Here is a 288358-nt window from a genome sequence, read left to right on the forward strand (position 1 = left end):
CTGTTACTTTCATTACTTCCACACTGTGCCTCATTTCAAAGAGGCATACAAAGAAGATTGAATCTCACCTTGCAAAATCCAAAAGCAGTTGTCTGTACCAGTGATAATTAACTAGAAAACATAAAAATATAAATCTTACTCTATAATAATCACAGAACCAATACAGCATATAGAAATTAATAGAGGATAAATTGACCTCCATGGAACAAAAAGTAATGCCATTTGTTTCTCTGATAGTTAGGCATCCCGTATTCTTCAGTTGGAAGAGTGAAAAAATGTTGGTGCATAAAGGAATACACTTCAGGTGCCCAGAAATTCCCCTTGCATAAATAATATTCTTCATTTTATGATGATGCTCAGAGTACAGATGAGACATTAATGCAGTGGGTAAATGCTCCAATGAATTCATCCTAAACTTCTCATTCAGATGTGAACATGAGGCCTACGCTGGAGAAACAGTAACAGTCATCCTGTTGCAGATTACAATACTTAGAGAGGAAGGGTTGCATCTTTTTTCTGAAAACATAAATACATGAAAACTAGGGCTATATCTCCTGATTGTTACTTAAGAAAGGAGAAAGGAAGGAGAGAACTTCAAGTAGGACTGTTAGAAACCATGTTGGGCTTAATCCATTTTGCATGTTCGATGGAATTAAGGAAGGGTCTCAGAATCACACCGAGGCTGAAATCTTCAGGAAGAATAGTGCTATGACCAACACTAAACTGGAAACAAAGAGAAGAACATACTTGGAAAGAAATACTATAAATTCGTATTTCAAAAAAAAAATCGTCAATATCTGAGGTTTAGAGCATTTGTAAATCAGGGAGATAATTGAACATGGTGAGTGACATCAAAGGAGCAAGTTGTCACTGAAATGATGTGCTTAGAAACTCTCTGCTGGGACAGATTTTGATACTAGGAATGGGGGAAAAAGTCCCTAATCTGATAGATATGTGATTACACAGGTAATTAAATAAGTAATATATACCTCTACAAAATCTGTTCTAGCAACTCTAATATATACATATGGAGAATGGTGGAGTAGCAGAAGACATTGATTTCACCATATTGGTCAACCACTAGGCATCTCTTAGTACAGAACTTTGCCTCCGACCTTTAATTTCCTGGGCTGTGAAATGGAAATAATGATACTGTTATATCTCCCAAAGTTGCTAACTACTCAAATAAAATCACACATTTTAATGTGCTTTCTCAGTGGAAATGTGCTATACAAACATTACTTACTGAGAGTATTCTACATTTTCATACAGTATTCCTTTCTCATATGCAGGGTGACTGCCAAATCCTAGAACTGCCCACTGCATATCCCAGAGCACATTCAGCAAGCCAAAACTTACAGAATATACTATAATTGATACTGCTGCAATTGTTGCAGAAGTTGTTCTTATTAAAGAGATGATTGGAAAGAAAGTAATGGTTAAGAAAATGATTACACCAGGCATCCACAGAAAAATAAAAGGTGAGACGTCCTGCTCGGTGTGCCAAAATACAATCATAAGAGAGTTATAAAAAACTCCTGCGAAATCGAAGATGCTTTTAATTTTAGACTTTTCACACTAAACTTTAGAATCATATTAACACTTCAAGTTGAACATGTATGTTTCAATAGTTTTTTATATTTTTGCTATGGGAGAAAGCAATTTTTTTTAAAATGACTGTGCTTGCTGAAGTGTATTCTTTAAAAAATGGTATGTTAAACTATGTTCCATCATGAAAATCAGTAGAACAAGTAGTTTTAATGACCACAAACTACAGAATTAAGAATATAATCCATCTGGCAGTTTGTACAGAAATTAATAATAATAATAGCAACTTAATTAAAGTGGGTTCAATTATTTTATATCTTAACCACATATTTTAAATAAAATAAGATGTAGCATCTATCAACTGTAACCCATCACTGTTCACATACATAAAATTCTCATTATGATTTATGTGGTCCTGCTGGGTCTCTCTCCTCCACATCATCTCAATTCTCATTACAGATAAATATCATCTTTTCTCTCTCAACTCCAGTCATAATGGCCTTTACTCAGTCCCCTGTGTGAGCCACACTTTCTATTCACTTTTTCAAGACACTGCTATGTTCCTTCTCCTGAGTTTCACCCTACTAACTTCACATTTTATCACAAGGTCACTTCTTCATTGAAGTCATCCCAACCTGTAGATTTAGCTGGATTCTCCTCCTATAGTATTCTATATGCTTCTTCCTGGCACTTATTTTATGGTGATTCACATCTATCTTTCCTACAAAATAATAAATCCCTTAACACTAGAGACCATGCACATTATCCCATTATTGTATCCTAGTACCTATTAAAGTACTTGCATATAATAGATAATCTATTCATATTTAAATGAGGGATAAGGTATTTATTCTTTAAACCCCCTGCAATCTTCAATTTACAAGTAAATTCATTCATACCTTACCTCTAGAATTAAAAATAATTCTGTAATTTTTTTCTTAACTGTGTTCTAACATTACGTGAAATCAATGGTAGAGGAGAAATGATGAGGTTTATTTTCAAGAAAATATTTTAACTCAATATGTAGAGAGCACATAAGGACAAGTTGCCCATTCTGTGTTCATAGTCACTGCCATCTTTATTATCTTGCAGTGAGTCAGGAATCCTGTATGTAAGCTGAGGACAGAGTTGCACAAATAAGTGTTTCAGCTCACTGTGCACATGTATGAAATGGAATCAGTAATCATCTGTGAGAAGCCCTTACAATGATTTCTCAAAACAATTTGCATTTTCTTTTGTGTGAAACAGAAATTTCCATAGCAGTCAGCACATAAGAACTAATCGATACCTGGCTTTGCTCCCAATATCTGCTTCTGAGTTTTACTATGCTGTAGAACCCTTGTGATCAGAATAGAGAAAGATGATCAACTAATGGACAGCCTTGTGTTTCCAGGCCACACTAGCCATACTGGTATTTCAACTTTTTCAAAGAAAGGAATGATCATAATATAGCTACAGAACCACATATAAATGTAATTCATCATTAAGATTGTATAAGGCACAATCTTTCTGAAACTCTGGAGTTTTGGTAAGTGTCCTATATGAAGCAAAGTTGAGAAATATTTCAAATGAGGCCTGACCCTTATGGCTTGAAAATAAATAAGAGAAGGGCATGCAGTAAAGTAGGGTTTATTGAAATTTACAAGATCTAATTGAACATTGAACCTTCTGTCTACTTCCTAATAGCTGTATGACCTCAAATACATTTTGAACTCTCTGAACTTTACTTCATTCTCGTGTTAAATGGGGAATATTGAAGTTACTTCGCCAGGTTCTATTAAAAAAATACTTAACCCCTTTGTTGAGTTGTAGGTAGTACAAGATACCTTTACCTGTAGATTTCATTTGAATGTCCTATAAAATGGCACTAACATCACCAGCTTACAGTGAGATTCCAAGAAATGGAAGGCTCCCAACTAGTAACTCTCACAGTGACTGTAGTATTTAATAAGATCTTTAGAAGCTTCTATCAAAGTTATGAGCCCATATTTTGCTGTTGCCACAACTACTGAAGCTATGACCCAAGTCTCAACAACTTTGGACCAAGATGTGATTCTCTGTGTTCTCTGACCTTGACCAATAACTTCGTTTGCTTTAATTTATGCATCCCTGGGGTTGCTTGTCATCGGAAGTTCCTGTCTGATTCCTGAACTACCAGATCAATGTTCATTTTCTCCAAACAGGAAGCAAAATGGCAATGACTCTTCATAAATAAGGATATGAGGATGCTTATTTTTGTCCTTCTACCTGTATGTTGTCATGTTGGAGAAATTGCAGAATTAATTGTTTTGAATCATATATTAAAGAATTCTATGCCCTTGGGATTTTGAGGGGATGACTCATCATTTTTAAACCTGCTTAGAGTTCAGGTTTACCTTTTCTGCAATGCTTTCTCAGCTGTGCATTCGCTCAGTACAGCCTAGCAGAGACAACACAGGTGACGGGTAGTAGCACAGAGTAGGAAAACAGTGAGTTAAGTTCCCTCTGGGGGTAAAGAAAACATAACGTGAACATCTGAACCCCCAAATTTTTACACAGAAAATTCTCAGACTTTCGAACAATTTTATTAGAGGGAAGCAGAAGTTTAGTGGGGGCGCAGGGGGGCGGGATTTTGGCCTAGATGTTGGAACACCTGGCTATAAATTCTGGTTCTACTAGCTATGGACTGTGTAACTTTTTCCATTGTCACAAAGCATCAGCCTGCTTTCTCATTGTGAAGCAGCTATAATAGTACCTTCTAGCCCACCTCTCAGAGTGTAGTAAAGTTCAAATGAAATAGCATGGGAAAATGGGGCTAGGATATGATTCCCATATTATTGTTTTGATTTTATGCAATAAACTCTTTTTATTATAGGCAGTATTTTCCAAAATGTGTTCTGCAGAGCATACATTTTATAAGAAAAGTAATGGAAGTTATTTTTTTTATAAGAGATTGTGCTCCAATATGTTTGGAAAATTCTGGATTAGACAAAGTTAATCCTTGACCCTAAGATTTCTCAGAGCCTCTAATGGGCTGGGGTAAATCTCCAGAAAGGGAAAATTTTACTCAATATTTTCTTGAATCTATTTAACTTCGTACTTTTAGGGGTTGGCATTATTCAAAACACATTTTTTAGAACAGCTCTTCAGAGAATAATACATAGATTCAAACCGAAGTTTGGATTCTTAGATAAAACCTTTCTTTACATTATAATAATGAGTACCATGTATCATCTTCTATGTGCCAAGAGCTAAGCTGAATGTTTAAACCTCACAGCAGGGAAATAAACATGATTTAAACCACTTAGCAATTATTTCAATTGCATACCTTATCCTCATTTTATAAGTGAGGGAATTGAAAAGGTCAAATGTAGGACCCTTGATGATGAGTAACTGTGACATTGTCAAAGTACAATGAAAAATAGAACCATGAGTATGTTGAGATAGAGATTAACCTTTCAAGAATATGTACATAATTCAATTCAAACTAGCTTGATACAGAATTCCAAGATTGCGCATTTTGTTTTTTAAAACATACAATTACATAACTTCACTTCATCCCAACCAGTTTGATGGCCTCTACATTAAATTGTTGAAGGGAATGTATGTGCCTGTAAAATGGGGTCAGTTAATCTCATCATGTCTGCTAAAATATGCCAAATTGGCCTTTCTTTGATCTTGTTACAAAATTGAATGTTTTTACTCCAATTGTCTGCAAAAGACACTGAATAGAGGCTTTGAATGGAGAATTATTCCATTACTAAGTTTGATCCATTCTTGTCCAACAGCTTTGATCAGAAGTTTTAATATTTACAATAGAAAAAATATTTTCTTCAAATAATAATTTACAATATTTCAAACAGAGAAACAGAAACTGCATGCAAAGAGCGACAGAAGAGTGCTAGAACAACTGTTCTCTGAGAACTTTCCTTCTGCCAACTTCTCTAGGGTGCTGACATCCATCAGAGGACTCCCTGGGCATCTGAACCGCTGGTCCAGGGATTGCAGGTGAAAAAGAGGGCGAGGGAATCTTCCTCTGATCCAAGGCCTGCATAAAACCATGCACAAGAGCTTTTGTTTGTTTATTTTTGAGATGAGATCTCAATGCCCAGGCTTGCCTGGAACTTCTGACCTTTTCATCTCTGCCTCCCAAGTAGGTGGTCTTATGGGCATGCACCATCAGGCCCAGCCCAAAAAGCCTTGTATAGCTGGAAGTGACCTTATATTCAAGAAGTTCAATGTCCACCACTTTTATCAAGGCAAAAACAGACCTGGAGAATCTTACTGAGTTGGCCAAGATCACAGAGCTATTCAGTAGCAGAGTCAAAAATACAACTTCTGCCTCCTTGGTGTAGTCTGGTGTCCTCCTTAATATACTACAGTGTTATAAAAGAGAGAATGTATTGGTGACTCCTCTTTTTTTATGTTTTTGGCACCAGGAATTGAACCCAGGGGTATTTAACCACCCAGTCACATCCCCACCCCTTTTTAGTTTTTGTTTAGAGACAGGGTCTTGCTAAGTTGCTTCGAGCCTTGCTGAACTGCTGGGGCTGGTTTTGAACTTGTGATCTTCCTGCTTCAGCCTCCGGAGCTGCTGAGATTACAGGTATGTGCCACCATGCCTGTCATGAGAGAGAATTTATGTATAAATTTATATTTATAAATATAAATGGTAAAGTAGATTGGAAGTACTGTGTGTGGCCTGTGGGAACTGAAACCTGCCTTTCTTACTAAAACCAGAGCCCCCACCTTAGGGAAAGAGGCCAAGAAAGCCTCGTGTGGATGGCTGTACACGCCATGAGCTGAAGGCTTGCGGGGGACAGGGAATATGGACAGTCTTGAATTGGGCCAACCTGTGAACTGGCTTTCACTCATATACTTCAGGATAAAAAATAACTATTAAATGAACAGTTTTGAACAGAGTCCCTGGCAAGAAGCCTTGTCAGGGAAGGAAGAAAGGGTGAGGAGAAAAGAGAATTAGGGAAAAAAAAAAAAGATAGAAACACCCCCCCCACACACACACACACACACACTACAAAGGAGTCTGTACAACACAAGTCCAAAGCACATCTTTCCAAAGCTAATCACAAACGAGAGTGACTGCGTTAAAATGAAACATTATTCACAAAACAGTTGAAGTTCCAGATCAGTCCCAGAGTCCACAATTAGCCAAACCCCAACTAGAAGATTATTAAAAAAAGTTCAGGGAGAAGATGTTAAAGGTCTGACTGGAGCCTCAATTATTGTGCTTTCACTACTTTATTCTCATTTACAAAACATCTGAAAAGATTCCATCAACTATTAGTTTAAAAATTCTCTAAAATTTCAGTGCAATAAGCCAACTCCTCAGAGGTTAAAATAAAAAAAATGGAAACATGTATCCAGACAGGTAAGCAAACATTAAAACCAGTACCTGCTAATTCCAATTGAGATTTAAACAGCCATAGAATACAAGATAACTAAGCCTTGAATCCTTTCAAGGTGGGAAAGTCAGGCAGAGATTAACATGAAACAAAGAGTGTCAAGCACACAGGTCCTTGGATAAATTGTGACCCATTAAAAAGAAAAATCCCTCACAAAAGAAATCAGAAAGAATATTTGTCTACTTTAATGTTAGTTTTTGTATGGGGAAATCAAGTACTCTTTGACTTTCATACTTTTTCATCTCATGAATTCACAATCTAAAAAGCCTCCAGTAGCAAATTGGGTTTAGCTTTGCTCTGCCAGGTTAGCAGTGCCTCCTATTCTGTGCTCTCAGAAAAGAGAAACAGAAACTTCTTTAGGATAATGCATTGTTGATACAAACCTTAAAGAATGGTCCCAAATAAAATTTAAATACGACACTGCAATTGTTTTTAAACATTGCACAACATAGCTCCGAAGCAGAATAAACAGAAAAACAGCTTCAAGAATCAGGTCTGTAGAGACTTAACATACTAAAATCATCATAATATAATATGCTTAATATGATTTTAAAAAGAGGAAATAAAAAGCATATGTAAGGAGCAATAACCAAACAAAACAATGAAACAGATTTGAAAAAGAACCAAAAATGAATAGACAGAAACAAACACACATAGATGTATAGGTCTATCTGATTCTAACTAGCTAGCTAGCTATGGGGCTGTTCTCCTTTTAATGTGTTGCTGACTGACAAATGTGTGTCTCAGGAAATGGGACACTGCAGAGCTTTGGTAGCCACATGGAACCAGAGAGACAGACAGAGATCCATGCGGAGAAGTGTGAAGGTTTTAGGGATCACCTAAATAAGGGTGAAGGGGGAGCCCATCAGCCTTCTCAAACATTTTCACAGACCATTATCATGTCCTCTCTGTCCATTAAGGAAAACTTCATCAGTAAGGTTTCCTGCTCTGCACAAAGAAAATATCCTCCTGTTCTCACGCTAATTCATATTTTTTCATTATGTCTGGTTTCCATAAAAAAAAAAATCAAGCAAACAAGAAGTAAGTCTTGAATGAAAACCAAGAAAAAAATTAAAAATCAGTAGAATGTAGGGATCCTGATACTGTTGCTATCAAATGTAGATTTATGTATATTTCCTCTATTATATTATTACAGAGGTTTTTTTTTTTTTAAGTATCTGACTTTCCAGCATCATAGAAATGCATCTGTAAATCTAACTGTGCATTGTTATATATAATAGATTTATTTCTAAGCTACTTGGTCAGTTACCTAAACACCTCTCTCTCCCTCTCTCTCTCTCTCTCTCTCTCTCTCTCTCTCTCTCTCTCTCTCTCTCTCTCTCTCTCTCTCTCTGTCTCTCTCTCTCTCTCTCTCTCTCTCTCATTTATTTCCCAATTTTTCTGGCTCTGACCTTGCGATCTTTGCTTTTGGTTCAAATTCATCCATTGAATTAGAAATTCTTTCATTTTTTTTTTAATCTGAAAATGTCTTCATTTATGGATCTCTAACATATTGAATCATTTAACTATTTTGAAATTTGTAGTATACAAAACAGTACCATACACTACAGGGAATGAAAGATGCATAATTAACAAAGAATAGAGTCCTCGAAAATGTAGCTAACTTACAAGAATTTCTATAGGTTGTTGGAATTGGAAATATAAGTTCAAGTACAACTTTCAAACATGAGAAGGAATTATACTGACCAAACTGTTATAGTTCAACACTGCTTCCAGTAGTGATACAATGACCATTTTCAATATTACTCAAATTAACTGACTGCAAATTAAACTGGGCAATGGCTAAAAGAATTGGGGTATTTGTTCATTAAGATTTATTATTTTCTGATTGAAAAAAAAACAATAAAGACCATCTAGGCTGTTTTCCTAAGATTTGCTAAAGTACCTGTAAAAATTAAAAAAGAAAAAAAAAAAAAAAAGACACATCCCTTGAAACCTATTTCAATGACTAACAAAACTCATGAGTTTAAAATATTTTCTTTGTCTCATTTAATTTCCTCAAGCAGAAATTTAAGCTTCTTTTATTCACTATGTTCTTTCTTGTATTTTAATTGGTGTTCACAAAGGATTTTCTTAGGAATTTCCAAGGCACCAAATTTCCACTCAAGCAAACTTTCAAACTTGGATGTGAAAGAACTTCCAAGTAACTCTAAGAATGGCAAGAGTATGTTGGTACTGCAAGAATATAAGGAAGAAGAGTGAGCACATGGCCATCAACATCTAGTGGGAGTATCATAAGAGTCTTCCTGAACTTTATATGAAATGTTCTCTATTTTAAATGCTTTTTCTCTGTGATATCTCAGCAAAATAAACAAATTTAAAATTTTGTGTTTGTAGGCAATATTTGAAAAATCCAATAAAATCTACAAGTGTTCATTTTAAAGTCTCTTTGAATGTAGAAACTCTGTGACTTGCCAGAGAAGGAGATACCTTTGTAAAATTCTCAATGTTCTTTTATGATTTTTCTTATATGTGTCAGATGGTACTTTCCCCAAATAGGTGGAAACTGGCTAAGTGCTAAAGTCCTCAGAAACCCAGAAATTAGTTTAAAATGACAGGAATTAAAATTTGTGATGTAAAACTGGCAAAATTCAGGTTTCTGGAAAGAAATGGAATTTTTACTATCTTCAAGACTAGTTATAATTTATGAAGAACAAATGTTTCTGAAATTTTTAACCTCTGAAGTAGTAAACATGCTTTTCCTTACAGGATTCTTCCCTAAAGTGATGCTTTTATTACCCCATAGAAATTGTCTCGAACAAAATAACACTTTTGTATGATTATTTTTTTCCAAGATGTGTATATATTCATTTCTATTTTTATCCTTTCAGTAAAGTTCTTTGAAGCTGACTTCTATTCATTTAAAGGATGAGAAACTATAGAATCATAGAAATGAAGTAACTTGACCATGGTCAAAAAGACAATGTGTGACAAATTCAAGATCCCAATATCAATGAATTAATTTTATTCCTGCTCTATGGAAGCAGGCATACGTGGATTAAATTAGATGCCCAGAAGTATACACCCCTATGATATTATATGAGCATATTTGAGTATAATTAGTAAATAAGAAAATGAATCTTGTCCCTTGAAATCTTTATCAGTAAGGGGCTCTGTTTTACAATTAAGAGTATTTTCACTGTCAACATTACAAATCTTTAATTCTCATTATACAAATTTACACAGATATTTTATTCCAGTTTCTATTTTTTGCTTATTTGGCAAGAAAATCCTAGTAGTAGTAAAATTTACCCCAGAAAGCATATAGGAACATAAATTATGATATTGATAGTTTCAGGGATAATGGCATGTCAATGCATAGCTTTAAACAAATACTACACATAATGTCTAGGATATGCGTCATACTGCAGGAGGATAAGAGACTGTTCATTTATTGATAGGAAAGTTCAGTTGAATTAAAAGAAACTAAATATGAGTAAGAAAAAACAGTGTAATGAGTGAAATAAATGAGTCCTGTTTTAGTCAGCTTTTTTCTTACTGTGACCAAAAGGCCTGATTAGAGGAGAAAAAATTTTTGAGGTCTCATGATTTTAGTGGTCCATAGATGAATTTAGTGGTCCATAGATGGCCAACTCCATTGCTTTGTGCAGGAGATAAGGCAGAACATTTTGGCAGAAGAGGGTGGTGGAGGAAAGTGTCTTAGGACATGGCCAACTGAAAGCATTGAGAGAAAGCTCCACTCTCCATGGACAAAATACATACCCCAAAACATGTTCCCAATGACCCACCTCCTCCAGTCACACCCTACCTGCCTACAGGTACAACAGTTAATCTCTATCAGTGGATTAACACACCGATCAGGTTATAGCTCTCAAAACGCAATCATTTCACCTCTAAATAAAGTCTCTTGCATTGTCTTACATGTGAGTTTTGGGAGATACTTCACATCCAAACCAGAACAAAACCTAAAAGTGTTATCTTTGTAGGCATATGTGTGTGTTTGTGTGTGTGTGAGAGAGAAAGAGACTGAGGGAGAGAGAGAGAGAGAGAGAGAGAGAGAGAATGTGTGTGTGTGTGTGTGTGTGTGTGTGTGTGTGTGTGTATGCAATGGTAGTAGTTAACTCTGGTAAGGTGATACTAAAATATAAGATGAACAGTTTACAATCAATCAAGGAGAATATAAATTGTTTTACAGTCAAGACTCTTCACTACATACATAAATCATTTAATAGTATCTTCCAGGAGGGTTAAACTATTGCAATGTTTTGACCACACAATTTATAGAAATCTCTTTGAATACAAATAATCAAAGATGCAGACAGAGTTCATGTACAATGTTATTGATCATGGTATTTTTTTTATATTACAAAAACTTGGAAAGACTTTTATTGTTAAATTGTTATGTGGTGATTAAAATTTTGCTGAGTTGATTTTAGAAATAATCCCTTATCAATTTAAAATTATATATTTTTAAAAAGGTTTGATGGTAGGATAAGAGTATACTTTAAAATTATCTATAGGGAGAACAATTATATGTGCACACATATTCATAGAGAAAATAGAAAAAAATACCAGAACTATAACAGACTTCTATTTTGCACTCATTCATAAAGTCTTTAAGACCTGTACAGGCAGAAAGTAATAGTGTATGAAGAAATATATTTCAAGCTAGAAATTGAGGAAAGATTCTCGTAGAAGTACTCTGCCCAGTCTATTAACTCTAAGTGCCTGGTGGATTAAATATTTGCACCTAAAATTGTTCTGAGATAAATAAGAAAGAACACAATTATTACACCATCTAAAGCATTATTTCCTCTAGGAGTACTCAAACCAGGTCGTGTTAAAATCATTGGGGCACTGTCTGGTATAAGGCAATGTCTTGAACATGAATTTGAGCATAAACATGAAGACTGAGCCTTCATACCAAGTGTCCAAGTATGGATGCTTTCCACTCCATAACCTGGGAGACTGGGTGGTCAGAATTTGCCATAGCTGTTAAACTGTTCTTATACTTAGTGCCAGAAATATTATAATCATCTTGGTGTATAACTTGAGACAGACAGAGAATTAAACTCTACCATGTAAAATTGTGTCAAAGTATGCTTTCTTCCAGCAAACCTTGCACTCTAAACAAAGAAGCTAGAATGTGTTCTACCCAAGTGTGTAATGGAAAGGATTTCAAACAAATTCATATGCTTGGACGAATGAAGATAGACTCAATCACTGTGCATTTTCTTTTTGTTTCATATGTGCAACTAAAAATAAAATAAATTCAGACTTAAATTAGTAATTACATTTCTTAATTTAGTAATTAAATTTTACTCCTATAAATCTAGGCAGGTCTTATATGTAAAGATATTATTTACATTTACTTATGCCCACAAATCTGTAATGAATAAACTCTAAACCATTGCATTCAAATAAGAGAAATGATACACAAGATTGGCAGCGAAAGGAAAGATTATGTTACATCTGTCAGGAATAATCTTTGAAGAAATCTGCCTGTTTTTCTATACACAGTGGGGTTCTCTCCAGGTAGCATTCAAAGCCATAATCATCATTTTAGAATAATCACAACAAAATCTCTCATGACTGCTTTTTAAAAAATGGTCCTGTATTTTTTATACTAAAATAAATGAATATATAGTATCTTAAAGAGCCATGAGGTATAAGTCCACTGTTTTAATCAATGCCAACCAGCAACATTGGGCAGATTCCAAGAAAACTTATTGTTGCAGTAGAAAACCTTCTCCAACTATTCCAGAACGTTATTTTAAAAGTCTTAGGAATTAAAATTAAAACAAATGCCTTCAGCCTTTTCAAACCTCTGTCCCAGAAAATAAGAGCCAAGTGCCTGCTCTCCAGAGCATTACAGAGATATGCACTTGGCTGAGTTTGAAATATCTCTTTAATGTGAGCAACTGGAAAAAACTATGATTGAACAATACCACATAACCCTCCTCTGAAGATTAAAAAACAAATTTGAGTTTATTTAATCAGCAGTATTCCTTCTAAAAGAGAAAATGGCCTGATATCCTTTAAAATATCATGCATGACTTTTAAAATACAATTTGGCATATGAAGCTTCATGAATAAGTAAAATTAAGTCTCTAGTTTCCCCTTAATACCTTTTTAATAGAACAAATCAAAGCAAAACATGACCCATCTCAACCAACAACGACTTTTATTAGCTTCTTTTCAAGAGCTATTGCTTAGAAAAGGAAAGCTTATACAAAAGTTACTTTCCTTTGATTGAGTTATGGACGTGTAAGTAATCATAAATGTTGATTTTTATATTAAAAGATTAGCAATTGAAATTTTAAATGATCAGTGTACATCAAGAATGAGGTTACTAGGGTTCTCAGGTGTCTTTACAAATTTATGCTTTAAAAACATTTTTAGAAAACTGCATTTTAAATATATTTATTTGAGGATAGAGTATAAACTTCTTAATAATTGTGATTAATCTTTTCTAACTATAATATGCATGGAAATGGTTTGAACTAGGAAGTTCAAATATATTATCTGCTGCTTTAGAGATGATTGCACTGAGGTCCCATTGGTGACAAATATAAGAATGCAATGTAAACTGGATCAGTATCCATCCAGTCTCTCCAACTGGTTCTTTCTTCCCTCTTCCATACTATCCCCATCTACACAATAACACTAAGTGAAGTGAGAGTTAAGTTTATTCCATTCTTTTCATTTTTTTTCTTTTTGTACCAGGATTTTAATCCAAGGGTGTTTAACTATGGAACCACATCCCCACAGCCTCTCATCTTTTAAAAAAAAAAAAATTATTTGGAGACAGAGTCTTGCTAAGTTGCTTCGAGACTCATTGTTACTGAGGTTGACTTTGAAGTTGCAATTTACTGCCTTAGCCTTCCAAGTCACTGGGATTATGGGCATATGCCACCACACCTGGCAAATTTACTCTGCTCTTAAAAGAAAATGCTCAAAAACTTACAAAACATAAATGTTTTCTTGTTTTCCTAACATCTTCCACCTTGCCCAATAGTAATGAGCTGAAAAAATTTCAGAATGCACATTTATTAGAGAGGTGTTCTATCAAAAAAAGTAAATAAAATATGCATGATTTCTTTCCAGGAATTGAGGTCAGGAACAAATCCAAAAAGGTGCCAATTTGCTTTTTACTCTTTATTCATCACAAGGACATACTGAAACAATAGAGGTCAAAATGGTAACATGCCCAGATGATGCTCCTCAATGCTGTGCATTCAATTTCAAGACTAGTAAAATACGAAATTGTCCATATGGGGTACTATAATATTTTTACAATGTCTGTAAGAAACTCTAGATAAAATATAAGTCAAGGTGACCATCTCAACTGAGGAGTTAAGAAATTACTTAGTGGTTGTGAGTTTTTCATTGTAATTAGTGGGGACTCTCTACTACAGTGAGGCAGTAGTCAGTGGTTGTCATGCCAATGCAAACACAACCTTTGACCACAGTCTGTCCATCTATTGAATCGAGTAAACCATGGCTTATCTACCTGCAGGTGTAAAGCTTTTCAAAAGAGGGACTTAGAATATTATTCACTTGTTTTTATGCTTAGATCTCAAAGAGAAGAATGGAAAATTAACTCTATAGTTTTGTCTGGAGAGGACCATTTAGAGGAGGTTGTTTGAGCTCACAGCACAGGAAGTTCCATTTGGTTCTTTTATTTCCCCTCTGATGTTTCCATGGGATGGGGATAATTGCAGGAAGTTAGAAATAATAGCATAAAACTCCACGGATTTCTGATGTTTAAATGTATTTTAAGCATGCATTTAAGCAGTAGAACTTTTTCTGAAAGAAAATCTTCAGCAGAACTCCAGTGGTAACAAAATTGTTGTGCTTTTTTCTCTGAAATGGATTTAGAAATCACAGAGGAGCCCAGAGATCAAACTCCTCATCTCTCTCTTGCATTGGTTTCTATACAGAATCCCAAGACTCTGCAGAATACAGCTTCAAAAGCATGAATATGAATGATACAAAAGACTAGGTGAATAAATGAAGGAGTTGGTCCATAAAATGTCAATACCTGCTTAACAAATATTGTTTATAGTAGAACAAGTACACAAGTTCTATGAATAGATATAAATTTGAGCTCAAATGACAGAGAGCTTTTAACTAAACTTAGAAATTAAAATAAATTGATAAGAAACATTTAAAAAAAGAAAGATTCTATAAATATTAATGTGGCTGCATACTGTAGTAGGCTAATTCTAAGTCCTTTGGGTGTAAACCAAGGAATGGGATCCATTCCAAATAGGGGTCCATTCCAAGTTTTCTAAGGAATCTCCACATAGCTTTCCGGAGTGACTGCACCCATTTGCAACTCCATCAGCAATGTATGAGTGTGCCTTTTTCCCCACATCTTCGCCAACACCTATTGTTGGGTATATTCATGATAATATACATTCTAATTGGAGTGAGATGAAATCTTAGGGTGGTTTTGATTTGCATTTCCCTAATTACTAGAGATGTTGAACAATTTTTCATATATTTGTTGATCACTTGTATATCTTCTGTGAATTGTCTGCCCATTTCCCTAGCCCATTTATTGATTGGGTTCTTTGCATTTTTGGTGTAAAGTTTTGTAAGTTCTTTACACATTTTGGAGATAAGTGATCTTTCTGAAGTGCATGTGGAAAAGATTTTCTCCCACTCTGTAGGCTCTATTTACACATTATTGATTGTTTCCTTTGCTGAGAAAAATTTTTTTTTAGTTTGAATACAACCCATTTGTTTGTTCTTGCTTTCATTTCTTATGTTCTAGGAGTCTTGTTCAGGAAGTCTAGTCCTAAACCAACATGATGAAGATTTGGGCCTAATTTTTCTTCTATTTGGTGCAGGGTCTCTGGTCTAATTTCTAGATCCTTGATCCAATTCATTATAGCTAGATTGTGGAACCAACCTAGATGACCTTCAATAGATTAATGGATAATGAAACTGTGGTATAGATACACAATGGGATACTATTCAGCCATAAAGAAAAATAAATTTATAGCATTTGCAGGTAAATGGATGGGATTGGAGAATATCATGATAAGTGAAATAAGCCAATCCCCAAAAACAAAGGCTGGATGTTTTCTTTGATAAGTGGATATCATACAAAACAGTGAAGGGTGGAGGGAGTAAGGGGGGAATGGAGGAACATTGGATTGTACAGAGGGAATTGAGGGGTGAGGGATTGGAAGGAAGGAAAGCTAATGAAATGAAATAAACATCATTACCCTATGTACACATATGATTACACAAACAGTATGACTCTACATTGTGTACAACCAGAGAAATGAAAAGTTGTACCCCATTTGTGAACTATGAATCAAAAAAATTAAATTAAATTAAATTAAAAAAAGAAACATCCTAAAGAACACATATATGTATCAGGCTAGATTATGTTTAGAATAAAGAATAATGACAAAAGGAATCATTAGCTACTTTAATAGTTGCTCAGTAATTCTTCAATAATTGAATAGTACATCTTTTACAAAAGCAAAGTAGTTATGTTTCTGGGAATAATTGGTTTAAAAAATGTTGAACAGATATTATTACCTCATGAACATTAATAACTGCATGGCCAATGTGATCCTATAATATGTACAATCAGAAAAATGAGAAATTATACTCCATTTATGTATAATTTATTAAAATGCAAAAATGCATTCTATTGTCAAGTATTACTAATTAGAACAAATAAAAATTGTTAAAAGTTAAAGATTTTAATATTTGAAAATACTTTGTGCCAGTAGACTAATATAAAGCTAGACTATAAAACTAAAATAATATATATGAGTGAAAAAACAATATTGATGGTCATTTTATATAACTGATGGGAAATATGAAGCCCTTCACCATTCAGAAGAGAAGGTCTCTCCACATTAGAAATGAGTTATACTAATGGACATTAATAGTCATTAAATTTGATCAAAATATTGGTGTATTGGCCTATATGTTTAAGTCTTAAGATAACCTTTGTTATACTTTTTCCTCAAAAAAAAAAAAAAAATAGTGGAAAAGAAATGGTCTCTTCCAATGGCCATTCTCTGTTTTTCCAAGTTATTCCAAACTTACTTTGGTGAACAGCATGCATGGTCTTTTAATTGGAAGACTGTTTCCCAGTTCTCCCTTAAATGGATGACGTGATTGAGCCAGAGGAGAATCAATATATATTTGCACTTTTTATATGCAAAAACTGCTGGCCCCATACGTTCTTGTTTCTGCTAGCTTTGGCCAAGAACAGCAGCTATATCCAATCTCGGACTCAAAGATGCTGACTTTATATTAAAGTTGTTACAGTCAACTGGTCAATCAGAGTCTTTAGGGATTGGACACTTATAATAAAAGAGGAATATTATTCTTTCTAGTTAAAGGCCCTATATTTTGAGGTTTCTTCATGATACCTCTTCAGCAATTGAATCAACTAACAAAGAATTTGGTCTTGGTTATAGCATGGCAAAGTCAAAACTATTGACTATACTGAAAGAAAGATTATACCTCTAAATTATACCGCACTAAAGAAGGTTGTTAAGAATATTCTAAATATTTGCCTATGTTAGCAGTTCCTGGATGCTTTCAGCCAAATACAGGAAGAGAGGAGCACTTGAGTAAGGACTGTCATTGTGCAAAGAGAATTAGAAAGTAGTAGACCTTGCTAAGGGATTCTGTTTCTGACAAAGGTCTTAACTCTAACTTGAAAAAAACTGGTAACTTGTAAAAAATAAATCCTCTACTTGTATGTCTCAGCTACCCAAAGATAAGACTTGTGCTCAAAAATTTTCTCAAAAGCCTCCTATTTGGTTTTTTCTTTCTTTTTTTTCTTTTTTTTCTGATGGATACTGGGAACTCCACACAGCTACAAAGATCAGATAAAGCTTTAATAATTTCTTACCATGACCTCCTATCTCAGTATAATGTTCTTCGTCCTAGCACAGAAAATAGGCATGAAGAATATCCAGGTCTAATAAATATCTAGAAGAAACCATGTAAGAAACATTTTCATTTGAAACTGATTGGAGAGCAAATAGAAGGCTCATTATTTATTTGAGGGAATTGATATTGCTTTATAACATGGTTTGGATGAGATGTCCTCACAAAACTCACATGTAGACAGTGCAAGGAGGTCCAGAGGAGAGATGATTGGGTTATGAAAGCCTTAATCCAACAGTTAATTCCCGGGGATTAACTGAGTGGTAACTGAAAGTAGACCGTGTGGCTGGAGGAGGTGGGCATGGCAGGGCATGTCTTTGGGGTATATATATTTTATCTAGCCAGTGTAGTCTCTGTATGCTTCTGATCATCATGTGAGCTGTTCCACTCTGTCACATTCTTCCACCATCATGTTCTGTCTCACTTCGAGCCCTGAGAAATGGTGCCTGCTGCCCTTGGACTTAGACCTCTGAAACTGTGAGCCCTCAAATAAACTCTTCCTCCTCTACAATTGTAATGGTTGGGTCTTTTAGTCAAGGTAGATAAAAAGCTGATTTAAATACTTTTTAGAAAAGAAGAAAAAGAAACGGGGAAATAAAGGGAAAAAGTCATAAAGCTGCCCTATGAGCAAACCCCTAGTTTCCCAATTGTCCAAAAGTTTCATCAATTCAGTAAAAACTACACAGTCCCCAAATAGATTATGTCCTCCAAATCTCACTTCAGATACAGTTGTAATATATAATATGCAAACAAAAACTTCCAGAGGACTCTGGGCATCAGGGAAGAAAATAGCCATGAGAATCAGTCATCCTGGGGGGAAAAATTAGGGGTAAATTATGCACGAAACAGCATATTTCAAAGTTCTTACCTACCCAGAGATAGCTTTTGCCAACCACTGAAGACTCCAGACTTCATTTCTATGAATGAATTATGTTTCTACCCTTTCATCATGTGTGTGGTGATGGAGGTGGGTGTGAAAGATACTATGTCTCTTAGTTTATAGACCAGAGGTCATCAAAAGAAGACTGCACAGTAGTAAGAGATTCTGGACTTTAAAATGGATGCAGAATGTACTTGTAAAATGTACGGGGCATGTGTGATTCTATTGAGGATGGTAAATATGCTCTGTGTGTGCAGAGAAAGATGTGTAAAGGGGCAGATTATTGTCATCAATCCCCATATCTCTTAGGTTTTCATTTCTTTCAGTAGCAATTCACATATGTTTAAAGTTGGAAGGATGAGCACAATGATACCCAGTAAAGACATTTTCCAGAATAACTGGCAGCTAGGGTAGCCATATGATGAAGTTTGAGTCAATAGAATGTAAAGGACTGTTGTTTATGAGTGAATGAATGAACGTTGAGAAGTGTTCCTAACTGAGAAAAAAAATGCTTAAAACAAAAAAAGAAAGGTCTATGAAATAAAATCATGACTATTGGGAACAATCACAGTTCCCCCTCAAGATTTCAATTATCCCATAAAAATTTCAATAAAACATCATCAAACCTCCACAGTGAAATAACAATCAGCTGATAATTTAAATTAGTTCATGGATCTGACTTATTCCTGATTTCTAACTTCAAGCCAATTGAAAGAAATAGTATCTGATTTTGAATTAAACATTTATTTATTTATTGTTGTCTCTTTAAACTTCACAAATTGAGCACAAGTCATTTAGAAAAATGCATGCTAACAATTAGGTTTTCAATCCAAATTAGTGTATGCTAGTTCAAATTTTTGAACATCCTCATTTTACTGATTTTTAGGACTTATCAATATACATTTTTTAAAATCCCACTTGACATGGCTTATTTAATTATATGCTTCTGCATTTTAAATTATAATACTTGCTCAGTATGTTCTTTTTAAATTTCATAGGAAACCACAGGTACAGATGGTCCATTAATAGCAATAAAAAGGCAAATTAAAATTATGCAAAACCCTTTGGAAAGCAATTCATTCCACAGCAATTTCAAGGAAAGTGTCTGTGTTTAAAATCTAATGTGATAAGACTTCCTGCTGATACAAGTCATCCTAAAAGAAGTGTTGTATCATCTGAATTATCCGCTTTTGGCAAGAAAGACAAACTACCTAATTGATTTTAATAAACAGTGGCTATGAGTAGGTTTCCAATCTGTCAGGTTTAGGTCCTAATTTCTTAAGTGATTTGATAGACAATAACATTCAGGCCACAAATTTCTGGTTCATGTATCTATTCTCTACAAATGACTTTCTATTGTTAATATAGAAATTTTCAACTGTCTAGAGTTACAACACTCATTTCTGTAGGGGCTGTGTGACTGTTAAGTATGGTCTTCACCATACTTAACACAGTCCCATACTATCGTAACGTAAAGTTTTTGTTTGAATGAGGCAGTACATACCAGTAAACTTCAGAACTAAACACACACAGATTCAAATCTCTCTTAGTCTTTATTTGTACCTGTTATTTGTACCTGTTAGGGAATATCTCTTAATCTTTTTACCTATAAAATGATAGTAATTAATAATAGTGCTTTAAAATGTTGTAAAGGCTAACACTGTAGATGTGAAAATACTTCATATATTTTAAAGCAAATGTTACTAAGTATTGTCTATCTGGGAAGAGAGAAAGCATGTTAGCAAGGTTTTTAGGAATTGATACAATTAACTGTGCTGAGTTCTTGGAGGTGTAAGGAAGGACGTGGGAAAAAACTGCATCAATGGCAAAAAGAAGTAAAAACTATAAGTGTTTCAGAGGAGGAGTAGAAGAGGTGAAATGGAGTAAAAAACTGGAGAAAGACCCAGTGAAGAAAGAAAAAAGGAACATCCCTAAAGGAGGATATTTGGTAAGTGAATAAAGCCTTGATTGCCCAATGCTCTGTCAGAATATGAACAGGGCAGATGAAAGACCTTTGCACAGTGGAAGATTCTGATAAATCATGTTCCTATAGAAATTTTTCCTATCGATTAACCCCAACTGTGATCTTATCTACATGAGTGAGAGGATTATGTTAAAAGTGCACAAAACAAATCCCACTCTTAAAGTAATTAGTCAGTAGATTTGGAAATGTCAGTCGTCAATGAGGATTTATTTTTGGAGATTGAAGGACCAGAGATACTTCAAGCAAGGAGCATAATCAGATTACATTTGATCAACATAGAAGGCAGGATACCTCCAAATTTCTAGAGCAGCTGTGCAGTAATTATGACATAATTAGTTTGTGTGTGTATGTGTGTGTGTGTGTGTGTGTGTGTGTGTGTGTGTGTGTGTATGTGTGCTTTCTTCTCAGGATTAATTTCTCATCTTGCCCAGCAATCTAAAAGCATCTTAGTTTCCTGGGAGCTGTTTAGAGTTTATTATTTTCCAGGATGCTGAGATGTCACGTCTACAGCAACTTCCTGTGTTATTTCTTATCATGCTGCAATTGAGTTGCGTTTCATGTACAAAAATATAAGGCAAAAGTTTTAAAGATACAATACTCTGTGTTCACAGCACAAAAAGGAATTGTATACGGAGCAATTTCATTTAGGATATAACTATAAAATTTTGGTGTTTTCCCTGGGGCCCCTTTCCTCTTAGCTTATCAGTGAAAACCCTTTGAAAGGTTTCCCAGGGATTGGCGGTCAGCACCGAGGGAGGGGTTTCAACACTGCTGGACTGGGGTGACACAAGAATTCATTCCTCAGCATTCTGGTGTATCAGGCACACATGTTAAGGCTTTTTTACCATCCTAAAGAGGTGAAAGCTTCTGAAGTCAGTGGGAGATTCATTTTAAAATTAGTTCTGTTGGAAACAGAGTAATTTGAGAAACTGGTCTGCTGATAGTATTTGAATAAAGCAGACACACAATGCCAACTTTGTTGTTTGATCTCTAGTCTTGAGTGAACGACTGCATGTGTGTGTGTGTGTGTGTGTGTGTGTGTGTGTGTGTGTGTTGTATGTACACAGGAGATATTGGGGGAAATGTACAATTGAGTCCTTACTTGTTCAAATAACTCCAATAGTTCAGGAAGCCTCTCACTATTTGTGCACAAAATAGTATGTGCATATAACTGTAAAATTATCAAAACCAATGTCCATCAGGAACAGACAGAGAATAAGCATTCCATATGCTTCTATGTATTTACATCTTCAAAATAAGGTTTATTTATTTTAGTTTATGGTATGGTCCTCACTGAAGGCAACTAATATATCAAAAGAGTGTTTATAAGAATGAATTTTAATGACTTAAAGTAAAGCAAAAATAAGTAGAATTATTAATTGGGAAAAAAACAGGACTCGTTGATAATCGAATACCCCCAAACTTGTAATAACAGCTTAATTCAGTAAAGATATCTAGAGCCTGCACATAGAATGTGATTCTCCTTTTGTTGCATTATAGGAAACAAATAGAAAGAGAGAAAAATAACCTGAATTCACCAGTAATTGTCAAGTGAAAGATGAGAAATGCATGAAGTTCTGAATTCCATGATTGATCTGTCTGCTTTTACAAAAGTGTGTAGTAACCCAGCTTCACTATTTCCTTTCTGTAGCCAGTTCAGAAATTACAGCAGAGACTTCTTCAAAGGGTACATTCTGCAGGGAATTGTAATCAGTAAGGTAGATTGTGGGAAGAATTATGTAAGAGACATTTTCACAGCTGCTTAATATCAACAAACAAACAAACAGAAAACAAATGTGACTGTGGGAAGAAAAACCAGTGATTCTTCGCTGACCAGATTAGTAACCTCCATAGAATTCATGAAACCTGAACTGACCATCTTCGGGTTGTGACTAGCTCACTGTGAAGAGAAGAAATCAAAACACAAAGAATAATATGATTGTGTGTCAGTGTGTTTCTTCAACCAAGTTCTTGAGGATTTGACTCCAGGGAGAAATATGAAAGGATAGAAAACCTTACTTTGGGAAGAATATGTCATTGGAATTAAAGGGGATGGTACAAGCATGCCACAGAGACAGAAAACAGAAGAAGCAGTTCACTGTTACTGCTTGACTGTTTCAAGGCATTAGGCAACATATCCAGAGATGGAGATCTGATCACCTATCATATGTATATTTACAAAAATGCACTCCTATATGTATATCTATATGTATATTTGACTCACATATGTGTATGTAAACAAGGAAGCAGAGCTTTCAGACACATTTACTTTTGCTCTCATTTTTCCCTTGCACAACAGTTTTACACACAAGAGTGGGTGCTTTACATACTCTTGGAGCCTCTTCCATGGATCATTCTTAGGGTTTTGGCCACAGTAGACTCACCATCAAAATATATATGACTGCATGACCCATGTGATTCTGCAATTTGTATAATCAGAAAAATGAGAGATTGTACTCCATTTATGTATGAACTATCAAAATGTATAAATGCATCCTACTGTCATGTGCAACTAATTAGAACAAAGAAAAAATAAAAAATTAAAAAATATGTATTTGGTAATGCTGTGACCAAAGTGTTCCCAAACCTTTTGGATTTCGACTATGAGCATACCACCACAGTGAACATGCACTGGCACACCAAGTTGAAAAAGAAACATCATAATCATTAACCATGCAAATAAGATACAGGTACAATTAGCCAACATCATGATTTGGTTTCAATGGGCCAAGCTCCTTGCATCTTTACTTTCTTTCCTATTCAATTGTCCATCTTTAGAAGATCATCTGATTTGTTTATAGAACCAAATGAATACATTGAAGAAAATAAGGAAAGAGGTTCCCTGAAGGAAAAAAGAAAAATACATGACAACTTGATTTGAGGACAATGATTCAGTTTGGAAGGAATAGGTATTTGTGCAAATTACATGAATATATGTGAAGGAAACAAATGTGTATTACCATTACAGTGAATCTGGTCTTCTTTAACAGTGTGTTGTGCCCTTGGACAGCAGGATTATATATATCAACATAATCAACAACTTTAAGAAAAATTATAATATTCCTGCCATGTCACATATGCCTTTCCCTGGAGAAGTTAAATCCCAAAAGGCCTTCACTGAATTATTCTTTAAGCAAAGGTGGCAGAATAAATAAATTGTAATGTCAACAGCTGGCTCAGAGTTCCCCTTAGGGAGAAAACTATCTTTGTTTAGGAAAATACCTTGATATTCTATTTTAAATGTGTGAGCCCTGAAGACATGTTCTGGAAAGATCCTACAAGAGAAAAAAAGATATATTTCTCTGCCCAAAAATTTAATAGGAATTTGAAAGAAAACATGTAAAGAAGAAGGCAGAAATTTAAACCTTACCCTTTCCAAAGGAGATAGAGATAGAGATGTGGGGAAGAGGGAGAAAACAGATCAACAAGGCAGGAGGATAGTTATTTTGAAAGTCTGTGGTTGCTTACAAATTCCCAGTGGGTGGCTGATGGCCAAAAGGCTCTGAATAACATGGCCATCTAATACTCAGTATTAAACAGTGTGGGAATTAATGCCATTCTACACCCTTCTTGGTAAAATCTGACTCACCTACAACTGATCTGTGTGGATCAGTTAGTTAGTTTGTCTTCTCTGTGACTAAAAGACTTTATAAGAGCAATGAAGAAGAGGAAAAGTTTATTTTGGCTCACATTTTCAGAAGTCTTAGTACATAGATGGCTAACTCTACTGTTCTGGACTTCAGGGAAGGCAGAGCATCATGGAGGAAAGCAACTGAGAACATGGTAACAGGAAGCAGAGGCAGTTCTACTCACCTGAGACAAAATATAAGCCCCAAATGCACATCCCAGTGACCCACCTCCTCCAGCCACACTCTACCTATCTACAGTCACCACCCTGTTAATCCCTATCAGTGAATTAAGAAGTGAATTAAGGTTTAATCAGTATATTAAGGATCTCATAACCTAATCATTTAACCTCTAAACTATCTTGCAGTGTCTCACACATGAGCTTTTGGGAGACACCATATATCCAAAGTACAACAATAGCATTTTAGAGAAATCACTGATGGATAATACAAGTGTAGGATAGTTCAGTGCAGATAGTGGTAAATAAAAGCAGAAGAAGAGACATTCATGGGAATAACAATTTAGCGAGGACTTCACCAACAGATGCAACCATGAGTATATCAGCCATTGGACTGGTGTTGCAAACCTCAGATTTACTATCTAAATAAAAGTTGGACTATTGCCAATTTAAGTAAATTTTGAATGAGTACAAACAGCTGATATTGGTGTTACACTGATTGTTTAGAACAAGGTTAGCACTAGACTGATAATTTCTAGTTAGCTTCTTGGACAATCCCAAGTTCTTTTTAAATGGTCATAAGAAGGATGAGGAAGAAGGTACATATACAGGGCATGGTGGCCCACACCTGTAACCCCAGCAGCTCGGGAGGCTGAGATAGGGGGATCAAGAGTTCAAAGCCAGACTCAGCAAAAGTGATGCACTAAGCAATTGAGTAAGAAGCTGTCTCTAAAAAAATACAAAATAAGGCTGGAGATGGGGCTTAGTAGTTAAGTGCCTCTGAGTTTAATCTCTGGTACTTCCCCTTCCCCCTGGAAAAAAAAAAAAAAGAGAAATGCAAGTACATGTGGAAATATAATAACAGAAAAGGTGTTAGAACTGTATCCATGTATACAGATTAATGAAATAAAGGATGAATAAAATGGACCATAAATAAACATATATTGGAAAAACCTACAATTACCTATTTTCTTAATCTCCTTGGAACTATTTATTTCTGTTTCATTCCAAAAAATTCAAAGTTCTCTATAAATTCAGCCTAAGTTAAATAGCCCTCATTTGTTTTCCTGCATAAGGAACATATCTGGTATAAGGGTCATAAAAGCTAAAACTGTACTACTCTAATTCTTGCAAATAACCAATAATAAGAAAGAAAATAAATTTTAAATTATTCACTTAAGAAAGCAAGAAAAAATTAGCTGAGTTCTTGCAAATACATTTAATCACTGACATTAAGCTGTTCTACTAAAACCTGTAGCCATAATCAATTATATTTCAAATAAACAGGTTGATAATAAGGAGGGAAATGAGATAAGGAATTTGCATGGGATATATATAGATAGTATATGTGAGGGAATATATTCCTTATATAGAATCAATTGCCCATTATGCCTACCCCTAGACATTTACCTGGATCATATACATACTGTACATTTCAGGGAATACCTGCTTATATGTAGAATGTTATCCGTTATGCCTTCCTCTAGCCATTTATGTACAAAGCAGTTCTTCCACAAGACTGTAGCATCAGACCACAGAGAATATAATTCTGCTTCGAGAATGAATGGAGAATATTCAGAATATCATATCCCAATAACATTTTTAAAAGACTGATATTATGCAACACCTCTTTAAAATAGCAATTAATATCCACCTATTAAAAATAACTAGTACTGTATGCCACACTAAGCATTCTTCTTGTGTTATGATGATTCTGAAGTAATTGTCATCCTTATTGACATTTATAAATGAGGAATCTGGGGTTTAAGATAATTTAGTTAAGTTTAGTTGCCATCCAAGGTCACCTGTGGTCATTTGGTTGTAATTATACACATGACCATGGCTTTGATCTTGCTTAGGAATTTTAGCACACCCTGACCTGCATAAAGTTATAGAAAGTTCTCATTCTTTCATCACCAGAAACATTTATTTCCCTCCTGTTCCCAGTCATATTATCAAGTTGGTCAAACTAAAAATATATTTCCAGAATTCATTTCTCAGTCTTATATTGTGGTAACTTGACAGGGAGAGAGAGACTGAGACTGTGGAATAACCGTGAGAACTTTGTAAGGCAAAATTCAGTCAACATTATTCAAGGAAGGTCTTCGTGGTCAGATCAACTGACATTTGTCAGTGGCAAATGTGCCTAGTGACTTTCCTGCTTGTCTTTGACCATTTTATTATAACTTCATCTGCTCATTTTGGCTGCTGGACATTATGACCAGCAATGTGCCCAGACCCATCAACAGGTGCTTAACCAGGGACCATTAGAAGCAACAGACCTCTCTACAAACATCTCCTTCAGAGTCCCACTTCAGTGGCTGGGACTGCTTCGCTTCTGAGATTCTCCATGTAGGCTACAGCTTGAACTCCTGGACCAGAGCTTCTGGAAGATTGGTGAAAGACTCTATCTGATCTTGCTACACACTGTTCAAAATGTTTATGCCCCCAGCTTCTCCAAAAAATCATGTGAGAACCAATCCTTCTAAAAAATCCCCTAAGACACAAAACTCAAAATGGTTCTGCTTCCTTGACTGAACACTGACTGATTCAGACTCTGAGAAATGGGGTGTTTTCATCTCAAAATATAAGCCATATGGCAATGACAGAGGCTGAAATGCAGCAAGAAATTAAAAAGGAAAGACTGGGGAAATGGCTAAGAAATGCTGCAGGTTAAAGAAGGGATGACCCCTATCATGTTGCAGAGAAAAAAAAAGCCACAAGACTTTCCTGGCATAATATGAAAGACAGGAAATTAACCTAAGAAATTTAGAAATTATTAGATGGTCTTAGAGGGATCTGAACTGACAATCTAAAACATCCAATGATTTTATTTTTCCTGACTGATATAAAATACTTGGGGAAAAAAATCAGAAACATTTTTCTTTATTGCTAATTACCCAATTCTAATTCTCAATAATTATTTTGGTTCTAAAATTTTTCTAGATTTCTTTTCTAACATCTTCACACTTTGAGATTTTTTAAATTTGAACTCGTAATAATTGTTTGTTCTTGGATTATTCATTTACCAGACAGTTACTAAATGCTTTCTGTATTCCTGTCTATATATTAGATGTGGAAAGAGGGTAATAAACAAGAAACATAGTTTTCATCTTGTAGTAGTTGTTAGTTTAATTAGAAAAACAGAAATGGACAGAAAACTACTGTGTAATATTATAATTATTGCAATGGGAGAACTATGTGCTGCTGTTGAAGCTCAGAGGATATAAGACCCCAACATGGGTATCAGGAAGGTGAAGTCCCATTCAAGAAATGAAAGCATGAATAAGAGCCCAGGACAGGAAAGAAGGTGCTGCATGCAGAGACATGCCCCAGAAAACATCCAAAAACAGCACTTTAATTGCAGGTGATAAAGGGAATCTGAGCATAGTCACCTGGAGGTCAAATCACAACAGCCTTTAAACCCTATTATGTAGCTACCTCTTTACCTGGAGTGCCAACAGGGATCTCCTACTGGATTCCAAACAGGGATTTGTATAACTAGATTATCATTCCATGATGTAGAAAATGGTCTGGGGGAGAAGCCGAAGAAGAAGTGAAGAGAGAGAGCTTTGATAAATATGTGTTTCAGGATTTGTGAGAGGCACCCATGCTAAAGCATTCATTTGATACTCGGGAAGGTGGTTGGATTGTAGATTGTTTACTGCACTACTGATTGTTACACAATGGAGATAGAAGAGTTAAATTCAGGCTTAAGTTACTGCACAAATCATGGCATTTTTTCATGAGAATATAAGAACAATAGAGATATGTTTAGAATGAGATGATTAAGTTACTTTTGAGTTTTACAGTATCCAAGTTCAGATGTCCAGCATGCAGTTTATTACAGTGGTCACGGTTCTAGGAAGATATTTGGCCACCAGAAGAGGAAATTATTCATTCAGTTGTATAGATTTTTTTCTTCTGTTGGTAATCTATTTTAAGATTAGCATTAGAAAGTTCAAATATCAAGATATTGAAATAAGTGCTTTATCTTTTCCATGAGCTCTGTTCTAAGTATGTGGCTGTCACCTATAAATTTATCCATTATGTTAGAAGATTTTCAGCTGGTCATACTGTATTGATGTATGCACATCCATGTTTACAGCAGCACAATTCACAACAGCCAAATTATGGAACTAACTTAGGTGTCCATCAACAGATGACCAGATAAAGAATGTGGTATATATACACAATGGTATTTTATTCAACCATAAAGAAGAGTAAAGTTATGTGATTTGTGGGAAAAAAAATGGTTGAAACTGAAGAACATTAAACTAAGTGAGATCAGAAATCACTAAGTCAGAATCAGAAAGTCAAGGGTCCTACATTTTCTCTCATATGTGGAAGCTAGAGGAGGAAATGGAAAGAAAAAGGGACCCAGTGAAAACAGAAAAGAGACCAGTAGACAGAGGAAGGAGACCTGGGGAGGGAGGCAGAATATGAAGAAATGAAACATACCAAATTGTTAATAATGCATGTATGAACATATCACAAAGAATTCCTTTATTATGTAAACGTATATTGCACCAATAAAATTAAAAAGGAGAGAAGATGCAGCTGATAACTGTCCCAATGTACCTTGTCATTTACTTCCCCTGTTGATTTCTCTTATATTATACATGGAGATTTTCAAACTGATCCAGGAAAGCAAAGAAAAAGGATTGATTATTATTTAGTTCTTAAACATGATTGGCATGAGTCTTAAATGATGGATGGATGGGATTTGAATGAGTTGACTGTCACTTTGCAAAATTTTTTTCAACTTTGTTAATCATTCCATATTAGACTCTGCCTGGAATAATATCACAGAAAATGCAGATGGAAGGTTAAGGTGTATATTTTGCTTTTTACTTTTTTCTAATGAGGATGACTTCACGATCATCAATATAACACTTTAGTTTTCATGGCAAGCTCATTATGCAAAGGCACACCACAGGTGGAAAACATTGGCTGACTACTGTATCTTCAGCATAGAAATGCTTTTCCTTAGTGAGAAAGATAAAGTAGTTAATTCCCTGTGTTTAAGATGAGTCATTTGAAAAAATAAATGGCAGAGAGTGCTATCCAAATAGAATTGAAATGAGACGCTTTCTAGGATAATTTAGAGAGGGCAGAAGAGAATTCAAACAAGGTCATGGTTAGAAGTCAAAGTGTTATCAAAGGGAGTCTTGGTCAGCAAAGTCCCATCACTGTTTCAATGCCTCTGCTAGTTTTTAGAATATTTGACAAAGAAAAGTTCAAATATGGTGGATTCAAAGATGCAGACTCTTAGATATATCACCTTTGATTTTTGCATTCCTGGAAGAGTTTAGTTCCACCCTCTGCAGTTATCAGCATCATTAGATGAGGTCTGTCAGCCCTCTGGAAAAGCCCAAGGATAGCATTAGGAAGAGCAAGTATTGGATATTCACCCTGATCTTATTTGTCTTGGCTGGTACAGCAAGGTTGAGAATTTAGAAGTCATTCTCTCAAGGTGAATCACAATTCTCTCCTTAAATTTTACCTACAGCAAATTTCTGGAATTCTTTTAGATGAAAGCAATTTAAATAATGGGCTGTTTATAATTATTGAAATATTTATGGTCACAGACTTGAGAAAAGAAAGGAAAAAAATGGAGATGATGAAAGAGGGATTAAGAAAGTGGGGATTTCAATGAAATGTAATGAATTTATGAGACATGTATTTTCTGTAACTTGGCTTTCCATACAAAAATATCAAGTTATCAAGTATGCTTCCTTTTAAAAAAATGCTCTGATAAAGACAGAAGTCTTTTACCAAATGAAGGCCAAGTAATTATGGGCCATTCCATACTGTATTATAACTCTCATCTAGAGAAAATACGACTCACAATCAAAGTTGCACACACCAGTTGCAAAATTGTAGGAAAATTACATAACTTCTCTGAACCAATATTTAATCTTAGAAATGGACATAGTAATATTCATGTCAAAGCTTTTTTGTTGGCATTAAATTGCATCATTGTCTCTATATTTCTTAGACTGGTGTAGTGGGTTATGTGCCCAGGACACTGAAAACCAACAAATAAACAAGGTACGTAAATAATTTGAAAGACATTTCAAGCATGTGCATGTGGAATATAATGCAAATACATCCCTAGACTACAAAGATATTTTAGACTTGTAGGGGTTTGTCTGGCTACACATAGCTCTTCCCCAAATTACAGGAATGCAGAACAACTCTCATTTATTAAGATAACTTACAAACTTTTTGTTGTTGTGTATGTAATGCTGGAGATCAAACCCAGGACCTTGCATCTGCTAGGACAAGGATCTATCATTTAGTAACACCCTCGATTCCAGGTAATTTTAGATGAAAAAAAAAAAAAAAAAAAAACATGAGCAGCATAAAAAAAAAACCAAAAATGGGTATGAATATGTGACAACAAATACCATCAGTATGCATAACTATAATGTATCAATAAAAATGTGGGGGAAAATTGGGATACAGTAAACCTTCCATAAAATATTTTTTTTAAAATAAGGAAGAGCTGAGTTATCTGGAGTTGAATGTTCAGTTCACAACTAGTGTATATAAAATAAGAATGCTTACAATGTATGCACTATCTCATTGAAACATCCTAACAGCCCAAGAAGTAGATATGATTATTATTGTTACTCGTAGATGAAGAAATTAAGAGAACAGAATAAAATATTGTCTCAGTCCTGACTGCTAGTGAGTAGGAAAGCCAGGATTCAAACTCATTTGGCTCCCAAACTTAAGCATGTATCAACTATGTTGTTCTAAGAATTGAAATCATGGGTCCACAAAATCATGGGTCCCTGGAAGTCAAGGTTTCACAGAAAAGCCTGGAACACTTGTAAGAACCAAGTCAAGGAGATAGCAATTCCAGTGGCATTTACAACCCAGAGATCCTCTCCTTAGAATGGCACTGCAGGCACAAGGTCACCCCAAGCCTCCCTTTTTGCCTCAGTCAAGGCTACTTCTAAGAATATCTTGAAACATTTTGGGAACATTTTAATAATATTTCTGAATTTCATTTACTGAGTTGTGAGAAGACATATGATTGGTCCACCCTGAGTTACAAGTCTGATTTCTACCTTTGAATATGCACAAAGAGAGCATTTCACGCTTTGGGATTTGGTGCAGAAAAGCTAAACCCTACTTTCCATTGAATCATAAAAGTTGGGTTGTTTCTCTGAATAGGATGGGACAATTGATGCTGAGCCATTAATAAGTTGCTGTGCACAAAGTTTACCACTTCACATGATGAAATATTCCTTATAAAACTAGATATAGAACCATTTGTTCCCCAAACAGAGACAGTTCAAGTCTTCAAGTTAGTATCACCATAATGTATATTTGTCTTCAGTTCTGTGGCATCTCCCTTGAATGCTCTGCGACTTCTAGATATGCATAAAGCAATGTGATAACCATAAGTTACCCAAGACTGGCTTTTAAGCACTTGAAATAGGGCTCATAAGAATTGAGATGAGCTATAAGTTAAAAAATACATTATACTTTGAGGACATATGTTGAAATGATAACATTTTAAAAATATTTAATTTTAGGTAAATAAAATATTATTAAATATAATTTTATGTGTTACTTTTTACTTATTTAACATGTCTACTTGAAATTTTTAAATTATCTATGTGGTTTGTGTAATATTTTTATTAGATAGCACTACTCCAGACAGAATGGTACAGCTAAACTACAATATCACCATGCACTACAAACCTGGTAAAGTATATTTGGAAAGACATGTAGAAAACATGGTAATTGCTTAAAATATATACATGCATGTATTGCACCCACCAAAGTCTGTGTAAAGTAACTGGTTTAAGCATTTCTACAGAGAATGTTAGATAAATGCCTAAAAGAACAGATCAAAAGCATCAGTGGAAAAGTAAAGTTGCAAGGACTTGAAAATGCTAAGACCTTAGAAGTTAAATACTTTGGAGTGAGCTCAGTAGTCGCCTGTCAATTTCCCCTTGAGGCAATTGCTGATTCCTAAATTGCAAACATGGAAACAAGGAAAGCAGAAAGCAGTTGACAAGGGGTTAAAGAGGGAAAAAGAATAAACAGATATTCTTTAAAAACAAACAAACAAAAACCTGTCCCTTGATGTTGGAGAGACAACAATTAGAACTAAGGTTCACCAAGGAGAAAGAACTCTGTTAGAATCCCAGCCACAGGATTAAACTTTGTCAAGGCTACTCTCAGACAAACACAAACCAGAAATAGTCTCACCTCATTTGGATTAAAATGATTTACTTAATATATATCTACTTGCCAGATATAAAGCAGCTCCTTTAAAAAGTAAGGGAGAGCATTCATAAGACAATAGATTTTATACAAAATTTTATCCATAATTCAATGAACAAATGATCAAATATGCCAGAAAGCACAACCAAAATATTAAAAAAAGAAAACATTTTTTAAAAAGGTCAACACTGATCCAGCTATTAACATATCAACAGATCCACATTTAGAGAAAAAGTCATTGTGATTATCATCATCATCATCAATGAAATTTGGGGAAATATGAAGAATTTCAATGAAGAACTAAAATCTATTTAAAAATCAAATGTACATAATAGAATTTTTAAAAAACCTGAAATTGACCACGTGATGGGTGATTGTAATAGATTTAACACAGAAGAGATAATTAGAGAACTAAAGGATAAATCAGGGGGAAACGTAGAGATTTCAGGATTAGAAAAATAAGTGTTGTAAAGTAATAGTTAAAATGAGAGTCAAGGTTCTTTTTGGACACAGTACTACAAATGTCACACAGTGAGGTTGCTTTACATGTAGACAATCAGGCAGGGCTTCGAGGAGCCTGGAGACAGTGCAAAAGCAATAGAAGAAGATACAATAACTAAAACATTTCTCAATCTGATGAAAGACACCAGTCATTGTTAAAAAAAGTTCTACCTATTCTAAGCAGAATAAATTCATAGAAAACCATGTCTAGGCATGACATTGTAAAGCTATCAGAAACTAAACATAAAATTTTAATCTGAACGGTAGCCTGGAAATGAAGCAAAAATAATACCTACAGATAAAGAGGAGCAAATAAATTCAGGCACGAATTGAGTATTATTTGTAAGTTTTTGTTTTTCAAATTCAGAAAGAAGAAAAACTAAAGTGGTTCAGTTCAATGCTGTGTATCTATAATAGGAAGCATTCAGTGACTGGCCAAGGGCCCAGGGGAGATATCTAGGGTGCTAGTAATATTCTATCATGCCTTCTACTAGTTTAATTTTTAAAATCACATCAATCTTTACATTTAAGATTTGCACAACTTACCATATGCATGTCATGTATTATATTTTAATACAAATAATCATTTTTGAAAATAAAGGACTATGGATAAGGATTCAATATTTTTTTAAACAGAAGATAACTATTAAATGATATTTCTATTTCTTTGTCTTCTTACTTTCAGATATTACCAGTGTAATAAATTTTCAGTACGTATATTGTCCTTGACCATTCTTCTGATTTTATATCCCTGAAGTCTTCCATCAACTTCTACCATCAGGCAAGGTAGTAGAAAAAGTCACCTTGTAGTATGCCCTTTACTTCTTATCATCATCCCTGAATTTATTTTGAAGAAAATGTCTTATTTTCCCTTGATTACGAGGATAATCAGCGTAGTCAACACTACAACCCCTCCTTTACATGCTTGCCTATTGTTGCATTAGCTGAACCAACTCAGCTGTGGCCTTTGGGTTTTCAAATTTGATAGGACTCTCATTGGGTTACAGGCGTAGTAAAACTTTTGATCAAATCACAGGAGCTAGAAAAAAATCACATGGTAGATAGAACAAATTTAATGAATATTACAATTTGAAAAATGAAAATCTTAGTTTTGGAGTTGAATACTCTGAATATAGGTTCTGCTGTTGCTACTGTTAACAATAGAATCAATATTTATTAGAGCTTATTGTTTGGCAGACACTGTCTTAAGGAAATTGCATGTACTAATTTACTAAAACTAACTTAGTGCTTTAAATATTACCTACATTGAGGATAGGAAACTGAAACTAAGGTTAAATAATTTCCTCAGGTCACAGAGCTGATATATAAAAAGAATTGAGACCTTAACTCAAACTTGACCACTCCAGAATCTGAACATTTTGTTCCCTTTTAGAAAAAGTTTTAATGAACTGCAGTTCACATAATAGACTGCACTCATTTGAAGAGAATAGTTTGATAACTTTAACGTATACAGAAACTGTGAAACCACCATTATAATCAATATAATAAACATCCCCTTCACCTCTAATAATTTCTTCATACGTCTCTGTAATTTCTCCTTTCCAACCTTGTCACCAGGCAACTACTAATCTACTCTAGCATTATAGATTTCTTTGGATTTTTCTAGAATTTTATATGAATGGAGGCCTACCAAAAGTTCATCTTTTGACCTGGCTTCTTTTATTCTTATTGTGTGTTTCAAAATTTCTTTTTGTAGTTTAGTAGTATTCATTTTATGAGATGGACCAAAATTTATTAATTTCCAAGCTGGCATATGAGTTGTTTCTAGTCTTTGTTTTCCAGAAATGAATCTGCAGAAAACCTTTGTGTACAAGTCTTTGTATGGAAATCTTCTTTCATTTCTCTTGAGCAAATACCATAGAATGTAGGTGGAGTCAGGTGGTGGACTTATGCTTGATTTATTAAGAAACTACCAAAAACTACCAAACATTTTCACAAGGTGATGGGATTATTTTGTATTCCCTCCAGCTATGTATAACAGTTCCATATGCTGTACATGCATGGTTGAAATGATTAGACTTTTTAATTCTAATAGGTGTGTATTGGTATCTCATGGTAGTTTTAATTTACATTTCCCTTATGAGCAATGATGTTAAGCATCTTTTATGTGCTTATTTGCTTTAAGTATTTCTTCATTAGTGGGGTGTCTGTTAAATATGTGATCATTTTTAATTGGGTTATTTGGTTTCTTGTTGACTTGGGAATGATTTATCTATTCTGAATGAAAGCCTTTTATTAGGTGTATAGCTAGAGAATAATTTTTCATGGTCTTTGACTATTTGTTTTTTCATTATTATAGTAGAGTTTTGAAAAGAAGTTCTTAATTTTGATAATGTCCATTTCCTTTCATCTATGGATGATGTTTTTGGTGTTATGTATAAGAATCCTTTCTTAACCAACGGTCACAAATATTTTCTTTTATTTTTGTCCTCTAGAAATTTTATACTTTTCAACTTTAAACTGAGATCTGTCATTCATTGGAGTCAATATTTTGTGCATGGTTTAAGTTAGACATCAAAATTCATTTTTTGTACATAATTATGGTTGAATGTGTCCCCCTGCCAAAGATGTTCAAGTCAAAACCCCCACCTCTGTACATGCAATACCTATGACTATATCTTATTTATTTATAGGAGCTTTGAAGAACACTGAGTAAAGATTGTGTGTGGGTGGTATTAATACAACATGACTGGTACCCTTATAAAAATGGGAATTTGGACAGAAATACACATTCAGGGAAGTCCATGACAACAGGAAGGCAGAGATTGGGATGACATCTACAAGACAAAGAATATCAAAGGTTGTCTATGAATGTTATGGTCTAATGAGGTGTCCTCCAAAAGTTCACTTGTGAAGCAACATAAGAAAATTTAGAAGTGATATGATTGGGCAGTGAGAACCTAAACCTAATCAGTGCATTAATCCACTTGAATTAATTCACTGGGTGGTAGATAACTCAACGCAGGTAGGGTGTCACTGGAGAAGGTGTGCCTTTGGGGTATGCCTTTGGGGTATATATTTTGGCCCTGGTAAGCACAGTTTTCAATGCTTCCTGATAGCCAAGTCCTAAGCTCCTTTCCTCCTCCACACCCTTCCACATAATGTTCTGCTTCACCTCTAACCTATACCAATGGAGTCTGCTGTCTATGGATGGAGACCTCTGAAAGCCCTATATAAACTTTCCCTCCATTGCATTATTTTAGGTCTTCTGGTTACAGTAGCAAAAAAAAAAAAAAAAAAAAAAAGAAAGAAAAAGAAAAAGAAAAAAAATAAAAGCTGATCTAACAAGCAAACAAACCAAAACATACAACCACCAAGAGATGGAATAGAGGCTTGGCCTTCCTCAGAGCCCTCAGTAGGAACCAACCCTCTGACATCTAAATTCAGACTCCATCCTCTAGAACATAAACAGTGAACTTCTGTTGTTGTAAACCATCCAATATATGGTACTTTTTGCAGCAGCACTAGCAAACTAATATATTCATGAATGTCTAATTGTTCTTCAATATAATCTGTTGGACAGAAAATTCTTCCTCCATTTAGTTGAGTTGGCAATTGTCTAAAAACCATTGATCATTCATAGATGGTTCTTTTACTGCATTTTCTTCTGTTCTATTGATCATTTTGTAGCTATATAATAAATGTTGAAATTAGAACAGGATAGCTAATATTGATCCTTTATTCAAAGTAGTTTGACCAATATACATATTTCACATTTCTATCAATTTTTTTCAGAATCTGCTTGCAAATTCTATTTTAAAAATTTTCAGGAATGTTATCATGATTGATTTGAATGAATAGTTAAATTTTTGGATAATTGACATTTTACCATTAGTGAGTCTTCTGGTCTATGAACATAATATGATGCTTCTCTTATATGGATCTTTAACTTTTTTCAAGTTTTTTTTTCATTTTCATAATATAATATTTGCATTTCTTTTGTCTGTTCACTTCTAAGTATTTCAGTTTGGATCCCATTATGGTAAAATAGTTTTGTTAAAATATTTTTTTTCTCATTGCTCATTGCTAGTGATTTTTTTTTGTGTCTTGACATGAAATCCTAATATCTTGCAAAAATTAATATTAATATTAGTTCTGCTAGACTTTTGTGGATTTCAGATAATTTCCTGCTTAGACAATCATGCCATCTTCATGTTATATTTTTCCATTCAATTATTAATGCATTTTATTTATTTTTCTTGCCTGTGGGATTGGTTGGAGCAATGAGAGCAGACAATCCTTTCTGTTCATGGTCTAGAAAGAATATTCAATATTAAGTGTGATATTATCTACAGTTCTACCTTATGCCTTTTAACCAATTGAGAAAATCTCATTCTATTTGTAGTTTGCTGATAATTTTTATTCAGATTTAATGAGGAATCTTGCAAATACTTTCAACTATTAAATGGCAAATGTGTTTTATGTGAATAAAATTTAGAATATTTTGATTGGATTTTGAATACTAAGCCAACCATTCCTCAAATAAACTTTATTTGGTGACGATGTATTATCCATTTTATACTTTGTTGGAAGCTTTCACTAAAATATTTTAATACTTTCACAGGTAGGTCCTTGGATATTGCTTGTCTATAGTTTTCATTTTTTCTAACGTTTTTGTTTGGTTTTGGTATGAGTAATGATAATCTCAGAATTTGTTGGTAATTATTCTTTCTTTTAATTTTATAGAATAATTCATGTAGAATTGGCATCATTTCTTCCTTGAATATTTACTAGGATTCACCAGTGAATCCATCTGGACTTGTAGTTTTCTTGTGAAAGGATTTTTAGCAGCAAGTTCATTATCATTAAAAGTATATGACTCTGTAGTGTATGTATTTTAATACGACATGATCACCTTTATGCTTAGTAATATTTTTAATTAGCAAATCTACTTTCAGCTGGGCACAGTGGCACATGCCTATAATCCTAGTGGCATGGGAGGCTGAGGCAGAAGAATTGAGAGTTCAAAGCCGGTCTCAGCAAAAGTGAGGTGCTAAGCAACTCAGTGAGACCCTGTCTCTAAATAAAATACATAATAGGGCTGGGGATGTGGCTCAGTGGTTGAGTGCCTCTGAGTTCAATCCCTGGTACCTTCCCTCAACCAAAATAAGAAGCCTACTTTGTCTAATACTGATATTGTCATTCCACTTTTATTTTGGTTTGTGCAAGCATGGTATGTCTTTTCTTTAGCATTTGCATCTATCTCACTTCATATTTGAAGTGGGTTTCTTATAGATTACATAAAGTTGAGTCTTATAATTTTATACAATTTTACAGTCTCTGCCTCTTAATTACGATATTTACATCATTAATATTTAATGTAATTATTGATTAAGGAAATTTTAAAATTATCTTATTTTATTAAATTTTATTTATTCCTCTGGATCTTTGCTCTTTTTACATTTTCCCTTTTGTAAAAAAAAAAAAAAAAAAAAAAAATTCCTGCCTTTGTTTCTTTTTGTTCAAGTACATTTTATATTTCTGTTTTATCTTCTCTAGTGGCTATGGGAATAGTGTTATTTTAGTGTTTACTTTTTGCTTTAGTGAATACACCTTCAGCAAACCAATCTAGTGGCATTACACTACTTCACATTAGTGTAAGAACTGTACAACACTGTACTCCTAGAATACTTTTCACTTTTCCTTGGCTCTGAGCTATTGTTATCCTTCATTCTATATGCATAACTGTTGTTTGCTCTAAATAGTTAAAAAATAAATTTTTCAAAGGAGACATATAATAATAAACATGTCTTCATTTTGTAGTTACAGTTTCTGTGTTCTTTATTTGTGTAAGACCAAATTCAACCTGGTATTATTTTCCTTCTATTTGGAGTCCTTCTTTTTAATATATTTTGGTTTTGGTATTGCATGCTTTCAGATTTTACACTTATAAAATGTCAGTATTTCACTTATTTAAATGATTCTTTCTCAATTAAAAGCCTAGTTTAACAGTTCTTATCTTTCAGTACCTTAAAGATATTGATCCCCTCTCTTCTAGTTTGCATTATTTCCAAAAAGAAATGTCATTTTTATCTTTATTCCTCTACATAATATCTTTATCCCTCTGCCTTTTCAGATTTCCTTTTTAAAAATCACTTTTAGAAACAGTTTGATCATGACATACTTTGAGGTTTTCTCTATTTCTTGTGCTTCTTTCTTATAGCCATGGCTTTATGGTTTTAATCAACTCTGGGAAATTTGTAGCCATTATGTTTTCACAAAAATTTCTCTCCATGCTCCTTTTCCTCTTACTGCAAAACTCCAGTTATATGTTTATTTGGGCAGCTTAAATTTATCACATAGTCAATTGAGGATCTTTTAATGAACGGATCATCAACATATTTTTCATCCAGTTTATTTTGAACAGTTTACACTGCTGTGTGTTCAAATTCATGAATCTTTTATTTTACAATGTCAAATTTCTCCTTAATGTCCAGAATTATTTTTATCTCTGTCATTGTGGCTTTCAAATTATAGGATTTTTTCATAATTTTTGTAGCTTTTATGCCTCTAGTTCACCTGTTCAATTTTCCTTCTTACTTATTAAACATATGGAATATATTTATAACAATGATTTTATTTTTCCTGCTAAATCTATCATACATGCCATTTCCTCATTATTTTAAATGGATGGAGTGTTCTCATTATGGGTGATATTTCTTTGAATCTTTCTGTGCAGATTCATATTTTATTGGATGACAATCATTGTATACGTTAAATTTTGGAGAACTTGGTATATACTTTTTATTCCTAAAAATTACTGTGAACAGTGTTCTGGATACTGTTACTCATTGGAAATGATTTTGTTCTTTTGGATGTTTATATTTTAGATTTTGTTAAATCAACTAGGGTAGTTTATGGAACAATTTATCCCACTACTGAGACAAGACTACTTTTTGTATTTAATACAGGCCTCATGAATTTAATTTTCTACTCAGGGTGTTAGTAATAGGCTCTATTCCCAACCCCTTAGGGATGTGGACACTATTTTTTTTGTTTTCTAATTTCTTTACATGTTTATTTTTTCTGTATAAACTAGCTTTTTCACATGTGTATGCACATCAGTACTCAATTAAAACTCCTTAATTAGTAAGCTAGTTAATCTCATGGTCATTAGTCTACTTTTTCTCAACATAAGTAGAGTTAGTAGGTTGAAGCATAGATAAAAAATAATAATAATAATAATAAGTAGTTCTTTTCAACATTAATGGTGTCTCAAATAAATGTTACCCCATGGTCCTCTTTTTAATGAAACCATAACAATGGTCTTGTATTAAATGTAAATGTTGCAAAGGCATTAACTGTGGCAGATCTAGATTTGTTCTACTTGAAAGGGCATCTATCTCTACCATCATAGCCACAGTGTGAGTCCACTGAGCACTTTATAGGTAGCTGAAGAAGAGAAAATCTGGTAATTGCAAAATGAGAAAAGCATCAATATAGGCATTCAAAGCTTTCTCTACAGAATAAAAACTCTCTTGCATATTTCTTGCCTAAATGCTATCACATTCTAAGAATATTTGAATGGCCCAAACATGACATTTTCTTTGTCATCATTTCTTCAGTTGTAAAATTTCTTTCGCCAGGTAGTGATCTAAACACATTTTCGCCTTTGCATTACATGACCATTTCTCGTTTAGGAAGAATTAGTTTAGGAGAGATGTATTTCATAAGCTTCTGCTCATTAGGTTTATTTCCTGAATTATGTCCTTTGGGTTGTAATACCACAGAATTGCAACTCCAGATGTCTTCATTCCATAATGTAGAATCATCTGTAACAGGTTCAAACTATTTTTCTGCTGTATGCTGTTCATATGGAAAAACCACATAAAGTCACAAGTATGGGTTAAGGGAGAGTCAAATTGTGCCTAGCATTGACCCACAGTGAGGGCAAACTACGTACTCACTCAACTCAGAGATGTCTTCAGAGACTCTTCATTTTGATTTTTAAAAACTAGATTATTTATGCTTCATGATGGATTCCTGACAGTATGGAAAATTAATTAACAATACATATTCTATGATTGAAGTTAGAATCGAAACTCACCTGGGAGCCAACGCTCAAGTACCCACCAGAGTTTCTTAAATGAGTTGGTTGTATAAACTTAATAACAAAGTCAGGACAACGGGACTGAAGAACTATACCAAGAAAGTAGAACATATGACCACTTTACCATTAACAAACCAAGATTCATTTATTCAAGGAGAGCTATCAGTTGCCAAAAAGAGGTAGCTTTGTTTCAGAACCATCAGGGTGAGATGGAAGTAAGTTAAAATTCAACATATTTAAAGACTCTTAGGAGAAAAAAACACTGAGGAGCATAGGTTTAAGTTTGGTATAAAATTGAAGGCCAGTCCAGTTTAAACCTCTAGGTCCCCTTTCCTAAACTGTGTCATGAACTTCCAACCATGCAAACCTTCTGGGCACAATGACACACCATAGAATCAGATGCTGGTTGGTTCAGGGGTATTTGGGCAGAGGGTTTTGAGGAATCTCAGTACTTTTAACTTTATTTAGGGGGCTCAACCATTGAATTCCAACTTCTGTCAGAACCAAAACACTGAATCTAGAATCTTGGATAAATTCATCTTCTATCAATAAATTCATCTAGATCAGGAACTTTAGAAACTCATTGCTACATCTATTACTGAAACTTTACCAATAAATATTTCATTTCTGGATTTAAATTTCTAATTTATCCTCCAAACTGTGCTGATACTGCCTTCCATAAAAATAAGTAAATAAATAAATAAACCACACAAAAATGGGGCCTTTACCTGTCTAATTCCATACTTTATTAAATTGAGATTTGATGAATATTTAATGAGTGAAATAGTGAATGAGTATTAGGTTTGGAAATAATGGAAGATAGAGAGGAAAAAAGGAAGAGTGTGGACCAATCTTATAAAATCAAAGGAAGATCAGTAGAGGAAGGGACCTACGGGTGGGAGGTGGAAAGGGAGAAGGGAAGTGCTGGGGAGGGATACTGACCAAATTACATTGTCATATTCTATGCATGCATGAACATGCGACGACAAATCTGTTGATATGTACAACTATAATGCACCAATAAAAAAATGTGAAAGAAAGTATTATGGGGGCTGGGGTTGTGGCTCAGTGGTAGAGCACTCACCCTGGGTTTGATCCTCAGCACCACATAAAAATGAAAATATAAAGGTATTGTACCCACCTAAATATATATATATATATATTTTAAAGAAAAAAAAAAAAAAGAAAGCATTATTAGTTTCTATCAAAGGCAATATTCACACCAGAACAATAGATCCAAAAATCAGAATGACACTTTCTCAAGGAAGAGAGACTCTACTGCAGCAAGTTTTTTGATGCACACTTCAAGATGACTGGTGGAATATACTGAGCAACTTCTTTGTGTTGTACATTAAGAAGACTCTTCAGGCTTTCTCAGCTGCACTGCAAAATGCTGCAATTTTCCTCAGGGTTGAATCTACAGAAAGTAAATCTTGACCTCATTAGTCAATTGCTGTAATTTTAACTTAGAAGTTCTCAGATGAAAGAAGTTGCAAATGTTCTGTTTTCCTTGTAGCTCTTTTACTAAATTAAATCAAAACTTAGCTGTAAAGAAGCAGGCTTCAACTGTCCCTTTTTTCTACAAAATAGAAGCATGTTAACTGGGAGAAAATTAACTGACAAACCAGAAGTAGGGCCTATCTCCTATACCATCACTTGGCACGTTGCCTAGGCTATTTAGTGTAAAGGGGAATAACTCTTTAATTTCATTTCATCTGAAACCAAAGAAAAGCACTCTGATTCCCTAGAATGTCATTCTTTTCTTGCATCAAATAAATGTGAGCACCTCTATTATAAGTTAAGAAATATTTCCCCCTGAAGCTTCTCTCTGGAATCTCCCCTGTTTAGAAGATAATAGATAGTATCTTCAAAAGCATCATCCTCCATGAAATTCCTTTTCCAATCCCTACAATTTTCCTTGTGATTTCTTCTTGGGTAAATTGCTTTTAATTACATTCTTGTTTGGTTTTAGGCTCATCTTATGCATTAAATTTAGCATTAATAAGATGTGTCTAAGCAAACCAAATAGATTTATTATTTTTCTAAATCTGAATTTTAACAGAGAGAAATTTTAATGGCACATATTTTTTCCTATCCAGGCATCAATGAACATTTCAAACTCAGATTGAATATATGAAACAGAATAGACTATGAACATTCAGAGAAGTTTCCCGTGTTAGCTCAGAGTCACAACATTTGAAGATATTAAAGCAAAAAGTACTTCTGAAAATTGATGATACCTGAAGAAAAGAAGACTATTTTTAACATTCTAAATAAAAAGATAATTTGGAATAATTGGGGGAAGGAGATGTAGTAGATTTTTATCACTAGGTAACAAAGTACTACAAACTTAGCAACTTAAAACACCTGTTTGTTAGCTCACAGTTCTGTAAGTCAGAGGTTTGGTACCACACAGCTATTTCACTTTTCAAGGTGTCTTAAAGTTACATCATCTTGTTACAGGGTTCCTTTTTTGGCCATAAGCACTAGGGAAAACCCAGCTCCAAGCTCATTCTTGTTGGCATAATTTGGTTCCTTCCTTTTATAAGATTGAAGTCTGTGTTTCCTTGCTAGCTGCCAGCTACCAGCTGCCAGTTAAGGGCGGCTGTCAGCTCCTAAAGGCCTCCCACATTTACTCTTGGTGTGTGCCCCCCTCCACCTTCAGATTAACAATTGCAACTTGAATCTTTGTGCTTCCCTCTCTTCCTCCATCACTATTCTCCCACACCTTAATTTAAAAGGCTAACATGGTTAGGTCATATCTACCTGGGGAATCTTCCTATTTTAAGGTCAGCTTATATCCCTCACACTTTCAAAGTCCTTTAACCATATAAGGTAACATAATCATGGAAGTGATATCTCCTATAATCACAGGTTCCAATCATACTCAGGGAGAAATTATGCAAGAACAAGTATCATTGGAAATCATTTTAGAATTAGTTTACTACAGGGGCAATGCAAAAATTTAACAAAGAACACTGAAAATTTCTTCCTTCAAACTCTATTTTTTCAGACAATTCCAAAGTGACCATTCCTATAAATGTTTAATAGATAATATTGATATTTATATGACTACTGAATATTAAAATGAAAATTTCATTTTTAGTACAATAATAAAAAACAAAGTCATAAGAATATACATAGATGTGAAATCACAGTTGTCCTTAAGAATCACAGGCTTTTAAATTTTTCATATAGAGTCCTTCAATCTATTTAAATCATATTAACTTTAGTCAATCTTGCATATAAATAAAGACCTTGACAGCTAAGTAGCTAATGAACTCAATAGAATTTTCAGCACCTTGTCACGTGCTGCCAACTCTGCTACCACCTCCCTGCCCCAGGGAATTAGCTATTTGAAGAAGGTCAAAGGGCCTGAAATGGTGTTGGAGCTTGCATGTGAAATGACATCATCTTCACTCAATGATAAATGTGCTGGAAAAGCATAAATAGCCAGAGTAATCACAGTTCAAAATAATGTATTTAAAAGAGAAAGATGTGATAAGTTCAATCATAAGATCCAAAATTGTGACTTTAGCACCGTAAGATACATTTAACATAACAAAAAATTTACAGATATGTTAAAAATGCCTGGATGCAAACTTAAAATTTTAATAAATAAAATTATCCTGCCCTATATGTATATATGTGTATATATATGCTGATAGATAAATATATGTGTGTGTGTGTGTGTGTATATATATACATATATTCATTTTGACAGTTTCGTGAAAAGTGATTTCAGTTCTTTCAAATCACATTTTCTGTGTAAATATTTTCTCTTCTATTTCCAAATTCATTGGAATTAATGATGTAACTCTTTATAGACCTACCCTAAGAAATACAAAATATTTTTATTCTGGTAGAAAACAATCTTGCAAATTACTAGGTATTTAGAAAATAGCACAAAATATTTGGAAATATTTTTCTGGGTTTAAAAACATTTTCTCCTTTGCCTGAGAAATTAGGTTCTTCCTAGTTTCCTGGGATCTACTGAAGAGGCTGAAATGGTTGGTTCTTGGTTCTATGTGCCCAAAATTGTTCTCAAAACTTTCCTCCTCAAAACCGTGAAAATAATACCATTCTCTGTTAAGACACGAAAATCCAAAATGGGGAACTTTGGGCCATTTGCAGAAAGTAGTTACTGCAGAGTGGAAAATATTTGAATTTAGGATTCCCTAGATCTTTGAGGTTAACCAACCAGAGAGAAAGCATGAATAACTGAACCAGAAGAAGAAAAGTGTAGCTCAGCTCATCAGTGTCCATGTGACAGTCATGGATGTTTTCCAGTGGACACGTTAAGTTCCTCATTACTTCTTGTGTGTTTACACAAATTTGCTTCTTCAAAAATTCTGAGTTTTGTTTTGTAGTTGCTGCTTCACTAAGTATATTTCAATTCTTAGAGCAAAAATCCTCCCTAGAGTAATTAGCAACATGTGAGATGGTTTCCTGAAATAGGAATAGATCATTCCATGTACTGTGTGGTAGCTAGATAACAATACAAGAGAATGTTGAGCACAAAGGAGGATTTGACAAGAGGTGGGGACAATCCATGTGAATTAGGAAGTCCTACAGGAGAGCCAGATTGCACTTGGGGTCTCTAGATGCATCCAGATAATAATGAAAGTACAGATAATGAGGATGCTTCTTGGCAAGTATAATGTTTATAAAAGTAAAGTCAGAGCCAGGCTCTAGAAAGGAGTTGAAGGGAAATTTCAGATTAGGAAGTTTTAAATGGATTGATCCTAGAACAAATTGTTTAAAGTAACTTTCAGTACATTATAAGGTGCCAGCACATTTATTGAATGAATATCTAAAATTCATTAAGTAGAAGAATGATTGATGTGTGTTCTTCATTCCTATGATGAGTCAGTACTTTGACAATGGTTATTCATATAGCACTGAATAGTTGAATGTCTGTAATCATTAAACACAATTATTTGATCAATTACCATGGCAAATATCTGTAATCCCTGCTGCTTGGGAGATTGAGGCAGAAGGATCAGAAATATGAACACACCTTGGTGATTTAGTACTTGCTTTAAAATAAAATAAAAAGTATCGGGAAAGTACTTTCAGTGGTAGAGCAGTTGCCTAGCATGTGAGGCCCTGGGTTTAGCCAGTATTGCAAAAACAAAAATAAAATAGGAGTTATAAAAATAAAAGTTTACATGAATTCACAATATACCATTATTAGCTTGTTTTTTTTTTCTTGAAGAATTATCCTTCTTCCATTAAAAATACTTACATATATCAAGAAATCTTTTATATGATTTTTTTTTGTACCTGGGATTGAACCCAGTGCTACTTAATCACTGAACCACATCCACAGCCCTTTTTTATGCTTTATTTTGAGACAGGGTCTCTCTTAAGTTGCTGAGGTTGGCTTTAAACTTGTGATTGTCCTGTCTCAGACTCCAGAGACCTTGGGATTACAGGCATATTCCATTTATGTATGAATTTCTGATTTGTCTTTCAAACTCTCCTTTTTTCCAACTCTTACATTTTTAATCAAATTTATTTTAACTGATATATAACATGAACTTATAAATATTAATATTAATGAGTTACCATGAGATGTTTATAAACATATATCTTATGTAATATTTAAATCAGGTTAAACATACATATCTCCTAAACCATGTATGATTTTTTTGTCTGTTTGTTTGTTTTAATTATAGGTGGGCACATTACCTTTATTTTGCTTATTAGTTTTATGTGGTGCTGGGGAACAAACCCAGTGCCTCACACATGATAGGTAAGCACTTTACCCCCATTGAGCTACAACACCAGTCCCTGTATCATTTCTTTATGGCAAAAACATTCAAGATCCTTTCTTCTAGTCTTTTGAAATACATACTACTTCATTGTTATCTATAATTATATTTTTGTGCACTAGCACACCAGAACTTTTTATTCCTTACTCCTATACTGTAAATATAGTTTTTGCTTAATTAACCTGCTCATGTACAACCTAGGAATGAAGGCACTTCCGAGACTTAATAGGAAAAAGTACTAATAAAAGATAAAATTAATTTTTATGACATGTAGGTCTATAGATTTGTCTTCCAGCTTTTAGGGTTTCTAAATTAAGAATCCCCATTTCATTTGCCTGAATTAGCATTGGCTCTTTGGCCTCCTGTCTTGATCACTGGGCAAACATGAGCATGATTGTAATTATCATCATTATTTTACCTTTTCACTCCAGGGAAGATTTAGGTAACTCTTTTAGGTTAACAAGTTATCATAGTTTATGGTGGAAACATAATCCCTCTCTGTATGACACTGCTTTTCTATTTGTCTGTGCACATCAGCCTGAAGACATATGGTATATGACAGTTTTAATAAAAGACTGAAATCCACGCTGCTTAGTGATTTTAAAAAGAAAATAAAATATCATACCAATGAGAAAGTTATGAAATTGCCAAATAAAAAAAACTAAAGATAGAATAAAGTATAACTTTTATATTGTTCAACAATATAAATGCATACGTAAAGATTCATAATAACATTTTCTTACAAAAGAGAATAAATCCACAATTTTACACCTATTGTTCTCTGAATCAGCATTTTTTTTCTGTAATACTTGATTAGCCAAGCAGCTGTGCATGAGTTTACAGTAATGACAATTTTCCACACAATAAAAAGATAAGGGTTTTGATTAATGATAGCATTTCCCTTTATAGTTAAATTATAGTACAAAAACAGAAGTATGTAACATTTAGGTGTGTAACTATTTTTTAGTACATCATTTGTGTGATAATTTGTAAGGAGACTTGAATCTTTAGGTAAAAGTAAATTTTCATCTACAGCTATGTCCAACATAAGCAACAGGAGTTTGAGCAAAATCTTTTCCCATTGCTACTCATCCTTATTTTACCCACATAATTTCAGTGAATAAAAATTCTGGTTACAAAAACAGTCATGCACAATCCCTTTAATAAAGTACTACACTTAGTTCACACAATTATATAAAGTGTAAAACATTTATAAACCCCAGTCTTGGCAATGATGTAGAAAAGTGAGAATTCTCATACATTGTTGGAAGAAATGGTTTTGCAGCTTAACAACACTTAAAATATTAGAAGAATGTATGCTTTTTAACCTTACAATTTCATCCTAGCAAAGTATGTGTACTTTTGCATTTGATTATAATATCCATAAAGAGAATCATTGCAGCATAGTGTGCAATGTATAAAAACTGTGATAAGAATCTATAAAAATAGAAAATATTTAAAAAGTCATCTAGTATCTATACAAGTAAAGTCTTTGTTCTAATGAAAAATGCCTTCATGATTATTTTTAAAGGAAAATGGACATCTATTGATATTGACTTTGGGTGTGTGTTGAATGAATGAAAGCAAGATAGAGAAAAAAATGTTTGGTGTTAACTCTGTTTAAAAATATTGTAACTATATTGATTGACAAATGTGAAGAATAAAAGACAGCTGAATCACATTAGATAGGGAATATTCATCACACTTGGTGGGGGATTTGGAAAAGAGAGAAAGGAAGATGAATCTCACTTTTTATCTTAATCTTTATGCCATTTGACTTCTTACAACTACGTATATTCATAACAATATATACAGATTCTACACACAATTTTAACTGTAAATGCAAAGGTTAAGATTTAATAAGGCTGTGTGATTGATTTCATCTAGTTTCATAATTAAGACTAATAGTTCAACATCTGCATGTTGCTGAGATATTTTGTTCTCCACCTTCAGCCATAATTTGTTCATGTGAAAAACTAATTTGGTCAATCATATGTGTTTTTTAAATTCATAAAGTGGTTGTTTTTCTATTTGATGTTTCTGAAAAATCAGAAGGTTGAATAAGTAATATGAATAGCTTATCTGTCTCCAGTTTGCTGAAGGTATTTCAAAATGTAAAATTAAGAGTATAACATTATATTTTGGATATATATCAAAGTTACAACTCTTTAGGTAGGATTTCAAGAAGTAAAATATTATGAAATTGTCTTTCATCTAAGATAAAGCAATTATATAGTAAAGTAATCAAATACATCAGTTTGGACTTTAGTATTATCTTATGAAATTATTTACACTATGTCCTTTAAAGGCAGGAATTTCATGATATGTTCACTGACATTTCCAAGTAGAAAGTACAGTACTGAGCACACTGAAGGCTCAGGATAAATGTGTCTTGTTTTATTCATATGTTTGACCATCCACAAGAAACTGCTTTGGCATTCTTTGTCCCAGTGGAAAACATTCTTCATTACAGAAGGAAAAAGCACTCTGATCAAAAAAATAAAAATAAAAATCTTTGCCTGCAAAAAGATACAGGAACATGAACATAGTGACTTAGGGAACTTATTTTGCCTTTACCTGACCATAACTCTCACATCTATGACTTAGAACTTAATGCACATTAAGTAAATTGTTCCCTAGGATTTTAAATCAGTATCTTATGTCCCCTTGTCTGCTACAACTTCTTAAATTTTCATTGACTCCCAGTGTCATCAGTAAAGGTCAAACACCTTGGCCCATTGACCAGGATGCATGCATGATGGGAACCTGCCCAACTCTTCAGACTCACTTTACATCTGCATTTCATCAGCCAGCTTCCTTCAACCCTTGGGAATTGCTGGATTATTCCCCAGGCAAGCATAATACCAAATTTAGGTACCAGGAGAAAAGCAAAGCCATACTGATACCACCCGTTATTCCTCAAATGATAAATGATTAGTTTGAATAATGTGTCCACAATGTTGCCAACAGAAAAGCTAGGGGAAAAAAAGTGATTTTAATTTTGGTGTCCCTATATATCTGTGTCATTTTCAAAATTTACTTTTTTTTTTTAGATTTCCTCCTGGTGGTCTGTGTCTTGCCATGCCCTACTGATTATTCTCTTTTTGAAATGTCCTTCATTTTGCCCCATGCCTCACCCTACCCAGGCTATTGTTCATCTTACCTCTTACTTGCTGACTCTAAGTCCTTCTTCAAGATATGGCTGCTGGCAACGTCTGTCAGGAAGACTCTCTCAGAATCATCCCCATGGATTAGTGTCCTTTCTTTTTGCTCCAAATGTGCACCATGAACACACATCTGTTGTTACAAGGACTCTTTCTACTATAATAATTTATTTAGGTGCCTCTTTCTTCACAACATATGAGCCTGTTTATTGAATGAATGAGTAAATAAGTGAGTAGAAGGATATTTATTTTTAGTTTTTTATATTTCAAATTGCTAGAAAGTACTGTCTAAAATCTTTACATGTTATACAATGAAGTGTTAAACAGTAAACTAAAGAACCAAATGCCATAAATTATGTTCACCCTTATAGTAGAAGACTATTAATTTATCTCTCTGAAAACATCATTGATGAGGCCAAAATTGCCAAAAGAATGAGTGGCATTCAACAATGTTCAACATTAAGTAGTCTTTATTTAATTGGCATTTAAAGCATTTTCAAAGGATGGCTAGTCCAAGAGATGTATAGTAGCCTTGTGCTGAGCACTATTTAATTATTTCAGTCCTCATCTGTCACATTAGCACTCTCCTGTCTCATTTTCAGTGCCCCCAAAGCAATGCAGTTGATGGATTATGGAAAAATAAATCTAGTGTGGAAATGCTGATAATTTGCTCTAGGTCAAAAAAAAAAAGGAGAAGAAGAAGAAGGCAAGAGTAATTTGCAACTACTAAATTGCTAGATGTAGTGCTATGGCTTGATGCTCTATAAAAGGTGGGAGGGGGACTTGACAAGAGTCAAGACTCTTCAGAGACATATGCAAATCAAAAACTTACCACCTTTCTAAACCCTTTTTAATTCATCAGTTAATCTTAACAATGACCTAGTTTTCAGAACATTGAATTTGCTTGGCTACCTAATCACATTATCTCACTTCTCTTTTGCGAACTTTGAAGTGGGAAAGATATATGAATAAATGAAAACATTGATAAAAGCACAGCTGCCTGTCATATTTCCAATTTTCTCAGGAAAACAAGTGATTTATAGCATGATGAGATCAAATCTTCCTCCACTGCATGCTAATGGCTGTATTTTAAAACTCAGTTAGTGGAACCCAGGCAATAGCCCAGACTGATGGCAATAACGTCACTTCTTTGAACAAATCTAGTTAATGTGAGAGCAGAAGGAAAAGATGATCTCATTTCAGAAACAATAAAAATGATGCTGTTCAGTGAAGAATTGGATGAAGGTTTAGTATTATCTCTTTGAGTTTGTCTTTTATTAGCCAACTTTCCACTAAAAATACATTATTAAAAATTCATTTATGGAGAATACTGTACAACCCAGAACTGCACTCATATCTTGCACCCATAAATCAAGTTGGCCCATTCATGAACTCAGTCTGGGATGGTTCTCTTCTGTCCATTAGTCTTCATTAATGAATGAAAGTCATGGGTGTGAATGGAGGGAGTGGTATTATATTTGGGTCACCTCTTTGCATAGAGTGCTGTAATCTCTGGCCCACCCAATTCTAATCCCATGTGAACTCTATCCCACATGTACTTGTACATCATCATAAGATATTGATCATCCTCCTTGGTTTGCATTTTAGTGGTCTCATAATAATCAGTACATGCAGGTTGCTTGATTCTCCTATCACACATGTAGTTTCTACCTTGACCCTATAGCATGTCACGCACCACTTTTCAAATAGTATACCAGTTCCCTGCTGCAGATGGCATGACCTAGTTCCATAACCTTAGATGTCTGTTCTGTGATTCTCCAATTGGCACTTGCCAAGGGATCCATTTGGCACCTTTTTCTACTGCAGATGCCTTTAGTTCTGAGGTACTGCCAGGCTATATGCCTCACATGACAGAACTGGATATATGTGCTACAGTGATCTTTATTCTCTGGTCTCACTGGGAGTCAGCAATAAATGTGTCAGAGTCATATTTACAAGTTTGAAATATGCTATCAACCAACAGCAATGCCAATATCAATAGGCAAAATTTGAGGATAAAGAAGATTTTAGCATCATCTCACAGTATATTCCCAAAGATATTGAGCTCTTTCTCTAAAGAGAAACATAACTTGATAGTGGAGAAATTCATTAGATACCTCCTTACCAAGTGATCAAGGTTAACATACTAGCAATAAGATATATCAGAATCTTGTACTCCTTGAAATAATGAACTGAGAAGAATACACACTATGGTATTTTGCAAAGAAAAAAAAATCCATAATATCAATCTGATCATGAGAAAACATCAGACAAATCCAAATATTCTGCAAAGTAATTGGTCAGTGCTCATCAAGAATGTTAAGGTTATGAAACATAAGGACTGATGTAGAAACTATCACAGATGGGTACACACAACAAGAAAATGCATTTTGAGATCTTGAATTGCATCCTGAAAGAGGAAAATAAACTTTAGTGGAAAATTTGAGTAAAATTTGTAGGTTGATAAATTCATTTAGTATTCTACAAATGTTAATTTGCTGATTTGAAAAGTTGTGGTGAGGTTATATAAGTTAACAGGAAGGGTATCAGTGTATAGTGTGCATGTGAATTCTGGGTACTGCTACAACTTTTGTATAAATCTAAAAAATTTTTGAAATAAAAGAATAAAAATAAATCAAATATTAATAAGTAACTGAATTAAACACTCCACTTTTTGTTCAAATTGGATAAAGTAATCAGGTGTAATAGCATGTTGCTTCTCAAAAACTTTTTTAATATAAAAGCCAAATGGGTTGAAATTAATTTAACACCAAGTACAGGGGAGATGATGTAGATAAGTTAATATCAGACCAAGTTGACTTTATGATAAGGAGTATTACCAGAGACACTTGATAATAAGATGTTCAATTCCAAGAAGTCACAAAGACCCTAAATGTGTATAAAACTAATAAAAGACCTTGAAAACATAGACATAAAAAAAAATGAACAGGGAAAAAAAAAGGAAGAGAAGACAAATCAAGTCATATTTGGTTATTTTATTTTATTTTGGTACTGGGGATTGACATGGTTTACCATGGAGCTATATTCCCAGTCCCACCCACTTATGCTTTTTTTGCATAGGGTCTCACTAAGGTACTTAGGACCTTCCTGATTTGCTGAGATTGGTCTTGAAACTTGGGATCCTCCTACCTCAACCCCACAAGCTTCTAGGATTAGAGGAGTGGTCACTGCACCCAGTTTCATATTTGGAGATTTTTATAACTGTCAGTATTAGAAAAAGTGAGTGAATGTGTCTCCCAAAGTTTATGTGTTAGAAATTCCCAAGGGAACAGTGTTGAAAGGTGAAACCTTAAGAGTTGATGAGGTCACAAGGACTCTGCTTTCATCAGAAGATGAATGTCTTAACTGTGGGAGCTACTTGGTTATCACGGGAGCGGGCTCCTGGGGAAGGATGAGTTCAGCCCCCTTTCCCTCGCTCTCACTTTCTTTCCTTGACCCTTCTGCTTTCCACCATGAAGTGATGCAATCAGAAGGCTCTTGTCAGATGTAAGTACCATGCTTTTAGACTTCCTAGCATCCAAAATGATAACCCATTAAATCCTTGATCTTTATAAATTACCCAGTGTTAGGTATTCTTACGTTATACAGCACAAAACAAACTGACTGTAGGTCAAAATATTGGTAATGTATATTCCTGTTAAATAGCTGACCTCGACGTTTTTAGAACACAATATTCAACAACTGAGCATGCTTGTAGAGAGTGAATTAGGGAAAACCCCAATGTGGAGAAAATCTTATAAATTGATCAGGTTGATCTTTCAGATCAGTATAAATAATTTGTATTTAATCCAAACAACAATTTGGAAAATTCAACAGGGAAATGAATGATATAAAGCTGACAGTGAATTATGTATTGTCTGTTTACCAAAATCCACCTCAAATATCATTAGGAGAGTGCTAAACAAAAAATTCAAGCAAATGTGTGTAGCTTTTCTTGTGTCAGGCTAGCTCATATGCGGGGTAAGGGCACTGAGTCAAGACCCAGACTCTGGGAGTTGGGTGGAAGCAGGCTTGTGGCAAGTAGCCTGCAAACTCATTTATTGTGGAAACAGCTATACATTTTATAGGTTTCTTGCCCAATCACAACGTGCCACGGGGGATCAGACCACCAGGTTCCTATATGCGTTCCCTTGATAACACTGAGTCAATCTGGGGAACTTGTATACTTTCCTAGGTGGCCAAAGCAACGCTCCTCCTGGCAAATTTTCCTTACACACTTCAGATGTTCACTGCTGCCAACCAAGAACTAGGATTTCTCCCAATAAATGTGGGCCATGATGATTCTAAAACCAAAACAAAGCAAAAGGGTTATCAACATCAAATCATTTTTAATGTGTAAAAATAAAATTAACAGAATGAAGAGAGATCTTTTGGTATGTATTAGGTCCAACAATGAGTAAGAAACATAGAAGGAGATTCTATCTTAATGCTATTCCCAACACACATACACACACAGACAAACACACACACGCGCGCACACACACACACACACACATGAGTGGGGTTCACTGAGTCAGCAGAAAGAGGGGAGTTTTCTTTGAGGGTATCCTGTTAGGATGAATCTGGTTTCTTAATTCTGTTGGTCTTACTTGATCACAAATTACAGTTTCACCACTCCATGATTTTGAAAAATGTTAGTCTTTAGGAAGGAAAGGTAGGCATAATGTATATTAGGTATTTACATGCCTTGAGAGTTATCTTTAAGTACTAGATTTTTCTAGACCATAGTCAGATGAATAATCCCATAAGCTACTATGTAATCTAGAAACACGTGTTTGGACCAAATCATTAGAAAATAAGGACTGTTCGAACACAGAGATTTAGCAATGAGAAGTTGAGGTGATTTTTCTCATTTATTTGAGCTCATAAATTTAAGGGCAGACCTAGATAATAGAAAATATCACTTCTTCCCTGTAATTGTTTTACCTGTATTTGGGTTTCACAGTTTCTTGAAACTACCCAGAGGGATCCATTTTCTAGCTTGCTTGGCCCATACCTGAAATAATCTTTAAACCTTTAGATTTCCAGTCTAAAGAAACTGACAAAGCAAAGTCTAACCTGACTTGAAATGTAAATGTTGACCCAGTTTCCTCTTCCATGTTTTTCCCTCTGTACTGATTTGTGTGAAATGGGAACAGATGGCATTGCGTTACTTGTGGAAAAAAAATCTTTACCGCTAAAATGCTCCCCCTTCAGTCAATAACATATTGCTGTCAATAAATGTTTCATTTGCTTTATTTAATTACTCTGGCCCAGAATCCTTTGGTCATACAAGTCAAATAAAAACTCAAATAGATGGAAGCATTCTGGAAAGAATGTGAAAAAAATGATGATAATGTAAACCATTTTGATAGAGAACTATAAGAGACCGAAAGCTTTGTGTCTCAGGTTGAAGGGCAATTGAAAAAGATGGTCTCAGGGGCAAGTTTCAGAACAAGCCCTGGAATTAATAACATACAGCTCTGTATGCCCAGCAGCCGACGCAAAGCAAACTTGAAGCAAATTGAAGAATGAAGGACACGGGAGCATGTCAGTAGACTGAAGGTGGACAATCGTCACTGACCAGCACAGACCCCAGAGTGAGTTATTATGCGAGTTTACTGAAAAACAAGCCTAACATTTCAGATGTTCAAATAGAACTGGAGGGAGAAAAAACTGTTGAACTGAAAATAAAAAAGATCTTTTGTAATAAGAGAGGAGCTTCTACAGGTACGGACTAAAGAGAACAGTTAACCCTTTCTATGTAGTCTCCCTTGTGGATATGCATTCCCCTCCAGAACAAGGGCATGAAGAAAGGTTTAAACACTCCTGGTTCTTCAGTGCTCACTCTGGAGTAGGAAAAAAGTTTCTTTTCTCCCTCCTTCCTTTATTTTCTTCCTTCTCTCCATTTCTTTTTATTTTTCCCCTTCCTTTCCTTCCTTCCTTCCTTCCTTCCCTCCTTCCTTCCTTCCTTCCTTCCTTCCTTCCTTCCCTCCTTCCTTCCTTCCTTCCTTCCTTCCTTCCCTCCTTCCTTCCTTCCTTCCCTCCTTCCTTCCTTCCTTCCTTCCTTCCCTCCTTCCTTCCTTCCTTCCTTCCTTCCTTCCTTCCCTCCTTCCTTCCTTCCTTCCTTCCTTCCTTCCTTCCCTCCTTCCTTCCTTCCTTCCCTCCTTCCTTCCTTCCTTCCTTCCTTCCTTCCTTCCCTCCTTCCTTCCTTCCTTCCTTCCTTCCTTCCCTCCTTCCTTCCTTCCTTCCTTCCTTCCTTCCTTCCTTCCTTCCTTCCTTCCTTCCTTCCTTCTATTCCTTCTTCTCTCCCTTACACCATTGAGGATTTTAAGTAACCCCCTTGACTAGACACATGACATTAAAAGCAGTGTCTCTCCCTGTGCCATTAGACCTAATGGACATGACTTCTAGATGATTTAGGCACTGGTGTCAGTCTGGATCTTGATGGAAATTGAATTCTGCCCACGTGGTTCAAATGAAGGGAGTTCACAGGAGACCATGCAAAACAAAACTATATGCAGATATCTCAAAGTTGAATTTCTTGTTAACAGTCCCAAGGTTGAATTCCCAAAATTACATGAGGCTGTGTAATAAGCTCAAAGTGGGGAGGGTCGTTGTATCCCTCAGATCACTCTTGACCCACTACTCTCCTGAATTGAGTTCAGATTCTTCTAGCATGGTCCGCTAACCTCTTTCAACTGCTAGGGAAACTCTGGGTGAATTATCACAAAAGATTCTGGTGGCGCAGAAGATAATGTGGCATTAGGTTACCGAAGATCCAGGTTTGACTCCTCTAACCCATCACTGGATATTGAATCTGAGGAAAGTCATTTAAACTTCTCTGAGAGTTCATTTCCTTATTTGTAAAATAGTGACAGCAATAGTTCCTCTGAAAGATTACTTAATTTGGAGAATTAGACGATTTGAATATTAAGTGTGCTAAACTATGTGAATGTGCTGAAAAGCTACAAGACTCTGCCTATAGTAAACTCAGTCATGCTTTGATACTTATAGGGGATTTTTTTTTCTACGACTTCCAGTAGTATACAAGTATACTCTCGTTCCTTATATAAATCAATAGTACTTGCACACATCTTCCCATATGCTTTAAATAATTCTTAGATTACCTATAATGTCTCATACAATGTAAATGCTATGTGAAATTTATTATATTAGTTTTTTAGAAATTAACAAGATCCAATTTTTTTTGATACAGATCCAATTTTTTTTCAAAATATTTTTCAAGTCGAGCTACTCATTTTGAAGTGTTTTAGATAAGTATTTACTTTTACTACTGCATTATAGTCATGCATGGCAACAGAATTCATATTGACATATTCATAAATACATATAAAATAATTTATTCCATTTTAATTCCCATTAATTCCCCTTTCTCTCCCCTCCTCTCTTGCTTTAATTCTTTTCCTCTATTCTACTGAACTTTCTTCTTGTTTATTGGTATAGTTAGATGTAAAACTTGAATCCACCAACGGACAAAGAATATGTTGTATATGTACACAATGGAGTTCTATTCAGTCATGAAAAAGAATGAAATTATGTCATATGCTGGTAAATATATAGAGCCAGAGAACATCATGATGAGGGAAATAAGCCAGACTCAGAAAGTCAAAGTTCAAATGTTTGCTCTTCTACATGGAAGATAAAGAGAATTAAGGTTAAAAAAAAAAAAGATAATTCTCATGAAAAATATAAGCTAGAACAAACAGTAGAATAGAAGGGGAAGAGGGAGGGAGAGAGAGAATGAGAATGGGGAACAACTATGGAATGAGACTGAACTAAATTATGCCTTGTGTATATATAATTATATCACAATGAATTCCACTCTCATGTGTAACTATAATGTTCAGGTTTCCAAATATTTTTGCTCCACAGGCACTGAACCTTTGATACAGAGGGCTGATTAAATTGTCACTCTTTTTCCAAAAGAAAGCATACAGATAATTTTTCTTAAGTCAGTATGTTAAAGATTGACTTCAGAGCCTATCTGACCTCTTTGATTCCTTACTCTGCTATTATTAATAAAATATTTAAAATATTTTTATGTGTGCATTATAGTTATATATAATATTTGTGATTCATCTTTTTTTGGTACCAGGGATTAATCCTAGGGGTGCTTAAGCACTGAGCCACATGCCCAGCCCTTTTTATTTTTTGTTTTGAGAGAGGGTCTTGCTTAGTTGCTTAGGGCCTTCCTAAGTTTCTGAGGTGGGCTTTGAACTTATGATTCTCCTGTCTCAGCCTCCCAAGTTGCTGAGATTACAGGTGTGCATCACTGCGTCCAGTTTGTGGTTCATTTTGACATAATTACACAAGCACAGAATGTAAATTGCTCCAGTGCACTCCCAGTACATCCCCCAATAATGTCGTCTTTGACACATTGCTGAAGTTGTCTAATCTCAGCATTTTCATCACTAAGTGGAGGCCTTAGTGAAGATTTAGTGAGATAATACATTGAAAGTTTTTAGAACAGTTACTGGCACCTATTTAATCTATCAAGATTTCATAGATAGAAATTTATATGAGAAAAGGACTCTAGCAAATAACAACATGAAATGTATACATGGTTAGGTCCCACTTTAGACTCTCCCTATAACTAACATTATGTTACTGCAAAGGGATGCTTACCAGCAAATCTTATGCAGAAGTAGCCAAGAGAATCTCAAAAATGTATATTTGAGCTCAGAGATTGCACTTCAGAGATCTCCCTTTTGGTTGTAGAGATTCAGTTCAGCTGGTCGGGAGAGGAATGCTCTGTGTTTTCTGTGCTTTGTTTGCATTCTCTATTCTCCACCCTTAAAGCTTGCAAACTCTTCCTTATAAGTTTTCATCTTTTCTTTTATTTCTAAGTTCAGAAACAACTTACTTTTCTCTTTTTAGGTTGAATTTTACTGATATATTACTGATTCAGTATTTCTGAGAATTTGGTTCCATTATTGTTTATCATTTCTAATGCTATTTTAATTCTCTTATAAGGATACAATGTCTTTATCACATTTCCCTACTTTCTATTGGTGTTTTTTTTTTTTTTTTGATTGTTTGTTTGTTTTTTGTCAGTAATGGGAATTGAGCCCAGTGTCTTATGCAGGCTAGGCAAGGGTCCTGCTACTAAGTTAAATTACCAATCCTCACCTTCTTTTTCAACTAACTTTTTAAACATTATCTCTCTTAAAATTCTTCATTTCAGTACTTTCTTTTTTTTATTTTTTTATTGTAAACAAATGGGAAACATGTTGTTTCTATTTGTACATGGAGTAACAGCATACCATTTGCATAGTCATATATTTACATAGAGTAATGATGATTGATTCATTCCATTATTTTTTTCCTTACTCCCCACCCCTCCCACCTCTCTTTTCCCTCTATACAATCTCTCCTTCCTCCATTCTTGCCCTCCTCCCACCCCCCATTACATGTCATCATCCACTTAGAGAGATCATTCGTCCTTTGGATTTTTTAGATTGGCTTATCTCACTTAGCATGATATTCTCCAATTTCATCCATTTGCCTGCAAATGCCATAATTTTATCATTCTTTATGGCTGAGTAATATTCCATTGTATATATATACCACAGTTTCTTTATCCATTCATCAATTGAAGGACATCTAGGTTGGTTCCACAGTCTGGCTATTGTGAATTGAGCAGCTATGAACATTGATGTGGCTGTATCTCTGTAGTATGCTGATTTTAAGTCCTTTAGGTATAGGCCGAGGAGTGGGATAGCTGGGTTAAATGGTTGGTCCATTCAAAGTTTTCTAAGGAATCTCCATACTGCTCTCCAGAGTAGCTACACTAATTTGCAGCCCTACCAGCAATGTATGAGTGTACCTTTTTCCCCACATCCTCTCCAACACCTATTGTTGCTTGTATTCTTAAAAATCGCCATTCTAATTGGGGTGAGATGGAATCTTAGTGTAGTTTTGATTTGCATTTCTCTTATTGCTAAAGATGGTGAACTTTTTTTATATGTTTATTGATTACTTGTAGATCTTCTTTGGTGAAGTGTCTGTTCATTTCCTTACCCATTGTTGATTGGATTATTTGTATTCTTGGTGTAGAGTTTCTTGAGTTCTTTATATATTCTGGAAATTAGCGCTCTATCTGAAGTATGAGTGGCAAAGATATTCTCCCACTCTGTAGGCTCTCTCTTCACATTGCTGATAGTTTCCTTTGCTGAGAGAAAGCTATTTAGTTTGTCTCTATCCCAGTTATTGATTCTTGCTTTTATTTCTTGTGCTATGGGAGTCCTGTTAAGGAAGTCGGATCCTAAGCCAACAAGGTGAAGATTTGGACCTACTTTTTCTTCTATAAGATACAGGGTCTCTGGTCTGATTTCAAGGTCCTTCATCCATTGTGAGTTGAGTTTTGTGCAGGGTGAGAGATAGGGGTTTAGTTTCATTCTGTTACATATGGATTTCCAGTTTTCCCAGCACCATTTGTTGAAGAGGCTATCTTTTCTCCATTGCATATTTTTGGCACCTTTGTCTAGTATGAGAAAATTGTATTTATTTGGCTTTGTGTCCATGTCCTCTATTCTGTACCATTGATCTTCCTGTCTATTTTGGTGCCAATACCATGCTGTTTTTGTTACTATTGCTTTGTAGTATAGTTGAAGTTCTGGTATTGTGATACCCCCTGTTTCATTCTTCCTGCTAAGGATTGCTTTAGCTATTCTGGGTTTCTTATTCTTCCAGATGAATTTCATGACTACTTGCTCTATTTCTGTAAGGTACATCAGTGGGATTTTAATTGGAATTGCATTGAATCTGTATAGCACTTTTGGTAGTATGGCCATTTTGACAATAATAATTCTGCCTATCCAAGAACATGGGAGATCTTTCCATCTTCTAAGGTCTTCCTTAATTTCTTTCTTCAATGTTTTGTAGTTTTCATTGTAAAACTCTTTTACCTCTTTCGTTAGATTGATGCCTAAGTATTTTATTTTTTTTTGAGGTATTGCAAATGGAGTTGTTTTCCTCATTTCCCTTTCAGCTGTTTCGTTGCTTGCATATAACAATGCTTTAGATTTATGCGTGTTGATTTTATAGCCTGATATTTTGCTGAATTCATTGATGAGGTTTAGAAGTTTTCTGGAGGAGGTTTTTGGATCCTCTAAATATAGAATCATGTCATCCGCAAATAGTGACAGCTCAAGTTCCTCTTTTCCTGTTCGTATCCCTTTAATTTCTTTAGTCTGCCTAATTGCTCTGGCTAGAGTTTCGAGGACAATGTTGAATAGAAGTGGTGAAAGAGGACATCCCTGTCTTGTTCCCATTTTTAAAGGGAATGGTTTCAGTTTTTCTCCATTAAGAATGATGTTGGCCATGGGCTTAGCATAAATAGCCTTTACACTGTTCAGGTATGTTCCTACTATCCCTATTTTTTCTAGTGTTTTGAGCATGAAGGGGTGTTGTATTTTGTCGAACGCTTTTTCTACATCAATTGAAATAACCATATGATTCTTATCCTTAAGTCTATTGACATGATGGATTACGTTTATTGATTTACGAATGTTGAACCATCCTTGCATTCCAGGGATGAACCCCACTTGATCGTGGTGCACAATTTTCTTAATATGTTTTTGGACATGGTTTGCCAATATTTTGTTAAGCATCTTTGCATCTATATTCATCAAGGATATTGGTCTAAAATTTTCTTTCCTTGATGTGTCTTTTCCTGGTTTGGGTATGAGGGTGATATTAGCTTCATAGAATGAGTTCGGTAGGGTACATCCTTTTCTATTTCCTGGAATACTTTGAGAAGTATTGGAATGAGTTCTTCTTTGAAGGTCTTGTAGAACTCGGCTGAGAATCCGTCTGGTCCTGGGCTTTTCTTGGATGGTAGATTTTTAATGGCTTCTTCTATTTCATTGCTTGATATTGATCTGTTTAAATCGTGTATGTCCTCCTGGTTCAGTTTGGGAGGAGCATATGTCTCTAGAAATTTGTCAATGTCTTCGGTACTTTCTATTTTGTTGGTATACAGATTTTCAAAGTAGCTTCTCATTATGTTCTGTATCTCAGTGGTGTCTGTCATGATATTTCCTTTCGCATCATGTATTTTAGTAATTTGAGTCTTCTCTCTCCTTCTCTTTGTTAGTGTGGTTAAGGGTTTGTCTATTTTGTTTACTTTCTCAAAGAACCAACTTTTTGTTTTGTCAATTTTTTGAATAGTTTCTTTTGTTTCAATTTCATTGATTTCAGCTCTGATTTTAATTATTTCCTGTCTTCTACTACTTTTGCTGTTATTCTGTTCTTCTTTTTCTAGGGCTTTGAGCTGTAATGTTAGGTCATTTAGTTGTTGACTTTTCATTCTTTTCTGGAATGCGCTCCATGCAATGAAATTTCCTCTTAGTACCGCTTTCATAGTGTTCCAGAGATTTTGATATGTTGTATCATCATTCTCATTGACCTCTAAGAATTTTTTAATCTCCTCCATGATGTTTTTTGTTATCCATATTTCATTCAATAGCATATTATTTAGTCTCCAAGTGTTGGAGTAATTTCCCTTTTTTATGTTGCCATTGATTTCTACTCTCAGTCCATTATGATCTGATAGAACACAAGGCAGTATTTCTATTTTTTTTTTTTTTTTGCATTTCCTAAGGGCTGCTTTGTGGCATAACATATGGTCTATTTTCAAGAAGGTTCCATGTGCTGCTGAGAAGAAAGTGTATCCGCTCGTTGATGGATGGAATATTCTATATATGTCTATTAAGTCTAGGTTATTGATTGTGTTATTGAGTTCTAGTTTTCTTTGGTTGAATTTTGTTTGGAGGATCTATCTAGTGGTGACAGCAGTGCATTAAAGTCGCCCAGAATTATTGTGTTGTGGTCTATGTGATTCTTGAAATTGAGAGGGATTTGTTTGATGTAGAGGGACGCACCATTGTTTGGGGCATAAATATTTACTATCATTATTTCTTCCTGATTTATGGTTCCCTTAAGTAGTATGAAATGTCCTTCTTTATCCCTTCTGACTAACTTTGGCTTGATGTCCACTTTATCTGATATAAGGATGGAAACCCTCGCTTTTTTACTGAGTCCATGTGAGTGGTAGGTTTTTTTCCATCCTTTCACTTTTAGTCTGTGGATGTCTTTTTCTATGAGATGAGTCTCTTGCAGGCAGCATATTGTTGGGTCTTTCTTTTTAATCCATTCTGCCAATCTATGTCTTTTGATTGATGAGTTTAGGCTATTAACATTCAGGGTTATTATTGAGAAATAATTTGTATTCCCAGTCATTTGGCTTATTTTTTTGGTTTTTGAGTTGGCTTGGTTTCTCCTTTGAGTTGTTTTTCTCTAAGGTAGTTCCTCCCTTTTCTGACCTCCATTGTTGTTTTTCATTTCCTCCTCATGGAATATTTTGTTGAGAACATTCTGTAGTGCAGGCTTTCTATTTGTAAATTCTTTTAACTTTTGTTTATCATGGAAGGATTTTATTTCATCTTCAAATCTGAAGGTTAGTTTTGCTGGGTATAGGATTCTTGGTTGGCAACCATGCTCTTTCAGAGCTTGAAATATGTTGGTTCAGGCCCTTCTAGCTTTTAGAATCTGGGTTGAGAAGTCAGCTTCTATCTGTATTGGTCTCCCCCTATATGTAATCTGATGCTTTTCTCTCGTGGCCTTTAAAGTCCTATCTTTATTTTGAATGTTAGGCATTTTCATTATAATGTGCCTTGGTGTGGATCTGTTGTGATTCTGTGCATTTGGTGTTCTGTAAGCCTCTTGTATTTGATTTTCCATTTCATTCTTCAGGTTTGGGAAATTTTCTGATATTATTTCATTGAATAGGTTGTTCATTCCTTTGGTTTGTATCTCTGTGCTTTCCTCAATCCCAATAATTCTTAAATTTGGTCTTTTCATGATGTCCCATTGTTCTTGGAGATTCTGTTCATGATTTCTTACAATCTTCTCTGTTTGGGCCACTTTATTTTCAAGATTAAATATTTTGTCTTCATTGTCTGAGGTTCTGTCTTCCAAGTGGTCTTGTCTGTTGGTGATGCTTTCCATTGAGTTTTTTATTTGGTTTATTGTCTCCTTCATTTCAAGGATTTCTGTTTGGTTTTTTTTGGAGGATCTCTATCTCTTTGTTGAAATGACCTTTTGCTTCCTGCAGGTGCTCTTTCAGCTTATTGGTATTATCATTCATTGCCTGCATTTGCTCTCTTATCTCATCCTTTGTTTCACGAATCATCTTAATCATGTATAATCTGAAGTCCTTTTCTGACATTTCTTCTAACATACTGTCATTGGATTCTATTACCATAGAATCTAGATTTGTTTGGATCATTTTCTTCCCTTATTTTTTCATGTTGTTCATGTATCTTCCCCTCTAGCAGTGCAGATCTGGGGTATTGCAGATTTCCCCCTATAAGCTTATAGTGGCCCTATAGGTTTCCAAAACCCTTTCTTTAAGGGGAGATCAATATTAGCAGTGCCCATTTCAGACACTATGCAATCCTAGACCAAATAGCCCCTATGGGGACAATAACAAAATTGTCATAATAAACAAAGTGAGTTCAAATATTATCTTCGGTAAAACAAACAGGTTTGCAATAAGGTCTGCAGTTTCTAATGGAGGACAAAGAGGATGCAGAGGGATGTGGAATGTGGCTGTTAATGAGATAAGAAAAGAATATATAGAAGTTCTAGAAAATAGAAAGGGTGAGAGTGTAATCAAAGAAATCAGATGTTAGTATGCAAAAAAGGGAGAAAGAGACTCTGAGGGAACAGGTAAACAAAAGGAAAAGAGAGCAAGAAAAGTAAAGAAATAAAAACTTAAATTTTTTAAACAGGAGAAAAAAGAAAATCCACTGTATAGCAGTCATATACTAATGAAACCTCCCAGTGTTCAGTAGCCTGATGCATGGAGCTTCAAGCCTCCAGCAGGCATGGCAGAATGGGATTTGCCTCACCCAAAGATCGGAGCTATGGCTTCCAGGATTATCCAAGATGGCTGCTCTGGCTTCGAAATGTGTTGGCAAATGGGGAGCTGCAGCTCAGGGGTGGACATGGTCAGCTGGAGGTCCTGGAGACGGGATGCAGTTGGTCCGGCAGGGGTCCTGGAGGTTCCGTGTGTTTGGTGTGGTTGTGGGATCCTGGAGGCTGGGTGCAATCAGTCCGTCTGGGGTCCTGGTGATAGGGTGCAGTCAGTTGGTCTGGGGGGTCCTGGCAGCAGGGAGCAGTCAGTTGATGTGAGGGCCCCAGCAGCAGGGAATGATCGGTGGGGCTGAGGGATCCTGGAGATGGGGCTCAGTCAGTCCAGCTAGGGGGCCTATGGGCCTGGCTGTTGTCTCAAAATGGCGGCAGCCACGTGTAATCAAACCTGCAGGTACTGTAACAGTGAACTTCCAGGCAGTAGCAGGCAGCTGGTTCTCCACTGGCGGTTGGCGATCAGTTTGCTGACTGTTGTGGGACGATCGGGAGGTGAACCTCGAGCGTTGGGTGATGGATAGGAGTAAGGCAGGCGATGGACAGGCGAGAGGCAGGCAAATGGCAGATGATAGATGCCTGACAGTGAGCAATGGAGAAACAGATATCCTCTGCTTGGATCCGGCATTACAGAGCCGGTTATTCTTGTTCTTTAATTCTTCCGGATGAATTTAACAACTGTTTTTCCCCCCTGTAATTTTGTGAAGATGTCACTGATATTTCAATGGGGATTACATAAAATCTTTGACCACTTTTGATAAAATGGTCATTTTGACAATTTTAATTCTGCTGATTCATCTTCTAAGGTCTTCCTTGAATGCAGGGTCTGTTGCATGCAGCCCTACTACTGAGTTACATCCCTGGTCCTATTGTGTATAATTATAATACACCAATGAAAGTTCCATCCCACAACAAACCGGGCGGTGCCGCCAAAAGTAAGAGAAGCAGGAGCTGAGCCAGGACGGCGAGAACCAGCACAGCGCCAACCGCAGATGCCATGGCCAAAGGGCTCGGGCGCATTCAGTACTTTCTTAAAAGCATAAAAATCAGTTAAGAACTCAGGCTATAGAGTCAGACAATTTAGGTTTGCTATTTATAAAACACTTGTCTCTGTTTCCTCAACTGTAAAATTGAAATAATCTTATAATTTCTTATGTGAGTTACTAGAGATGAAATGTATGAAGTGTTTGGAACTCTTCTGAGAAATAGTAGTCAATAAATGACTTTAATTTTTTAAGCTATCATTTTTTTAAAAAATTAACTCATTTCCCCATACAAAAGGCCTATATATACATATGCATATATATGACACATGAATATATATGCACATGTATATACACACGTATTTAAGCATCTATGCATATATATGCACACACATACATAATTATTCTTCGGTATTATTAAGCCTTGTATGTTTAGGGTTGTTTATAATATGAATTGCATTTGTAGTTCAAACTTCCCCAAAAGAATTGCAGAAAAGAAAAAAAGAAAAAAGAAATAAGGAAGGAAAAGTACAAACAGTGCTCACGAAAGTATGTATTATGTTTTCATAAAATATGCACATGAAATATCTATACCTGTTTGTGCAGCTTTGAATGAGGGATAGGGAAAATAAGATCATATTATTAGAATTGATTCCCTTGGTGAAATAAGATATAGCGAGAAAATCATTGAGTTTTTCATTTCATATGGCTTAAATTTTATAACCGATATACATTTGTTTTTAAATTTGAATAGGTGTTTTTTTAAAACAAAAATAAGAATGTCTTAGTGTACTCCACTATATCATTAATGGCAAGAGGAAAAATTGAATTTGAACTTATTAATTTAATGCTCTCTAGGTTCCAGGCTCTGGTGCTGAAATCACGCAATGAATATGATTCAGTGTCAGTCTTCAGTGATCCTTAATTTACTAGATCGAGGACACGACTCAACTGCAGCTTCAACTATTACGCATGGTCACCAAGAGCATAACCGCCTCCCTCAGTATGACAGCACCTAGCCATGTCTGGCACAGGGTATACATATTTACTAAGTGTTTGGTGCATGAACGAACTAATGATGTATGAGATACAACGGGGCGTAGAAAGAAAGTAGGCAATTCTACGTGGGGGCAGGGGAGAAGAGAGTAGGGGCACACAGGGGAGATGCTTTAGTCAGCCTTTCTGTTCATCAGGACTCCTAAGAAATAGATATAAGGATCTGCAGGGGAAGTGAGCTGCATATGAAAGGATGGAATCACCGGGCATGATTAAAGAATGGAAGTCACCCAACACAGTTGGAGCACACCTTAAAAAGACATGGCTGGGCTTGGAAATAAGGCAGGAAAAGGGACAAGGAATGATCTTGGGGCTGGGGATGTAGCTCAGTTGGTAGAGTGCTTGCTTCACAAGCACAAGGCCCTGGATTCAATTCCCAGCACTGCAAAAAAAAAAAAAAAAAAATCAAAAACAAAAACAGAATGACCTCATCTGCTACAATAAAGTATTTGGGTCAAAGTAAAATCAGAGACAGTGTACAGAAGAAGGTGTCTCATAGCAAAGGAGTATTTCTGACTGTTGAATATATGAGTACATATATGTTCTATATGTGAATATACATACCTATACAGTCGTACATTGCAATGGTTTACACCTGAAAGGTGTGGGGATTTCATTGTGTGACATCATAGAGTGTGTTTTACAACCTAAGGTGGCTAATGATGTTGATGTCACTAAGCAATAATTTTTTTTTTCAGAGACACAGATTTATTTAGGAAAGCAGATATACATTCAAGGAAGAATGGGAGCTATCTCAAGGGAGAGATGTCTTTTAGCGTAAAGAAAAACACATTTGAATGAGACTACAGACCATCTCCAGACAGAGACAACCAACCCCCATAGAACACGTGGGCTGTCACTGATGAAAAGGCATTACATGGTGATGACCGTATGTGTCCCTGCATATAGGAATCATGATTGGTGGTCAGACTCTTTTCCCAGGAAATAGGAGCCAGGCAGTGGTTCCTGTACCAATAGATAAATGCAGTACCTTAGGCTAGGGTGCTTGAAGAGAATGGAGAAAATTTGTAATTATAGTCATTGTTTAATTCTCTTGAAACACCAACGGGTGGAATCCAAGACAGAAACAAGCATTCTTATCCTGTTTTCTAGTCACAAAGGGAGTGATGCAGCAGTTGCCTGGCAAAACAGTGTCACGGCTGTCCCTTGGAACATCACGCTCTCATGATAATGGCCTCAATTCCTTTGTTGAACTGGGAACCTTGTCCTTCAAAATACTAATTCTCATGACTACATACTAATGTGCCAATAGTAGCATCCAGAATCATTTTCGTTTATCTTGTACAATTTCACCTAATTCTAAAAAGAGACACATTTGCAACCGATAATTTATGTCTAAATTCTATTGACTTCAGTGTTTCAGGTAAGCTGTTGGCTCAGTTACCTTTTCCTCTCTTCTGTTGCAAAAGTTGTAAGATCCATGAGGAAGAGTTTATTTTTGTTCCTAATAAGCATAAGCTTAGGTCCACAAACAAGGGTTTAAGAAGCAAAACTTGATTTATTTACCTGTAATTCAATCTCATTTCTTACAGAGAACCCTTAATCTAACACCGAAGGAAACTAAACCTTGTAAACTTTTAGGATTTCTTCCCTGTGGTCGTACTACAGCTTCAGTTCCAGGATCTTACACAAGGCAGGGGAGTTGGAAGGGTGGAGAACACAGGTGTGGGAGGGAAAGCAATCTGCTTTTCAGTCTGTTGTCCACACTGATTTTCCCTGGAACATCCATCACCTCCATCTGCCGGTTCCCCTCAGATCCAGGGATTCTCTGTTGATCTGAGCCACGATTTAGACATGGAAATTTCTTACCATACTGCATATGGGGGCCATCTGCCATAAATTCCCACAGCCATTTTTTCCTTGGGTCTCAGGGCCTACCCAGCAGCACTGCAATGTAATCTTCCTCTGCCTTCTGGACATGGGGACTTCTGTGTTTAATTCCCCACTTTTCCCCCACAAACACAGAGGGCTCTTTATAAGGATATTTGGTGGAGATTGTTTTTTGTGTGCTGGTTTATTTTAAGGCAACCTGTCTATCACTTTAAATTCCTTCTCCTAAGTATTTAGATTTTTTTTTTTTTTTTTTTGTAAACGAAAACTCAGAAAGACTTACAGGGAATTATGGAAATGGAGAGAGATACCATTTCTGAATGTTTTCCTATCTTGTTTTCTTATCATCCACATCCATTTTGCTAGACAGTAGTAAAACTGGTAAAATAAGACTCTGCCATCCATAAATATCCTTTTGTTCAATAGTTGTGGGGGACTCATAATAGACACCTACAAACTCAAGCTGCGTTCAATTTTATCAATGTTTATAGAACTCTTACTGTTGGTAAGGCACTTTGTGTGACATGAAGTTAAAGAAAAACAAGATCCCTATCTAGAGAAATTCTAGTGAAGGAAGACTAGAACATAAATAATAGTAATGCAGAAAATGATAAATCTGCTCACATGCATCATAAACAAATAGCTTTGAGGACACTGGGAGAGTACTCAGTTTTAATCAGGGAATTGGGGCCTTCGAATCTAGCACTGAGTCACAGTGACCCAGGAAAAAGAGAATGTCAACAGCACTCTGGACACTTATTCCTCTCTCTGGGTAACTCGGTCAGGGAGTGCCGACGATGACTCCCCACTTCTTCAACTCCTGGACAATACATATGCACTTAGGAGGGCTCAGAATTCAAAGTGGTTTTGCTAAGGGACTCTTCACAAAGATCCAGGCTGACGGTTAGACACCCTCCAGCACTACCCCCTGCATCCTTCTCCTGTAACTATCTACTTTTAAAGCTTATGTGGTCCAGGTTCCAGGCTAGTAACTCTCCCACCATCTTGTCTTTCACTACTGGTGGCGGTGTGTGGTTTTTGTTCTTCTTTTTGTGTGTGTGTGTGTTTTTTTTTTTTTTTTTTTTTTTTTGTTGTTGTTTTTTGTTTTTGTCATCTAAGACACTCATTTCAAATTTGGAGCTATTGTGCTTGGCATTTTCTGATTAGCTATATTTTGTTCCCAACCCTTAGAAGAATGAAGTGGTCAACATGGCGGAAAAAGAAAATGGGATCTCCTTTGAAAAGTGCTAAAAATCTCAAAATGTGTATTACTAAGTAAAAATAAGCCCATCGGAAAAGTCTACATGTAGAATTTGATTCCAACTATATGAAATTTTGGAAAAGACAAAGCCATGAAGACAGTGGTTACCTGGGCTTAAAGGAGAAGGATGAATTGATTAAGCCCAGAGGATATTTAGGGCAGTGAAATTATTCTGAATGAACTATGATGGTGGATACATGTTATTGTACATTTTTTGGTGTTTTTAAATTTTTTTATTTTTTATTTTCTTTTTATTATTTTTTATTTATATGCTATTATACATTTGTCCTCACCCATAGACTGTGTAATAGTGAACCCTATTGTAAATTATGGACTCTGGAGGATAATGAATGCCAAGTTCATCTCATAACAAATTCCACTCTGGTCATAGGTGTTGTAGGAAGTTGTGGGGTATCCAGAAGTATATGGACACTCTGCTTTCCATTCAATTTTGCTATGAACCCAAGATTCCTCTAAAAGATAAATTATATTTTTTAAAAAAAGTTTAAAACATTATTGTGGGCTGGGGTTGTAGCTCAGTGGTAGAATGCTTGAGGCACTGAATTCAATTATTAGCACCACGTAAAAATAAATAAATAAAATGAAGGCATCATGTCCATCTACAACTGAAAATTTTTTAAAAATTATTGTGCATTGTTTTTTCTACTATACTGCTTAGTGACTGCCCTTATATTCATTTAGCCACAAATTGCCTGATTATCTCTGACAGTATCTGTTATGTGCTAGACTCAGTGGGAAAATTTTTCTCTCACTTAGCAGAACATAAATACCAAGTAAATCTTTCACTATTCTAGTCCATTTTTCTTCAAAAAAGATTCACTCTACTTTGCTTGCAGTAATAAGCTTTGTGCCTTGACGTATATACTTCAAAGAGACATAGCACAGATAGAGAAAGGGCAAAAGGAAAGGAAAAAATCAATATGAGGAAATATCATTTCTGATTGCTGTGAACAATTTCAATGTTCCCTATTTGTTTTATCACTCTAAGAAAAACTGATGGTTGCAGGCTTATGTAGCACCCTACAAAATGTGTGTTTATGATTCCGAGAAAAGATATTCTGTCCTGTCCAGTCTCCATGGTAACCTCTAAAAGCAAAGATTATGTCTGATTAGGTGGCCCTTCTCAGAAGGAATTGACCAGAAAAAAAAAAAAAAAAAAAAAATCTTTTGAAAAGTTTAAAATGGAGGGTAGGATGATACTGGTACTAATTTTACACAGCTGCTTTCCCTCTGACTCTCCTAATAAGAGTGAGTCAGAATGTTTTCTAGAACCTTTTCCCAGTTGTATGGAGAGCTTCCAGGATGCCTTTATTGAGAATGCACCTCAGCTCAGTTCTTTGAGGCTATTGTCTCCACAGCCCTTAATCAGAATTCCAGATACCTTACTGATTGCTTGTATGCTTGTAAAGAGATTAATGAATGTTTTTAAAGAAAAAGTAAAAAAAAAAAAAAAAAAAAAAAAAAAAGAAGAAGTGAAATAAAATTTTCTCTGAAGGAATTGTGAAAAGAAGTAAAAATTGAGTCATGTCTATCCTGTAAGGACTTGGGAGGCAGGTACGTATGAGCAAGGTGGAAATAAATTGAAATATTCAGAATATGTTTGAATGATTGAGATGGGGAGTATAGCTCCATGGTTTCTGTGGAAATTATTAGGGTGCTCTTGCATTTAAAAAAAAAAATCTTTTAAGAAAGATATAGTGTTTTTTCCTAAGTTTCTACTGCTAGTACCAGTGCCAGAAAAATGCAGTATGTATCAATTGTTGTGATCTTCCTATTTCATTTCCTAAGTAATATAATAATCAAGCGAATGTATCAGAGTTTCTACAAAGATGGCTATCATGTAGAAGAAATGATAGTTTTACTTCTGCTTAACTGAGAGCTAAAATTTTATTGGATTGACAAAATATTCAGTAGTGGTGAGTTTATAAAGAATTCGTATAACTTCTTCAAAATAGATGTAAACTTTTCTTAATGAGAAAAGCTGTCATTAAATGTCATCCTAACCACTTGCATAGTAAACAATGAGATCATTTTTCAACTTAGCTTAGGAAAAAAACAAATATTTGCATCTGAATGAAAGGTAAAAATTATGAGTTATTTTCTCTTTTAATTGAAATGAAATGAATTTTATTTTCTGATTAGACATAATGATTGTAACAAATCCACAATTTGATTTGTGGCAATACACATCAAAATGAAAACTGAACAAGCTCTTTGCTTAGAGACAGATTTTTACACATGTATGTGGAAATGTATTCTTATTCTCACTGAAGAGAAAGATAGGAAGTTATCTAACTGTATTCAGTGAGTGTCAGGTTAAAAAATTGTGTCGTATTCATATAATGTAATACTAGATTGTTTTTAAAAAGAATGAGAATATGCAAAATGGGCCAATAAGGAATACCCTCCAAATATATTCCTAAATGACAATGTAGCAAATACATAATGTTTCTGATGTGTCAGGTGTATTCTAAATATTTTTCATATATTAACTTGTTTGGTCCCCACAATGATGTCATTAAATAGAGAGTCTTATGATTTCTATGTTATAGTTAAATAATCCAGGGCACAGAAAAGTTAGGAAACCTTTTTAAGGTAACACAGCTAATAAAGGGCAATGTCAGAATTTGATCCCAGTCTACTTCAGGGTGTCCATGTTATTAACCACTGAGCAATATGGCAAACAATATTCAGGATACTGTATATGATGACTTAGTAGTGTGTTATAAAGCATACACACACACACATACACACATGATTAGACTTCATTATTCATGGATTCATCTATTTTGCTCATATTTATTCAGAACTCCAAAATCAATAAATGTAGAAGGTTCTAAATCAAGTAACATAATACTCTGGCTTTTTGTTTTGACTTCCTTATTACAAATAAATATCCTTCCTTTTCATGATCTATTTAGGATCAGATTTTTCTCATTTTTTTTTTTTTTTTTGCTTTTTTTGTTGATGATTATACTGTTTAAAATGGTCCCCAAGCAATGTGTTAAAGTGCTATTATTCCCAACCGTAAGATTGCAGTTACATGAGTTAAAGAGAATATTTGGGTTAGGTAAACTTTGTCCAGGCATGAAATATAGGGCTATTGGTTTCATTGTGGTGTATTCATACGTAGACATAGAAAAATTGGGTAGATTTCATTTCCTAGTACTTCCCAATGCTCTCCCATTAGGGCTATTGTGGTGAAATCACTGGTAACAAATCATAAATACGATGTCTGTAACAGAAATACACAAAAACAAGGTTGAATATGGATCAATTATAATGATACCATGACCAGAAGCTTACAAGAAACTAACTCTACCTTTTTCATAAAAGCAATGGTGCGGTAGTCACTATTTTCTCTCTGAAAATAAAGAAAATCTAATATATATATATAATATAATATATATATTATATATATTAGATATATAGATAGATAGATAGATATCTAATATATATAATCTCTTTATATCTCTAACATATATATCTTTATATATCTCTAATATATATAGCTATATATATATACACACACATATGTATACACACACACACACACACACACACACACACACACACACACACATACTGCTATGGTTTGGATGTGAGGTATCCCCTAAAAGCTCACATGTGAGACAATGCAGGAAGATTCAGAGGAGAAACAATTTGGTTGTGAGAGTCTTAACCGAATCAGTGAATTAATCCCTGATGGGATTAACCAAAGTGGTAGGGTGTGACTGAAGGAGATGGAATTAGGGTGCCCTTTGGGTATATATTTGTATCTGGCAGGCGAAGACCTCTCTCTGTGCTTCCTGTGAGCTGTTTCCTTTTGCCACACTCTGCTACCATGATGTTCAGCCTCACTGGGAGCCCTAAGGAATGGAGCCAACCTTGTGTGGACTCCTTGTATGGACTAAGACCTCTGAACCCGTGAGCCCTCAAATAAACCTTTTCTCCTCTACAATTGTGCTGGTTGAGTCCTTTAGTCACAGCAGCAAAAACACTAACTAAAACGCACACACATATATTTATATATTTACATATGTACCATGCTAGAAAAAAATCTTAAGATGATAAACTATGCAGTGATTATCTTTGGGAAAGAATATAAGATACTGGAGTATGGAAATAGGAGAAATATTTACTTTTTAATTTATCAAATTTTGCCCTGTGAATTATATATATGGGGGACAAACAATACAAAGAAAGAAAGAAATTTTCATAAACTCTTCCTAATTTCACCTTCTTGCAAATAGTTACATAAATAATTTTCTATGCTTTGCTTCCAAAATATAGTTAGAATATACAAAATGAAATTACTGTTTGTTTAAACTTTATATGATGAATTTCTTTCTAGATCAAAAAGTACATAGTTATGTGTTCGTTTCCTCCTATGACCCTCTACAAACACTGCCCCACAGGCCACACTGAAACGCAGAATCACAGATTTCTGTCTTCCAGACTGTCCACACATGACTGAAATTTCTGCAAGAGTCTTGCAACAACATTCTGAAGACAAAATCATGCCACAACTCTAAAATGTAAAGGAAGCACATAGACAAAGATAGATCAAAAAAGAAGGAAATCTCCTGAATGATTTTGTCACTTACATCTTTTTTTGTTTTGTATTTCTGAGCTTTAACCAGAGAAATTTTATTACAAAAATGGAAGAGAAAAAGAATTTCTCTGATTCAGTCATATACAAGGAACTTTATATATTTTATTTCCACTAGAAGAAATAATTATTCCCATTTTACTGATAGGGAAAACAGGCTCTGAATGAGTAAGTATGTTCCCCAAATCACCCTGAAACATATCCTCAGTCCTTTATTTTTTATTCTGAGATAGGATCTCACTACATTGCTGTGGCTGGCCTCAAACTTGAAATCTTCCTACCTCAGCCTCCCAAGTCATGCTGGGTTATAGGCATGTTCCACCAAGTCCAAATGAAGAAAAATCTTTCTTATATCTAATATCATTCTGAATTTCTATAGGCATTTTTTGCCTGAATCCTAATATTTGACAGTCATATCTTCTGATTACTAAGCTACTTTTTATTGTGATACTCAGTTTTTCCTCATTGAATTGCACCCAGTATCCCAAATTATTATAATGCAAATGCAATGTGAACAGTCTAATCAGACTGTTGGAGTCACAAATATATACCACTCATTATACTATAAACTGATATTCTAATATTTTCAGTACATATTATTTTCTAATGAAACTGCATTTTACCAGGTTTAAGATTTTGATTTTATTGTTCAAAGAAAAATTATTTTAAAATACTGACATTTGCTTTAAAGAACAAGATGCTGCAAACCTAGAGTTACTTAATATCATGACTTCTAAGACTGAGTTAATTTGTAAATAAATGAAGTCAAGACCTTAGTGTCATGCTTGTATTTAAATTAATTCTGCTGGTGTTTGAATGTTTGAAGGTTTGGTTGTTTTTTTTTTTTTTTTTTTTCTTAAATTTGAATTGTAATACCTACTAATTTCCTCTAGAGGGAGAGTGAATCAAGAATAGGCATTTTAATCGTGTTTATTTAAAAACAGGTGAATTAGAATTATCCCGAAGAATGTACCTTAACAGAAAAGAATTCATTTTTCCAAACCTACCTTAAATAAAACCTAGAACGGTTACTTTTACTAATTAAAAAACTTGAGTATTTTCTAATTAATTAAGACAGTCTTTATAATACATAGGACCAGGGTTTCAGTTTCTCTTTAGTTTTGAATTAATAGAAAAAGCTGTATGCACACACAATTTCACTACGTCATTCATTACAAATTATAAAATATCTATATAATAGCATAGATGAAGAATTTCCTTAAAACACTTTTAAAGCTGTGCATTTAATTTTCAATATTCATGAAATAATCATAATGCTCATCTACTCAAACACATATATGCAAAGAAGTCTAAGCAAGGAGACCTTTGACAAAACAATTACCCAGTGCTGCATAAAATACTACATAAGGTTAAATATTAAGATGAGTGTATTTCCTCCCTTCAAAATTTCTCTAGGATGGTCACTGTTTCCTCTTAAGGAAATGATCCAATTCTTTGAAGTTTAGAGACCTGTGAAAAAGTAGTGCAGTAAGTATTTCTGTGCATTGTACAACAACTGAAATCCAGGTAGCTTTACTGTTATTATAGAATCTGAAGAAATCAGAATCAAAAGGAGATGATATCACTGTCTCCAGAAATAAAGCTTCCACAAGAAAACAATCACGAAGAGAAATTACCCTCTTTATCAACAATATGGTGACCAGCCTTTCCTACTTTCTCCTGATGACTCGGTAATGTCACTGGTCAGAAGCGCTGGCCTATTTTCTGTACTGCGTATGGTGGGTTGGTTTGGATGAAAATAAACATCTTACATAACAGGCCGGCTGTGCTTTCTGCCTTTTTTTCCCCCCAAGGAGATTTTCCCAGCATGAATTCTGCATGTACAATTAACATTGGCCAAATTTCAGCTGAAAAATCTGTTAGGTTTATAAGCAGATTAACAAATACAGCCCATGTATGCTGCACACACACACACACACACACACACACTTACACACCTACTCTCCCCACCAGTATCTCACCGCCTCCACCCCTCCTGCAATCAAAACAGCTTTGTATAGAAAGACAAGGCAAAACAGCAAGTTAAATTGAAATGGGTCTTTGAACAGTTGAAACAAAATAGAAGATTGCAGATTAGAGCCATTGTCCCTTCCAGTGTGGAAACCAGACCGCCCTGGGTGCTTATTTTCTCAGAACAGAAGAAGACAAATCAGAGATTACAAAAGGATGCATCTCACCCTAGTGGCCTTTGTGGTCATGAAAAGAGCACACCCAGAAGTGGGTGTTTTCAATTGTGGTTTGTAATAATTAACAAAAATTCTAGTCTTACCTCATAACTCTTGCTTTGTATGGAAAGGTTGATGAATCTTAAAGCTTTGACATTTATTATAGAAACTACTTATTGAGAGAATATATACAAATGAGTTTTCAACTTGATTTTTGTAATTGCTAAAGGTGCAATAAAATCAGGGATGCCAAAGAGTTGGAGGAAAATGTGCTCAAACAGCCTGATGGAAGCTTATTTGAAATCAGCTCTATGAGTCCGTGTTCGTAGAGAGTACTTTAACTGACCTATGGTCTTAGTTTCAGAGAAAATCAACATAGAGTCTTGACTTAGTAAATATTTGAATATTATGCATATGCCTAACACATGGCAAATATTGAATAATCTAAATACTATGAAGTTGAATATGAATGAAAAGATGTAGATGATGAATTGATATTATCTGATCCTCCCTTATCTAAAAAAAAAAAAAAATCACATTTATCTGTCCAAAGTAGGAGTTCATTTGGAAAGAGTTGAAATTCAACTCTACTTTATTTGATACACACACACACTCACACACACACAGAGAAAGAGACTCAAGTAAGAAAACCAGTTCTTTGTCTGTGTGTATATTATTGTCTGTTAATTTTGAGGGGTTTACCTATGTGTAGAGGACACTTTACCATAGATAATTTGTGCTAGGATGTCACATACATCCTTAGTATACACTAGTACATCTGTTTGTTTGGAGGTAGTGTAAGCATGTAAAGAATCAGCTTTGTTACTTTGGAATGATAATTGAATTTGTAGTATTCTAGAGATTTGCATTTAAATCCTAACTTTAATTGTACTGCCAGTAAGACCATACACCATTAATTATATCTCTCTCAGCCTCCGTTTTTCATGTGTAATATGAAGACAATAATACTTTAAAAAATATTGTGAAAAGAAAGCATATGCTAATGTTTCCAAGAGCATATAACTAAGAGTTTGACATAATATGTACATATATATGTGTATGTATTTATGAATAATCAAAGCCATATGTATTCATTTATTTTTATAAAGAAGCAAGATTAAATTATTTAATATTTTACAAAAAGTGGAAAAAAACTTCTTGATTTCTTAGAATAATTGCTTATTTACTTGATGTAAAGAATCATAATGACCACCCTTACTTTTTTGCATAAAGATGTAGAGTTATTTGCACTGAGTGGGTAGTACTAAATTAATTTCTAACTTTTAAAACACACAAATGCTTTTGAATACCTGTTTTGTATTTAATAATAAAGAGGGGAAATAATAGTTTGACAGTTTATTGTCTTCTAGGAGACTTCAAAGTTTTTGGAGAGGCAATAAATTAAAGAAGCAATAATGAGATATTTAGTAATTATTATGGTATATAAGATATAAGTACTATAGGAGCTAAGTGGAAATGTTAACAAATTTAAAAAGTTTATTGTTCTATACATTTCCAAAATGGCAAAATATGTTCATACATGAAAGAAAATTCTTTACAAGGATTTAATATAGTTAAGATCTCAAATGTTTTCTGTAAATTTTTGTAATAATACTTTCTTGAAGCATTTTTTGACATTAAAAATCAAACCCAGGACAGTTTACAGCTCTGAATAATTTAAACAAAACAAGGAAGATGAATGTCTTTTGATAAACATACTTGTATCCACTGCATTTCTCCAAAAGTGCCTCTACAAAATACCAGAGGAAATGTGCTCACTTCATAGTTCTGAGAGAAAATAATGTGGAATTGTAGTACTTTTTATGTTAGAATTGAAAGTGAAATTTTATTGATTTCACAGTTTCATTTTGCTATTTCTGAGGAAATTCTATCTAAAGGAAATATAGATTTTATAGATCCTGGAAAAGAAAGAAGAAACCCAGATTTCTTGTCATGTAGAGTCTCTCAAGTCCAGACCCTGGCTTTCTTTCTTCATGAAAATTCATAATGTATATATTATAGCTCCCTAATTAAAGTCACACATGTATGAATAATGTTTTGAAAATCAATCACTATCCATTTTACATATGTTAACATATATTACGTTTTAGAGTCATTTTGTGCCAAGTGGTTTATGTGACTCAGAAGGCAATGAAATAGGAGCACCAGGCCGAGTGTTTTACGCATTGATCAGATTTGGGGTTTTATAACAGTGAAAAGTAAAAAGCTTGAGTGCTTTATTTTCTAAAACCCAATTCACCTTTGTGATTGAAAAAAGTCATTTTCTTTTCTTATGCTTCCCAAACACATATATTTTTAAATATCTGCTTAATGCTAGTCCCTTTTGCCAGCATCTGGAATGTATCTGTAAACAAAGCTGAGAAGAATAACTCTGTCCTAGCTCACGTTCTATGTCAAGGATAAGCTAGAAATACAGCACATTGGTTGATGTCATAACACATTAGAAGGTAATAGGCACTGTGAAGAACCACCAGCAGGGTGAGGATCAGAAGAGGAAGTGTAGCTTTGAAATGGAATGTCCAGGTTGCCCTGATTATGGGATTGACATTTGAACAAAGACGCCAGGGAAAGGAGGGAGGGGAGATTTGGGAGTCTTGCTGTCGTCCCCCATTATAACAGGACTGACTCCAGCGTAGTGAACTTGGCGTAGTGGTCATGCACAAGTATTTGGCCTTTTTATTTGTAAGAAAAAAAAAAAAAGGAAAAATCTCTTCTCAAGATTATGGTGAGGAAAGATAAGACCCTTTATTCCATAAATGCATTGCTCAATGCCATGCAGGGTCCAGATACTCACAAATGAAGGGCACACAGCCTTATCTCCCGAGGAGCTTAGATTTCTTCCAATAATGATTCCGGTCTAGCGATAAACAATGGCAATGTGTTTCGACCCTTTCTGGAGATTGCTGAATATTTCATAATTGAATAGCTATCAGAACAACATGGATTTGTTTTTTTTTTTTTTTTTTTTTTTTTTTTTCTGCTGTACTGGGGATCGAACTCAGGGCCTTGTGCTTGCAAGGCAAGCACTCTACCAGCTGAGCTATCTCCCCAGCCCCGGATTTGCGTTTCTGATTTGTCCTTCTCTTAAGTCTCTGCATCATTCAACCTGGCCAACTTGGCATTCCCAAAATTTCTTTTCAGCTGTCTTTCCCCTTCTCTACTGTCTCCAGACTCTTACTGACTGACTCTGCGTTTCAGTTATTGACTCCTTTTCTGCTTTCCTATCTTTATTAATAATGCATTTTCAGAATTCTTCCTCAGTACTCTTTTCCTCTATTTATTCTTTTCATGGATAATCTAAGCATTACTGATTTTAAATATTGCCTCTAAAGAACTCTCTCCACCTTACCACCTTACCCAAATTCCACATTAAGATATAAACCACTAATCTGCCGAAGGAGAACAAAATCACTTTTGTATCACTAAAGTTTAAGCAGGAGGATATAGTTTTACAAGGGAACCTAATGGGCTGGCTAACTAGCCCTTATAATTCCTGGCCCATTAACCACTATTGTGGACCATGGCAAATCTCCCCACCTTGAACCTACCTCCTCAGGCAGTGTAAGGTTTGAACAGAAAGTTCTGTCCTAAGGTTGAAAATTTGTTCTCTGTTCTTTTTTTCCAAATTAAATTCAACTTTATTGTTTAACGTAGCATGTTAGAAGTTCTCCAGTGAAATTAAAATCAAAGGACAATGTTAGAATATCTATATGATAAAAAGCATAAAAAATCTCCAATGGGGGGAAAAATGTTTAAATCTATCACAATCTATGTATGTTCCAAATGTGAATATAAGTTCCCTGACATCAAATTCTCAGAGAGAAATTAAAGATTAAATAAAATTTCTGGTTTAATCAAAAAAATCAGTGGAGTTAAAATGAAAATAAAATTTCATATGAATTCTACAAATTGACAAAAAGAAGTTACAAGGATTTATTATCCACATTTCATATACTTTGGTTAGAGAAGCTCTCCATGCCCAGGTAAAATTGAAGCTCAATTAGCTGTTCAAACTTAGGTGATGGCTTGCTAGAAGAAGTATGGGTCTTTCATAAATTTCTAATTTTACCACATTTTTTAAGTAAGGATTTTTCATTTATTATTTATGTTTTCATTGAAGCCTGATTTACAAATAATGAAATGCACAGATTGTAACTCTATGTTTCAAGCAGTTTTAACAAATGTGTATATCCACACCTGTAGTTAAGTAGTAGACCAGTTTTTTAACTCCATAGAGTTCCCTTACATCTCTTCCCTGATCCCCAGGAAGCAGCCATTGCTCTGATTTCTCTTACCACATATTCATATTTGATCTAGAAGTGCACATATATTGAGTTACAAAGCACATACCCTTTATTGACTTCCTTTTTCCACTCAGAACAGTTTTGAAATTTATCTCTGTTATTATGTGTCTCCATTGGCCTTTCCTTTTATTTCTAAATGATTTTCTACTGTGTGAATATACCAGTTTGGGGGGGATTTTTTCTCTCCTGTTGTTGATGGATGCCTGAGATGTTTCTGGTTTTTTGGAAGTTATGAACTTCCAAACACACACACACACACACACACACACACACACACACAAGTTCTTCATTGGACAAGGATGATTATGGATATAGTTTCAGTTTTTTAATGAGCATAATGCATATGAATATTTAACTTTATGAGTAGCTACCAAATTGTTGTTCAGAGTAGTATTTCCAACTGCCCACTGGATATCTTCATGTGAATATGCCAAAAGCATCTTCAAAACTTATTAATTTTTTTTCTTACTGATTTCACTGTTCCTGTAGTCACACTGGTTTGAAAACAGAGTCATCCATGATCTTTCTCATTTTGAAAGTGTGATATAAATATTCTTGCCCCAAATGCTTCTCATATGTGTAAATTTCTTTCTGCTGCCAATCCTTCAGTAGAGACACTTACTGCCTCCTTGGCTCCTTAAAATATTGCAAAATTCACCTAACAGATTTCACACCCATCAGATTCATATGATGGTTACTTTTTTTCACGTTTTTTTTTTGTTTTGTTTTGTTTTGTTTTGTTTTGTTTTGTTTTAGTTTTGCTTTTTCTTAACTGACCAAAATAATTGTTCATATCTGGGGGGTAAAATATGATGGTTAGGCAAGCATATAATTGGGTAACAAGTGATTAAATCAGGGAGATTAAGGCATACATCACTTCAAATATTTACGATTTCTTGCTGTGCAGGGTTTTTGGTCATTTGTTCATTTTCACAAATAATTATTTCCTTTTTCTCTTTTCCCTTTTTAAGTGTAGACAGAACCACATCTAATTGTTTTTCTTAACTATTTTTTAAGCTTGAGAAATAATAAGCAAACATAATAAAAACAAAATACTAGTGTTTAGAAAAGTTTTACTGTTACAATATTCTCACTCCTCCAAGGCAACTCTATTTGGCAATTTCTTGTGGGTCCTCTAAAAATTATTGCTTCTGTTTTGCGTCCAGATACTTGATGTGTGTGATGGTTGTTTATTCTTCCAAAATATAGCTCCAATCTTAGGTCTCTGGTTCAAAATTTTTTATGACTTCTATAAATGTAAGTGTAGCCTCTTATGGACAATTGCCATTTGCATCATTTGGGTTACCCAGGAACACTTTAAGTGACTTTTTCTTTTTCTATTTCTTTTTTTTTTTTTCTTTCCTTTTTCTTTGGGGGTGTGGGGGGACTGGGAATTGAACCCAGGGCATTTAATCACTGAGCCACATCCCCAGCCCATTTTTATATTTTATTGAGAGACATGGTCTTGCTGAGATGCTTAAGGCCTCCCTTGCTGAGGCTGGCTTTGAACTCACAATCTTCCTGCCTCAGCCTCCGGAGTCACTGAGATTATAGGCGTGCACCACTGCCCCAGCTTGTTTCTTTTTTTTAAGGAGGCTTTTCCAACCTTGAAATTCACACTTCCCCAATGTAGAAGGTACATGACCTATCAGACATACTCTGGGAGATTTCAATGTAGAAGACGGTGACATACAAAAGGAAGCTTGGGGTGACTAGTGTTGGTGACATCTTGTGCCAGCATCAGTGATGAAATCCGTGCTCCCTTCTCAGAGCCCAGGAATGGCAGTAGAGTCTTAAAGGAGCAATTCTGCAGCCGCTGGCTTTGTACCCTGGTTCTCTTACTTGAATGTTCTTAATCATTTCATTTTTCTCTTTAAACTGCTTCATATGTTTTTTTTAAGTTTTCTGCTGAAACTAGTACAAAATTTTAAGAATTTTTCTGCTTAAACTAATTAAAGCAGTTTACAATATTGGCAAATCAAAACGCTGCTTGATACAGTATGCTTACCCTAGCATCATCCACTTTCAGAAATAAGTGAATGACTTTCCGTTGCCCTTCAAATGAAAGTCAAATTGCTTTAACTGCATGATTTTTCCCCCATATTGGCCTAACCTGCTTCCTGAATCTCATCTCTTACTACCTACCTTCTCGCTACTACACACATGCCATATTGACTTTCTTTTGGGTCTTTGAACTAAGCAAGTTTATTTCTGCCCCAGAACATTTTAACATGCATGGGATGGGACAATCCCTGAAACAAACTCTATGCTTTTCATCCTGTTGCCAACTTCCTTTTATTCAAGCCCTTTTATTCAATTAATACCCACATACCTTTCAGATCTAAGCTGAATAGTTCCTTCATCAGAAAAGTCTTTGTTGACTTTTTAGAGAATGCCAGTCTTCCCTATTTTGTACTTAGTCACCATCTACAATTCCCAAGAGAACTTTCCACAATTAAAGCTATTTAATTTTTAAATTATTTCTGCTTGCTGTCTTTTCCCCCCTAAAATCTGACTTTAGAGAATCTGTCGTGTTCATTACTATGTCCTTAATACCTTATCTATATATGAAAGAGCTTCACCTCTCCTTTCAGGACAAGGTGAAAAATTAACATTTTCTCCACAAACCCATTCCTGATATTTTTATTGTCTTCATCTCTTCAATCCTCCTTCAGACTCAAATAGAATAAGAGACTTCAATACATTCTTCGTTGCAACACAGATATGTGTGTTTCATCCTGGAGTCCCCCAAAAGATGGTAGGCTTCTTCAGGCAGAGTATGATTCTATATCTATTGCTGTGCCTGCTACAGCATCTTGGATAAAAATCTGTTCAACCAACACTATGTGGATCAGTACCACAGGAAAAAAATGGCCAAATCCCACTCCCTACAGACTTCAAAGCTAACTGATGAAGATCATGATAGGAAAGCCACACCTTCAAGATTCACTTTATACCCAGCAGTCCATCGATGCAAACCTCATAGGAGCTGAGTGTGCTTCACTTCTAAGGCTCCTCTTCTCTCCTGTTTTCTTTTTTTATCCCACTTATATTCTTTGAGAGTATAAACGACAACAATGCAATGAAACAACCCCTCCACCTGGAGTAAAGAGAGTCTGTATCGGAACACCAGCTTTGCTTCCCACATGACTTCACTGTGACCTGTCTTCAGATACTTCCAGACAGATCCTTTAAATCCAAGATCTGCTGCATTTGTCAAGCACCCTAAAAGTTGCCCCTCGGTTTTCATTGATATTAATGGATCTCTTCCTAGATGCTATGCAAATGCAGTTTTTTAAAAAATCACTTTTTACCCCAACACCTCTACTTTTTAACCTGTTTTTGTTTTCAATTATTTTATTATCCCTCAGGCACAAAAGAAGGAAAACTGATCTCACATTGAATAAGATCTCAAACTTTTTCTTTATGGATTTGCTTATTTCCACTTTTATTGTCACTCCTCCCATCTAAGGCCTTTGCCCCTTCAAACCTGGATCAGTAGAAATCATCTTAACCAAACTGTTCCCATGTCTCCTGAGAGAAAAATCTAGCATGGTCATTTTAATTTACTCAAACACGGTCATTTGACCATCCTCAACTGGGTAGTATTGAATGACTTTTCTGAGGATGATCTACAAGATAGATTCCCTAACACAGAAGCCATCAGCCGGGTGTTATTACTTAAACATAAGTTACCTAAAGTGAAGTAAAATAAAAAATTCAGCTGTTGAGTTGCACTAGCCGGATTTCCAATGTTTGATAGTTGCATGTGTTTAGGGGCTGTGATATTGTATATCTTAGGGATAGACTGTTTCCATCACCACAGAAACTTCTAGTGGACAGCAATAGATCAATCTCCCTAGCCAGGAGGCAAGAACTGATAGAATGAGATCTGGACTCATATTTTCAGCCTCATCTTCTACTGTATGAATATCATCTTTCCTATTTGAACCCTCCATTCCATTTAAGCTGGTTTGCCTGTTTTCTACCCATTTCCATGTTTCATGCATGCTTCTCCCCTGAGATAGTTTCTCTTCTTACTCTTTCCAAGTGTAGCCTCTGAGAGACCCAGCACTTGTTTTCAGGGCCATTCAAGTTCAGGGAAGCCCTGGACAGTGTCCTGCTCCATAAGTATTGTACACCCCCCCCCCATCTGCCTTGAGTGACTATTTTGAACAGCCCTAACACAAATAGGTTATAAGCACTTGATGACCCTGAATTGTTATTTGGTCAGTTGTGTGTATCATGGGGAAGGCACAGGATTTACACTCAAAGATTTCTTGACATGTTAGCTCTACCACTTCCTAACCACATGGCCTTGGGCACATTACACATTTTCACTTCTGAAAAATAGAGTTAAAAATAGCACCAATCCTATTTCATTCACTGAGTTTTCCTGAAGTTTAAGTGAATATGTCAGTGTATGCTTTAAAACTGAATATTGATGATCATTATGACAGAAGTCATACATGTTGCTATTTCTCTCAGTATGTAATTTGTGACTTACCATTCTCAGTAATAACTTCATGTCAGATGGTATATTCTATCTCAGTGAAATGAAGAAAGCAAATTCTTATGCAAATTTATTGAATTAGAACATTAGAGTATTTCTAATAGAGAAAATATTAAATATGTGTATTATGTGCACAGTATCTTTTTTCTTCAGCTAAAATTAAGACAGCAAGTGGAAACTATTGAGAAGTAAATGTCTATAATTAAATTTGTGGATTGTAGGTTTCAAGATGGCGGCCTAGAGGGTGGCTGCATTTCATGTTGCTCCAGGACTCAGGATTCAAAAGAGGAGATATTGAGAGACTTGGGACCAACTCAAAGCAGCCGGGTGAGTCTCTCCCGTTGGGGAGGCATCCCAGATGGGACGGTGGTCCCGGAGTGCAGGGAACTTTGTGAACTAGAGCTGCCGGCGAGACGCCCCTCCCCTGGCTGGAGCAGTGAACTCGGACAACTGGGAGCATCGGAGAGGAGGCCGCTCAGCACAGCGCTGGGACTCGGAGCAACCACTGGGGCTCCGGTGGCTGCCCAGGGGAGGAGCTGCGTGGCGAGCTGTTTGGACTCAGACCACTTCTAAACACCAGGGCCTCCCCTGAGGAGGAGCGCGGTGGGTCGTTTGGACTCGCAGTGACTGCATTAGAGCTCCAGGCGGATGCTCAGAGGAGGAGGCGATTGGTGAGTTGTTTGGACTTAAAGCGACCGCTCCTGAACACAGGGGGGCTGCCTGCAGGAGGAGCATGGTGAGTCGCTTGGTCTCAAGTGGCCGCACCAGAGCTCCAGGCGGCTGCCCAGAGGAGGTGTGCAGCGGGTCACGTGGATTCAGAGCCACTCAGAGCAGCCGCTCCTGAACACCCGGGGTGTTACCTGGAGGAGGAGGAGGAATGGGGAGGGTCACTTCGACTCGGAGTGATTGCCCAGGGCTACGGGAGGTTGGTGGGAGGAGGAGTCACGCAGTGAGTTGCTTGGACTCCTAGTGACCACACCGGAATACTGGGCGGCTGTCTGGAGGAAGAGGAGTGCGGCGGATCTCTGGGACTCAGAGCGATTGCACGGGGCCCCAGGTGACTGCTCAGAGGAGGGGCCGCATAGCCAGGCGATTAGGTGCAGAGCAGAGTCCCAGGATCTAGGAGGCTTCTTGGTGGAAGAGCCGCACAGAGACACTCTTAGGGGCGGAGCGAAGGTTCCAGGCCTGGGAGCAGATTCTCTGAGGAGGGGCAGCCTAAGGAGATTCATCTGCGAAGGGTGAGGCTCCCAGGCCCAGGAGGTAAGGCCGGGCCCCTGGGAATTTTGCAGAGGTAGGCAGCCCAGCCCAGGCGGTAGCTGTAAATTGAGGGGAACCTCTAGGAGGGGAACTGACCAGCGAGACCTCCCCACCAGGTGAGTCTTCCCTGCTGGGTGAGGTTTCCCCAAAAGGACGGTAAAACCAGAGACACAGGCCCAAACAGGCCTTGCCTCAGCCCGCGGCCTAAGTTCCCCTTTGGATGACCACTGGTCAACAAGTGGAGGCACCTCTGCCCACTAGCAGGGATTATACCCCACCTGAAGGCCACCACTCCTAGAGAGGCAGCTTCCTTGTGGAGCATCGCATTATCAACTTCCTCCAAGACTTCAGCCTACTGAAGGCTAAGAGGGGATATATATAGAAATCTTCAAGGACATTTGTAAGTCAATAGAGGAAATCTGCAATATCTCAGCAGTCCACTGATACCTGAACAATATGAGAAAACAAGGAAAGAAAATGCCACAAACAAATCTAGATGTTACATCAATAAAACCCAATGACAGCATGGCAGAAGAAATGACAGAAAAGGAGTTCAGAATGTACATAATTAAAATGATCAGGGAAGCAAACGATGAGATGAAAGTGTAAATGCACGCACTGAATGATGAGATGAAAGAGCAAATTCACGCACTGAATGATGAGATGAAAGAGCAAATGCAGGCATTGAATGATCGCACGAATCGACAGTTAAAAGAGCAAATACAGGAAGCAAAAGACCATTTCAGTAAAGAGTTAGAGATATTGAAAAAAAACCAAACAGAAATTCTTGAAATGAAGGAAACAATAAATCAAATTAAGAACTCCATAGAAAGCATATCCAGTAGGATAGAACACCTGGAAGACAGAACCTCAGACATTGAAGACAAAATATTTAACCTTGAAAACAAAGTTGAACAAACAGAGAAGATGGTAAGAAATCATGAACAGAATCTACAAGAATTATGGGATATCATGAAAAGACCAAATTTAAAAATTATTGGGATTGAGGAAGGCCTAGAGAAACAATCCAAAGGAAAGAACAATCTATTCAATGAAATAAGATCAGAAAATTTCCCAAATCTGAAGAATGAAATGGAAAATCAAGTTCAAGAGGCTTATAGGACTCCAAATACACAAAATTACAACAGACCCACACCAAGGCACATTATAATGAAAATACCTAACACACAAAATAAAGACAAAATTTTAAAGGCTGTGAGAGAAAAGAACCAGATTACATTCAGGGGGAAACCAATACGGATATCAGCAGATTTTTCAATCCAGATCCTAAAAGCTAGAAGGGCCTGGAACAACATTTTTCAAGCCCTGAAAGAAAATGGATGCCAACCAAGAATCTTATACCCAGCAAAACTTACCTTCAAATTTGACGATGAGATAAAATCCTCCCATGATAAACAAAAGCTAAAAGAATTTACAAAAAGAAAGCCAGCATTACAGAACATTCTCAGCAAAATATTCTATGAGGAAGAGATGAAAAACAACGAAGCAAATCAGCAAAGGGAGGAATTATCCTAAAGGAATTGTCAAATAAAGGAGGAAACAAGTTGTGTCAAATAAATAAATAAATAAAATTTAAAAAATGAACCATATGACCGGGAAACCAAATCATATCTCAATAATACCCCTGAATGTTAATGGCCTGAATTCATCAATCAAAAGACATAGACTGGCAGACTGGATTAAAAAGAAACATCCAACAATATGTTGCCTACAAGAGACTCACCTCATAGAAAAAGATACCCATAGACTAAAGGTGAAAGGATGGGGAAAAATATACCACACACATGGACTCAGCAAAAAAGCTGGAGTATCCATCCTCATTTCAGATAATGTGGACTTCAAGCAAAAGTTAGTCAGAAGGGATAAAGAAGGTCATTTCATACTGCTTAAGGGAAGCATAAATCAGCAAGATATAACAATCATAAACATCTATGCCCCAAACAGTGGCTCATCCATGTATGTCAAACAAATCCTTCTCAATTTCAGAAACCAAATAGACCATAACACAATAATACTAGGTGACTTTAACACGCCTCTCTCACCACTGGACAGATCTTCCAGACAAAAATTGAACAAAGAAACCATAGATCTCAATAACACAATCAATAGTTTAGACTTAACGGACATTTATAGAATATACCATCCAACCAAGAGCGAATACACTTTCTTCTCAGCAGCACATGGATCCTTCTCTAAAATAGACCATATATTATGCCACAAAGCTAAGTTAGCAAATACAAGAAGATAGAGACACTACCTTGTACTCTATTAGATCATAATGGATTGAAGTTAGAAATAAATGAAAGAGTAAAACACAGAAACTATTCCAACATCTGGAGATTAAACAATATGCTATTATATGATGAATGGATAACAGAAGATATTAGGAAGGAAATTAAAAAATTCTTAGAGGTAAATGAGAACAAAGAAACATCATATCAAAATCTCTGGGACACTATGAAAGCAGTACTTAGAGGGAAATTTATTTCATGGAGCGCATTTAATAAAAGAAGTAAAACTCAACAAATAAACGACCTAACACTACAGCTCAAAGCCCTAGAAAAAGAAGAACAGACCAGCCCCAAAAGTAGTAGAAGACATAAAATAGTTAAACTCAGAGCTGAAATCAATGAAATTGAAACAAAAGAAACAATACAAAAAATCGACAAAATAAATAGTTGGTTCTTTGAAAAAATAAACAAAATTGATAAACCTTTAGCCACACTAACAAAGACGAGAGAAAACCCAAATCACTAATATTCGGAATGAACAAGGATATCACAACAGACACGATTGAAATACAAAACATAATTAGAAGCTATTTTGAAAATCTATATTCCAACAAAATAGAAAATTTCGAAGACATCAACAGGTTTCTAGAGACATATGAATTGCCTAAACTGAATGAGGAGGACATACACAATTTAAATAGATCAATTTCAAGTACTGAAATAGAAGAAGTCATCAAAAACCTACCAACAAAGAAAAGTACGGGACCAGATGGGTTCTCAGCCGAGTTCTATAAAACCTTTAAAGAAGAGCTCATTCCAATAATTCTCAAAGTATTCCATAAAATAGAAGAGGAGGGAACCCTCCCAAACTCATTCTATGAAGCCAATTACACACTGATACCTAAACCAGACAGAGACTCATCAAGGAAAGAAAATTTCAGACCAATATCCTCAATGAACATCGACGCAAAAATTCTCAACAAAATTTTAGCAAATCGCATACAAAAACATATTAAAAAGATAGTGCACCATGATCAATGGGTTTCATCCCAGGGATGCAAGGTTGGTTCAACATCAGGAAATCAATAAATGTCATTCACCATATCAATAGACTTAAAGTCAAGAATCACATGATTATTTCAATAGATGCAGAAAAAGCATTTGATAAAATACAGCACCCCTTCATGCTCAAAACACTAGAAAAAATAGGGATAGTGGGAACATTCCTTAACATTGTAAAGGCCATTTATGCTAAGCCCATGGCTAATATCATTCTAAATGGTGAAAAACTGAAAGCAGCCCCCCTAAAAACTGGAACAAGGCAGGGATGCCCTCTTTTACCACTTCTATTCAACATTGTTCTTGAGACTCTAGCCAGAGCAATTAGACAAACCAAAGAAATTAAAGGGATACGAATTGGAAAAGAACTCAAACTATCCCTGTTCGCTGATGACATGATTATATATTTAGAGGAACCTGGAAATTCCACCAGAAAATTCTTAGAACTCATAAGTGAATTCAGTAAAGTAGCAGGTTACAAGACCAATGCTCATAAATCCAACACATTTTTATACATAAGTGATGAATCTTCAGAAAGAGAAATTAGGAAAACTACCCCATTCACAATAGCCTCGAAAAAAATAAAATACTTGGGAATCATTCTCACAAAAGAGGTGAAAGACCTCTACAATGAGAACTACAGAGCACTAAAGAAAGAAATTAAAGAACACCTTAGAAGATGGAAAGATGTTCCATGTTCTTGGATAGGAAGAATTAATATTGTCAAAATGGCCATACTACCAAAAGTGCTATACAGATTCAATGCAATTCCAATTAAAATTCCAATGACGTACCTTACAGAAATAGAGCAAGCAATTATGAAATTCATCTGGAAGAATAAGAAACTGAGAATAGCTGAAGCAATTCTTAGCAGGAAGAGTGAAACAGGGGGTATTGCAATACCAGATCTTCAACTCTACTACAAAGCAATAGTAACAAAATCGGCATGGCATTGGTACCAAAATAGAAAGGTAGATCAATGGTACAGAATAGAGGACACGGACACAAACCCAAATACATACAATTTTCTCATACTAGACAAAGGGGCCAAAAATATGCAATGGAGAAAAGATAGCCTCTTCAACAAATGGTGCTGGGAGAATTGGAAATCTATATGCAACAGAATGAAACTAAACCCATATCTCTCACCATGCAAGAAACTCAACTCAAAATGGATTAAGGACCTCGGAATCAGACCAGAGATCCTGCAGATTATAGAAGAAAAAGTAGGTCCAGATCTTCAACATGTCGGCTTAGGACCAGACTTCCTTAACAGGACTCCCATAGCACAAGAAATAAAAGCAAGAATCAATAACTGGGATAGATTCAAACTAAAAAGCTTTCTCTCAGCAAAGGAAACTATCAGCAATGCGGAGAGAGAGCCTACAGAGTGGGAGAATATCTTTGCCAATCATACTTCAGATAGAGCACTAATCTCCAGAATCTATAAAGAACTCAAAAAACTCTACTCCAAGAATACAAATAATCCAGTCGACAAATGGGCTAAGGAAATGAATAGACACAGAAGAAGATCTACAAGCAATCAACAAACATATGAAAAAATGTGCAACATCTCTAGTAATAAGAGAAATGCAAATCAAAACCACCCTAAGATTCCATCTCACCCCAATTAGAATGGCGATTATCAAGAATACAAGCAACAACAGGTGTTGGCGAGGATGTGGGTAGAAAGGTACACTCATACACTGCTGGTGGGGCTGCAAATTAGTGCAGCCACTCTGGAAAGCAGTGTGGAGATGCCTTAGAAAACTTGGAATGGAACCACCATTTGACCCAGCTATCCCACTCCTTGGCCTATACCCAAAGGACTTAAAATCAGCATACTACAGAGATACAGCCACATCAATGTTCATAGCTGCTCAATTCACAATAGCCAGACTATGGAACCAACCTAGATGTCCTTCAATTGATGAATGGATAAAGAAACTGTGGTATATATATACAATGGAATATTACTCCGCCATAAAGAATGATAAAATTATGGCATTTGCAGGCAAATGGTTGAAATTGGAGAATGTCATGCTAAGTGAGATAAGCCAATCTCAAAATGCCAAAGGACGAATGATATCACTAATAAGTGGATGATGACACATAATGGGGGGGAGGGAAGGGTTAGTGTTAGGGTTAGAGTTAGGGTTAGGGAGGGGGGCAAGTATGGGGGAAGGAAGGACTGTATAGAGGGAAAAGAGGGGTGGGAGGGGTGGCGGGAAGGGAAAAAATAACAGCATGAATCAAACAACATTACTCTATGTAAATTTATGATTAAACAAATGGTATGCCTTTATGCCATGTACAAACAGAGAAACAACATGTATCCCATTTGTTTACAATTTAAAAAATACATTATAAAAAAATAAAATAAAATAAAATTTGTGGATTGTAACTAAAATGCTAGTTTTTGTCTCTTAATAATTAGAAAATGTAAAAAATAACTTATCCGGATAATTCCATCTATTTCCTCCACTCTGTCCTTTTCCCAAAATTTCTACACTAACCAGTTGTGAATAAAAATGGAATCCAAAGTAGTTTTAGGTGAACGTAGCCAATCTTCAGTTCCAGATCTTTTATGTTCATTTCCTCCTTCTCTCCATTAATCTGAAATAATAATGAGTATTCCATTTTTCCCTTCCTTTCTGAATCTGGAAATATTAGATTTTAGGTTGATGGTTAAAATAGTCCCCACAGCTTCATTCTCAGCTATTCTTTCTCAGTTGCAGAGTCTTAGAAGAACCTTCGCTAGTGAAATCAGGAAAATCAACTCTTAGGTCAAGTGCATGTATGCAAAGGAAGACGTGGGCTCACAGGTGCTTAAGGGAGGTGCATTAGGCTTCAGCATGTGATTTTACTTACGGCAGCTTGTCTGGTTAGTGACAGAGCCCAAGAACACACAAGCCAGAGGGGAAGGTTTGCAATCGAGAGAGACAATCAGCCATCTCCTGCATACACCAAGGGCTTCTATAAAGATTAGGATCGAACCCTCATAGGACTCCACAAAAGTCTGCCTAACTTCCTCTTTGGGCTCATAGAGCTGGAAAAAGCACAAAGAGGAAGACAGTTCCGTGCTCTGATGTAAGTTTAAAACAGTCTAGGAACTTGGTACCTTTTAACCTCCAAATACTGCACAGAGCTCAGAATCAGGATTTATACCACTATTCTATTCCTTAGCAGAAAACAGAAATTTGAGAATGTTAGAGAGACTCAAGATCCTGTGTGTATGGCAGTAAGCTATACAAGACTTGATAAGGAGGGAGAAGAGGTAAATATATTCTTCCCAGAAGTAGAGGGAATAAAATAAAATTGTCTTCTCTTCTCTCTGCAAAAAAAAAAAAAAAAAAATGCTGTTTTAATTTCTGGGTAAAAGTGACACAAAATCTAAATCGAGTTGAGTTTCTTGGAAATAGTGATCCCCTAAATATCTTAGGATTGCTTGACATGTTCATAAATGAATGACTGTCAAGCAAATTAACTAGAGCATGTAGGTATATCTGGGAGATTCTTAACAATCTGTTTAGCTCCAGGTAAACAAAATGTTCAGAGTGGAATTGGAAGAGTGATTTAGCCAAGCAATGGTTTGCAAATGCTTCCCATATGGGAAGGGAGCAGCAAACATTTTCTCCTGGTAATTGCACTATAATTTGGTTTCTTTGGCTACCATACACACACACACACACACACACACACACAGTTAAAGAGACATACAAACATAGCATGCATATATACAGACATTTGTGTTTATTTCTATATAGCACATATTTGAGTAAATTCATTATTTGTACTTATTTGAAAGTATATCACACAAATGATAAGACTGATGCTACGCCTGGTGATGATGTATTAAACTGGGTGAAAAAAGATTTAATACATGATATGTCTGAATTTTAATAATATATTAAAATTTAGCCTCTTGTTTAAGAAATATTCAGGTCCTACATTAGAGGAATGATGTATAAGAAGGAAGAATTAATAAGACATGGATATTATATGCGAGTCATTTATGTATGCAATGTATTTGAACATACAGTGTGTATGTATATACATATACACATTCATATATACACACAATTTATATACATACAAAAACATTATTAACAAAACTATTTTAATTATCATGACAAACAAGACTTCTGAGAACAAACAACTTCAGAATTTCAGTCTGGTGCTTGGTGCATTAAGAACATATTTTCCCCTCTGAAACAAGTAATTCTGCCTTCTTATTCCCTCAAATTACTTTCAATTAATTTTTTTAACTGCTGGGCATTTATTTGCCTTTTTCCCACTCAGTTTGTGATTTGAATCGAGCTGACCCCAATTTCAACTCCTAGGAAAATAATGTGACACAGAGCTAAACCAATCAGCCTATTCTGTGTCTCTTGCAGCCATGACTGGTTTGAATATGGGCACAGAACCTATAAGGGGCAATTAGCTTTAAACCCAAGATTTGGGTCAAACTCTTGCAATCAGAGAATGCTTCTTTATGCCACTTTCAACTATGAGAATACAAATCAGGAGCTTGTGGCAGCAATTTTACTTCTATTAGGGAAGAAGGGCCTGGAAATGGTATCAATGTAAAGGAAAGCCAAATCAAGAGGTAAAGAGAATAACAGATTCAGTGCCTTGTCTTTAGAGTGGGCCCAACCATGTTGATCCTAGTTCAGGGAGAAGTCACAATCTGCAGTGGATGCTTATCAAACCAATACAATATAGATAATGTGGGTCATTTAAATGCCATAGGCTGTTTAGAACCATATTATTGACTAAACTGGAATCAGTGTGTATTTTAATGACTCAGTGCCATTGAATGTTGGGCATGAGATAATGATGAGGTGACTGATTTTTTTAAGGGATTGGGGCATATTTGAATAATTCTATTCATACCCTTTTATCCTGAAATGCTTTTTCAAAGACAGGGTTCCATTTAATGTCATAAAATGAAGCTGTTAAAGAAATGAAAAGTCTGTTTCCTTCTCTAAGCTGTAACAAGGTCTGAGGGAGCTAGGCCTCCCGTGAAGACACAAGGAGGGTTTACAGGAACCTGCTCTTGCCCTTGGTTCCTTCCAGTTGTGGACAACAGCAGAGGCAGCATCCTTGGAGATACACTGGGGGATTGGGGTGCCTTCCTGGGAAAGGTCTTTGGTCCTCGAGACTCAGGAAAGGCAGTACATGAGCTAGAGGCTTTGAGTAAATTCTGGAGTCTGGTATTTATGGGAGGATAAAAGGAATAAGATATTTCCCTTCTGTTGTTTGGCTCTGTTTAGCAGGATAGGAAACCATATAAAGAATTAGTAAATGGTGATTTTAGATGTACTTATTTGTAAGTAATCAAAATAGGTAATGGCTAAGCCAAACCACAAGAGGATGGATATGTTATAATCATACTTGGATAACTCATGGAATTCAAGCAATCACTGAATTAAATCTCTGGAAGAACTACTAATGTAGTTGAGGGGTCTCGGCAGTGGAAATTGGTAAAAGTTTTCTCTAAAAAGTTAGTGTTAAATGACTTTTCTCATGGAAATAGAGAAAGCAATATGAACTTCATCTGGAAGAACAAGAGACCTCAAATAGCCAAAACAATCCTGAATAGAAAAAGTGAAACAGGAGGTATCACAATACCAGACATTATACTACAGAGCAATAGTCACAGAAACAGCATGGTATTGGAACCAAAATAGACAGGCAGACCAATGGTACAGAACAGAAGACACAGAGACAAAACCACATAAATACAGTCACCTCATACTAGACAAAGGAGCCAAAAACTTACGATGGAGAAAAGATAGCTGTTCAACAAATCGTGCTGGCAAAACTGGAAATCCATATGCAGTAAAATGAAATTAAACCTCTCTCTCTCACCCTGCATAAAACTCAACTCAAAGTGATCAAAGACCTAGGCATTAGACCAGAGACCTTGCACCTAATAGAAGACAAAGTAAGCCCGAATCTTCATCGTGTTGGCTTAGGATCAGACTTCCTCAACAAGACTCCCAAAGCACAAGAAATCAAAGCAAGAATCAATAAATGGGATGGACTCAAACTAAAAAGCTTTTTCTCAGCAAAAGATACAATCAAGAATGTGAAGAGAGAACCTACAGAGTGGGAGAAAATCTTTTTCACATGCACTTCAGATAGAGCACTTATCTCTAAAATTTATAAAGAACTTACAAAACTTTACAACAAAAATACAAAGAACCCAATCAATAAATGGGCCAAGGACCTGGACACTTTATAGAAGAAGACACACAGGCAATTAATAAATATATGAAAAAGTGTTCAACATCTCTAGTAATTAGAGAAATGCAAATTAAAACAACTCTAATATTTCATCTTACTCCAATTAGAATGGCTATTATCAAGAACACAAACAATAATAGATGTTGGCATGGATGTGGGGAAAAAGGCACACTTTTACATTGCTGGTGGAGTTGCAAATTGGTGCAGCCACTCTGGAAAGCAGTATAGAGAATCCTCAGAAAACTTGTAATGGACCCACCTTTTGACCCAGTTATCCCACTCCTTGATTTATACCCAAAGGACCTAAAATCAGCAAACTACAGTAACACAGCCACATCAATGTTTATAGCAGCTCAATAGCTAGATTGTGGAACTAACCTAGATGCCCTTCAACAGAGGAATGAATAAAGAAACAATGGAATACTATTCAGCCATAAAGAAGAATGATATTATGGCATTTGTGAATAAATGGATGGAATTAGAGAATATCATGCTAAGTGAAATAAGCCAAGCCCAAAAAAACAAAGGCCGAATGTTTTCCCTGATAAATGGAGGATGATATATAATGGGGCTGGGGGTGGGGAATGAGAGAATAATTGGGGAACTTTAGAATATGTAGAAGAAAATGAGAGGGAGGGGGGTATGAAAAATGGTGGAATGAGTCAAACATCATTGCCCTATGTACATGTATGATTACAAAAATGGTATGAATCTACATTGTGTACAACCACAGAAACGAAATTATGTACCCCATTTGTGTACAATGAATCAAAATGCAGTCTGTAAAAAATAAAAAGCCAAATAAAAAAAAAAAGTTAGTGTTAAGGAACACTACTGTTGCTTTCCCAGTCAAGATTCTAAATTCTTGGGTGAAAATTTTCATTGGCCATGAAGCTAGCTAGGGAAGGAAGTCAAAGTCACCATGGGCCCACGTGTATGCAACAGGACCATTTGCATAGCTGGGAAATCGTTCAAGGGCTGAAAATGGCTTACATTCCAAGATAGAAGATTGATCAGGGCAAAAAAAAAGAGTACTCATTTGATCAGAATACATCAATATTATACCTGGTAAACCTTCCTAAAGTTGTAGGTGGCAAGATGGATCGCAAAGTCAAAAGGTAAGAAAGGAACAACTCATCTGCTCCATGTGAAAATTAAAACTCACCCATGTTGCTCATCAGAGACACACATAAATGGGGGGAAGCTCTTGAGTAGAACTTGTAACACCGTTTGGCATTCTTGAGGGGAGAAAGTCTACAAATGAAGAAAAGTGTTTCACTAGAAAAGCAAGCAACCTTAGTCCTTCAGTGGAGCGTAAGTAAGAAAAGAAAGGTCAGGACATGCCAGAGGCTTTAAATTAACCTAGGCTTTAAAGAATTAAATTCCTGACTCAATTGTGATTGTGTTCATTAAAACAGCTTAGGAAATAGAGCAAGTCACTGAGATTTTACAGATTCTGACTGAATCATGCTTCAAGATCATTTGGATTCCTTTGCTTGATTCCCATGTTAACCCCAAACCTTCAAATAACTGATTCTATTTCTTTGGAGATAATAATAGAATGGTAGCAACCAGGGGCCTTTTAACATGCACTAGCAATTTGGCTCTGGACTGAATTAATTGCTCAAGAATTCAGTAAATGTTCTAAGACTCATTAGGTTCTCAGAAAAGATAATTTTCTTTTCCTTGACTTTCCCCTTGATATTGGGAAATAGATGTTCAGAAGAGGAAAATATGCATCTTTTGGTTCTGAGAAAAGTACAACATTCATTACATATAGATTTGAAAGTTTATAGAGAGATATTTCTGGAATAACATAGGTTACTCTTGCAGAATATATGAGTATCCGAAAGAACTAGGAGCATCTGGTATCTGAATGCTTAGCAAATCTGAGTTCTTCCCTCATCCTTTGTGGTTGCAGAGACTTTGCTCATGAAACAAGTCACAGAGCATTGCTCTTGTTTAAATATCTTTAAACAGTGTGCAAAGGCACGTATACTCCTTCTGGATCATTTGTGCACTGCAGTCATTGATGAGCTCATTTGAAACCTAAGGAAGGTAGCATTCTAGAACATAGTCTGATTGTTCTGTAGCTCCAGTCAGATGTAACTTGGCTTCTTCTCTCAAACCATTAGTTGTGCCCAACATCAGAGAATTTTCTAAGTATTAGTAGTACCCAAATATACTTATGTAGGTACCATATAGTATACAGCTGGTATGTACTTAAATGTTTGCAAATAAAATTACTTTGGGGGAGAGATTAATCAACCTGTTTGAAATGCTTTGAGGAAGCTTGCTGTTTGAAGCCATCCAGAAATCTTTGTCAAATGATGCTTGTAAATATATATTTCTCATGCATTGCATTGCTAAAGCATATTATCCAAACTTTGTGTGAAACTAATTGAATGTCGATGGGAGAAGGGTCCTCAGTGATCATCAGTAAAGATGTTTTCATCTTTCTTTGTGTGATCATCAACACATACATTCACACACACACACACACACACACACACACACACACGAACACACTCATTTTCCAAATATATCCCTATGTCATTAACTATTAAATGGATCAAGAGCTCTGGCAGTTTGTGTGGCCACTGTTGAAGACGCTTTGTTCTACAACTTCAAATAAACACAACTAAACTCTTGCCAAGCATTGTGTCAGACAAACAATAGCAGCACTGTCTCTTGACTATAGAGTCTGCCAGGGTAGACTCAGGCCTTTGAGCCTTCGGGAGCTGAGCAGAAGGAGTGCTTCACCAAGCCATGGCTCAGCCCCCAGAAAACATCTTTGTTATGACAAATGGCAGCTTGTATTCATCTCTCCCCACTACTGGTGGGGAGGGAAACAGTTCAGTCCCCACCACTGAAAACATTAAAAATGAAAACTGGAAAGAATCCCACAGATGGTTCTACTCTGTACTTTTCAGGCTTTTGAATAGCAAGGATTAGGAATATTTAAAAATAGAATTAACTTTTTCAAAGTATATTAACTAGAGAGAAAGAGGGAAGATAGGAAAGTAGAATTTTTGTTTATTGAAAAGAGCTTGGAACAATACCATTACTAGTTTGGAGATGGCAGCTGAGATTTAGCATGGCCCTCTTTTTTTTTTTTTTTTTTTTTTCCCCTTAAATCATTCAAAGGAAAAAGGAGATCATGAAACAAAAGTATTAAATATACCCTCAACAAAATGGGGAGATAGCCCCGAATTTTGGAACAAGCGAGGGGTTTCCAAGAACATCAGTAAAGGAGCAGAAGTGTGGCAGAGAATGTGGAAACTGTAGCTGTCACAACCCCAGAAGGCCCTTCCCAAGCCACTTTCTGAAGTAAGAAGTAAACACCTGCTTGCAGCATCTAAGGTGAGTGACAACATCAACCACACACAGGAGCACATTCCAGTTTTGTTTCAAGAAGCAGCAAATGTATGAAATTGGAGGATATCATGCTAAGTGAGATAAGCCAATCTCAAAAAACCAAAGGACGAATGATCTCGCTGATAAGCAGATGAGGACATATAATGGGGGGTAGGAGGGGTTAGCATTAGGGTTAGGGTTAGGTTTAGGGTTAGGGATAAGGAGGGTGATAAGAATGGAGGAAGGAAGGACTGTATAGAGGGAAAAGAGGGGTGGGAGGGGTGTGGGAGAAGGGAAAAAAATAACAGAATGAATCAAACAAGATTGCCCTATGTAAATTTATGATTTTTAATTAAAATAAATAAATTAAAATAAAATAAAAAAAAGAAGCAGAGGAAAGCTGAATGACACCCTGCTGCTGAAAGAAGTGGTATTTCTCCTGACAGCAGCATAAAACATATAGTGTTCCTCTTTTTTATTAATTCATAAAATATGTCATAGCTACCATCCCCATTGACTTGAGAAAAGTCTAGGTAAATAAGTTTTCACCCCAAATTTCAAATAAAAAAAAATTTAAATACACAAATTCTGACTTCTCCTTCTAATGAATCTCTACAGTACTGATGTTCACACTAACTTCAAAAATAGACACTCAAACTGTAACCCCAAAACAATGAATATAAATATAAGAATCAAAGATGGTGACATAAAAATATAAAAGATTAAACAGTCACAAGAAAATCGTTTTCAGGGAGTATTTTCATATTTTACTATGATATTGCTAAAAAACAATAAAAGGAAGCTATTTCTCCTTATGAAAGAAGAATCAATCAATCAAACAAACACACAAATAACTGTAATATAGACCAGAAATGGTGTACTTGCTAGAAGAAAAAGTAGGACCAACTCTCCAACATGTCAACTTGGGAACTGAATTACCCAACAAGACTCCTAAAGCGTAAGAAGTAAAATCAAGAATCAATAAATGGGATGGTATCAAACTGAAAATCTTCACAGCAAAGGAAACAATCAAGGATGTATAGCGCAATCTTACAGATTGGGAGAAAATCTTCACCACCAGTACCTCAGATAAGGCATTAATTTCCAGGATATACAAAGAACTCAAAAAAACTTAACACCAGAAAAATAAGTAACCTAAGGAAAAAAATAGCCAAATGAACTGAATGAACACTTCACAGAAGAAATACAAATGGTCAAAAAATGTATGAAAAAATGTTCAACATCTCTAGCAATTAGAGAAATGCAAATTAAAACTACACTGAGATTCCATCTCACTCCAATCAAATGGCAGTTATAAAGAACATAATAATAAATGTTGGCAAAGATGTGGGGAAAAGGTACCCTTTTTGTTGGTGGGACTGCAAATTGGTGTAACCACTATGGAAAGCAGTATGGAGATTATTTAGAAAACTTGGAATGGAACCACCATTTGACCCAGATATCCCATTCCTCAGTCTATGCCCAAAGGACTTAAAAACAGCATACTAAGAATTTTTTAATCTCCTTCCTGATGTTTTTTGTTATCCATGTTTCATTCAGTAGCATATTATTTAGTCTCCAAGTGTTGGAGTAATTTCCCTTTTTTATTTTGTCATTGATTTCTACTCTCAGTCCATTATGATCTGATAGAACACAAGGCTATATCTCTATTTTTTTTGCATTTCCTAAGGGCTGCTTTGTGGCATAAAACATGGTCTATTTTCAAGAAGGTTCCATGTGCTGCTGAGAAGAAAGTGTATTCGCTCGTTGATGGATGGAATATTCTATATATGTCTATTAAGTCTAGGTTATTGATTGTGTTATTGAGTTCTATGATTTCTTTGGTTGAATTTTGTTTGGAAGATTTATCCAGTGGTGACAGCGGTGTGTTAAAATCACCCAGAATTATTGTGTTGTGGTCTATGTGATTCCTGAAATTGAGAAAATTTGTTTGATGTATAGGGATGCACCATTGTTTGGGGCATAAATATTTACTATCGTTATGTCTTCCTGATTTATGGATCCCTTAAGCAGTATGAAATGTCCTTCTTTATCCCTTCTGACTAACTTTGGCTTGAAGTCCACTTTATCTGATATAAGGATGGAAACCCCGCTTTTTTACTGAGTCCTTGTGCGTGGTAGGTCTTTTCCCATCCCTTTCACCTTTAGTCTGTGGATGTCTTTTTCTATGAGATGAGTCTCTTGCAAGCAGCATATTACTGGGTCTTTCTTTTTAATCCATTCTGCCAGTCTATGTCTTATGATTGATGAGTTTAGGCCATTAACATTCAGGGTTATTATTGAGAAATGATTTGTATTCCCAGTCCTTTGGCTTATTCCCAGTCATTTGAATTTAAAAAATTCTTAGAGGTCAATGAGAATGATGATACAACATATCAAAATCTCTGGGACACTATGAAAGCCGTACTAAGAGGAAAATTCATTGCATGGAGCGCATTCCAGAAAAGAATGAAAAGTCAACAATTAAATGACCTAACATTACAGCTCAAAGCCCTAGAAAAAGAAGAACAGAATAACAGCAAAAGTAGTAGAAGACAGGAAATAATTAAAATCAGAGCTGAAATCAATGAAATTGAAACAAAAGAAACTATTCAAAAAATTGACAAAACAAAAAGTTGGTTCTTTGAGAAAGTAAACAAAATAGACAAACCCTTAGCCATACTAACAAAGAGAAGGAGAGAGAAGACTCAAATTACTAAAATACATGATGCAAAAGGAAATATCACGACAGACACCACTGAGATACAGAACATAATGAGAAGCTACTTTGAAAATCTGTATACCAACAAAATAGAAAGTACCAAAGACATTGACAAATTTCTAGAGACATATGCTCCTCCCAAACTGAACCAGGAGGACATACACGATTTAAACAGATCAATATCAAGCAATGAAATAGAAGAAGCCATTAAAAATCTACCATCCAAGAAAAGCCCAGGACCAGATGGATTCTCAGCCGAGTTCTACAAGACCTTCAAAGAAGAACTCATTCCAATACTTCTCAAAGTATTCCAGGAAATAGAAAAGGACGTACCCTACCGAACTCATTCTATGAAGCTAATATCACCCTCATACCCAAACCAGGAAAAGACACATAAAGGAAAGAAAATTTTAGACCAATATCCTTGATGAATATAGATGCAAAGATGCTTAACAAAATATTGGCAAACCATGTCCAAAAACATATTAAGAAAATTGTGCACCACGATCAAGTGGGGTTCATCCCTGGAATGCAAGGATGGTTCAACATTTGTGAATCAATAAACGTAATCCATCATATCAATAGACTTAAGGATAAGAATCATATGGTTATTTCAATTGATGTAGAAAAAGTGTTCGACAAAATACAACACCCCTTCATGCTCAAAACACTAGAAAAAATAGGGATAGTAGGAACATACCTGAACAGTGTAAAGGCTATTTATGCTAAGCCCATGGCCAACATCATTCTTAATGGAGAAAAACTGAAACCATTCCCTTTAAAAATGGGAACAAGACAGGGATGTCCTCTTTCACCACTTCTATTCAACATTGTCCTCGAAACTCTAGCCAGAGCAATTAGGCAGACTAAAGAAATTAAAGGGATATGAACAGGAAAAGAGGAACTTAAGCTGTCACTATTTGCAGATGACATGATTCTATATTTAGAGGATCCAAAAACCTCCTCCAGAAAACTTCTAAACCTCATCAATGAATTCAGCAAAATATCAGGCTATAAAATCAACACGCATAAATCTAAAGCATTTTTATATGCAAGCAACGAAACAGCTGAAAGGGAAATGAGGAAAACAACTCCATTTGCAATACCTCAAAAAAAAAAATAAAATACTTAGGCATCAATCTAACGAAAGAGGTAAAAGAGTTTTACAATGAAAACTACAAAACATTGAAGAAAGAAATTAAGGAAGACCTTAGAAGATGGAAAGATCTCCCATGTTCTTGGATAGGCAGAATTATTATTGTCAAAATGGCCATACTACCAAAAGTGCTATACAGATTCAATGCAATTCCAATTAAAATCCCAATGATGTACCTTACAGAAATAGAGCAAGTAGTCATGAAATTCATCTGGAAGAATAAGAAACCCAGAATAGCTAAAGCAATTCTTAGCAGGAAGAGTGAAGCAGGGGGTATCACAATACCAGAACTTCAACTATACTACATGCAATCGTAACAAAAACAGCATGGTATTGGCACCAAAATAGACGGGTAGATCAATGGTACAGAATAGAAGAAACGGACACAAAGCCAAATAAATACAATTTTCTCATACTAGACAAAGGTGCCAAAAATATGCAATGGAGAAAAGATAGCCTCTTCAACAAATGGTGCTGGGAAAACTGGAAATCCATATGCAACAGAATGAAACTAAACCCCTATCTCTCACCCTGCACAAAACTCAACTCACAATGGATCAAGGACCTTGAAATCAGACCAGAGATCCTGCATCTTATAGAAGAAAAAGTAGGTCCAAATCTTCACCTTGTTGGCTTAGGATCAGACTTCCTTAATAGGACTCCCCTAGCACAAGAAATAAAAGCAAGAATCAATAACTGGGATAGAGACAAACTAAATAGCTTTCTCTTAGCAAAGGAAACTATCAGCAATGCGAAGAGAGAGCCTACAGAGTGGGAGAATATCTTTGCCACTCATACTTCAGATAGAGCACTAATTTCCAGAATATATAAAGAACTCAAAAAACTCTACACCAAGAATACAAATAACCCAATCAACAAATGGGCTAAGGATATGAAAAGATACTTCACAGAAGAAGATCTACAAGCAATCAACAAACATATGAAAAAATGCTCACCTTCTTTAGTAATAAGAGAAATGCAAATCAAAACTACACTAAGATTCCATCTCACCTCAATTAGAATGGCGATTATCGAGAATACAAGCAACAATAGGTGTTGGAGAGGATGTGGGGAGAAAGGTACACTCATACATTGCTGGTGGGACTGCAAATTAGTGCACCTGCTCTGGAAAGCAGTGTGGAGATTTCTTAGCAATCTTGGAATGGACCTACCATTTGACCCAGCTGCCCAACTCCTCAGCCTGTACCTGAAGGACTTAGATACAGCATACTACAGAGATACAGCCACATCAATGTTCACAGCTGCTCCATTCACAATAGCCAGACTATGGAACCAACCTAGATGCCCTTCAATTGATAAATGGATAAAGAAACTGTGGTATATATACACAATGGAATATTACTCAGCCATAAAGAATAATAAAGTTATGGCATTTGCAGGCAAATGATGAAATTGGAGAATATCATGTTGAGATAAGCCAATCTCAAAAATTCAAAAGACAAATGATCTCACTGATAAGCGGATGATGACACATAATGGGGAGCGTGAGGGGGGCAAGAATGGAGGAAGGAGGGACTATATAGAGGGAAAAGAGAGGTGGGAGGGGTGGGGGGAAGGAAAAATAACAGAATGAATCAAACATCATTACTCTATGTAAATGTATGAATATGCAAATGGTATGCTGTTACTCCATGTAGAAACAGAAACAACATGTATCCCATTTGTTTACAATAAAAATAAATTTAAAAAAAAAACAGCATACTACAGTGACACAGCCACATCCATGTTTATAGCAGCTCAACCCACAATAGCCAAGCATATGAAAACAAACTAGGTGCCCTTTGATGGATGAATGGATAAAGAATATAAGATATGTATACACAGTGGACTATTACTCAACCATAAAGAAGAATGAAATTATGGCATTTGCTGGTAAATGGATAAAACTGGAGACTATCATATTAAGTGAAATAAATCAATCCCAAAAAACTGAAGGCCAAATATTCTCGCTAATATGTGAATGCTGAGTCACAATAAGGCAGGGAGGGAAGAATAGAAGTTCATTGGATTAGACAAAGGAAAATGAAGGGAAGGGATGGAGGAGGAGAAGAGGAAAGACAGCAGAATTAATTGGTCATTACTTTTCTAGCCTTGAATTTGTATACATGGCCAGGGTAACTCCACATCATGAATGACCCCAAGAGTGGGAACATAATTAGAATAAGTTATACTCTATGTATGTATATTCTGCCAAAATACATTCTACTATCATATATAACTAAAAAAATGAATGAATGAATAAATAAATAAATGTAATAGCTTACAGTGTTTGCCTAAACATGAGGACGTAAGGATGTAAATATGAGCTATCATATTAAGAATCCTTAGTCAATGTTCTGTTGCTATTAAAGAGTAACTGAGACTCAATAATTTATAAAGAAAAGAAGTTTATTTACTCACAGAGCTTGAGGCTGGAAAATTCAAGAACATGTTACTGGCATCTACACAGGTTTTGGTGAGGGCCTCGTGCTGCAGGAAAGAGGAAGGGCAAGTGGTTGCATGCAAGGGGTGCCCTTGCTTTATGCCAACCCATTCCCTCCATCCGTAACTTATCCAGTCCTGTGGGAGCTTCATGAATCCTTTTTAAAGACCTGAGCCCCTCTTAAAGGTGCCACCTTCCAACGCTGCCACAGTGTCAATCAAATTTCAGCACAAATTTCAGAGGGGACAAAGCATCTTCAAACCATAATAGGAAAGATGTGGAATTTTAAAAAGATAGAAAAGAACTAAGGATGAATTTTATAAAATCTTTTTTTTCTTGTTGTTCTGTTTTACTCTACTGATAATACAGTGTGTTTTAACATAATATACATACATGGATTACAGCATTCTAATTAGGATCCCATTCTTACGGTTGTACATGATGTGGCATTTCACTGGTCCTGTATTCACACATGAACACAGGAAAGTGATGTCTGATTCATGCTACTGTCTTTCCTATTCCTATTCCCTCTCCCTTCCCTTCACTCCTCTTTGTCCAATTGAATGAACTTCGATTCTTCTTGATACATACATGATTAAAGCCCCACAGATAGAATATAGCTGTGCACTAAAAAACATGTAATTTTTTTTCACCTGGTCTGGGAAAACGAATTGTTATTAGGAAAATACAAGTTAAAACCTCAACCAGATACCACCATACCCATACGAGAATGGTAAAAGTTAAGTGCAGATTAGTCCAGATATTAGAAAGATCTGGATAACCTGGACTTACACATTATGGTGATGGTGTCAAGTGATCCAACTTTGGGGAAAAGATTGGTCATTTCTTATAAAGGCACTCCAGTCACAGAAACTATATTTCTAGATAGTTATAGAGTAGAAAAGATAATTTTTCATTAAAAGAATATTTTTCTAAATGAATGTTTACATTAGCTTTATTCATGATTCACAGAATATAAAAAGAATATTTAGACTATAGAATGATACTAAGTCATCAAAAAGTACAAATTACTAACACTTCTAATGGCATTAATGAATACCTCAGACAATATGCTAAGTGGAAAAAGATGGATGTAAAAGATCACACAGTGTGTTTCCTTTCAAGTTGTATTCTAGAACCTACCTAGTTACATTAAAAAACTAAGTGAAAGGATGATTGTCTCTGGTGAGGGAGGAGACTGGCAGGCTGGAGGTTGGCAGAGGGCATAAGAGAACTTTCTGATTGATAGGAATATATCTGAACTGGGATGTGGGGTTAAGGAGTGTATCTATTTGTCAAAAATATGCATGCAGATTTGTGGATTTTAAATGTGCATACACCTAACTCATAAAAGGACAGCCAGGACCAGTGCATATTCCAGGGGGATCTGGTGAGTGGAGAGAAAGAGAGATAAAACAAGAGATGGCCTCCTGGGGACTCATTTAATCAGTCATCTTTCTTATATAGATTTAAAATAAGAGAAAACTCCATTCTTCCTATCGAGTTGACCAAAGGATCCAAAGAAATCTGCTTTTATTGGTTTGAATTCTATTGTACCTGTTATTCACATCATAACTCATTTTCTTTGTGTTTGCATTTGCCCATTTTTTCTTTGCCAATCCTTTCCACTTTCATCACCTAAATGTCTTCATCTTAAATGTACCTATAGCTTTGAGCTGCATTTTACTTTATTAGCCAAGTTGAAAAATATTATTTTTATATAATAAGTTTATATTATTGATGTAACTAGTAGGCTTATTCTTAGTTCTCTAATACTGTTTCATATTATTTTTATGTCTTTCACATTATGGTTTGACTTGTCTACAGTTTTGGAATTTCCTCGGATATTTAGAGGTGCACGTTTTTGTTCTACTTGTTACCTTTACAGTAATACTCTGATGTGTTACGTTTAAGACACCTCTTTCTTTGGAAACGTAGGTTTTACTACAAGCAATGTTGAAATATGGCAAATCTGCTTCTTTCCCCACTTCTCTTTCTTCTTTACTCTTTCTCTTTTCCTATTTTAATCATGGGCATATTTTTAGCTTTAATTACTTTTCTAAGTATATTTAACCTTTGTCTGATTTGTGAATTTCAACTTTTATTCCATTATAACCTCTACTAATAACTAGGAAAATATCAAGGAGTTGATTTTACTTTTTATGAATTCTTTCCCTTCTCTGACTTCCTGTTAATTGCAGAGAATATTTTTTAGAGAATATTGTGTTTACTTACTATTCTGCTAAGTTTTATCTTTATCTTTTCATCTTATATAGTTCAATTTGATATTCGATTCCCACCCCCTAGACCTTATGTGAAGTCTCTGCAATCATTTTGTGGTGGCAAAGGCTTCTTTCCTAATAGAGTCCTAAAGGACATGCTCATGTGAATAATATTCACAGATGTCCAGCCTGCTCAAAACTTATTTTATTGATTGTCAGTGGCCTTATATTTAAAGGATGTAATAAAAATTTGTCTCATATTTCTTTCCAAAGTGTTGTAGAAAATGCTCTATCATTTTTCACTTAAAACATACATTTCACTCTTTTCCTGTGTTTTTCATCTCACTGAGGTAAAATTAGTATACATTCAAATTCATGAAATTCATCATTTTTATTATGAAGTTCTGAAGCTTCCAAACACATGCCCATTGTCAGAATGGTCTTCCAAGGCATTTTGAGAGGGAGATACCTGTTTCCTTGCAGGTGGTGAACTCATGTGTCTCTGGGTCTACGGGCTCTTCCATTCATTGGCACGTGACCTCTTGCTCCATTCTCAAAGCCAGAAATGGCTGGTTGAGATCTTTGTATGTATTGAACCAACCTTCCTGGTCCTTCCACCTCATCTTCCTTGTCTTCCTCTCTCACTGCATCTCTCTCTGACTTTTCTGTCTTCCTCATCTATTTTTAAGGGCATTGTGATTGGACTTGGCCCAATGAGATAATCCTGGATAATCTCCCTATTTTAAGGTCAGCAGATAGAAATTTTAATTACATCTGCAAAGTCCTTTCATTGCAGTACTAAATTAGTGTTTAATTAGATTTTCTTTAAGGCAAGAGTGAAAATCTTGGAACATCTTTAGAATTCTGCTTACCACATATATTCATTAAAAACTCATTTAATTTCACTCACAAAAGAAATATAAATTAAGCATACACTGAGATACCATTTTCACCTTCTACTTAGATAAAGATCAAAGAGCATGATAATATTATGATGAATGAGAAAGGTACCAGAAACTGGGATATATTGCTAGTAGGAGTTTCAATGTGCATAACACCAACAGAGAGTAACATGGCAAAACCCATCACAATTACAAACAAATAACTACACAAACTTTTACAGAATTTTTTCCTACAGACATCCCATATAAGAAATAAGCTATGTACAAGGTTCTTTAATGCACATTGATTTTTATAGTAAAATATTGAAAGCAAACTAAAGACCCAGGAGATGAGTCAAAACATTAGTATAGATCACTAACAATAGAACTCACCTTTTGGTATCAAGATTTTCTATCCTGAGAACAACCTGTATGGTTAGCAGCATTCTTCCTATTATACAACTGAAAACAAGTCTCAAAAAGATGCCAAAGAGCCCAGGACTGCACAGATGCCAGGACATTTGACCATTATTGACCCAGAGCGATTTTATATCACAATTGTAATTCCCACAAGATAAGAAGGGTATACAAGTGAAAAAGAAAGAAGAATAAAATTTTAGAACAAAGACTGTTCTTTAAAATCATATCTTCCTTTATATAAAATCAAATTCAATGTATTTCTCTTCCATTTCCCATTTTGTGTGCACAGTGTCATTGGTTCCCAGATTAAAGTATAGGAAATACTGATGGAGTCCAGTCCTGAACTTCCTCTGTAAAGAGACACAGCGCCTCATCTTGAAAACTTTAACAAGAGTAAACTTGCATAAAGTGGACTCACAAAGAAGTCAACTCCATGTACAAGGGAGGTTTTCATGTTGGAAATGTTGTGCTGTACTGGTCTGAAATATGCTTCCCTTGTGGGGACACTTTAAAAGGTTGAATTGATTCCTCTTCCTGAGGGCAGCTCTTCAAACAGTATTTTCCTTTCAAGGTTAAGCCTTCCAAAACTCTCTGCTGTCTCACACAGCGGATTTAAAGTCTGCCATGTGCATAAACAGGTAATTCTCCTCTGGGGCCACTCGAGTTTGTCGATGTTTTTCATCAAATGTTTCACAAGGGAAGACTGACCGGCAGAAACTAGACAGGAATTATTGGCTCCAGTAGCTGAGTATTATCCTATTAACACAAAGATGAAATAGATTCTCTTTCTGACAAGAGGATCAGCCTGCTAACTTGTCTTGAACAGGCAGGCATATTGAGCCCTTAATTATTTTTCATATTTGCAACTTAGATTGAGAGAGAGAGAGAACTCTTTGCCTTAAAGATAAGATTTTAATAACTACTCCATTTCATTTATTTTAGAGTCAGCTATTATAAAAGGAGAAGGCCAAATTCAGAGGAATAAAATGAAGAAAGCAGATAGAAGCTAATAATGGAAAAATAAGTACAAAAAATTTTAAAAATACCCAAGTATTATTTAGGATATTCTTTTTCATTAATGACATGTTTATTGAAGCTTCATAATTTTTAAATGAAGTATTTGAAAAGTTTTTAACATCTAAATCTTAGGCAAATAATGAATTTACAGCATTAAATTATACCAACAGCTGATACTGAAGAATGTTTTGTGTGAAAAACTATTTTAAAGATTGTTTTTTATAAAATGAATTATTTTATTTCATATCAGCCCTATGATAGGCATATTATATTGTTTCCATTTTTGAAGATGAGGAAGCTGAGACTTGGAAAGATTACCTCTGCCCTTTTTCCAAGGGCCTAGAACTCATGATCAGTATAGCTGTTATTCAAAGCAAGGAAGGTCAGTTTTGAAAGAAATGATGTACAGCTAATTTTGTAATAATTCTGTAAAGGGTCATGCTTGCTTTGAAAAAAGATTAAAATATTGGAAAACTGTTGAGTTTCAGGAATATACAGAATCAATAATAATGCCAGGGAAAAGCTGAGAAGAAATAGAAACTCAAACCGTGAAAGGAAGCAGTAGGCACAATAGCCTGGGACTGAGTTCAACTTTGCTACTGACCAGGAGTGAGAATGTGGACAGATGCCCTGACCTGAAGGAAGCCCCAGTCTCATCTACAAATTGAAGGTAATGATATTTCCTTTGAAGGGCTCTACAAGAACAAGTGTAATAATATATGTAAATCACTTCACAATGCTGGACTCACAGTATGCATTTAATAAATGATGGCTATTATATTATTATTACAGTCAAGTTTGAGTCATGACACTGGAAAGAGCTTATGCCTAGTAAATTCAATTTTCTCCCTCAGTGAAGTAGCTCATGTCCCTAACCTCCAGTAGGGCCTAATTCAGGAATGTGTGCTCAATAATTAATCATAGATTATATTTTATTGCATTAGCTAATGTTGCTTTACACTTTTAGCTGTCCCATAATTTCATGGGGAAATTACATTTTTTCATTAACTGAAATAAAAGGTAAAGGAAGAAATGCAGGGAATATTCTTATTTTTTTTCCATTTCTAAATCAAAAGATACTTTCCTTCCATGGTAGATCATTATTGTTTATGATAAAGTCTATCAAAATGTCTCTAACTATGGCAATTTCTGTGGCTGGAGAGCAAATATACTTTAAATCAAAAACTCAACAGAGTACATAGCTGAGCACATGGAAAAGTTTCAGGGCTTTAATCAATGCAGAATCATGAGATATCAAAGGAAAATACAATTTTATTCAAAACAGAGTTATTTTATTATTTACTTAGATATTAGTACTGACTTATTTTGGATATTGTTTAGGCATAACATTATGAGGTTCAATCCTCAGGATTTTTTTCAGTTTTCTACAGATTTGTCTGAGGAAAAGTCCCTCTGGGAATAAATGACTGATGACCATAAGAATAATTCTTCCACAGATTTTACTTGTCTTCAAATAGAAGACTGATAAAATTATGTCAGTACTTTCAAAGTCATATGGTAACATGATTTTACCAATGGAGGTTATCAGCAGATAATGAAGTTAAATTGAAATCAGTTTCTGTGACTTTTCTGCCTTAAATTCTTAAGAAATTTAAAATTTAATTTATTCTTCTTACTAAAATCTTTAAGACCTTCTGTAGATTTGTCCTTGCCTGTCAAAGTCTCTTATACATGCTCCCCCTGAGTACTTTCTTCTAGCACAGTGACTTTCTTTCATGACTCTAAATTTTCCTGTTTTTTTTTTTTTTTTTTTTTTTTGTCTTTGCCAGGATTCCTCCTGCAGTCCTCTCCCAGACTTTGACCTGATGGCCTTCATATCATTCAAGTCTCATCAGCTCCTTAAACATCCCCACTTCGATCATTCGACCTAAACTTAATTCCTTCTACTGCAATCATTATACGCTGGAAAAACTCTGCTACATTTTGTTTATGAAAATCGCTACCTGAAATTACTTCTTTGTTTAACCTGTTCATCATCTACTGCTACTAGAATAAGCTTCATGAGAGCGACAGAAGTACAACCTGCCCCAGGGTTCCACATCCGCAGATTTAGCCGATGCCAAATTAAAAATATTCAAGAAAAATTGCATCTGATCAGGTGCAAATTTTTTCTTATCATTTTCACCTAAACACCACAATATAACAATGATTTCTCTAGCATTTGTATCATATTAGGTATTATAGGGGTAGAGGTGGCATAAAGTACATGAGAGAACATGTGCAGCTTCCATGCAAATATAATGTCATTTTATAGAAGGGATTTGAGCATCTGTGGATTCTGCTGCCTGTAGAGACTCCTGGAACCAATACTTCAAGGGTATCAGGGATGGCTCTCTGTTTGGATCACTGCGCAGGACCTAAAGAAGTGCCTGGTGCATGACAGATCCTCAACAAATATCTGTTCAATCATTATGGAGGATTTTTCTACATTGAATGTTTTTAAAAATCAAATCAGCAAATCAGTGACTCCCACTCACTGTGGGACCAGGCTGCTTCAGTTTTCAAACCCTAGGTCTGCCACTTGCAGCTCTTTATTATTCTGTCAGATAGCACCTACCTCCCAGGGTCAGGGAAAGGACTGCCTGAAATAATGACTATAAAGTATTCAATTCAGTAAGCTCTCAGAAAACTAGCCATAATTATATATTTCTTTTTTATTCAGGAAGACTTATTGTCTTGAAGATGTCATCTATAAAAATTTAAAGTATGCCAGGCATAGTGGCACATGCCTGTAATCCCAGCAACTCAGGAAGCTGAGGCAGGATGATCACAAATTCAAAGCCAGCCTCAGCAACTTAGCAAGGCCCTAAGCAACTTAATGAAATAATGTCTCCAAATAAAAAATAAATAGGGCTGAGGAAGTGGCTCAAGTGGTTGAGCACCCCTGGGTTCAATTGCTGGTATTAATCAATCAATAAAATAAAATAAAATAAAATATAATATAATAAAATAAAAATTTAAAGTAGACCTGTTAAGATTCTCCTAAATAATGTGTGCATTTCTTCTTATACGCAAGCTGTATTTGCTTTATTGAGCAAATGCATGTCAGTACTCTCAATTCCCTTTGCAATTCCACAGGTGTTCATTTAATTCATGGACATAGCTTTTATTTTTTGTGCCCACAATTTTTTCTGCATCCTTTACACATCAAATATGTGAATTTCTCTAAAGACAGCTTTATACTAAACACTAGAGCTAAGCTCCCAATAGATCCAGAAAGATAGGTTGAAGGTAAACACATTTAAAAATGTGTAATTATAACCTAAATTCTGTGAGGGCAATATAGAGGGTGTTATGAAAGGCTATCATAACAGGACTCAGCGTAGATTTGGAAGTGGGCAAAAGTGAGGAAAGGCACCCCAAAGGAATTGACGGTTGCACTGAAGTCAGTTTGAGTACCGGTGAGTGGGGCAGAATCTGGAAGTTTCCAATCCATGGAAAGCACACCGAATGTGCAAATTTCTGTTGAAATAATAAGATTTAAAATGTAAAGGGAAAAGGGAAAACTTTCTGTAGAATAATGAGTGGAAAGCATAGGGTTAGAGATGATGTTGTAGAGTGAGACCAGATCTTAAGTACCTTATATAGACAAGGTTAGGAATTTGGGACTTGATTTTTCATATGATTGAAATTCATGAAGATTTTATGTGACAGAGCATCCAGGTTATATTTTCATGTTCAGAAGCTCACTTTGACTTCTCTGCTGAAGATGGATAGAAAAGAAGATAGAGAAAGTGTCTAGGGTACTTCTAGTCTAGTGTAGAGAGCTGGTGATTTAAATACATGGAAGAAAGAAATGAATGCATTTGAGAAGTATTCCATTTTCCTTCTTAACACACCAGAAGTTAGCATGAAGTGTGCTAAGTGTCACAACGTGCTACTGACAACCACCTAGCTAAATTCAGTAACCAGTAACACTCTGCAAGGAGTTATTACAGTTATTGACTGGTAAATATGAATAAGATAATAGTATCCCTCATTAAGTCCAGAAAAGCAGATGTGGAAAAGTCATATTAAGTAGCTGACCTCTTTGGAAAAGTTTTAATTTAAATATAGAATACATGTTTTGACTGGTACTTTTTCCTAGATATAACTTATAGTTGCGAATAAAACCTGTTTCTTTCCAATTTATACATAAATAAATTGTCACCACTGCTACATAAATTGAACAAGTATTCTCTAGCTCTAAGAAATAGGATGACAGTTAATTTCAACAAACATTTATTCAACACTGCTGGGATGCCAGCCACTGTGATATGCAGTGGCAATACAAAGATCAAATGACATGTCTCAGCTAAGGAATACAGCAGGTGCCCCTTCATCTTGGCACTTCTAATGCTTTATTATCTAAAACCAGTTCTTGGGAATAGCTAAACCTGCTGGCTAACTATTGTCAGAATGGCATTTTTATACCAATTATGCTAAAATAAAATCATTGTATCTGTTGCATGTTTTCAACATTTACACAAACAAAATAAAAGAAGTAGCTGCTTAGATCAGATGTCACAAGTTCTATGAGAGTAGGTGCTATGTTCTTTTTGTTCAATAGGGTGTTTTCCAAATGTTGGCTCATTATCTAGCACATGGTAGATATCCGTTAATGATAAGAGTACATGGATGCTTGAATTCAGCTACAAGGGTTAGAATTAAAGCCCCCACTTCTGAAAGGGTGCATCTGGATACTTGTGTATTAAAAATCAGATCTTTCACAAGGATCAAATAAATGGTAAAGAGCAGTCCTTTACCACTCTCCTAATAAAATTACCTTCCCTTTCTTTTCAGCCCCAAACACTAGGATTTTCCTAACAACTAATTGAAATGATCAATAAATCCAACAGCTGTTGTTGTTCTTTTGAGTAAAATACCCTGATTGCTAGTTTTGTTAAGCTCCCATCCTAGTAGGAAGGAATTCATCTTCCATCTGAGAAAACTGTCAGACCCTGAACTTTCACAAAACTTCCCCTTTCCCAGGTCTGGAAGAGCAAAATTATTTCTTTACCTTTACTATGCTTTGGGTACTTGCAAATTGTTTCGAGAAAAAATAAATAAAATGAAACTTGCAGTCAAATAGTTCTTCATCGTGTTGGGGAGAAAGAAACAAATAATTACTATGCAGTAGGCTGTGTTTTAAAAGAATGCCATTAGAACCCTGGAGAAGCATGTCCTCGCTCAGAAAAGAGACCAAGTGGCTTAAACAACAGACATTTGTTTTCTCACAGTTGTGAAAACTCGGAAGTTCAAAATCAAAAGTTCTGGCAGAGTTCGATTTCTGATAAGGGCTCGCTTCCCAGCTGACAGACAGCTATCTTCTTGTTGTGTCCTCACACTGCAGAGAGGAAGAGACAGCAAGTGCAAGCAAGCCCTCAGCTCTCTCCCTCTTCTTAGAAGGATGCCAGCCTTATCAGATTTGGGCTCCATCCGTATAACCACTATTGTTTCCTTAAAGACCCTAGGTTCACATATAGTCCCAGTTGTAGTGTTAGGGCTTCAACCTAAGAATCATGAGAGTTGCTATTCAATCCATCGTAAGGTTTGGAAAGCAGAGGGCAGCTGGTGGGGGCCGTGGAGAAACAGCCTGGGAGCAGTCCTGTATGTCAGGGAAATGTCTACAGCTCTCAACATGCAGTGGACAGTGCAAGCATACATGATGGCAAGATCTTATGAATCAGACATATGAATCAGAGTGGGGCCACTGTTGGACTTGAAGATACATCTTCAGGAGTCACCAGCATGCTACACTGAATGAGACCCTCTAGGCAGTGAGTATACATAGGGAAAAGGTCCAGTGGCCTAGGCCTGGGGAGACACATCAACAAGCAGAGTTTGCTGAGAGGAGAAAGAGAATCCAGCAGAGGAGACCTAGGAGTGACCAGAGAGGTGGATGGGAGGCGGCCCAGCACATATTCCAGATACAGAGTGAAGATGAGTTTCAAGGGAAAGGATCAAGGGTGATAAATTTTACTGATGAATCTAGAAGAAGAATGCTAATGTCTGACATTAGATAAGTCCAGAGAGAGAGAGAGAGAGGGGACTGGAGAATTCCTAATTCCTATCACTCTGAGTATTCTGCAGAGGTTGAACAAAGTATATATCTTCATCAAGGGTGATTCCTAAAGTATGTTTTCCATTCATATGCTTCCTGATAATCAGGGTTTTCCCTCCTACACACCGTCTCCTAGATTTCTTCTATTCTTTCCTGCTGCTCTTTGATCTTCCAACTCACTGTTTCCCTCACTAGTTAAATGCACATCTTTTAAAAATTTATCTGTTTTCATATTCCAACTCTTAGAGTGTTTATACCTAATATTGGTGCATCCTTCGTTTTATGTTTTTTTTTCAGACTTGCTTAAGGGTGCTAATATCATCTTCTTTTTCTGTAATATACTTGCAGTGATGATGTTTAGTTGTTGCTAGTGTATGGCAGCAGTACCAAGTTTAGAAATGGGAATGATGAGGCTCAAGGCAACTAGTGCCATAGTTCTACTCCTCAAAGAAGTCTTCTGACCTGACTTCGTACTTTAGGAAAAGCACTATGGGGAGGTTAGATCTCCCCAGGATGTAACCCATCAGTTCGGGAGTTTGGGCAGGGAGGTAGCAGAGGAAGAAATGCCTAGGAATTTGCTTATTCTGCACTGTTTTTACCAACTCCTTGCCCAGAAAGGAGATGCATTGCTCTGATACTTCTCTGCAGATGCCAACAGCAGCAGCCTGTTCTGAGACTGTTAAAGAACATGGGTGTTCAATGGCTGCTGCACACCAAGGGCCAGGAGTAACCAGGCCACACAAGCACATTCTCCAGCCAAACAAGGCCAGTTCAAGCTAGCTTATCATCTTCACTGCATTCCTTTTCCCTGTGAAATCTCAGGGCTGTTCTTTACTCACTTCTGACCTTTGACAAGAGATATGACACTTGGGGGAAGAAAAGAAAAATTTTCTAGGTTCAATAAAGCCAAAAATTGATTGAAATCTCATGACGTGCGTGAACTCCAGTATTTCTGGAATCACAACATTGCATCCTTTTTGGTAGCTGTAGCCACGTGTAAAGTTATTGTTTGATCACTTAACTCATTCATGTAATTATTTAACACAACTGCACATTCACATTCATCCCCAAGAACCTATATGAAAACCAGAAAGTCCTAAAACATGGAGGGACAGCTCATTCATTCAGTAAGTGCAAAAACATTCATGGGGCATTTTTATAAACCAGTCTCCAGGCTATAGAAACAAATTGACTAAGAGGAAGTACTTATCTTCAAGGGGATCTTCAAGTCTGTAAGTGAAATAAACAAGAGTCTTAAGAGATAAACCAAATCTTAAATAATTACAGTTAAATGCATTCAGAAAGTTTATACGTAACCCTTGAAGGCCTAAATAAAAGAGCTCCTATATTAGGAAGGAATACAAAGATTTCCCAGAGATAAATTATCTAAGGATGTGGCCCATTACCAAGTTCATGCTGTCTCGGATCCTAAGAAAACTTGTTATTAATCAGGTCCACTACCCCACAATTGCTATATAAGAACTGTACTTGTCTTTGCAAAACAAATGAACAAACAAACTTGTCTGATGAAAGCTTTCTGAGCCTTCAAGCTGTTTGCCAAGCCACCTTAGTATAAGCCAGTTGGGGACTTTTGAAAGTGTGGTTAATATTCAGCCTGCACCTGCCTATCCAGATGTGGAGTTGCACACATATCCAAGGGTGAGCACCTGTGCTTTCGAAACCCTGATATCTGATTGCCTACATATTCTAGATGAGGCCATGAACCAAGGAGAAGTTTATCCCTAAACAGTTCTTATTTCCTCAGTCACTACCAAAGAAACCAGTGCTATGAGCAAAGTTGGGAAGTTACTGCTTTTAAACCTCCAACGTGAATCTCAATATCAAATCTACATCAATCCTATGATGAAAGCAAGTATATCTCACCTATGCCTTTTCTGACTCTGAGTCTGATTTTACAAATAAGAAGGTTTTACCTATAAAATGCATCAATTACTTACTTGGTAAATTTATATTTAATTTTACTGTCTTCTGGGTAGTGCAGTAGGTACTATGAATATGGAAAGAATCAACACATAGAATCCCAACTTTGTGGAATTTACAGCTTTAAGAGGCAAAGATAGTGTAAAAGTAATTATAAATATGATGGATGCCATGAAAGGAGACTTCAGTGTGCTATTAAAGCATAGAGAGATTTTTTTTTTTAAAGTGACTTCTAAAGAACCACTGTGGGAAATTGAGATTTCACATTAAAATCAATAGGGCTAAAATTGTATGCCTCATTTAAAAAAAAAAAAATTGTAGTGTGAATGGCTGTGCTTCTTATATGGTGATACCCACGGGAGAATCTAGAAGCCACTGGATAAACACAATGTGTATTTCTGGGGCTTTGGTTTCCCTTGAAGAGTTGGGAAAACAAACATATTTATATTAAAACAAATATAGATATATTATGGAGTAGACTGTATGCATGTTAAAGATAAAAGATGAAACTTCAAAGAAATTTCACACTGGCTGTGATTCCCTTTGAACTACACCCCCAGATTCCCTAGGGGTGTATATTCACTCTCCTTTGCCTTGAGGGGTACTTGATAAAAAAAAATTAATATTTAGCAAGAAGTAGAAAAAGCATGTAGTCAAATGGATTTGGATTTGGGACCTGGTGCCACTAAGACTAGGTAGTCCCTTTGCTAAGCTAGATAATGTCTGTGACTCAGTTTCCTTGGGGATAACTTAGAGATAATGCCTGCCTCTTGACAGTACTGGGACTGTTTAACCACATAGTAAAAAAAAACATTCTCCAAGGCAGTGTTTGCTATAAAGAAGACATTCAACAAATCTTAGTTACCTTTTTCCAACATCAGTGAAATAAATAGCTGTCTAAAAATCTTAGTGTTTGAAATCAACACCATTAGAACCACAAAAGGAACAACCAAGGAAAGCAGGTTCTAGGAATCCCTGTGTTATGTTCCCATCTGTTTATTCATTAGCATAATAGCTACTGCAATAACAACTCACAAATGTGAGTGTATGTGTGGTGGATCTGAAATGCCTGTAAGCTGAATTTAAAGAAACAAAACAAACAAACCTACCCATTTTCCATATGTTGATATATTTTTACACTGTGTTGCTATTTTTAACCACTTCATATTGATAGGAAAAAAAAAAAAAAAAAAACTCAAAACCAGAACTGTATCCACCCCTCTTATGGACAGAACATAGAATTGAATGTAAAAGTCGTTGCATAAATGCTAAATCAGTATACAGCTGAAAAGTGTGATTATGATGATTATGAGTATGTGGACATGCTAATAAAAGACTATGATTCTCAATACTATGTATTTTGATATCTTTCCAGCTAATATAATCATTTTTAAATTTAATTTCAACTGAAATTTGCTCTGTCCTGCAATGTTCTGAGCTCCAATAAATGAGTCAATCTGAAAAAAGTAGCAAAATTAGCTCTCTGTATCTTGATTTTCTTCATGTGATATATGCATATATATATGAGAGTAATTTATGTTAGATTCATTTTAATTTTCTCAAATGTTTTATATCTACAATGGAGTTGTGTCTTCATATTCCAATAGACCAATAAAATAATTTCTACTTGTTTCATTTACAGATGTCAAGAGAAAAGAAACTGTATCAGAGTCATGTTTACTCTCAAATTGTATTTGTTACTAAAATATATCATTTTATGGTTACAGTGCTATGATAAGAACTTGAACTGCAAATTAAAAGATTATTTATTTAATGCCTTAAGAAAGCATGAGGGAAAGGTTCATCAAACACCCAGCAGGTATGAGCAAGAAATGTCATTCTGCCAGGGAGAAGGTCCAGGTCATTTCAGCTCACCTGCATTAGGGAAAGTCCAAAGAACTGATTCCCAGTGAAGAGGAACATGCACATGTCTTCAATTGTCTGTCAAATACTAAATGGTACAGGGGAAGGGTTCAGTTCTCAACAGTCCTGGAGGTAGAAGTGACAGAATGATCTTCAAGTCAGTGTCAAAAGAACAAGGAATTCTAGTTATCTTAAGGTAAGACCAAAATGTCTTTGTAATATTATAATCAATGGTTGGGTTTGGCATTGCTCAGGGTCTCTGATGGTTGGTTATTCCACCTACTGGATACATGCAGGACTCAGTGACTCTCACCAACAGCCAGGTGTGAGGCAGAAGTCCTCACCTGCTTTCCACAGACAGTCACACCAAACACGTTGATTTCCGCTTCTCGCGAAGCCATTGTGGACCTCAATTATTGCAAGTTTCTTCCTCATTCTGAGGCCCTTCTTTTGTCTTGACTACATGGGAAAGTGGTCTCCTCTCCTTTCCCACAACCTTTCCTCCAGCAGCAGGTGGTGCTGGTCCTGCAGCAGAGACCCATGTCTCCTGCCCTGACCAAAAGTGTCCAGTGAGACTGCAGACCATGGAGAAATGTGAAGCTTCTTTTGTTGAAGGTGAAGAGAAAGAAATTCAACACTTCAAAGTTTCACAGCTGTCTTCTCTATTACCTCTTTCTTGTGGTTTTGTGAAGATTTAATTTTTGACAGGATGCTTTGGATTTGTCAGCTCTTAAACCAACCTGACAACTTGTAATGACTAAAAGATTAGAATTTATATTTCATCTCTAAGACTCATCCCATTATCTGTATACAATAGGCATTTAATAGATGCACTTAGCAGTTCTAAAATTCTCATTGAGTGAACCATTCTTCCTAGAATAAAAATAATAGAGGTCTTTATGTTATTCTCCACCTCTGTGTATTTCCTATAGTCAAATGGCCCTCCAAGGATAAAATCCAAATCTTTCCGGACTCTGTAAAAATCAGGGAGATCCTTTAGCTGCAAATGGCAGAAATCAACTCTAGGACTGTAGGTAACGTAGAGATAGAACATTGGGGAGTTAACAGAAAGAGGAATGACCAACCCTTGGAAATAACAAAAGGCAGACAACTCTTGGGTTAGAAGACACTAGACATGTCATCTCCCAAATGGAAATTTTCTGGAAGGAATTAGGGTGCTGTGAAGAAGCAATAATAGAGAAGAGGTTAGGATCTATATTTTACTTCTCTTTAGAGACTATGATGTCCCTGATTGATTCTACAATAAATTTATTTTCAGTCAGTCATGCCACAAAATTAGTTATTGGTATTAATAATGATCGAGATTTCAGAAGCATCAACTATCTGCTGACTTTCATGAGAATCAGGGTCTTTGCTGTGTCCATCTTGTGTCACCCTTTCTTATGAGAAGTCCCTACTTTATCAGAGTAATATTTCCATATAAAAAATCATTCTGTGAAAAACATCAAGAGTCCTTGCTTTCTTACCATCACAGAAATAGACCTAGAACTTCATTTAAAGCCCAAGATTTTTATCACGGATATTCATTAGAAAAATGAATTAAACTAATGCCTGCTGTGACATTAATTCATACTTGATAGTTTCACAAAGGTATTTAAAGTGAATAAGCCAAAAAAGCAGTAGCATGCTCTCTACTGGACACTCTTCTCTGTTTTGGCATAATAATGGCTCGTTTCCTGAATAGTCTTGCTCTTCAGGCTCTGAGATTCTCTAAAAGTGATGGGGCATGTGACTACATTTTCAATTCTACTTGCTATGTGTCCCTGATGAAAGCTGCTCTTTTTCACTTACATTTTCTCCTCATTTATTTTCTCATTCAGCAAAGGGCCCTTGAGAACAGCAGAACTGAAATTTTGTCCAGTTAATTTGCAGTTCTTGGGTTGTTCTCATTCTGCATGGCAGTAATAAATCTTCGAGTCTTTGTCCTGACATAGTTTACTCTTAAAGGCATGTGGAAAGCTGACTTCCTTTTAAGGTGGGTTGGGATATACTGAGTGATACCATTATTTAACTGTCCAACTGTCTCCTCCTGAGGAGAAACTTTTGAGAGAAAACATTGATGGAAATTAAAGTAAAAACTGTGTCAAGAGTCCTGGGTTGAACCAGATATGAATCTGAGAAAGCTAATTTTGGACCTCTGAAATTCCAGTTCTGGTGCTACTCATATTACAAAGTGGTTGTGCAAATTATCTGACACGTTCCATTTACTCATGTGTTCATTCATTCAACAAATATTATTTGCACTCCAACTGGGTTAGAGGCAATACTCTTGCTTGTCACTGGAAACAGAAAAAAATAAAACAAACAGGGACTCTGTCTCATGGTGCATACATTATATTGGGGGAAGAAAGCCATTTAACAAATGAATACATATGTAATAGTATAACTTCAGATAATAACAGTTGATTTGAAGAAAATAAAACTGAATAATGGAATAGGGGTGATGGTAGCTTTGTGACAGGACTGTCTGGTAGATTGGGTGCAGGGAGGTGCCGAAGAAAGAACTCTCAGATGATGTGTCAGTTTTAAGACTGGAGAAAAAAATCCAATTTGATCATGTAAGTAACTGTTATGTGTGTGTCGGAAAGTTTGGAGAGTGAGAGCAAAGAAAAATAGACAAGAGAGGGAAGAAATTAAGATGTTGCCACAAGATATTTTTGAGATACTAAGCATCCAAGTGGATACACATGTTTAAATCTAGAGCTCAGGGAGATAATTAAGAGCTGGGGATATAATAAACAAAAATCACCACATATATAAGAACCGTTTTGAGTCCACCCATCCCTCCACCTGTAATATTATCTAATTACTTACCTTATTACTACCTGTATGATTTTGTTGTTACAGATGCTTAGTAAATGCAAGCAGGATCTGAATCATACATTTTACTAACTGTGAATTCTATCATCTTCCTTATGTGTAAGCCTTCTTCATGAAATCTAAAGCTGATGTTGCAAGATATGATTTTACTTTTATGAATTTTTAATATGATGAAGGGCATCATCAAGCATTACATAAGACTTTTTTCCAATCCAAAGACTCTAGCTAATGCCTAATTTTTCTTAATATTTCCAAGATAATTCATATATAAACAATTGAGAAGTGGTCATAAAGTAAAATTCATTTGAAAAATTATTTTTTCTAAAAAATGTGATAGGTTGGTGGGTCTTATCATTAGCTAACTTTTTTTTCTTTCTATTGTGATTTCTTTAATTTTTATTCACATATTGTACATTTGGGGAAATGAACTAGGAAAGTTGCTTAGGACCGAAAAATTCAAAATTGCTGTCATTTATAAGAAAAGAAGACCATACTTGAAAACCTACAGATTTGCCATCAGGTTCACATTATTGATACCTGGGGAATGAGAAATTGGTATTACTATACAATTAAAAACTTTACAATTCATCTTGAAATATCTTTTAATGATGAGACAAAGCAACTGAAGGCTGAGAAAGAAAAAGTGTGAGGTGACTGTGAAGCTTCCAGAAGGTTAGATAACAACCAAAAAAATAATGGCATTCCAGGCTGATAAGCTGGAGAGATTCTTGTTAACAAAACGTGGAGTAGTTAGAAGAATTTTATTCACCTCCAAAATGTCAGGCTTCTTGGATTCAGAGAATACAGTGCTTGATAATCATTTGAACCATAGGATAACATTTTAATGAGGATTATATAATTTCACTGGAAGGGAAAATGGTCTAAAGCCTTCCACTAGAAACTGACGGCTTGTGTTTAAAACTGTCTGACATGTTCTGAAGTCTGAACACAGATTCTACACTGGGCATGCAAGGCTGGGTCCTGCTTTGTTAGAATTTTCGTCTTTTGGAATTGCATTGTTTGACATTAGAAATTTGGATTTTGGGGTGTAGATCCCCTTCCTCCGACTGGGGAAAGGCATCTAAATTATTGGAAGTAATGGAATCAGAAGCGATCTTTCACACTTTGTTCCCAGCCTGAGCCTCATGGGCAATGACTGTGCCCGTGCTGCTTGCCTGGCATTTCTCAGGCTGCCTATCAGACGGTGAAAAGCTTCATGGAAGAGAGAGCACAAGAGGAGAGAGTCACGGGAGTAGGACGCAGAAGATCAGGCAAATCAGCAATGAAAGCGTGGACAGGCATGCTGCCGCAGGGATGAGCATTGGGTTGGAAGGGGCCAGTCGTTACAGCAACAGAAAAAATAAAACATGAGGGAACGGGTGCTCAGGAAGCAGACTGCCCCCTGGTACCCTGGCTCTGCTCCTCAGTAGCTATGTGACCTTGGGCAAGTGTCGTAACACCTCTGTGTCTTGCTCCCTCATCAATACAAAGAAGATGAGACTTGACTCTACCTCAGGAACCTCTGCGAGGTTTAAATGAGTTAATATGTTTAAGAGATTTAGACTGGCATCAGGCAAGTAACAGCCCTTCAGTAAATATTGAACTTTTATTTTCAAAACATTAAAAATAATGTCGAAATGTCATCTTAGGTGGAGTTTGAGCCATTACTTTCACCAGTACTTTTATCCTTCCCCAAGGACAGTTTTAGTCGGTACACACACACACACACACACACACACAATCAAATCATGGGCCAAGGGCAAGGTGAGACAAAGAATACACTTGAGGAGTAACAGTGTGTTTCAACTGAAAAATAATAACCAAAGATTAAAGAACTTCATGATGACTCTATGAGGGGGGAATAGAAATTCTTCGGGGCACATTATTGATATTTTATGAGAATTTGATAAAGCAGAGCATTAGCAAGTGAGTGCTAAATCTGTGCAGAGTAATAAAGGCTTCAGAAGGTAATGAGAACCCCGCACAGGCGAGGTGCTCTGTGAGGCTCAGTAATTACCTCAGCGAAGAGACGTGGCCATTTCCATAATCACAGCTCATGTCCAGGGTCACGTGTGGTTGACAGTGTTATTGATGCGACACCATCTTCTGTGGCATGAGGAGATTTGAGCGTGAAACAGTTTTCAGCTGTTTCTTGAATCTGGTTCATTTCACCATAATTTTGATGAGGTATTTTAGCCTTGTTCATAAAACATTTCAAATACCAGAGACTTTTTAAGAAAAGCTTTGTGGTGTGACTACAACACCAAAAATATGAATGTGAGTAATGAGAAAATCTTCAGTGCAAATAAAATCCAAAGATCGTACATTAATGACATGAAAAAAAAAAAAAAAACAGATTGCAGTCAGTCATCTTTCTGTCTTTGGTGAATCTGAAAAATTCAAGATACAGTAAAGGAATGAATTTATATTTTCAGCTGTCCTAAACAATCTCCACCAAAATTACATGACAAGATCATTGCTCTCATGAATTTATGATATTGCTGATCATGGCCAGTGCTTTCACACAGCAATAACTTTGGTGATAACAAAATAAAGTTCCCTAGTAATGTGCTTGTCAAGAATCCCCAGGATCATCCCAGGCTTGGTGATTCACTATGACCAAAGTGGAGAGCCATACTCATGACAAAGACTTAGTTCAGGGAAGGGATGCAAATCAAAATCCACAGAGAGAAGGCACAGAGGGCAAAGTTCAAAGGCAACTATGCCCAAGATAACAAGAGTTGTCTCAGAGAAGCCACACAGAATGCTTAACTCCCTCAGTCAACGATTTGTAACAACACATGAGAAATGTTATCTTTCAGTGAAACTTGTATCTTCATTTGCTTTCTGCTGCTATAACAAAATCCTTGAGTGGGGGAAGGAAAGATAGTGGTCTGAGACAGACATCATTACCCTATGTACATGTATGATTGCATGAATGGTGTGAATCTACATTGTGTACAAGCATAGAAATGAAAAGTTGTACCCCATTTGTGTACAATGAATCAAAATGCAGTCTGTAAAAATAAAAATAACCACCCCCCAAAAAATCCTTGAGATGGGGTAATTTATACTGAACTGAACTTTGAAGACTAACAGTTCTAAGACTGGTGTAGTGGTTAATTTGAATTTTCAACTTGATTGGATTAAGAGATACCAATGACTAAAAGGCTTCTGGGTGTGTCAATGAGGGCGTGTCTAGGAATGTAGGATAGGAACTGAAGTGGAGCCCCTCCTTAAGTGTGGGCAGCACTGCCCAACAGGATGGTATAAAGGTTGGAAAAACAAGGAAGCAGATGCAGATGCAAGCTCTACTCTTCTTGAGCAGGTTCTTGATTGCTACTTTGATGGATCGTCTGGGGATATCAGATTCTCTCTTCTTCACTCTTCCGGAGTGGACTCGGCCAGTGATTCTTAAGAGAGTTTCCAGAAGGTTTGGTCTTGGACTAGGGTAGCACTGTTGATCCCTCCTGTTCTGGGGTTTCTGTGTCTTGGACTACACAGTGCTGATTCTTCCAGCTCTCCAGCTACAGAAGTCCATTGTGGACTATTCAGCTTCTGGTCATGTAAGCCAATCTAATAAATTCCCTTTAATAATCATACTTCCTGTTGATTCTCTTCCTCTAGAGAATCCTGACTAATACAGCTGGTAAGCCCAAGACCAAGGCACTGACGTGTAGAGAGGATCATGGTGCTCTCATTTACGGGTGAAGGCGTAAGGGCAGGAAAACAACACAAAGCTATACATGAACCCTCTTCGTAAAGGTGCTAAGAGCTAAAGACAGCAGTCCTAGGTTCTTTTGCTCACACATACTTTGGTAGACTTCTGGACCAATTTGGAAGACTCGGGAAAAGGAGTTTAGCTTTCCTGACAACCCTGAACTTGACTTGTCTACTGAAACTGTCAGAAATAGTAGCAGAGTTTCATAATATAGGTCACCGCCAAGAGACAAGGAGATAGGCTTTGTGGATATACTTCAGCCCTGCCACCGACCACTGCTTTCCCATTGCCCCCAAGCAGCCCTCATCCTCTGCCCCAATTTTAAAGAAATGAATCTGATGTAGCACTTAGAAAATTCAGAATCCCATTTACCAAAGTATGTCTAAATCTTCTGAAGGACATCTTCACAAACATCAAAACACAGAGTCAAATTTCTATGTCAGAGATTCAACATCTTTACAACAATTACAAGCAACTCTTGTTTTTCTTTGAAATTTTAAGTTCCAGAGTGAGACATAAAAAAAAAAATTCTACATGTCATATTTTCACTACCCCTTCCTGAGCCTTGATATTGTCAATTACGAAAGTGCTGTCCATGTTAATTCCTGAAATGTTTCCCAAGTCCATCTCCTCTCCACATCTACCCTGCCACTCCAGCACAAGCTATTATTATACACGTGACAATTTACAAAGCAGACTTGTGTCTTTTTTACACTTCATTTTGATCCTGCTTTATCTAGTCTCTATCTTATAAGCAGAATGATATTTTAAAAACACTGATCAACTCGAATTATCCTTAATGTCTTTTCATACATTACGGACAATAAAGTGCCCCAGTCATTAGCAGGTCATATCAGTCTGTATCGTCTGGCACATGCCAACCTTAGTGACTTCACTTTATGCTCCAGTGCCTCTTGCTCTCCAAGTGCCTCTTGCTCTCTAAGTCCCAACCATGAAGACATATATACAAATTTAGTTTCTGTTCCAGACTGTCCTTGCTACTCTCCCCACCCCCCCCCAACTTGGTTTACTTCTTTTAACCCTTCTGGTGTGGACTCAAAAAACTAACTCCTTGGAAAAATTATTCCTAATTGTTCCCATCTCCCAAAACACACATGTGCACACTCACACACACTCACATACATTCTTGGTGATATTTCCCAGCTGGGTTTTCTTCAGCAACTTGTAATTCTCTTTCAATGATACATCCTAATCTTCATTATCTGCACAATGATTTGTACGTAGCACATCTCAGCCTCTGGAGTATAAGCTCCCTGAGGGCAAGAGCTCCTTTCCTGTGTTCATTGTCCCATCCCAGTGTCTAGCACAGTTTCTTACACATACTAGTTTAAAATAAATACAGATTGAATGAATCATCAGTCAATACTTCTTTCTCTATGCCTCACAGGTTGGGTTTTATCACATTTTATTTTTATTGGCTGCTTAAATGAACTTCACCTATCTCCCTCAAAGAGTCACTTCTGACATCTGAATAAGACATCTAGTATGCACCTGTGCTGCCTTCTCCATTTCCATTTAAAAGGACATAAAAGGCACAGTTCATGCTTCTGCATATCAATCACATTTTATTTAGGGCTCACTCATAGATGCTGAACTTTGAACACTTTCCTCATTTCTCTGTCTGTATTGTCCTCCTGTCTATTCATTCTTTGTTTTTGTTTTTTCTTTTTCATTTTTCATTTTGTTTATTCATTCTTAAGAGTCATCCAGAAATCCTCTTGCTGTTGGCTTGCACAGAGCTGCATTTAAAAACTTTAAAGTTTAGATTTTATACAAATGTAGTTCACAAATCAAAACATAACTAACTATAAAGCAACACATTTCATATGCATTGAAATTAAAATAGTATCTTCTTAGATGTTCCAGTTTATCCAAACTTAGATTTGCAAAAATAAAGATGAAATTTCTCCTATTTTCTCTCTACCCCCTTTCTTTCTCTCTTTCTTCCTACCCCACTCACTTTCATCCCTTCAACTCTCCCTGCTTTCTTCTCTTTCAGTGAAATATGAAGCACATAATACGTGATGAGTTTGTCCAATTAGATAATGCAGCATTGACTATAGCCCTGAAAATCTGCCAAAGCTATAACCTTAACTACCTTTCCCAGGACTTTGCCCACCTGACTTCCATGGAATCCGACCACAGCATAATGCTAACAGATATTTAAAAGGTTTTAAAGTTGATCTTGACTTCCAATTTCATTTCATGTAAATTATGATTAACTGAATACCACTGCCATATGTTTTTCATGCCTGGAAACTTTTGATATGTTCAGTGCTACAACTAGCCCCTATCCGATTACAATCATAATAGATTCAGACCCATGGGAACGATGCTCTGAATGCTGTTTCTCCATTTGTCAGACTTGGTGCTATACTTAAGTCTAATACATCATTAGAGCACGAACTGCATTTTTTCCTGAAATTAGTATAACACTACACTTTTGCACTGAAAATGCCACTAATAAGCTGTGTAGTAAAGAATTTGGCACCAGGACTATGACCCAGAGGTAGAGTGCTTGCCCAGGCATATACAAGGCCCTGGGATAGATCCCCAGGGCTGAAAAAATTAGCCTCACCCAAAGACAGTTCTGGTTTTTTGACCTTGATTCTTGGGAGGAAGTCACTAAGCAGAAGAAATTTACTGAGTATGATAGAAGCATCTTGTTATTCAGAGTGAGCTCCGAAGGCCACACTTCATACATTTTGCTAGCAAGACGACCAATGGTGTGGCCCTCTGACCATGTGGTATCACCCTGATCGCTAGGGAATGATAAGAAGTAGCTAGAGACTGCATTCAATCATGTGGGCAATCTATCAATCAATTATACCTGTGCGATGAAGCGCCAATAAAAGGTCTGAACACCAGAGCTTTGGTGAGGTTCCAGGCTGGTAATGCTCTCAGCATATTATCATTGTCTTTACTAGGAGGATAAAGTAGCCTGAGCAAAAAGGAGCTCCCTGTATGGAACCCTCGTGAACTCTGACTCCTCACTTTGGCTGGTTCCCATGACTCTGAGCTTTGGGTGAGTCCTACTAATGAATTATGCATCCTGAGGTTGGTTTTTGGAACACTCCCCAGAATTGCAGGTGGGGTCAGAATGAGGAGTTCAAAAGCAAAGTATAACTTTGGACTGCAGTTTTCCTGACTGCAGCAGATACCTAAAAGTAACACCCTACAACAAAATTCCAACCATGTAGACAGTATAAATATGGGAACAATGAATGAGAAGTGACACACCAAAGAATAAAAACATTTCTTGATATTACAAATTAGTAAATATAATAGCCACAGGTTGCCCCACAAAGAAATCCATACCACACAACCTTTTCCAGTGTACACTTTAGGCTGCCACAGGCTCATTCATTTCATTTGTGTTAAGATATTTATTAAATATATTCCACTAATACAGGAGGATGAAACCAAAGATGTATTGCCTGGAAGCCTGAAAAATAATTCATATCTATTAGTATTCCCACCCCAATACTTCAGCACATTCATCATGACGGTCTGTTCCTGACCTCACTGGCTGAATAACGCTTTCCTATTTTAGTGCTTCACAGGTTTGTTTTACTTCTAGACATAATTGTCTTTCCCATTTTTTGTCAAGCTAACAGTTGATCATCTTTAAGACGTAAATTGCATTAAACCTAAATTGTTATGCTCTTGTGTCTACTTTTTCTTCATTAAATTTATTATAATTTGCAATATTTATATTTGCAAAAATACACATATATGAAAGTAGTCAAGTTTACTTGACTTTAAACTTTACTTTTATAGCAGTTTTAGTTTCAAGCAACCTTGAGCACGAAGTCCAGACTTCCATCAAACCATCTGTCCCCACACAAGCTCAGCCTCTCCCAATTCCATGGCAATGAGTTATATTTGTAACAATCTATGACCCTACATTGACGCATCATGACCACCCAAAGTCCTCCATTTCCATAGGGATTTATGCTTGGTGGTGTCCATTCTTCAGGTTTGGACAAATGCATAAAGACACACATCCACCGTGGCAGTACTACAAAGGAGAATTTCCCTGACCTAAAATTCCTCTTTGCTCCAACACCCTCCCCCAACTTACTTCTGGCAACCACTGATCTTTTTACTATCTGCACAGTTTTGCCTTTTCCAGAATGTCATATCATTGGAACCAGACAGTGTCTAGTGTGTATTAAAGTTTTCTCCATGCCTTTCCATGCCTCGGTAGCTCATTCCTTTTTAGCACTGAATTATTTGTGCATTATTTGTCCATTTTCTAGCACAGTTGATGTATCCATTTCTTTACTCAAGTATGCCTTAATTGCTTACAAGGTTTATCACTTATGAATAGGTTCTCTAAACAAGTGTTTGTATGGATGTAACTTTTCAGTTCCTTTGAGTAAATTTCAAGGAGCATGACCAAATGGTCTACATAGTAAAAGTATGTCAGATTTTATAAGACATGCCAGACTGGCTTCCAAAGCGTCTGTGTCACTTTGTATTCCCATGAGCAATAAATGAGAGTTTCTGTTGTTTCTTTCACAATCTCACCAGAATTTGGTCTTTGCGTATTAGATTTTGTCCATTAATAGGTATGTAGTACCTTTTTTTTTAATGTGTATTTTCCTAATCACATAGGATTTTGAACATCTTTTCATATATGTTCATATGTACATACTCTTTGCTAAGGTCTTTGCCCATCTTTTAAATCAATTTTGTTGTTGTTGTTTCCTTATTTTTAAAATTTTAAGAGCTCTTTGTATCCTTTAGATGAAAGTCATTGACCAGATGTGCCTTTTGCATGTGTTTTCTATTTGTCTTTTCATTTTCTGGATTTCCATTATATCTAAAAGTACCTTATATGATAACATGAAACTTGAAAAATGCTATTTACAAAGAAACTTCCTTGTCTTAACTGTGATCTTTGAAAATTGGCTCTAAGTATGTAAGATAATTGATTGATGGGAGATAAAATAATAATAAATTAGGGAGTTCTCATTTGTTTATCCCCAAAGGTGAAAAGATGAGGGGGGTGAAACAGAAAATATCCACAGAAGATAAGGCAAAGGATTTGAGCATCTGAACATTCTTTCAGAGGACTAGAAATCCAGTAGTAAGTAGATTTGGCAGTGATAGAGACAGGATGCCTAAGAAGCTTCTGGGCAAAGATACTCATGATAAAGTGACAAGGAGCTAAAGATAAAGTGCTTGCTGGTGGAATTAGTTCAGATGGATCCAGACTGCAGTGGTTGGATTGGATATTACTTTGTTGTAAGGCCAGGGGACATGGGGAAGGGAGCTGGTTGGGCACAATTCCAGCTAAAACTGTGAAATAAAACTTCTGTGCTAGAATGAAACAAATTAAAAAGTTAAATAGTGGGGCATAAGTGGTGCACTTATTCTTTGTCACCTGTTTCTAAGTTCTGCATCAGGAGTAATCAGGTGAATGACACTTTTTTTTTTTCTTTAACCCACTCAATCTTCTTTCAGTCTGCTGATGACCACCTAAGAACAAGCATGTGCTCTTTCCTGTGTGTGTAAAATTTCTTCCACTCTCTCCAATTAAATCTTGTTCATCTTTTGTGTCCCACATTTAATGTACTCCTGTAAAAATGTTTCCACCACCTCACCCAGTTTAACTCAGTGCACTGCTGACTACAACATAAAGACATTTAGATATTTTTATAAATTATCTTTTATAAATTCATGACAATTTTTGGACACTGTTGTGTTCATACTTGTTGAACAAGCCATCTTCCCTACTAGATAACTAAGGTTGGAATTTAAGACTGGAGTCTATGTTTACAACTGCATCTCAAGCTCCTAACACATTGACCAGTGCAGCAACTAAGAATTACTAATTAAAGGAATGGAGCCAGTATGAATGTGTACTGGACTACTAATTCTACCAGGAGGAGTGAGAGAATTGGCAAATGCTGTGAGTACAAAGTCCCACACTAATATGAAAAATTACCACTAAATCAGAAGTGATAAGACAGACAGTCAAGTGTGTGGATCTTGATAGTTTCATTATAACTTGTTCATGCTACGCTTTCTTTGAGAATAATATCAGGGCTAGAAACTCTGAGTTTATAATAATTTATCTCATTGTAAATTAGCAAATGAATTAGTTAATTTTTGTAATGTATTATCCACAAGAAGAGAGCCTACCAGGAGGAAATGAAGTAAATTTAATTTGCCACACTAAGCAAAATCAGGTGATTCAGAAATAGTCATCTTTTTAAAGAGGTTTCATTTATACTGAATAAAATTGCCCAACAAACAGCCTCTAATTTTAAAAATTAAAGGAAAATTATAAATGGACCTTGTGTTGCATGATTTTTAAATTATTTCTTTTAAAAGAAGTGGACTGAAGAGCTGGAATAAACTTATTACTCTTATTTTATTTTTTCCTTTAGTACCTATCAAATATCTGCTTTAGGCACCCTATTGTCTTAAGACCCACATTAATTTATGCCAAAGTTGGTGAACAACCAATAGTGGGAGGGACTAATGGAGCCCTACCTTCTGTAATTAGGGATGCCATCTAACTTTGTTACAGCTTTAGATTAGTTCTTAACTGGAATCGCTTATATGTGACTGTTATCGTTAATGAGAAAGGATATTAAATATGGATTATGTCTTTCATAGTCTAGCTAGCTGGGCATCTTGGACTTAATTCTCCCCATCTGTGACCCTTTACAATACATTAAGCACACCTTTCCAGCAGCAGCCCTATTACTGATAATCACGCTGAGGAGGAGATTGCACTAAACGTGTTATCAAGACACTGACATTAACCAATGCCTGTCAGATGTGTTGGGAACAAAGAGCTAAGTCTAGGCACTGCGCTTTCAGTGGACTTTGAGCTCTTACATCCGTGGTATCTGAGTCCTTCTATCTAAATGGCATTGCTGGTCTTTCAGATCACTGTCGCATATGACCACATGTTTTGTTCCTAAAACTATAATAGTCAACTCATCCCCTTATTTAGGAAATTGAAATGCAAATTTTCTACTTATTTCTCTGCAGCATTCATATTCTGTCAGTGAAAAGCAATATTGCAATAAGCTCTTGGAGTTCCAGGAAAGAACATAAGGTTTAAATTCTTCAGGAAAAAAAAAAAAAAGTCAAATACATGTATATATGATAATCTTAGGAACATATGGACCATGTTACTCTTCTGCAATATTTCTCATTTTTTGAAACTCTATTACCTCCTGTAGACATTCTGTAGGTGATATAGCCTTGTGGTGTGAACATAGAAATGTTGGTGGAAGATATCAAAGACTTGAGGTTGGGATCATATGCTGTTGAGAGCCTCGAAACAGAGAGACAAGTGGATACAAAGTGACTGTCCAGGAACCAGGGATCTGGCACCCTCCTGGATCAAGGGTGTGTGTCAGGTTGCATTGTTCTGGCTCAGTCTTAGAAAGAAAGTGACGAAAGTTGTGAAGGATAGGGCGGATGGATGGTCCTGCTTTATATAAAACAGAGTCTGGGGTCCAGAAATAATCTTTTAACAAAGAACAAATATTCCTGGTTCTGGGTGGAGCATAGAACAGAATGCAAAAGGGAAGTTGGTAAAAGAAGACTGCAGATCTGGTGTTATTTAGGAAGAAAATAATACTGAAAAGACATTAACCTGTCCACATGTAGCTGGGTACTTTTCCCTACTGTTTATTAGTAAATAGTTCACAGGGCACTCTGTACAGTACCTTTAGTTCTTCTTAGGGAATCCTTAATTTAAAAACACACTTCAATTTTGCTTTGTGTATTTAAAGCCTCAATATTTGTCTAACCTTTGACTCACAAATTCTACTCCCAGGAATCATATTTTAATCAGAAATTATTAGGTAAGACATATATGGTACCACAAACCAACCACAGTCCACACCTCTTATACATGAAAAAAAGCCTCAAATAATTCACACAGAGACCATATGAGATGGATACAATTATATCTTACATGTAAAGAAACTGAGACACAGGATATTTAAGTAATTTGCCTGAGATTACATAGCCTTTAGCATGCAGGTGATAAACCCATATCAGAGAATCAGAATCCTGAGAAACACTATTCATAATAACTAAAGAATATTGCTTCCAGTCAGGCGCCATGGCACATGCCTGTAATCTCAATGGCTTGGGTGGCTGGGGCAGGAAGATGGTGAGTTCAAAGTCACCCTCAGCAACTTAGTGAGGCCCTAAGGAATTTAATGAGATCCTGTCTCCAATTAAAATATAAAAGAGGGCTAGGGATTTGGCTCAGTGGTTAAGTGCCCCTGGGTTCGATCCCCAGTACCAAAAAAAATAAAAAATAAAAATAAAATATAGCTTTTCACGGAGATGGAAATATCTTTGAAATAAAATTATTAAACCATTTCATGAAACCATTCTAGATACAGTAACTAGAATTTGTTAAGAAAATTACAATATATCTACATAAGAGACAACAGAAAGTACTACTTTATGACATGGAAAGCAGTTGTATCATAAGGATTAACCAAATGATTCAGACCATTTGTGTTCTTATAACAAAATACCTGAGACGGGGTAATTTATAATAAACAGAAATTTATTTCCTCATGGTTCTGGAGGCTGAGAAACCAACATCAAGGTACTGGCAGTTTCTTTGTCTGTTGAGAACCTGGTCTCTAGTCCCAAGATGGCGACCTGCTGTGGTATCTTCCAGAGGGTCGACTTGCTATCTCTTCACCAAGGGCAAGGGACAGAAAGTATGCAAAAGAAGTATTCCCTCCATCAAGCCCATTTAGAAGTGTATCCAATTGCATCATGAGAGTTCTGCCTTTGTGATTAAATCACCCCCAGAAGCCACACCTCTCAATACTATTGCATTGGAAATTAAGTTTCAACATGAATTTTGGAGAGGACACCATTATTCAAACTACAACTTTATGTCCCAAACCCTCAAAATTCATGTTCTCAGAGACAAAATGCATTCATTCTACCCCTATAGCACCCCAAATTTAGAACTTATGCCGGCATCAACCTTAAATCGTAAATTGAAAGTTTCATGTCAATATCATGTGTGAGACTCAAGGTGCCATTTCTCCTGAGGCAACTTTCCCTCTAGCTGTGAGCCTGTAAAATTATATAAGTCACGTGCTTCCACATCACAATGGTGAGACATGCCAAGTAGCAATAGGATAAAAGAAAGGTGTCAGAGATCCAAGGTAAATCCCAAACCTAACAAGTCAAACAATATTAATCTTGAGTCTTGGAAATAGTATTTCACTCCTGTTCCACCTTCTAGACTCCTTGGGTAAAAGTTGGGTTCAAAGTTCCCTAGGACTCTCACTCCCCCAACTTCACTGGACACACCCCATGATGCAGTTCTCAGGAGGAACAGCCATGTTCCTGTGGCTCTCCCAGGCTGGCACTGCATGCTGGCGATTCTGAAGTTCTGGAGTCATAGGGTCAGCTCTGCCCCATGACTCCACTAGGCATTGCTCTTGTAAGATCTCTCTGAGGTGACCCTGACTCCATGGCTCTGTTGAGCACTACCTTAGTAGGGACCTCAGACTATCCACAGTGACCACACCCCATGACTCTGCTGCTAGCCTGGGCTGCAAGCCTTTTTGAAATAGCCTTTGAAATCTAAGTGGAAGTAACCAGTGTGCTGCAGAATGAGCGCCACAGATGTCACAAAAGCTTACTGCTTGTGCTCTCTGAAGCAATGGCCAAAATGGCACCTAGTCCAGCTTCAACCCAGAAACACTGTACCCAAATGCAGGGATCAGAGACTTGAGGCAGTTCTGAACAGGGAGCTGTTAGCTCCTGCAGGCATCCTGGACTCCTCTCTGGAAACCTTGTTTCTCCATGGTCTTCGATAGGCATGGCAGTCTTGAAGCTCTCTGATCTACATTTGAGTCATTTTTCCATTGTCTCAATGAATAGCAGCTGCCTTCCTTCTATCCTCACATGTATCCTTCAGCTGGCTTTGAACTTGCAATCCTCCTGCCTCAACCTCCTGAGTTGCTGGGATTACAAGCGTGTACCACCATGCTATATACACATCCATTTTTAAAATATTTTTAATTTTAATTTTAATTTTAATTTTAATTTTTACAGACTGCATTTTGACTCAGTGTACACAGATAGAGTACAATTGTTCATTTCTATGGTTGTGCACAATGTAGATTCACACCATGTACATAGGGTAATGATGTTTGTCTCAGTCCACTATCTTTCCTTCCCCTGCCTCCTCCTGCCCCATTTCCCCCTAAACAATTCAAAGTTCCTCCATTCTTCACTTACCCTCCCCTACTACTCCCTCCCCCCCATTATATATAATCATCTACTTATCAAAGAAAACATTAGGCCTTTGTTTTTTTAGGATTGACTTATTTCACTTAGCATGATATTCTCCAACTCCCTGCATTTTCCTGCAAATGCCATAATTTATTCTTCTTTATGGCTGAGTAGTATTCTAGGTTGGTTCCACAATCTAGCTATTGTGAATTGAGCAGCTATAAACATTGATGTGGCTGCTTTACTGTAGTATGCTGAGTTTAATCTCTTTGAGTATAAACTGAGGAATGGGATAGCTGGGTGAAATGGCAGGTCCATTCCAAGTTTACCGAGGAATCTCCATACTGCTTTCCAGAGTGGCTGCACCAATTTGCAACTCCACCAGCAATGTATGAGTGTGCCTATTTCCCCCACATCCATGTCAATACTTATTATCTCCAAAATTTAAAAAGAACTTGAAAACCTTTACAGCAAAAATATGAAGAACCCAATCAATAAATGGGCTAAAGAACTGGGTAGACCCTTCACAAAAGAAGATATACAGGTAATCAATAAATATATGAAAAAGTGCTCATCATCTCTAGTAATTAGAGAAATGCAAATCAAAACCACCCTAAGATTTCAACTACTTTCAATTAGAATGGCTATTATCAAGAACACACATACATTTTTAAATGCCATCTTTTAACTAATAGGGATGCTTAAACCTCAGTCTCTATGTCTGAAAATGTGAATAAGCTGCTGTGAGAATTCAGTAGAACAACATATACCAGGCATTATTACGAAACTAAGCACACAATAGTAACACACTCCACTAACCATGATAGCTATTATTATTCATGGGGTGCCCACCTTGGAACACAACAGGGCAACAAATATAAACCAGAATTGCTGTGAGAAGAGATCAGATTTCTACTGTAAAATAAAGACTCTCTGGTCTTTATCTCCTAGCTACATTTAGAATCTGCACAGGATAATTAGGGGGTTGAGGATGGGATTTTTCCATATCCTACCCATTATTTAATCTAAGATTGTAGTCTTTCACATAACCCACTGTGTTCATCAAATTTCCATTGCTGTAACAAAATACCAGACAGAATCAACTATACAAAGGAAAGGTTAATTTTGACTCAGTTTTGGAGGTTTCAGTCCTTGACCTATTGGCACTGTTGCTTTGGACCTGTAGCAAAGCAGTACCTTATAATGGGAGTGCATAATAGAGGAAGTCTTTTTATCTCATGACTGTGTGTGAAAGAGATAAAAAGGAAGGTACTGGGGTCCCAATGTCCCCTTCAAGAGCAAGCACCCAATGACCTAAACTTTTCCCACTAGGCTCCACCTCTTAAAGGTTCTACCACCTCACAATAGTGCTACGGGTCGTGACCAAGTCTTTAATAAATGTGCCTCTGGTGGTTGTTCCAGATCTAGACTATAGTACCCACAATGCACAAATAAATCAAAGTTCCAAAAGCCAGTAACCTACAACTCTGAACTATTTTTATTAAATCCTCCAATTGTGTGATATTTTGATTTAATTGATTACTGATCTCATCAGCTCAGAGTAAAAGTCATAATAACCTGTCTGAGAGTTTGGAATCCCAAGATCTCATTGAAAAAAGTCATAGAAAACATCTCCAGTCTATGGAGCTTCAGCAGCATGACCACAGTTAGTCTTAACCACTGGGAGACATCTTAGGATGAAGAATAAGCTCCGTATTTTTTGGATTGAACACTTCACTATGTATGTATAGCATGAAAAGAGATTACATTTAACTGAAGTCTAGGATTCCTATTGATTTCATTGTCCCTGAAGACTAAAAACAAATAGGGCACCCAGTGCTGACAACAGGCTTAGGAAGGCTGAAGGGGGATAACATTTTATATAACAAAAGCAAAGTAGTGGCAAATGGATAAGAACTTATGTTGTTAATAGGAGGAAATAAATGCTGTATTGTTAGAATACATCCCTTATACTAAGTTAAACATGTATTACTTTACATAATCTCTCAACAATCTGATGGAGATGTCTTTGAAGAGTAAATAACAAGGAAGAGAATGCTGTTGGCAAATTCTGCTTTTAATGTTCCATCCTTCGTGAAAAAAATGTTTTGAATACTCACTTCTACTAAATATTAATGAGAATAAAATTTATGTCTTATAATATTTGAGGTAGATTTACTCTGAAAGAATTTAGACAAATTCCTAACAGAAGAAATAAGAGATCGATATCAATTTATTTCCATCTACTATAAAACATGTTTTCTTACTTCTCAAGGGGCCTTTATAACAGCTATTTTAAGCCTAGTACCTTGAACGCCTATAAAACAGAATTAATTTTGCTACTGGAAATTTAAGGAGATTATGTCCTTACCTTGTGTATTTATAAAGCAAATCCCAGACAGTCTTAGTTCCTGAGAGAGAGAGAGAGAGAGAGAGAGAGAGAGAGAGACTGTGTGTGTGTGTGTGTGTGTGTGTGTGTGTGTGTGTGTGTGTGTGTGTATGTGTGTGTGTATGTGTATGTATGTGTGTGTGTGTATGTGTGTTTTGCTGGAAATGAACTGAGAGGCACTCTACCACTGATTCACATCCCCAGCCATTTTTTCATTCATTTTTTTATTGGTTCTTTTCAGTTATACATTTTTCTTTAATTTGAATTGGATCTTGCTAAGTTGCCCAGGTTGGCCTCAAGCTTGTGATCCTCCTGCCTTGTCTTCCCAAGTAGCTAAGATTAAATGTATGTGCATGACAGCTGGCACTCATGTCTTTTTAAAACAGTACTTAGATGCAAAGAAAAATATTGACTGATTAACAAATAATAAGCTTAGATAGTAAAATTCTTGTGCAAAGTGACACGACTTATTTGTATCTCTCTATTTTTACACAGAAATCCAATGTTGATCATTCTAATATTGTTATGTATTTTGCTATTATTTAGTACAGAAAACAGACAGACCTCATAAGCAGCATGTTTTGGTTCCTATTAACATATTAAAAGACATAGAATCTCCTCTATGAATTTGAATGAACTAATATTTTTCTATGTCCTGTGAATTCTAAATATTGTTCCTTGAGTCCCTTAAAGTCCAAGCAAATATGAATTCCCTGAAAAGAGGGCATATTAAAATATTATGGCATTGCCTAATTGTTATCACTTTTACCTTTATTATACTATAAAAGTAGATTCTTATGAGACTTTGGCCTTCAATTAATTAATGTAACACACACACACACACCCCCACCTACTTTTAGAAAAAGCTAGAAATTAGTCTAGTTATTATTTATTTCTGCATTCACTACAATCTAACTTTTTTCCCAGTCCAGGGCCTCATGCATGCAAGGCAATAGCTCTACCACTGAGCTACATAATTTCCAGTCCTTTTATTCACTTATTTTTTTTTATTCTGAGACAGAGACTTTGCTAAGTTGGTAGGGCTGGCTTTGAACTTGCCATTCTCCTGCCTCAGTCTCCAAAGTAACTGAGATTGCAGGCATGTTCCACTGTGCCACGCTCATGTCCTAATCTTTGAGATTGCCTCATATTTGAAGATCTCATTCTATCAAGTTTGTTAGAGTTTGCAATATCGCCAAGACTTCTTTCTCCTTCTATGTTTTACATATTTTTAAATATCTTGATATTAGTTAAAAATACATTTTAGAATGAACCAATCATAGTCTAACATTTATTTTACTCGTATCATTCCAAAAAGATTAGGAATGAAGGACTTTCTAGAAAAATAGCAAACTTTAATTTAGAGTTCACTGATTCTACTATAATTAATTTATTCAAATAAAACTGTTTATGTTTTCCCTAATAGAGTATCTTTTTGGACATTGTGGAAATGTTAATGATTGGCATGCAGTCTTAAATTTTATTTGAAATAAAACATGCGCGTGCGCACACACACACACACACACACATACACAGATGTGCAAATAATAAAACACAGAGTTCCAAGAAGTAAATATTTCTAGGCAACAATTACTCCAGTGTTTTTTATTTGCACCTATATATTCTATCACATTGAAATAAAGACAGTATTAAAGATAACATGGGAATGGAAATTCAATCACGCAGTTATCATATCTAATTCTAATTTGAACTACTTTCCTCTTGGTCCTAGTATGAGGGAAAATAATAGCAGAAGAGCAGAACTATTTCCAAGATGGCCTCCTGCCAAGGGAGTTGCTGAGAATTTTAGGGTTGTTGTCAATCATTCTGAAGCAATTTTAAAGGGTAAACATTTATGCTGCTGTTTTCTACTTTACAAAAGGGTGCTATGTTGCATTCTAAAGTAAAGAGGAGCAGTAAAGCACTATACTCCTGAGTGCCCACTTTCTGTGCCCAAAAACCTTGTCAAGTTAAGTCAACAGTGAATTCAAACCTGGGCCTGAAAGTCCACATATATCTTATCTTGAAAAACACTGGCTTTTTCTCATGTGCACTGGGAACCTAGGAAAGCTAGTGTAATCTGTAGAGAACTAGTTTCTTATATGTTCACTGCAGCAGGTGCTCTTTGGGATGCTGGTCAGACAAATGAAACAAGCCAATGCCGATGACGTCATCACTACTGTAGTCTAAGGTATAGAATCCCTCTTTGAGTGGGATCAGTTATGGAACTGAGAGCACTATGGGAAGAATGTGCATCTCCTGTCCAACCAGCCCCTCATAGACAAAACACCACGAAGTAAACGGGGTACTGTTTGGCAAAGTAGCATGAGGGGCAGAAATGCTATGTGTCAGCCGATCCCCACTGAACTCTTCTGGGAGCTGGCACTGATCTCTTGTGAGCTTTCCCCATACTGTTGCTGGACACTTTCTTGAGCCCATCTGCAAACCAACCACTGCCCTGGCACAGGTCAGCTGTGGATGAAACATGTGCAAATCTCCATTCTGTCTTCCACACAGTATTGCAATTATTCATTCTCATGTCCATTTTACTTAGTATACTGCTATCTCCTGAAACTGAGAAATACATTTTAATTGCACTTTATTCTGTGACATCTCTGGCATGTTTGACACCAGGGTAGATACTTTTTAAAAATCCTCCCATTTGACAAAATTCTTTTCAGTAATAATCACAAAGTGCAACAAATATGCTTATTGATGAACTCAAATTTGCACTCGCAGACCAAAAATACTATACCTGAAAGCTTGCATTGTATTTCACTATTTTAAATTTTAACCACAAACAAAATTTTCAAGTAGATCTATAGAAGAATAAATAGAAGACTAAGCTCATGGTAACTCAAGTGCTTTTTCTTTACAATATGCTAGCTCGTGTTATTTAGTAGTAGTTGTTTATATTAAGGTATATTTAGTACCACGGGGGTTGGAGGCACAGATGGATGCCTAACAGTATACATTGAAATTTTCCACATTAACTTCTCTGTAGGTTAGAGTGCCAATCAAATCATTAAAGGACAAATAATAAAAAAGTTTGAAGTGTGCGTGTGTCTCTGTATTATAAAATCTGAATAGTACTTGCAGCAATTGTTTACACTAACAATATTTTTGGGGATGGGGTGGAATACATTATCACTGTCTTCGTTTAGAACTGCCAGTACATGGTGGTAACCAAAGACTGACTTTTGGTTGCTTTGAGGACTATGGCATCCTTTAATTGCCTGTATCTGGGCAAGGCCATTCCTAGCATCCTGCCCTTTGCCCACCATTCATTTATTTTATTCCCAGTGTCTAGACTTTGTCTATCACATTATATATGCTATGTAAATTTTTGATAAATGAGCTATTAAATTAGAAATTACCCTTAAGCTTATTATATTATGTTTTATAGGCTTTTGGAAAAATTCTCATCAGGCATGCAAATAATATGATTCTGGTTCTGTACATAATTGTCCCTTGTTATAAAGGAAAAGCCACTACGCCATGCAATTTACTTTTTATAGTTTGAGAATCTAAAAAGCATATGATGCCAAGTGTAAACCACTTCTTATTATACTCTATTTAGCAGATTTGGAATCCCAAACAATAAACTACAAAGTGAAACTAAATGAGTTAATATTATTACATAATTAACAGAATGTCTGAAACCCAGTGTACATGAAGTGCATGTGAATTCCTTGCTGTTGTATTTATGGTGCCAGGGACTTGGAAGGTGGTGAGGTGGAGGGAAAGTCAAAGGGTTGGAGAAGTCACTTATTGCTAGTGTCAGAATTGTCTTCTAACTATTAATAATACTCTTTTTTCTCATGTCAGAGGAATAGTGGAGCCTCCCAAAAATTTTGTTTCCCTTATCTGTATTCTCATTTGAACAGGTGAAAGAAATTAGAAAACCACAAATACTTATTTTCAAATTGCTAATATTTTCCATGTTTTTCATTATTGCTTTATAATATAAAAATGAAGATGTTGTTAGTTTGAAATTTTTATATCCTTATACTATTCAAAGTATGAATCAAGGAAAAGAAGAAGAATCCTAATTTTTTCAGGATTTCCCAAGAAAATACACTTAGATACTGTTTTTTCTTATGCAGAATGTCCTGCTTAATTTCATGTTTATGTTGCAGTTATTCAACAGAATAAAATGGAGAGGAATAACTGACAAGTCAATGCTGAAGGACTTTTTTTTAAAAAGCATATATTAAGATAAATGGAATTATTTTTTCTTGTTAGTAAATATTTGACATTATAAAGGAATGTTAAGGCATAAACTAACTCTAATAAACACAGCATGTATGTTTATGATAGTTTTTTTTGGCAATAAGTGGCCATAATTTCAGTTCCTTCACACAGGGCCCTGAGAGGCTAGGACCTTCCCTCCTTAAGTCTGGACCTAGTTATGTGACTATAGGATAAAAGAAAATGTAATCGAAGCTAAGAACTAGACAATTTTTCCTAGCATTGAAGAGGATTTCTCTTGCTGGTTTGGAAGTACTGTTAGCACTGCTATATCAAGAAACTCAGGGAAGCTCCTGGCTAGTAGGAAATTGAGACCCTGTCATTCCAGCATCTTCTTCATTCAAAGAGGAAGTTTGCTTTAAACTTAAAACTTCAGACTGTATAGGCATTCTAATTTCTGTAAAATGTACAGCACAACACATGGCTATGTTCATTCATTGAATAGTTAATTTCTGGACATTGCACTAAGTACTTCCATTCATTATTAACTCATTTATTCTTTTAAGAAATGCCCTATATTTAATCATCCTTTTAAATAGAAGAAGAAGAAAAAAAAAAAAACCTTTGAAACAAAGAGATTCTAAACTATTAACCTAAGATTACCCAACAAGAAAGTTGATGAATCAGGATTCAAATGCATGTTTATCTGACTCAAAAAGCATTCAATTATTTCACAACCTTCAAATGTTCTTACAATTTTTATACAGAATTAGGGCTAATAGAATTCAAAGAGATTTTAGAAATATCGAACATTACTTTTAAAGAGGAGGAAGCAATAATCTAGAGAAAATAAACTCAAGATTTCATAGAAAGAAAAGGTCAGGGTGGGAACCAGAAGCTTCACAAAAGGAAATCGGAATCTCATTTCTACCATGAATCTGATCTCTGCACACAACACACAGCGGATCTTAGTCTCTGGGTAACCAGGGTAGAGGGTGAGGGTGGATGAACTGCAGGTGGAATTCAGAAAATATTCCACCAAAACTTTTGAGGCTGTTAACTGCCAATTTCCCTGCTAACATTTTAGTATCACATGGTTGTGTGTCTTTAGAAATCTCAAATTTCTTAGTTTTCTAACATAAGAAATTTTCAAGGATATAATTAAATGGGAATTCCCTAAATCTAGCAATATGCTTCCACTCATTTCCTTATTTGGGATGAAAACAAAATTTTATTTTGATTTTCAAGGTTAAAGCAAATTCAAACAAGATTCTCTTTAATCAATTCAATAAGACCTTAGAACCAAAATTAACTATTTTAATAAAAACACTTGAAAAGTTTCCTTTAGTGTTAAGGAAAATAAAATATCAGTGATGGTGTTTTGGCACCAGACTGTCTCAGATTACAGAGCAAATGTAAGTGACTCCTTATCTGACTTTCAATCACCTAGTTCAGTTTTCTAGATTACGTCTGATTTTGTATGTCCTCATAACTTTTTTCTCATTGTATGGTCCTGATTTGCAATATTATATTATGTAGTATAACTCAATCCAAGCAGGTAGAAGAACCGTACGGTTTAAAATTTTCAGTATCTGAAAGAAAATTTTCTTCCAGATCTCATCTACACTGTACATTATTTTACATGCAGTACTGAGTATATCAGGACTAAGATATCACTGTAATTGGAAAATTACATGGTCATTAGAATTGTAAGCACAAAATTTCAGGGATCATGTGTACACATGCACATATATTTAATCTCTGGTGCAATAACATTACCAAGTGCTTAAATGGTAAGAATTCCCTGGATATAAAAAAATGACATAGTTTTTCCCTCCTGCCCCCTCCATTCTAACCTTGTTCCATTTTTTTCTGTAGTATCTATCATCATCTGACATACCATATACATTTTGTTTACTATCTCATGTAACTTACATTACGTCAGCAACACCATCTGTCACTTGTATCCTCAATGCCTAAAATGATGCTAGATACATACATATACTAAATGCCTCATAAATAGTTTTTGAAAGAAGGAATTAATTCCTTTTCTGTTTTTTCTAGTCATATAAAATCTGGCAAAGTTACTACGATTTTTAGATTTTAGTTTCTGGATTAACAAATTAGAGTGCAAACTGTGTAATCAGCCACTATTGTATTGCTCTAGTCAAATTATCCTCTTCTTCCTCTTTGCCCCTCCCCCTTATTTATCTCTGTGGTTCTTATGATGCATGTGCAATATGAAGAAATACACTATTTGTATCTTCTCTTTTCCTTCTCTCCTCTTGCTTCCATTCCTCATCTTCCCTTTCCTCCTCTCCTCTCCTTTTCTCCCTCCTTCCCTTTTGTCCCCTTGTAATTCAGCAGTTGCCTTAAATACTCATAGGTAAGCTGCAGACCACTAGGAGCTGCTATCTCCCGCCAGCCCTCTTCTATTCTCAAACTGACCCCCGGTTCCCAACACAAGCAACTAAGGGTTTACATCTGGACTTCTTTTCTAGAAAGCATCTAGTGCACCCGTTCAAATAGAATCCCAACAGTCTTGATTTTGATTGTCCTCCTATCATATATTCTTGAACCTGAGCTAGGAACACAAGTTAGGCTAACAAGTTGCCTCTGCATATTTTCTTCAACTCATGGAAGATATTAGGCAGCAAATGAACATAGGTTTCTGTCCAGAATCTGCCATGCGTGATGGTTGCCTAGAAGAAACCAAGAAGGAATGACTTTGTAACTTTGTAGCATTAGTAGCATTTGCATTTTAGAAGTCTAGACTGGAGAAATGAAGAAGCAGGGGCTTAGGCACGAGGTGTGGGGGCATGTGCAATGAGTCAGAGAGGGGACCACCTCTCCTAAAACTAGACATATATCTTTGGTCACAGACCAAAGTAGTGAGAAAGTAGAGAATCAGGCTGAGGAGGAAGAGGTCACTGAGTCCCCAAATGAGGAAACAGAATCTGGTAGAGTCACAGGAACTGAAGGGGAGTAAATATCCAGAGATGGGGAGCACACCTTCTCTCCCACCCATCTCAGCAGCTCCACGGGAGGGAACACCCAAAATTCCCAGTGGGAACCAGTTTCTAGCCTCAGGAACCACCTTGGCTGTCCTTCCTATTGACATCTAGATTCAACTGTAAACATTGACCCTTGACCACTGGAAGTTATGGCCATCCTTCATTCTTCTCTTTTCCTGTGCATCGACATAAAGGTAGAGTTGATGTACTTTGGCAAGAGCATCAACTCTACCTCACAAGCTCAGCCCAAAATCTGTTCACTTACTTGTATGTTTTAATAAGTCCTTCCATTCAATTCATCCTCACAGCTCACCTGGAATCCTGTAGAAAGCTCCCAGCTAGTTTTTCAGTGTTCTATTTTTTTTTCTTATCTTATCAAAATCCATACTTTCCATAATAGCCAGGCTCACTGAAAAAGCCAAAAAGCAAATCAGATCATGTCACCGCCTTCCATGGCTTTTCTTGCCATGCACAGTGATACCTGGCTCTGTAACTTTTCTTATCGAGTTCTCTTTCTCCCGGCCCCCATCGACTTCTCCAGACATATTTCCTACCACTCTCCTTGGAAGATAGTAGGCAGCAATCTCCTTCCATCCTGGACTTTTGTAGAGAACTTCAGCAATTCCGAGTTGTCCCATGCTGGGGCATGTTTCCCTAACTCTTCATTCTTCATAGAGGGCACTTCCCTCTAACCTTTCCAAAGCTACTTCTTTTTGTCATTCAGCTCTCATCTGTTCAGAGCAGTCCTCCCTAAATCATAAGATTTAACAGAACCAGGCAGTTTACGCTCTGTCACACAAAGTCTAGCTCTTCAACTAATAAATATTTATCTCATATTTGTTTGCCTGGGTGTTCGTCTGTCTTCCTTGTGCAGTTATAAGCTCCATGTGAGCAGAAACATTTGCTGCCTTTTTTCAGTGCCAGCCCTCCCTTACCCCCTACCTCCTGCCATTCCTGGAACACTTTCTGGGAGGGCAATTTGATGATGAATAAATGAATGGATGAAGTCTTTGTCATTGGGCTTTTGCTTGGATCCTATCTGGCTTATTGTTTCTAGGTTCCCAGGATGCTCATAACTACTTGCTAAGAATATTGCTGGAGGGGTGGTAGAGATTTGAAAGAAACCTCCCTGCTCACATATTCCCTTCCCCATGTACACACATGTATTTTGTTATACTGAAAGAAAACAGCTGGAAATTTGCTTTTATGTTTCTCTGGGTAAACAACAGTCTCAACACAGAATAAAAATCCCTACTGATCACGGAAGGAGCCCAACAATTAGTAGTTTCCTTTTTCCTCTAAGACTTTTTTATTTATTTATTTATTTATTTATTTATTTATTGTTTTTGGAGGTGGGGGCGGGTACCAGAGATTGAACTCAGGGACACTTGACCACTGAGCCACATCCCCAGCTCTGTTTAGTATTTTATTTAGAGACAGGGTCTCACTGAGTTGCTTATTTCCTTGCCTTTGCTGAGGCTGGTTTTGACTTATCATCCTCCTGCCTCAGCCTATAGAGCTGCTGGGATTAGAGGTATGTGCCACTGTATCCAGCAAGACTTTATTGGATTATGCCATTGTAGTTTCACAACAAAATTAAGCAAAATGTAGAGTTCCCATTATACCCCTGCTACCTTGCCAACTTCATCCATCATCAATTTTCTTCACTAGGGTTGTACATTTGTTACATTTGATAAACCTGCATTGATACATCATTATCACCCAAAGGTCATAGTTTCAACTAGGGTTCATTCTTGGCAACATGTATCCACCTTATAGAACCATTCAGAGTAGTTTAACTGCCCTGAACATCCTCTGTTCTCTGCCTGCTGACCCCTCCTTCCCCTCAACTCTTGGCAAACACTGATTTTTTAGATACACTCATACATTGCTGGTGGAACTGCAAATTAGTGCAACCACTCTGGAAAACAGTATGGAGAATCTTATATGGTTGGAATCCTATGAAACACCGACTTTTTATTGGCTTTTTTCACTTAATAATATGCATTAAAGTTTTCTCCCTGTATTTATATTGCTTGGCAGCTCATTTCTTTTTAGTGCTGATGAACAGTCCATTGTCTACATATACCACAGTTTATTTATCCTTTCATCTACTGGAGTATATCTTAGTTGCTTCCAAGTGGAAATCCACATGCAGCAAAATGAAATTAAATCCATCTCTCATCCAGCACAAAATTGAACTCAAAGTGGATCAAGGACCTAGGAATTAGACGATAGACCCTGCACCTAATAGAAGAAAAATGAAGCCCACATCTTCATCATGATGGCTTAGTATTTGACTTCCTTAACAAGACTTCCAAAGCACAAGAAATAAAATCAAGAATTAACAAATGGAATAGACTCAAATTAAAAAACTTCCTCTCAGCAAAGAAAACAATCAATAAGTGAAGAGAGAGCCTACAGAGTGGGAGAAAATCTTTACCACGCATACACATCAGATAAAACACTAATCTCCAGGATATATAAAGAACTCAAAACACTTAACACCCAAAAAACAAATAACTTAATCAATAAATGGTCTAAGGAACTAAGCAGACAGTTCACAGAAGTTATACAATCAATCAACAATTATATGAAAAACTGTTTAACATCTCTAGTAATTAGAGAAATGCACATCAAAACTACTCTAAGATATCATCTCACTGGAGTCAAAATGGCAATGATCAAGAATACAAGCATCAATAAGTGTTGGTGAGGATGTGAGGAAAAAGGTGCACTCAAACATTGCTAATGGGACTGCAAATTAGTGCAACCACTCTGAAAAATAGTATGAAGATTTAAAATCGGTATACTACAGTGATACAGCCACATCAATATTTATGGAAGCTCAATTCACAATAGATAAGCTATGTAACCAACCTAGACGCCCTTCAATAAACAAATGGATCAAGAAACTATAGCATATGTACACAAAGGAATATTACTCAGCCTTAAAGGAGAATAAAATTATGGCATTTGCAGGTAAATAGATGGAGTTAGAGAATATCATACTTAAGAAACAAGCCAATTACCCCCAAACCAAAGGCCAAATGTTTTCTCTGATAAGTGGATGCTGATATATAATGGGGATGAGGAAGAGATGAATGAAGAAACTTTGGATTGGGCAGAATGGAGAGAGGAGAGGGAAGTGGGTAGGAGAGTGGGAAAAATGGTGGAATGAGATTGACATCATTACCCTAGGTACTTGTATGATCCCACATATAGTATGGAGTCTACATCATGTCCAACCAGAGAAATGAATAGTTGTGCTCCACTCATGTACAATGAATCAAAATGCATTCTGCTGCCATGTGTAACTAATTAGAACAAATAAAAAATAAAATTAAAAAAAATGTGCACATAGCTCCAGCTACTGTGTATCTCCAATTCAAGGTACTATTTTTATCTTAACCCTGTTATATGAAACAATGTAATGAAGAAAATAAAGACATGAAACTGAAAAAATTATTGGCAATTTTGAAGAAATGTGCTAGAATCATTTTTGTGCAGATGTTTGTATAAGCAGCTACCTCTTAAATTTTTTATGATAAACTAACAAATGCAAGTTGTAGTTTTAATTTGTTAAAATTTATATGTTTAACAGCAATATGTAATGTCTTATTATTTAGAGATGAACAGATAGCTTCTGCCTGGCTGCCAATTATTGGTCATATGATCTCAAGAAATTTATTTTTTCTTTCTAGAGCTGGTATAATTAAGCATCTTCATAAAAGGAAACTAGAACCAGTGTTAAAAAGGTTTTTCTAAAATTGTCAGAAAACAGGTTTAAAAAGTCATGACCGGTATCACACATCAGTACTTTGGTGATAATTTCTACCGACAATGATAATATGTTCACTAATGATAGTTATCATTAATGTTAACATTAGCATTCATAGTAATGATTAATAGCTAGCAATATTAACATGGATAATGATATGGTGACAGAGACTGACCTGCGAAACTGAGGCAGGACGAAGCCCCCGCTACCCTCTTCACTCTCATCCTTACAATAATGCCACAAAGATTTTATACGTGTCACTCAGAGTAACAGGCATGAATTTATGAGAAGGGACAGGAAGAGGGAAAAAGGACAAGTGAGAGAGGGGGTCCTCTCAAGACAAGGATGGCGTGCCTCTTCTGCCCTTCAGTTTTATTGGAGGTCTGAAGCAAATTTCCAGAAAGTCCTGCCCAGGTCTGCCTCTTGACTTTTGACTGATAGCAAAACAACATCAGATTTCCAAGTCCCTACTGCCATGACAACTCTAGGTCACTGTGACCCAGGCTGACTGGTTCTAATTAGAACCTGTTGTTACAGGTTTTATGATGGGGGGAATTATCCTTATCTCCCTGAGTTCTTGGATCTGGTCTATGTGAGCAACATGAAAGTCCCCCTCTTCAGGGTAACTTGTGTTCTTATCAGCATTTCAGGTCTGCATTTCTCCTGCAGATAACAGGTTGTTGGCTGAGGAATGCAACATATCCTGTTGACTTAAGCCAGGCAGGGCTGCAGGTAAATTGCGGTTTAAAAAAAAAAAAAAAAACGAAAGCAAATGGGGGTGAGCACGGTGGGACCATTTCATAGAATTATTCCCTTATATTTCCTTAACCTCATGTTCCCACCACTTCTATCTGTGTTTCCTATCACTATCATTTATTGCTAATCATGGTTCTTAGGGTTAACAATGGTGATAATAATAATTATTAAATACTTAGGATGTGCTAGAAATATTCTAAGTACTGTCCATGTATTAATTCTTCACAACAACTGTAAGCAGTTATTTCTATACCCACTTAGTATAGGAGAGAAAACTAAGGCCCCAAACATTTAAGCAACTTCTCTAAATTTCTATGGTTCGTAACTTACTAGTAGTTCTACCTCTAAGTTCTATCCCCTTAGCAAGCAGCCTGGCATACAATAAATTGTAAGTTAGTTTTAAATACTGCTTTGTCCTTAATTTATTAATTGGATTATTTGTGTAAGATCATTATATAACTTTTATCATATTTATTATCACAGATCTTTCGAATATCATGATAAAATCCACTGAAGAAATTTTGGAAGCCCTTTGGTTATTTAAAAGTAAAAAGAATCAATATCTTTTGGGAGGAGGACGGTGGTGTAAATCCAAATCCTCCTGTGAGCAATTTAACCTACATAAATAAGCAGCTACCCCTCCCCCACACACTTTTTCTTCTATCCCAGAACAAAGCCACACACCACTGAGAATTCTAAAATGGCTGTGTTCATTCTGGAGTATAGTTTTTGATCTGTGTGTGGGTATCACCTACATCCAAGAGGCCTGACAATCACAGTAGTGAGGTAGGCCCAGCTCTGGCTGCAGCATCTGGCCGCATTAATTCTCCTCCACAAACTTCCACTCAGTGGCCTCTGTCAAGAGCACGTTGTGTTCAGAATTTGTCTCATTATTTTCAGATTGAGCTTCGGAAAAAAAAAAAAAAATGCATCTGGGCGTTTTGCAGCTTCTCATGAAGGGAAGAGGTATAATTTGCCGGGCTGATGTGACATGGTAGAAGATGGGCCATATTCTCTACCAGTTTCAAAGGACGATGGCAATAAAGCTTTTTACGAGCCTCAGTTATGCTGCTCTTCAACCATCAGCTCCCATCTTAGTAAAGCATATCGCTGCACATGGTTCCAATCAAAAATAAGAGCTAGAGACAGTTCAAGGTCAGGGTGGGGAGGGGGTTTATGGAAGAGAGACATCTTTCTGAATTTAATCGATACCAGTTGAAACATAAAACAGAGAGAAACATCTAGGAGCTTTTCCTTATTCTTCAGTCAGTAGTGTAATTATGCATATGAACATTTAGTGAACCTCAGGATTTGACTGATTTTCCAGGATATGCTGGAATGTTCAAATACTGTCAAAAATTCTCTAATTGTCTTCCATTTTAACAACATCTTGATCTTTTTTTTTTTAAATTTGCAAAATAGGCTCACATACTATCCATACATTTCTAGATCATGCTGCTGTTAGTTTGTGATCATCACTATTCTGCTTTTAATCAAAAGACCAAACATAAACAAAGAAAAATAAACCCATCTTTGTAATGTCAAACCAAGGAGTCAAATTGTGACTCTTACTTGCCTTCTTCAATATTGTTTATTGAAAATAGAGACAGGACTCCAAGGCATTGGTTGGTGGGAGAGATGAAGCTATTTCAGTTTGCAACACAGTAGAAACAGAAGTGAAAATAGCATTTTGGAACAATGCAACATGTATTTAAGTGCAGTCTGGCATCTGTGGATCTAAATTCTGTAGAAAGCAGATTTTACCAAATCAAGGATTAAAACTTGGACTTTTGCATAATAATTATTTCTTTAAAGATATTAAATGTATTTTCTAATACTTTACAATAAAAATACATTATATTTCTCACAAATGAAGTGTTTGTGTACTTGTCTTTGGTTTCCAAACATTAGTGCATTAAAAAAAAAAAAAAAAATTCAGGGTATTTGTTTCAGATTCAGATTTCTAGGGCCTGTTCTCAAGCATCTGACTGGGTCATTCTAGAAAAGGGCCTAGGAATCTACTAACAGCAGATAAAATAGCAAGTACCCTTGGACCATGTCCAGGGAAACACTACTCATATCTGCGCTGTGTTCTCTACCTGAGAAAAGAAAATCTTACTTCGTAGCCCTGCTCTGCTCCTCTTTTGCAAATAGTTAATTTCTATTTCTTCACACCAATCTTTTTAGTTCAACATTATTATTCCCATTTGTTGGACAGACTAAGGTGGAAGGAAGATATGTTTCTCATAACTTAAAGAGTAAAGTCAAAATTCAAACAGGCTGGTAAGTCCAAAAGCCCTGCTCTTTCTTGTTTACTAGCTATGATACAAACATCAATGAGCAATAACGGGGACCAAAGCTTTATTTGTTCTTGTTTTTATACTTTGGAGAGAAAAACACTGAAGGATAAGGAAAAATATGAGAGAATAATAATATTGTCAATGTCTACATTCTTCTCAGAAAATAAAAAATAAACATGGGAAGGAAAAGATAAACATTTTTGAGAAAATAGTTTAAAATGAGAAAGTAAATTGCCTTTCTAATTAAAGGGTAATTGTCTATGAGCATGTATACCCATAAACAGGAAACTAAATTCAGATTAATTATATTTGAGAGTTAAACAAAATCAGATCCTCAAAATTTAGATATCAAAAGATATATTATAGCATTAAATTAAAACAAAGAAACAAGACAAATATGCATAGTATAAGCTAAATAAATGGTCCTTTATTACCTTCACATTTTGCACTTTTATTTTAGAAATTTGTCTCAGCAATATAATGGCAGCACATTATAAGTTCAGAATTTATTGAGCATATGGTTGGCAGAATTCTAAACTGGCTCCAGAGTTACATAGCGTTAGTGTTCATTTCCTACATAATTCTCCATGAGTGTGGGAGGGCCTGGACTAATCAGGTGATAGTGGTTCATACAGAAGATTTCAGAGAGGTTCAAAGCAGAAGGCCTCTGGAGGATCTCAATCCTGAAAGATTTCAGAAGGTCTCCAGGAGCTAGGAGCAGCCCTTGGTGAACAGCCCTCTGAATACAGGGTCTAGTGCCAAAACCACATAGAATCGAATTCTATGAATAGCCATGTGAATTTGAAATAGGATTCCCAAGCTCCAGAAAATAACACAATCTGGGAAATACCTGTATTTCTTCCTAATGAGACCGTGAGCAGAGAACATATGATAGTCCTGGCTAGACTTTTGACCTGAAGTCATTTAAGAGAATAAATGAGTCATTATAAACTGTTTATCTGTTTTGGGTTTGGCAATACAAAAATAAAATAAACAAAAAAATTCCTATCATGTGCCAATGCCAATCAACACAAAAGGGTACAACCATAACATAATAAAAAAGAGCTTTAGCCTAATGGGCCTAAGATGGTCTGGGGGTGAAAACTGACGATACACATGTGAAATAGTATAAATGTACCTCATAGGTTTTGAAGAGCAGCAAATGCTATAAAGAAAGTAAAGGAGAAAGAAAGTTAGATTTTGACCTGATGAGGCTGGAGTTTACTTTAACCAAAGTGGTCAGGGAAGGGCTGATACAAGGGTCACACCTAGGCCAAAGCAACAAAAAGAAGCAATACGTGAAGCCTGGGGTTTGGAGCTTATTCTAAACCCATTGGAGATCTGCGGACACAAAGGAAGGGAGGTGCTATCCAGTCATACTGCTGGATGATGTCCCCATGAAGGAGGAACCCAGTGGGTGGTAGGACAATCTGTGAAGGATCCTGTTCATGAGAAAGATTTTACCATCTCTATGGAAAGATCATTCATGACGGATTCAGCTGGAGAGAGAATCACCAGGCTTGGAGAAGAATTCCACAAAATCCTATCATGAGTCACATATCATAGGCTTTGCTTCCATAACCTTTAGTAAAGAAATTAGAAATTTATTATAAATAGCTTAGAAATTTATCTCTAAGCTATTTCCAAATTCCAATAACATTGAACTTTATCACCAAAGAAAGAAAAGAGGGCAAAGATGGGAAAAGGAAGATGGTGGTGGAAATTCCATTGACTTAGTTAGAAAGTAAAAAAAAAAAAGAAAGAAAGATATGACCTGATGTGTTTCAACAAATTAGTGGATTAGAGTAAGTTGAACTTTAAACTTTTCCCTGGTTAAAATATCTCTAAAGATTATCCAAAGTCACATTCAAAGCCCATCAATCTGATTTTTTTCCTTCCCAGAAATGTAATTAACATTTTTTTAAAACATAAATGTTGAAACTATGTAGAGAATGTCACTTGGTGTAAGATTAAGTTATGGCCAGAATAAATGTTAGGCTCTAAAAATCGGAAAGTTCTTCACACATAGTCTTCTTAATAACATCAACATTGTTCTGCAATAAAAAATATGTAGATGTGCATATACTGGCGCATATTTAATCGTGAACATTTTCCTCTGTATATCTCCCTTTCAGACCCATAGTAAAGAATAACACCACACAAAGAAAAGCAAGTCTGAGGAACCTTCTTCAGAATTAATTAACTGTAACATGTAAAATTTAAAACATGCTTTCAAATAAAATTCCCAGCTCTAATTAATCCCAAAGAGAGTGAGAGATTACGATGGAGTAGAATACAATTTCCTTCTCTCGCTCCTTGCTTTCATCTTTCTATTTCCATTCCCTGGGCAAATGGAATTTAAAAATTAGAAAAACATAATGTAGCCACACATTTAGGACCTCAGTGATATCAGTAACTTAATGAATATGAGTTTTATGTGATCAAATAACATTCTTAATCATCCAGCAAGTGGACTTGAATGTTTTTGATTAAGTCACAAATGTCTCCTGATCTTTGGGAATGTTAAACTGGCCATTGAAATGCACTTGTAATTTTAATACCTAAGATTCTGACCTGCTTTAGAGGTATTCTTAAAATATTTTGTCCGTCTCTGAACTGAAATTGATAAACATTTCGTCTATAGGAAAAATTTCTGTATTAAGGTAGCGGACGCTGGCTAACTTTACTACAAATAACTATTCTTATAATTATCTAGTAAAAACAAATGACTTATCTCTATTTGCAAACAAACATGGACAAATTTTTAAAAGAAAGACTGTACCAATATTGCATGACTCAGGTGCAGTGGCAGCAATACTAGTAATGGCCATAGTAACAGCTCATAATCCTGAGATTTTTTTTCTTAGGATTTGGTCCAAGTGACACTTTGAGGCAGATATTTCTGCCCTGGATAATTCCAGCTGTCTTAATGTTTTTGTTGTGGGTCTGCGTTGTGCATTGTGGAAGGGTTTTGCATATCTCTGGCCTCTACCCAGTAGATTCCAGTTGTATTCCCCCAGTTGTGACAACCAAAAATGTCTCCAGGCATTGACAGATGTCCTCTGTGGAGCAAAATTTACTCCTGGTCAGGAACTACTGATAATGACTAGAGTTGGTTCAGAGGTTAGACTATCCTAAGTGAAGGATGTGTCATTTTGACATAAGGATTATTTTGAGCTAAAAACACTTGGAAAAGAACAGCACCAAAGGAGTACTCTGGCCTCTTCTTTGCTTCCGGAGAGGAGACGAAACCCATATGGGTGGGTCCTCTCTGTATCAGGAAGAAGGAGCGTTCTCATCACCAGGACTGGGAGGCGAGTCAGGGCCAAGAGAAATCTGAACCCTGGACCTTGTAAACAAGTCCTCCTGTTCCAGCCACTTCTCCAGGGCCCAGTCTCCTTCCCTGTCTCCCTTCACATTCATTACTTGTCCAATTCAATGTAGCTTTTCTAGTCTAACAGCTTCTTTGGGTCTTCATGTCTTTAGAAGGCTCCTGAGTCATACAAAGCTTTTATTAAACAAATTTTCTTCTATGACTCTATCTTATGTGAGTTTAATTTGTAGGTCCAGCCAACAGCCCTAAGAGGGCAGAGGTAAAACTTTACCTCCCCTATATAAACAAAGTTTAAGCACTTTACAAATATAAACGTATTTAATCCTCAAAATGACCTTATAATGTAAATATTGTTTTAACCCCATTTTACAAATTGTGGAAATTGTGGCAGGGAAGTTAATTAGCCCCCTTGGCTCCACAGCTAATATGCAGTTAGCAGAGCTGGGATTTATAGCCAGACAATCTGGGGCACTTTGTGGAGAGGAGCTATAATCATTTATTTATTTAACAAACTGAATTTAAATTCCTATGAGTTTAGTATGTTGAGAATAAAGAAGGAAAGTAAGTAAAAATGTGAATACAAGTTTGACTCTTGCCCTCAAATTGATCCTAGTTTAATAACAAAAGTTAGGAAGAGCTGCCCATTATGAGGAAAGAAGTATATAAAATGTGTTAAATTATTGCTGATCTTGTTTATTTTCCTCACTCTTCAGCCTCTTCCTCAACCTAACTACCTTCTTGCACTATTCCACCCTAGCCTAACTGCCTGGTTACAATAACCACCTGGGGACTAGAAGTTAAAATTGTTATTCCAACGAGCAGCAAATGCCAAGCAATAAGGATCTTAGAAAAAATGGCATTTACACACTCAACAAGAATTCATCTCAGAAATGAAGGGTAATATTTTCAGTAGTACATCGGCTGGAATCTTTCCAAAGAGAAATAGTGTGTCTAGTGAAATGTGCACTTCATCAATCTGTAGACTGAGATTTGATTTCTGCCCTGCCCCAGTCTTGGACAACTGGGAACTTGCAGGTATCTGTCTCAGGATGTAAATTTAGGGTATCAAACTTATAGTTCTCCAGTTCTAACATACTATGAATCTCTGAGTTACATGACTACAAGGTGCACTTAACCTGGATCATCACACATTTTTCTGGAAAATAAAATTAAGTCAGTATTGGACTTGGTTTTGGGATTTACAGAGATTGAAGAATCACTCTCAGAGTTTAAGATTTAACAGTTCTGTCATGTTCATTCATCAGACTTCTATAGACAAACAAAAATGCTATAGTTTGAGGACACTTTGTTAATGGTGATTCAATATTAACTTTAACGGTTTCTGAAGGCATGGTACATAGTCTGCAGAGTAATTTATATGCTTGAAATATTTTAGTACAATCCTTTAAAACTATTTTTATAAGCAATTTGATATCTCCCTTATGTTTTGAATGATTAGCTTGAGGTCAATGGGTCAATGAGCAAAATAGAACAATGGAATCCAATGTACAGAGCTGGCCTATTTCAATATTTTACCAATAACCGTAAGAGAAAAAAAGTTTTTTTTAATACTTTGGGTTTCATTTCATCAACCTATGAAGCAAGTGATTTGCCATATAAATCCATTTTGTTACAACAATAATCACAAGAAAAGACAAAAAACTAATCTAGTTTCTTGTTTTTTAATTGCTTCTTCAAAAATTCTTCATTCTCTCATTTTAAGAGACACATCTGAAGAACACAATAAATCTTCTAATTTTTTTTTCAGTTTTTCTTTCAGATGCTGAAATGTATTTGAATAAAGTAAAAAAGAATGCACATCATAGGATCCAAAATCTGTAGAAAAAGCCATAGGGAAAAACAAGCCCTTACTTTAAAATGCATTGAACTTAATTTCTCGAGTGTTTTTAGATTGTGGTTAAGGTTACTGAATACCCTATAATAATGGTTTTGAAAAAAGAAGAGAATTTTTTTAATTTAAAGTCTGAGTAATGTTACCATGTCAATTTCAATTTCATTTGTTTCTCAGATGATTTTATCCTCAATTTCATACACTGCTCTTTAAAGTAAAATAGCATGTAAGGTAATATTATGATGACATATCTTTGACAAGTGTGGTGTGTGTGTGTGTGTGTGTGTGTGTGTGTATACATATAAACAAAGACAAGTTGCTTTTATATTCATGATAACTTTTAATATCTCTATAATAGGTACTTAAAATGGAAAGGAACCATATTTATTTTCTATTGCTTCTGGAGTTAATAGACACAAATTTGGTGGATTATAACAACACAAATGTGTTGCCTTACCTCTCTGGATGTCAGAAATTCAAAAATGGTTCATACAGGACCAAGAGCAAGGTGTCAAGAGAGCTGCATTCATTTTGGAGACTCTAGAAGGCATCCATCCCACTTCTTTACCTTTTCCCATTTCTAGAAACTGCCTCCACATTTTGGTTCATAGCCCCTTCCAGCAAAGTTCTTCTATCTTCTGCTTCTCTAGTCATACCTCCTTTTATGACTCTGATCCTCTGACTTATTTTTATTAAAAACTCTTGTGATTTCATTGATTATTGGGATAATAATCTTCCCGTGTCAAGATTCTTAACTTGATCACATCTACAATGTGCCACACATGGTAACATTTCACAGGTGTTTAGGATTTGAATATGGTCAATTTGGGGAGGGGCATAACTTGGTCTACCATGGCACCTCTTCCCTACTATTTTCTGTTTATTATAAGTATGTTGACTTATGGATTTTGAAGATGCCTGTTTAACCGTATATACTTCATGTTAAAGGAGGCAATATGAAAACCTACAATAGAGCAATGAATAAAATCAATGTAAAAATTCTCCAGTAAGGTATGTGAGTGTGTGTGTGTGTGTGTCTTTTGTAAAAAAGGCATTGTTCTATAAAATGTCCCATACAAGTTGTATTGAATCAAAAAAAAATCTTAAAGTCATTATAAAAATATCTTTCCAGTATTTGCAGTTTCAAAATGTTCTTATGGTTAGTGTGAGGTGTGTTGACAAGGACCTGAAATAATTTAGAGGACAGGGTCTTCTTATTTGGAAAATATGCAATTGTACTTTTGCTTGCTAGTTATCAACATTGCTAGAGCTAGTGTGTTAATAAAAGTTCATGATAGATTCTTGCTATGTGCTAACCACACTATCCTCCTCATCTGCCCTTTCTTATTTTGTGAGTTATACACTTTACAGATGTAGAAACTGGGGTTTCAGAAAAGCAAGTACACTAAACCTTACTACTCAAGTTATAGTCACATGCTGGAACAAGATGGCTTCAGTTACCACAAACTGTTATCATGAAAAACACTGATATTTCTGAAGAGCCTTTTAACTTTTAACTTTGATTTTCACTTGTTTTTACAATACTCTTGGGGAAATCTGCATTGTATTTTTTACCTGTTAGAATAGGAACCTGTAGTCTAGTTATTGTACTTCAATGACCCAATTTTTAAACTGTCTGAATAGCAGTGTTTACTATGTGAAAACAATGACCTAAACTTCAAGTTATAAACTAGTAACAAAATGTGATTTTTCTTTAAAATTATGGTAGATATCTTGATTTAAAAATTGATATTTGAAATTAACCATTTTTTCCAGAAAGACCACTTGTTTTTGAAAAAGTAAAAATCAGATTTGATGGTACTTTGGAACTTATTCTGTATGTGGAAAATAATTAACTTCCGAGCTTTAGACTCCTTTTCTTTAAAATGGAGAACAAGCTTCATAGGAGTCTCAGAAATTCTCATAAAAGGCAGATTCCTTCTCTAACAAAATATTCTTTTTCATAACTTTCTCTAATAGTATAATTTTTCCTTTTGGCCTGATCATTTTCCATTTATAAAGATATCCTGAAGCCTTTGGGCTTGAGGATGGAGGAAAGCTTTTATTATGTTGTTTCCCAAATACTGCTTTGTTTTTGTTTCCATTAAAAACACTACATTTTCAGTTGTTTTGAGCAGAGTTGGTCATTATTCCATTATAAATGATTCTTGAGCATTCTCTTTATGAACAAATTGCACTGGGATTCATCAGAGATTTTCAAGCTTGTCACTGTTCAGTGCATTTTCTCTTTCTGCTATCTGCAGAGATGCCAACACACACAGTATGAAAAAACAAAGATGTGTCTTATTTGTTGAGCCCAGTACTATGCAGAATATACGAAAAACCAACAATAAATAACTTCCCTAAATATTGCATGTTGAGGTAATGCAGTCTCATGTTTGTAGGGTTCCTGCTGGAATAATAAAGGTCTTTTCCTACATCCTAGGTCAGCAATGACTTGACTCCATAGGGGTCCAGCTCTGACTGAGTTCAAAACTTGGAAGACACCATTCCTAACAGTCATTTGGGAAACATTTCATTGAACTTCCAGACCCTTCTAGGCACATTTACTTCATCCTCATTTGCTTGGTGTGGAAAAGCAATTACTCAGTGGTGGTGGCGAAGTCAAAGCTGTAAACAGTTATTACATTTCAATTAAAGCTGCATGAAACTCTATATATTTGGTTTGCAGGAAATTAATGCAAATCTTTTTTGATGTTTCAATTCACAAGGGGTCTTACCCCACACATTTGGCTCTTAGCATAACAGTCAGACCCATTCAAACATCAAAGACTATTTTCTCAGCATAAAGCATTTGGCCTGGGGTTAATTTTTCCTCAAATATTGGTCTGTATTCAAATTCCCAAGTTTTCAATGAGTTATGTGGGAAGTTTTGTCAAGAGAAGTCAACTCAGACTGACTTTCTAGTGGAGAAGAAAACTTCTGCTAAATCTTTTGTCATTAAACAGTACTTGACCACATTCATGGTCTTGGTTGAATGCTCATAAATCATTGAAAAATTATTGACAGAGAAGCCAGAGTTTTTCATCAATAACAGAAAAGACAGTTGAAAGGTTGAAAAGAAGGAAACGAATATTTATAAACATCTAACATATACCAGTTGTTTTAATTGAATTATTTAGTTTAATGCTAGCAATAAACTAGGCTAGGTACCACTTTCTCCAGATGATAAAATTCGAATTCAGATTAAGGAACTTCCTAGTTTACATACTTAGGTGGTGGCATCAGGAACTGACTCAGACTCTGTTTCCAAAGCCCAAGACAGTTCTTCTGCCTTCTACTGCACAGAAATCTGGGGAATATGGTTAATGTTCATAGCTGTGGCATCTTTCTCTATTTTCTTTCCGTTACACATCATTTCTCACTGTTGCCCTTCAGAACAGCTAAGTTGGTCAGTGCACTTTCTGTACTGTTCCTGATTCTCTTTAAAATTTTATGTTACTCTAGAAAAAATGCAAGCTACAAAAGTCAAATGATAAAGGAATGACTCTCCTTACATCCAAGATGAGTTACATATGGCAGGAGGTGGGGGCTGGGAAAGTGGAGCAAGACCGCAGGCAGAATTTACTGAGGGGGACTTCACACTTCCATCAGTTACCATGAAAAATAACATATGGACTGAACATTTATTCCAAGGAACAGATTTGTTTCTAGTTGCTCTGCAGCAGTTGAAAGAAAAAGAAAGGGGGGAAAAAAAAAACCTTTTAACAGCCATCTGAAAATACTCCCCCAGTGAAGAAATAAGGTTGATCTTTTTTCAGACTACAGAATTAACATGAAAAAAAAAAAAAAAACTTGAGTCATAATTATTCAATTTAAATGTATTCACAGAGCTACTACTGCCATGACACGCTGCCGGTCCTCACAGGTTTAAGTTGCTTTTATGGAGAAAAGTCACCCTAGCATCTCACACTTCGTTTACTGTTTTCAAATTATTCCCCTTCGTGTGTTTTAATCATTATTTTGTAGCTGTCAACCTTTGCAATTTCATGATAAAGACACCCTAAAATTTATGCCAGAGAATGAGGATAGTTCCCTGAAACTCCTGGTTTGATTTGTCATCAATCATCTGCTTCGAGTCAGTCTGGTTATTGGTTTGAGTCTGGAATGATTCATAACTTTGGGCTTTTTAAAATTCCTCAGGTCCGGAAAAGAGGCAATATCAGGAAACCAAAATTAAAAAGTTAAAGTTAAAATTGTTTCTACCCTTCAGGCTCCGATATATAAAAGTATTAGCACCATATGTCTAGGTTAGTTTTAAACTAAATGAGAGTTAAGAGGGATGAACCTCTTAGAAATATTGTGCTTATTGAAAATAGAAAGCAAAAGAGAATGAGAAAATCTATAGTTGTCCTCAAAATAATACACATTTGAATTGTGTTCATACACCCAGGCTAGGCAATCTTACAACTGGTCCTTCCTTTTGAAGTACCTTCATTTCCTTTTAAGTTAGGTTGGATATTCTTCTTCTTGAAGGTCAGTCTCTGATAAAAATCATTCTTTCTCACCATCAGGGTATTCTCCTTTTTTAAATCATTGTCCGTGTTTGCACATGAGGTTCTATCTGGCTTTGTAATTGTGCCTTTAAAATCTATTTATCTGACCTTCTGGCAAAAAAGAAAAAGAAATTTCTGTATGAAATTCTTTTCAGTAAGGACTGATTATCAGAAAAGAGAATATAAAATTTAGACCTGAATAGTCAGAAAAGACAAATGCTCATTGACACATAAAGTAGGTTTCGGATGAATGTAAAATTACCATCAAATCTCATTGTTAAGAAAAATAAAGTCTTCTTTCAAATTGTCATAATGAAGGGAAATAAAAATTACATTTTAAAACATAAATATATTTAGAGTTGGGTGATCTGGTGTGGATTTCCAAGTGCTGGTGGGTATTTTGGAAATATTGCTCATCTTGAGATTCTCCAGAACGCACAGCCATTATGCACATCTTTCGCCTCCCTGGACCTGCACATGGCTCTGATGCCGAGGTTATACACCTAGAAAAACTCTGTGTACAAGAGCTTCTGATTTTCTCCAGGTTCATTAAATGTCACATCATGCAAATCATCTGTAGACATTCCAAGCCTAACCTCTCCAAGACTGAACTCTTTGTCTCCTACTCCAAAGTTCTTCCTTACCTTAATGACAATTTTCTCTTTCCAGTTGCTCATACTAAGTTGTTGGGAGTCCTGATTGACTCCTGTCTTTCTCACCACTTAACTAATTGCCAAGAAAATCCTCTTGGCTCAACTTGTAAATGTCTTCAGTATTTGGAAACTTTTCACCACCTGCAGGCTTACCCCACTTCTCCAACTCATCACTGAATCACACTGAGGTGTGTTTCAACTGTTCTCCCTTTGCTACCTCTGCCCCGTTGGTCTCCATACAATAAGCAGAGTGGTCATTTTGAAAAGTACGTCAGGTCATGTCACTTCTCTGCTCAAATCATTATGAAATCTCCCATACCTCTGAGAGGCAAAGCCAAATCCCTTACATGACCTCAAAAGTTCTACATGTACTTTACTCCCATCCCATAACTCTCCATTCTTCATTGTCTGCTCTCCTAGGCTTATTTGGCTCATGTCACACTGATCTTTTTTTGTTGACTCATTGACTTTTCTCCCTGTACAAAATGCTTCCCCATAAATTCTTGGAGACTCCTCCCACATTGCCCACACTCCTTCATCAGTTGTGACCTTTTAAATTGAGGTTGATATCAGCCTATTGAAAATTACAATCCCTCTGACTCCTCTTCTGCTAGTCACCCTTTCGTTACTGTGACCAAAATACCTGATAAGAGCAACTTAGAGGAGAAAAGTTTTATTTTGACTAAGTTCCAAAAGATTCAGTCCATGGACAGCCAGCCCATTGCTCGGAACCTGAGGTGAGGCAGAATATCAATGGCAGGAAGGCATGGCAAAGGCTTCTCATATCATGGCAGCTGAGAAAAAAAGAGAAGGGAAGGGCCAGATAAACCCTTCCAGAGTGTGCCCCCAGTGACCAGCTCCTTCCAAGGAGTACTCCCTCACAGTAGTCGATCTACTGATGAGGTCTGAACTCTTGTGACCAAATCACCTCCCAAAAACCCCACCTCTGAACACAAGAATTTGGGAGGACATCCCAGATCCAAACTATAAAACCTCTCTTGCTAGATTTTTCCCGTGTAACTTTTTAATAAACTGGATTTCTTACTATCTTAATAAACTAGGATTTATTTATTTATTTTTAGTTTTTAACCTGTTTTTCTTCCACTCTAAATAATAACTTCCACAAACTTCTGTTGATTTTTTTCTACCACTACATCCCAGAATCAACGGTTGGACCTGGTACAATATAATTATGAAAACCTACTGAAACTGATGAATAAAATTGTACCCCTTTTGTGTACAATGAATCAAAATGCAATCTGTAAAAATAAAAAAGATTTTAATAAAAAAAATTATAATGCTACTATGTGCTTCATGAAGAAAATCTCTTGGTATGTTTTGCCCCAAATATCACACCTCTGAGAAAATAAAAAATGAAGCTAAAAATTTTTTTCAAAGGCCACCACAGTTATACAAACTATAGTCAATGCATTAAATATGCACCTTATCTATCTATTGTTTTATGATAGAATTACTCTAAGGGGAGGAGAGAAAGTAGGGAAGAAAATAAGAACAGAAAAAGAGAAAGAAGGACATAGAACAGGAAAATGTTTAAAAGTAACTATTTAAACTGCCTCAAAGAAAAGCGTATATAATTTTGTACATGATTTGAAGTTTGTTTTGTAGTCTGAGTTCTTTCTCCTCTCTGTTCTTTGACATAAACTGGAGAGTTTTTTTTATACTTTCTTTATATAATGAGGTTAATATGACCCATCCCCATGAATCTTCTGTAATGATAAGATGAAATGATATATAGTTCTGAATACTGTCTGACATATAGAAACCACTCAAAGATAAATGATGTACCTGGAGTAATGTGTACAGTTATACTTCTTATCTCTCTCTGCAAAGAGGGGAAGTTACAAAATCTTTAAAACTCCTTCCTCCAGGAGGTAGAGCTTAATTCTTCTCCCATTTAAGTAGGACTTGATTGAATGACTCACTTTAAAAAACTGAATTTGGAAACTGAAAACCAATAATTTTGCAGTAGAGAAACTTGCCAAATAATCCCTCCACTTTTGATCTTTGCCCCTAGTTAAGCACATGGTGTATAACTGCATATTCATTGCCCCAGGAACAATAAGCAAGAGTAATGCTCAGATTTTGGCTTCCAAGTATCACTCTCCAATAAAAAGAACTAGAACCTCTTGAAGAACAAACAGAGTTTCAGAACTCAGGCAGGAAAAATTTAGATAAGTTTAAAATATTTTTCTTTTGTGCCAGAAAGAAAGAAAGTGCTAGCAAATACCCCATTCTGGTGGGTGATTTTGATAATGGAGGAAGCTATGTAGGAGCAGGAGACGTGCAAAAAATCTCTGTGCCTTCTGCTCAATTGTATGTGAAACTGAAACTACTCTGAAAAATAAAATCTACTTTAAAAACTAAAACAAAACAAGTGTGGGAGAATTATGTCATACCAAAAAGACCTGGATAGCAACCTGAAAGAACTTCCAGTAACCATTTCGACACTAAAATAAGTGGTGAGAGTATCATTTTTTAAGACTACATGCAAGATAATCATGAGTTCATGTTAATATAAAAATGATCCTATGTACAAGCAAATGGAAAAGTGAAAAGAGATCTTCTTTAGAGAATAATGGCAATGAATGAATTTAGAAGGAATGCAGGAAGAAGAAAGTCACTGTTAGAATGCTACAGTGATACCCACTGATATCTGTCAAAATGGGTCAAACCTTTAAGGAGAAGGGTATTCACCTAGCTTCTTCAATTCCATGATGGTTTTAACTAAACATACAAAATCTTTGACATACCTCACTGCAGAAAGTAGGGTTTAATTCTCCTCCCATTCGAGTAGGACTTGATTTAATGACTCACTTTAAAGACTAGAATTTGAACATTGAAAGACAGTAACTGGGGCAGAGAGCAACTTAGTCAAGCAATCATGGTTAACATCAGGAATGATAATAAGGCATATCGTACCATGAGAAGGAGGCATCGCCTCTCAGGTATTATTCCTCAGAATTCATGACTTCCGTCCAATGAGAAATGATCAGGCAAACTTGAATTGAGGGGCACTCTACAAAATACCTGACCACTACTACTTACAAAAGTCGAAGTTGTGAATAGAAAAGAAAGAGTGAGAAATAGTTAGTGATCAGAATGACTAATAATAATAAGGAATAATAAGGAGTGTGATTAGTAAACACTATGTGGTACCCTATACATATCAAGAACAGAAAAAGACACCAAGAAGCATGAGAGAAATCTGGATAAAATCTATAGTTTGGTTTATTGTAATGTATCGATGTTTTTTTTTTTCTTTTAAATTTTTTTTTCTTTTTGGTACTAAGGATTGAACCCAGGGGTGCTTAACCACTGAGCCATATTGTCAGACCTGTTTTATTTATTTATTTTTTTAATTTTGAGATAGGGTCTTACTAAGTTGCTGAGGGAAAATTAACTTCTCATTTCACAAGTGTACTTTGGCTATGAAAGAGGTCACCATTAGGAGAAGCTGTGCAAAAGGATAAAAGAATTATTTTCATTATCTTTGCAACTCATTTTGCAAATTAAATTCAGCTAGGTACAGTGGCACATGCCTACAATTACTCAGGATGCTGAGGCAAGAGGATTCAGAGTTCAAGGCCAGTTTGGACAACATAGTGAAACTACTTACAAAAATGAAATGAAATGAAATAATAAAGCTAACGTCATTTAATTTTTTTAAAACCAGTTATGAAAAGTGAGAGTTGTGACAAAATGAGATAATGCCTGTGAAAAAAATTTATCAGTAGTACAGAGCTAATAATAGTACTATTATTATTTAAATCATAATGAAGATCAGTGCTTTAGAAAGTAATGGTATATTTAGGCAGTAACTGGGTGATTTTAAACAGCCCATTTAGCCAAATCAAACAAATATATCCCAATATATATCTATATCCCAGTGAAGCACACGCAATTCAAGCTGACGGAAGATAGCTATAAGGGAAGTTTCCAAGACAAACCCCTATGATCATCCACCGTTGGTCTTTGCCCCTTATGGAGTCTTTCCACTTCATCTCAGAACAATTTGTGTAACTGTTATGGTTTGGATGTGAGGTGTCCCCCCAAAAATAATTAGTTAATGTAATAATGTTAAAAGTGAAGTGATAAATTATGAGAGCCATTGACATAATCGGTGGATTATTCCATTTGGCAGATTAGTAACGTGAATGGATTACTGGGTGGTAACTGCAGCAAGTGGAGCCTTGATGGAGAAAGTTGGTCCCTGAGGACACGTTCTTTGAGTTTATATTTTGTCTCTGGTGCCTTGCTTTCTTTTTCTATCTCCCAACTTCTATGAACTGAGAACCTTCCCACGGGAATGCCTTTCCAGCATTATATTCTGCCTCACCTCATGCCCTGAGCAATAGGCAGTTGACCATGGACTGAGGCTTCTGAAACTGTGAGTATAAAATAAAATTTTCCTCCCCTAAGTTGTTATTTTCAGGTATTTTAGTTACACAGATGAAAAGCTGACACACAGAAATTGGTACTGGCAAGCAAGGTCCTTGCTGTGACAAACCTGACCATGTGTTTCAGACACACAAACTGGTTTGTGGGAGAAATTTGGAAAAGTTTCGAAATTCAGCCTGGAAAAGCCTTACAATATTGTAAACAGAACTTAATGAACAATTCTGGTAAGAGTTCAGATCAGAATGCTTACAGATATATGGAAAGTAAAGACGGTGCTCATGAAGTTTCAGATGGAAATGAGTACTCAATTATAAATTGGACTACAGCTCATTCATGCTACATTTTCACAAACAACTTTATGTTTTGTCCATGACCGGAGACTTTCTATAAGGTTGAATTTAAAGGTCATGGACTAATTAATCTGGCAGAGGAAATTTCAAGGCAGCACAGCATTCAGGCTGTGGCATTAGTTTTGTTGATTGATTTTAGCCAGGTTTACCGTGAGACTTGGGAGCAGAAAGCAGATGAGATTTCTAAATCTTGCTAGGCACAGTGGAGCATGACTATAATCCCAGCTACTCAGGAGGCTGAGGCAAGGCGATCACAAATTCAAAGCCAGCATCAGCAATTTAGCAAGGCCCTAAGCAACTCAGTAAGACCCTGTCTCTAAATAAAATACAAAAAAGGAAAAAAAAGGTCTGGGGATGTGGCTCAGTGGGTAAGCACCCCTGGGCTCAAGAAAGAAAGGAAAGAAAGAGAGAGAGAGAGAGAGAGAGAGAGAGAGAGAGAGAGAGAGAGAGAGAGAGAGAGAGAGAGAGAGAGAGAAAGAGAGAAAAGAAAGAAAGAAAGAAAGAAAGAAAGAAAGAAAGAAAGAAAGAAAGAAAGAAAGAAAGAGAAAGAAAGGAAACTAATAACAAACCTAAAAATAGATTTTAAGATCTTGTAGTTTGACCAAAAAAGGACATGTAAGATTGGGCTGAGGAAGGTGTGGTTGTTGAATAGATTACCATCACTAAGGAGAAGCTAAGCACTTTGTTGAGAGACAAAAGGAAAGATATCTTGAGGGCATATCAAGAATCCACAAGACCACACCTACCACGGACAGGAAATTATTTCCCCATGATTTGTTTTACAATGTTTAGTTGCCCCAGCACTCAGAGACCACTGCAGCTGTGGTCCAAGAAGACCTGGCTACTCCTCAAGCTGGCAGCAGACCTTGGCATTGTCCACGTTGTTCACATAGTGTAAGTTCTACAGGAATGCAGGGTGTTGGAGTTAGACAATCAGGGGGGTTTTCAGTGAGACTTCAAATGAAGAAGTTGGAAGCCAGGCAACGTTCAACAGCGTTAGAAACCTTGCAAGAAGTCCCTGAGAGGGCAGTGAGTGAAGCTATGAGAAGTAAGCTAAAACTGTGGTAGAACACCCCTGGGATTAAGCAATACCAGAAATGTAGAATGTCTGCAAGGGAAAGCTGCTGGCTATAAACAGAGCCATGGCAAGGAAGAGGACATGTGAGCTGCACACAGCAAGGCCACAGGAATGAAACTACTCAAGCACCTTAGAGACCATTTCTTTCTACCTTGTGCCCTAGAAGCTGGAGTTAAAACTATAGGACTTTTTTGCTTGAATGGTTTGTGGTCTTGCTTTAACCCCCACCTGTCTTTCTATGCCCCTATTCCTTCCCTTTGAAATGAAAATATTGACTCTGTGCCATAGGATATTGGGTTTATGTAATTTGCCTTTGATTTTTATAGGACTCACATCCAAGAGTTTGCTTTGAGTCTTAAAGGAGACTTTGGACTTGAACTTCTGGGCAATGCTGGAACTGTCATCACTATAGGGAATCTTAGAGATGGATTTAATGCATTTCTCGTTGCCTAGCACATGACCTTTACTCGGAGCCAGGGGTGAAATATTATGCTTTGTATATGAAATATGTCCCACAAAAGCTCATGTGTTAATGAGGCAATATTTAGAAGTGAAATGATTAGATTTTGAGAGTTGTAACTTCATCAATGGATTAATCTATTTGGTAGATTAAGGACTTAATGAATTATTGGGTAGTAACTGTAGGCAGGTGGGACATGGATAAAAGAAGTGGTGCATAATTTGGGGGTTTATATTTTCTCTCTGGCACCTCACTTTCTCTTTCTGCTTCCCAGTTGTCATGAGCTGAAGAGCTTTCCTCCACTACACCTTTCCACCACGATGTTCTGGACCTCTAAAACTGTGAGCCCCAAATGAGCTCTTTCTCTTCTAAGTATTTCCTGTCATGGATTTTGATCACAGACACAAAAAGTTGTCTAACACAATAATCAATAGAATAGTGAAGAAATTCTCAATACTGTGACTTCTAAGTCCAGGTCACTACAACCTGGTGGCTTCTCTTAGCTGTCCTGGATTGGTCTTCCTGGAGGAAGTGAGCCACCATATTGTGAGAACAAGCAAGAATTCCATGGAGGGACTTTTTGGGGTGAAAATGAGGCCCTTTACTAACTGCCAGCAGCAGGTGAGTAATCCATTCTGGAAGAAGATCCTCATTTGAGTCATCAGATGATATAAGCTGGGCTGGTATCTTAACTGTAACCTTATGAGAAACCATGAGCCAGAACCACCCAGCTAAGTCACATCTGAATTCTTGGTCCAAAGAACTATGAAACAATAAATGCTTATTGTTTAAAACTGGTAAATGGTGGGGTAATTGCTGTAAGTCAATAGATAACAAAAACAATGGTCTTTGAGAACTAAGCAAGGGAGACAAGGGCCTAAAGCCATTAATTTGAATATAGACAAAAATATAATGACATTCTGGCAGTGTACTGTTTTCTTTCCTATTTTCTGTTTTTATGATAATCCAAATTCATATGTATTGAAAACAGGTTTTTGCTGTGTCTCTGGTACACCCATGTGCTATGCAGCAAAGAGTAGCAATGGCCACTTAGGAGATTGGAGTTAATGCTATTTGGATACACCAGGGACAACTTTGGTAGGACTTAGCAGGAGCACATGAAAGGTGTTTTGGGCTCTTGTGGATATCTTTCTATTGTTGTTTTGTTTGTTGTCTGTAATAATCAAAATATCAGGTGTCATTTTGTGCAAATCTTATTCAGAACCCACAGATTCAATGTTTCCCCACTGAGAATGTGAATAGAAAGACCGTAAGTGTGGGATTTAAGATCCCAGATACTGCTTCGTTGCCTCTAGAGAAGTGGTTTGAGCGAGTCACACGAGTCCATCCTAGATCTTCTCAATGGTAATGTGAGGGCCTAAAGAACAAGTGCTGTCTAGGTTTCATGGAGATTCCTAAGGCCTCAGAACTACTTGAGAAAATTAGAAGTTCCATATAGGATGCCCATTCTGAATGAAATAAATTGACCTCACTGGCTCCCTCAATTCAGACAAAAGACGTGAGTGTTCGAGAAGAGTTATTTATTGGACACAATTCCAGGGGAAACCATGTAAAATCACAGAGTGATCAAATATGTAAATGGCATAAACCTATCTTCAGCCGCTGCAAAATCAAATCTTTTTCTAAATGGAACAGTCACGGTTCTATGATACTGAGGTTCTGCATTTTATCTTACAGAATTCTTCCTGGAATTGATATTTTTAAATTGAGAAGCAATTTAGAGTGCTGTATCGCCCTGCTCTATCAACCCAGGCTAGTGCTAATGACACATTTTAATAGAAAAATGGGCAGTTGGGCACCTAAACTTTACCCTGCCATGGATCATTTTTGGCAGCTCTGCTTTTTATTCATCAGTCTGATTGAAACTCTTTTCCTGACAGAAGCAAAGATACTCTTCTTTGTTCAGGATTTCCATAAAAGGCAAAATGGAGTCTTTGCAGACAGACTGGCATGCCTGAATAAATTTATTTTTCTAGGCTTCTAGCCACAACAGTGAGCAAACAAATGCCTCTTACCTACATCTTTATGTAGAGCATAGGATAGCAAATTTATAGGATTAAATAATGCTTGTGTATTTGGTCTTCTTTCTTCCCTGTTTTAAATCATTGCTCAAACTTGTATTTTTAAATCTTGCTATTATAATCCTTAACCCTTAGCCCTGGGCTATTTGAGCAATATATGGCTGTGTGTGTTTGTCTGCATATATACGTACGCTGTCTATGATGTTGGGGGAGGAGGACCCGGCTTTCGTTTTAATCCTCTTTCTTTATAGAGAATAGACCTCAAAGGATTTCCTTTCCCAGCTTCTTAACTTCTCTTCCAAGCATAATGATTCTAGACAGACTGAACAACTGACCAGTGATCCATCGTGTTTTTAATCATTTACAGTCTGATTCCTGCACGTTGGTGCCTGATATTTGGTTTTGAAGAATGCTTTCCTGGGGGAACACATTCAATCCAATATTTCAAAGCAATAAATTACCCGTGTTCGAGGGCCCTGGACAGCCTGTATTATTTTGCCCTTGTTGCAAATAATGGACGATTTGGAACAATGCTCTCTTTTGAATTAAATTATGAAAGGTTAGATTTTTGGAGTTCAAGATAATGAGTAGAGCCTCAGCAAACAGAGAGAAAATATATTTGGAGTGGTGGGGTGAAGACATCGTGGGTGCAGGGTGGGGGGCAGAAACAAGCATTTGTAGACATGTTGCCTGTTTATTCAGGGTTAGGAAAATCATTTTGTACCCTGCTCTGTCCCAGATGCTCATTCAGCTATATAGTTATAGTTACACTAAAGAAGGCAGAGCAGAGCATTGTGCAATGATTACGATCATTCTGAATCATCCAGGGGAAATCTGTGCTCTCCTGTCTAGCTGATGAGCTAACCTTTCTCTCTTCCCCCAACTGGGAGGTAAGGGTGAGGGGTTGCAACTGCCAGCACTACAAATACATCAAAGAAGAAACTGATACTGATTGTTAGTACAAAATGCATATATTGACACATTGGTACAAATTAATCATCAGAGCTGTAATTGTAACACTATCATTTAAATGCTTGTAGGAGGAAGAAATGTTTTCATATGTGAGTGTGTGCATACATATAGGCTGTCCCCTAATTGAAGGTGTGAATTAGAAATAGAATTTTTAACCGTGTAAATAATATAGTAAGTAGTAATTGGGTGTCTAGACTAAACAAAAGTGATCTGAACCCTTGCTTCTATGGAACTAGAGTTTATGACTTAATTTTAAAATAAAAGTGTAGACAGATCCCTACTACAAGTCTGAGAATGAGAGGTACTGAGTTTTGAGTGCTGGTTGCCCCAATCTTTGAGGAAAGCACTTTGGGGAAGTTTTGGGTCCTCTTGACTTTCCAGTTTCCTAAAGCATATACTGTAGGGTTGGTCAAACTATGGTCTATAGGTCAAATATGGTATGACTTGTAAGTTAAGAATGATTTTTATATTTGTAAGTATTGAAAATAAAGGAAGAACAAATCTCTGTGACACATGAACACTGCGTGAGATTTAAATTTCATAGTTGATTAATAAAGTTTTATTGCAATATGGCCATGCCCATTTGTTTGCATACTCTCTTTCTCTTTGCCTTCTATGCTGCTTTCATGATACAACAGCAAAAATTTACCATAGAAACCATATATACCAATGAGCCTAAGACACTTAATCTGTGGCACTTTACAGCAAAAAGTTTGTCCACCCCTGCTGTAATATCTGCTCTGCAGTTGTCATGAGGATTGAAGTTTATATGAAGTGCTTGGCACAGGAAATTTCAGGAGAAGAAACAGCGAGATAATGCCACCCATGAAAATTAATGTGTGGCTGTATGGGAAGACCCCAGAGAGACATAAAAAAGACAGAGCTGGGAAATAATCCTAATATACTAGCATTTCCCTTCAATTTGTAAGAATGCATGCTGGGGTCAGAGGTTATTCATGGAAAAATGGAAATGCCCCAATTTTTTAAATCACTTTTCACAAGAAGTAATTGGACTATACTTCCAAATGATACATTCAGCAACCATTTTTAATTGTAAGTAAAATTTTGCCATAGACAATATTTCCTTATGTTTTAGTTTTTATTTTTGTTATTATTATGTATTTCATGATGGAGATCTCTACCTGAATAAAAAGAAACACTCTCACCTGTGTCATAATGAAAACATGCATACTAAATGCATTCATGGTCCAGTGTTTGGAAATACTAAAGTACAGATGATGAATGAAGCATGAGGATCCTGTCCAGGATTGGAGGTTCTTTCCCTGTGTTCTTAACAACAATGAAGGCTGACCGTTGTGGAGTGAGTCCTCTGTCAAGCACTATAATACTATTTTTAATTTTTCCAATAGCCTTGTGAAAAAATAGGAAACTGGGATTAAGAATAGTTAATTCCATTGACATGGAAGTCTTATGTAGTTGTAGGCCAACAGAGAGTGTGATGAAATCCCTTGTGTTATGGTTTGAAAGTGAGGTGTCCCCCAAAAGCTAACACATGAGACAATGCAGGAAGGCTCAGAGGAGAAATGATGGAGTTGTAAGAGTCTTAGCCCAATCAGTGATTTCATCCCCTGATACGGATTAACAGTGGTAACTGAAGTGATAGGGTGTGGCTGGAGCAGGAGGGAATTGGGCATGGCTTTGAGTACATAGTTTTATCTGGCAAGTGGAGTCTCTCTCTGCTTCCTAATGATATGAGCTACTTCCCTCTGCCATGCTCTTCTGCCATGGTGTTCTGCCTCACCTCAAGCCCAGAGGAATGGAGTTGACCTTCTGTGGACTAAGACCTCTGAAACCGTGAGCCCTCAAATAAACCTTTCCTCCTCTATAATTGTGCTTGTCAGATCATTTAGTCACAGTAGCAAAAAAGCTGACAAACAGAAATTGGTACCAGGAGTGGCTCTGGAAAAACAGAATTGTAAGGATGATGAATTTCCTGAGTTGGTTTTGTGGGTTTGGAGTTGGCTGCCTAAACTGGTTAGACCTCAAGTTACTAATGTCTCTCCTACTGATGCTATGGAGAGCACTGATAATCCATGGTGTGAACTGTTTAAAGAGATCCGTAAAGTAAATGCATTTGATGTTCCCAGTTCGCCGCTTATAAAAAGTAAGGCACTTACTGACTCTGTACATGATACCTTTGAACAGTTCTAGGAAACTAAGAAATATGTTGATGCTGGTTGGTTGCTTCTGGCTTCACTGGAAAAAAGTAACAAAGGAGAATGATGAGCTCAGAAATTCCGTTTCTCAGTTGCAGATGCAAGCTTGAACTCTTCTTGAATGGATTCTTGATTGCTGCTTCAATCATCTGAGGATATTGGACTCTTGCTTCTTCACTTTTCCAAAGAAGACTCTGCCAAGAAATCTCCAGGTAGTTTCCAGAAGCCTTGGTCTCTGTCTAGGGTAGCACTGTTGATTCTTCTTTTTCTGGGGCTTCTGCTTCTTGGACTGCACAGCTACTGGTTCTTCTAGTTCTCTAGCCTACAGACAGCCATTGTGAACTATCCACCTTCTGGGCATTTAAGTCAATCTAATAAATCCCTTTTTATAATCATACTTCCTATTGATTCTGTTCCTCTAGAGAACCATGACTAATACACCTTGGACTATATCTCCCCTCCCTATCCACTTGTGGGGCCACCAGAAGCCTACAATCAATTTAGAAGCTCATCTATAGTGGAAATGTTTAGCTTTGCTTCTGAACTATTCCTATTATAATTGTTATTTTAAATAAGCAACCAGAATAATTATGGTGAGAATACCACCACAAGTAGTAATGCTCACTTATTGTTTTACACAAATATGTGTGACTCTGTACCAGACACTGTATTAGACCCTGGGTACCCAGTCCCTGCCCCATGGATCTTACACTTGAATGAGCAGAGGAAAATTAAAATAAAATAGGAAATATGAAGGCCTGGGTAGTGAGGAAAGGCAAAGGAGCACCTTTGATTGCATTGACAAAAAAAAAAACAAAAAAAAACTTTTCAAGGTCTTTCTGTTGAGTCTAAGGTTGGGGGACAAGGGTTCAGCCTACAAATATCGGGAAGAAGAGCACTCCAAGGAGAAGCAATGGCTAGTTCAAAGACCTTAAAGCAGGAATTAGTTAAATACCTTCAAGGAATTGAAAGGAGGTCAGTGTGTGGCTACAACTTAGGGAAAATGAGAAGGGTCAAGATGGCAGAAGGGGAAACATGAAATATAGCATGTGGGATCTTGTAAGAAGTTTTAAATGTGATATAAAGCCACTAGAGAATTTTAAGCAATGAATTACATTATTTAATTTGGACTTTTAAAAGATGCCCTGGTTACTGAGTAGAGAATAGATTGGAAGGTTCCATAATATAGGGACTCTAGAATCTTCAGATACTGCCTGTATTAAATATAGAATGTGGTATCCTTTTACATTGGTGGTCCCCGATTGATCAGGTTTCCCACCCCTTGCACCCTTGTGTAGGGCCCTCCCTTTAAATATGGGTTGGGTCTATTTTATGACTCACTGAAGCCAAAAGAAATGATCAAAAGTGATGCCATAATAATTTTAAGACCACGCACTTAGACTAGCAGTGTCTACGTTTTGCTCTTTTGCCCCCGAGTTGTTGTGTGAGGGGAGGTCACACTGAGAGATGCCTTAGAGCAGGACAGAGTAGATGGAAGCAGAGATAGGGAAGTCTTGCAGCACCTTATCTAAACCAGTCCCTCCTGGACTTGGGATACTAGTCAGATGAGCGCCTATGAGCAAGACTATCAAAATAACCCTTAAATTCTGGCGATTCCTTCTTGCAGAACTTTAAAACAAATAAACTGATTGCTGGTTGAATTCATTAGGTGTTGGGGTAGTTTGTTGTGCATCAAGAGAGGAAAACTAAACAGATAAATAAATCAATGAAGTGCCTCAAGATCAAGTGTTGCTATAACCAAAACCTGAAATAAGTGACATTTGTGTTTTTGGGGAATTTAGTAGTTCTTTCAACATTCTTTCACTTTCAAGACTACCCCAGACTCTGGAAAAGCTGGGGAAATGTTACTATTGGGACTGGAGATAAGAAGATGTGAATTGTGTATTTTTAGAGTCATTTGTGAAACTGCTGCCTGGGTAATGTGAAGGAAAGCGGTTGTGCCCAGGGAACTTGTGAATATGGCTAAAGAGATTCCTAGAGAGAATGTTGAAAATACCATCTGGGTTCATATAGTGCTTATGATAAAGGTATGGGAGGAGCAAAAGGAGCAAAAAAAAAAAAAAAAAAAAAAAAAGCAACTGTATCATCTTTAGGCAAAATTTATTTAAAAGAAATACAAAGGAATCAGGTCTTGATGCATTAAAAATTAAGCTCAGTGCTCATCTTCCCTCCAAAAGAAAGTAAAAATAAGAGAGTCTCAGGGCAGAGACTAAAGCTAGGAGGTACTAAAAGTCGGTTGCAGAAAACAGAAATAATTAGGAATAAACCTTAAAGACTGAATAGGTATTTGCTTGGATTTTAAAATTGTCATTGACTAGCAACTTCTCTGGGTCTGCCATTTGCCTAGATTAAAAATTTTGATTATTGATCACAAGTGTTGTACAGTAAGGGTGTCTTGGGGAAAAAAGTCAAGTAATTTGTCTTACTGTACAAATCTTCAAGCAAAGAGAAAGCATTCTCAAAAGGTTTGAATGATGAACTTTTTCTGAAAAGCCTCCCTCGATCCCCACTCCACTCAAACAAATTTAGACAGTGAAAAATTCTGGACTTGAGCCTAAACCAGATCCCACAAGTGATAAGAAATTTGAAGGTCTTGTGGAAGAGTAAGTTCCTTCTGTTTGCGGGACAATCGTCTATGATTCAGTAGGTATTTACCCATGAGTTGAATTTCAAATACCAATGCATAAGTAAACTCTAATACATTCAAACAACAGAATATTATTCAGCAATGAAAATAATGAGCTATATAGCCATGAAAAGATATGGAGGAAACTTGTGTGCATATTGCAAATAAATTTGCATATTGTTTAATAAAACAAATTGATCCAAAAAGGTTGTACACTGGATTTCTGGATTGTATGGTAAAACTAAGTTTAGCTTTCTAAGAAACTGCTTCACTGTTTTCCGAATGGACTGCACCATTCCATGTTCCTTCCAGCAATGAATAATAGTCCTTATTACCCTGTATCCCCACCAGCGGTTGGTACTGTCAATTTTTTATTACTTTTGTTAAATCTTTGAGATATTTTTTATATAATCATATCATCTCTGAATAAAGCTTTATGTATTCCTTCTCAATCTGTATACATTTTATTTCCTTTTCTTATCTTATTGCATAAGCTATAACTTTTACTCTGATTTTTTTTTTTTTTATTTTGGTGCTGGGGATTGAACCCAGGGCCTTGTGCTTGTGAGGCAAGCACTCTACCAACTGAGCTATCTCCCCAGCCCCTGTGATGTTGAATAAGAGTAGTAAGAAGGACATTCATTCACTGGGGGAAAACCTTTAGTTTCTCACCATCAGGCATAATTTTAAGTGCTTTTTGAATGTGGTTGTTGCGACTGTTATTAATATTCTACAGCTAGTTGAGGAAACCTTCCTTTCTATCTAGTTTGCTGAGAAATTTATTTGTTTTGTTTTATATATTGTTTACGTTGAATTGCTAATATATTGAGGATGTTTGAATCTATGTTCATGGGAGATATTTGTCTCTATTCTTTCTTCTTGTAATGTCTTATTCTGGTTTTGGAAGATTCAGAAATTTTTTCACCATTTCTTCTCTGATTTCTGGCTGAGAAGTATTCCTGTTCAGAAATTCAAAATGATACCAAATTATTTTCCTTAAGATGTGAACTATTTAATTTTGTTATTTGAAAAATGTTACTTTTGTTCATCATTGTCAGTAATTCAAAATGTTCTAATGATTGGCCTCATTGTGATCACTATTCTTGCATTGGACATTGGCTAGGTTTTTTTTTTTTTTCTTTTTTTCTTTTTTTTATTAAATCTACATACTTGGGTGCTTAAGTCTTGGAACTTTTTCTTGATTATTTATTTACTAATTTCCTTCTTTGTACAACCAGGACTAATCTACTTGTATGCTGTCATGATTTCCATTTTGATAGGTTCTGGAATGTATGAGGATACCTTAGTTTTGTCATCTAGCTCTTTGAATGAAACTCTCATTTCTATTTTAATATTTCTAGTTTTAGTTTTCAAGAGCTTTATCTGACTAAACTGACAGTTCCATTTTTACCCTCCTATTGGATGCAATGACTTCTCATTTATCTGAAATATAAATTACAGTTTTAATTTTAGGTTTCATCTGTTCTCTTCATTCCATATTTTCTGAGTTCTTTTTTTCTTTCTCTTTGGTTAATGTTTTTGTTTTTTGGGTGGGGTCTTCCTCAATAGACAATATTGCTTATCCATTTATTTTATAAATTAAAGTATTAGGTTGAAATGAAGAGAGAGTCTTTCAATGGAGAAGTCTATCTTTGACAATGATCTATTAGGGACCCTTTTATTTCATGTTGGGAACCCTAAACCCCAAACTCAAGCTTGATATCTGCCCCAGAGATGAACGCTTCTATCTCTTGGTGGTGATATATGCCAAGCAGTAGACAGGAGCTAGAGGCTCCTAACCTAACACTCTGTATTCAGTGTGGCTTCTCTCTTGTGCTTCTACTCCATCTTCTTTCCCTTAGCCCAGAGCTTCTTGTTCTGATTCTGTGTAAACCCACTCAGTCTCCTGCTAGGCTTAGAATGATTGAGAATGATGCATGTTCACCCCAGGAAAGGAGAACTTACCCACTTCAAGAAAGACTTACCACATCCTTCTTTTGGCAACCCCACAGCTTCTCCTGCTTTGTATGATGCCCTATTCCACAGGCTTCCAGGATTCTGGAGCAAGAATTAAGTTACAGGTTGCATTTCTCTCTCCAGCTAGAACTTCAATAGCTTTCCTGGTTCTGCTAACTCCTCCCTCCACTTTCCATTTACTGCTAAGGTTGCCATTCAGTCTACTCTGGTGTCCTCTTGCATTTCTCTCTCTTTCTCTCTCTCTCTCTCTCTCTCTCTCTCTCTCTGTGTGTGTGTGTGTTTACTATTTCTGACTCTTTCTTTCACTGTAGTGAGATCTTGGGGAAGAATAGAAATTAAAATATTGTGTTTCATCTATTCTTAGCCAGAAAACTACTCAATCATTATAGATACACAAAATAAAAATTAAAAGGATGTTTTGCTATATTATTCCAGGTATACCAAGAACATATTATTGTTGATCTGGACATGCAGTTAATTCAAGCAAAATCAAAATCTGGTCTAAGCTTTCAGGTTATTAAATGTCACAATTCATAAATTATACAACTTGTACAATTTTCACTTCCTAAAGATATTATAATCACTATAGTATAAATGTTTCCCTAGTTCTTAACACCACTAATTCAGCATTTAGCCTTCTCCTGTAATATCACTTGTAGGAAATCTTATGAAATTCTATGGGACCTGAATTTGGAGATGTTGGAGACCACATAAATCATAAAGCAGGGAAATCCTTTTTATATTTGTCCTCTTCCTGACCTGGTAAGTGCTTTCATTCAGGGAAAAATGAAAGCACAAATAAGCAACAAAGGGAATCTTTAGTTTTCTGGGCATGCAGTGGGTTTTTCTTAATATTTTTCCAATATTTAAATTCCTTTTCAATTACACACACCCATTTTACCTTTGGGGACATTCCCCACTTTGTGTGGTACCACTTTCCAAATGCAGAGTCACAGGAAAGATGTGCATGTTGTGTCCTATTCACAGTAGTGATCTGTCACTGAGACCACTGGGGACTACAATTCAGCTAGGATCTGCTTACCAAGGCTATTACCTATGAGCCTACCTCTCTCCAGATGAGGCGTCATCTAAAGAAGTGTTGCAATTCACACAGAAATTCCGTTTTGACTACACAATTACTATGGTCACTCAGATCTTGCTCTTAGGACTTTGTGTCTAAAACTGCCCTTATGTACATCTCAGCTATTGTAACTTGTGGACCAGAAAAATTCTGCAGCGTGACCTTTGATGTACTTCCTACTATTCAGCCCTCCGGTTTTTCCAGATTGTATCATTTTTCTACACTTGGCCTCCCATTAATATTGTGATCCCCATAACAGCTCAATGAGTTTCACATTAACTAGAGACAGCCAGAAGTGATGATAATTGCCTGAAACCAAACCTAATACAGAGGATATATAAATGCACAGATGGAATCTGTGTTGCTTATATTTTTTTGGGGGGGAGGGAGGATGTAGAGTAGAAGGTGAGGTTGATAAACTGTTGAAAGATGGTTGGTTCTGATAGTATACTCTGTCAGAGTTTCCTCACCATCTCCATATGTTTCTGACTCACTCCCCACTCCAACTCTGATTTGCAGCCTAGTTACAAAAATGTGAAGGTCCCCAGCACTTTAGGCCTAGGGCAATTGCTTTGGCTGGCTTTTTCCTAGGGATGACTCTGTCAACACCAATAAGAACAGACAACAGTAATGGGACCGTACAAGATGGCGGGGATGCAAACATCAAAGCAAAGCACAATATTCAGCTGGAAACAAGGTCACTTGCTCTTGGAGTATGTGGGAGGGGAAGGTAAGGGCTGAATCTCAGACCTGACACTTTTAAGTTATCAAGAAACCAATAGCAAGGCTTTTTTTAAAAAAAAAAAAAACTGCTTTTCAGCAAAAGTGAGTAAAATGAGCATTTTCAAAGTGAAATAATGAATCAAAGTCTAAATTTTTTCCTTAAGTCTCAGGCATCACAGAAACAGAAGAGTCTGATTAAAATGAATCTTATCAGATATACACCTTATTTTATTAATTCCAGTATATTGTGCTCTAAAAAAGGAGAGAAACAGTTCAGATGAATTCTCTTAAAAGAAGTGTGAGTCTGGCTTCCTGGGTAGTGTTATCCATAAAGAGAAGAAGAGATAAGCAAATTCAATTTGGAAAATAATGACCCATACTATGAACTGGAACCCATGTGACAAGCTGTTGATACAAAATACAGCCAGATCTGTCATTACGACTTATGGAACTGGAACCTTTCAAAATGATAGAGTGCCTTGCAAATGGTTTATTTCATTGGCTCTCCTCTCCCTTAGTCATAAGCCTTGCTGGACAGTAACATCCATGATGAAATTTATTAAGGAAAAATAAATTATTTCCAGGTAGATGCAACAACTGCTTTTGCTGTTTACAAAAAGACGAAAGCAAAATGCTTGTGAAGAGGGTGTAAAAAAAGATGTGGTGGATGGGTAAGGGTCTTCCTAGTAGGACTTGACTAATTACAATAGGAAGATCTGTAGCGGTTTACACAGAGGCCAGACTAAAAATTTTCCTAAATTATTTAGTTCACTTATAAGCTATTTAAGATCCAACTAATGGATACTTATGAAGTTAGTTAAGTAAATTTGGAAGAGGCTTGAAATATGTGCGGGTGGATTATGTGGAAATAAAATCAATGACCTAATACACATGGTGATTTATTTTGCATAGGCACAAATTTAATTCATGGTCTCTGTAAAACTGGAGAGTCCAGGAAAGTGTTTGGTGGTTTTCGTTGTTGTTCTTTGTTTTATTTTGCTTTTATCTACCTATCTCTCAATAAACAGGATTTTTTACTTTTATATAAAAATGAAGATATTTGTCTTGCCCCAGGAAGACAACTGGATGCTAATTGTTTATATCAAGAGCATAAATTGAAAATGATACAATTTTACTTTGGGATTCTTTGGAGATATTTCAGAGATAAGGTATTATTCTGGAGACCAGATATAACAGAAGATATTGCACCAAAATTTAAGACTTGTATTGGTCTGAATTAAAACGTTCACTTCCTGGTAAGCACAAAATGTATTTGACAGAGTGAGAGCATCAAAACCCTGTCTGTCCTCTGAGTAGGAACCCTGCGGGGAACAGCCTGGAGAAGAGAACACCAATGGCACGTGGACTGTGCACCCCACGCAGAAGGTTCCTAAAGCAGATGCACTCACTTGCAGGCTTAGTTTGCAGAGCTTCCTCCTTTCACCTGAGAAGTTTCTGGTCAGCCACATCCAGTGCTGAGCAGCCTCATGTGGTTCCTGATTCAACAGTAACTAATAATCCTCAAAGCAGTTACAGGTAAGTCATTTCCAAAGGTGATTAAAAAATACTTGGTCCTTTATTAGAAATGACTCAGAAAATAAAAGATAATAGTTATGCTGGTGTTGGTGGCAGAAGGTGAAATAAAAGTTGCCTGGAAGGGAGTAGCAGCTCACTTCCATGATGTGATGTATTGCTTTACAGGTGCTACCAGAATTATGAAAATAAGAATAATATTTATAATAATAAAATCAAATTAATTAAAAATAAATAAAAATTATAAATAATTTATTTGCAATAAGTGCTTATTTGTGAATTGAGTGATTTTTCTGTAGAAAAGGAGCTGCCACAGTGTAAACAAGACTTGAAAGGAATTTTCAGTGACTAATGGGATCAGGTACCCTCAAGCATTGGAGTCCACAAACTTGACCTTTGCCACTCAGACCCTCAACTAGCATTCCAGCCTATAACTCTGAGCTTGTTACTCAATACCACTGAGTCTCAGTGCTTTATCAATAACAGAGTTCAAAATGCATGCTCATCTACCATGTAAGTATTCAGAATATTAAGAAGGAAACTTCTCTTTGATTTCTAAATTTCTATAACAAATAATAAACTATGATGATTTCATTATGACCCTATATGCTAATTTCTAAATATTCCTGTATGTTTCTAAGACAAATTTATCAACAATGTCTATTATATATTTCCAGCTAGCTTAGATCTAGAAATTTTTCTTTTATTCAAAACCACTATTTTTTTTTTTTAGAAAATACCACTTCCACAAACAAAATTCTATAACTCACACCTTTCATTAACATTTTATCCTCCATTGAGCTTAATGAAATTTGTTCATGTTTATTTAAAGAAAGTTCCATATTTCTTCACTGCCTGGTCAGATTTCTCTTCATCTTCCTATGCTATCGTGGTACGCATGACAATGGCTTCCCAAAGATATTCATGTGTTAATCCCTGGAACCTATGAACATGTTAAGTTACAGGGCAAAATAAAAAACAAAACAGGCAAGCAAACAAAACTTTGTAGCTGTGATTGAGTTAAGGATCCCAAGGAGTAAAGTCCCTTGGATTACCCCAATGGGGCTATGAGAGTCACAAGGGCAGAGTGAAGAATCAGAGAATGCAATATGACAAGAAAAGCTAAGGTTGGACTGAGGAGGAGCTGGGAGCCCGTGAGTGTGGGCAGCCTCCGGAAGCAGGAAAGGCAAGGAAAAGGATTCTTCCTAGAGCTTCCAGAAGGAGCTTACCTACCTGGCCCTCTTTAAACTTCTGACCTCCAGGACTGCACATGAATAAACTGGTGTGGCTTTAGGCAACTAAATTTATGGTAATCTGTTACAACAACAAAAGGAAATAAGAAAATACTGAGATTATTTTCATGTTTTTTGTGTTTATTGGTTGGTGAAGGGATGCTGGTGTTGGTGTACACATTTTATAATTTAGTCAAAAACTCCGAGGTGGATAAAATGCCAGGAAAGGAAGTTTCCCAAACCAGGAGCAGTTGTGGTAGTTTCCCAGGTTCTCACAGATATTAACAAGTCAGGAAGGTTAAGAGGCTCAAAGAACCTGAGAACTAATAAAATCTGAGAAAAAGTTGCTAAGGTATTTATCAGTTGAAAAATCTGGGGAAGGCCATAAATAATGTCTATTGTGGACTCCTGTTCTGGTTTAGATATGGGTTTCCCCCAGAAGTTTACATATGAGACTTTGAAAAAAAGCTTAGAGGTGAAATGATTGGGTTATGTGAGCCTAAACCTAATTAATCAGTGTGTTAATCCCCTAATAGATATTAACTGCATGGTAACTGTAGGCAGGTAAGGTGTTGTTGGAGGAAGTGGGTCACTGGGGGCATGCCCTTTGGGTATCTATTTTGTCCCTGATGAGCAGAGCTCTTTCTCTCTTCTTCTGGTTTTTATGTCCTCAGCTGCTTTCCTCTGCCACACCCTTTTTTCTTGATGATCTGCTTCATCTTGTGACCAGAATAATGGACTTGGTCCTCTGTGAACTGAAACCTCTGGAACTATAAGCCTCAGATAAACTTTTCCTCATCTTTATTGTTCTTCTCAGGTCTTTTGATCACATTGGCAAGTAGCTGACTAAAACAATTCTCAATTCTTCAAAACTTTAGTTTTGCTTCTTTGTTTGCTTGACTTTTTTCTCCCCCTACATAGAGTTTACATTTGTACCAGGAGGCCATATCTCATTTAGTTCTTCCAACAACTCAGGAGGTGTATATTGTTAATTCCCCTGATCTTAATAGGAAAATTGAGGCAGACACAGAATAATTAACTCATCCAGGTTATACATCTATTAAACAGGATAGCCCAACAAATAGCCCTATTTAAGTTTCAGTCATTCTCCTGTCTTCTTGAATCCTCTTCTATTTTGGGGGTCGTCAGCATCTAACACAGTGACTACTACATAAGAGACAATTTGTTGGTGGGATAAATAAATGGCATAACACTTCGCAGGTCAGAGTTTACGGAGTGAACAATTCATTTGGTCTTTGGTTCCCTATTACAGTATTTCATGTAATAATTAAACAACCCTTTGACCTTCACTCCACGAGACCTCTAAAAGATCTTTGTGGAATATTTTTTTAAAGAAATCACTTGAGATACAATAAAGATTGTGGTTATTTAAAGTGGGTTTTTGAAGATAACTATTAATCTAAATAATGCAATAACAATGACTTCAAAGAGAAAGAAACAGGTTCTTCAACAATCTTGTAAGAAATTCACGGGAGTTAAATATTTAATGGAAAACATTCAATAAAAGTGGAATTGCTTCTGAAAGTCAGGTTACATTTTTGGTAGATTAAATGGACAGGTTCCACAAACATTTGTCTAAGCCATTATCTGGAAAATAACTTTCAAATCTAATACAATGAAAATATATTATCCATGTTAATAACAATGTCCCATCTGTTTAAGTATTTTACAACTGACTCAAAGTCATACCTGCAGAAAGTCTTATGATTCTGAATGCAAAAACACTTCCAAGTTGAGTGTATGTGGCAGCATTACTGGTACATGGGCCCTGTGAGCTTCCTTTTATAAGACTCCAATGATATGGCAAAATAGCCTTTCAAAGAAATCCATCCTGAGTCAAACAGGGTTAAAGTTTACAGGGCAATAGACTATCTCTAGCCAATGATAAATGAGTACTCAGTTTTAAAGATACTTTAGTGGAGTTGCTTCTTCTTCAAGATTGAAGACTACTTGATTTGTGTTGGGGGCTACGCCATGCAGACTAGCCAAGATGGTGCCTGGCAGCCAGCCAGAAGTTGTTTTGGTCACATCGGCAGTGAGCAGATTAATTAACATAAACACACTCAGGTGATTTGTCATTGGCCGTATTCAATTAAGTCCATGCATACAATGCATGCACATGTGTTCTTGAGTGCTCCTGATCGCACCTGCTCGTTTTGACCTTTACCATGATTGGGCAGCTGGCTCCTCGCCTGATCTTCGCATAATTGATGTCAGCCCTACCCTTCACCTCCTGGAGGGGCTCTCCTCCAGCGCTGGGGGTCCAGGTTCAAGGTTCTGGTTCCCCGGTTTCCTGAATCTACAATAAACCATTTCTGAATTCAAGAGCCTCGCTATTCGTTTGTCTCCCGGGCCAAATTGACTCCACTGGATGGCATCAGATTTGAAAACTAAAAGGGTAAGTAAAAGGACAAACTCAACAAAATCCACTGAAAAGCCTTAAGTGTTCAAACGCTCACAAATTTAAAGCCTTTATGAACTGATCTAGTCTACCTCGAAGATAAAAGTTTCAAGTCATTATCTCAGCTTTAAATCAAGTTGGTATTTTCTTCCTCATTGAGTAGAGAAATTGATACAAAAATACTCCAAGTGAGGAGCAAAACTGGGAGCAAATCAACAGAGAACTAGTCAAGGGGTACATTTTTTCAATGATTCAGAATTATTGTTCAGTGCAAAATAGCAAATTTGTTACTAAAACATGAAAAATATGATTCCCTTTTAATGGGAAAATGAAGGTTAATGTGTGGCTACAGGGTCACCAAAAAATGTAGCTGGGTTCAAAATCATTCTTAAGTTAACAAAGAACTTGGAATATGTTATAAGAAATGCACTGTGTTCTTGTAGATAAGTCTAGAATCCTCTTCATTTTATAAATAGGAAAACTGAGGCATAAAGTAACATATTTATTGCCTAAAGTCACATGGATTTTTAAAAGGTAACATAGAGATTTTGGGTCCCATTCCCAGTGTACATTTTTTTCAATACTTTCCTCTTTTTGCCATCTCTAAGAATTCTGTCATTTTTATCGGTCGAAATTACTTATTAAATTCCATTAAATAGCAAAAGTCTTAATAGATTGCATGTTCTAGAAACAGTTCATACATGAAATTGGAAACTACCTTAGCAAGACCCTCAGCAACTTCATGAGACTCTGTCTCAAAATTTTTTAAAAAGGACTTGGATTGTGGTTCAGTGGTAAAGTAACCCTGGGTTCAATTCATAGCACCAAAAATTAAAAATAAAAAAAAAAAAATTGAAACCACTGAAGGAAACTTAAATATACAAAAGCACTTGCTATGTTAAGTGGCAATGTTCCTTGTGACAGAATCAAATGACCTCCTGCATAATTTTCCAAAGACACTAAAAGAGCTGAATAGAAAGAAAATACACCAGACTGTCTATACAAAGTCCAATTCACAGCATATAGGTCCACAAAAGGCAATAACTTTTGATGGTGTAAATGTACACATAGACACACCTGAGCAAATACTTTGCCCCAGATACTGAAGAATAAGAAAAAATGAGAAATCAAAGGAAGAAGTTTCACAATGAACAAAGAATAATTTCATTGTGCAAAGACAAAATTAGAGCTCAGGACAACCCTTTAAGCATTGATCTAGAGGTATCTAAATATTTAAAGAAAGGTTCACTCTTCTCTGTGATGTTGAAAATCAATGAATTAGATAGGAGCAAATTGTTCAAGAAAATAAAAGCCCTTTGGAAAGCATTTGAATCCTACTTTACCATCAAAATATAATCATAAGTTGAGCTACATACCAAATCCAGTAAAGATTCTGTGATAAATGATAGTATCTTTGTATGTGGTTCCAAGAATTTTGGAATTCTAGGAAAGCTTATTGCTTACTTCAAAGAGATTCTGGCCAAATTGATGCATGCAATTTCCTAGTTTCATATTTTAAGAAGATGCTGCTAATCCATCTCAGGATATTTGCCTAAAGCAAACATTTAAAACAGTTTCACAGAAGAGATGGACTGAAGAGGGACTTCAAATAATGGGACTTCAAATAATGAGTAGAATTTGGCTGCATGGACAGGAGTCAAGTTTTTTCAGGCAGGGAGAAAATGAGTAAAGGCTTAGAATCAGAAGTCAACAGAACTGTGAAGAAACCAGTCAGTCTGAACCATTGGCTTTTTCTTTCTTTTTAGTTAATTTATACCAAATTTATTGAGGAACTACTAAGTTTCTGTCACTGTGCTAGGTGAGAGAGAAACATGACAAACAATGGGTAGTTTGTCTTTCAATAATCTCACGTGTTGCTGGTGAAACTGGATCAATAAGAAATTGTGTTCATCTACCTGAACAATCCCTTATGGTTTATCAGGGATTCCCAATAGTTGTGCTGTATAATGCAGTCATGTTTTGCCAGGGGGTTACAGTTGTGACAAGTTAATGATCCCCATTCCTCTGCCTGAGAGTAGACAGAGCCTTATGAATATTCAACTTTGTAGATTAATGTCCTTTTCTATACAAATATCAAATATTTCAATCTTCTATGTGTTCTATGAAGTTAAAAAATTAGGAACTCTGGCTTCACCAAACAGGTTGATATTTCCAACAGGTTGATAATTTTTGTATTAAAAAAAAATCCAAAGTGTACACTCAGGAGTGATACAGAGGCTCCATAATGTTGCTCTAGCTTCTTTTTTACATTTTTATTTCATAATCCTTTCTATATGACTTTCATTTTAATGTTCGCCTCATGATTCCAAAATGAATGCTTCATGTCTAGCCTCACACCAGAAATCCAGTTAGACAGAAGAAGGCCAGCAAATCGATTTATTTAATGACCATCAGTATTTCATTCACTCCCACTGATCAGAATTGTGGGTATCCTTAGCAGCAGGGAAGTCTGGGAAGTACAGGTTTTTAGATGGGCAGAAACCTATTTTAAGAAAGCCCTTAGTTTTTAAGCAAGAGCAAAGGAGAGGATGACAGTTCTCTGGGGTCTGCTCTAGAAGCAAATGTACAATTTTGATGTAATGCATTCACTAAAGCAATGTGTAGAATATCTTTGAAAGAAAGAATGAATACAGGGAATCAGGTATGCAGGTAGAGTAGGAAGCATCAAAAATCCGTCTCCCCACCTGGACAAGAGTACACTGGTAGCATCTCTCTGAGGCAATCATTCTGGAATTCTTGTACCTACCTAAAGCTTGCAACTTCAAGGGGCAAAACTTGAATGATAAATTACAGTCAGTTTTGTCTACCTCACCTTTCATCATACTAGCAACTGCCTATCGCCCATTCTTCAGACCCATGCTAGGCAGCTGTGTGCTCATTTCAGAAAAATATGCACAAAGTTTGTGGGAACTATGCTGTGCAAAATATACTCTGTCCTTCAAATACTGAGCATCTATTTTCTTACTACTGACCATGCTGCTTCTGACCCAAAGGTAAAAAAGAGGGGTGCTATTGTTTTTTTTCACTTCCCATCCCTGTTGCAAGTCCTTCCGCCATTGGTTGAGCTGAAATCCAGAGGAGTTGAAGAGCTGGTACCTTCTTATCTTTCAGTTTTCTTTTCATCCTCTCTTGGGATTTATATATTAAAGACTAGGAAATTTAAAAGTCATCGAATATATGAGAACAATTAGAAAGTTGTTTTGCATGTCCAGGGAAAAGATTTAGTTCAGAAAAGACCTAAAAAGACCTACATTTTACCCTTCAGGTGGATTCTTGGCACAGAGAGAGCCTACAATAACAAAAACAAAAACAAAAAAAAAAAAAAAAAAAAAAAAGAAGAGGGGAAAAAAAAAAACCTAGGGGTGGAAAAGGATCTGATATTCACAATTTATATTTTTTGTTTTAAATATCACTTTCAACAACAACAAAATCTAAAGGCATACAAAGAATTAGTGGAGATAAGAGGAGAATGGAGAATCTTTAAATTACATAGTGTCAAATGAGAGGGAGGAGGGGGAGGGGTTATGAAAAATGGTGGAATGAGATAGACATCATTAGCCTATGTACATGTATGATTACACAAGTGATATGAATCTACATTATGCACAACCATAGAAATAAAAAGATGTACCCCATTTGTGTACAATGAATCAAAATGCAGTCCGCAAAAATAAAAAAGATAATTAAAAAAAAGAATTAGTAAATTATGTCCCCTTTTTAACAAACAAAATTCCAATAAATAAATAAATAAATAAATAAATAAAAAGACTTAGTGATGGTTCTATAAGACAAATCTTTAGAATAATTATCTTAACTGGGTCCAAAGGTTGGTCCATTCCAAGTTTTCTGAGGAATCTCCATACTGTTTTCCAGAGTAGCTGCACCAATTTGAATCTCCACAAGCAATGTACAAGTGTACCTTTTTCCCCACACCCATGACAATACCTAGCAGCCACATCAATGTTTATAGGAGTTCAGTTCATGATAGCTAGATTGTGCAACAAACCTGAATGCCTTTCAGTAGATGAATGGATAAAGCCATAAAGAAGAATAAAATCATGGCATTTGCAGATAAATCGATGGAATTGGAGAATATCATGCTAAGTGAAATAAGCCAATCCCAAAAAACCAAAGGCTGAATGTTTTCCCTGATAAGTGGATGATGATACATAATGTGAGTGAGGTGGTGGGGGTAAGAGAAGAAGGGAGGAACTTTGGATTACATAGAGGGAAATGAGAGAGGGGAGGGGGCAGGGGAAGGAAAGATAGTGGAATGAGATAGACATTATTACCCTATTTACATGTATGATTACATGAATGGTGTGAATCTACATCTTGTACAACCATAGAAATGAAAATTGTACTCCATTTGTGTACAATGAATCAAAATGCAGTCTGTAAAAATAAAAAAAATAATTATTTTAAAGATGCTCAAAGAACTAAAGGTAAACATGGAAAAAGTCAAGAAATGATGTATGAACAAAATATAAATTTTAATAAAATGTAGAAAACCTGAAAAGAAAATATAAATTGTGAAGATGAAAATAATATAATGAAGTAAAAAAATTGACCATAGAGAGTTAAAGACCCATTCAAGGAGGCTGAAGAAAACATCAAAGAACTCAAATTACTGCATCTGAGAAACATAAGAAAGATCGAACACAATGAACAAAGTCTAATGTGACAAGTAGACCCACACAGACACTGTGAGAGTCCCAGAAGAAGCAGAAAAAGGAGTCAGAAAATAGTTGAAGAATCAATGGGCCAAACCTTCAAATTTGGTGAAAGATATATGAATACAAAGATCCAAGAAAGTCAATTTACCCCAAGTAGGATAATCTCAGATCTAATCTCAAGACACATTTTAATCAAAATATATCAAGACAAACAGAGACATTTAAGAGCTGCAGCAAAGAAGCAACTCACCACAAAGTATCTTACATAATATTATTGTAGGTTTCTCATCAGAAAATTTGAAGGTCAGAATGACAGGACTGACATTCAAATTTAAAAGAAAAAAAAATGTCGACCAATAATCTTCTATTGGCAAAACTGTCTTCCAAAATTGAGAAAAAAATAAAGACATTCTCAGATAAACAAAATCTGAGAGTTTGTTACCACTTGACCTACTCTGAAGAAATGATAAGTGAAGTTCTACAGATTGAAATAAAAGAGAAATGGATAGAAACTGCAATCTGCTTGAAGGAATAAAGATTTCAGTAAAGATAAATTCATGGAAGATTATAAAACTAGTATCATAACAATGACGTAAAACTCCAATTTTTTCCTATGTAACTTAAGAGACTAATAGATTTTTTTTAATTAGTCTAAAATCTAGTATTTTTTAACTTTCAATTTTAATATGACCTTTCGAGTCAATTCATTGATAACTGGATGGACTATTAGGAGTTGGGACCTGATTGGAGGAAATAGATTGGAGGTGGGGCATGATTTGGTAGTATTTTTTGTTTCCCCAACCCCTCCCCCCCTCCTCTTTTCTTTTTTCTTCTTCTTCTTTTCTTCTTCTTCTATCTCTTTTTCTCTCTCACTTTTTCTCTCTCTCACTTTTTCTCTCTTTCTCTCTTTTTTCTCTCTCTGCTACCCAGTTACCATGAACTGAACAGCTTTCCTCTATCGCTGCCTTTCGTGATGTTTCTGCCTGCTAGTCAGCCAACAAAAACTGGACCTCTGAAACGATGAGTCTAAATAAAATCTTTCCTCCCCTAAGTTGTTCTTGTCAGGAATTTTTTGATCAGGGAGGCAAAAGTTTAACTATCACAAGGTATAAACTCAAAGTATTGTGCTATCACTTTAGGATATTAAATATAATACTCATGGTAATAGCAAAAAAAATGCACAAAACTAAATGATAAAGGAATTTCAAGTTTCACTGAAAAAAATCAATTAGACGCAAGGTAGTAATGCAAGAAATGGGGATAAAATATCAATAATGCATATAGACAGCAAATAGCAAGTGACACAAGAGTTCAGCCTTATCAATAATTGCTTTAAAAGTAAGCCAATTAAATTATCCAATCAAGAGACAATGAGTGACAGAATTTTAAAAAATGATCCAACTATATGTTGTGTACAAGTGACTTGCTTTAGATTCAAAGACACAAATAAGTTGCAAGTGAAAGGATGGAAAAAATATTCTGTATTTTAGTAAGAGTGATCAGTTAGAATATAAATAAGGAAATAGAGGATTCAAACAATATACTAAAAGAACTAGATCTAATAGTAATCAAAAGAGAATACCATCACTTTACTATACCAAAATAAACTTTGAATTTATAGAACTTACAACAAAGAAGAACACTATATAGAAATATAATATAGGAATATGTTTAAACACCAAAAATATATAACAGTCCAGGCATGGTGGTGCATGCCTGTAATCCAAATTGCTCAGGAGGCTGAGACAGGAGGATTGCGAGTTCAAAGTCAGCCTCAGCAATAGCAAGTTTCTAAGGAACTCAGTAAGACTCTGTCTCTAAATAAAATACCACAACAACAAAAAAATCTGGTTTGGGATGTGACTCAGTGGTTGAGTGCCCCTGAGTTCAATCCCCAGTACCAACAAAGAAAAAAATATATATACACACATATATATGTATATGTATAAGTATAAACACTTACATACCTATTAGTAGACATCAAAATATGGGACAAAAATATAATACAACTGAGGGGAGAAATGGGCAGTTATTCAGTAATAGTTAAAAGACTTTAACAACCCACTTAATACTTAACAAATAGAACAATCAAATAAAAGATAAATAATTGATAAAAAATATAAACAGCATAATAAAACAACTACATCAAACATACAGAATATTTTATCCCAAAACCACAGTTCCAGAGACTTGGGAGGCTCAAGCAGAAAGTGTACAAGTTAGAGGCCAACCTCAGAAACTTTGCAAGATCCTGTCTTGAAGATAAAAGATCCTGTCTTTAAAAACAGAACTGGGGAGGGAGGTCATTCAGTGGTAAGAGTAACCCTGGGTTCAATCCCCAGTGACAGGGAAAAAAAAAACAAAAAAAAAAAAACAGAAGGTATGTTCTTCTCAAGAGTCATGAGACATTTCCAGAGTTTCTATTTAATTTAAATTAAATTTTCCCAAATTTTGTTTAAACCATAAATTGAGTCTTAATTGACTTCAGATGATAGATAACATAAAGCGTATCTTCTTTGACCAAAATGGGAAGAAGTTAGAAACCAGCAGTTGATGGAAAATATAAAATTCAGAAATATTTAGAAATTAAACTATGCACTCTTGAAGCAGTTAACAGGAGGAAGAAAATAATAAGTATTAAGACAAATATAAATGAAATCAAAAAGAAAAAAATCACTGGAACCAAAGTTATTTTAAAATACAACAACAAAATTGGCAAGGCTTTGGCTAAATGGACTAAGGAAAGAAAGATAATATTGAAATCATTAAAATCAGATATGAAAGTGGACACATTATTCTGGATTCTACAGAAGTAAAAAGGCTTCTATGGATACTTTGAGCCATTTGTCCATTTCATCTAAAACGGACAAATTCCTAAAATCACAAAACCTACCTCAATAAAAAACATGAAGATGAAGAAAATATGAATAGACCTAAGGGAAATAAACCAGCTACAAAAGAGAGAGGTTCGGGGGGAGAGGGAGAGGGGAGAGGAAGTGGGGGAGGAGAGGAAGTGGGGGGAGAGAGGGGGAGGGGGAGGAAGAGAGAGGAAAGGGGAGGGAGAACTCTTAAGTACTGTGTAAATATACTTAACACTATTGAACTGTACACTTGAAAATTATCAAGATGTTTATTAAAAAAAACATTTAAAGTTGAATTCTTTGCCCAACAAGAGTTTCCCATCTTTCTGGAGCTTTGTATTCTTTAGATTTTTGTAGCAGTTCAAATTCAGATATGTTTTAAAAATACTGCTTTATTTTCTGACAGTGCTCTCTCTCTCTCTCTCTCTCTCTCTCTCTCTCTCTCTCTATATATATATATATATATATATATTTTTTTTAAACATTAGCACAATAAAAGAAATGTCCTCCCTAAAGGATGGTGACAAACATTGCCAGATGTCTTACCTGGCATACCATTTTTTAAGACCTAGTGAAAATATTGCTACCCCGGTCATGAACGGCTTTGGAATAGAAGTCATTCATTCCAAACAGAAATCAAGTTCTCACCTACATGGTCAGGAGTGACAGACATCGGGAAGACAAGTAAATGTTCTTTACGGAGGCCCAGGTATTTTTGCAGGAAAAATGTGAGCAGAAAGGCAAATGAAGGAGCAATGCTCCCTGGAGATGAGTGAAAGCAGGCGGGCATGAGACAGTGTGACCTTGCACAGCATGAACACCGGCGGTCTAGAAGTTTTGGAAGATGCATATGAAGGAATTGGTGGAGATGAAACCAGAAAAGTAGACGGAGATGTCGACTGTTTACCATGTGTCAAGCAGGTACCTGTGGTATCTCAATAACTCCGCAAGGTTTATAGATGCACAAGGTTTATAGATGCACAAAGTAAACTTAGGGAGATAAAGTAACAGGAGTGTAAGAAGGGAACAGAGGAGTCATCTGCATGATCCATAGGGTGTCATGCTTTAGGAAAAAGGCATTTGAGGTGTGGTCCAATTTAATTTAATCAACAGATTATTTATATTTATTGGATATAAGGTAGTCTAAATAATCTTTTAGATGTTTGTAGTGCTCACTGTCCATAAAGAACACTTCAGCACTTCTAAGTAAATATATGGGATTCTTCCCAACTAATAGCATCCCATTTAGGTATCCTCAGGTTAAATCCCCGGTATCCAACCTTCCCCCCAAAAAAATATCCCATTTCGAGCTGTTAAATGCTCTATCAGCAAGCTAGTAGTACTGCAGGTATAATTTGAGTTTTGGTCTTCTGCATTTTTCTACCAAATCTAAATGCCTGATTTCTCTGTGATTTTTTTTCCCTCTTTTTCATATCAGTCCTTTCCTTATGCCAGCCAGAGGGTATGGCTCATTTTTTGGTCTCATTAGCAACCTTTTCAAAGGCTTTGGAGGAAGATTCTGTGTCTGTGATGAAAACTAAATCCACAAATGCTTCACATGGTGATTTCTGTTGCTAATGTACCTTTTAGAATAATTGACTCATCAAATGAAGCAAATATGTAACTTCCAGTTTCATTACATTAAGCAATACCTTTACCTTTACAATAAAATTAATACCTATGTAATTATATATTTTTAATTATGTGAGAAATTATAGAAAAATCTTTACTGGTATTCTGTTGAAATATATAAAGAGCTATTGACCTAAAGTCCAATAAAAGAAATCATTTAATACAGAGGAAAGAAGAAAGAAATGATAGGATAATTTATGGATGGTTTCAATTTGGATGTAAATTAAATTGACTTAAGTCCTATTCAGAATTAATGGTAAAAGCAAATTACAGAAAATTTTAAAATATTTATAATAGATTATTTAAATCCACCTATAATTTGCTGATGTTAATTAAGTACTTACTATATACCAATTATTAATTGAAGGACTTTCTATCTCCATGACTGTCCAAGGAATTGGAGGGGAAATGGTAATAGAGGGGTAATTACAAATACAAAAGGCAGGAAGAGGAGCCAGCATTGAGGGGGTTGAATGTTGCTTGACTTCAAAAATACTTGGTCAAGCATGTGTCTCCCTCACCTCTACCCTAAGCAAGCATAGGGAACTTCTTGGTGCAAAATGAAATGGAACAATCGGAGATATTAAAAAGAGCGGGGTGGGGGATAGTTAAGATGAGAGAAAATGGTATTTGGAGTTAGAACCAAACAGAAGAGAAAGGAAGAGTAGATTTTAAAATCAGATGCCACCAGGGTTAAGTAGAACCATGCAGCGGATGCTGGTTTAATTTGCTGGTTAGAAAGTCACTGTTGATGATAGAGAATCTTTCGGTGGAACAACGTGGTTAGGAGATGGGTGGTAGCAGGTAGAGAACATGCAGCAAAAAAGAATGTCACAGGGTTCCCCTCTTCAAGAAGCTTCTGTTAAGGGAGTAGAGAAGAGGAAATTGTGAAGGTTTCTGCTTTTCACTGCTGTCTTTTCCAGCTGCAGGGACAGTGTTGTCTGTTGAGAGTGAAGGGTCATGGAGGTGGGGCAGACAAGTCAGGGGACAATTGGGAACTAAAGGGAAGATGAGAGTTATGCCTCACCTAAGATTTACATCAGATGACATGACAAGGACTATATTCATTCTTTAAAACCTGAGCCTGTGGATACTGAATGCTCCTGTGTTACAATGTATTTTAATGTACAGTTAAGTGCCTTCCCTAGAAGAGGGAATCTTTGTTCCTTGTGCCCGTAGTTTCCTTCTCCATTAAAACTGTATTGTCTACAATATTTAATGCAAAAAGTCTGGGATGAACAGAGGCTGAGAGCACGCTTGGATGCACATAGCTCATGTAATAGAGGGCGGCATCCACTCAGTTTTATGAAAAGTAAGTGTCCACACTGATCTCTCCAGAAGGCTGAAAGAAACTTTCAATGTAAATTGATGGGGTTATGGACACTTTTTAAAAATGATGTGAAGAATCCTTTTAAGACAATTTCATTAGACCTGTTTGATCTCAGAACCCTTCCCGAGTAAATGCGTTCATTCATTGGTACCAATTACCATGTCCTAACTTGGGTAATGGTGATGTATTCCATAGCCCAAGAACTGTCTTTAATCTGCCCTTGGAAAATCACCAAGGCACTACAAAGACTCAAAAGGGAATTAAATTATCATAAATCTGCAGGGAAGACCAAAGTCTGAGCTGGGAAATGTCATGTTATTACAGTCAAATCTCCTAAATACTTGCCTGGACTAGAATTGTGTATTGTGGGGTTTCTTACCATTTTCAAAATGATCTCTGTGACATTTAAATGTAACTTTAGTTCACAAATACTTTCCTTCCTCTTTAAGTGTCTCATGCCATCATTGTGGGCTGCAAACCACTGTCAATTAAAGCATCATGCCAGTCTCTCTTTCCCACTCCCCCTTGTAAAACTGCCATGAATTACGTCAAGCTGCAATTCCCCTCTGTCTGCGAGATAACAAGCTGGCACGCGGAGGGAGGATCAGTGTCAGACAGAAGGCGAAGGCAGTTCTGGGGCTATCACTTTCAGTTGCAATTTGACTCCATTTGCGGAAATCAATCTCCTCCTCCCTGACAATGCGAAGTGTTCTCACCGCAGTTCCAGTCTGTAGGAGAATCAGGTGTCCCCTACAACAGGGGAGCATATCTTCCATCAGAGTCAAATGGAAACAGAATATTTTTTCAGGGAGATGTGAAATAAATGAGAAATTGATTATGTGAAATTAGGAAATGGATGAGTATCTGTGTGTGTGTACCATGTGTGATGCTAGTGGCTATGCATGCAGTAGCTACAAAGTTGATAGTGTTAACTCTTTTTCCTGAAAAATTCCATGCCCTTGGAGACTGAACTGCATCTGGGTCACAGCCTATTGTGTGAATCATCTCAGGCACACCTATACGAATAATAGGTGTCAGTCAATTTTTCATCCACCATGCTAATCTGAGAAGTAGAAACAGGAGTGATACCTATTGCTTATGCTTGAATTTATAAGGAAGGTTTTTATATTTTTAAAGAAAAGTTTTCTAGTGCTATAGAAAATGTATAATGCTCCAATCAAAATGATGAGACCCATACAAACAACATAACTATTGAACTTGATGCCCAAAGAGTAGGCTCCAACCCAGACTTGAAGCATCATAGTTGAAGAAGCTGAGGGTCACAAGAGTATTATGGGAAAGATCTGATAGGGCAGAAAACTTGTTTCTTGACCCCTTTTCCGGGGTGACATAGTGTGATATATACATTAGAAAGACGCCCCCCCAACACACACCCAGAAAGGAGAGTGTTGTTAGGACAGGACCAATTGATGCAGAGTTGAGAATCAAAACAATATACAGGTAGAGGACTAAACCAAATGGTGAAAGAAAAAGGCAGGAAGGAAACATGAGCCTTGGACATGCAACATCAAGTTTCCAAAATATTTAGGAAATATTAAGATGGTACAACAGGAAAAATATTTCTTGCTGTCACCTTGAAAATTAGGTGCCATCAAATCACTGTTCTTGGAGTGAAGGTGCACTCTCCCTGTTCTTAAAGTGCTCTGTGCTTGGCCAGGGCACAGAGCTATGTGTATCCCAGCAACAACTTGTTTTAATTATCTCCTATTCACTCCAATGGTGATGGAGAAATTCTTTTTCTAGGTGTGTGGGGATGGCTGAACACACCACCCCCAACACTGGAGAGATGAGATTGAGAGCAGTCACACCCCGGGGGAGGAAGACAGCACATACACTTCAGAGTCACATGGGGATTAGACTCCAGAGCACAGTGAGCAATCAGGATCTGCAGGAGGCAGACTCTGCAGAACCAAGAGGATGGGAAGAACCCCTCATCCATGGAAGGATATGATTGACTTTTTGGTTAATCCCATGGGCTGGCAGGGAATGGGGGCCAGAAAACTGGCAGATGCATCCTCCTTGTAGAGTTTTCTTGTTTCTTTACACTGTGCCAGGAATGCAGAGAAAAATTATCTACCTAATCATTCATCTCCCCACCCCTCTGACTCACAATTTCCAGGAGGTCACAAGAAGCAATTAAACTTTTGGTTTCAAGCAGTTTCACTGGTGCTTTCAAGGCTATATGTGAAGCAGAAGCAGACAAAGGTAGGACAAGAAGTTAACAAAGTCCTTAATTAAGTAGAGTAGATAATAATAGCAGCAAGCATTTAAAAATAAAATCTGGTATATATTTGCAGCCAAGAGACTACCTGGAGGATGTGAACACTTATTGCTATTTTTAAAATACACCTTGAAATATTCTCACTTGCCTAGACAATATTAAAGGAGATGGAAAGAAAATTGATGTCCACTGAATTACTCATTGGATAATGTAAAAATGTGATAAAACTAATAAGACAAAATACGACATATGAGAAATGTGCTAATTTTAGCCCATGTAGTTCACTGGTTCTTCCATTTGTCTCTATTTATATTTGAAGATAATTTCCCATATTGTTTTTCTGAAGATACTAAGCTCAGCTTTCAATGATCTCATGCACATTTACAAGATTATTTTCAGAAATTCTACTCTAGTAACTTGGCATCATGTTTGTACTAAAGATAAAATACTACCAACTTTAAAATTGTTAGCAACTCTTAAAATGTCACTTCTTACTAAGTCCTTTACTGGCTCCCTTAAGTAGAAGTAACTGTGCCATCATTTCATATTTAAAGTGCTCTGTCCCTTTATTATACTACTTATTGTACTATATAGTAATTATGCATTTATTTATCTGTTTCTTCTACCAGAAAGAAAACGTTTTAAAGTAAGGGATGATCTTACTTTTTCCTTATATCAATATCCCCACTGTTAGCACAGTTACCTAACACATAATAGTTCTTTACAAGTGCTTCTGGAATCAATGAATGGATGAATAGCTTCCCCCTAGCTCTGCATTGATATACAGATGCATGTTTGACATTTCCACTGGAATATCCTTGGATACTCCAAATTTAACATATCCACAAGTCATTTTAATTCCCTTTCTTGCAAATCTTTTTATTAATACTTTCTATCTCAGAAAATGACAGTGCACCATTGCTAAGGCCAAAGTTTGAGAATGAACTGAAGGGAGATGTTCCCCAATTCCATACTCAATCCAGCGGCACCTCTGCTTATGCATGTGTACCTACAGCACATACCATCAGCTTGTCTTCATTTCTGTCACTCCATTCCAAACCATCATCATCTGTCACCCGATTACCTCTTTCCACTCTAGCCTGAGTCTGCTATCTGGGGTAATCCCCTAGCATGTCAATCATAGAATGTCACTTTTCTACTTGAGGCCCTCTCTCCTACACTAAAGTACCTTGGACTAAAGGGCCTCCTATGTTTGATCCTTCTCTTACTTTATCTTCTCCTGGCTGCAGTTCCCTCAATCTGCTCTAGCTCTGTGGGCTTCAGAGATCCTCAGATAGGCCCCCGTCATTCCGTAGTGAATTGTTTCCTTTGTTGGGATTTGTTTGTGCCAAGTTCTTTTTTATCCTTGAGGTTTTAACTTAAAGCCCATACTAATACCCGTCTGAACCCCCAGTCTATAGCAGCTCCTAGATCATTACCGTTCACATTATCTGGCTTCATTTTATAGAAATTTCAGATGACCATAGATTTATGCTTTTATTTTTTATTTGATTCCTTATGCTGGTTTTAGCATTTTTAGCATTAAATTTCCAGGCCTTAAACACTGCCTGGTGCATAAAATACTTTTCAGTAAATGGTGGTCAGTAATGACTAACTTTATGAATGCGTTAAGAAAATAATTCAACCGATATAAAAATGAGTTTGCAAAATAACGCATGAGTAGAAGATTTTAATTTCTTGACACTTATGTTACTTTGTATCCATTGTAATACGACATATTAGGTATTGCTGCGAGCTATCTAGTTTATTACTTTCATATGACATATGGGAGTTAATGAAGTCTGATAAGAACATAACATAAATTTAGGGGAATTTAGACTAAGAAAACCCCTTTGTATATTTTTTTCCAGTGCCACAATACACAAGTACATTTAAAAAATTCTCATTGAAACTGGCGCTTTTCTATTTTCTTTCCTCTGTCCTGTACAAGTCTTTCGTGTTGGCAAACATGCCTTTGCCCCAGTTGCCATCAGAAGCGAGTCTATCAGTTGGGCAGAGGTGAAGCCTGCTTTGAATCCTCTCGGATAACCTGAATAGTCCTGTATTTATTAAAGGAATTAAATTTTGTGTCAATGTATTTTAAAAAGAAAGCTCCAGGCCTAGATAAGATTTATTGGTTAAACTTATCAAACATAAAATAAATAAATAATTAAAATACAAGCAACGATAGGTATTGGCAAGGATGTGGGGAGAAAAGTGCATTCATACATTGCTGGTGGGGTTGCAAATTAGTGCAGCCACTCTGGAAAGCAGTGTGGAGATTCCTTAGAAAACTTGGAATGGAACCACCATTTGACCCAATTATTCCTGCTCCTTGGCCTATACCCAAAGGACTTAAAATCAGCATACTACAGTGATGCAGCCTCATCAATGTTCATAGCTGCTTAATTTACAATAGCCAGATTGTGAAATCAACATAGATGTCCCTCAATTGACGAATGGATAAAGAAACTGTGGTGTGTATACATGTATATGTATACACACAATGGAATATTACTCAGCCATAAAGAATAAGAAAATTATGGCATTTGCAGGCAAATGGATGAAATCGGAGAATATCATGCTAAGTGACATAAGCCAATCTGAAAAAACAAAGGACGAATGATCTTCCTGATAAGCAGATGAGGATACATAATGGAGGGTGGGAGGGAGATGAGAATGGAGGAAGGAGGGACTGTATAGAGGGAAAAGAGGGGTGGGAGGGGTGTGGGGAAGGAAAAAATAACAGAATGAATCAAACACCATTACCCAATGTAAACATATGATTACACAAATGGTATGCCTCTCCTTCATGTACAAACAGAGAAACAAGTTGTACCCCATTTGTTTACAATAAAAAAATGGGAAAAAAAAGATAATACAGAAGTAAAAAAAAAAAAAAAATGTCTACCTGAAAATTTTAGCGGAGAAAAACTTTACAACTTCATCATGAAGCAAATGCTATTCTAAAACTGAAACCGAGCAAAAATGTTGCAAGAAAAGGAAACAGATGAATGTTTTTTTTATGAACAAAGATGTAAAAATGCCCAACAAAAATGCCAGCAGGTTGAAACCACCAATATATGGAATTGAAAGATATTACATCAAGGCCAAGGGTTTACCTAGGAAGTACAAGTCTAATCTAAAATTTGAAAACAAATGAATGTAAATCACTATGTTAAAAAACTAAAAAGAAAATAATAATCTAAATAATCAAAATCCAGCGTTATTTCAGATTTTCAAAATATCAGTTCTCAAGACACTGGAAATAAAAAAAAACTTTTCTCAACCTATAATAATTAACATTATTAATTATTAACATTATTAACATTATTCTTAAATAAGAAGACTGAATTTATTTCTTAAGATCAAGAACAAGGCAAGGACTTCCACACTCACTTTTATTTAACCATTGGACTGAAGTTTCTTGCTAAGGCGATAAAAAGAAATAAAACTCATTTGGACTAGAAAGAAATAAGATAAACTCCTTATTTGTAAATAACATCATTGCTAGAGTGAAACATCCAAAAAGTTATTAGAACTAATAAGTCAGTTTAACAATTTTATAAGATAAAATACCAATATAGAAAGTTAAGTTGCATTTGTATAAACTCATATTGAACAATGATAAATTGAAATTTTAAAAATGCAATCTATAATAGCATCAAGAAAACATGAAAAACTGAGGGGTACATCTGACAAAAAGACATGTAAAACCTGTTTACCAAAAATTGCAAATTATTGTTGAGAAAAATTACAGAAGATCTAAATAAGTGAACAGATATATTATGTTCATGGACTAAAAATATCAGTATTTTTAAGATATCAGATCCCGCCAAATTTATCTATAAATTCAATCCAATACCAATAAAATCTCTACGAGGTTTTTTCTGGGAGGGAGGGGAGGAGATGTATAGAACTTATCAATGTGGTTCTAAGAATGAAAATGTAAAGAACTTGGAATCACTCAACTGAAAATAAAGAATGCTGGAGGACTTACCCTACCTAATTTCAATACTTATGTTAAAATTTCATTAATTAAGACAGTGTGGTATTGGTATGAAGTTAGGTAAATAAATCAATGTGACAAAATAGGGTCCAGAAATAAATTTACATATATATACATATGTATATATATTTACATATACACAAATATGTACATAGTCATTTGGTTTTCAACAAAGGATAGAAGACAGTTTAGTAAAAACAAATTATCTTTTCAACACATGATAAACAATTGGATTTCAACATGGCATAAAATGAAATCAGATCCGTGCCTCACACCATATACAAAATTGGTCATTGCTTAAATGTGGAACTAAAAACTATGAAATATCTGAAAGAAAATATAAGAGAAAATCTATGTTGATTTGAATTAGTTGAAAAAGAAGAAAGAAAATGTCCAAACATTCATGCTTCTTACTTTTTAGTGGTGAATTTAAACTACCGTTAATAAGTTATTTTCTAAAAGAATTATTTTAAATATTTTAGTAACTCAGAAGAAATTATTGGAAATAGATGGGTTTAATGCTAATAAGAACTCTGGTGCAAGGTTTCCTAAATTTTTCTGTTTATTAGCACCATTGGGTTAAAATTGGTTGCACATATATTATGTAAGGGAAAGGAACTGGTTTATTAAGGAAAATAAAGTCAATTCTTTTGCAATGGGATACCTCCCAGATCATTTTGTGCACCTTGGGTCTTTGCATTCACTTGTTGACTGACACTTGCTTCAGCTATAACATGCCCTTTCCAGCTTATAGGTTCTGCCAGTGATAAGCAGAGCAGTTAAGAAACCAATCAATCTGCAATGTTTCATGGGAGAACACAGAGACCTTTGGTTTTCCAAAACCATTAGGAATGCACCATTCAGCAGTACATCAACATCACTGAGAAGCTCGCCATCTGGCGGTCGAAGAACTATGACAGAACTGATAGGAGGGGGATGTGATAAGATCTCAAAATAATAGAGGCCAGCTGGTGGTGTTTAACTGTGAGAAGGCAGGTGGCTGCAATTATAGAAATAAGGAGCAAGGTCTGAATGGCAGCCAGGAAATGGAAGCGGGGGTGCTGACCTGCACAGAGTTATGGAGGTATTTTTACAGCACAAGGTGCCCAAGAGGCAAGATGGTTGGGCAACCCACAAGGGTTATAGCTCAATCTACACAATCAAAATAATTCAAGGATGGATGATTAGGAAGCTGAGGGTTCTCACTCCAATAAAAACCATGACCCTACTGTTTTGTAGATCTGAGTCAGATTTTAAATCCAGAACCGCATTTGGACTCTTCTGAAGGAGAAGCCAGATTCTCAAGAGGAAGGATTCTACAATATCTCACAGTGTGCCTTGCACTTTTCCCCTCAGTCCTTCCTCAAATGAAACTATAACCATTGATGCAAATAACTATATAGTGGGGGAAGGAGGATATTCAGACTACTCAGACATTAGAAAATATGTTGGACACCAAATCTGAGTTGATACTGATACTTGGGACTATGAAGCATAACTGCCATGTGCCTGTAGGAAAGAGAATGTACAGGACAAACTAATGGAATTATGGTCTAGATTCAGCTTATGGTAGATTCATTGGGCTTGTAAATCCATTCATTGAGTCATTTCCCCAGCTACTACATGAATAATTAGAATGAACGTTCTTGCTAGGTGGCAGAATTGATGTATTAATTCCTCTGTCTCTGGTGGAAAAGAGCTCAGAGTAGGGGAGTTCAAGAGAAAGACTAAAAATTCTAACCCCTCAAACAGTAAAAAATAATAAACACAAAGCAATATTGTGTCCCACAGATAAAAGGTGCCATCTGAAGGAACTAAATGATGCATGGGAAATGGCTCTTGTTATAGCTCCACTTAATTCCCTAGTCTGGTGCCTTCAAAAAAAAAAATTTGGTGGATTACATAGACTAACCAAACTTTACCAAAAAGCAGCTTCTGTTAAAGTTGTAGTGAAGGTTATTAGAAGAGATTAGCATAGTCTATGTACATGGTATGCAACTACTTACTTGGCAAGTGTATCATTTTTCATTCATCGTGGAAATCAGGACCAGAAGCAGCATCAGAAGCATATTTTCTTCACATAGGATGAACACTTTATAGCAACTCTACCATTCTTTGTCATGATAGGGACCTGGACCTTGTGAACAATGTACAAAATTTAATAAGAGTACATACTTTCAATTGTATAATTTTTTAATCTGAGTTGATAAGAAAGAACTGTTGATGCATTGATTACTTATGCTATAGAAGATGCAAGACCTATACATTAATGAATATTTTAAGGACATAATAATTTGGGCAATGCTGGAAGATCCCTTCCAAAAGAAAGGGGAACTTACCAAATCTCATATATCCCACTATTATAAAACAAACACAAATATCTACCAAGTGATACTGCTGTTTGAATTAGACCTAAACTAGGAACAGACATAGAAATAAGTTCAAGTTACAGAACAAACACTCCTGTCTCTTGGGCCATGAAACCAGAAGAATCTATAATAGTAAATATATCTATGATGGAAAATATGACTTGGGGAGTTTATGGAAAGCATCAGCAGGACAATCACAAAGTGGATCAGACTATGTGGGCCTGATAGCCATCTATTGTCAAATGGTATGTACATGTGCAATTAAGTACTCACTGCAATAGAGCCCTTGAGTAAGCTCAGGAGCAGGTGATCCAGACTGTCATGTCACCCATGACTGTTGCCTCTGCACTCCTCCTTTGCATATAGTAATTCCACATGGATAAAAGAAATAACTTCCACATGGAAATAATGAAATAAAGTTTGAACTTGATTCATAAATGGCTTGACTCAATGTGCTGATGAAGGCCACAAATGGATTGCAGCTATGCTTCAGCCACATTATTTGGGTGTCCTGTGAGACAGCCCTGAGAATAAACACTGCCACTGGACAGAGCTTTGGACAATGCACCTGGCTTTTCACTTTTCATGGAATGAAACTGTCCTGAGGTAATTATATATTTAGATTCATAAGCAGCGGTGAATGGTCTGGAAGCTTCATTAGGAGTATTAAGTAATAAATTATTGACAGATCTAGGACAAGGAAGCCTTAAGAGGAACATGGATAGATATTCAAGAATTCTCACAAAGAATGAGAATTTGTGGATATGTTAATGCCTACCAAAGACTGTCTATCATGGAAGAGGCAGTAAACAATCTGGCAGCTTGGACAGTTGATGTCATTCTGTCTCAGTATCCACCCCAGTTTTGGCAGAGAAGTAATCAAGGGTGGGTATTTCCACTGCAGACTGTCCACCTTGCCAGCAACAGAGTCCTTCCTACTCAATGAAACCAGCTAACACCTGGTAACACGTAAATTAACCACAATAGACATTTTCTGTCCTGGGAGGGACAGCAAATCATCTGGATTACTGACATATTTTTGGCATGGATTTGAATCTCTCTGCCTAAGTGGTTTCAATTCATAACATTATATGAAGACTTACAAAGTTTGTTATAACAACAACGAATTTTGCATAGTATCACTTCAGTGGAAGAAATTCCATTGAACAAAGGTGGTGATATCTTACCATGGAACCCACTGGTTCTACCACATATTGCGCCACCCGTAATGTGAGCCACCAGCTTTGGGAGGATACCCAGATAGGACAGGGTTTATCTTCTAGGCCATAGACTGTAATCTAAATCCATAATGGCTCTCTGGTTCTTTGACCCCAACAAATAAAGTACATAAATCCAAGGACCCAAATAGTAACTCACCATTATGTTCAGTAATTCACTTGGGAAGTACATGATACTTATCTCTGTAGTTCTAGGCTCTGTGGATTTAGAGATTCTGGTTCCTAGAGGAAAGCATTTTTACTATGATGTGCCACAATCCTCCCATGAAATTTTAAGCTATGGCTGTATGACACCTAATTATTTCAGGTAACTATGTGAATAGACCAGCTGATCAGGAGAGGAAAGGAGACAACATCCTGATGGGAAGATTTGACCTTGGTCATCAGGGGGAGATAGGACTGCTATAACACCTGGAGGCAGAAGAGAATGTATTTGACCCCTAGTGATCTCCTGTGGCATTTCTTGTGACCACCCTCATCCATCTTGGCAATAAACAAAGCAGTTCAGTAGCCATAGGCTGAACTCAGGCTCACCGGAGTCTTGGACTGCTGTTAATGTCACCTAGACCTGCAGATGGGCTACATAAGAAGATGTGCTGTGGTCCCAAGACTGGCTGCACTGGTAAGGACTACAGTCTGTCCCATTTTCTCTTGTAAATTTTCATAGGAAAGGTGGCCAGCTGGGATTTTGGAGAATCTGCTCTGAGATGCATAAACTCACTTCATGAGGCAATTGACACCGGGTGACTCAAAGGGCAGGCCGTCCTTTAAACTGTGCTGCCCTCCTCCACTCCCCTCTTCAGGACTGAGAAAGTCCCTTCTTCCACTCTGCCAGTGCTTCTTGTCTCTGACTCACAGCCGAGAACCTGTCCAGGCATTTTCCCTTGACTCGAGGTTGGGTCACCTCTCAGTGTCAGCCCACACCCAACATGTATCTGGTCGATGTATCTGTGTAAAGTGCCAAAACCTTGCCTCAATTTTGGACACAGCTGAAAGGTCATCCCAGCTTCAGAATTCCTTGTGGAATGAGCTGAGGGTTTTATTGAAACTGGATCAGAGGATGAACTTCTTCCTCTACTCAATCCTCTTTCTCTCCTCCCCCGCAAACGTTCTGGAGAATTCTCCTTAGGCTTCCTGCTCACAGATCTCTGTCTCAAAGTCTGTTTCTTGGAGAATTAAAGTTATCAGGGTAAAACACAGTTTCAGTCGACTCTGAGAAACTTTTGATCGGCAAGTTGAATTACTTTACATTCACTATGATTACAGATGAATTCTACCATTGTCTGCATTTTATTTCAGGTTACATATTTATCACACTACTCCTTTATTTTTGCTTTCTCACATCCTGCTTTTGGTTGGTTAAAAGCAGGATGTGTCAATATAAAAGCAAGGTGTGTCAATAAAACGTTACACATTATATTCTGAACTTTTTAAAAAAAATATTGGGCTTTACATCATTTAAGACTCCTATTTGTATTAATTATTTTACATGAATTTCCTAAACATTATTATTTATATCTTCACCATAAAGAAGATAATTTAGTATATGCTCTACTCCTGTTTGCACCACAAAATTTCTGTTCTGAATTGCTATTGATAAACATTTTTAAGGTACATTTACTTAAAAATTATTAAATTTTATTCATCTTTGGTTCCCACATATCTTGTGGCAATCTCCTAGAATCCTCATTCTTTTTCTTTTCATTTGTTCTAATTAGTTACGTGTGACAGTAGGATGTATTTTGACACATCATACATAGATGGATTATAACTTCTCTTTCTTCTGGTTGTACATGATGCAGAGTTACACCAATCACGTAACTAGTCGTATATGCACATAGGGTAGTAATGTCCCATTCATTCTACTATCCTTCCTGCCTTCTGTCTAATCCAAAGTACCCCCCATTCTTTTTATTGACATACTTTTAAGATTCTTCTCAAAACTCATCTTTCTCTGGTTATGTTTCTGAGATCTTATAAACCTGAGAACTTTATATTATGCTTTTACATTTGTGTGTTAGAATTTCTGTTTCTTTGAAAAAAATATCATCTTATTGCACTCTTTTAGAATACTTTGAGAATTCTGATACCAATGCAAATTTTCTTCATGAAATTCAATTGAATGTTTTTAGAGATTTTACTTTGTTTAACTTTGTTCTGTTTATTCTCTTTTTGTTTGCCTTTCTATCAGTTCCTTCAAAACAAGGGTTTTCTTTCTTGTAATGTGAGAAAATACTATATTATTTCTCAATTCAGTCCTCCCATTCATTATTATTTCTCTTACTTACGGAAAATCCATTTTATATACCTGCTGGGACTTCATCTATTCTCCTTATGCCTTAATTTTCCATTTTGTCTTTTCCATATCTCTCTCCCTTACCAATTCCTTCCTATTAAGAGAGTTTTGAAACCTGACCTATCAGGTTGCTAACTGACTCTCCCATTGCTTTCTTTCTGCTATTCAACCCACTAGTTGAATTTGTTAGAATTATTTTGACAAACAATATTTCAAATTAGTTCTTGTGTGTAACTGCTTCACCTGTATGTAAACATCTTTATCTCTCTGAAGAGAGTTTATAAATCCTTTCCCCTTCTGGTTAATTCTGCTTTTTCTAGTGCAAGCTATTGAATGAGTTATCTTTCTTCTGTAGTGACCGTTTTCCTCAGATAAGTAGCTTGGGTTTCCTGTGATCTGCTTTCCTCTGGAAATATTCAGGATTATAACAGAAGAAAGCAATCAAAGGAGCTCACTACCTTCTTACTACCTTCTTAGCAGCCTCCCATAAGTTTGGGAATTGGGAATGGAGGTACTTCAAGGCACAGAGCTTCTTGTTTATAGACACTTTCACCCCAGACAAATCTAACTCAAGAGGAATGTCCTTGAAATTCCACCAATATTATTATTATTTTTTACCCTTGGATTTTGAGAAAGAGGTGTGGAGAAGTAATGGTCACAGACTGACCAGCCTACCTGTATGTCTTATCTGAACCCCACCTAAGCTACATATTAGCCTACCAACCTCAAGAAGATGTGACATTGCTATTTTTCTAACTTGCATTGACTAGTGCTTGGGCAATGACCTTCCCAAGACAATACTAGTAGGTAGTGCAGTGATTGTATTACAACTAAAATCTGTCTCTCCACCTCTCAACTCGTTATACCTGTTCCTCCTTCAATTTGGGGAACGGTTACCCTTTCACACTAGATTATAGTGACCTTCCATTCTCCAAGGTATTTTATAGTACAGGTATAGTTACAGCAAAGGATGAAAAGAATTGAAGGTTTAATTAGTTTACCTCTACCCCAAAATATAAAGTATTGAATATTAAATAAGTTTTGCACTTCAAATATTTAACTTAGTTCCAACAACTTTTCTCTTGCTTCTATATATCTCTAAGTTTGGCCTAAAAATGAAAATCATAGAGACCCTTTTGTTTGACACCCTATCTATTTGATCTGTGTCTTTTAAACACATCTCTTAAAAGTCATATTTCTGAAAGTTTTATTAATTTCTGAAAATACCTATAAAGCTTACTTTTATAAATATATAAATTTTTAATTTTCTCTCTGAAGATCACATAATATTATTCTAAGTACCTTATTTAGTAGAAATAAGGACCAAAATAACAACAACAACTAAAAACCAACCAAGGCTAATTAAGCATAGGGCACAAGCTTTAATTCTGGCACTATTTCAATTTTTAGTTCTTTATGATTCATATAATATTTTGTTTTAGACAAATTAATTAGTTGTATGTGTCAAGCTAGTTAAATGCATGCTAAATATTTTCCCAAGAGAACTAAGTTGAAACTGGGTGCTATTAAAACCTTCAAATGAACAAAAATCTGTTTTTAACAAGTCACACATTATTAATTGGAACTGGGTAGTGAGGCATATTTTTGGATGCTTGCCGAGAATAATTATGGAACTTCTTTTTTTTTTTTTATTGTAACAAGATGAGTTAATCAGGAAAAGCTGATCCAACTCCCTATAGCCAAAGTTTGAAAGCACAGCCCCAGCCTAACTAACTGGCCATGTGAGCTTTGGATAGGGTTAGAAAAGGAAATGGGGTCCAGGGATCATTCTTGTGCTATGATTGACACTTGAGATATTTGCCCAACTTCTTCATTTTAAATATTCGCAAAATTGGATATGCAGAAAGGTAATATTATCAACCCTAAGTCATAGCTGATTGTGACAGATTCAGTATTATGAAATCAATCTTTGTTCCCAGTGTGGCTAAAAATGGCTAAAAACATGGCTACCTCAGGACATCTTATTATCTATTATTTTAATTTGCATCAACTGGTGTGTTATTATTGAAAAATTATTATAAAACATGTATACAATTTTATAAAAATTTGATTCCTAACAACTGAGTCATAGAAAGAATCTACTATTTTCCTTGTGGGATGTTTTTCTTTTCCAGATTTGGGCTGGCTTAGCATCCACTCACTCTCCTTCTTTTGATAATTTATGACATTAGCTTGCCTCCATGCAGCACAGTCATCATGGGACTCTTATTTACTGTATCCTGCCCACCTCCCACCCACTAAGCCCTGTAGGTCCCCTCAGACAATCAGATTCTCTTTTGCAAGACTTTAACTTCAGGGAGTGTGTTGGAGGGCAGGAAGACCTTGTCAACTGAAGCACATCCAAGGTGAGATGTGCAGAGGTCCAGTTTTCCCTGAGTCTCACCCTCACAAAAGCTTGACTCTCCAGTCTCATCACTGTCCTTGTAATTACCTTTTCTATTGCTCTACTTATCATCCAACTCCATGATGCCCTTTTTATTTTATTTATTTATTTTTCTACATGAATTAACTAAAATCAGTCTCTGTTGTTTGCAATTACTGGGGAGCGACAGATACATTTTCTGTCTGTATGCTTGAGGAAGGGTGTGATCATGACAGATTAGGACCAGGAAAGGTGCTGTTTTGGGTAAGCATTGAATTGACACCATTCAATCATTCCATGCATTTGTTTGATTGGTCTTTTGTAAAAACAAACAAACAAAAAACCACACACACACACACAAAATAAAGGTTGACATGGACTTGTACTTGTTAACAAAAACTATGACTACTGGACAGACCTCGTCATAATACACAACTGTAACTTGGTCTATAAATGAAGAGTTCCAACAGTCTTTTATTGAACGTCAAGGAAAAATGTCTGACTAGGACTCTCAAAAGAACTCTAATAAAAATAAAAGTATTAGACCAAAATGCCTAATAAATTCTCTTTTGAGCACAAAATTTTTAAATTTGGTATCCATGATGATTTGTTATAAAGAATAAAAAACTGAATATATGTGCTTAAAGATCTTTCTTACATGTACCTAAACTAGCCAGGGAGCAGTAGAAAGTCCTTTTCCAGCCTACAAAAAAAGCACTCAATAATTATTTTGTTCATTAATTTGTTGAATTTAATTTTTAATTAGCATGTGAAAATTATACAGAATTATTGGGTACGATATGATTTGCTACAGGTATATATTGTATAATGATCAAGTCAAGGTGATTAGCATATCCATCAACTTAAATGTTGATAATTTATTTTTGGTGAGAATATTCAAATTCCTCCCTCATGGCTATTTTGAAATATACAATACATTATTGTAACTACAGTCATTCCTAATGTGCAGTAAAACACCAGAATTTATTTTTCCTGTCCAGAGAAATCATTGTACCCATCAAGAATTATTTCAGATCTTAGGAGTAGGTGATATTGGAGATACCAAACAGCATGCCAATCTTGAAGAGTGAATAATGCTTTTGAAAGCTATCAGACATCCTGCTCTTTCCATTCTAACTGAAGAAAGAAGAATAACAAGAGTGGGGCAGGGGAGAAGAAACTAGCATTACACCATACTAAAGACCTGTTGTGTGTCTGGTATATTCTAGGTGATTATATTAATCACCTCACATATCCCTCACTCTCTGATTAGATAGATACTTTAACATTCACGTTTTAGTTAAAGAAACTAGGGCTGGAAGAGATTCATTTCTATACATTCATAAAATTATCAAGTGGAAGATCTTGCTTTTTAGAGTCAGGTCAATTTGATTCTAAAGTTCATGCTGATTCTACTATTGTGGCCACAGCAGCTGCCAAACTAGTATTTGTCACTATCACTATTACTACTCTCATTGCTGTTGGGTGCATAACCCAGGAAGACTCCATAAAGAATGAGAGAGAAGTTAGAATCCTTCCCTAAAAGGAATTTTTCTTCCTCCAGAATATTTTAAGTGCTTACTAAATTTCATTCTTGTGTTGGATTTTAAGATATTTTGGTTGACTTTTTGGGTATTCATTCTCCTTTCTCTTCTCAATTGCTTAACAAGTGGGGGGAAAAAAATCTCTTCCTAGCCAAAATTAGTTGATTATTGCCAAGTTCTGCAAGGTAATATTTGCTACTAAACTATAATCTGACCCAGTGATGGCTCTCCCTTAACTTCCCAAAATCAGCACAGGGCAAAATTGCAGCCATTGTTAATAATAATGTAAATAATGTAAATAATGGTGATGGAGAGAAGGGATAGTAAATATTCATTTCACCAAATTGCATTTGTCTCCTGAAAATGTGGTCAAAAATGAACCCTGTGTCATTTTAACCAAACTTCCTTCTTTCTCTCTGTAGTACAACATAATGCTTAAGAGTGATGAACCAAGAAAAATTCATTTGATTTTAGCAAGAAGTTTTAGCCTTAATCTATGCCTCAGTTTTCTCATCTGCAAAGTAGGGTGCATAAGGTAAATACATGCAAAATGTTTGTGGTAGTACCTGGAATATAGTTATCCTTTGATAAGTGTTTCTCTTATTAAATCATGATGAAATAAGATGAGCCATTCCTCCTCCGTCCCCTAGGAAATAGAACAGCTGGCCTTCACCTTTTCTATCCTTCCTAATTGTTGTATTGGGCTGAGAGGGAAATCTAATTCTTTATTAGAGGCTACATGTTTACTGGACATCCAAAAATGGTGAACCTAATTAAAATGTGAATGCATGGAATAGATTAAAAGGAAGATAACATTTGGACTAATCTAATAAAAAAGGCATTTGAGTGAAAGAAATACAAATAAAGTCTGCATCTGCATGGATGAAATTTTAAATGAGTCTTTAAAAATGGTTTCAAACTTTTATCCACTCTCCACATCAGAAGATCTTGAAAGATAAAAGGACACACTGGCAATTTACAAGTACAGTATGTCTGTACTGGAGGGACTTGATGATTCCATTAACACAGGCTTTGAAGTAGCTTAATATAAAGCACACACACTGTCTATAGATACAGCTTATGGTTGGTAAATATTCCAATATTTTGTTCATACCAAGGGAAATAGCATAGCAATGGATCAAACAGCCTTTAAAAATATAAGATATTTTAATATCTATATCTTCTCTCAGGAACCTGAAAATAGCAACCAAAAGAAGTAAAAATCTTTGTATAATCAAATCTTTTTATGAAGTGTGTCACTAGGACTAAGATATTCTTGTACATCACATCGACTCGCTCAAATAAAGTCAAATCAGTGGCACATATCTTTTGGTCATGATTTGAAAACATACACTTTTTAACTTTTAGAACAAAAAGTCAGATGATGAAAAAAATCTTGATCATCCATTGAATACAATAATAAAAAAAAAAATCTCTTTCCAGAAAAAGTATTGGAGCTGTATCTGAAAATTTTCTGCACTCTGATAACAAAAAAATCTGACAAATATGAAAAGAAATTGTGGTATCCAATATTACCTGTGAAATAGGAAAACAATCATTCACATATACTATTGGTAGAACATAAATAATTAAAAGTCTGGAGTTGGGGATTTAGCTCAATGGCAGAGTGCTTGCCTAGAAAGTGCAAGGCCCTGAGTTTTGTCCTTAGCCCTGAAAAAAAAAAAAAAAAATAGGTAAAAAGTCTTCAGGGGACAAACCCCATTTATAACATGGCAACTCTTTGACTAAGCATCTGCATTTCTAAGAATTTGTTCCTACAGGACACATTTGTGTAGTGATTTGGTGTAGACTCCCATGTGAGATTTCCTAGCTCTGTAATTAAAAGCTAGGGAAACACTCAGGGCCAAACATGGTCCATTAAATATCTCAGTATAAATTAAAATAAGTTGCTCCCTCTAGATAAAAGCATCCTAGGTACCCAGGGTTTGACCATAAGTATATTCAAGCATCACAGACTAGATATCCCTTTCTTTCCACTGAAACAGACAACACTTGAAGAAATTCAGGCTGGGAGTGACGTAGGTAGAAAGGTTAATAAGGACTTTCTAGCTTTCTAACTCTTCGCTCATAGAAAAATAGATTTGAAGAATTGTCCCTTCATTAAAAAATTTTATAAGGACTAAGGAATCAGGTAAGAAATTATAGCCCTTGATTATAGCACAGAAATAAGAAAACAGACATTGAAGGAAGATTTACGTTTTCCCGGTCACCATTCCCCATTCCCACAAACCTGGACAGGGCAGACAGAGTGAACTTTTGTAGGGGTGAAGGAGAATAAACTAATCAACAACCTTGCTGGGCTGGGGAGATAGCTGGGGAGATAGAGTGCTTGCCTTGCAAACACGAAGCCCTGGGTTCGATCCCCAGCACCGCAAAAATAAATAAATAAATAAACAAACAACCTTGAAAGATGCCAGTTCCAGGTCTGCCTTAGTGACGTCCAGGACTAGGCCAGGAGCCCAGGTACCATGGGAGTCCCCAGGACATCAAGTATTAGGGCTACCCCAGTTCTAGGCAGACATCAAGACTCTAGGCCAGCTCTGATGGCTGTGACCTCTACAAGATCCATTATACAGGCCTGTCATGTGAGTTCTGATGTCCAACTGGTCCCAAGGACACAGACTTCAGGTCAGTCACTGTGGGCATAGCCTCCAAGCCAGCACCCACAACCCAGAGGGCAGATTAACCTTCAGGGGTTCGACTAATAGCTGAGCACTGTGAACCAAGGCCCCAGGCCTAACACAAGCTTTAGGCCCACTCCACTTTAGGTCTGGCCTGTAAGAGACTCACTTTTGCCTTAAGGACATATATAAATGGAAAGAAAGGGAATGGGAAAAGATATCTCATGACAATTTTAACCAAAAGAAAGCAGAGGTAGCAATATTCATATCAGACGAAATAGATTTTAAGTTAAAAATCTTTGTTAGAGACAAAGAACAGTTAATTGTATTAAAGGGTTTACTTTTTATGAAGCTATAACAATTATATGTGTGCCCAATGCTGGAACATTTAAATATGTAAAGTGAATATTAATAGACCTGAAGGAAGAAAAAGATGCAACACAGTAATAGTAGGAACTTCAACATTTTCAACAATGAATAGATCATCCAAACACCAAATCAGTAAGTAAAGAGCAGACTTAAACAACACTATTGAACAAATAGCAAAGGTAGCAGAATGTATATACTTTTCAAGAACATGTGAAAAACTGTCCAGGATAGATCATATGTTCAGTCCCAAATCTTCACAAATTTAAGATTGAAATAATATCCAGTATTCTTTCTGTCCATAATGAGGTGAAACTGGGAACCAGTAAAAGGAGAAAAATCACACAATTCACAAAAGTAAACAATTTGTTCATGAATAACAAATGAGTAAAAGAAAAAAATCAAAAGTAAAATAGAAAATATCTGAGACAAATGAAAATAAATCCCAAACAAGCCAAAAGCTTTAGAATATAGTGAAAACAGGTCTAACAAGAATATCTGTAGTAGTAAATACCTACATTAAGAACAAAAAAGCATCTAAAATAAATAACTTTGTATCTCAAAGAACTAGGAAAAGAACAAACAAGGCCCTAAATCAGCAGAAGGAGGGAATTAATCACCAGAATAGAATTAAATAAATCAAAAATCTAGTAAATCATAAATATTAATGACAATAAAAGTTAGATATTTGAAAAGAGAAACAAAGTTGACAAAGCTTGAGAGAGACAGACTAAGGGTAAAAAACACCTTAATGAAAGTGGAGGCACTACAACAGACACCCTAGAAACACTAGGGCTAAAAAGACACTATGAACAGCTACACACCAACAAGTTGGATAACCTCGAGTAAATGGAAGAATGTACAGAGATGTGCAAGCTATAAAGACTGCATTATGAAGAAACAAAATCTGAACAGAACAATACTGAATGAAAGAAATGAATCCATAATCAAACTTGCCCAAAAAAGAAAAGTCCAAGATTCAATAGGGTCACAGGTAATTCTATAATTTTTCTTAATTAATACCAATCCTTCCAAATTCATTTTATGAAGATAGCATCGCCCTAGTAACAAAGCCACACAAGGATACTAAAAGGAAATAAGATCACAAGTTAACATCCCTAACGAACATAAATGCAATAATCCACAAAACAGTAGCAAGTAAAATTCAATAGTACATTTAAAAGATCATACACCACAATTGTGGGATTTATTCCTTGGATATAAGGATTTTTCCATGTTGACAAACCAATAAATGTGATGTACTACATTAATACAATGGAATACAGAAATCACTTGATTTCCATACTCTTAACATTTCTATATTTTTATGCATCATAATTTGACATAATTCAATATGCTTTCATGAGAACAACTCTCAACAAATAAGTATAGAAAGAATGTACCTGAGTACAATAAAGGCCATGTATAACAAGTCCATAATTAACAGTTAACATTTTTATTGTGAAAAGATGCAATTTTTTTCTTTAAGTTCAGGAACAATGTAAGGATACCCACTCTCTCCACTCCTCTCCAATATGGTACTAGAAGTCCTAGCAGAAGCAGTTGGGCAACACAAGGAAGGAAGGAAGAACAAATTGGAAAATGAGATGTAAAATTGTTTCTGTTTATAGATAACGTCAATTTGTAGATTCTGTTTTGTAGATAACAGAATATCTCGGATTTCATCAAAATGCTATCAGAACTACTAAATACTACAGTAAAGTTGCAGGATACAAAATCAACCTACAAATATTTGTAGCATTATGCTAACAACAAAATATCTAATATAAATAAGAAAAAAAAGAAAGAGCATTTAAAATAGAATCTAAAGATAAAACAAAATAATAAAATACTTAGGGAAAAATTAATCAAGGAGGTAAATATTCCATACTCCAAAAACATTATGAAGCATTAATAAAAGTAATGGAAGAAGACACAAATAAGAAGATGCACCATGAATTGAAGGAATTAATGCTGTTAAAATATGGTAACTATTCAAATTGATCTATGGATGAATGAAATCCCTATCAAAGTTCCCATAACATTTTTTAAAGAAATGAAAAAATCTTAAAATTTGCTTGGAAACACATAAAATCCTAAATAGCTATAACCATCTTGAGGGATATGAACAAAGCTGGAGGCATTGCACTCCCTGATTTAGGCACGTATTACAAAGCTATAGTAATCAAAACATCATTCTATTGACATAAAAGCATATAGACCAGAGGAACAGCATAGAAAATCCTATTCTGTATAAATCCATGCATTTATGGTCAACTGATCTTTGGCAAAGATGAAAAGGAGATACAAGAGGAAAAAATAATCTCTTCAATAAATTATATTGGGAAAATCGAATATTCACCTGAAGAATAATGAAATTGTTCTCTTGACTCACACCTTATACAAAAGTAAATTCAAAATGATTCAAAAATGTAAACATAAGGTCTGATATTATAAAACTACCTGAAGAAAACAGGGGAAGTTTCTTGACATTGGACTGGGCAATAATTCTCTGACTATAATCCCAAAAGCCCAGTCAAACTTAAAAAAAAAAAAATTTCTTCAGACTAAAACATCACATCATAGGAAACAACAAACTATGCAAACAGACAACCTAGTAAATGGGAAAACAGTGTTTTCAAATCATACATATGATACAGGATTAATATTCAAAGTATGTAACAAACACAACTCAAGAGCAAAATAACATATAGCCCAATTTAAAAATGGGTAAACTATCTGAATAAACATTTCTAAAAAGTAGATAATAGTTAACAAGTATATTTAAAAAATAGCATAAGATTCCACACTTGTGAGAATGGCTATTATTTTTTTTTGAGAGTAGTAATATTTTTATTGACACATTTTCTATCTTTATCTCACTCTTTTCAATCCCTAGAAACACCATTTTATTCAAATGTTTCTATGTAAATGGGTCTGATTCCCCATTGCAGTGTCAATTCAAGGGCTGGGTCAAAGCTAGTGGTAGGGCACTGGGGGTAAAGTGCTGGCAGAGTGCACAAGAAACTCTGATGTCATTCTAGGCACTACAGTAAATAAGTAAATGAAATTTTTTTCAGCATTAGTCATTCCTCTAAACTATGAACTTGTACATCAGTACGACCTGAGTTGCCATTATTAGACACTACCCACTAAGCTGGAAAAATGGAAATCTTTTACCTGTTGATGGGAATATTAACTAGTGCAACCACTAAGGAAAACAGTATGTGTGTTCTTTAAAAAAATTATAGATAGAACTACTGTATGGTCTAGCAATCTCACTTTTGAGTATGTATCTGAAGGAAATTAAATCAATAACTTGAAAAGATATCAACACCTTCATGTTCATTGTCGTTCACGTATTGCACTCACAATAGCCAATGTATGGAAACAACCTGAGTGTCTATGAATGGATTAAAGGATAAAGAAAATGTATGTATGTATAATGGAACACTATTCAGTTCTTAAAAAGAAGGAAATTCTGTCATTTGTCATGAAGAACATTATGCCAAGCAAAATAAACCAGGCACAGGAAGACATATGTAGAATTCCCTTACATGTGGAATCTAAAAATACAGGAAAATCATAGAAAAAGAGTGTAATGACGGCTGCCAGGTTCTGTGGGGGTGGGAGGTTGCAGAATGTTAAGATGAGATTAAAGTATACAAAGATTCAGTTAGACAGTAGAAATAATTTTGGAAATCAAATGTAAATATAAGGGACTATAGCTTATGTAGTCATATAATATATTGTACACTTAAAATTGTTGAGAATAAATCTTAAATGTTCTCACCACAAAAAAATGACAAGAATGTAGAAGGATGGATATGCTAATTTTACTTGATTTAGTCATCTCACAATGTAAACATATCAAAACATCATCTTGTACACCATAAATATATATAACTTTTACTTGTCAATTATGCCCTAATAAATCTGGGGAAACTTTGCGGCAAACAAACAAAAAAAAGTGCATAAATGATTGATTACACACAGGCAGGATAAGATCCAGTGAAGCCACAGGGATATGAACCAGTTAAAATCAGTTATTTAAGATTGAAGAAGAGGATCAGTGAGGTGTCAAAGGAATGTATTTTTAGGTCCAAAATGTTTTGTTCTCTTATGGAAAAAAAAATGAGTTGGCACAGTATGAGTTTAGCTGCAAGTACTAAAGAAGATGTTCCCTCACTCATCAAAGCTGGACTTGCAACCACTGTTCAAGGATCATTCATGTTCCAAGTCCAAGGCCTTCTTTTTTTTTTTTTAATTTATTTTTATTGTAAACAAATGGGATATATGTTGATTCTCTGTTTGTACATGGAGTACGGCATACCATTTGTGTAATCATAAATTTACATAGGGTAATGTTGTTTGATTCATTCTGTTATTTTTTCCCTACCCTCCCACCCCTCTTTTCCCTCTATACAGTCCCTCCTTCCTCCATTTTTGCCCCCTCCCCCCATTATGTGTCATCATCTGCTTATCAGTGAGATCATTCTTCCTTTGGTTTTTTGAGATTGGCTTATCTCACTTAGCATGATATTCTCCAGTTTCATCCATTTGCCTGCAAATGCCACAATTTTATTATTCTTTATGGCTGAGTAATATTCCATTGTATAAATATACCACAGTTTCTTTATCCATTCATCAATTGAAGGGCATCTAGGTTGGTTACACAATCTGGCTATTGTGAATTGAGCAGCTATGAACATTGATGTGGCTGCATCTTTGTAGTATTCTGCTTTTTAGTCCTTTGGGTATAGACCGAGGAGTGGGATAGCTGGGTCAAATGGTGGTTTCATTCTAAGCTTTCTGAGGAATCTACACACTGCTTTCCAGAGTGGCTGCACTAATTCACAACCCTACCAGCAATGCATGAGTGTACCTTTTCCCCCACATCCTCGCCAACACCTATTGTTGCTTGTATTCTTAATAATCGCCATTCTAATTGGGGTGAGATGGAATCTTAGGGTAGGCCTTCTTGTTTGAATCAACATTTTCACATACTTAAGGGGATGTTGGCAAAAGTGTATCTCGATTCTTTGGGGAAAAGCCCTTCACATTAATTGACTCAGTCAGCTAGAACTGCAGGACCCCACATGCACAATGCTGTGTAAAGGACGTGCTTGATCTGACCCTACTGTGTTTCAGCAGATAATGGTGGTACACCAAGGGCTTCTTGATCTATGCAGTACCAAGAGTGAGCACTGAACGCAGTCTGCTGGGCTGTGCCTGAGTGTGTGTTGGTAAGGACTCAGCACTGGGAGCCTGCAAGAGGACTAAGGTGTGTAGAACCTAAAATTCCCTCTCCTGACAGCGCTCCAGCTCTTGCTTCCCTTGTATTCTGGATGGATCGGATAGGAGCACCTAACAATTCTCTTTTCTCCACATGTAGCTATCTTCGAGATAGTTTTGTTTAATTTGTTTTATTTTGTTTTTTGTCCATAGACCAGTCCTCTGAATTGCACTCCCATTCACACTATTTGCCCATTTAACATTACTCCTCAGATGCTGACATTGAAGTCAACGTGCCTAAAACAAACTCTAGATTTCAACATCCCCCAAAGTTCACTATCCTCAAATATTTTCTACCTCAGCAAACAGGTCAGGCCATCAACCTATGTTACATTCTCAACTGCCTCCTCGTCTCACACTCCTTGTCTGATCTTCCATCAAGTCACAGAGCTCCTCCCGGTTCTCCACTACACGTGGTGTAAGCCACCATCACGTCTCCCTCGCACCACTGCAATAGCATCCTCATTGGTTTTCCAATCCCACTTTGCATCCTTTGGAGTGTACTTGCCTTACAATTAGCGAGAAAGATCCTTCGAGATACGAAATATGAACACACACTGTGTTGTTAACCGAAGCCTCCTACCTCTGTGACTTTCTGAGTTGCTTAGAACTCAGGCCAAAGTCTCGACCATGGCTTCTAAAACCCTACACGCTATACGCTTCCTCAGTCCCACTTACACCAGCGTCCTGGTGTCCTTCAAACACAGCAAAATGCTCCCACACCCCCTGAATCTTGGCATTCCCTCTGGTTGGTGGACTCTTGCCTAGATTATCCCACAGACGATTTCACCAAGCTATTCTCCCAGTCTTCTCAGAGAAATCATTTCTTTCCTGCTCATAAAAACAACAGTGAAAAAAAGAGCAACCTCCCTTTTGCTGTCTTGTTGCTTCATTATTTTCTACTCTTAGTCCTTTCCAGTGGCTTCACAAAATACCTTATTCTGAGTAATTTATAAACCACAAAACTATTTTACCCACAGTTCTGAGGCTCTGAAGTATAAGATCAAAGTATCAGCAAGTTCAGTGTCTGGTGAGGCCCATTTCCATGGATGGTGCTCTCTGTGTCCTGATAAGGCAGAAGGGGTGAACAAGCTTCCTCAGACTTCTTTCATGAGGACAGTAATCCCATTAACAAACATTCTGTTCTCATGACCTATTCACCTCCTGGAACCCCAACTCTTCATGCTGCCACACTGAGGGCCAAGTTACGAAACACAGCTTTGAGGGGATGCAGAGTTTCAGACCATAGCATCTATTTAACTGTATATTGATATGTCCCTGATATTATGCAATGCTATATATATTTACTTATCCATCGACTTCCCATACCATATCATTTTCATAATGAAAGGAGTTTGTGTCTGCACTTTTCACTTCAGTACACCCAGCATCCAGAAATGACCATGCCTTTCTAAAATTGCTGCCTAAGACTAGTTATCATTGGCAAGTTACTGTATGGCCTGTGTATCAACTATTTTGAAGTTCTTGGGAAAATCCTCAAACTGCCACATGATTCTGGGTACACCATACTTCTTTTTTTTTTTTTTTTTTTTTTTTTTTATTGTAAACAAATGGGATACATGCTGTTTCTCTGCTTGTACATGGCGTAAAGGCATACCATTTGTGTAATCATAAATTTACATAGAGTAATGTTGTTTGATTCATTCTGTTATTTTTTCCCCTTCCCCCCACCCCTCCCACCCCTCTTTAACCTCTATACAGTAGTTCCTTCCTCCATACTTGCCCCCCTCCCTAACCCTAATTCTAACCCTAACACTAACCCTTCCCTCCCCCCCATTATGTGTCATCCTCCACTTATTAGTGATATCATTCGTCCTTTGGCTTTTTGAGATTGGCTTATCTCACTTAGCATGATATTCTCCAATTTCATCCATTTGCCTGCAAATGCCATAATTTTATCATTCTTTATGGCTGAGTAATATTCCATTATATATATATATATACCACAGTTTCTTTATCCACTCATCAATTGAAGGGCATCTAGGTTGGTTCCACAGTCTGGCTATTGTGAATTGAGCAGCTATGAACATTGATGTGGCTGTATCTCTGTAGTATGCAGATTTTAAGTCCTTTGGGTATAGGCCAAGGAGTGGGATAGCTGGGTCAAATGGAGGGTCCATTCCAAGTTTTCTAAGGAATCTCCACACTGCTTTCCAGAGTGGCTGCACTAATTTGCAGCCCCACCAGCAGTGTATGAGTGTACCTTTCTCCCCACATCCTCGCCAACACCTGTTGTTGCTCGTATTCTTGATAATCGCCATTCTAATTGGGGTGAGATGGAATCTTAGGGTGGTTTTGATTTGCATTTCTCTTATTACTAGAGATGTTGAACATTTTTCCATATGTTTGTTGATTGCTTGTAGATCTTCTTCTGTGAAGTGTCTATTCATTTCCTTAGCCCATTTGTTGACTGGATTATTTGAAATCTTGGAGTAGAGTTTTTTGAGTTCTTTATAGATTCTGGAGATCAGTGCTCTATCTGAAGTATGATTGGCAAAGATATTCTCCCACTCTGTAGGCTCTTTCTTCGCATTGCTGATAGTTTCCTTTGCTGAGAGGAAGCTTTTTAGTTTGAATCTATCCCAGTGGTTGATTCTAGCTTTTATTTCTTGTGCTATGGGAGTCCTGTTAAGGAAGTCTGGTCCTAGACCAACAAGGTGAAGATTTGGACCTACTTTTTCTTCTATAATCTGCAGGGTCTCTGGTCTGATTCCGAGGTCCTTAATCCATTTTGAGTTTAGTTTCGTGCATGGTGAGAGATATGGGTTTAGTTTCATTCTGTTGCATATGGATTTCCAATTCTCCCAGCACCATTTGTTGAAGAGGCTATCTTTTCTCCATTGCATATTTTTGGCCCCTTTGTCTAGTATGAGAAAATTGTATGTATTTGGGTTTGTGTCCGTGTCCTCTATTCTGTACCATTGATCTACCTTTCTATTTTGGTACCAATGCAATGCCGTTTTTGTTATTATTGCTTTGTAGTAGAGTTGAAGATCTGGTATTGCAATACCCCCTGTTTCACTCTTCCTGCTAAGGATTGCTTTAGCTATTCTGGGTTTCTTATTCTTCCAGATGAATTTCACAATTGCTTGCTCTATTTCTGTAAGGTACACAATTGGGATTTTAATTGGAATTGCATTGAATTTGTATAGCACTTTAGGTAGTATGGCCATTTTGACAATATTAATTCTTCCTATCCAAGAACATGGAAGATCTTTCCATCTTCTAAGGTGTTCTTTAATTTCTTTCTTTAGTGTTGTATAGTTCTCATTGTAGAGGTCTTTCACCTCTTTTGTGAGATTGATTCCCAAGTATTTTATTTTTTTCGAGGCTATTGTGAATGGGGTAGTTTTCCTAATTTCTCTTTCTGAAGATTCATCACTTATGTATAAAAATGCGTTGGATTTATGGGCATTGATCTTGTAACCTGCTACTTTACTGAATTCACTTATGAGTTCTAAGAGTTTTCTGGTGGAATTTCCAGGTTCCTCTAAATATATAATCATGTCATCAGCGAACAGGGATAGTTTGAGTTCTTCTTTTCCAATTCGTATCCCTTTAATTTCTTTGGTTTGTCTAATTGCTCTGGCCAGAGTCTCAAGAACGATGTTGAATAGAAGTGGTGAAAGAGGGCATCCCTGCCTTGTTCCAGTTTTTAGGGGGAATGCTTTCAGTTTTTCACCATTTAGAATGATATTAGCCATGGGCTTAGCATAAATGGCCTTTACAATGTTAAGGAATGTTCCCACTATCCCTATTTTTTCTAGTGTTTTGAGCATGAAGGGGTGCTGTATTTTATCAAATGCTTTTTCTGCATCTATTGAAATAATCATGTGATTCTTGACTTTAAGTCTATTAATATGGTGAATTACGTTTATTGATTTCCTGATGTTGAACCAACCTTGCATCCCTGGGATGAAACCCACTTGATCATGGGGCACTATCTTTTTAATATGTTTTTGTATGCGATTTGCTAAAATTTTGTTGAGAATTTTTGCGTCGATGTTCATTAAGGATATTGGTCTGAAATTTTCTTTCCTTGATGAGTCTCTGTCTGGTTTAGGTATCAGTGTGATATTGGCTTCATAGAATGAGTTTGGGAGGGTTCCCTCCTCTTCTATTTTATGGAATACTTTGAGAAGTATTGGATTGAACTCTTCTTTAAAGATTTTGTAGAACTCGGCTGAGAACCCATCTGGTCCCAGACTTTTCTTTGTTGGTAGGCTTTTGATGACTTCTTCTATTTCAGTACTTGAAATTGGTCTATTTAAATTGTGTATGTCCTCCTCGTTCAGTTTAGGCAATTCATATGTCTCTAGAAACCTGTTGATGTCTTCGAAATTTTCTATTTTGTTGGAGTATAGATTTTCAAAATAGCTTCTAATTATGTTTTGTATTTCAATCCTGTCTGTTGTGATATTTCCTTGTTCATTCTGAATTTTAGTGATTTGGGTTTTCTCTTGTCTTCTCTTTGTTAGTGTGGCTAAAGGTTTATCAATTTTGTTTATTTTTTCAAAGAACCAACTATTTATTTTGTCAATTTTTTGTATTGTTTCTTTTGTTTCAATTTCATTGATTTCAGCTCTGAGTTTAACTATTTCCTGTCTTCTTCTACTTTTGGTGCTGTTCTGTTCTTCTTTTTCTAGGGCTTTGAGCTGTAGTGTTAGGTTGTTTATTTGTTGATTTTTACTTCTTTTATTGAATGCGCTCCATGAAATAAATTTTCCTCTAAGTACTGCTTTCATAGTGTCCCAGAGATTTTGATATGATGTTTCTTTGTTCTCATTTACCTCTAAGAATTTTTTAATTTCCTTCCTAATATCTTCTGTTATCCATTCATCATATAATAGCATATTGTTTAATCTCCAGATGTTGGAATAGTTTCTGTGTTTTACTCTTTCATTTATTTCTAACTTCAATCCATTATGATCTGATAGAATACATGGTAGTGTCTCTATCTTCTTGTATTTGCTAACATTAGCTTTGTGGCATAATATATGGTCTATTTTAGAGAAGGATCCATGTGCTGCTGAGAAGAAAGTGTATTCACTCTTGGTTGGATGGTATATTCTATAAATGTCCGTTAAGTCTAAATTATTGATTGTGTTATTGAGATCTATGGTTTCTTTGTTCAATTTTTGTCTGGAAGATCTGTCCAGTGGTGAGAGAGGCGTGTTAAAATCACCTAGTATTATTGTGTTGTGGTCTATTTGGTTTCTGAAATTGAGAAGGATTTGTTTGACATACAGATGAGCCACTGTTTGGGGCATAGATGTTTATGATTGTTATATCTTGCTGATTTATGCTTCCCTTAAGCAGTATGAAATGACCTTCTTTATCCCTTCTGACTAACTTTGGCTTGAAGTCCACATTATCGGAAATGAGGATGGATACTCCAGCTTTTTTGCTGAGTCCATGCGCATGGTATGTTTTTCCCCATCCTTTCACCTTTAGTCTATGGGTATCTTTTTCTATGAGGTGAGTCTCTTGCAGGCAACATATTGTTGGATCTTTCTTTTTAATCCAGTCTGCCAGTCTATGTCTTTTGATTGATGAATTCAGGCCATTAACATTCAGGGTTATTATAGAGAAATGATTTGGTTTCCCGGTCATTTGGTTCATTTTTAAAATTTTGTTTATTTATTTGTTTGACACAACTTGTTTCCTCCTTTATTTGACAATTCCTTTAGGATAATTCCTCCCTTTGCTGATTTGCTTCTTTGTTTTTCATCTCTTCCTCATGGAATATTTTGTTGAGAATGTTCTGTAATGCTGGCTTTCTTTTTGTAAATTCTTTTAGCTTTTGTTTATCATGGAAGGATTTTATTTCATCGTCAAATTTGAAGGTAAGTTTTGCTGGGTATAAGATTCTTGGTTGGCATCCATTTTCTTTCAGGGCTTGAAAAATGTTGTTCCAGGCCCTTCTAGCTTTTAGGGTCTGGATTGAAAAATCTGCTGATATGCGTATTGGTTTCCCCCTGAATGTAATTTGGTTCTTTTCTCTCACAGCCTTTAAAATTCTGTCTTTATTTTGTATGTTAGGAATTTTCATTATAATGTGCCTTGGTGTGGGTCTGTTGTAATTTTGTGTATTTGGAGTCGTATAAGCCTCTTGAACTTGATTTTCCATTTCATTCTTCAGATTTGGGAAATTTTCTGATATTATTTCATTGAATAAATTGTTCATTCCTTTGGCTTGTTTCTCTAGGCCTTCCTCAATCCCAATAATTCTTAAATTTGGCCTTTTCATGATATCCCATAGTTCTTGTAGATTCTGTTCATGATTTCTTACCATCTTCTCTGTTTGTTCAACTTTGTTTTCAAGGTTAAATATTTTGTCTTCAATGTCTGAAGTTCTGTCTTCCAGGTGTTCTATCCTATTGGATATGCTTTCTATGGAGTTCTTAATTTGGTTTATTGTTTCCTTCATGTCAAGGATTTCTGTTTGGTTTTTTTTCAATATCTCTAACTCTTTATTGAAATGATCTTTTGCTTCTTGTATTTGCTCTTTTAACTGTCGATTGGTGTGATCATTCAATGCTTGCATTTGCTCTTTCATCTCATCGTTTGCTTCTCTGATCATTTTAATTATGTACATTCTGAACTCCTTTTCTGTCATTTCTTCTGCCATGCTGTCATTGGGTTTTATTGATGTAACATCTAGATTTGTTTGCAGCATTTTCTTTCCTTGTTTTCTCATATTGTTCAGGTATCAGTGGACCGCTGAGATATTGCAGATTTCCTCTATTGACTTACAATGTCCCTGAAGATTTCTATATATATCCCCCCTTAGCCTTCAGTAGGCTGAAGTCATGGAGGAAGTTGATAATGCGGTGCTCCACAAGGAAGCTGCCTCTCTAGGAGTGGTGGCCTTCAGGTGGGGTATAATCCCTGCTAGTGGGCAGAGGTGCCTCCACTTGTTAACCAATGGTCATCCAAAGGGGACCTAGGCTGCGGGCTGAGGCAAGGCCTGTTTGGGCCTGAGTCACTGGTTTTACTGTCCTTGTGGGGAAACCTCACCCGGCAGGGAAGACTCACCCGGTGGGGAGGTGTCGCTGGTCAGTTCCCTCCTAGAGGTTCCCCTCAATTTACAGCTACCTCCTGGGCTGGGCTGCCTTCCTCTGCAAAGTTCCCAGGGGCCCGGCCCTACCTCCTGGGCCTGGGAGCCTCACCCTTCGCAGATGAATCTCCTTAGGCTGCCCCTCCTCAGAGAATTTGCCCACAGGCCTGGAACCTTCGCTCCGCCCTAAGCCTGTCTCTGTGCGGCTCTTCCACCCAGAAACCTCCTAGATCCTGGGACCCTGCTCTGCACCTAATCGCCTGGCTGTGTGGCCCCTCCTCTGAGCAGCCACCTGTGGCCCCGAACAATCGCTCTGAGTCCCAGAGACCCGCCACACGCCTCTTCCTCCAGACAGCCGCCCAGTATTCCGGTGCAGTCTCTAGGAGTCCAAGAAACTCACTTCGTGCCTCCTTCTCCCACCAACCACCCGTAGCCCGGGGCAATCAATCACTCCGAGTCGAAGTGACCCTCCCCGTTCCTCCTCCTTCTCCAGATAACCCCCCTGGAGTTCAGGAGCGGTCCCTCTGAGTGGCTCTGAATCCACGTGACCCGCTGCACGTGTCCTCTGGGCAACCGCCCGGAGCTCTGGTGCGGCCACTCAAGACCAAGCGTCCCACCACGCTTCTCCTCCAGGCAGCCCCCCTGTGTTCAGGAGCTGTCACTTTAAGACCAAACAACTCACCACTCGCCTTCTCCTCTGAGCAGCCGCCTGGAGTGCTAATGCAGTCACTGCGAGTCCAAAGGACCCGCCGCGCTCCTCCTCCTCCTCCTCCTACTCCTCCGGGCAGGCCCCGGGGTTCAGAAGTGGTCAGAGTCCAAACAGCTCGCCACGCAGCCCCTTCTCTGGCAACCGCCTGTAGCTCTGGTGCAGTCACTCCGAATCCAAGCGGCCACGTTCCTCCTCCTCCTCCTCAGGGCAGGCCCTGGTGTCCTGAGTCCACACAGCTCTCCTCGCCACTCCTCCCCTGGGCAGCCGCCGGAGCCCCAGTGGCTGCTCCGAGTCCCAGCGCTGTGCCGAGCGGCCTCCTCTATGGCGCTCCAGCGGGGGGAGGGGCGTCTCGCCGGCAGTTCTACTTCACAAAGTTTCCTGCGTTCCGGGACCACCATCCCATCCGGGATGCCTCCCCAGGGGGTGATAGTCACCCGGCTGCTTTGAGTTGGTCCCAAGCGTCTCAATATCTCCTCTTTTGAATCCTGAGTCCTGGAGCAACATGAAATGCAGCCACCCTCTAGGCCGCCATCTTGAAAACCCCTCTCCATACTTCTTGAATTTACCCGCAGTTTTCGTTTGTTATCGCTTCCTACTTAACTCTAATATATGAGGTGGATGAGTATGGACACAATCAACAATAGGGAAAGCAACCCAATCCTTGTCTTTATGACTTTCACCTCTATAAACTTACAAAATACTAACAAACAAGGTGAAGCTAACATTTAGTAGACATAGAATGGTATGATAGAGTTAGATGATACATAATAAGTCCAAAAAATATGTCTTAAAAGAATTCTCAGTGATTTCCTACTCACTCTCCTCATTTATTACTCAGTTGTCTTAAAGATATTTCTATATTAACTTATTGTTTCCTGTTTTTCATTTTTAAGTATTAACTTATGATGGTACCAATGTACTGATGGATGAAAAAACAATTCCATTCATTTTATTAACTTCAACTTGAAAGTGCAGATATTTACTGATATATAATATGTATATACACATATATGTGTCTGTATATATATGTAAATAAATATATATATTAATATATATTATGTAAATATATATGTATTAAATATATATATATATATACACACACACACACACACACACCCTATCTTGCCAGAACCACACATTTCTTATCTACTAAGAAACTTGTGCTTGAAACTACAACTGAATAATCAATGTTGAAAGTTTGCTTTGCATTGTGGCACGGACCAAATTTTATGATGCTTTGTTTTATGATGCATTTCTAGGCAGAAGTTCTTAAATCAACTAGGCCTGTGCTATTTCTGTGATAGCTGCATGCATGCTCAGGTAAATTTTCCTTTGGATTATCCAAATTTCTCTCTTATAGTACAATAGCCCTTGGCTTAAGGAATGGATGTAAGCATTTCTATGATGCAAATTATCTTCAGATTATGCCTATACAAACAAAATAGAATACAAGCCTGAGATATTAATCCAGATAATTCATCTTTGAAGCAGTTATACTCTTGCAACTAATTTTCCATAGATGGAGGAGATAGATGAGACAAACTAAATGAGTTAAATAGCAATTATCTTAGGCAGTGGTAATCATCAAGGAAAACCAAGATAGGAGGAGGAAATATGAAGTAAAGGTATAATGTAATTTTCAGGAGAATAGCCTGAGAAAGTCTCAAGAAATGGTAAATTTTAGTAAACATATGAATGGAGTAAAGGATCTGGGTGAGGGATCAAGTACCTGGAGAAAGTTATTCCTCACAGAGGGAACAGCACATGCAAAGGAGGCCCCAAAGTCCAGAGTCTGGGCCTCCAAGGAGCAGGAAAGTGAAGTCTTGCACTTGATTCCAAAACTGCTTCCTGTTCCCGTGTGCTTCTATGTCACCACATGTTGGACCTGTCAGCAGTACTGTAGCTCTGAACCTCCTGCGTTAGCATCTTGACAACAGTGGCCTGGCCATTTGTCCCCTTTTATACCCCCAATACAGTGAAATGATGGCAATATAATGAAACTCATGGTTCATAATTTTGTGTGCCCTAAATGGTAATCCGTTCATGCCATTATTACATTATCTACATTGATGAAAATCAAACCCACAACTTTAGTCTCAATGGCAAAGAAAGCCAGTCAACAGAACTGTACCATCACTGCTTTTGGTATTAATTTAGTCCTTATATTTCTCATGTGTACTTGATGACTAATGATCTCCCAAAGGTTATTGAGCAATGCAGCTAGGATAAATCACTTTCAAACTAATCCTATAGGTGGGCAAAACCATCAGTTAAATATTCACTTATTCTTACTGTAAAGTCATATGTTCCACAAGCTTCTGAGACCACCCTTTCTTTCAAGGTCCAATGAGTCCTCACATCTTTTAGTCTCAAAATACAACTAAATACATAAAACTGCTTTTTAAGAGGATTGAAGAATAAGTAAATAAGTAAAAAAATGTTGCAGTGATAATCACTCACAAAACAAAAAAAATTAATATACTATTTTTTAGGTTATCAAATTCCAAGAGTTTTTTTTTTTTTCTAAAAAGAACATTATCTTTTTTAAAGCTGTGCAAGCATGCTGTGAAATGTTTTTGTCTTATTAATTTCCTTTTTTCACTCTCAGTTTTTAGACAGCTGAAAATTATGAGTTTACAGAACAAGATGTACTTTTGGTTCTTATTTTATGGCCTAGTACTATGGCATGTACTATTATAAAAACAATTCTAAATGGTGCTTTATTATATTCTATTGCACAATTTATATTCAGAAGATACTATCAGCACCAGGGAACAGACAAATTTATTAAAAGACACAATGTTCCTGTTGTCCTAATAGTTATTAAAATAAAACTCTTCCCAGAAGACAGATACAATGTCTTCAAAGCTATTCTGTAGACTTTAACAAATTCGCTGGAACCTGTATATATGAACAGCCACATCACAGATCATAAAGACATACTGTTCCAAGCTCAACGGAGCCTTTACAGTCATTCTGACCAACTCCTTTGTTTTATAGGTCAGGTCCCTGGGACTGAATGAGAATAACTGATGCAACCTAATATGTGTCTAAGTTGTGTCTAGAATTGTGGTCTCCAGCATCTAATCAAGGAGTCCTTCCACTTTGATTGTCGTGAACACTGTAATCTTGCAATGTACACAGGCATGGCCTATTATGTGCAGACAATTCCTAAAAGCCTAAGAGGAACTAACTTTTACCATTTCTTACGGCAGGAACCACAGTCTTCACAGGGGATAAGTATTCTAATTTCTATCTAGTCCTTGGTTATTTATCTGTTTATGGTTTTTTTTTTTTTTTTTTTTTTTTTTTTGTCAATCCCTTGATAGAATATAAGTTTCCTCTGCTCATGACACATCTCCCAAAGAGAATTATTAAATAAATAATGGTTAACTAAATACATATAGGTTTAGGAGATGCAACATTTTTTTAAAAATATAGGACTGACTTCTAAGATGTACCATCAAGAAACCCACACAAACAGAAATACACAAAAGGCAAAATAAGTTGTAAGATAATTAAAATATTCACTGTGATTTTTTTTTAGCAAGGAATGTTCAAGAATAATTCAGTAGCTATGAAACTTAGGTGAAGTTACAAAGGAAGAAAAATATAGAGAATACATTCTAATTCTGTGACGCCCTCCAGTTATGCTGAGTCCTGGGTAATGGAGGAGAGGTAGGAACTGGCAGAGTTGATGTAGGCAAGCTGAGGCTATTAGGAGTACACAGGATGAGTGAACGTCATGATCAAAGGCAAGAGAATTTGAGAGGCAAGCAGGACTCACCCTAAAAAAATTACTAAAAAGTGTTTGAGAAGTAAACCTTTTTTTTTATTTTTCAGAGAGACATTGTAAAACTGGTGGACAGATTTTTAAAAAGAGAATATTGATAGCAAGAGATTTGTTGTGATAGATGGTCATAACTGTGAACAAATGATGAAGGAAAGAGAAAGGAAGCATTAAAGGAAGAAAAGAAAGGAAGAAATGGAGGCAGGAAGGGAGGAAATAAAGGATATAGGCAGGAAAGATAGTAGAGATGAAGGTAGAATAAAAGAGGAAAGAAGTATTGGGGGGACATTTACTCCAGGCCTAACACTGTGTGCATATTGCTTCCAAGGACATTTGCATTTAGGTCTCACTAACATACTCCCTGTGTAGATTTTCTTAAATGCTTAAAGAAATTAAGTTAACCTTCTAAATATCCTTAGAGCAAAGTAAAAAGAAGATTTAAGTAGCATCTACCAGTTCCAAAACTATTCTACCACGTACATCTTTGATTCATAGTTACTATAGGCAGTTTACACATTGCTTTTATTTGTCTTTATTTTGATTTTCATTAAGCTTTAGGGCTAAGAGCATGTTGTGGATTAAATATGAGCTGTCCCCATAAAGCTCCTTTGTTATTGCAGGAATATTCAGAGGGTGAAGTGATTAGATTATGAGAGCTGTAATCTAAACAGTGGATTAATAAATTTGATGGATTAATAATTTGAAAGGACAACTCTACTAGGGAGTACCTATAGGAGGGTAGTGTGTGGATGGTGGAAACAGGTCACTGGAGGACTGCCTTCAGGTTTATATTTTGTCCCTGGCACTTCAAAATCTCTCTCTCTCTCTCTCTCTCTCTCTCTCTCTCTCTCTCTCTCTCTCTCTCTCTCTCTCTCTCTCTCTCTCTTTCTCTCTCTCATTTTCTCTCTCTCTCTCTCTCTCTCTCTCTCTCATTCTCTCTCTCTCTCTCTCATTCTCTCTCTCTCTCTCTCATTCTCTCTCTCTCTCTCTCTCTCTCTCTCTCTCTCTCTCTCTCTCTTAGAGACCCTGAATTAAGCAGTTTTCCTCCATCTCTCCCTTTCACCATGAAGTTCTGCCTCAGCTCAGACCCCAGAGTGATGGAGTTGACTAACCATGGACTAAATCTCTAAAACTGTGAGTCAAACATTTTCTCCTCTAAGTTGTATCAGGCAATATTCTCCAGGTATCAGAACAAAAGAGTGTCTATGCATATGTATCCACATAAAATTGCCCCTTGGTATTCTCAGGTGTTGGTCCCAGGACCCTCTGAAGATATTAAAATCTATAGGTGATCTAGTCCCTTATGTAAAACTATACCGTATATGCATATAATCTACACATATCCTTTTGTATCCTTTATATAATCTCTGGATTACTTATAATATTTAAGACAATCTAAATGCTATGTGACTAGATATTATAATGTTTTCTAGAGAAAATGAAAATTAAAAATATCTGTAATGTGTTCAATGCAGTTTTAATTTTTAAAAATATTTTTAGTCTGCAGTTGTTTTAATCTACAAATGTCAAGTCATGGATAGAGTGCTAATGGTGTATATAAAATTAGAATTAGCTAGTGTGATTATGGAGGTCAAGAAGTCCCACCATCTGCCATTTGCAAGCTGAAGAACCAGGAAACCCAATGGTAAAATTCAGTCCAAGCTGAAGGCCTGAGAACCGGGGAGCCAGTGAGGTGACTCTGAGTCTGAATAGGAAGGTCTGAGGAGGAAAGCGCTAGTACAAGTTTTGGAGCCACTTTCTTAGAGAAGGAGAAGAAGGATGTTTTAACTTAAGAAGAGAGATGAGCTGGGTGTGGTGGCACACACCTATAATCCCAGAGATTTGGGAGACTGATACAGGAGGATCTCAAGTTCAAAGCCAGCCTCAGCAAAAGCAAGGTGCTAAGCAACTTGGTGAGACCTGTCTCTAAATAAAATACAAAATAGGGCTGAGGATGTGGCTCAGTGGTTGAGTGCCTCTGAGTTCAATCCCTGGTACGCGTCCCCCACAACAACAACAAAAAAAAAAAAAAAAAAGAAGAAGAAGAGAGAGTGAATTTATCCTTTCTCTGTCTTTTTATTATATTCAGGCACTAAACAGATTGAATGATGCCTATTTTGGGGAGGACAAATCTTCTTTGTTCAGTCCACTAATGCAAATGCTAATCTCTTCCAGAAACGAACTCACAGACATACACAGAAATAATGTTTTACCTATTCATTTCTCAGCCCAGTCAAATTGACACATAAAGTTAAAAATTGATCATCACAACTATATCCTGTATTTATTCATTTGCAAATTTTGTATTTGGGTTGCAGGGTTTTTTAGGTCAGACTGAAGACTTTTCATTTATAGGAAATTTTTATTAAGTAGATTAATTCCAATATTATTTTATATGGTGAAAAAGAACAATGAATTTCAGAAAGAGCAGGAAGGAGAGAGAGCAACATCCAATTTTTAAAACTACTTAACAAATTGAAAGAACTTCATAAGAGTATCAGCTTACAACAAAAACATAAAAGTTTTGGTGGAAAAAAAGTATTTGACATATTGAATGATTGGCAAATGTCCAAGTAATTTATAAGCAGTAACATTTGTTAGAATAATTTTGTTATTACTGTTATTATTTTATTATTTGTTAATACTTTATTGCTATTGAAATTAATTATATAGTGATACATAAGTATATTTAACATTACATGTAATCAATATATTTAAAATATAGTAATAATCTTACTATTCCATTTTATAGGTGGGGAAATTGAAGTAAAGAGAAGTTAAGTGATTTGCTCAACATCCTCACATGACTGAGACAGGGTGAAAAACTTCCCTGGTAAAGTGGTTAAGTGGATAGTCTCTAAGGTCAACACATGAGGCCCTGGAACTGCCCAGCAGGTGGGAATGAGCCTTTGTGCCTCATGCATTCTTCTTTAAGAAAAATCAAGAAGGGGCTGGGGATATAACTCAGTTGGTAGAGTGCTTGCCTTGCAAACATCAAAGTCCTTGGTTCAATTCCTAGCACTGCGGGGGGAAAAAAACAAAAAAAATCAAGAAAGGAGAAGCAGTGTATCAAAGTTTCTCCCCAAAATACCAAAACCAAAATGTTAACTGGAGTCCACATTTTATGCAGATTTCCTTAGTACCCAGTTTCTGTGTTCCATCTTGGTAGGTAGGGATGAGTGAGAGTTCAGCACAAAAGTGGACATGAAGGATTCTTTTGCCCTGCCCATCAGTCTGAAAATAGCCTACTTATCACTTCAAGCATGCCAATGCTTACTTCCGGGAGACCTTAGATCCTACCTTCTTATTTCTAGTCTTGACATTTGGATGGAAGGTTGAGATTGGATTTCTTCATATGATTGTATCCCTGATATAAAAGAATATTATTGCACAATTCATTCATTCATTCATTTATTCATTCATTCAGTATTCTATGTGCACACAGTTTTTGGAAGCATTCATTCATAGGTGATGAATGAATCAACTTATCATTCTGCTTCCATTTAGTGGGACATTCATTTCCTGTTGGTTAACAGCATTCATCACTTAGTATTCTGTATTCATACTTGAATAACAGTATAGGCTCAATAACAAACACTTCCCAATTTGTCTCTACAAATTCTGAATTATCTTACTGTGAATGAATTAATGAATTATTTTCTCTGTCTCTAAAAATCATAATCTCACTGTAAAACAAGTATAATACTATTTTCCTCATAGAGAAAAGAAAGAATTAAAAGGAGATCATGATGCAGATGGAGATGATGATGGAGATTTCTAATGCTGTAGAGAACTGAGATAGTACTTAGTAAAGTGTAGCTAGGAATATTAATTATCATCTACTTTTTCAAAACTGACAACACTAGAAAAGACATTTTGTTAGGTAAAGGAAATAAAAAATAAATTGTAGTACAGTCCCTTAATTTTCCAAGGGAAATTATAGCAGAGTGCCTCCAGAATCCCAGTGACTTTCGAGTTTGGGAAAATTGGGTAGGAGATTGGCTGATGAGAGACCTTGAGTACTAACACAGTTTGCAAGTGTTTGGTAAACAATGCAGGGCTATAGGTAAATAGAATAAAGTATTTGGCCATTTGAAGAGAATAACATACTAACGTGCCAAACGTTAATAAAGACTATTTTTGAGATTGGTTGATAAATGGAAATAAAATACAAAATATTTTGTACGTTAGATGTCACTTGACTACAAAATAACACATTCTTCATTAAAAATAAGTCATGTGCATTATCTGTCCACTGATGTGCAATGTCATTTAAGACATTCCATCATTCTCTGCTTGAGCACTCTTCTATAATCTCATGAGGTGTCCAGGGAAGAGACAATGATAGCTTAGACATTAAAATGTAATCAAGATATGCAAATTCATATCTAAATGTGATTTGCTGGGAAAAAGAAATTAATCTAGGCATGGTCAAATAAACAATGTGTAATATGGATAATTAATCACCAAATTAGCAGCTGCAGTCCCTGGAGGATATTATGCAAATTGAAAAGGCCCCCATCCACTGACACAATTAGACCACTTAATGGCAAAACTCTCAACAAAATAACCCATGGGAACAGCACAAAACAAATAGCCCAATCAACCTTGGTATCCCAAACTCCATTGCAATATTTAACATTATTTAATACTGTTTCTTCATGGTTTGAATTTATTCAGAGGAATCCATCAAATTTTGCTAGAAAATATTGTAAGATTTCGCTTCATGAATGATCTATTGTATGTTTTCCTCAAAGTCTAGTTTCCCCCTATCAATCAAATATCTTATTATTGAACTCTGAAATCTTGCAAATGATAAAGCTTCATGAATGAGGGAAGGCCAATTATGTATCTGCTGTCAGTAACAGCAAAAGCAAGAGAATATTGATGCACCATGAAAATGTGTGCCCTCGGAGGCTGGATGTCACCCATTCATTATATCACAAGCAAAGGAAGGGTCCCTACACTTCACTGACAATAAATGATGTTAACCCAAGCAAGAACATTTTGTCTCCAAGAATATCATTGGCTGTTCTAGGCTCTGCTTCTAACATATAGCAAGTGACCTAACTCTATTCTCTCTACTTCCCTTCACAAAAGTCGCTGACAAAGTTATTTCTACAGAACACTTTGAGATTAGTCATAACAGAATATTCTACTAATCCCCACAAATATGTGACTCTGTCCCTGGAGAGATATTAAAGTTTCCTGGATAGAATGTAAGATTCCTCCCTCCGAGAAGAGGGCTTATTAGGATTACTTTATTATTTACTTTATTGTTATGATAGTATGATTTTGCTGCCAAAAAGCCTAGTCCCAGATAAGAAATTGTATCAGTGTTATGATGGCTGCTGGATCATTTGTACCTGTAATTTAGAGACAGCATTGACACGCCTGACAATATGGACAGTGCTGCTGCAATTTGTTTATTCCTCCAGCCTCCAGAGCATATCTAAGATCAGAATACCAAAAATCAGCAGGTCTGTGCTGCAGATTCTAGGTTCCCCGAGTCTGCAAGTGGCATACTAAATGCCATTAACAATCATTATGTTGAGTGATACACCCAAGATCCTGCAATCAGGAAATTGATAAAATGGTGTGGCAGGTTACAGCTGTGTCCTCCACTCTACTCAGCCAATTATGTGTACCCGCGCCAAACTCCCTAACTTTTCCTATATAAACCCCTGATTTCTGAGCCTGGTGGTCAACTCCTCTATCTCCTGCGTGAGATATGTGTTGGCCCGGAGCTCCGTTGTTAAAGTGCCTCGTGCTTTTGCATCAAGCCGGTCTCTAGTGTTTCCTGGAGCGCGCCTTCCTGAGACTCGAGTAAGGGTCTCCCTTTTAGGGGGGTCCTACATTTGGGGGCTTGTCCGGGATGAGTGCGCGACCCCAGGAGCTCGAAGACCCCTTGGAGGTACGTTGGTGTGAGTCTTGAATGTTTGTGTGGGGCGCCACAGTGTGTATGTGAGTTTTGGTTTCGGTTTGAAACAATGGGAGAGGACGTGGAATTCCTACAAGTTCTTTAAGAAATGGTTAGATCTTTAAAAGGTATAATACTGATCTTTGGAACTGGTTAAGTTACCAAAAAAGCAATTGTTAGTAACAGAAGTCTGGCCCTTGTGTTTTGTCTCTTTTACATACATTCACTTGCCCTTCCACTTTTCTACCATGTTTTGGGCAGCACGAGGCCCTTGACAGAGGCAGCCACCTAATCTTGGACTCTAGAACCATAAGCTAAATAAACTTCTTTCCTTTGTAAATTACCCAGCCGCTCTTTTTTTTTAAATTTATTTTAATTTAAAATCATAAATTTACATAGGGCAATGTTGTTTGATTCATTCTGTTATTTTTTTCCCTTCCCCCCACCCCTCCCACCCCTCTTTTCCCTCTATACAGTCCTTCCTTCCTCCATTCTTACCACCCTCCTTATCCCTAACCCTAAACCTAACCCTAACCCTAACGCTAACCCCTCCTACCCCCCCCTTATATGTCCTCATCCGCTTATCTGCGAGATCATTGGTCCTTTAGTTTTTTGAGATTGGCTTATCTCACTTAGCATGATATCCTCCAATTTCATCCATTTCCCTGCAAATGCTATAATTTTATCATTCTTCATGGCAGAGTAATATTCCATTGTATATACATGCCACAGCCGCTCTTATTCTGCTCTTCACAACAGAATATCAACTAAGATAAGAACTTCATAGCTAAAAGTCTTTTGCTAATGCCCTCACTAATTCAACTTCTCCAATTTATCTGAGAAACACTGAGATACTGTGAGATAATAAGAAATATATATTTTGGTCTTTGTCTCTAGTGCCTGGCCAGAGTTCCTAAAACCCTTGTAATTTCCTAAGTATTAAAAACAGAGCAAAAGGAGTATCTTTTGTTATAATATTTGGTTTTGCTACTACAGTTCCTGAAATAACTTGAGAGCTAAAAAGGTGAAAGGGAACATCTTTTGTTATTCATAACAAGTCACTTTTAACCACACCTGGGTTTATGCTAATTAGGTAATATAGGAAAATTTCTAAGGATAGGGAGCTGGTTGTCAGGGGAACCAACAATGGTAGTAGAGAGTGGGACTTTCAGCCCTACCCAACCCCAATCCCTTCACAGTAGGGAGTGACTGAAGATTTTCAATTACCAATGGCCAGTGATGTAATCAATCATGCCTTTGTGATGGAGCCTCCATTAAAATTCTAAACTAAGGAAATCAAGAAGCCTTTGGCTCTAGTAATTAGAGAAATGCAAATTAAACCAACCCTAAGATTTCATCTTACTCCAATTAGAATGGCTATTATCAAGAACACAAGCAATAATAGGTGTTGGCATGGTTGTGGGGGAAAAAGGCACACTTGTACATTGCTGGTGGAGTTGTAAATTGGTGCAGACACTCTGGAAAGCAGTATGGAGATTCCTCAGAAAACTTGGAATGAACCCACCTTTTGACCTAGCTATCCCACTCCTCAGTTTATACCCAAAGGACTTAAAATCAGCATACTACAGTAAAGCAGCCATAACAATGTGTATAGTAACTCAATTCACAATATTTAGAGTGTGGAACCAACCTAGATATCCTTCAATAGATGAATGGATAAAGAAATTGTAGTGTATATACACAATGGAATATTATTCAGCCATAAAAATAATAAAATTATGACATCTGCAGTTAAATGGATGGAATTGGAGAATATCATGCTAAGTGAAGTAAGCCAATCCCAAAACACCAAAGACCAAATGTTTACCCTGATAAGTGAATGATATATAATGGGGAGAGGGGTGAGGGGTAAGAGGAGATTGGAGAAACTTTGGATTACATAGAGGGAAATGAGAGAGAGGAGGGGGCAGGGGTATGAAAGATGGTGGAATGAAACAGACATCATTACCCATGTACATGTAATGATTACACGAATGGTGTGAATCTGCATTGTGTATAACCATAGAAATGTAAAGTTGTAACCCATTTGTATACAACAAATTAAAATGCAATCTGTAAAAATAAAAAATAACAAAATAAAAATAAATAAATAAATAAATAAAAGAAGCCTCTGGGTTGGTGTATGTATCCATATGCCAAGAGAGTGGCACATCACATACCCCATGGGGACAGAAACTCCTGTAATTAGTACCCTTCAAAGCCTTATTCCATATTTTTATTCATCTGGTTATTAATTTGTATCCTTTGTATCATTCTCTATAAAAAATTGGTAGTAATAAGTAAACTTCTCCTGAGTTCTGTGAACTGTTTGAGCAAGTTTCTAAAGATAAGGAAGAGGTTGCAGGAAACTCTGGTTTGTAGCCAAGACAAACAGAAGTTGCGAGTAGTTTGGGGACCCACTCATTTAGATTGGCTTTTAAAATGAAGGACAGCCTTGTGGAACTAAACTCTAATCTATGGGGTGTGCACGAACTTCAAGCAGTCTGTCTCAGAATTGAGTTAACCGGCAGCACACCCACTCATTATCCTCTGATAATTGGAGAACTGAAAAACACCCCTACTTATTTGGTGTCAGAGTAGGGAGTACAGAAAAGCAATTCATAGCTGGATGCAGTGGTGCATGCCTATAATCCCAGTGGCTCAGGAGGCTGAGGCAGGAGGATCTCGAGTTCAAAGTCAGCCTCAGCGAGGCCCTAAGCAACTCAGTGAGACCTTGTCTCTAAATAAAATACAAAACAGGGCTGGGGATGTGGCTAAGTGGTTGAGTTCCTCTGGGTTCAAACTCAGGTACCAAAAAATAACTGCTTTTCCTTTACAGTTACCCTGTGAATGCAGCTCCTTGCCATCACATAAGACTGGCCTGTGCTCTGTCACCGCTGGAGCCTAGCACCCCGTTGGTACTTAGTCTTGCCTATACGAATTCATCCAAGCCAACACTTGCACTCCATTCCCAATTTTACCTTTTAGAGTTTTGGAGTCTGTCAGGGTTAAACAATGATTTCACAAAGTAAATCTGATGATCAAGTTCTCTTCCTTTCAGAGCCCAGAAGTTCTACATGGTGAAACAGCATTTTCTCCAAATATGACCCTGCACCTTTCTCCCAATATGACCTACTACTGACTTGGAACATTTTCTGTTCATGATCCCTGCTACTTTTCCATACTGGTCCAGGATTCTTCTGCTTGTTGAAGCCAGTCTAGTCTTACTGGATGGCCCTGGCCACTAGTTCTTCTGCTCACTTACAATCTAGTGTTTTGAACTGCCCAAATATATCTGGTTTTCTCTGGTTTTTGAGTCTCCATTTTTACCTAAGAACTATGGCTAGAAACACCTACGTCCTATTCTGCCCTCTCCTACTTGTATAACCCTGGACTGGCATCGTTTAAAATGCAATAGATTAGATGATCTTCAATCCATTCCTACTATCAAAAAACTCATATTTAAAATTCTAACTTTAATTTTATTGTGGATAAATATGAATAAAAATATCTTTACCGTCTTCCTTTGGGTTTCCTGCAAATATAACACAAGCTGATATATAGGAATTTTTTTTTGTCAACTGCATGTAGTAGCAAAGAAATATATCGTGATTTTTGGACCTGGCCTCAGTCACATCAACCAATGTGATAACACAAAGTTGCGAGAAACCAGGCTACACACAGCTGCATTACGCAGATATTTCTTTTAAATTTTCCTGACCTTCTTACCCTTGAATTTTCTTTACAATAAGATATGAAATCCCCAGGCTTTGTGACATTTCTTTGATCAGAGAGAAGAAAATAACAAGAAATCCTATCTAAGGATGGAGTCAGAAACATCAAAGCAGATAAGTAGCATAGAGGAGGAAATGATCATACCCAAGACATAGTGACTGAAATTGTGTATTGTTACAAAACAGTGCTATCAACCACATTCTTTCAGAACTAAGTTTAAATAAACTCAGTTAAAAAATTTTAAAAAGTAAAGGAGAACAAACTAAGGAAAATGGGAAACTCATTTGGGGATTTGACTGTGTCTAATTTCAAAACAACTGTAAATTTTTTGCACATCAAACTCCATACAAAAATACATACCAAGAAATAAACATGTTCTGCACACACAAAAAAAAATTGTAATAAAATACATAGTCCTGAGTTTGCTAAACTACAGAAAATAAAGTAAATAAAAACAGGTGACTTCTTAATACCTCCATAGACACACCTATTGGAGTAAGTCGTGATGGATAGAACCCTCCTCTTAAGTTAATAGAGTGGAAGCCATGAATCCTTAATCCCAAGCCCAAGAGAACTTAGTAGAAAAAAAAATTAACCAGAGAATCCATTTGTTCATTTCAGCCTCATGATAAGCATAAGCCTAATTATCTCATGTAATTCACTAAAGCTGTCAGAATTTTGTTATCTACAGAAATACCTGGACTAAAGGTAACTGCCACAGTTGAACTAGCAGAGAACAGAGAAGTAAAGAAAAACCAGGAAATCCTCTCACTATTTGGGGATAAAATTTCCCCCCTTTTTTTTTGGAAATATGATTTTTAATTATTCCCCTTTCTGGTTTCCACCTATTCTCTCTCAACTCTGCCTATTCACTACATTTATTATCATAGCTCTTACTCTTACTTAGTTGTTTTTTTTTTTTTTTTTTGGGGGGGGGAGGTGAGTGGGAAAAGAATAAATAAGAGATTTTCCAGGATTCCAGGATTCCCAGTGTATAACTTAGTCTGAACAAATATTTAAGGATTTAAAACCCTTATTCCTACAATTTTACATTTGTCTGATGGATATTTTACCTCGGGTGACTGAATGGCAGTACCAGGTTTTGTGGATAAAGATGGAATAGCTCCCATGCACTACTGGTTTTTGTTTGTTTAATCAAAAAAGGTACTTTTTTGGAAAGAGGAATCTTTGGTGGAGGGCGATAGACTTGTCCACACCTCAGAACTGACTGCATGATGTTATATCATGACCGAGTGCTGCCTTACACACTAGCCTGGATGGCTTCCTCGTTGATTAACACATGCTCTGTTGTGAGAATACCTGAGAATCAGTCATGGATTGGGGAGGATTAATAGGACTGAAGCAAAACAAGACAAAACACACAAAAAACAGGAGTTGTCTTATTTTGTTTTTTAACCTTTGGCAAAGAATGTGGGATTGATCCACAAAAACTATCTCATAAGTTCCAAAGGTAAACATGTCTATTTGGTTTTCTAGCTTTGGTACAATTGATTTTCACAGACTAATGTGTCTCCTTTTCAACTTTAAGAGTTTAGCTCTCATACTGAAGTGGTTAGGGCTCAACTAAGTCCTTCTCATTATTTCCCAGAAGCCCATGTGAGACCCTTAAGGAATGAAAGTGGGGTTTGCCCTATCAGATAATGAACCATGAGTGCTGAGGTACCCAAAAGGGTAAAGGGGATACCGAATGGATAATGGAATGAAGGAGTCATAAATTGCAGCATTGCATCTTAGACCAAGTGACCAGAAATGAGAACTGTAATTGTTAGGTCCTGTATTTTAGAATGGAAGTCACCCAATCTGCCCCGTATTTCACCTGAGTAAAAAACAAACTATATTTTTTTAATTAAAAAAAAAATCTTAAAACAGAAATCAAATTGAGAGCAAAATAAATAAAGAATATTTTTCTATAAATAAAAAAAGGAAACAACCCGTTATGTAGCATGTCAGTGAAACAGCCAGCACCAACTGTCCTGACTCAGTGTTTTTGGATCTGTGCTTTATTCTTCTATGATCAGCGCTATGGGATTAAAACTAACAGACTTTGAAATGTGCAATCACCAAATATCAGGCCGTACCATCTTATAAATATGAATAACCCCGCAACAAAATCAATGCACCAATGTCTTTTCTTACTGTGCCCTGGGTATGCAGAATTGCCAATCTCTTTGTAATTCCCATTTGTTTCCAAGAAGTCTCTCCAACAACACATCAGGTGTGTTTGCTACCCGAACCGTCAGCTATGGTCAAGTTCTGCTTCAGCTCTGGCTCTCCCTTTTGAAGAGTGATGCCAAAAAATCACTTCAAAGCTGGTTCATTGCTTCTCCCTCTAATAATAGCATGTATACCCAGTGAGCTGCCTCTCAAGGCTACCAAAACCACAAGGTTTTGAGCATAGATGGTAAAAACTGTCTTCTCCAAATTATTGGCTAGTTTTTCTTCCTCTAAACTCCAAAACAAAATGTACTGTACACTAATTTCCAAAGTATGTCATCAAAATAGCTTCTCTAACACTAAGTAATCAAAAACAAAAAAATCAGAGGGTATGAGGAAATGAAGGCCATAATATTCTCCTTCTTATTTGTCCTTTCTACCCCCAATAAAATTGCTTCCTTTTCCATGATTTACAAAAGAAAAACCTACAACTATTTCAGTGAGAATACACAGATACTGGTGAACCACATAGGTAAGTTTAAGGGAGAAAAAGGCTGTTAAAATTCTCTTCGCATTGCTAAAATTTAAAGATAATTTTTACTAAACTCGTGTGACTGGCAGATCTGTCTCTTTACCCCAGTAATTCTACATTCTGCCTAATACTTCTTCGCCCCTGAGCATCCTCATATCAGGCTAACCCTTCCACTTAAGAATGTCACTGTACTTAATTCCTTTTTGATCATTGTTCTATGACATAAAAACAGACACTTTGCTATGTGAGCATTGGAACAAAGGCAAATTATCAAAATATCCAAAAATCCAACAGTGATATTTAATGCCCCCAATAACACAAGTCAGAACAACTGTAAATACATCCCTCAAAAATGATTGGAAATGAGGCAGACACCGCTGTGGTCACCCAGAGGTCTTTTTTTTTTTGCCACCGCTGTCCCCAAATCAGTCTTTTCACTAGGTGTGGCTGCCGACTATACCACTGCCCTTAATTGGCCAAAACTCTTCTTTCTAGGCCCAAATACTGCCTGCACCACCCACCATTTGGGACACTGGTCCTACCGTCACCGGAGGTCATCTTTCTGGAAGCTGCTTCCACAGGGGCTGCTGCCGCCAACTGCTGTTGCTGCTGGCGACCCTCTGCCTGCTGCCATTAACTGGCTGCTGCAGATGCTGTCCAGAGGTCCACTGCAGAGTGCCTGCAGATTTGTTTATATGCAACCCACTCCATCTTGGGACTCTGGCCAGTGCCTGGGGGAACAGGGTGTCAGCCAGTTTGCTGCCACCCCCATCTCGGGCTACAGTTACCTCTTTTTGGAGACACCAGCTGGGACCTGGAGGTCCAGTATTGGAGTGCATGCAGGGTTGGCTGTGGCTGGAGTCCTCCTGTGGAGAGAGCTGGTGACTGCCATCTTACAGCTTCTTTTCAGGGTGCCTCCTCTATGTGAGCACATCCCGGGTGATCTCTCTGCAAACTAGAACAGCACTGAGATCTTGGGACTCCAACATGGCCAGGCCTGGGGTATCTGAAACCCATATCCAAGGGATACAGACTGGGTCTACGTGGGCTGGTCTGGGCCAAGCAATCTCATGAAGAATCAAGACAGGACTGAAAAAACTTTGAACTCTGAAGCAAAAAGTTGTTCAATGATCCAGTGAAATTTCTTTTCTTTTGGTTTTGTTTTTAAATATTTTTTTCTCTTTTCTAACATCTCTACTATTTTTGGGACTGGGTATTTTTCATGCATGAGTTTGTTGAAGACTGTGGTGTATGGATGGTATTTTGCAGTTTCATTGTGTATGCTTATATTTTAAATTTTTTATTGTATATATTTTTCCTCTCAATGGTCTATTTTCCTGGATTCTCTATTTTTTTCTCACTCTAATGATCAGTCTCTCTTGATTCCTTTTCCAGTCTTACTATAGATTTTTGGTTCTGGCTTCTCTCCTGTTCTTCATGAACATCATGTCCTGCACCGATTCTGTTCTCTCTTTGTCCATCATTCTGAATTCTGAACCCTTTTAGCAAATTTGCTGTATCTAGTGAGGATAGTAATTGAACTCATCATTTCTATTTGATGTGATTAAGCTGTGGAAGAATTGATAGGATCTAGTGGGTTTTGGACTGTGTTGTTTACATTGAATGTTGTTGCTATTGGTCTCCTCCCTTGAAGGCAAGGTGCTGGAAACCTTCAGGGACACCATAGGTCTGTAGGGTAGAATTAGTGCTGCCTTAGATCCATACTGCTAGGTGGGAAAACACACAAACAACATTTAAAAAAGGGCGGAAATAAAGCAACCCTAACAAACCAAGATGCTCCAATGACAGAATCCACTGACACCTTGGAAGAAATGTCATAGAAGGTGTCTAAAATGTACATAGATGAACCAATCTGTGAAATACAGGATAGTATAAGGAGTAAAATCAATGAAAACACTCAGAAAGTGAAAGGTCACTTCAAGAAAGAGATTGAAAAAAAAAAAAAAAGCAGAAATCGTTGAAATGAAAAATCAATAAACCAAATTATAAATTCAATAGAAAACATCACCAACAGACTACACCACTTGGAAGACAAACTCAGTCAATCAGAAAAAATATGTAATCTTGAAAATAGAGTTGACCATGCAGAGAAGGTAGTAAGAAACCATGAACAGAACATCCATGAATTATGGAACATATAAAAAGACAAAATTTAAGAAATATTGGGATAGGTGAAGGAGCAGAGATGCAAACCAAAGGAACAATGCACAATCTTTTCAATGATATAATATCAGAAAATTACTAAAACCTAAAGAATAAAATGGAAAACCAAATACAGGAGGCTGATAGAATCCCATATATACAAAATTAAAGCAGGACTACACCAAGACAAATTATAATGAGAATGACTAACACAGAGAATACAGATAAAATCCTAAAGGTCATGAAAGGAAAAAAAATCAAATTATGTATAGAGGGAAATCAATATGGATCTCAACTGATTTCTCAGTCTGGACCCTCAAAGTTAGGAGGGCCTGGAATGCTGCATTCCAAGTTCTGATAAAAAAAAAAAAAGGATGCCAACCAAGAAGTTTATATCCAGCAAAACTGTTTCAAATTTGAAGATGAAATGAAAATCTTTCATGATAATCAAAAGCTAACAGAATTCACAACTAAAAAGCAATAGAGAACATTCTCAACAAAATACTCATGGAGATGAAGTGAGGAAGAAATGTGAAAATGAGCAAAAAGAGGAACAACACTAAAGGAATAGTCAATCAAAGGAGAAACTGAATCAAATTAAAAACTAGAAATAAACCAAATGACTAGAAACACAAATCTTTTCTCTATAATAAACTTGAATTTTAATCACCTAAACTCATCAATCAAAAGAAATAGATTTGCAGACTGGATTTAAAAACAAGACCCACAATATGCTGTCTCCAAGAGACTCACCTCATAGGCAAAGACATCCACTGACTGAAGGTGAAAGAATGGAAAAAACATATCACTCACAAGGATCATGTGTATAAATAGGGGTTTCCATCCTCATATCAGATAAAGTGGATTTCAAGCCAAAGTTAGAACAAAGTAGTACATTTCATATTGTTTAATGGAATCATATATCAATAAGATATCATAAATATTTTTGTCCCAAACAATGGAGCATCTACATACATCAAACAAACACTTCTCAACTTCAAGAATCAAATAGACCATAACACAATAATACTGGGTGACATTAACACACCTCTCTCACTACTGGATAGATCTTCCAAACAAAAACTAAACAAAACTAAACTGAAACTAACTTAACTAAAACTAAACTCTAGCAATCAACAGTTTAGACTTGAGACATAGATAGAATATTTTATCCATCAGTAAACAATACCCTTTTTTCTCAGTAGCACATGAATCCTTTTCTAAAAGAGACTATATCTTATGCCATAAAGCAATTCTTAGCAAATACAATAGAGATAATATCCTGCATCCCATCAAATTATAATGGAATAAAATTAGAAATCAATGATAGAATAAAAAATAGAACCTACTGTAACATCTGGAGACTAAATAATATGCTATTGAATGATGAATGTTTAACTGAAGAAATCAGAGATGGAATTTAAAAATACAGGTAAAAGAGAAAAGTGATACAATATATCAAAATCTGTTGGACACTATGAAAGCAGTAGTAAGAGAAAAGTTCATAGCATTGAGCTCATTCATTTAAAGAACAAAAAGTCAACAAATAAATGACCTATCATTGCAACTCAAAGCCCTCAAAAAAGAACAAATCAATACAAAAACCCATAGAAGGCAGGAAATGATTAAATAGGAGTGAAATTAGTGAAATGGAAACAAAAGAAACAATTGAAAATATTGACAAAACAAAAAGCTGGTTCTGTGAAAAAATAAATACAATTGATAAACCCCTAGCCATGCTAACAAGGAGAAAAAGAGAGAAAACTCAAATATGTGATGTAAAAGGAAATATCACAACAGACACAACTGAAACAAAGAAGATAATTAGAAACTATATTGAAAATTTATTCTCCAATAAAACAGAAAACCTTGAAGACATCAACAAATTTCTAGAGACATATGACCTACCCAAACTGGATCAAGAGGATAAACATGATTTAACCTTATTATCAGTTAAAGTAAGGATACATAAAATGCCATCAAAAGTCTACCAATCAAGCAAAGCCCAGGACAAGATGGATTCTCAGCTGAGTTCTGCAAGATCTTCAAAGAAGAATTAACATCAATAATCCTCAAATTATTCCATTAAATAGAAAAAGAGGGAAATATACCAAATTCATTCTATGAGGATAATATCACCCTGATACCAAAACCAGACAAAGACACATCAAGGAAGGAAAACTTCACACCGTATCTCTGATGAACACAGACACAAAAATTCTAAATAAAATTCTGGTAAATGGCATAGAAAAACACATTAAAAAGATAATGCACCACATTCAAGTGGGGTTCATCCCAAGGATGCAAGGCTGGTTCAACATATGGAAATCAATAAACATAATTCATCACATCAATAGACTTAAAAACCAGGATCATATGATCATCTCAATAGATGCAAAAAAATAATTTGACAAAATACAGCACCCCTTTATGTTCAAAACACTTGAAAAACTAGAGATATTAGAAACATACCTCAATATGGTAAAAGCTATATATGCTAAACCCAAGGCCAACATCATTCTAAATGGATAAAAATTGAAAGCATTCCCTCTAAAAACTGGAACAAGGCAAGGACACCCTCTTTTACTACTTATATTCAACATTGTCCTTGAAACTCTACCCAGAGCAATTTGAAAGGAGAAAGAAATTAAAGGGATACAAATAGGAAAAGAAGAACTCATACTATAGCTATTTGCCAATGTCATGATTCTATAGTTAGAAGAGACAAAAAATTCCACCAGAAAATTTCTAAAATTCATAAATAAATTCGTATATGAATTTAGCAAGTTATAAAATCAACACCTATAAATCAAACGTGTTCCTATACATCAGTAACAAATCTACTGAATGGGATGTTAGGAAAACTACCCCATTCATAGTAGCTTCAAAAAAATAAAATATTTGAGAATCAATCTAACAAAAGTGGTGAAAGATCTCTATAAAAAAATTACAGAACACTAAAGAAATTGAAGAAGACCTTAAAAGATGGAAAGACCTCTCATGCTCCTGGATTGGCTGAATTAATATTGTTAAAATGGCCATACTACCAAAAGTTTTATACAGATTTAATGCAATTCCTGTTAAAATTCTAATGGCATTCTTCATAGAACTAGAAAAAACACTCATGAAATTCATTGGAAAAGTAAAAAACCCAGAAGAGCCAAAGCAATCCTTAGCAAGAGTAAAGCAGGAAGCATCACAATACCAGATCTTAAACTCAACTACAGAGCCATAGTAACACAAATGGCATGGTATTGGCACCAAAACAGATATGTAGACCAATGGTAGAAAATAAAAGACCCAGAGACAAACCCACATATATACAGTTATCCCATACTAGACAAAGGCACCAAAAACATTAACTGAGAAAAGATAACCTATTCAATAAATGGTGCTGGGAAAATTGGAAATCCACATGTTACAAAATGAATTTAAACCCTGTCTCTCACCCTGCATGAAACTCAACTCAAAGTGTATCAAAGACTTAGGCACTAGACCAGAAACCTGTGCCTAATAGAAAACAAAGTAAGTCCAAATCTTTACCACGTCAGCTTAGGATCTGACTTCTTTAAACAAGACTCCTAAAGCACAAGAAGAAAAATCAAGAATCATTCAATGGGACAGATTCAAACTAAAAAATTTCTTCTCAGCAAAGAAAACAATCAATAATGTGAATAGAAAGTTTACAGAATAAGAGAAAATCTTTACCACATGCACCTCAGATAGATCATTAATCTCCAGGATATATAAAGAACTCAAAAACTTTAACACCAAAAAAAAAAAAAAAAAAAAAAAAAAAAAAACCTAATCAATAAATGGGCTAAGGTACTGAACGAACACTTCACAGAAGAAATATAATCAATCAACAAATATATGAAAAAATATTCCACATCTTTAGCAATTAGAGAAATGCAAATCAAAACTATTCTAAGATTTCATCTCACATTAGTCAGTATGGCAATTATTAAGACTACAAACAATAATAAATGTTGGCAAGGATGTGGGGAAAAAGGTACATTCACATATTGCTGGTGGGAATGCAAATTGGTGCAACCATTATGGAAAGAGATATGGAGATTCCCTCAAAAAATTGGAATAGAACCACCATTTGACCCAGCTATCCCACTTCTCTGTTTATACCCAAAGGACTTAAAATCAGCATATTATAGTGATGTAGCCACATCAAAGTTTATAGCAGCTTAATTCACAAAAGCTAAACTATGGAACCAACCTAACCAACCTAGATGTTCTTCAATAATGAATGAATAAAAAAAAAAAGTGAGATATATATTATACACACACACACATATATATGTATCATATATAATTATGTGTTGGAATATTATTCAGCCTTGAATAAGAATGAAACAATGGCATTTGCTGGTAAATGGATGGAGCTGGAGAATTTAATGCTAAGCGAAATAAGCCAATCTCCAAAAAACAAATGCTGAATGTTTTCTCTAATATGAAGTTGCTAATTCACAATATGGGGGGTACTAGGGAAGACTAGAGTTACTTCAGATTAGGTTGGAGTGAATTAAGGGAGGGGAGGGGGAATGGAGATGGGAAGAATAGTAGAATGAATCAGACATTATTACCCTATGAACATATATAACTATACAACCAGTGGGATTCTACATCATGTATAGCCAGAAAAATGAGAAATTATACTCCATTATATATGATGTATCAAAGTACATTCTATTATCATGTATGATTAATTAAAACAAATTTAAGAAAATATTGGTAATGAACCATTTCAAACAAAAAAGAAAATCTGCAACAGAGGCAACTACTTCTATATGCAACTTACAATAAATCTATTAAGCATTTACAATGACTGCATTTTTGTCTAATTAGTATTAAAAAGATAATGTTGTGCAGAACTAAGGAATATTGAATTACTTAAAAGTGAATCCTTTCAGAAAAATGTGTGAACTAGGATAAAATTACTATATTCTTCCCAAATTTCTGAGGAGCTCCATTGCACACTAATGATTTATATATAAATATATATATATTAAATATATGTGTGTGTGTACATATCTATATATACACACGCACATGTTTTTCATATATATATGTGTTTTTCAAAACATATACCAAAAACCACTATAGTTAATCCTTATTAGTTGTCATGAATACAAAACTCATATAGAATATCAGTGTTTTATTTTTTTAATTTATTTTATTTTAGTTGTTCTAATTAGTTGTATGTGACAGTAGAATGCATTTATGCATATTGATAGATCATACATAAATGGAGTGTAATCTCTCGTTTTTCTGATTATACATCATATTGTAGGATCACATCGGTCATGCAATCATATATGTGCATGAGGTAATAATGATTGTTTCACTCTACTATCCTTCCTACCCCCATACCCTTTCTCCTCCCTTCAAGCCCCTTTACCTTATATAAAGCGACTCTATTCTTACTTATCCGCACCTGCTTAAGATGAATTAGCATTCGCATATCAGAGAAAACATTTAACTGTACTTCATTTTTTGGGTTTGGCTTATTTCCCTCAGCATGATATTCTCTAACTCTCAGTGTTTTATTTTATAACCTAGTATCTGTGTCAAAATGGCTAATGTACCATGGAAATTTTTTCTTGGTTTTCTTCCCATTTACTATAAAAAGCATCCAGCAACATCACCTGCAGAAAGAAGTTAGACATGATGCCGTATCTAGGATCTAATTTAGCAGGCAAGTACACAGTAATGAAGGTGACTTATCTTTTCTGGTGTTTCCTTCATCAGTTGTGGTTTATTTAGGTGACCGCTCTGTGCTGCCATGGGAGCCCCAGATCGCATGCCTTCACTTTAAAGTGGAGGTGCAGGACATGAGGGCTGATGCAGGCATTTGGATTTGGCTGGACGCTAATGTTGAAATTCTCCTTGATTTATGACAGGGTTATATCCTGATAAACTAATAATTTTCATAAACTCATGTTTCCATAAACTTGGAAAGATCCTAGGTCAAAAGTGCATTTAGCCAGTTGTGGTAGCACCTGTAATTTCAGTGACTTAGGAGACTAAGACCTAGGGATTGCAAATTTAAGACCAGGCTCAGCAACTCAGAGAGAACCTAAGCAATTTAGTGAGACCCCGTCTTATAATAAAAAGCAAAAAGGACTATGAAAGTAGCTCAGTACTAATGAACCCCTAGGTTAAATCTCCAGTACTCTTCCCCACCAAAAAAGTGCATTTTACACTCCTAACCTACTGAATATAACAGCTTAGCAACATGGTACGCTGATGAGTATGGATGGATCACTGAGCTGACTCGAGAGCTATGACTCTCTGTCACTGCCCAGCATCATGAAAGAGTATCATCATGCCCACCATTAGCTTGGGAAAAGGTCAGAATTCAAGCTCCAAAGTATGGTTTCTTCTGGATGCTAATCACCTTTGCTTTATCACAACACTGAAAAATCATATATTGAACCAGCATGAATCAGGGACCTTTCAGTGTAATCTGGCTATTGATTGGCTACATCCCTTCCAGGATTCCACATGTCAGTAGATATTTGACTGAAGTGAATCTTGAATATCCATAAAAACATTCTAATTACTAAAAATGCTTGTTATAGTTTAGATATGAAGTGTCCCCCAAAAGCTCTTGTGTGAGACAATGAAGGAAAGTTTAGCAGTGAAATGTCTGGGGTATGGCCTTAACCAATCAGTGAATTGATTCCATGAAAGGGATTAACTGAGTGATAACTGTAGGCAGGAAGCGTGTGTCTGGACGAGGTGGGTCATTGGGGGCATGCCTTTGGGGTTTATATTTTGTCATGGTGAGGAGAGTTCTCTGACTACTTCCTAGGGCCACGTTCATAGCTGCTTTCTGCCACCACACCCTTCCGCCATGATATTCTGCTTCACCTCAAGACCCCGAGGAATGGAGTTGCCCATTTATGTACTAAGATCTCTGAAACTCCTCTAATTGTCTTTGTCAGGTCTTTTGGTCATAGCAGTGGGAAAACTGACTCAAACTCTGCTTTACGGAAGTTCCTTCTCTTTCAAAGACTGTAATGAATCAGTCAGGGTTCATGCTTTCTCGTGTAATATTTATTTTTTACCTAAATTTGTTTATTTCTAAACCCCTTGCATTCATCAAGATTGAAGATACCTAGAGTATGTTTTATTTGTGCTCTCCGCTGATGATCCTGATTTTCATTCAGTACTGGACTAAAGGAAAGAATTATTTCCACTTGGAAAACCAGTTGCTGTTTTGAGGGAAGCTATTCTCTGGCTTCACTTAACTAGTTACTAAGTGATTTGCTCAGGTTATATTAAAAGTTTCATGGCAGTAGAGCTCAGTATTTTTACAAGTGACAGTATCTTTAAAATTAATTAACATGCTCTGAAAAGGTGGATGGTCCTTTTTGAGAAATAGAGTGAAAACAGAAATGAATAAAATAAGACAATACCTAGAACTCATGGGCCTTTCTTAAATTAGTCCTAGGGGAAGAAAGGAAAATTAATGCATATTAATTTCCTTTTCTTAAGACACCTTATGAGAAAATAATACAAAGAGGTTTGCTTTATGTTCTTATCAAATGAAACAGTGGCCTTAGGTAAGCAGTTGAAAGGCTTAAGGAAAGAGGGAGATGCCAGAAGCGTTAGCTACTTTTCCCTCAATTAAGGTTGAGTATCTATATAAAAACCTGTCCAAAACATCAAGCTTTCAAATGTTAATAGTTTCTGAGCACAACACTGAAAGTCTTATGAACTTAGAGGAGATATCAGGGTATGGAAATTAATACAGATACAAATTAATACAGATACACACACACACACACTTTCTTGGTTGAGAGTAGTATAAATGCACTAATCAGAGCTTACCCAATTGTATTTTTTTAAATTGTGCCACATTATTTTTCCTATACTTTTCTTTTACTCCTGACTTTGATCAATATTTATGCTGAATATTTTATTTAGGAGGTTTCTGTTGGAAGAAAAGCACACTTGATTATGAAAATATTGATTTTTATTCTCACTTCTTGGTCTATGATTAGGCAGATGAATTATTACCTTTAACTCACTGTCCCAAATGATGATAACAATTTGAATTTCAGGCAGACTTCTCAGGGGTCAAAGCTTATTTGAAAGATAGAATACGTTCCCACAAAAGATAAAGCACAGAAACCTCCCCTTAAATCATAGACTAACAAAATGCATGTTGGAATAGCTCATCATGCAGATGGGATGAAGTCAATAGAGCCCTGGCAGCACATTAGTAGGATAGCCAATGCCAATGCCAGGAGAAATGGTATAAATGGAGAGATCCTAAAGATCACCCAAGAATGAATAAGTGATCAGAAGCCCAGAAGAACAGCATGATAAGGCACCATCCTGGGTCAAGGTCAGACTTAATTTCCCATATTGGAAGGCTGGAGGAGGCAAGCCCATATAGTGCTTGTACAAAGGTGAGAATGTGCTTATAGGAGGTTTTGCGATGTTTGGCAATAGCCGATGTTTCTGTCCTGTTGCAATTAACGTAGAGCACTTACCAAGTCAGCACTACTGAGAGTTTTGTCATATACTGACACAGGTGCTGACATCCATGAAAATGTCACCTGGGGTTTCAAAGACACACAAGTTCCACTCTGAGTTCTTGTCCTTTCAGAGAAAGCTCACTACACATTTTGAGAGAACTTTCATGGGCACAGGGCAGCCCCAGAGTTCTGTGGCACACAGTATCTCAGAGATTGGCCCTGGATGAATTATGTTATCTGCCTATCATGTTCTTGCATGGGATTCCTTTCAAAATCAATACCAAATTGCTTTAAATCTGGCTCCTCTTGAATCAGAGAGAGGCATTGGTGTCGACCTCATTTTCTGCTTCCAATAGTCTCTCTCTCTTCCTATCAGTGAGCTCCCCAAAACTATAATATGTAGCCATTGTATTTCAGGAGACATAAAACAAGAGTCTTCATCAAAACTTAATGTAGCGATGTGGGTTCTCTCTGTGCAGAAAACCAATCACGCATCAATCCCACCATGACAACCCTACCGCAAAGACTCATCATCTTCTATTGAGATTTATACAGCAGCCATCTAAGTGGTCTTGCTGATTCTGTCCTGAACCCACCCCAGTTTACCCTATCAATAGCAGCCAGGGGGCGGGGTATTTCTAAAGCTTATATCATTTCCCTTAATATATTCCTCAAGTAACTTAATGATAAAAGTCAGACCTCTTATCCTCTTACACCTCTAACATGTTTATTTTCATTTCTCTTTAGTTTGTACACTTTAGGGGAAATGACTTTCATTCTCTCTCTGGAACAATCTAAATTTATTCCTGGTCAATGTTCTTGCCCTTGGCATTCCTTCAGCTTCCATTTTCTGCCACAGATCTTTGGATGACTGCCTCCTACTTGCTCAGCTCTTAATTCTAACATCCCCCTCCCAGAGCGTCTTCTCTGACTCCTCAGATAAATTTTCCAACCCCTCCCAATTCCTCTTCCTCATATTTCCCTACATTTTTTTTTCTTAGCACATTTTGGTGCTAGAAACTTTCATGTTTCCTGAAGTATTTGTTATCTAGTTCATCTCACTTGAGGATGTACACCTTAAGAACAGTAACTTTCTACCATTTATTGTTGTACTCTCAGTTCTCATTCTTATACCTAACAAACAGTAGATGCTTACAAAATATTTGTAACTGGCTGAGTGATTGGCAGAAAGTCTGCCTTGTTATGCACTCAACCACCAATGGGTAGCATGAAACTAGACATATTGTAGGAACTTAAGAAATAGTCATTGATGAAATCAATGTTGTCACCGATTGTTTTAAGCCACCCAATTTGGGATACTATTTTATAGGCAGCCTGAGAAAACTAACACATCTGGCAAAGATAAAAATAAAACGTTAAGAGGATGTTTGGATATATAGTATCCTCCCCCAAATCCTGTTAAAACAGAAATATTCAGAGCTGAAATGACTAGACTCTGAGAGCTGTACCCTAATCAGTCCATACTAGTTTGAATGACCAGGTGGTAACCAGGTGGGACATGACTGGAGGAGGTGGGTCACTGTGGGTATGACTTGGATGGGTACATCTGCGACCCCGTCCCTCTTTTCTGTCTCTGCATCCTGACCCCTCCATAAACTGAGCAGCTGTCCTCTGCTGGATCCTTCCTCCATGATGTGCTACTTCACCTTGGATCTAGAGCAATGATGTTGACCATCTATTGAGTGAGACCTCTGAAACCATAAGCCCCAAATAAACTTTCCCTCTTCTAAGTTCTTCTCATGTGTTTTTTGTCACAGTAACAAAACTGAATAAAGCAAGGAATAAATATTAAAATGTGGAGGCCAACTTCTCTTACTGTCATTCCCACTATGAGATGTAAGAGTGCTTTCTAGTTTTCACTATTGTCTTGTCATATGACTGTGGTATGTGTTTTAGCTTCTCTGAGCCTTTTTCGTTTATAAAATAAGGGTTTATAATGTCCATTCTATAGAATTAGTGTGATATCAAAATAGTTCATTTATATAATCTATTGGGAAGAGTGTTCTATATGAAGTGAATATTCCATAAATATTACTGATTAATTTTACCACAGCTTAAGTATCTGAGTCTGAGAGTACAGACTAATGAAGCAGCCATGAGTTATATAAACCCTGCATTTTATATGACTGCTTATTCCTTCAGCAAGCATTTATAAGTCCCATGTATTAAACTTTTCTCATTTTTTCCAGGTGCCAGGTTGAGCTTGTTAGCAGAACTTAATTAGAATCTTCTCTATTCAAAGATCAATGAATTTGGATTCAGATTTTTAACCTAGTATGAACCTAAATGTAATATAAAGTAAGTTATTTCTATCTAGACTTGGGCAGAGGTACTCATGAGATAACGACTAACCTAATTTTGTGTGACCATTTGTCATGATGTAGATAAGATTCATAAATGGATCTAGAAAAATATGTCCATTTGTATTGGATGCTGTCATTGCTACCCAGGGTCCTTTTAAGAACTGATGGGCATAATTTTCCAGCTACTAAGACTGCTTCTGACTGTCAGTCCATTTGGGGCTGATTGATTTAGAGGTGCAAAAACCCAGTCCCTTCTCTTTCATTTTATGTCAGCTCTGAAGGATCATTCCATGTTAGAATTCCCCATGGGATTTGCTGAGATTTTTCCTGAGTCTGACAGAGGGTACCTTTCTCCTCTGCCCAATATATCTTTATCGCCCATGACAGGTGTCAAAACTGAGAACACTTTATGGTAGTCTTCTTACCTTCAAATTCCTGTCTGAACCTTCTTCTGGGGGATCTCAACTTAGACAACATCTAAAACCAACCAACAAGGGCTGGGTAGGTAACTCAGTGGGAGAGAGTGTGATTAGCATGCTCGAGGCCCTGGATTTGATTCCAAGCACAACGAAAATCAACTAATGCAACAAAACCAACCAACAAACCTCCATAGAAGTTAATTATACAAGTTAATTAAACTTACATGAACTTTTAGAATCTAAATACTTGCCTGAAAAATATTTGAAATTTTGGTCTAAATATGAATGAGACCATTCATCCCAGGATAAAACCAACTATAAAGGAAAAACAGTGGTCTATGAATTAGTCAAACATACACACACACACACACACACACACACAAGCACATTCTATATTTGTCGTATTTGAACAATAAAATTTACAAATCAAAAAGTATTGACCATAATGAGGATAGCACATTAAAAAGGATGAATAGGAAGCAGGGATGACATAACTCTTGCTAATACCACCCTCACACTTCTGTGGCACATTGGTGTTTATAAAACTTTTTAGATTCTTCTTTCATTTGACTTTTATGCTAATGCTAATAGGAGTGAAGAACAGCTATTATCATTCCCTTTTTAGAAATAAGAAGACTGAACTTCTGAAGTTTTTCCCTCAAAGAACTAAGAACTAAGAACTAAGCTAGGTTGGCCTTCTAACCAAGAACCTATTACTCCATGACTCCACCATGCTGCCTAATGCAATCGAAACTATAGAGACAACATATTCATTCATGAACTAATTAAAAGGTTTCAATTACATGGATAGATACCTGTTAGATGGTACTGATTCATTAGCACTGAAGGAAGATGAGGGATTTTTGAAAGGGGATTATTAAAATGGTTACCTAAGAAAACTTTGTTGTTAGTGCTGCTATAGCCAGTTGGTAAAGTTAGTATCTGTATTCAAGTTCTTGTGTTATATGTTTTATAAGCTTGATATAAGTTTATGCCAGCAACAATATTATGATGTAGGTGCTAATTATCACACTGGCAGTAAGTGCTGTAATTAAGGTCAATGACTATAGAGAGTTTTCTTTCAAATTCTGCTTCTGAGTTTTGTGTGATCGAGGGCAAAAGTTGCCGTCTCTAAATATTAGTTATGTCCTCTACAAAGGAAGGAATGGTTGTATAATTATGCATACTTCCTAAGGATATTGTGAAGATTAAGAGAAGCAAATGATGATAAAAAAGGCATACCACATAATTCAATAAACTCAATAAACAGTAGTTGTATTCATTCTACACATGAAGAAATGTGACTACAGAAAGATTGAAACAGTTTTCCTTGGACCAAGCAGCTTATAGTGATAGTGGATTTCCCAGACCATCACATCCCCTTAGTCTGATATCTCTTTTGTGACAGAATTTGTCATCAAGTTATTTTCCCTGCATCTTTAAGTGACACATTTGAGACATATAGGAGGTAGTTCTAGTGGTCAAATTATAAATGGAACTCAACTACATAGGAAGCTGGTATGTGCCCTTATGCTATGAATTTCCTCTCCAATTTAGTAAAGAACTTGCTTTCACTGGGGTCTCTCCACAATGGTGCTCCAGAATTCTGGTTGGCAACCACTATCTCTAGCTGTTGACATTCAGGTATGCGAAGAGGTAAAAGAAGTCTGGGAGAGGAAATCCAGTTAGTGAAGGTTGATTTTCTTAGATTTTTATGACCAACATATCCTCCTTTCAGTCACCCTAGTTTTCAGAATGGAAATGTGCTTCTTGAATTAAACATTCTTTTAATCTTCTACAACCACCACTATTAAACTGGTCTTAATTAACACATTTCCTGCTAAGTAGAATTATCTGAAATTCCAAATCCATCATGCAAGACACAAAAAGAATTGGACTGTGCACTAAAATGTGCATATACCAATGTTGTGCATTTGCCTAGATCACCTTTAAAACAATTAAATGGTGAGCCTGTGTTTAAATCGCCACACTGTATTCCCTGTTTAATTTCAAGGTTGAAGTGCCTTCCCAGCACAAAAGAGGGTAAAACCCTAGAATGTTCAAGTATAGAATGGGAATTAATGGCTCTTTCTGTTGTTTTGATTTCCACAAATTTGATGGCTTTGTGTAATTTGAATAATTGTAAGCTTCCAGCATGCTGATAAGATTCACCCACATCATTCATTTGCATGAAGTGCAGATCAATTAAAGCTTCTCTCTTAACAACAACAAAAAATTCATCATTAAGTATTCACGTTCTCTCCCATCCTGCATCAGCAAAGTGTAGGTGGCTAATGGTTGTCTCTTTTCTTTATTACTAGTGAATCTTCTCAGTGCATTTCTATCATTCTTTTATTTCTGCTCTTTTTTGCCCGATCTAGTTCATGCTCTTACGCTTGATCTGTTATTCTTCACCTCACTTATCTCTGACTGCCATATCTTTAAGATTTAATCTTTTATGAACATGAGCAATGTTGGGAGGAAGTTGTGAATCCCATGTTTACTGACTTACTGGAAGCATCAAAAGTACATCCATCCAAATTCACCTATCATGAGATTTAAAAAACACTTCATTTCAAAATGAAAAAAAGAATTGGTTTTCTTCCTTTTTCTTGTCTTGTATGAAAAGTATGATGGTTAATTTTATGCTTCATTCTGGCTGAGACAAGATACCCAGACATATGACTAAACATTACTCTAGAAGATTCTGTAAGGGTGTTTTGGATGAGATTAACATTTAAATTAGTGGGCCTTGAATAAAGCAGAGGGCCATCCATGATGTGCCTAGATCATTATTATTCATCTGAATAATAACATCATTATTCAGTTGAAGAATAAATAGAGCAAAAGGTTGACTTTCCCTGAGCAAGAGGTAATTTTATAGCAGACCACCTTTAAGCATTAACTACAACATGAGCTTTTTATAAGATTCTCCAAATCTGATGGCCTTCAGACTTGAACTGCAACATTAGCTTTTATTGGTCCAAACTAACAGCCCATCTTTCAGATTTTGGACTTTCAAGCCTCCATTATCTTTCAAACCAATCTCAATATCTTTCTGTCTCTCTGTTTCTGTCTCTTTCCATGTATGTGCAAAGGGAGTATATATATATATGTGTGTATACACACACACACACAAAGAAAGCGTCTATATGGTTGAGTGTGCTCCCAGACTTTCATGTAGGTGGAAGTTTCGTCTCCAGTGTAGTGATATTAATATGGTGGAACTTTTAAGAGATGAGACCTAATATACGACATTTAGGTCATAACAGCATTACCCTCAGAAGGGATTAAAGGGTCTCATAGAGTCCATTATTTCTTGAGAGAGTGGGTTGTTATGAAGCAAATCACCCACATACTTAACTACTTTTGTATGTGACCATTTTTTAATCTGTTTATTTTCCATGTTGTGACTCAGCCAGGGGGACCCTCACTAGAGACCAAACAGATTCTAGATTGTCAGCCTCCAAAACATGAGCTAAGTATATCTCTTAAAAATAAAGTACCTGGACTCATGTATTTTGATATAACCACAGAAAACAGGCTAATGCTTTTGTTATGTTTCTTTTCTGAGAATACTGATTAATATCATAGATAATCAGCAAATGCTCTTTGCTTCCTAGCTGCCTTGAGTGAGCAGCCTCCTTTACCAAATGTTCTCACCGTGATGTATTATGCACCACAGACCAAAGCAAGGATGTAGCCAGCTCTGGCACAAGGTGAACTCATGCAGTACCAGTCTCCACTTCCCTGGGGAGCTTTGCATAGAATCTAGTCACCAACAGTACCATGGCGCATGTGCCCCAAATTATTTCTGCTCCCAGAAGCATGTCCATCCTCTGGCTCCAGTAGTACTGTGATGCATTTCTAGTTGACTGAACTATGGGCTCACTGTGGAAATGAAGTAATGCCAGCCCAGAGTGCTGAGAAGTCTGCAGTGGTGCTGTGGCAAAGTTATTCTTCACATCACAGCTGTGAAACCTAAAGATAGAGGGGACATCAGCTATGAGCCTATCAAAATCCCAAATGGAGATGTACATGAAGAAGCAGTGAGAGAAAGGAATAAAGCTAAAACAGCCTTAAAAGATTCTGTGAATGTGGGCTTGTCAGAAGCCCAAAATGAAGACAGGTCTGAAGAAGCAGTGGAAAAGTTGCAAAAAGTCTCTCCATAAAGCTACCACATGTTACTTGTCACTATGAAAAGAGATTCTTTCTGCTCTTTACATTCCTCCAGAAGAAACAAAAGAAGAAATTCATAGTCCCCTTTTCATTCTGTAAGTCTATGAAATACCATGACAAGTTGCTGAGCTACACTGATTTTTCTGTCTTGGCCATCCATGGGGAAATGACAGCAAAATATGGGTCCAGCCACATTCTTTCAGTTCTGCGATGGAGATATAAGGGTGTGTGCACAGACAGAGCAACAGAGGAGAGGGCTGGATAATCCTGAAGTTGACCGGATCATTCAGTGTGACCTTCCCCATGACCCTAAGGAATATATTCATCGTGGGGATTAAACAACCATGGGCCTAAATGGGCAAGGCCATACTCTGCTCATTTCTTGTACCCATATTTGAGTTTACTTCATTACTTGATGCAATCCAAGTTTCCATTAAGTGAATTTGACTTTTCTTGGCTAAAATTTCTAACATTCAGCCTCCACTTGAAAAACGGATAGAAAAGAACAACATTCTTCACAAGTCAGCCCAGGAAGCACACAAGTCATCCATATGAGTATTTGACATCTGTTCTCTGCAACAGATCTTTGATGTGAGGAAATGAATTTGTCTGAATTTGCTCTCATTTGCTTTCAAGGTGTGCCCTTTTCTTGATATAAATGTGAGCAGCACTGAAGGCAAATCCAGAAAGAGAGAAGAAGGTGGTGGTGGATTCAGCTACTAGAAAACCAAGAAAGTCAAGAAGTCCAGAATCTTCAAGAGATCAATGGACCAGCAGACAGTTCTCTCACTGAATAGTTTTTAAAATTTTTTTCTAACAAAGGAATTTTCGTACCTTTTAGAATCTTTTTGGGTTTTGTTGTAATAATACAGTATTTTGATTTTAAATACCCTCTGAAAAAAATATATGCCATCATTTTAATGAAGTTCTTTTTTTTTTTTTTTTTTTTTTTTTACTTTCCTTTCTGGCCTGTGAAGATTTTTGTGGCATAGATTGCTTTTCTAACTCACTATAAAAATTGACTCAATGTACTGGGAAGTGGTGCTAATGCAGGAAACAGTCACAGTTTATTTTCTGCTTTCAGTTGTTTCTTGGACCATAATGGTAGCTTAGACCGCCCCCCTCCCGAAAATGCTGCAGTATCAGAGGGCAAAGAGATTGGGAAATATCCAAGAGGCACCCAGAAGTAAGAGGCATCTCTGTTAGATATTCTGATTTTAAAACTATGAGCTCGTCTCCATTTTTGTTTTTGTTTGTTTGATTGATTTGTTTTGTTATTTAAGAATAAGAAGTAACCCTATATGTCATTGCTCTTTGAACCCATAGCCCCTAGCAGTCTTATTATGGGGAGAAAGGCAGGACTGAGACCATTCATAGCAACTCAGAGTGACCATCTGCTCTTCTCCATGTGGTCACTTAGTGAAAATCAAAGTTAAAAAATAATAAAGAATGATACTCCTCACGTAGATTTATTGGAAGTGGACTGGAGTTGGATAAACCTCTCTCACTCTGCACAGTACTTAGAAGACAAGCCAACTGTCAAAAGTCAAAGGGGAGCTGCGAGGCGTGCTCAGTAAAACATCAGGGTGACTGTCTTAGGAAAAGAGTACCTTTTCCAGATCCATGAAATAAAAAATGCATTTGCAGTGAAACCCTGACAATGAAGAGAGAGATCAGAAAAAAAGAAAAACAATCAGTCATCAGTGATTTAGTCAGATGAGATTTTTTGCCATTTTGGTTTCTAGATATTTTGTGTACAAAATTATGTGGTCAAATAAGCCTTAGAAGTGTGGAATAAAACAAAGTTAATCATGGTTTCTTTACAGAGGAATCTATAGTCAAAAGGGAATGAGATGAGATAAAATAAAACAAAAAACTGGTGGAAAGTAATCTTCCAGGTAGAATACCACACACGAAGGCAAACGAAAGCAGAGTGGATAAAGGAAGTTGCAGCTAGTTCAGACTCTCCAGAACCTTCCCTAAAAGGTTAGGTCATGTTCCTCTTTCCAGAATCCCCTACAGTGGCTTCCATTGCTCTTAGACTATATGGTGGACTGTAAGAGCCAAAAGGCTCTTCCTGTTGCCCATCTCTCCTTCTGCTTGTTCCCTTGTCTTTGGCATGATTTTGTCCTCCTTCCTTCCAGGGCCTTCAGGCCCATCCCCACTTCCTGGTCCTTGCACATCTCTGCCTTATATGCTTTTCTATTGCCTCCTTCTCATTATTCCTATCTTCCCAAATCAAGAGGATCTTCCCTTTCCATCCTACATACAGACTAATTAATCCCTGTCTCCTGTCTTTAATACTTTGTTTCAGTTTCTCCATATAAGAAATCAGTGTATTCATATTTATTTGTTCATTTTTATGCTTTTTCACTTGAACACTTCAAAGCCACCTCTCCCCCACAAAATAGGGAGAGGGACAGGTGGAGTTTCCAAAAAGTGAGAGAGTGACCCAAGATACTCCATTAGGAAATCACTGCTGAGCAGGCCAAGCAAATAAACATGAAGGTTTTAAATAAGGTAGACAGGTCCCAGCCAGTGGAAACTAGGAGGTGGTAGAAAGAGATATCAATTTGGATCTTCCCAAATAGATATCAATTGTTTTAAGATATTGTTTAAGATATTTAAGATATTGTTTTAAGATATTATTTAGCACAAACTAAATTTTAAAATGTATCAATTTAACAAAAAAAACCGAGCATACTACAGATAATATACAATAATGTATAAGAAAAAAATCCATGAAAGAGGAAGATAAATATGAGTTTAGAATATTGGATTTAAAATGTGGAAAATAGGGCTGGGGATATAACTCAGTTGGTAGAGTGCTTGCCATGCAAGCACAAGGCCCTGGGTTCAATCCCCAGCACCACAAAAAAAAAAAAAAAAAAAAAAAAAAAGGAACCACATTATGCTACCAGTGAAAAATGCCTAAAATGTGGAAAATATTTTGCCTTCCACCATTTTTCTGAAAGATGTCCCTATCTTGGCAAATAATCATTTCAAAGCCTGGATCCCAAATCATGGCCTCTTCCTCCAGGAATCTGCCGCCTAAATCCTAGCACTTTGCTATTCCTATCATTTTTAAACTCGGTCAAAGGAGAGAACTTTGGCCTTAGAAATTCTATGTGTAAATCATGGCTCAGACACTTAGATGTACAGCTTAGAGGAAGGTGCTAACTCCTCTAATTCACAGCCTGGTATGTGCAGAATACACATTTGTGCATTGGACCTGAATACCATTCATTTACTCCCAACCACATATCTGGCTCTCCACTGCCATTCCATTCCTTCTGTTGTCCACTGTCTCTACCCTAGACTTTCTTAAACTCCAATGTCTGCCAAGTTCACATGAGATCTTTGAAAAATTTCCTACACTCAGGAATTTTGATTCTCATAAATCAGCAGGGAGTCCACTGCATTCTCCCAAGCTCCCTTGTGTTTCTGAAGCAGATACCCCATATTAGGAGATACTCCTGAGCTGGCAGTGCAAGCATAAGAGCTCTAAAAAGGTTCATAGGTGTCCACTTGTCCCTGTTGTTGTTGAGGCATCTCTGAATCAGGGGCCCTGCCCTTCCTGTCCGGCTCACAGGCTCCCAACCCTCTGTTCATACCTGTTTTGTCTCGCATGTTCTTTTTCTTTCCATGGTGGTTTAGTCTGGCCACATGTCTTGGCCTCTCCAGCTCAGCTGTCACACCCTCAATCCTTTGGCTGCCTTTGCCATTCCCTCTAATTCAATAGACTTAGAAGAGCAAGAAAGGTCATTACTACTGAAAAAGACACATAATGGACTACACAGTCCACTGCTGACATGGATAGAGCAATAACAGACACCCCTGAACCCAGGAGCTCCAGTCTAAGGACTTTGATCCCAGGGTCTGGATAAAACCCAGCTAACCCCAGATAATTGTTCAGCTGCCCCTTGCAGCTGCTCTCAAGGCTTGTGTGCCAAAAATCAGCAGTACACAGCTCCAAAAGCTAATAAGGTTAATATCTGCTTTTGAGGGGGGAATATAAGGAGAGGGAAGCAGAGAAGAAGAGCCATAATTAAGGGATTGGTAGAGTTTCTCTTTTCTTTCCCCATGACATAATCTAAAACTGATTAGGGAATCGTTGACAAGAGCAGTCTGAGCTGCTGGGTTTTAAACAGTTGTTTTAACACAGCACTGAAGAGGGGCAGAGATAGCCTCTCTTCTATCACCCCTTTGTTGAAGCATGTTCTCTTCCCCCAAGTCCTCCCAGAAGATCTGAGCAAAAGCTCTTTATATGCACACATATCATGCTGAGGGCTGCAGAGTCGCAAAACAGCCCAGGAAAACAACACCCAGCACACAATATGCTCATTGTTTTGATTGAGACATTGCTATTTGAAATGCATTTATTTCTGCCTCTCGTAAATACTCCTCCACAGTAGAAAAAAAAAATAATAATAATAACAAATGCATTGTAAATAGAGGCCCAGACATCTTACACTTAAATTACAGTCACGTCATCCCAGTCCTATCCCATCTTTCAATTATAGTCATTAATTGAGGATGTAACCCAGAAACAATTACATCCATGAAATTCTAATGAGTCTCCTGTAGTTAATACAAAAAGAAAACAATGGGAAATGCATGCTGATGCTGGAGTCTAATCCAATTCTGTCGATTAAAATAAAGAACAGCATTTTTGTAACATGTAAATCTGACTCTTTTCCTCTACCCAGTTTTCATTTCTCGGGGAGTGACAGACTCTCTGCATAGATTTGCTTATCTAACAAGCTTATCGAGCTTCCCTCTCTCAATTATGTCCAAAGCACATCTTGAAAACTCACCAGTGGGAAATATATTCCGCTTGGGGATCTGTCTTTTAGGGAGTCTCATATTTCCATATGAAAAGTCCAGTCTTTGTTTACCTGGCTGAAGTGGGAATATGCTTCACATGTCACTGTAACAAAAATAATTATATTAATTATGATTCTGGAACACAGTGTCAGTTTAATTCCGAATCTTTCTATTTATCTTGGCAGAAGCAATAAGATAGCAAAAAGAAAAAGGACAAAAATATCATAAAACTCCTTTTTCACTTAAAACAGAGGGTGAAGAAAACCTACAAACTTCAAATTGTGCGTATATGCTGTCAAGGATATGTGAACCCAGCAGAACCAGCAGGAAGTCCCCAGAGAAGCCACGATTCTGTGGTAGGGAAGACCAAGCAGCACTGACCCTGTAGAGGACAGTCCTGGAAACCAACAGCAAAGTGCCCCTCCAAACAGGCAAGGGACCCACAACGAGGGCAAAGTGGTCTACACAGTGTGCCGGCAATTGGGAACGATCACTGGAGCCAGAAGGAAGACAAAAAAATTTTCCAGACAAGCTCAAAGGAGATGATATTTTTAAAGTGTGCATACAAAAAAAAAAAAAAAAAAAAAAGCCACTTTCTAAAAGTAGGTGAAGGCCTGGGGTGTGGTGGCACATGCCTGTTATCCCAGTGGCTTGGGAGGCTGAGGCAGGAGGATGGCAAGTTCAAAGACAGCCTTAGAAATTTAGTGAGGCCCTAAGCAACTTAGTGAGACCCTGTCTCTAAATAAAATATAAAAAGGGCTGGGGATGTGGCTTCATCGTTAAGCAGCTCTGGGTTCAAGTCCTTGTGCCAAAAAAGTGAACTAATTAATTAATTAATTAAAGTAAATGAAGCCCACTACAAGGCAAGACCTACATTCTTTGGTAGCAGCAGCCAACCAAATGGGCAGAGGACACAGGGATAGAGGAAGAAGCCCTGCAGAGCTAGGTTAGGATCTGAGAAACAAGGAGACCTTGCCAACATAGAAATGCTGCAATTCTAAGAACATGATTTTAAACACAGATCTAACTTTCATCAAAAATTCACATCTGTGTATTTTTATTTGTTCTCTAGAGTCTACTGGCTGGCTGAGATGACTGCTTTAAAGTGAGTAGAAAAAGGACAAAAATATCATAAACTCCTTTTCCATATCATTCCATCTCAAACTGTGAGTTAGGAGGATATTCCAGCTCACCCTGCTCTACCTCATATTCACCATTTTGACCACATTAAAATATGAGTACTAAAAAGAATAAAAGGTAAAAAACAAACAAAAAATTCACAGAAAGTATAAGAAAAATATGAAAAATTATGAAGAAGTTACTGCAAGAGATGTTGCTACACAGCAGATAAAATTATAACCCTATATTCCAATAAGAATTTTAAAAATACACCTGTAATCCCAGCAGCTCAGGAGGCTGAGGCAGGAGGATGGAGAGTTCAAAATCAGCCTTATCAATGGTGAGGTGCTAAACAACTCAATGAGACCCTGTCTCTAAACAGAATACAAAATAGGGCTGGGGATGTGGCTCAGTGGTGGGGTGCCCCTGAGTTCAATCCCCCCAAAAATAAAGAATTTTAAAAATAGCAGTGAATTATTTTCAGTTGTGAAGAAAGATCACAAAGCAGAAATGCAAGAGCCGAGATGACATAGTCCCACAGCAAGAAATGGAAGCCAAAAAACAGAAAAGGTAAGAAGGAATTGAAAAACCCTGAAAAGAAAAACCCAAGATTATGTCAACAATGAAGAATAAATTTCAAGACCTGAAAGCAGGAGAAGGAGTGATGAGGTTGACATCACAAAAGGCCACCTGATGATGCAAGAAAGAAGACAAAGAAATAAGAGAAAGATACAGGTACAAATAAAATAGAAATTAGGTTAAGAAAATTTAGTACATGGGCAATTGAAGGCTCTGAGAAAGAAAAACAATCCGATAGAATAAAAGATTTCAATATTTAAACATCAGTTAAATGAAGAAGAGAATCGGTGTATTGACTGTGTACCAAGAAAAGTTTTGTATACCAAAAATGCATTTTGGGGTGTCCATCAACACCAACGTGTATGCTAATAAAATTAGTAGGCACTAAAAATAAAAAATTCACTCTTGAACATTTTTATCTGTTCTCTAGAATCAGTAATGAATGGATGAGAAGTCTACTTTAAATTTGTTAATTTCCAGACTAACCAATTATTGAACAAGACTGTCAGTAATCTTAGAAGGAAAAAGAAAAGCAGAATTAGTATCAGAAATTTTGTAGCCTTTAAAACCAGAAATACTGGAGAACAGCTAAAAGATGTTTAAGGGAAGAAAGCATAAACCAAAAGAAAATCAACTTTGATTATCTTAATATCAGATCAGGTTGAAATAAGACCAAACAATATTTTTTTAAAAAATACAGAAATCTTATAATGGCAAAAGGCATGATTTACTGTGAAATATTATAGTAGTGATTTTTTTTTAATCAAATACTATAGTGCAACCTGAAAAGGAGGAGACTATGAAGAATGTCTTCAGTTGCACCATTTAAATTATGGGAAAACACAGACATTTCTGATATAGTCAGAAGAAAAGTGAGATATCCATAGTCACTATTCCATTTGTTATACTGAAGCTCATTGCAACACAATTATGTAAGAGTTTAGAGGGTCAAAAACTGGAATGGAAGAAGTAAGGTTCTTTTTGTTGATTATCTGACTATGTAACTAGTAACCCAAGAGACTCAAATGCAAAAATAGTATGTGGCAGTACTGAATCAGTGTTATTAGAGATCAGAGGAAATTGGGTGACTAGGAACAGAGTTAAATGTGATATATCCCTTTTTAAATGTTGTTTTAAATTTTAAATCACTAAAATGCATTATCTAGTCAAAAGTTGTATTTATGGAGTAACCACCGTGCGATAACCAATATTAACTCAGTACTCTATTTTACTGACAAATTGACAAAAGGGATCAGAGGTTCAATAATGCACTTTCTTAAGAAAATAATGATGGCAATTTTGACAAGTACAAATGAAGATTGCATAGGATCATAATAGTCCAATTTCAATTATCATCACTATTTGGCCCATCATTTTTAATCTAAGCAATTCTTTTTGTTTGTTTTCTTGTTTCGGTTGGATTATTTCATATGAATAGCCCAATTAAAACTTTGCAACCTATAAATGTTTCAGTATATAGATAGATAGATAGATAGATAGATAGATAGATAGATAGATAAATATAGATATAGATATATAGATACTTTTTATATAATCAGTGCAATTTTCACACTACAATTTTTAACAACTGTTTCTTAATGCCATTTTTAATCCAATCTGTATTGTCTGTATTCAGATCTCCCTGATTGCATCCACAGTGGTCTTTTCTTAAAATCCTAACACAAAAGTCTTTCATAATGAACTCATTTGGATCAGGATGCACTTTGTGACCTCATACTCCACTGCATCTACTATGCTTCTCCAGCTTCCCTCTCCACCCCCTTACCATGAGCACCCCTCCCCTCCATATTTCATGCCATTTATTTATTAAAGAACTGGGTTATTGTCCTATAGGGCATTCCATAATCAGTATTGGACTGATCCACAAAAGATCCTAGTGCTTATTCTTGATCTTCTCTTTTTTGGAAATTTGATTTGATTCCTAATATTTTTGTAAGACTAAGTCATAGATGGTGTTATATAGTTACAATTTTATCTGTCATATCAGGAGATATAGGATGTCTGAGTGTTATAATCTAACCAATGTTAAAATTGGTCAGAACTTCTAATTTTTTCATCCCCATTCATCCCCAATAATGTTTTCCATCACTAGGCTTTAAAAGCCATAGATGATCATCACCTAGGGTGGAATTCCTCCCCTTTCCCCAAACAAATACCAGAGAAGTATTTTTTCCCCATCATTTTGTTGAGGCATGATTGATATACAAAAACTTTGTTTAGTTAGTTTATACAACTTGATGACTTTGGAGATAAGTATTCATCCATGAACATCGGCATACTCTATGTTATAAACCCAAATATCAACACCCTCTTAACTTATGATGATGATGTGGTAGGATCATTTATCAAAAGATTTACCCTTAAAAAGTTTGAGGATACAATATGATATTATTTAACTACAGGTGCTGTGCTGAATAATAAATCTCTAGAACTTGTTCATCTTGCATACAGAAACTTTGTTCCATTGGATGCCTGTTTCTTCCTTTTTTCCTCAGGGCAATTACCTTCTAATTTCTGCTTTTGTCAATATAACTGTTTAAGATTCATCATATAAGTGGCATTACATAAGATTTGTCCTAGAATATTGTCTGTGTCTAAATTATTTATGTATGATGTCCTCAAGTTTCACCCATGCTATTGCAAATGTTAAGATGTCCTTCCATTTTTATTATTTAATTTAATTAATTTATTTACTTTTTAAATTTTTTCAGTACTGGGTATTGAACTCAGTTGCAATCTACCTCTGAGCTAAATCCCCATATAAATTGTTGAGGGTCATTAAATTGCCATGGCTGTCTTCAAACTTGCAATTCTCCTGCCTCAGCCTCCAAGTCACTGGTATTATAGGTATGTGTCACTAAACCCAGCTCTTTCCCTTTTTAAAGCCAAATAATATTCCATTGTATGTGAATATCACTTTATCTGTTCATCCAACAATAGACATTTATGTTGCTTCCATGCCTTGGCTATTATAAATAATGTTGCAATTAGTATGGGAATACCCATATCTCTTTGAGAGCTTAATTTCATTTCCTTTAGCTATATACCTAGAAGTAGGATTGCATCGTGGTCAGTTTTTAATTTTTTGATGAACTTTCATGTTTGATAAAGTAGCTACACCAGTTTGCATTCCCACCTGGAGTGTAGACGATTTCCCTTTTTCTCCACATTCTCACTACCATTTGTTATTTTTATTTTTATTTTTTTAATGGTAACTATTCTAATAAGTATGAGGTAATATCTCATTGTGGTTTTGATTTGCAGTTCCTTGATAAGCAATGTTTGGTACCATTTCATCTTCTTATTAACCATTTGCATGACTTCTTTGGAGAAATGTCTATTTAGTTCCTTTGCCCATTTTGTAATTGAGTGTTTTTTGCTATTGTATTGACTTCTTTGAATATTTTGGTTATTAACACTTTATGAGATCTATGTTTAGTAAATAATTTGTTCCACTCTGTAGACTGTCTTTTCTATTTCATTTTGTTTGTTTGTTTGTTCGTTTGTTTGCTGTGATGAAGGTTTTTCATTTGATGTCACCCTGTTTTCTATTTCTGTAACCAGTACTTTTGGTGTCATATTCAAGAAGTCATTGCCAACACCAATCTCCAGAGGGTTTTTTTCATGTTTTCTTCTAAGAGTTCTATGATTTCAAATCTTGAATTCACATGTTTAATCCATTATGGGTTGTATGGTGCATGAGTTGTGTATGGTATAAGGTAAGGGTTACATTTCACTCTTTTGCCTGTGGATAACTAGTTCTCTTGCCACCATTTATGGAAAAGACTGTCCTTTCCTCACTGTGTATTCTTGCTACACTTATTGAACATCAGCTGACTGTATATGTACGTCTATTAAATTCAGTCAAATGTTTTAAAATAGATTTTGTATTTAGGATATGTCTTACTGGAGCCATACAGTAAAAATAGCATATTTTAAATCACAAGAAGTAATCTTTTTTCTGTATAGATATATTTCTGCGTAGATTTCATATGTAAGTCATATTTCTGAGCTCTTTAGTCTGTTCCAATGGAATATATGTCAGTTTTTATTTTAGTAATATACTGTTTTGTATACTAAAGCTTTGTGATATATTTCAAAATCAGGATGTGAAATACCTCCAGTTTTGTTCTTGCTCAAAGTGATTGTGGTTATCCAAGATATTTTATGATTTTATAGAAATTTTCAAATTGCTTTTACTATTTTCATAATAAGTGTCATTGGAATTTTGATAGAGATTGCCTGAAATCTAAAAATCACTTTGAGAAGTATGAGTATTTTAACAATATTAATTCTATAATTCCAATATTTTCTTATGTGTGCATGAAATGAAATTTTGTTATGAAGAATTCTTATTTTCTTTATTGTTATGGGATAATAAATTCACACTACAAAATCAAAGTAAGTATTTATCTTTTTTTACAATAGAGTTATTGCCAGACACCCACTACTAATAGGGGCTTTTAGAGAATCATCATGGACTCATGAATGCTTGTATATTTAATGTATTTCAACTGACTGTAGATAGCATTTTTCAGGATCAGATTGACTCATTTTTTGGCCATTGGGAGTTCTTTCAAATTGGCTCCTGTACTTTTTAACATGATATTATTATTCAGGTGTTTCCTTGCTCTCTAGAACACTGTGACCGACATTCACTTTAGAAATCTATACATCTCTTCCTCCAGACCTACTAAAAACCAGCCTTCAGTGGAATAATTATTATCAGATGCTGTTAAGGAAAATAATATTTAAAAACTACAAATGCACATAGTAGTTGCTATTGCATCTAGGTCTTTTCAGTAGACAGAGCTAAATATATATGCTTATATATGTATATGCTTGTATATATATATGTGTATCTATATTGAAAACTAATTAGAATTCTGTGATATTGCCTTTTGAATCACAGATTTAAATTTTTTCATTTTACCATATTTTTATGTACTCAGAATATTAATGTTATGTTCAAAATAACAAGGATAGAACTTAAAAAAGACAAGCCTATTAAATTTAGTCAAATATTTTGAAATATATTTAAAGAACTTAAGTAGATTAGACAAAGGGGAATGAAGGGAAGGAAAGGGGGACAGGAATAGGAAAGACAGTAGAACAATTCTGACATAACTTTCCTATGTCCATATATAAATACACCAGAGTGAATCTCCACCTCATGAGCAACCACAAGACTGGCATCCATGTTCGCATGAATATGTCAAAATATTCTCTCCTACTAGCTAAAATAATAATTTTATTTTTAAAAACAAAAATCGTTTTGTATTTTTGAGAAGGCATCTTCAGGTAAATGCCTAGAAAGTGTTGCTATGTACAAGAATAAAGACGTTTATTTTCTGAATATTTCTAAGTTCCCTTCAAAAGACATTTTTCATTCCCAGCAGCAATAAATGAAAGTGCTCATTTCCTTATAGCCTTGCCAAAATGTTTATGGTCAAAGTCCTTGATTTTTGGCAATCTGATAAGTGAAGAATATTTTCTCAGTGTGGTTTTTATGTAAAAATATGCCATTATCTGTAAGTTTAAGCATCCTAATAGTTTTAGCGCCATTTGTTTTATTTTTGTTGAGTTAACTATTATTGGTACTTTTTTCATTTTAATGAAAATTTTCATATATTTTACTGTTGTGTTAGCAGTTCCAATTTGACATTAGTCATTCGTTTATTGGCTTTTTATATTTATGCAAAAAGTTTTATAACGTTTTGTTGTCAATTTCAATTCTCAGAAAGAGTCATAACAGTTACAGAATGTAAGAGAAATTGAGCCAAATAAAATAACCTTTCAAACGCTTGATATCCAAACCAAGCTGCTTGAAACAATCAAATTCATGTCGCCCAGAACATCATCCCCAACACAGCAGGGACTTTGTCAGCTTCCCCCTGATATTTCCTCATTGCCCCAAAGCACTTTTGGAACAATGATGATTCACCAAATTAATCAATTAGAAACATCCTGTCAGTGCTTTATTTGCGTGAAAAGAGCAGTAGGAAATAAACTTTTGAAAGTTCATCGTGTCTACCTTAATTAAAAGAAAATCACTAACTTCATTCTTCCTGTATTAGGGGGAGTCTAAACTAGAACTGTATAGTAAAAATCAAAAACATCAGTTAGACTTCTCATGTGCATTTCCTACCATTTTGATTATCAATACAAAAAAAAGAGGCATGCACAGCATATTAGCTGCATGACAATCAATACTATCAATAAATTGAGAATGATCTTTATTTAAGAGAACATTGAATATGCAGTATCGTGGAATAATCAAAACTATAAGGAAGGTTTATGCAACTAACATATGAAAATCTCCAATATATTTTAAGGTGAATAGTATGCACGATAACTATGAAAGAATTTTGCCAAAAACATTTGCAAAATCCAAACAAATAATTAAAAAATAAAATAAGCTTAAAGCTAAAGACAGCTACTGAGGCAGCAAAGACTTGAAAGATCAAGATCTTGGGAGAAGATAAAAAGTTAGAAGTAAATATAACATTTAGCTCTGTGTGTCACCATAAATATTTGTCAATCTTGAAAAGGATGGCCAAGAATCTGAAAACTGAGTAAAACTTGCAGAAGTGTTAAAGGGCTAGGGATGTGGCAATTGGAGTTCAGTGTGTACCAAAGAGGAAAGGCCCTGACGTATAACTCTGGGTTTTATTGGGGGCCCTGAAGGACTATGCCCAGAAATAATGGTGAACATTATAGACCAGACCTCACAAATGCTGAGAACCAATTCTGCAGTCAGGAAATGAACCAATAAAGCTACTCCACTGAAGACTTGTAATAAAAAGCAAAAATAAAATTGACTCAGAGGCAAAAGGTGCAGAAGCAGAGGCAGAGGCCAACAAAGCTCTCATGGTGGAAAGGAAGAGACTATTCAGCCAAGGAGGCCCAAAGGTTAGACCCCAAGCCACAAGTGATTACTGTCAGACTTCTGAGACCTAATGGAATCTGGTTTGCTGGATTCGAACTTGCTTGTAACCAGCGACCCTTTTATTCCTGTCAACTTCTCCCTCTTGAGAAATTGATACCATTATGGTTGCACCACCACTACATTTTGGAAACTATTGATTTATTTTCAAGTTTCACATGTCCACAGAGGAAAAGGAAACTTTCCTTAGGATGAGTCATTCCTAGAATCTCAGCAAAATACCTGATTTTCATGATGAAATTTGTATTTGGGGGCTGATAATATTTAGATGAGATTTTGAACTTAGAGTAAATGCTATAGAAGTTGACACTTGGAATTAGATCTGTGTACTTTAGGGGCACAGACATGAATATTTTGGAGGCCAGACATTTGTGGGTAGCATTGCACCCCTCAAATGCATACCCTCTTTTCTCTCATATCCACTTCCTTGGCAATAATTTTCTGTGACTTTACAGTGGCAGTGACTTACAACTGCTACTTTCCTATTCAGGCTTCTGCCCTGAACTTTGGGTACATAGCTAGAGCTGTCTCCTTAACATTCTCACTTGTCTAAAACAGAGTACCTCATTCTTTTTTCATCCCTTCTGCCTTCCCAAACAGTTAATGGCAACTCTTTCAAGTAGCTCCAGGTTAAATAAGGTATGTGTGTGTCCTTCCCACACACAGACACATCTTAATGTGTCAATAAATACTATTAATGTTAGCGCCAACTAGTTTCTGAATTTATCCACTGTTTAGTCTCCACTGTGACACCCTAGTCCAAGAGCACCTAATCTGTTACCTGGATTACTGCAAAAGCACCTGACTATTGCATCCTTTGTCGTCCCTGTTGTATATTGTCAAGACACTAACCAAAATCATTCTATTAAAATGTTGATCAGATAATCTCATTCTCCTGCTAAAAATGTTCAAGCAGCTTCCCATCTCATTACATATGAAATCTAAAATTGCTACATTGGCCTAAGAACCCAACACAATCAAGCCCATCTCCATAAACCTCTCTGACTTCAACTCTGGCTACTTCTCGTGAAACTCGTTTCTGGAAAGACTGACCTCCTTATTATCACTCAAATGTGCTAGGTAGCATTCCTCTTAAGAGTCTTTCCAGTTGTTCCTCACTCTGTCCAGCTGTTCTTTCCAAAGACATTAACATGATTCACTCCCTCATCTCTGTTAGACCTGCTCTCTCTATGCAAATAAGGACTCTCCTGGCTCCTCTAGGAAAATTGTACAAACATACTATGCATTTCCCCTCTGTGCTATTTTCTCCTTAAAACAAATTACTGACATGGATTTATTTATTATGTTTACTCATTTTGCTTATCATTGTGTTCTACATACACACACACACACACACACACACACACGTACACTCACACACCATTCTAAACATTGTAGAGGGCTGGGATTTTTTGGTTTTTGTTTTCTGCACCTAGAGTAGTGCCTGCCACAGAGCCAGGGATCAGTATATGCTGTTCAGTGGATAAGTAAGTGAAGTGGGTAGAGGAAACCAATTAATCTTTTCCTAGAAAGTCCTATTACATTGATGTGTTATTTTTCGATCAGCTCTCCTAGCCCTAAAGCCTTTTTCTTTCACATTTGTTGCTTAACTAGTGAATTCATATTTTACAGCTCTTATTGCATGCAATTATTTCCTTTTTTTTATTAAATTAATCACAGTAAGAAGCAAACGGTGAAAAAAAAATTGCTTGGTTCTAGAAAGGAAAAAAATAGTATTGTGCAATGAAAATAACTGACATTTGTTTTGAGTGCTTACTAAGCCTCAGGTGCTATTTTAAGTGGCATAAGGGTCAGCTTACCAAATCCTCATAAAATCCTGGGGCAAGGTCACATGAGCATTATGAGGAAAGCACGAATCCAGATACAAGGAAGCCCGTGTGTCAAACACCATCACTCTACTGCCTCTTTAGTTTCAGGATCAAAATTTATTATTCTCATAATAAATACGAGGAAATTCAGAGCTTAGATGTTAAAACATCTTCCACCTTTCCAAAGCTAATAACCAAAGTTAAAACCAGATTTTTAAACACAAGGTATATGTAATCTCATTATATGATTTTTAAAGAAAAACATGAATGCTGCAATATGCTTTAGTGATTGATAAATCCACTCCTTTATGTATCTATCTATTTATCCAAATAACCACCATGCATTTATTGAGTGCCTATTATGACAACATGTTGTGTAATGATTTCTAGGAATTCAAAAGTGAACAAAACAGATGTAGTCCTCAAGGAGTTTATAATCTAGGAAAATAATACTTGAATGTACTTGGAAATTAAGAAAAGGACAGCCATTCCAAGCATTCATGGTAAGTTCTTTACCATGATAGCATACTTTGGTGCCCAAGAGAATTATTCAAATTTATAACTGTCCCATATTTCCTAATTTTTTACATAGGCAATTACTTTGTAACACACTTTGTCCAATATTAAAAGCCATTTTTTTTTTTACCTACAAGTCAAGGATTAACATTCACTGAGAGAAAGTAAGTAGGAAAAAAAAAAATAACTTTATTTCTGGTTAAAAAATTCCTAACTGGAAACAACAGTGAACTTCTGAGAAATCACATTTTCAAGCCCCAAGTACATCTATTTTCAGAGCATTTTCACTCATGGAAAATTAGCTGCCTTTGGTAACCTCTGAGAATGGACATTATAAATATAGTAGAATGGTGAGATTCCTTTGAAAAGAAAAACAAATAAATAATTCCCCCTCAGCTAAGGGTATCCGTAAGTAAACAGTTCACATAAAACCATGTGCAATTATAGCTCTTCTGATATTTTGGAAATCTTCTAAATATTTATGTACTTGCAGGGGTCAGAAGAAGAACAGGAATTACATATGCTGTCCCACTGCATAATCCTATTGAGGCAGCGTTCGTCCTAATACTGTCCTATGGTTGGTGAAGTGTGGAGGCTTACCATCTGTCATCAATAATGCTGTCAAGAAGATTTGGAAAGCGTTTGATCGGGTTTTGGCAGCACACTATCTGTTAAAATATGGTTGGAGGCAAACCTGGGAAGTCCTGATGCATTTAAAGGAGACACACATGTCTCAGCACATGGGCAGCCTGAGATTGGAATGGTTTTATTTAGTAGAGGCACAGATTTCAGTGCAAGTCAATAAAGAAAAGAAGCATTGCTGTGTTTGTATATTCTAGCATATATGCTAGGCTCCACAATAGAGCACTTTCAGGCGCTCCGCAAAGATGGCATTGGGAGGCAGCATCTGTTGAGCATATTAGGGAAAATTCCTTTTGCACCGAAGGAAAAACTGGAGCGTCAGAGCAAGTAAAGAGAAGGCCTGATTAGAGATCAGGCTTGAGCAGACAAAGAAATAAGCATCTGCTTAGCAGCCACAGAGAAAGGGCTTTGGTAAGAGCATGCCTCTTCAGACACCGAGGTGTTAACATCGGGTCAGAAGAAGAGAGAAAAGTGGGTAGGGGGACGAAGGAGGGGTAAAAAGCAGGGGCAGAGATTGGTAGGATGAAGAGTCCAATTAAAGGTGAGACTTGGGTCATTTTTAATAAGGGTGCAACAGAAATATTCAGGAACATCTTTCATTTCTCATGCGGCCAAACTGGGCTGATCACAGACACAGACAACGGCCCCAGGACCCAGTGGGCTCAGCTTCCAGAGGGCTTCTGGGTTAATTTCTCAAGTCATCTGGAAGTTGTGGAAATGCACCAGATGCACCCACACTAGTGTGCAAGCCGAAAAAGCACCCAGACACAAGGGTTTCAAACCAAACTGACATGTATATGCAAAAGTACTGACAAGGAGGGCAAAATTAATCTGTGGTGACCATATTGCATCAATGGAGAGTGATTAGAAGCAGTTTTTATTAAAACATTAAGGACTTTGTTTATGGTGGAAAAGATAAGGTGTGAAAAATTATGCCATCTGAATATTTTCCTCCATTCAAAATAGCTAAATAGCTTTGTGACAAACAATTAAGTCTTTAGAAAGAATTGGATGGATGGAGAAAATCCTGGCATTTAATAAAACAAGAGGCAAAATAAAAAAGCACCTTTTTTGTTGTGGTTGTTAACTCTCTGTGGAATGTAGGCAAGACCATGCTTCATTTTCTTCTTTCTGTAAAATGGGGATAGCAATACTGAGTTCTCAGGATTGTAATGAGACTGTCCTGTAGGAAGTAAAAAAAGGCAAATATTTAATGTGAGGTCATATCAAGTTCAAACTTAATTGGAATTTTCTTAAATAGTGTATGTTTTATATATATGTACATATAGATATATATATATATATATATATATGCATATAAGTACATACATAGGTAATGATTACCCTTAAATGAGACATTTTCCTTCCTGGAATGTAGAAGAAAGAGATAAACACTCATCAATCTGTATTGATTTAATGAAGCCTGATTGGAAGACAGGAGATGACTTAAATAACTTCAGGAATATGGGCTCCTCTAGTTGATATTGGTCTGTGCCTAGTGTATCATTATCATGTATACTTATGTTACTTTTAGATACTTATGAATTTATTTCAGTGAAGTGTATACCTACTTCTTGATATATTTGTAAGTCAGAAATTCTTTCACCACTGATAAAAAGAAAGAAGATTGTTTCATCTACATCTTTCAAGTGTCTTTGATGGCCAGATTACTAGTAATGATCTAAAGAGAGAACTATATGAGAGAAGATGGTCAGTGTCTTCATCAATAATCTTTCACAAACTCAAAGAGGAGGGGAATGTTTCTTCCAACATTAGTATATGCCTTGGGGACAGGATGCTTTATCAAAAAGAGGCGAAAGGCATTTAATGCCACCAGAGGAAAACAGAAAGTAATGAGGATAAAGCAACGCCTTATGGGATTTGTGGGGGAAACACACACACACACACACACACACAAAGGTGGGCCATATCCACATGTGCACACAGTTGCATGTGCACACACACAAACACACACACACAAAATCCTCCTCTTTCAGTTAACCCCTTTTCTTTAAACACTATTCTGAAATTCTTTCTTAGATAATGAGGAGAGAGTGTGCCTAGAAATAAAATTTGATTTTATTGTTTTACATTAGGATGAAAACACTCTTACTCAGAAGACAAATCCAGTAATTTCCACTACCACCATTGCATCATTGATTCAGCACTGGCAAACTAAACAAAACTTATTTTGAAATTTATTTTTTGGAATAATGTTTTCTTTTAGATGTCATTAATCTGAATCACTGAAATGGTCAATGAAAATATCTTTCATTTTATCAGCATATTTGAACTTTTCACATTTCATATGTACTCTAATCAAAGTGGACAGTTTATTAAAGCAATAAGCAACTGAAAACTTCACCCTGTGAATACATGCATACCGTCACAGCATAAGCAATCCAAAAATCTCTAATAATTGAATTTTAGAGTAAAGGATGCATTCTTTGTGTCAATTTTCAGACGTCAGGAGCTGAAGACAAATATAATCCTTGTTTTTCCAGTAGTAGATTAACAAAGGGAAATCAGTGAACTGAAGCAATCAGGCAAACAGAGGAGGCTTCGTAAACATGACAGCTGACGTTCAGTGAACACTTGCTGCAGAGCTGCCTGGAGTGCCAGCCCCTGTTTTAAATACTTTCTGTGTTTCATTGGCTCAATCCTCACAACAGCAGTCACATAAGGTAGGTTCCCTAACCCCACCTGTTTTAGTCAGCTTTCTCATCACTGTGACCAAAAGACCTGATGAGCATAATAGAGGAAACATTGATTTGGGGCACACAGCTTCAGAGGTCTCAGTCCATAGATGGCTGACTCCATTTCTCAGGCCCAAGGTGAGGCAGAACATCATGGTGCAAGGGAATGGCAGAGGAAAGCAGTTCAGAATATGGCAACAACAACAACAAAAAAAAACAGAGAGAGAATTCCACTCACCAGGGACAAAATATTTATCTGGTATACATCCCAAAGGCACGCCCCACCCCCACCAGTGACCGACCTCCTCCAGCCACACTCTACCTACCTACAGTTATCACCTAGTTAATCCATATTAATGGATCAATCTACTGATTGGTTAAGGTTCTCATAACCCAATCACTTCACCTCTGAAAATTCTTTCACCTATCTATACATTAGCTCATGGTGGACACCTCGTATTTAAGCCATAGTACAATTCTAAATTGACGTCCCAGATAAAACAAGAAGGTAAGTAACTTGATCAAGGTCACTAGCTGCTAGAGTCAGGATTCGAACTCAGGCTTAGGTTGACTCCATGGTTGTTGGGACACAAACATAGTTCAAAAAAGTTTCCAAATTCAAACTTAGCATTTCTGTTTATAATTCGATTTGTGTTCTTGTGCTTTAGAAGTTTTTTGTGTGGAGAAAAGGTCAATGAAATGTTTCAGGTGAGAAGAAACATGTGTTGACTGTTGATTTGTCAGTGTGCACCACAGAAATGGAACAAATAGGATGTATCTATATATAGAGAGATTTGTTTTAAGGAATTGGCTCAGCAATTGTGGAAGCAGTCAAGTACCAAATCTGCAGGATAGACCAACAGGCTAGAGACCCAGGAAAGAGTTTCAGTTTGAGTTTGAAGACAATCTACTAGCAAAACACTCTCTCTCTCTCTCTCTCTCTCTCTCTCTCTCTCTCTCTCTCTCCCCCCAGGAAATTCTTTTTTAATTTAAGGCTTTCAACTGATCAGATGAAGTCCATTCACATTATAAGAGGCAATCTGCTGTACATGTATCTTATTGATTTAAATGTTCCCATTTAAAAAAAAACAAAAACCTCATGTTTATTTTGGGTTTTTAACTTTTTTTTTTATTTTTACAGACTGCTTTTTGATTCACTGTACACAAATGGGGTACATCTTTTCATTTTTATGGTTGTACTTGATGTAGATTCACACCATTCATGTAATCATACATGTACGTAGGGTAATGATGTCTGTCTCATTCCACCACTTTTCATACGCTCCCTCCTCACTCCCACTTCCCTATACACAATCTAATGTTCCTCCATTCTTCTCTCACCCCCCACCCTCTCACCCCCATTATATATCATCATCCACTTATCAGGGAAAACATTCGGTCTTTGGTTTTTTGGGATTGACTTGTTTCACTTAGCATGATATTCTGTAATTCCATCCATTTCTTTGCAAATGCCATAATATTACTCTTCTTTATGACTGAATAATATTCCAACATGTATATATACCACAGTTTCTTTATCCACTTACCTGTTGAAGGGCATCAAGGTTGGTTCCACAAACTAGCTATTGTGAATTGAGCTGCTGTAGACATTGATGTGGTTGTGTTACTGTAGTTCATGTTTATTTTGGATGGATGCAAAGAGTATTGTGGCCCAACCACAATATTTGTATATAATGACTGAAATAAATTAGTAAATTCCTTCACTTAGTCCTTTTGAGAGAGTGTGTTGGCTCTCCAGTCTACATAGAAGGTCCCATGTTCCAAGGATTTCACATCTGAGTGGGGACAGGTCACAGAGGGAGAGAGAGGCATGCATACTATCAACTGTGCAAACCATGTCAAATTCCAATGAAGAGGTGAGGACAGAGTTCTGCAGGAAGATAAGAGAGAGAGTAATGCACTTCACTCCAACCCCAAGGTCTAAGAAGAATCTTAGAGATGAGGTAGGATTTGAGCTCCATGAAGTAGGTAGAAGACTTTACTAGGAGTAGAAAGCTGAGGAACAAGGATATGAAAACTCAAACATAGATCGAGGTATACAGATTTTTAGGAACTCCAATGGAATTGAAGTGCCGCATTCCCAATGGAGCAAGAAAGACTGGGACAACTTTATGATTCATGGTATCATGAACCTTATCCTGAAGCTAACGGGAAATTATCGAATTTTCCAGCTGAGAGAATGACATGGTTGTAGATGGGTTTTATAAATATACTATCACCAGCAGAAAGAAAAAAAAAAAATGGAAAGACAGGATGATGGAAGCAAGAAAACCATTTAGGAGAGATGATGGCTTGAACCAAGACCGTGAGATTCAGAGAGGACTCAAAGACAATTCTTGAAATTAAAATTGACACACATTTCACAGTTGCAATTTATAAGGGAGAAGGAATTCTTTTATTCTGCAAACATATTGAGTACCTACTGTGTGTTTGACCCTCTGCCAAAATAAATAAGACAATGAAGATGAATTAGAGTACATTAACCATCAATTATAATGTGTGATAAATAGAATTATACAAGAAATTACAAGACACAGACATGACAGAGAAGAGTCAAGAAGGAGAGAATAGAGGAGGAGACACATGGGCTGGGTTGTGATGGATGACCATGAGCCCAAGGAAGGCAAAGCTATGGGGGGTATTCCAAGCAGAAGGGCAGAGTCCTAAAAGGTCTTGGGTGTGGGACAAAATTTGGATTCAGGGGTCACACATGATCAGGAGTATAAAAGTGCACAGAGGGAGATAAGGGGAGGCAGAGAGATCACCTTGGGAAGAGACCTGTTTGTGTTTAGTGGGAGATATTTATTGGAGGCTTAGAGTGGTTGAAAGTTCTACCAAAGGATAGAAGGTGGATTGGTCAGGGACATTAGCTGGGAGGTATGTTGGTTTCTAGAACTTCCAGTATCTTCCATGACTGCACACTTGATGATTTAAAGCAAGAGTTTAACAAGGTGTCAGTAGAACCACACTTTAGTGGAGACCCTTCTTTGCTTTTTACAGTTTCCCGCGCCCCCCAGCTTGCCTGGGCGTGGTTCCGTCAGTCCGGTCTCTACCTCCATCGTCATGTGCACACCTTCTCTGTGAGCCTCTCTGTGTTCTTTTCAGTCTCTTACAGGACCCTCTCATCAAATTTTAGGCTCACCTTAATCCAGTATCATCTCATCTCCATCCTTACATCTTCAAAGAACCTATTTTCAAATAAGGCCAAATTCTGGGTGGATATGCATTTCTGTGAGACACTGTTCAACCCACTCCAGAAATTATGGCAGTAACACAAGCAGGAGATGGTAAGATCTGAGATAAAACAGGGCAGGGGAGAGAGAGAGGGAGGCAGGAGGTCACAATCAAACAAGGTCAGGGTTGGTTGAAGTGGAGAAAGAAGTGAAATTAGGAATCGAGGACAGCTCCCGTGTTTCTGACTAAAGCCCTGGTTAAGTCAGAAATGAGAAGAGTAAAACAGCTTTGAGGGAGGTTCAGAGGTGTGGAGAATGCCCTGTGTTCAGTTTGACACAAGGTAAGGTGCTTTGAGTAAGGTATCCTCAAGGGAAAAGAAAACTTTTAAAATGACTGAGACGGTTGGGTGGGTGGTACTGCCATTAACTTGATGGGATGAACAATGGATTGAAGACCCATTTTGGAAGAAAATAAGATTCATTTTGAAAATCTAAGCCTGAGGTGTGTGCAGTAAATGTGAGGGAAGAAGCAGAACACAAGATAAAAAAAATACGCTTTTAGCATTCTGGAGAACTGAAGATGTTTAGCAGTTTGACAGTAAAGAGCACGCATCTTAAAGGAGACTAAGACATGTGGAGAGGAACAATGTGAGAACAGTGTCAGCCAAGTTAAGAAAGGAGTTTCAGTAAGGGAAGGGAGGCAGACTCAGGAAACACAGGAACAGAGACACCTCCTTGCTTGTCATCAGGACTGGTGTTTGCCTCTGACGAAGTGACTGAATTCCGGGTGCCCCCAAGCCGCCCTGCAGTGCAGAGTAAACAAAGACAGGCCAGGTGGAGACAGAAGGCTGTCAAGGGAGACATCAAGCTGATGAAAGAGTTTGTACAACAAGACCCCAAATAAAAGCCTGTTTAAGTACATGCACGAAGAAGAGATGCTGGTGGGGTTGTAAATTAGTGCAGCCACTCTGGAAAGCAGTGTGGAGGTTCCTTAGAAAACTTGGAATGGAACCACCATTTGACCCAGCTTTCCCACTCCTTGGCCTATACCCAAAGGACTTAAAATCAGCATACTACAGAGATACAGCCACATCAATGTTCATGGCTGCTCAATTCACAATAGCCAGACTGTGGAACCAACCTAGATGCCCTTCAATTGATGAATGGATAAAGAAACTGTGATATATGAATATGGAATATTACTCAGCCATAAAGAATAATAGAATTACGGCATTTGCAGGCAAATGGATGAAATTGGAGACTATCATGCTAAGTGAGATAAGCCAATCTCAAAAAAACAAAGGAAAATGATCTCGCTGATAAGCAGATGATGATACATAATTGGGGGTGGGAGGGAGGCAAGAATGGAGGAAGGAGGAACTGTATAGAGGGAAAAGAGGGGTGGGAGGAGTGGGGGGGGATAACAGAATGAATCAAACACCATTACCCAAGGTAAATGTATGATTACACAAATGGTATGCCTCTACTTCATGTACAGAGAAACAAGATGTAGCCCATTTGTTTACAATAAATAAATAAATAAAAGTTAAAAAAAGAAGAGACTCGATGTATACACACTACCAATAAAAGCCACTCACATATTGATAGTTTATTTACCAGTACAACTTCTCCTGACACTTACCTGTGCGGTTTGCACAGCTGTCCCCTGTGATCAGACCTCTTGCAAAGAGGGAAACAAAGGCACAGAGTTATCAGGTTACTTGGCCAGTCATTCAACTGGGTCTGTGAGGGAGCCCGAATTAGAAACTAGAGTCTGACTCCAGAGACTGCTCAAATACACCTTCCTCCATCTAGATTTTTCCTCTAGATAGTAGGATTATTCATT

General features: G+C 36.4%; 1 long non-coding RNA gene across 1 annotated transcript; it reads right to left on the reverse strand.

The window, feature by feature from the left end:
• Positions 1 to 54250: 54250 nt before the first annotated feature.
• Positions 54251 to 206616, reverse strand: LOC306660770. Its single transcript, XR_013763743.1, has 3 exons — positions 206486 to 206616; positions 98048 to 98136; positions 54251 to 54603 (listed from the first exon to the last, which is right to left on the reverse strand). It is a non-coding gene; the product is annotated as an uncharacterized lncRNA (long non-coding RNA).
• Between the last annotated feature and the right edge of the window lie 81742 nt (positions 206617 to 288358).

This window comes from Sciurus vulgaris (assembly GCF_902686455.1).
Source record: "Sciurus vulgaris genome assembly, chromosome: 5".
Taxonomy (NCBI): Eukaryota; Metazoa; Chordata; class Mammalia; order Rodentia; family Sciuridae; genus Sciurus; species Sciurus vulgaris.